The sequence below is a fragment of the Mus musculus genome, chromosome 2 (assembly GCF_000001635.26).
Source record: "Mus musculus strain C57BL/6J chromosome 2, GRCm38.p6 C57BL/6J".
Taxonomy (NCBI): Eukaryota; Metazoa; Chordata; class Mammalia; order Rodentia; family Muridae; genus Mus; species Mus musculus.
Genome location: NC_000068.7, coordinates 38997794 through 39286151, shown reverse-complemented (window position 1 = coordinate 39286151; position 288358 = coordinate 38997794). Strand labels below are relative to the sequence as shown.

The window sequence follows — 288358 nt, the reverse complement described above, 5'->3', positions numbered from 1 at the left end:
ACAGATTGGATATATAAACAGGACCCAGCATTTTGCTGCATACAGGAAATGAACCTCAGCAACAAAGACATACACTACCTCAGAGTAAAGAACTGGAAATCAATTTTCCAAGCAAATGGTCCTAAGAAACAAGCTGGAGTAGCCATTGTAATATGGAATAAAATCAACTTGCAACCAAAAATTATCAAAAAAGATGAGGAAGGACACTTCACACTGGTCAAAGGAAAAATCCACCAAGATGAACTCACAATTCTGAACATCTATGCTCCAAATGCAAGGGCACCCATATTCATAAAAGAAACTTTACTAAAGCTCAAAGCACACATCACACCCCATACAGTAAGAGTGCAAGACTTCAACACCTCACTCTCATCAATGGACAGATCCTGGAAACAGAAACTAAACAGAGACACAGTGAAACTAACAGAAGTTATGAACCAAATGGATTTAACAGATATCTATAGATTATTTCACCCTAAAACAAAAGAACATACCTTCTTCTCAGCACCTCATGGTACCATATAATTAGTCACAAAACAGACCTCAACAGACACAAGAAGACTGAAATAATCCCGTGCATGCTATCAGATCACCATGAACTAAGGCTGGTCTTCAATAACAACAAAAACAATGGAAAGCCCACATACATGTGGAAACTGAACAATTCTCTATTCAATGATAACTTGGTCAAAGAAGGAAGGAAAGAAGAAAGAAAGAAAGAAAGAAAAAAGAAAGAAAGAAAGAAAGAAAGAAAGAAAGAAAGAAAGAAAGAAAGAGAGAGAGAAAGAGAGAGAGAGAGAGGGAAGGAGGGAGGGAGGAGGGAGGGAGGAAGGAAGGAAGGAAGGAAGGAAGGAAGGAAGAAAGAAAGAAAGAAAGAAAGAAAGAAAGAAAGAAAGAAAGAAAGAAAGAAAGAAAGAAAGAAAGAAATTAGAGGCTTTTTATTTAATGAAAATGTAGACACATCATACCAAAACTTATGGGACACAATGAGAGTGGTGCTAAGAGGAAAACTCATAGCTCTCAGTGCCTTCAAAAAGAAACTGAAGAGAGCATACACTAGCTGATTGACATCACAATTGAAAGCTCTAAAACAAATAGAAACAAATGCACCCAAGAGAAATAGATGGCAAAAAATAATCAAACTCAGGGCTAAAATCAACCAAGTAGAAACAAAAAGAACTATACAAAGAATCAATGAAACCAGGATCTGGTTCTTTGAGAAAATCAACAAGATAGATAAACCCTTAGCCAGACTAACCAGAGGGCACAAAGACAGTATCCAAATTAATAAAATCAGAAATTTAAAGGAAGACATAACAACAGAAACTGAGGAAATTTTTAAAAATTATCAATCCTACTACAAAAGCCTATACTCAAAAAAACTGGAAAAGCTGGATGAAATGGACAATTTTCTCAAGAGATACCAGGTACCAAACTTAAATCAGGATCAGAAAAACCATGTAAACAGTCCCATAACCCCTAAAGAAATAGCAGCAGTCATTAAAAGTCTCCCAACCAAACAAAAAGCCCAGGATCAGATGGTTTAATGCAGAATTCTATCAGACCTCCAAAGGAGACATAATACCAATTCTCTTCAAACTATTCCACAAAATAGAAACAGAAGGAACACTACCCAATTCGTTCTAAGATGCCACAATTATGCTTATAGCTAAACCACACAAAGACCAAAGAAAAATAACTTCAGACCAATTCCCCTTACAAATATCAGCGCAAAAATACTCATTAAATTTCTCACAAACCAAATCCAAGAACACATCAAAACAATTATCCATCATGATCAAGTAAGCTTTATTCCAGGAATGCAGGAATGGTTCAATATATAGAAATCCAACAACATAATCCACTACATAAACAAACTCAAATAATAAAATCACATGATCATTTCATTAAGATGCTGAAAAAGCATTCAACAAAATTCAACACCCCTTTGTGGTAAAGGTCTTGGAAAGATCAGGAACTCAAGGCCCATACCTAAACATAATAAAAGCAATATATAGCAAACCAGTAGCCAACATCAAACAAAATGGTGAGAAACTTGAAGCAATCTCACTAAAATCAGGGTCTAGACAAGGCTGCCCACTCTCTCCCTACCTATTCAATATAGTGCTCAAAATCCTAGCCAGAGCAATTAGACAACAAAAGAAAATCAAGGGAATACAAAATATCACTATTTACAGATGATATGATAGTATACTTTTTTTGTCATCTTTTTTTTTAATTAGGTATTTTCCTCGTTTACATTTTCAATGCTATAATAGTATACTTAAGTAACCCCAAAAAAATCCACCAGAGAACTCCTAAGCCTGATAAACAGCTTCAGGCTGGATATGAAATTAACTCAAACAAATCAGTAGCCTTTCTCTACTCAAAGGATAAACAGACTGAGAAAGAATTTAGGGAAATGACACCTTTCACAATAGACACAAATAATATAAAATACCTTGGTGTGACTCTAATCAAGCAGGTGAAAAATCTGTATGATGAAAACTTCAAGTGTCTGAAGAAAGAAATCAAAGAAGATCTCAGAAGATGGAAAGATCTCCCATGCTCATGGATTGGCAGGATTAATATAGCAAAAAGGGCCATCTTGCCGAAAGCAATCTACAGATCAATACAATCCCCATCAAAATTCCAACTCAATTCTTCATAGAGTTAGAAAAAGCAGTTTGCAATTTCATTTGGAATAACAAAAAAAAACCAAACTATTCTCAACAATAAAAGAACTTCTGGGAGAATCACCAACCCTGACCTCAGAGCAATAGTGATAAACACTGCATGGTATTGGTACAGAGACAGGCAGGAAGATCAATGAAATTGAATTGAAACCAAGAAATGAACCCACACACCTATGTTCACTTGATCTTTGACAAGGGAGCTAAAACCATCCAGTGGGGGAAAAAAAAGAGCATTTTCAACAAATAGTGCTAGTTTAACTGGTGGTCAGCATGTAGAAGAATGCAAGTCAGTCCATTCTTTTCTCCTTGTACAAAGCTCAAGTCCAAGTGGATCAAGGACCTCCACATAAAACCAGATACACTGAAACTAATAGAACAGTAAGCGGGGAAGAGACTCGAATATGTGGGCACAGGGAAAGAGCTCTTGATCAGAACACCAATGGCTTATTCTCTAAGATCAAGAATCAGCGAATGGGACCTCATAAAATTGCAAAGCTTCTGTAAGGCAAAGGACACTGTTAATAGGACAAAATGACAACCAACAGATTGGGAAAAGATCTTTACCAATCCTACATCCATAGAGGGCTAATATCCAATATATACAAAGAACACAAAAAATTAAATTCCAGACAATCAAATAACCTTATTAAAAATGGGGTACAGAGCTAAACAAAGAATTCTCAACTGAGGCAACCCAAATGATCAAGAAGCACCTAAAGAAATGTTCAACATCCTTAGTCATGAGGGAAATTCAAATCAAAACAACCCTGAGATTCTACCTCATACCAGTCAGAACAGCTAAGATCAAAAACTCAGGTGGCAGCAGATACTGGCAAAGTTGTGGAGAAAGAGAAACCTCCATTGTTAGTGGGATTGCAAGATGGTACAACCACTCTGGAAATCAGTTTGGTGGTTCCTCAGAAAATTGGACATAGTATTACCTGAGGACCAAGCTAGACCACTCCTGGGCATATATCCAAAAGATGCTCCAACATATAACAAGAACACATGTTCCACTATGTTCATAACAACTTTACATATAATAGCCAGAAGCTGGAAAGAACCCTGATGTCCTTCAACAGAGGAATGGATACATTGTGTAAATGTGGTACATTTCCACAGCGGAGTACTACTCACCTATTAAAAACAATGAATTCATGAAATTCTTAGGCAAATGGATGGAAGTAGAAAATATCATCCTGAGTGAGGTAACCCAATCACAAAAGAACACACATGGTATGCACTCCCTGATAAGTGGATATTAGCCCAAAAGCTCGGAATACCCAAGATACAATTCACACACCACATGAAGCTCAAGAAAAAGGAAGACCAAAGAAAGTGTGGGTCCTTTGGTCCTTCTTAGAAGGGGTAACAAAATACTTAAGGGAGGAAATACGGAGACAAAGTGTGGAGAAGAGACTGAAGGAAAGGCCATCCAGAGACTGCCCCACCTGGCGATCCATCCCATATACAGTCATCAAACCCAGACACTATTGTGGATGCCCAGACGTGCATGCTGACAGGAGCCTGATATAGCTGTATCCTGAGAAGCTCTGCCAGAGCCTGACATATATAGAGGTGGATGCTCTCAGCCCGCCATTGAACTGATCACAGGGTCCCCAATGAAAGAGTTAGAGAAAGAATTGAAGGTTTGCAACCCCATAGGAAGAACAACAATATCAGTCAGCCAGAGCTCCCAGGCTCTAAACCACTAACCAATGAGTATACTTGGAGAGACCCATGGCTCCAGCCATAAACGTAGCAAAGGATAGCCTTGTAGGGCATCAATGGGAGAAGAGGCCCTTGGTCCCGTGAAGGCCCGATGCCCCAGTGTAGAGGAATACGAGGCCAGAGTGTTGGAAATGTGTGGGTGGGTAGGGGTACACCCTCATAGAGCAGGAGGAGGGGGATGGGATACAGGGGCTTTGGGGGGGATTGGGAAAGAGGATAACACTTGAAATGCAATAAATAAAATATCCAAGAAAAAAAGGAAAAAGAGATTTCTATTTGTAATAAGAAGAGGTTTCTGATTGTCTTGAGTTAAGCCCTTCCTAAATAAGGTTTCTATTTGTAATTAAGTGTAAGTTCCTATTTCTTGGGTCTGATGTAAACTCCTCTCAACCCAATTCACATGATGAATATCCTTCCCTTTGTTCCATCTCTTTTTTTGTATCCTTTTAACAATGTCTAACAGCCAACCCTTTCACTCCTGTGAATACCTTATCTCTCCTACATGAGGGTCTTCAAGAGGCCAGTGGGGGGTGCTCTCTCAAATACTGAATAAGGATGAAGCAGTCAACTGCTAGTCCTGGTTGTACCCCCAAATACAGGACAATTGTGGACTGGCTCTTTTCTCTTCGAGAAGATCAGGTTTAAAACTGTCACCCTCAAACAAAAAGTAAACCACTGAAATGTATTTGTTGTGTCACAATGAGTCCCAAGAAAAGTAACTTTAGGGAAAGAAATAGAAAAGCATATAAATGGAAAAGGCACCAGTATTCAGCCCTAACGTAACAAAAGGAAGGCATTGGGCTAATCAGGGTCCTTGTTTTAATCCTAAATATTCTAGGAGGAAGACCAAACCCATGATTGAGAAAACTTTTAGAGGTATACCCAGGACTGGCTAGAGTACTAATTCAGGGTTTGAGAGAGAGCAGCTCCTTACTGGCTTTTCAAGTGAAGAGCCATAAGGCTAACAGCTATATGTTTTCAGGGGTGAGATAATTGGCTACTAAAGAAAATAGAGTGAAAAGTAAGAATAAAAGCACAAATATACAACACATAGGGGAGACATGCATCATTGGGTAGGTTGTCAAGGGTATGGATCTATGTATCCTGAAAACATATTTGGCAAGGTAAAAGGCAGCAGTACATAATGAGGTCACGAGCTAAGCAACGTAAAGGGTAGGCATCATCATGGGGTCACAAGTTCATCAAGGTTCAAAAATATGTTTTGTCAGGTACACCATATTTAGGAAATAGAAATTTATTCTTATCTATAAATAATCCCAGGACTCAGTATGGTGCGTGTTTCGCCGAGTCACCACATGGGTGAGGAAAAGCTTTAGGGAACTCAAGGAGCTAGACTGCATTTACCTTGCACCCCTGCTATCAGATGCTGGGCTTTAGGGAAGAACTGAGACACTGCTCAGGGGGTGCAAAACACAGTTTAAGATGTAGGAGGCCGAAGCTGAGGTTCCTAAGCTCTCAGACACCCAGTTGCCACTGGAAAACCAGATAGAGGAGTCGGGAATGAAGGTCCGGGGTACACAGGCCCACAACCAGACCAGGACAAGGGTCTCCTAAGCTCCTGGACATTCAGGTTTCACTGGATCTTGAAGAATTGGGGATGAGGACAATGACAAGCCAAGGCTTGGGGCGGGGGGGCGGGGGGGGGAACTCTGGCTTAATTTATTGGTGATTGTCCTTACCTTGCTGGTGATTGTCTGGGAGCACAGAGAGGCCTTCTGCGGGAGACTTACGCTGCAGCTCTGTAGTCAGGCTTTCTCCATGCCCCCTATGGTGGTTCTCGATGAAGGAGACAGTCCCTGTTTATCTATATCATTTATTGACTGTTCATCATGGAAAATGGATGTATACCCACTTCTCAGGGTGGATCAGAGATGAAATACCTTTTACAGGGAGAATGTGGGAGAAGTAAAGCTGATTGGCTAAAATAAACCCTCAGGTCCTCTACATACCTCTGTTCTGGGCTAGGGAACAACAGGTCACGTTTCCTATGTGGGAAGTGTGTCATGTGTTCCAGGCCAGGAATCTAGTAGGAAGCAGAGATGCCTATCATTCAGTGGGTACCTGAGTGCTGGCACCTCAGACCCACTCAGCCCTACCAAGTTTCCTGGCATGGTCCACTATCCCACAACTCATGAAGCAAAGTCAGGTGGATCTCTGTGCATTTGAGGCCATTCTGGTCTACAGAGTGAGATCTAGAACAGCCAAGGATACATATAGAAGCCTTGTCTTAAACAAATGAAAGAAGACAGAAAGACAGACAGACAGACAGACAGACAGACAGACAGACAGACAGACAGACAGAAAGAAAGAAAGAAAGAAAGAAAGAAAGAAAGAAAGAAAGAGAAAGGAAGAGGGGGGAGGGAGGGAGGGAGGGAGGGAGGGAGGGAGGGAGGGAGGGAGGGAGAGACCTATTCTTGTAGCATATTGAGATTTAGAAACAATTTGTTTCCTTAACAACAATCTGACTCCTGTTCTAGTTTCACACTTGTATATTTGATACATGAGGCTACCCTCCAATTCTGGAAACTTGGTGATGGCCCTACCCTTGGTCCTTGGGCAACAATGGCTGGAAATTTGATGAAAGTTGGGGAGATCTTATGGCTTTTCTTGGCATTGAAGTTGGTGATTTAAAAATAAAACAACCTTTTTTTTTGTTAATTCCCAATCTAAGTGTGCAAATTTTACAAATTGGGATGTTTAACACTTTCCTAACAGGACCTATAGAGTTCTTATTGCTGTTTTAAAGCCTTCGATGTGGCCAAAAAACAATGAGGACAACGTTTGATGCAACAATAGAGAACTATTCTCACAGTAAACAATATGGAAGCACCTTTTAAATAGGGCCACTGATCCAGGACTGCCAACTCCCACATGCCACAAACACTACTAGCACTGTCAAATGACCTGAGGCAGCTCCTCAGGGTCTCCAGTGGCTTCTCCTACTCCCTCACCAGGCAGCCACTTCATTAGTACCTTGTATGCATTTCATGAACTTGACCCTGACTCTCATCCCCCAGTCTTGTCAACCTTGACACTGCATCACAGTGCATACACACATATGATAAAGGTCCTCTGAGTGGACTTCATTCCTCATGGGAAAACTTCTGTGCTCAGATGATTGACACAATTACATTTTCATTATATACTTAGATCATTGTGAAAAATCATGTATAATTAGAATTCCAGGTACTTGAAATATTTGCTGTTTCAAATTAAAATGCTGAAAAATAAAGCAATGTCTATGTATGGCTCTAAAAATGCCTCAGGAATATTTTCAAATGTCTTTAGAATGGAATAAGGACGACATCTGGTGGCAGTCATCATGATCTGATTTTCTATATCAGAAGGTTTTAAATGCAAATCTAACAGACTATAATTTGAGGTGGTTACAGCAAATGATCTGATCAAATGATCTGACCAAGTTTTTCATTTTAGAATGTAAATCATTTGAAATTCCTTAAATAAAAATATAATATTGAGAGATGGATAAAACAACTTTTGACAATTATTTGATATTCCAACTCTTCATATGTGAACTTTTGATTACTTACATATAAACTCCAAACTACTTGTCAATATAAAAAACATTTCTTTTCTCCCTAGATCACATGGAGCTAGGATTTAATTTTCTAAATTATTAGAATAAGATTTTCTTAATCATGACATTGCTAGTATCAGGGAAATTATGAGTATTTGCCCAGGGGAATTCAAAGGAAAGGTTTCATCTGTCATTGCAATCATGGCTCATTGATGGCTGATTGCTGAATTGCTCAACATGCTATCTATTTTTAATAAAACAAGAACAATGAATAATGAGTTTTTTCCTCTGTTCTAAGACTACATAGATTCTTATACATAAGTAAAAACAACTTCAGTGTACAAGGTGCATAATGAAATATTAACTATTAAGATGCTTTCTACAGCATGTTAACAAATATCTCAAAGCTGACCTATAAAATAGATATACTTACCATTCAGTGGAAGAAAGACAGCATTTTCAACAAATGATGCTTGCACAACTGGTGGTTATCACGTAGAAGAATTCGAATCAATCCATTCCTATCTCCTTGTACTAAGGTCAAATCTAAGTGGATCAAGGAACTCCACATAAAACCAGAGACACTGAAACTTATAGAGGAGAAAGTGGGGAAAAGCCTCGAAGATATGGGTACAGGGGGAAAATTCCTGAATAGAACAGCAATGGCTTGTGCTGTAAGATTGAGAATTGAAAAATGGGACCTCATGAAACTGCAAAGCTTCTGCAAGGCAAACGACACCGTCAATAAGACAAAAAGACCACCAACAGATTGGGAAAGGATCTTTACCTATCCTAAATCAGATAGGGGACTAATATCCAATATATATAAAAAACTCAAGAAGGTGGACTCCAGAAAATCAAATAACCCCATTAAAAAATGGGGCTCAGAGATAAACAAAGAATTCTCACCTGATGAATACCGAATGGCTGAGAAGCACCTGAAAAAATGTTCAGCATCCTTAATCATCAGAAAAATGCAAATCAAAACAGCCCTGAGATTCCATCTCACACCAGTCAGAATGTCTAGTATCACAAATTCAGGTGACAGCAGATGCTGGCGAGGATGTGGAGAAAGAGGAACACTCCTCCATTGTTGGTGGGATTGCAAGCTTGTACAACCACTCTGGAAATCAGTCTGACGGTTCCTCAGAAAACTGGACATAGTACTACCGGAGGATCCCGCAATACCTCTCCTGGGCATATATCCAGAAGATGTTCCAACCGGTAAGAAGGACACATGATCCACTATGTTCATAGCACCCCTATTTATAATAGCCAGAAGCTGGAAAGAACCCAGATGCCCCTCAACAGAGGAATGGATACAAAAAATGTGGTACATTTACATAATGGAGTACTACTCAGCTATTAAAAAGAATGAATTTATGAAATTCCTAGGCAAATGGATGGACCTGGAGGGCATCATCCTGAGTGAGGTAACCCAATCACAAAGGAACTTGCACAATATGTACTCACTGATAAGTGGATATTAGCCCAGAAACTTAGGATACACAAGATATAAGATACAATTTGCTAAACACATGAAACTCAAGAAGAATGAAGACCAAAGTGTGAACACTTTGCCCCTTCTTAGAATTGAGAACAATACACCCATGAAAGGAGTTACAGAGACAAAGTTTGGAGCTGAGACGAAAGGATGGACCATCTAGAGACTGCCCCACCGGGGGATCCATCCCATAATCAGCCTCCAAACGCTGACACCATTGCATACACCAGCAAAATTTTGCTGAAAGGACCCTGATATAGCTGTCTCTTGTGAGGCTATGCCGGGGCCTGGAAAACACAGAAGTGGATGCTCACAGTCAGCTATTGGATGGAACACAGGGCCCCCAATGGAGGAGCTAGAGAAAGTACCCAAGGAGCTAAAGGGGTCTGCATCCCTATAGGTGGAACAACAATATGAACTAACCAGTACCCCCGGAGCTCATGTCTCTAGCTGCATATGTAGCAGAAGATAGTCTATTCGGCCATCATTGGGAAGAGAGGCCCCTTGGTCTTGCAAACTTTATATGCCTCAGTACAGGGAAACGCCAGGGCCAAGAAGTGGGAGTGGGTGGGTAGGGGAGTGGTGGGGGAGGGTATGGGGGACTTTTGGAATAGCATTTGAAATGTAAATTAAGGAAATACCTAATTAAAAATAAATAATGACTTTGATTACCACAACTAAGACATTTGACTGTTTGGATTTTCTCAAAACCTTTAGAGATCACTTCTACTTTAGAGATTAAAGTTATTTAGGGTTGATAAATGCAAGTTGTGATAGAAAGTGAATTAGGTACATAACTTTGGACTCACTGAGGTAGGATAAATAATAGAGTACTTTCTACAACATGGCCAAATACAAACGGACGGGATATTGTGAATGTAATTTTTACCTGATAGTTTTCATAATTGTTATTATTGTATATAGTTCATTAATATAAGAGCCCTTATTGGTCTAAAAGGGGGAGAGTGACCTTACTCCATAGAGTCACTATTCTATTAACTCAAAGGACCCAATAATATCACTAATTCTTGTTTGGTGGTCTGCATTTGGATCTCAATATTTGGGAAAAGGACCTTTAAGGCATGGAGTAAAGGTTTTCTTTGTGGTGTCAGGAAACACCTTTTGGCTTCTTTTGCATAGAGTGGAGCTTGCAATACTGATTCTGATGTAAGTAAACCAATCATCACCAGCCAATACAGGGAAAATCGGTTTGGAAGCAGGATTAAAGGCCAAGTGTGCCAGAGAGAAACCATACCCTCTTTAGCTGAGCTGCTACTAGAAGATGTCACCCATGTTTGGGCTGGGTCTTCCCACATCAATGAAGTGTATTCTGACAACTCTTCAGATGAGGCTTCTGACTCAAGAGATCTAAATTTGAGGATGTTGACAAGAAAAATATCTATCATAGCAGGCTTATGTTAAGTAAACTGATAGATGACTCACCCATAGGAGAAAATGACAGGATTAATATTAACAATAGTTTGTACTCTGCCCCACTAATATTTAAGAAAAATTTGTGGAGATAGCATATAATATCTGCCAGCTATAATAGTACAATTTTATCACAGGCAATGTAGCAACTTAGCAAATGACTTGCATTTTTAGAAAATCAGGAGTTCATAAACTTTTCTTATCCTTGAAAACTTTAGTTAATAAGACTTTCATGTATGCATGCAATGTATTTTGATTATTTCCAGCCCCATTTCCTCCAACCCAATTCTTCAAGTATATGTTGCTATGTGGATAAACCTGAAAGTTTTAAAATAAGTTTTATCAGGTATGAGCAAATTAATGTAGCATTCTGGGGGAAAAAAAGATGCATGTCTACATTACAGGCCAAGATGGAAAAGACAGCCATCGTGACTTGCCCCTGAGTACTAAGGTAGACAAAGAGAAAAGTCACCATGGCACTAATAGCAGCATACTGAAGGTCAGGAACTTGGCTTCATTTAAGTGTCAGGTAATCTTCTGACACTGAAACCACAGTGCAGCTCCTAAGGGCTAGAGAGCCCAGATCTTCAAGAACACAGAGGAAGGCAGTGGCTGAGACTTTCTTGCATCCAGTGATGATGTGGCCATGGTCAGTGTGTGCATCTGTATTAACAAAGGAAGGAAGTGCTTCTAACCACATTCCAGAGAATAACTAGAATCAAAATAGAAGGATTAATGAATTTAGGTGCTCTGACATCATCATAGTACTCATTTTTCTTCCTGGACCAGGAGGATTCTAAAACTATATATTCTAGAACATCCATAGTGAGTAGAACTCCAAATGTGGTCTGCTGCATAGCACAGGTGACTGCTTGGGGTGTCCAATATGGAGCAAGGGACAGAGAAAACAAAATGTCAAGGCGATGTGCAGAATTTAGCTGAGAGTCCACCTATTGGCCTTTACAATTGGAGTCTCTTGGTGCTTCACAAACACTCTAAGAGCTGTGAGTAGAGAGGAGAACAGGGATATGCAGGCTAGCGTATCCCGAAGGGGCCTTCATGAGCCAGAAATGTCACAGCTGTCTGCAGGTACTGGTTTTGCACTATGTCAGCATACTGATCATCTGACATTTCACACACTGACCACATCTGACATCTCTGTTGTTATGAATGCAGTTTGTGCATTTTTCTCAAATTTCAGAGGACACTTCAAATAATATTTTAGAATACTTGGTAATTCTTTCTTTGCTGCTATTAAAATCAATTTATAGATTGCTCTAAAGCAATTATTGTAGTTTATAAGCCTGTCATTTTTGTGGTGATGTAAACACAGTAGTAATTCTTTTTTTCTATTTATTTGACATATTATGAAACTTTTCTTTATCTTGAAAAATGGTAACTTTGTTTCTTATAACATGCAGAGACTCTATTAAAATAGCATTGATTTTGAATTCATACAAGCCTAAGTTTACTTATTGACAGCACCATAGAAAGTACTTGCACAGTGCCCATATCCATGGCCTCACAATCAAACTGAGCTAGCAAGTTCCCCCACTAAACCTGATTGATAAAGACAATAATTTTATCGAGGAAGGGGAACAAATTATTCCATAGTAGTGAAAATCACATTTTAATGCTAATACGTTTAGGCTAATGTTTTAAGCTACTAATTTGGAGAATATTCAGTGCCTACACTCTTAAATTGTACACCTGTAAGCTATGGTCTAGAACAAGTCACTCAGCAAGCCTAGCAGACTTGGGCTCCATCTTCCTTCAGGCCTGCACCTGCATCAGCTCCACCAAGTAGTAACATACAACTCCATACCCCACAGCTCTGCCTGCCTTAAAAGAGGCCAGCTCTAAGAAAACACACAGAGCAGTCACAAGGACCCCTCCTACACACACACACACACACACACACACACACACACACACACACACACACAATTCTACCAATCTCCCAGGAGGACTGCTTAAGCCCAAGACACACAGCTCTACCTGTCTCTTATGAGGCCTACTCCAATTCAGGACACTCAGGCAAACAAACATCAGAGAAAACCAGATGGCAAAAGGCAAGCACAAGAACATCATCAAGAGAAGCCAATGCAATATGGCACCATCAAAACCCAGGCCCCTTCTACAGCAACCTCTGGATATCCTAATACACCAGAAAAGTAAGATTGTGACCTTAAATCCCATCTCATGAAGATGATAGGGGCCTTTAAGGAGGATATAAATAACTCCCTTAAAGAAATACAGAAAAACACAGCCAAACAGATAGAAGCCCTTAAAGAGGAAACAAATAAATCCCTTAAAGAAACACAGGAAAATTCAATCAAACAGGTGAGAGAATTGAACAAAACTATCCATGACCTAAAAATGGAAATAGAAACAGTAAAGAAATGACAAATGGAGGCAACTCTGGAGTCGGATGGCCTAGGAAAGAGACCAGGAGCTACAGATGCAAGCATCACCAACAGAATACAAAAGATAGAAGAGAGAATCTCAGGCATAGAAGATACTATGGAAGATATTGACACATCAGTCAAAGAAAATACAGTGTAAAATGCTCCAAACCCAAAATATCCAGGAAATTCAGGAAACAATGAGAAGATCACACCTAAGAATAATAGGAATAGAAGAGGCCCATTTCAAAGGACCGGAAAATATCTTCAACAAAATCATAGAAGAAAACTTCCCTAACCTAAAGAAAGAGATGGCTATAAATGTTCAAGGACCTTATAGAAAACCAGATTGAACCAGAAAAGAAAATCCTCCCATCACATAATAATCAAAGCACTAAATGCACGAAACAAAGAAAGAAAATTAAAAGGTATAAGAGAAAAAGGCCAAGAAACATACAAAGGCAGACCTATCAGAATTACACCAGACTTCACAACAGAAGATTCTAAAAGCCAGAAGATCCTGGACAGATGTCATACAGACCCCAAGAGAACACAAATGCCAGACTACTACACCCAGCAAAACTCTCAATTATGATAGATAGGAAAAAAAACAACAACAAAAAAATATTCCATGGCAAAACCAAATTTAAACAATAAGTATCTATTAATCCAGCCCTACAGAGGATTCTAGAAAGAAAACTCCAACACAAGGAGAGTATCTACACCAAAAAAAGAACAAGAAGTTAATCATCTTACAACAAACCCAAAAGGAGAGATTCATACACACATAATTCCATGTCCAACAACATACATAACAGGAACTAACAATCATATATGTTTAATATCTCTCAAAAACAACAGAATTAATTCTCCAATAATAAGACATAAGCAAGCATACTGAATATGCAAGCAGGATCCAGAGTTTGGTGCATTCAAGAAACATACCTCAAAGACAAAGACAGACACTCCATCAGAGTAAAAGACTAGAAAAAAAAAGTTTTCCAAGCAAATGGTTCACATGAAACAAGTGAGAATTGCCAGTCTAATATCCAATAAAATAGACTTTTATCCAAAAGTCATTAAAGATGATGGGGAAGGGCACTCATATTCTTGAAAGGAAACATCAACCAAGATGAAATCTCAGTTCTGAACATCTATGCCCCAAATGTACAGGCACCCACATTTGTAAAAGAAACTTTACTAAAGCTCAAAACATACATTGAACCTCACACAATAAGAGTGGGAGACTTGAATACCCCACTCTCAATAATGGACAGGTCATTGAAGCAGAAACTAAACAAAGAAACAGTGAAGCTAATAGAAGTTATAAACCAAATGGATTTAACAGATATCTATGACCAAACCAGCCTAGTCAGTCAATAGGTTCTCCAGGACAGGAGTGAGGATTAAAGGAAAAAAAAAAAAAAGACAATTAGACAACATTGTAGCATGACCCCAGCCAGTTCTGAGGCTGAAGCAATTTTTTTTCCAGTCTGCTTTTATATCACTTTAAGTACATGCAAAATGATAAGATCAAGTCTGGGTCAAGAAACAAGCAAGGCAATAAACCAAACATGATAAACACCTTTCTAGGGCTAGTCAGAGGGACCAAGACAAAAGAAATGCCACACAAGCCTCTGCTGAGCCCCTCTGATCTTTGCATTAACTCAAATGTAAATGTTCTTAATCTGGGCCTATTTCCTGAGGCCTGGCCCAAAGTCAGATTCTGCCTTGAACTTACTTCTTTTGTCCTTGCCTAAAGTCAAATTCCCATCAAGTTTCTAGAAGCAAGTGGATTCAAAAAGCTTTCCACATCTCCCCTGTTTTTTCATAACAAGACTGAGCCTGTCTTAGGTAATTCTGACAAGAATACCTTCCTTACCCATCATAGAAAATGCATTATCAAAAGCAACGCTATTCTGCCTTAGGTTGGTAAGGTTCAATGCAGAATCTTACCCAGCCTTGGCTTGCCAGTCTGTTAAATTAATAACTCTGTATGGGGATCCATTGTTAGTTTCAAGCCATGTATTTTGGCAACCAACATATTGAAGTTGTTAAAGGCAAGTTTTATCACAATGGTCAGGAATAAAACTATTCCCAGGACAAGGAGGGCTAGCATGATCAAGCTATCTATGCCATCCTTGAAGCTTGACCAAGATGGGAATACTGTCCTCAGGCCATGAATAATTTTATCAGCAATATCTACAGCATCAAAGCTCAGCAGAGCAGTATTCTTTACATTCAAAATCTTGTTGTTCAAGGTTAGAAAATTCAGAGAGGTGTTAGAATTATGCCAAATACCCTGGAAGTATCTTTGAATCTTTTCCTAATTATAGTGACTATCATTGTAAAGTTTAGAAGTAACACAAATCCATTCATATTTAGCATAACACTTGAGATGACTTCTTACTCTTAAACTCTGAACATCCTCTCCAATAATTTGAATAGTATCATGAAGAGCATCAATCTGTTGTTCCAAATGCCTATCTAAATCCTCTTGAATACTCAGAACATTAGTAACATTTTTTTGCTAAATGATTAACAAAAGTAGCTGTCTTAACTTCTTGTGTCAAAGCAATTGCTAAAGCAGTGGTCCTAGCTATTAATGTAATTAAAGCTGTTATACCAGCTATAATCAAGCCTACTACCCACTTGCTTCTGCTTAAAGCCAGACTCACTTCTTCCAGTATCTACAAGCTTTTTTTCAGAATATCAATGTCCTGTAATACTCCCAGGCAATAAAACAAAAGCTGATTGATAGACCACCATAACAGACTTGTCAGATTTCAACACATTAACACAGTTAGAAAGTGTACAAGCAATACAACTCACATTAAATACTGTAGAAGAAACAAAAGTAATTTTAACATGACCAACTAATAAAAGATTAGGAGTCTTAACACATGCACTAACACGTTTGAAGTCTGGATGCTGTCCCAATTTTATCTATTGCAAATGTTTACTTCATACAAGGCAGCTGTGAATTCTTAAATATGTCTTTGAAAATGTCCAGGACCAGTATTCCAAATGAAGACTGTTATTTCCAATATTGGGTTGATTTCTAGACCAGTCCATGACTGAATCAGAATAACTGGTCACATTAAAGGAAAGAGAAGAGTGATTATTAATTCTCTATTTGATTAAATTTTTTTGAAGGCAGTTTCCACAGTCACCATGTTCTCTGTCCTATAAAGTCTAAAAGCTTGAAGCAAGGCAGCTTGTCCAGTCTGGGATACAGGCAAGCAAAGGTGGGTTAGGAAAATATGTCCAATAAAGCTTTCCTGTCACCATTGTCAAGGCACTCAGAAAGCTCACAGGTCAGCATCATTCTTTCTCCCATCATCAGCATGTCACACCAATCACTCTGGCAGTTAGCACGCTCCTTCAGCACCCTGTAGAAAAAGCACAACATGCCATCTTCCCCATATCAAATACCTGATCAGGATCATGCCTTGTGCCAGTATGTGGCTCCTTCCATTTCACCTAGGCATAAGTATGCCTGGTTGTAAGGTACCATAGACACTCAAAGAGTTCCTTGATATCCAAATTTTAAATTTTAAAATAAAAAGAGCATGATTTAAATAATTGTGTGGTGTATGGGGATATAACTCCCCCTTTTTATTTTATGAAGATATTGTTTTAAACTTCCACAATACCTATTTCTCAATATTTTGTCCTTGAGGATTATAAAGAATCCCAGTAGTATGAGTAATATTAAATTGTCAACAGAAAGTCTCAAATGCTTGACTGCAATAGCCAGCTCCATTATATGTTTTAATCTGGTTGGGAACACCCAGTATAGAAAAAAAATAACCCACAAGCAATGAATAAGCATTCTTCCAGTAGGAGCCAGAGAGGAGGCAGGACATCTGATCTCCTCCTGTCCCTAGGAGAGCTCTGAAACATCTTACATGTATTTTCCTTCTCCTCAGCCAAAGCATCCCTGGGTAGATGGGGGAGAACTGTTTTTCTCAAACCCATTCTCTCTTGTGTCTAGGGATTAGCTATCTCCAATTGGGGTACAAAGACTTAAAACTTCTATGAGAATTATCTTTACTTCTCTAGATTTTATCTAGTTACACTTCAGTAATTGTCACAGTTTTCTGTGCCCTCTCTAAGAAAGATCAGAATAAAGCAGACTCAGATAAAGAGAGAACAGAGAGGTGGGATGCTAAGTTGCAAGCTATGGAACAGAAATTAGACTATACATTAAATCAAAATGCACAGGTTTCTCTAGCTAGGTCAGGGGAATTCAATCTAGAGCCTACAGTGCCACCTTGTGAGGAGATTGCAGAATGGCAGTCCAGACCTACTAGCTTTCCCAGATAACTTCAGATGGGAGAAACCCATAAGATTATGACAAATTGGGACACCCCCAAAGTCCCCAGAGCACTCTCCACGGGATCTTAGGACCTCTGGTGAGTGGAACACAACTTCTGTTCCAATCCAATCGTGCGGGACCTGAGACAGCATTAATTGGGGAAGCAGAAAAACCGGACTGACCAGGGTCACAAGTCCCTTCCAGTCGGCCCCAGCAACGGGTCACCTAGGGCACAGAGTATGTGGACACCCCCAAGGTCTCCAGAGCACTCTCCACGGGATCTTAGAACCTCTGGTGAGTGGAACACAACTTCTGCCAGGAGGCAGGTTCCAACGCCAGATATCTGGGCACCTTCCCTATAAGAGGAGAGCTTGCCTGCAGAGAGTGCTCTGACCACTGAAACTTAGGAAAGAGCTAGTCTCCCAGGTCTGCTGATAGAGACTAACAGAATCACAAGAGGAACAAGCTCTAACCAGAGACAACTATAACAACTGACTCCAGAGATTACCAGATGGCGAGAGGCAAACATAAGAATCTTACTAACAGAAGCCAAGACCACTCACCATTATCAGAACGCAGCACTCCCACCCCACCCAATCCTGGGCTCCCCAACACACCCGAAAAGCTAGACCAGATTTTAAAAGCATATCTCATGATGATGGTAGAGGAAATCAAGAAGGACTTTAATAACTCACTTAAAGAAATACAGGAGAACACTGCTAAAGAATTACAAGTCCTTAAAAAAAAAAAGATGAAAACACAATCAAACAGGTAGAAGTCCATAAAGAAAAACAAGAAAACACATCCAAACAGGTGATGGAAATGAACAAAACCATACTAGACCTAAAAAGCGAAGTAGACACAATAAAGAAACCCGAAAAGGAGGCAACGCTAGAGATAGAAACCCTAGGAAAGAAATCTGGAACCATAGATGCGAGCATCAGCAACAGAATACAAGAGATGAAAGAGAGAATCTCAGGTGCAGAAGATTCCATAGATAATATCAGCACAACAATCAAAGAAAATGCAAAATGAAAAAAGATCCTAACTCAAAACATGCAGGAAATCCAGGACACAAGGAGAAGACCAAACCTACAGATAATAGGAGTAGATGAGAATGAATATTTTCAACTTAAAGGGCCAGCAAATATCTTCAACAAAATAATAGAAGAAAACTTCCTGAACCTAAAGAAAGAGATGTCCATGAACATACAAGAAGCCTACAGAACTCCAAATAGAACCAGAAAAGAAATTCCTCCCAACACATAATAATCAGAACAACAAATGCACTAAATAAAGATAGAATATTAAAATCAGTGAGAGAAAAAGGTCAAGTAACACATAAAGGCAGGCCTATCAAAATTACACCAGACTTTTCACCAGAAACTATGAAAGCCAGAAGATCCTGGACAGATAATATACGGACACTAAGAGAACACAAATGCCAGCCCAGACTACTATACCCAGCCAAACTTTCAATTACCATAGATGGAGAAACAAAAGTATTCCACTACAAAACCAAATTCACACATAATCTTTCCACAAATCCAGCCCTTCAAAGGACAATAACAGAAAAAAACCAATACAAGGATGGAAACCACGTCCTAGAAAAGGCAAGAAAGTAATCCTTCAAAAAACCTGAAAGAAGACAGCCAGAAAAACAGAAGACCAACTCTAACAACAAAAATAATAGGAACCAACAATTACTTTTCCTGAATATCTCTTAATATCAATAGACTCAATTCCCCAATAAAAAGACATAGACTAACAGACTGACTACACAAACAGGACCAACATTTTGCTGCTTACAGGAAACCCATCTCAGGGAAAAAGACAGACACTACCTCAGAGTGAAAGGCTGGAAAACAATTTTCCAAGCAAATGGTCTGAAGAAACAAGCTGGAGTAGCCATTCTAATATTGAATGAAATTGATTTCCAACCCAAAATTATCAAAAAAGACAAGGAAGAACATTTTATACTCATCAAAGGTAAAATCCTCCAAGATGAACTCTCAATTCTGAATATCTATGCTCCAAATACAAGGGCAGCCACATTCATTAAAGAAACTTTAGTAAAGCTCAAAGAACACATTGCACCTCACACAATAATAGTGGGAGACTTCAACACACCACTTTCATCAATGAACAGATCATGGAAACAAAACTAAACAGGGACACAGTGAAACTAACAGAAGTTATGAAACAAATGGATTTAACAGATATCTACAGAACATTTTATCCTAAAACAAAAGGATATACCTTCTTCTCAGAACCTCATGGTACCTTCTCCAAAATTAACCATATAATTGGTCACAAAACAGGCCTCAACAGATATAAAAATATTGAAATTGTTCCATGCATCCTATCAGATCACCATGGACTTAGACTAATGTTCAATAACAACATAAATAATAGAAAGCCAACATTCACGTGGAAACTGAACAACACTCTTCTCAATGATAACTTGGTCAAGGAAGGAATAAACAAAGGAATTAAAGACTTTTTAGAGTTTAATGAAAATGAAGCCACAACATACCCAAACCTATGGGACACAATGAAAGCATTTCTAAGAGGAAAACTCATAGCTCTGAGTGCCTCCAAGAAGAAACGGGAGAGAGCACACACTAGCAGCTTGACAACACATCTAAAAGCTCTAGAAAAAAAAGGAAGCAAATTCACCCAAGATGAGTAGACGGCAGGAAATAATCAAACTCAGGGGTGAAATCAACCAAGTGGAAACAAGAAGAACTATTCAAAGAATTAACCAAACGAGGAGTTGGTTCTTTGAGAAAATCAACAAAATAGATAAACCCTTCACCAGACTCACTAGAGGGCACAGGGACAGCATCCTAATTAACAAAATCAGAAATGAAAAGGGAGACATAACAACAGATCCTGAAGAAATCCAAAACACCATCAGATCCTTCTACAAAAGGCTATACTCAACAAAACTGGTAAACCTGGACGAAATGGACAAATTTCTAGACAGATGCCAGGTACCAAAGTTAAATCAGGATCAAGTTAACGATCTAAACAGTCCCATATCTGCTAAAGAAATAGAAGCAGTCATTAATAGTCTCCCAGCCAAAAAAAGCCCAGAACCAGACGGGTTTAGTGCAGAGTTCTATCAGACCTTCAAAGAAGATCTAATTCCAGTTCTGCACAAACTATTTCACAAAATAGAAGTAGAAGGTACTCTACCCAACTCATTCTATGAAGCTACAATTACTCTGATACCTAAACCACAGAAAGATCCAACAAAGATAGAGAACTTCAGACCAATTTCCCTTATGAATATCGATGCAAAAATACTCAATAAAATTCTCGCTAACCGAATCCAAGAACACATTAAAACAATCATCCATCCTGACCAAGTAGGTTTTATTCCAGGAATGCAGGGGTGGTTTAATATAGGGAAATCCATCAACGTAATCCAGTATATAAACAAACTCAAAGATAAAAACCACATGATCATTTCACTAGATGCAGAGAAAGCATTTGACAAAATCCAACACCCATTCATGATGAAAGTCTTGGAAAGATCAGGAATTCAAGGTCCATACTTAAACATGATAAAAGCAATCTACAGCAAACCAGTAGCCAACATCAAAGTAAATGGTGAGAAGCTGGAAGCAATCCCACTAAAATCAGGGACTAGACAAGGCTGCCCACTTTCTCCCTACCTATTCAACATTGTACTTGAAGTCCTAGCCAGAGCAATTCGACAACAAAAGGAGATCAAGGGGGTACAAATTGGAAAGGAAGAAGTCAAAATATCACTTTTTGCAGATGGTATGATAGTATATATAAGTGACCCTAAAAATTCTACCAGAGAGCTCTTAAACCTGATAAACAGCTTCGGTGAAGTGACTGGATATAAAATTAACTCAAACAAGTCAATGGCCTTTCTGTACACAAAGAATAAACGGGCTGAGAAAGAAATTAAGGATACAACACCCTTCTCAATAGTCACAAATAATATAAAATATCTTGACGTGACTCTAACTAAGGAAGTGAAAGATCTGTATGAAAAGAACTTCAAGTCTCTGAAGAAAGAAATTAAAGAAGATCTCAGAAGATGGAAAGATCTCCCATGCTCATGGATTGGCAGGATCAATATAGTAAAAATAGCTATCTTGCCAAAAGCAATCTACAGATTCAATGCAATCCTCATCAAAATTCCAACTCAATTCTTCAACAAATTAGAAAGAGCAATCTGCAAATTCATCTGGAATAACAAAAAACCTAGGATAACAAAAACTCCTCTCAAGGATAAAAGAACCTCTGGTGGAATCACCATGCCTGAACTAAAGGTGTACTACAGAGCAATTGTGATAAAAACTGGATGGTACTGGTATAGCGACAGACAAGTAGACCAGTGGATTAGAATTGAAGATCCAGAAATGAACCTACACACCTATGGTCACTTGATCTTTGACAAGGGAGCTAAAACCATCCAGTGGAAAAAAAGACAGCATTTTCAACAAATAGTGCTGGCACAACTGGTGGTTAACATGTGGAAGAATGCAAATTGATCCATTCCTATCTCCTTCCTTGTACTAAGGTCAAATCTAAGTGGATCAAGGAACTCCACATAAAACCAGAGACACTGAAACTTATAGAGGAGAAAGTGGGGAAAAGCTTCGAAGAGATGGGCACAGGAGGAAAATTCCTGAATAGAACAGCAATGGCTTGTGCTGTAAGTCCGAGAATTGACAAATGGGACCTCATAAAATTGCAAAGCTTCTGTAAGGCAAAAGACACTGTCAATAAGACATAAACGCCACCAACAGATTGGGAAAGGATGTTTACCAATCCTAAATCAGAAAGGGGACTAATATCTAATATATATAAAGAACTGAAGAAGGTAGACGCCAGAAAATCAGATAAACCCATTAAAAAATGGGGCTCAGAGCTAGACAAAGAATTCTCCCCTGAGGAATATTGAATGGCTGAGAAGCACCTGAAAAAATGTTCAGCATCCTTAATCATTAAGGAAATGCAAATCAAAACAGCCCTGAGATTCCATCTCACACCAGTCAGAATGTCTAGGATCAAAAATTCATATGACAGCAGATGCTGGCATTGATGTGGAGAAAGAGGAACACTCCTCCATTGCTGGTGGGATTACAAGCTTGTACAACCACTCTGGAAATCAGTCTGGCGGTTCCTCAGAAAATTGAACATAGTACTACCGGAGGATCCCACAATACCTCTCCTGGGCCTATATCCAGATGTTCCAACCGGTAAGAAGGACACATGCTCCCCTATGTTCATAGCAGCCTTATTTATAATAGCCAGAAGCTGGAAAGAACCCAGATGCCCCTCAACAGAGGAATGGATATAGAACATGTGGTACATTTACACAATGGAGTACTACTCAGCTATTAAAAAGAATGAATTTATTAAATTCCTAGGCAAATGGATGAACCTGGAGGGCATCATCCTGATTGAGGTAACACAATCACAAAAGAACTCACATATTGTACTCACTGATAAGTGGATATTAGCCCAGAAACTTTGAATATCCAAAATACAAGATACAAAGCATATGAAACCAAAGAAGAATAAAGACCAAAGTGTGGACGCTTTACCCCTTCTTAGAATTGGGAACAAAACACCCATGGAAGGAGTTACAGAGACAAAGTTTGGAGCTGAGACAAAAGGATGGACCATCTAGAGACTACCATAGCCGGGGATCCATCCCATAATCAGCTGCCAAATGCAGACACCATTGCATACACTAGCAAGATTTTACTGAAAGGACCCTAATATAGCTGTCTCTTGTGAGACTATGCCGGGGCCTAGCAAAAACAGAAGTCAATGCTCACAGTCAGCTATTGGATGGAACACAGCTCCCCAATAGAGGAGCTAGAGAAAGTATCCAAGGAGCTAAAGGGATCTGCAACCCTATAGGTGGAACAACAATTTGAATTAACCAGTACCCCCTGAAGCTCGTGTCTCTAGCTGCATATGTATCAGAAGATGGCCTAGCTGGCCATCAGTGGAAAGAGAGGCCCATTAGTAGTGCAAACTTTATATGCCTCAGTACAGGGAAACGCCAGGGCCAAGAAGTGGGAGTGGGTGGGTAGAGGAGTAGGGGGGCGGGGGGGTATGGGGGACTTTTGGGATAGCATTGGAAATGTAAATGAGGAAAACGCCTAATAAAAAATTTTAAAAAAAGATTATGACAAATTTGGATGGTAACCCATAAAAATGCTAGATCTAAGGGGAGCAATTGTAGAATATGGAATGCACTCACCCTATGTGAAACAAGTACTAAATAACTGGGCCACACAAAATCATGTAATTTCAAAAGGTTGGAAAGATTTAATGACAGCTATATTGGAAGCTGGTCCTCAGCTGCAGTAGTTGACCTGGTAGAAAGAGAGGCTTCAGCTATGGAACAGGACTAGAGGTATTAATATTATCAAGGATCAGTGGCTAGGTGAAAGTCAATACGCTGAATTGCAAATACAGATTCCGATGATGCCACCTTAGAGCAATGTTGCACAGTAGATTTAAATGCTTGGGGCAAGGTTGAACAACGAGGAAGATGATCTGAATCATTTGTCAAGATAACCCAGGTCTAAGATAAATACTGATTTTTTTTTTTTACAAAGATTAACTTCAACTGTAAATCAGATATAGATGCAAGAGGTACTAATTGCTCTAGCTTTTGAGAATGCTAAGCTGAATGGGGGGGAGCTATTAGGCTTCCTACCCCCTCATTAGTAAATTTAATTAATCACAAATAAATTATAATCTTTACAGGTTTAAAGAAGAGAGTTTAACATCACTGGAATGTTCACATATATAGAAAAGTAAATTCTCTAATGTATTCATTCATTTTTTGTTTTTATGTGTTTTGTATTCACTTTACATCACAATCACAGCCCCCCTCCCTCTTCCCTCTTCCCTCCTCCCTCCCACTCCTACCCTTACAAATTCCTCCTCCCATCTCCCCAGACATTTATGTTAGATTCTTGTCTGCAAGTATAGCAGAGTATTATTAATAGTGTGCGGGGTTGGTTGGCTGTCTCTAGCATGGAATGGGTCTCAAGTTGGGACTGTCATGGGACTGTCATTGGTTGGCAGTCTTTTTTTTTTCTACTTAGAGAAGGGAAGCCCCACTTTGGTACTACCCCACCCTGGGACATCTAGTCCCAACAGGACTAGACACATTATCTCCCACTGAGGCCCAACCAGGCAGTCCGGGTAGAAGAAGGGGATCCAATGACAGGGGACACAGACTGAGACAGACCCCCAGGAGAACCACAATAAGACCAAGCTGCACATTTGCTACAAATATGTAGGGAGTCTAGGTCAAGTTCCTGTATGCTCCCTGGTTGATGGCCAGGTTCTGTGAGGTCCTATGGTTCCAGGTTAGTTAACTCTGTGAGTCTTCTTGTGATTTCCTTGACCCCTCTGAAATTCTCATTTCTATCCCCAACTCTTCCACAAGACTCCCCCGACTACACCCAATGTTTGGTTGTGGTTCTCTGCATCTGCCTCCATCTGCTACTGGAAGAAGACTCTCAGGAGACATTTATGTTAGATTCTTGTCTGCAAGAATAGCAGAATATTAATAGTGTCCAGGGTTGGTTGGCTATCTCTAGCATGGAATGGGTCTCAAGTTGGGACTGTCATTGGTTGGCGGTCCTTTTTTTTTTTTTTTTTTTTTTTTTTTTTTTTCCAAGACAGGGTTTCTCTGTATAGCCCTGGCTGTCCTGCGATTTACTCTATAGACCAGGCTGGCCTTGAACTCAGAGATCCACCTGCCTCTGCCTCCCATGTGCTGGGATTAAAGGCATGTGCCACCACTGCCCAGCAAGCTTGGTTGGATGTTCTTTAGGTCTCTGCTACATCTTTATTCCTGCACATCTTGTAGGCAGGACAAACTTTAGGTTGAAGGTTTTCTGGGTGGATTAATGTCCCCCTCCCTCGTCTGGAAGTCCGGCCTGGCTACAAGAGGTCCAATTCAGTCTATATACCCCTTTTTGGTAGAATCTCAGCTAGAATCACCCCCATAAACTCCCCATATCTTCCCCTGTCCCAGGCCTCCAGCTAGTCACCAGAGATATCCCCTGTTGGTTTCCATTCTCACTCCCAGCCCTCTCCCACATCCCTCTCCCCACATCTGGTCACCATCCTCCTCTCTCTTACTCAGTTCCTTCACTCCATTCATATCTAAATCTATTTAGTTTCCCCTTCTGAGTGAGATGCACCCATCCTTCCCTGAGACCTCTTTATTACTCAGTTTCTTTGGGTCTGTGGATTGTAGCATGATTATCCTACACTATGGATAATGTCCACTTATAAATGAGTATGTACCATACATGTCTTTCTGTCATTGATTTACCTCACTCAGGATAATATTCTCAAGTTCTATCCATTTGCCTGCAAAATTCATTATGTTTTTGTTTTTAATGGCTGAATAATATTCCATGGTGTAGATGTACCATATTTTCTTTATCCATTCTTCAGTTGAGGTACATCTAGGTTGTTTCCAGTTTCTGGCTATTACAAATAAAGCTGCTATGAACGTAGATGAGCAAATGTCTTTGTAGGTTTTTGGAGTATCTTTTGGGTATATATATACAGGAGTGGTATGGATGGGTCTTGAGGTAGAACTATTCCCAGTTTTCTAAGAAACCATCAAACTGATTTCCGAAGTGGTTGTACAAGTTCGCACTCCCACGAGCAATGAGGAGTGTTCTCCTTGCTCCTTGTTTGTATATCCTCACCAGCATGTGCTATCTTTTGAGTTTTTTTATCTTAGTCATTGTGATGGGTGTAAGATGGAACACACCTTTAATCCCAGCACTCGGGAGGCAGAGGCAGGTGGATTTCTGAGTTTGAGGCCAGCCTGGTCTACAGAGTGAGTTCCAGGGCAACCAGGGCTATACAGAGAAACCCTGTCTCGGAAAAAAAAAAAATGGAACCTCAGAATTGTTTTGATTTGCATTTCCCTGATGACTAAAAACTTTGAACATTTTTTAATTGCTTCTTGGTCATTTGTGATTCCTCTGTTGAGATTCCTCTGTTGAATATTCTCTGTTAGTTCTCTACCTCATTTTTTAAAATATTATAATTTTTATTTTTAAAGGTATTTCTCAATTTTTTTGTTTTTTAATCCTTTTTTACAGTCCAGTCTTCATCCCCCTCCTAGTCTGACCCCCAACCACTCCTCATCCTATACCTCCTGCCCCCCATCTCCAAGAGGATGTCCCCGCTTCCCCCATCCCCATCCCTACCTCACCAGACCTCCCCACAATGGGAATTTTGGATTATTCTCCTGAATGACAAAATAGAAATAGCATACAGTGTTTTAGTTTACTTCATTTGTTTTGGATTGTTTTAGTTTTCAAAATGGATGTGATTTTGAGTTTTGTGGTTATATTACTCCTCTGGGAGAAAGGTCAATATAAAGGTTTTTCTGGTTACTGGCTCAAGGATAAGCTGATTTGGGGAAAAGGTTTTGTCTTTGTGTTTTTAGAAAAGGAGATTAGTGTCTATACATCTTTCAGAGTAATATGGATTAGATATGACAAAAGGAAAGTCCTTGAAGAACTAGATTCCAGAGAATCAAACAAAAAAAGTTGTCTTGATGATACTAAAATTTTGTTTTGAGATTTGTATATTACAGAACATACAGCCTTGGTGAGCTTCATCGTCAGACATACTGAATTGACCTGCTTGAACTCCTCATGTCTTGGACTTTCAACCAGATCCAGTCAGGATACAGATATCAGAGACTAAAACTATCATTGCTGTGGCCTTCTTAAGTCCAACCAACTCCCCCTTTTCCCCTACTCTTCCCCCGCCCCCGTTCAAAAATATCTCAATGCTGACATTCAGCTTGAAGAAGTTATGAAGAGTCATCATCCCAGTTCCCTGGGCTTTGGGGCTGGAGGTGATTATTCTAAGGTTGCCTTTCTAGGGAATTTAGAAGTGGTCATAATTGGAACAGGGAGGAAATAGCTAGAATTTATTGTGTAGCCATAATCTCATTTGATAAAAATCTTTAAAATTGTTACTAAGTTGAAGTTATAATTTCTTATTTTGGTACAGAATTTATTTTGATTCAGAATCAAGGTTGCACTGATATAAATTTCTTCTATTGGTACAAAAATTTTTAAAGTGCAAGGCTTGGACCCAGTCCTTCTATAACTGTTATTATAAACTGATCTGAGATATTTAAGCCTGTGAGTTAAGGGCCAAATAGCAAATTCATGACTCTGAGTTTATTGTTAGGGTGTTCAGATATTTTAATTAGAAAGAGCTGAGGGTAGTTAATGGACAACAGTCCAGATTACTTTACATAGATAGTTGGTTTTCAAAAACATCAGAAATCCATAGAATGTGACATTTAATGTTATTTATTCACTTGTTGAGATGAATCTGCTCTTAACAACTTCCCATTTATAGATTCTAAGAACCAGCTGAGCATCTATACCTCCAGGGGAGGTGGTAGATTGTGGCTAGGTGGCTACTGGGCAGAAATTGCCTATCTCTTCTGTAGACCTGTACTGCCCCTCAGAGGACACAAGTTAAAGGTTAGGGCAGCTTAGTTCTACTGACAGAATAAGCTAGTCCTTAATAATTCCTGTTTTTCAAGGTCTGTCAGAATATCCTGGGCCAGAAAGCTAAAGACTGATGTGCAAACTTCTTGACTTACTGGGGTTGTATAGGTAGGCAGCTGTCTCTGCAATTTGTCTTAGTACTGGAAGTTATGTTAGGCTTCCTATATTTTCAGATAGTATTGGTCACTCTTGGATTTCTGATAGGGTTGAAAGACTACTTATAGTCTCATAGCCAACCCAGGCTATTTAACATTGAGAAAATTATATTTGAGAAGATAGTTTTTCAGATAGTATACAAGCTAAACTAGGACATAATATATGAAAGTATAAGTGTTTAAAGTTATGATAGATAACAGAGTATTCTATTTATTTGACAAAAATGATGGACTGGGTGTTAAGTCTATCTTGTACTTTATAAATTACAAAATGGTAATAGTTGTGCTAAATTTATATCAGAAATAAAAGAGTCTTTTAAGTAGACAGAAAGGGGGAAGTGTTGTGGATGGCTCTAGTGCTGTTTGTATTTTGATGTTAATTCTGCTTTCCTAGGAGGGAATGTCTAGAACAAGGAATGAATCACAAACTCAGGTGACTTCTTGTGAACCTTCCCCAAATGAATAAAGGAACCAATCACTGAGCAAGTAGATGGGTTGGACAGAGGAAGAGAGGAGGCAGGAGAGATATAGGGGCTTTTGGATGGGAACCACAAGAGGATAAGATGTAGCTACTAGTGTTTCCTGGTTTAAATGGTGAATCTGCCAGGATTCGCCACCAGAAGATTTACATTTAACATGGATTACAAGACTAGTATTCTAGTTGTTGTGCCCAGCAATTGAGTTATCATTGTTTCTGAACTAAATTTGTGTGGTGTTTTTCTTCACGTGAGGCTTGACTGGGTTCCAGAGAGAAAGGTACAGTGGCAAAGAGTGGGTTTGCCAGATGTGTACCACAAGAGGCCATGGGAGTTTTGAAGCGTGGGGCTGGTGTGGTAATGACCCACCAGTAGGAACTTAGCAAGCTGGGTGGAGAGATTTTCGAGCTCTGAATCAGATAGTCTCCACAAGATTAGAACAGGCTGACCATTGCCCACCAAAGCCTGGCCATCCAGCCTGCCAATACCATGCCAGCAATAGTGTGGATTCATGTTTTATTATTTCCTGCAACATACCACTATGCCTGAACCTAAACTTTTCATGGTCACTAATTCACATTCTTCCAAACAAAAGCATGGTCAAACCTATCACATCACCTATCACTCCTGATAAATTCTGTCTTAGTCAGGGTTTCATTACTATGAAGAGACACCATGACCAAGGCAACTTTTATAAAAGACAACATTTAATTGGGGCTGGCTTAGAGTTCCAGAGATTCAGTCCATTAACATTATGGAGGGAAGCATGGCAGCATCCAGGTAGTCATGGTGCTAGAGAAGATGCTGAGAGTTCTACACTTTGATCCCAAGGCAGGCAGAAGGAGACTCACTTCTGCAGGCAACTAGGAGGATGCTCTCCTTCCACACTGGGTGGAGCCTGAGCATAGGAGTTTCAAGGCCCACCCCACAGTGACACACTTCCTCCAAGGCCACACCTTTTGCCCCAAGGCCATGCCACAAGTGCCACTGCCTATGGCCCAAGAATATTCCAACCACCACAAATGCCAACTTCCATTTCCCCCAGAGTTTCCTTCCACTTTATATTATTGGAGCCTATTGTAAAAAAGATATATACATATTGCTGAATCACTATCAAATGAACTCCATTATTTAGACAATGATTCTATTTTTATATTTATATCTGTCAAGTTATGATTACATTTATCTCTTGCTATTCCTCCTTTCAAACTATCTTATATATCCCTCTTGGCTTTCTTTCAAATTCATGGTCTTTTGTTTTATTAACTGCTATTGGATACATATATGTATATAATGTACATTATATGTATTGTATGTGTATGTATATGTATACACATGTATATTTCTAAATATAGCCTACTCGGTCTATATAATACCATTTGTATGTATATTTTCAGGGCATTTGATATTAGATAACCAACTAGTATGTTCTTCCTGGAAAGACTAATCCTACTCCTAGATTTTCTCAGATAATTTGTACCTTGCTACTCTCCTCTTTTTGATCCCCAAACTCCATATCCTGGCCAATGGTTCTTTTTTACTTTCTAGTTTTGATGGTTACTGCAATTTATCTATTTGCATCTGAAGATTTGGAACTAGGAGCCTACAATGAGAGAGAACATCTGACATTTGTCTTTCTGAGTCTGAGTTACCTCACTCAATAAGATCTTTTCTAGTTCATTTAATTACAGGGCCCATGATTTCATTTTTCTCTGCAACTGAATAGGATGCCATCATGTATATGTGCCATATTTTCACTTGTCATCCATTGTCAATTGAATGGCATTTAGCTTGGTCCCATTTCCCAGATAATGTGAATGAGGCATCAGTGAACATAGCTGAGCAAGTATCTGTGGAGTAGGATGTCAAGTTGATGCCCAGTAGTAGAATAGAGGATCTTGAGGCCTGCTCCCAGATTCCTGAGGAATGATAACACTGATTTCCAATGTGACTGTACAAGGTTACACTCCCAGAAAGCAATGGATAAATGTTCCATTCACTCACATCCTCACCAGCATGTACTATCATCTGATTTATTGATCTTTGCTGTTCTGACTGGTATAAGATAAATATCAAAGTAGTTTTGATTTGCATTTCCCTAATGGGTAAAGATGTTGAATATTTCTTTAAGAGTTTCTCAGCCATTTGTGTTTCAACTTCTGGGAATTCGTTGCTTAGTTCTGCAATGCATTTATAAATTGAGTTATTTGTTTTATTGACATTCATTTTTGTTCTTTATATATTTTAGATACTAACCCTCTAGTAAATGTATAATTAGAAAAGGTATTTTCCCATTCTGTAGCCTGTCACTTTGTCCAGATGATAGTGTTCTTTGCCATAAAGAAGATTTTCAGCTTAATGAGGTCCCATTTATTAATTGTTGGTCCCTATGTTATTAGTATCCTGTTTAGTAAGTCTTTCCTATGCCAAGGAGTTCAATTTCTACTTTCTCTTCTGTAAGACTCATGATTCTGGTCTTTTGTTAATGTCATTGATCCATTTGAAGTTTAATTTTGTTCAGAGTGATAAATATGTTGTCCATAAGTGTGTGGGCTTATTCTTAGTCTTCTATTTGGATCCAGTGATAAATATGTCTCTTTTTATTATTATTACTACAGCTCTGCAGTACAACTTAAAACCTGAGATGATGACACCTCCAATAGCTCTTTTATTATTCAGAAATATTTATCTATATATGCATAGTATTTTGTGTTTCTATATGAAACTGTAAGTTGACCTTTTAATTTCCATGAAAAATTATGTTAGAGTTTTGAAGGGGATTGCATTAGATCTGTAGATTGCTTTTGGTAGGATTTTCATTTTCATTTTATTAACCATACTGATCAATGAGCATTGGAGATCTATATATCTTCTGTGTCTCCTTCAATTTATTTTTCAATGTATTAAAGTTTTAACTATACAGGCTGTTCACTTCCTAGTTTAGAGTTATACCAAGATATTTTTTTTGAGGCTATTGTGAAAGATACTGTTTTTCTGATTTCTTTCTTGGTCTGTTTGTCATTTGTATTTTTGGAAGTATTTTTGGTTCTGTGTGTTGCTTTTGTATCATGTTACTTTTCTGAAAGTGTTTTTTTTGGGGGGGGTTGTTTGTTTGGGTTTTTTTGGGGGGGGGTTGGGTTTTTGGGTTTTTTTGTTTTTGTTTTGGTTTTGGTTTTGGTTTTTTTGTTTTGTTTTGTTTTGTTTTGTTTTGTTTTGCTACGAAAGCTTCCTGGTGGAGTTCTTAGGAATCTTTTATTTATATATAATGTCATCGGCAAATAAAGATAGTTTGACTTTCTCCTTTTCTATTTGTATTCCCTTGAGCTCCCTCATTGTCTTATTTCTCTAAGACTTCTAATACTGTATTGAGTGGGTATGGAAAGAGTAGACATTCTTGTCTTCTTCCTGATTTTTGTTGAAATGCTTTGAGTTTTTCTCCATATAAGGTGATGCTGGCTGCGGACCTGTAAATTGTCTTTATTATGTGATGTTATATTGCTTGTATCTCTAGTCTCTCTAGAACTTTTATTATAAAGAAATACTGGATTTTGTCAATGGCCTTGTCTCTATCTAATGTAACAAGAAGCCTAAACTTATCCTGCAGTGTCTCTCTTGATTCCACTTAACCCAGAACACCCACAAGAGACCCTGGCTTTCAATTTCATATCTCTCTCTCCTCTCTCTCTCTCTCTCTCTCTCTCTCTCTCTCTCTCTCTCTCTCTCTCCCTCTCTCTCTCTCTCTCTCTCCCTCTCTCTCTCTCTCTCCCTCTCTCTCTCTCTCTCGTCTCTATGTTTCCCTAGCTGGGCTTGAATTCCTGGGCTCAGGCATGTTCCTGTCTCAACATCCTAAAGAGCTGAAAGTCTGTGTCACTGTATCTAGCTCCTTTATTAAAAAAAGAAAAAAAACAGTGTTTTTATTAATTCTTTCAACATTTCCTTACATATTTTGACTATAGTTTCCCCTCCCAGCTCCTCCCATAACCATTCTCTCCACAGTTCCACCTCTTCCTACTGTATGTCCTTCTTAATAGGCTCTTTTCCTGGTAATTCAGGACTTCCTTCTGCTTTCTTCTTCTCTCATTTTTTTATCTAATTTTTTTCCAGCAAATCATTCTCTTAGGGTGCCAATATGACAGGCAATTTGACATGTTCTCATCCTCATTCAACAGAATGACAATTGAAGAACAGCTCACTAAATATAGGCTTTGTGACATAGAAGTAGAAATATTGAACTGATCCAACAATGACCCAACAGTGCATGTAATGTAGTAGGCTCATGCCAATAACCCATCACCACCCATGGTACTTGTGCTGTAGGAAGCTGATGCCTATAACCCAGAACTCATGGTACATGTGGAAGATTCATGCTTATAACACAGCACATACAATACATGTACCATGGGAGGTTCATGCTTGTAAGCCAGCACTAATGGTTCCTATCCCATGGGCAGCTCATGCATATAATGTAGCACTTAAGATGCATGTGTAATTTTGCTGCAGTCTCCAAGCCACAGAGACAAGAGCGACAAGGACACCAAGGCGGGTTCACACAGCTTCCTCAGCTTCTCTTTACTTGCAGCTTTTTTTTTTACTTAGGGCAAGGGCTATATTTATACAGTAGCGGCAACTGACCTCATCTCACTCCACACCACCTCATCCAATCAGAATCACACACGCTCCAGGCATGAGCTCAGGTCGGTCACAGATAGGCTGACAGATCCGGATCACGAGGAATAATCTAACTTGGCAGGCAGTTTACGCATGCAGTTTCACTGCGCATGTTCCAGCAAGGCAGTAAACATATGGGTTTCACAGGGCCTGGCAATGGTCCATGGCACCATCTTGGCCCATGCGGCCGCACCTGCTTCCCGCACAATTTTAGGCAAAAGCCTGTTATTCAACATTCATTGCATATGTACTGTGGGAGTCTCCCACTTGTCTAGCATAATTATGCCTAACATGTCTTTCATACAACTACAAACGCACTATAAATTTAGAATAGGTAACAATCAATGTCCCTTTGGGGACATTCCTTTAGTATCTTGAACTTAAATATGATAGCCATTGATATTCTCTTAAATGATGTTACATCACATGATAAGAAAATTAAAAGAAAAAGTTAGCTGTACAAAAACATTCTTAACAAAATACAACATGAACATTCAAGTAAACTGTAATTTTCTTTTCTATAACTGGTCACATGACCTTAACACTTTTGTTTTCCTCCATGTTCAGCAAGCACCTCAGTAGGTTGAAGTGGAACCTTGAGAGTTCTTTGGAAAGTCAGTTGTGTTGGATGGTGTTTTGCTGGGGCAACCCCATGAAGGAGTGTTTTCTGAAGTGGACACAGGGGAAAGGCTAAGGAAAACTCATGAAAGAACGTTTCACTGAAGCAGACACAGGAGAAAGGATGTTCTGCTAAAACAAGCACATGAAAGGACATGTGATGAAGGATTTTTCACTAATGACACGCATGTTTTGGTCTGTCTTACATTGCATAGTTGAGCTCAATTTATTGGATCACCATAGAGAGAAATGCACAAAGAAACTTCTGGTAGTGTGCTGCAATTTCTTGCCACTTCCTCAGACTCAGGCTGATTAGCAGAGTGATACCAACTGAGACAGACACACATGCTGAGGCAAGGCACGTGGAGGACAAGTGATGTTTGGAGGGTATAAATTGGCCTCCATGGACAGTGAAGGAGGCTGAGCTTGGCTTGTTGATACAGCTAGCTGTGCAATTCTTGTTGGTCTTGAGTCTTCACTGATCCTCACTTCACTGAGTGAGGTATAGCAGAGGACTTCTCCTGGTGTACCCCCGCAAACCCTCCCCAGGCCCTCCTGCTGACCTAGCTGTCTCTGCTAGATAATGCCATTGCTGCTGATTCAGAGTTTGCTATTCCAGACCTATCAAACTGGATTGCTGATATATCAGTGAAGTGTTTGTGAGTGGATGGAGTGACTGCTGTTACCCTGTGAACTGAACTGCCAATTTCCAGACAACATAGATGGGAGTTGCTCCAAAGAACCATTTCTAAACAGGTCCACTTCCCCCATATTCTTTCTTTTCTACTATCTCTGATGAGCTAAAATGGAGATTAAAGCATTTAAGAACCATCATTAAAAATAAGGGTTAAAAAAAATTAAAGTTACAGCAGGTCTTGCCTCTTTTCCTGGAGGACTAACTCACACCTTCATCCCTGAAGGATCTATGACCTTTGTCATCCTTCCTGAACTAGGCTGTTATAGTTTCCCTTTGACTTCAATCACAGGACATGGTAGCACCAAGAGGCACCCTAAAGGATCTCCTGGACTCCAGAGATAATCTCCATTGTGGAGAAGCAATCTAATTTTCCTATAGTAATCTGGATCAATCACCCACCTTAACACTGTTATCCCTTTCTTAGCCTGTTGGCTTAAAAACATTAGAAGCCCAAAGTGACAAGGGGCTGGGGTGGGGGTGAGGGGATGTCTGAGCTTCAAGTTCAATGGAATGTTTGTTGTGGCTCCTGGAAGAAATATTCCCTTCTCTGGAACCAAAACTTCTAGACTAACAGAACTTATGGTTGTGGGGACAGGTCCAAACATCACGGAAGAAAGACCCTAGACTCAGATAATATGCAAAGAAAAATAGCATTTATTCTACAGAAACATCTAGCATGCAAGGGTTACCATTGTTCAGAATGGCAACAGGAATAGAGACATTGAGTCCCTCATAAAGAAGGTATACACCGGGCTGGAGAGATGACTCAGAGGTTAAGAGCACTGACTGCTCTTGCAGAGGTCCTGAGTTCAATTCCCAGCAACCACATGGTGGCTCATACCACCTGTAATAGGATCTGATGCCCTCTTCTGGTGTGTCTGAGGACAGCTAAAGTGTACCCATATACATAAAATAAATAAATGAATCTTTAAAAAAGAAGAAGGTGGAGGAGGAGAAGAAGGAGAAGGAGGAGGAGAAGAAGGAGAAGGAGGAGAAGGAGAAGGAGAAGGAGAAGGAAGAAGAAGAAGAAGAAGAAGAAGAAGAAGAAGAAGAAGAAGAAGAAGAAGAAGAAGAAGAAGAAGAAGAAGAAGAAGAAGAAAGGAAGAAGAAAGAGGAAGAGGAAAGAAGAAGAAGAAAGAGGAAGAGGAAAGAAGAAAGAAAAAGAGAAAGAAAAAGGAAAAAAGAAAAAGAAAAAGAAAAAGAAGAAATATACCACAGGACTCCAGGTACAAAAACAGGAGATATTGACTGGGTTTGTCTAAATAAAACTTCAATGATGGCTTAGTTATGGTCTTAAACTTTCTGTGACTCTGCAAGCTAGTAACAAATGGTGAAAGTTAAGCCAGATAGTTGATCCTAGTGTATATGCACATAGGCATTCTGTTATAACTTCTTATTCAATTTATGACTGAATTTATGTGCAGACTTGCGGTGAGCTTTTACCATGTGAACACCTGCTCTGAGAGTCATATAAGTACTGAGAACAAAGGGCAGAGGTAAGTGCCCCTCCCCTTTTCTCCCCAAAATTTCAACTTAAAGCCTAGCAATTCCAGCCTAGACAGGACAAAAGCTGCTTTCTCTAGACACCCCCCACCACACCCCCGCTGTGTCACCTACAGCTTCTAACCTTAAAGCAGCTCAGTCAGGCAGATTAGCTTCAAGAGTAAAGTAGCAAGAGATTTCTGGGTAAAGACAAAATGGGATATGAAAAATGAACTCCTCACAGGAAGCAAAAGTTTTCCTAGTGGGTCACAAGGGGTTATATTGGGTAGAACTATTACCTTTTCCAGCCCTTCATTCCTGGACCCATGAATTCTGGCTATGGGAGAAATTGTACAATATATTAGATGTTGGTTCAAAGTATATACTGACTTCTAGAGAACACTGTTCTAGCCCTCCAGGCTGCTGCCACCTAGTTGGTACTGTAACTGTGTCTTAAAAGGCCATTCCCTCTTTCTATAGACCAGCTACTTCAGGATGGTAAGGAACGTGGTAAGACCAGGGGATTCCATGATCATGGACTCACTGTTGCACTTCTCTAGCTGAGAAGTGTTACAGGATATTTGATTATTCTACATAGAAAACATAATTGTTAGCAAAATACAAAAGCTTAAGTAGATATTGCATTTGTCAGATGCAATTAGGTGTGTACTATGAGATGCAGTTTGGATGTGCCTCTAAAAGCCTCCATAGATACAAATGCTAAAAAATGGACAGGCTCTGCTATTTTAAGACAAATTGCTTGTGTTCTTTCTCTATGACCTGAGACAAAGTAATGTGTCTTAAAAGACCATTCCCTGAGTGGCCTTGAACTGTCCCACTGTAAAGGTAAAATGGTTCTGCCCCTACTGACATGGCTTGGAGGCCCACCACCATGACAGTGATGTGGTTCAGCCTGCCAAGTGTGTAGGGGAGGATCTAGAGACTTCTTTTATAAGCAATTGGACATTTGCTAGCTCTCTTTCCCTCCCTCCCTCCCTCCCTCCCTCCCTTTCATCCCTCACTCACTCACTCACTTATTCACTCTTCTTCTTGGCTTGGAAGAGCCTTATGGAAGGAGCTCCAGGTAGGAGATAGGGATTTCCTCTTTGGGTTTACAGGAACAACAAAGAAGCAGCTGGCAGGACACAGTAAAATAATATTCAAGGAAAGAGCTAAGGAGTCCTCTCAGGTTGGAAGAACTCAAGAGAAAGGTAGACTAGCTAGGCAGAATGACACAGAAAGATTTCTAAAGGTCTGTAGTTTAGTTGGAGAATCAGTTTTATAAAGCCATATTTTGTATATACTTCAGAAGATAAAGTTACCTTGCTAAGCTAGCAGATTTTTAAGTCAGTATATGCCTCCCATGTCTTTATTTGTGTAAATACCAGATAATTTAAATGGTTACATATTGGTGCCTCAATGGGGGCAGAAGGCTAGCCAGCAAAAGTACACAGAGACAGACATTGATCTGCCACATTATATTTGGCATTCCAATGCCTGGCAAAGTACATGGAGGGAGAAATCAGACAGAAAAATGCCAGGCAGCAAACACATAGCATGAGAAGAAATCAGACAGAAAAATCAGGCCAGCTGCAGACACATGGACCCAGCAGGAGAAACTGAGAAGCCATTAGATTGGGAAAGATACCCAGGAAGAGCTTAAAGAGGGAATTAAATAATATTAAAAAGAATAATCCACATAAGGATGGGAAATGCCATAACACATGGCCATTAGGACCCTATATAGTGCTACCTTAAATGGCTTAAAAATATAAACAGAAAATGAAAAGATAAATGACTTAACTGAAATACTTAACTGAGCTTGGTTTAATACCACTTATGATTACTATCATTTTGGTATTTCATATTTTATCCTTAATAGATATAGTGGCTTTCTGTGCCCTCTCCAAAAAAAAAGAAAAGTGGATTGATAAGATACAAGCCTCACAAAAAATTAGAAATAGTTATAAATAAAAATGAGAAAGATACAGAAACAGAGGAATTAAGGCAAAAGCCTACCATGCATGAGTAGATATTAAATTCTTGGGCAATTTAAAATAGAATAATCCCCCAAGACTTGAAAGATACAATGAAAGCAATATTAGAAGCTGGTCCTCAGTTACAATGGTGATCATAATGGAAGGAAGAAGCTAAGGACATAAACCAGAGAAATTGGGCTAGAGGTATCAATATTTCACAAGCTCAGTTGTTAGATGAAGGTCAACGTGCTGAGGTACAAATGCAGGTTGAATATGATGATGCCATCTGGGCAATGTGTCATATGGCAGCTTTAAGTACTTGAGACAAGATTGAAGAAACAAGAAAAAGGTCTGAATCATTTACTAAAATTATACAAGATCCAAAGAAAGTATTCACTGATTTTTTTTTTACAAAGCTTGACTTCAGCTGTAAATAAAAGAATATCAGATTCAGAAGCTAGTTAAATATTAATTGACTCTTTGACTTTCAAACATGTTAATTCTAAATGCAAAAAAATATATATGATTAGGCTTCGAAAGGCAAGATCAGCATCAGTAGATGAATGGATTAGAAATATGGCTAATATTAGATCTCATATTTACAATGCAACTTTAAAAAGAGAAGTAATCTCTAAAGGTTTTAAGAAAAAAATCAACTGTAAAATGTCTTGACTGTGGCAAGCAGGGTCATTTCAAAAGAAATTGTAGGCAGAACCAAGCTAATTCAGAAAGAACACCTGAGCCTCCTGGAATATGCAGAAGGTTTAGCAAAGGCCAGCATTAGAATAGTGAATACGGATCAGCAAGGACAAACAAGGGAACCCCGGACAGGTGCCCGCCCGGCTGGGGAGGCGGCCTAAGCCACAGCAGCAGCGGTCGCCATCTTGGTCCGGGACCCGCCGAACTTAGGAAATTAGTCTGAACAGGTGAGAGGGTGCGCCAGAGAACCTGACAGCTTCTGGAACAGGCAGAAGCACAGAGGCGCTGAGGCAGCACCCTGTGTGGGCCGGGGACAGCCGGCCACCTTCCGGACCAGAGGACAGGTGCCCGCCCGGCTGGGGAGGCGACCTAAGCCACAGCAGCAGCGGTCGCCATCTTGGTCCGGGACCCGCCGAACTTAGGAAATTAGTCTGAACAGGTGAGAGGGTGCGCCAGAGAACCTGACAGCTTCTGGAACAGGCGGAAGCACAGAGGCGCTGAGGCAGCACCCTGTGTGGGCCGGGGACAGCCGGCCACCTTCCAGACCGGAGGACAGGTGCCCACCCGGCAGGGGAGGCGGCCTAAGCCACAGCAGCAGCGGTCGCCATCTTGGTCCCGGGACTCCAAGGAACTTAGGAATTTAGTCTGCTTAGGTGAGAGTCTGTACCACCTGGGAACTGCCAAAGCAACACAGTGTCTGAGAAAGGTCCTGTTTTGGGCCTTCTTCTTCGGCCAGGAGGAGGTCCAAATACAAGATATCTGCGCACCTTCCCTGTAAGAGAGCTTGCCAGCAGAGAGTGCTCTGAGCACTGAAACTCAGAGGAGAGAATCTGTCTCCCAGGTCTGCTGATAGACGGTAACAGAATCACCAGAAGAACAATCTCTAAACAGAGTCAACTATAGCTACTAACTCCAGAGATTACCAGATGGCGAAAGGTAAACGGAGGAATCTTACTAACAGGAACCAAGACCACTCACCATCACCAGAACCCAGCACACCCACTTCGCCCAGTCCAGGGAACCCCAACACACCTGAGAACCTAGACCTAGATTTAAAAGCATATCTCATGATGATGGTAGAGGACATCAAGAAGGACTTTAATAAATCACTTAAAGAAATACAGGAGAACACTGCTAAAGAGTTACAAGTCCTTAAAGAAAAACAGGAAAACACAATCAAACAGGTAGAAGTCCTTACAGAAAAAGAGGAAAAAACATACAAACAGGTGATGGAAATGAACAAAACCATACTAGACCTAAAAAGGGAAGTAGACACAATAAAGAAAACTCAAAGCGAGGCAACACTAGAGATAGAAACCCTAGGAAAGAAATCTGGAACCATAGATTTGAGCATCAGCAACAGAATACAAGAGATGGAAGAGAGAATCTCAGGTGCAGAAGATTCCATAGAGAACATCGGCACAACAATCAAAGAAAATGGAAAATGCAAAAAGATCCTAACTCAAAATATCCAGGAAATCCAGGACACAATAAGAAGACCAAACGTACGGATAATAGGAGTGGATGAGAATGAAGATTTTCAACTCAAAGGTCCAGCAAACATCTTCAACAAAATTATTGAAGAAAACTTCCCAAATCTAAAGAATGAGATACATATGAACATACAAGAAGCCTACAGAACTCCAAATAGACTGGACCAGAAAAGAAATTCCTCCCGACACATAATAATCAGAACATCAAATGCACTAAATAAAGATAGAATACTAAAAGCAGTAAGGGAAAAAGGTCAAGTAACATATAAAGGCAAGCCTATCAGAATTACACCAGACTTTTCACCAGAGACTATGAAAGCCAGAAGAGCCTGGACAGATGTTATACAGACACTAAGAGAACACAAACTGCAGCCCAGGCTACTATACCCAGCCAAACTCTCAATTATCATAGAGGGAGAAACCAAAGTATTCCACGACAAAACCAAATTCACGCATTATCTCTCCACGAATCCAGCCCTTCAAAGGATAATAACAGAAAAAAACCAATACAAGAACGGGAACAACGCCCTAGAAAAAACAAGAAGGTAATCCCTCAACAAACCTAAAAGAAGACAGCCACAAGAACAGAATGCCACCTTTAACAACTAAAATAACAGGAAGCAACAATTACTTTTCCTTAATATCTCTTAACATCAATGGTCTCAACTCGCCAATAAAAAGACATAGACTAACAAACTGGCTACACAAACAAGACCCAACATTTTGCTGCTTACAGGAAACTCATCTCAGAGAAAAAGATAGACACTACCTCAGAATGAAAGGCTGGAAAACAATTTTCCAAGCAAATGGTATGAAGAAACAAGCAGGAGTAGCCATCCTAATATCTGATAAGATTGACTTCCAACCCAAAGTCATCAAAAAAGACAAGGAGGGACACTTCATTCTCATCAAAGGTAAAATCCTCCAAGAGGAACTCTCAATTCTGAATATCTATGCTCCAAATACAAGAGCAGCCACATTCACTAAAGAAACTTTAGTAAAGCTCAAAGCACACATTGCGCCTCACACAATAATAGTGGGAGACTTCAACACACCACTTTCACCAATGGACAGATCATGGAAACAGAAACTAAACAGGGACACACTGAAACTAACAGAAGTGATGAAACAAATGGATCTGACAGATATCTACAGAACATTTTACCCTAAAACAAAAGGATATACCTTCTTCTCAGCACCTCATGGTACCTTCTCCAAAATTGACCACATAATAGGTCACAAATCAGGCCTCAACAGATTCAAAAATATTGAAATTGTCCCATGTATCCTATCAGATCACCATGCACTAAGGCTGATCTTCAATAACAAAATAAATAACAGAAAGCCAACATTCACATGGAAACTGAACAACACTCTTCTCAATGATACCTTGGTCAAGGAAGGAATAAAGAAAGAAATTAAAGACTTTTTAGAGTTTAATGAAAATGAAGCCACAACGTACCCAAACCTTTGGGACACAATGAAAGCATTTCTAAGAGGGAAACTCATAGCTATGAGTGCCTTCAAGAAAAAACGGGAGAGAGCACATACTAGCAGCTTGACAACACATCTAAAAGCTCTAGAAAAAAAGGAAGCAAATTCACCCAAGAGGAGTAGACGGCAGGAAATAATCAAACTCAGGGGTGAAATCAACCAAGTGGAAACAAGAAGAACTATTCAAAGAATTAACCAAACGAGGAGTTGGTTCTTTGAGAAAATCAACAAGATAGATAAACCCTTAGCTAGACTCACTAAAGGGCACAGGGACAAAATCCTAATTAACAAAATCAGAAATGAAAAGGGAGACATAACAACAGATCCTGAAGAAATCCAAAACACCATCAGATCCTTCTACAAAAGGCTATACTCAACAAAACTGGAAAACCTGGACGAAATGGACAAATTTCTGGACAGATACCAGGTACCAAAGTTGAATCAGGATCAAGTTGACCTTCTAAACAGTCCCATATCCCCTAAAGAAATAGAAGCAGTTATTAATAGTCTCCCAGCCAAAAAAAGCCCAGGACCAGACGGGTTTAGTGCAGAGTTCTATCAGACCTTCAAAGAAGATCTAACTCCAGTTCTGCACAAACTTTTTCACAAGATAGAAGTAGAAGGTATTCTACCCAACTCATTTTATGAAGCCACTATTACTCTGATACCTAAACCACAGAAAGATCCAACAAAGATAGAGAACTTCAGACCAATTTCTCTTATGAACATCGATGCAAAAATCCTTAATAAAATTCTCGCTAACCGAATCCAAGAACACATTAAAGCAATCATCCATCCTGACCAAGTAGGTTTTATTCCAGGGATGCAGGGATGGTTTAATATACGAAAATCCATCAATGTAATCCATTATATAAACAAACTCAAAGACAAAAACCACATGATCATCTCGTTAGATGCAGAAAAAGCATTTGACAAGATCCAACACCCATTCATGATAAAAGTTCTGGAAAGATCAGGAATTCAAGGCCAATACCTAAACATGATAAAAGCAATCTACAGCAAACCAGTAGCCAACATCAAAGTAAATGGAGAGAAGCTGGAAGCAATCCCACTAAAATCAGGGACTAGACAAGGCTGCCCACTTTCTCCCTACCTTTTCAACATAGTACTTGAAGTATTAGCCAGAGCAATTCGACAACAAAAGGAGATCAAGGGGATACAAATTGAAAAAGAGGAAGTCAAAATATCACTTTTTGCAGATGATATGATAGTATATATAAGTGACCCTAAAAATTCCAACAGAGAACTCCTAAACCTGATAAACAGCTTCGGTGAAGTAGCTGGATATAAAATTAACTCAAACAAGTCAATGGCCTTTCTCTACACAAAGAATAAACAGGCTGAGAAAGAAATCAGGGAAACAACACCCTTCTCAATAGCCACAAATAATATAAAATATCTCGGCGTGACTCTAACGAAGGAAGTGAAAGATCTGTATGATAAAAACTTCAAGTCCCTGAAGAAAGAAATTAAAGAAGATCTCAGAAGATGGAAAGATCTCCCATGCTCATGGATTGGCAGGACCAACATTGTAAAAATGGCTATCTTGCCAAAAGCAATCTACAGATTCAATGCAATCCCCATTAAAATTCCAACTCAATTCTTCAACGAATTAGAAGGAGCAATTTGCAAATTCATCTGGAATAACAAAAAACCGAGGATAGCAAAAACTCTTCTCAAGGATAAAAGAACCTCTGGTGGAATCACCATGCCTGACCTAAAGCTTTACTACAGAGCAATTGTGATAAAAACTGCATGGTACTGGTATAGAGACAGACAAGTGGACCAATGGAATAGAATTGAAGACCCAGAAATGAACCCACACACCTATGGTCACTTGATCTTCGACAAGGGAGCCAAAACCATCCAGTGGAAGAAAGACAGCATTTTCAACAATTGGTGCTGGCACAACTGGTTGTTATCATGTAGAAGAATGCGAATCGATCCATACTTATCTCCTTGTACTAAGGTCAAATCTAAGTGGATCAAGGAACTTCACATAAAACCAGAGACACTGAAACTTATAGAGGAGAAAGTGGGGAAAAGCCTTGAAGATATGGGCACAGGGGAAAAATTCCTGAACAGAACAGCAATGGCTTGTGCTGTAAGATCGAGAATTGACAAATGGGACCTAATGAAACTCCAAAGTTTCTGCAAGGCAAAAGACACTGTCTATAAGACAAAAAGACCACCAACAGACTGGGAAAGGATCTTTACCTATCCTAAATCAGATAGGGGACTAATATCCAACATATATAAAGAACTCAAGAAGGTGGACCTCAGAAAATCAAATAACCCCCTTAAAAAATGGGGCTCAGAACTGAACAAAGAATTCTCACCTGAGGAATACCGAATGGCAGAGAAGCACCTGAAAAAATGTTCAACATCCTTAATCATCAGGGAAATGCAAATCAAAACAACCCTGAGATTCCACCTCACACCAGTGAGAATGGCTAAGATCAAAAACTCAGGTGACAGCAGATGCTGGCGAGGATGTGGAGAAAGAGGAACACTCCTCCATTGTTGGTGGGATTGCAGGCTTGTACAACCACTCTGGAAATCAGTCTGGCGGTTCCTCAGAAAATTGGACATAGTACTACCGGAGGATCCAGCAATACCTCTCCTGGGCATATATCCAGAAGAAGCCCCAACTGGTAAGAAGGACACATGCTCCACTATGTTCATAGCAGCCTTATTTATAATAGCCAGAAACTGGAAAGAACCCAGATGCCCCTCAACAGAGGAATGGATACAGAAAATGTGGTACATCTACACAATGGAGTACTACTCAGCTATTAAAAAGAATGAATTTATGAAATTCCTAGCCAAAAGGATGGACCTGGAGAGCATCATCCTGAGTGAGGTAACACAATCACAAAGGAACTCACACAATATGTACTCACTGATAAGTGGATACTAGCCCAAAACCTAGGATACCCACGATATAAGATACAATTTCCTAAACACATGAAACTCAAGAAAAATGAAGACTGAAGTGTGGACACTATGCCCCTCCTTAGAAGTGGGAACAAAACACCCATGGAAGGAGTTACAGAAACAAAGTTTGGAGCTGAGATGAAAGGATGGACCATGTAGAGACTGCCATATCCAGGGATCCACCCCATAATCAGCATCCAAACGCTGACACCATTGCATATACTAGCAAGATTTTATCGAAAGGACCCAGATGTAGCTGTCTCTTGTGAGACTATGCCGGGGCCTAGCAAACACAGAAGTGGATGCTCACAGTCAGCTAATGGATGGATCACAGGGCTCCCAATGGAGGAGCTAGAGAAAGTACCCAAGGAGCTAAAGGGATCTGCAACCCTATAGGTGGAACAACATTATGAACTAACCAGTACCCCTGAGCTCTTGACTCTAGCTGCATATGTATCAAAAGATGGCCTAGTCGGCCATCACTGGAAAGAGAGGCCCATTGGACACGCAGACTTTGTGTGCCCCGGTACAGGGGAACGCCAGGGACAAAGGGGGGGAGTGGGTGGGTAGGGGAGTGGGGGTGGGTGGGTAAGGGGGACTTTTGGTATAGCATTGGAAATGTAAATGAGCTAAATACCTAATAAAAAATGGAAAAAAAAAAAAAAAGAAAAAGAAAAAAAAAAAAAAAAAAAAAAAAAAAAAAAAAAAAAAAAAAAAAAAAAACAAGGGAACCCCTTGTCAGGGAAATGCCATACAGAACCTTTCTTAGGCCAAAATATCAAATTCAGTTTCAGGTGAATAGAGGCCCTGAACTCATCCACAGAGCAATTAAACAGCACTGAATATAGCCATTATTGCTCAGATATCAAAGTCAAAGAAACTTCAGTAGATAAAACAGAAAATTCAGGAGAGACCAAAAACCAAGTATTTTGGCAAACTACTATAGATGATCAGAGGCCAAAAACTACAAATATTTATAAACAATATTGAAATTGAAAATTTGGTAGACACAAGAGCAGGTATAACAATAATTTCATTAAAATTCTGGCCTCCAGATTACCCTCTTTGGGATGTATATACTCAGTTTCTAGGGGTTGGATGTTAAAAAAAAAAAAAAAAAAAAAGTGTAGGATGGCTTAAATGCATAGGGCCAGAAAAGTAAAGCCATATGTGGCTAATATAGCCATAAATGTTTGGAGACATGATTTGTTGCAATAATGGAAGGCACAGGTTAACATTCCTTCAACCTCAGAAATAAGCCATAAAATAAAAACTACTTCGGACAAAGATATTGAAAGGTTTTATTACAGACTGTCCAGGTTGTCCATAAACGGGACATGGCAGAGGTTGGCTCTTCAACTTTATATGGGGAAGCCACTATTGATAGAACACCAACTACCTTATCACTGAACTGGTTAACTGACAAGCCTGTTTGGCTAGAGCAAAGACCCTTAAATAAAGAAAAGTTACAGGTACTAGAACAGCTAGTCCAAGATCAGCTAGAACCTCGACATGTGGAAAAGTCCACCAGCCCTTGGAATTCTCCTATATTTTTCATTGAAAAGAAATCTGAAAAATAGAGAATATTGACAAATCTAAGAGCAGTCAATAAAGTTATCCAGTCTATGGGTTCCTTGTAACCTGGAATCCCTTTAAATCTTTTGTTACCTAAGACACAGCCTATTATGGTAATTGATTTAAAAGATTGCTTTTTCACAATGACAATGATAGGGGAAAGCTTTGCTTTCTCAATACCTATTTATAATAATAGTTGTCCAATGAAGATATATCATTGAAAAGTCTTGCCTCAGGAATGTTAAACAGTCCTACCTCATGTCAATATTTTGTACAACAGCCATTAAAAATAATTTGTAAACAATTTCCTCAATCTATAATTTACCATTATATGGATGATGTCTTACTGGCTGATTCAGACACAGATATCTTAGAAAAAAATGTTTGAAGTAAGGAGAATTTTGCCTTGCTGTAGATTGCAAATGCTAGGGTTCAGAATCACCACACAAATCATACAAACACTGTTCTCAGTTAAGCAAGAACTGTTGATTGAACGCACCCCAAGACTGATCAGGACCACTAAAAAGGATTCAGGAGCCCAACTGTGGTACCAGTCTGTTCTTAGGACAGGTTTTTTATAGAAAAACCAAGTTCAGAAGTTCAGAAGGCAAAGGTGAAAGCAGTACTGCATCTGGCTAACTAGACAAAGTAATATCAACTGACTTCTAAGCAGATTTGTCCTAAGTGAGGTAAGAGGGGTGGTGAACTGGTGGTAAACAAGAGGGGAGTTTCAGGACAGTGAGCTAACAAAGCATAAGTAATTCAACTATAGTGTTATGACCTTTTAGGAAGAATTTTCAGTGTCAGCTGTGGATAATTACTTCTGGGAAGTGGTATCTAAGAACCTAAACTTTAATTTCACCTTGAGATTTAATTTTCTCCATTTAGAGCAAAATGGAGATTGAATGCAAAATGGCCACAGTTATGTTAAAAGAAGCAGGCCTCAACAACAAATTTCTCCTGAAAAAATACAAAAGGAGATTCTATTAATTATCTAGGATATAAGATGGGTCTACAGAAAACTCGACCGTTTATAAAGTACAAATCAGGAGAGATCAATTATAAACTTTTTTCAAAAATCATTGGGACATATTAACTGGCTAAGACACAGAATTGGATTAATTACTCAAGAGATAAGTAATTTATTTCAAACTTTGCAAGGTGATTCAGACTTAAATAGCCCAAGAAAATTATTTTCTGAGGCTGAAAAAGAATTGGCTCTGGTAGAAAGAAATTACAGATACACATGTGGATCATATGGATCCAAAGCTGGGTTATACTTTAGTTATTTTGCCTTCTACTCATTCCCCCATAAGAATTTTTATGCAGTATGTATCAAAAGATGGCCTAGTCAGCCATCACTGGAAAGAGAGGCCCATTGGACAGGCAAACTTTATATGCCCCAGTACAGGGGAATGCCAGGGCCAAAAAATGTGAATGGGTGGGAAGGGGAGTGGGGGGGGAGGGTGTGGGGGACTTTTGGGATAGCATTGGAAATGTAATTGAGGAAAATATATAATTAAAAAAATTAAAATAAAATAAAAATAAAAAAAGAATTTTTATGCAGAAAGAAGGTGTCTTAGAATGGATATTTTTAGCACACAATCAGAATTAGAAATTAAAGACCTATGTAGAAAAGGTTTCTCAATTGATTTTGAAAGGAAAAAAAATAAGACTTTATCAATTAACAGGAATAGACCCAGCAGAAATTGTGGTACCTTTTACTAATGATAAAATTGCCTCATATGGGCAGAAAATAAACATTGGCAAAGAGCTTGCAGTAATTTTTTGGGAGAAATTAACAACAAATTTCCACAGGTAAGAGACTTCAGTTTACAAAAAGAACTAATTGGATTCTCCCTCATATAGTAAAAGGGAAATCAATGTCTGGAGCCCCTACATTCTACACTGAGGTAAATGAATCAGGAAAGGAAGGTTATAAGTCAGGAAAAAAATAAGTAAACTGGCTCAGAGCCCTCATGATTTGTTTAAAAAGCCAGAGCTATATGCCATTCTTATAATATTATTAGACTTTCCTGAATCTCTTCATATAGTTCCTCTCAGTATTCACAAAGAGTTGTTTTGCATATCAAAACCACTGAAGTTATTCCAGAAGGTTTAAGAATTAACTTCACTATTTATTCAACTACAACAAGTAATAAGAAATAGAAACCATCCATTGTAAGAAAGAAACAGAAGCTTGCTAAGGAGAGAGCTGGGCTTTCCAAGTTACCTGGTTTAAAAGACGCTGAAGCTGTTCAGAAATTCTTCCTTGAAGAGATACAGCGTGGTGAAGAGTTATTAGCACAAGGTGACCACGAGAAGGGTGTGGACCACCTGACAAATGCCATTGCTGTGTGTGGACAGCCTCTGTAGCTGCTGCAAGTGTTCCAGCAGACTCTTCCACCACCAGTGTTCCAGATGCTCATGACCAAGCTTCCGACCGTTAGTCAGACAACTGTAAGTGCTCAGAGCTTGGCTGAAGATGATGTGGAATGAGCCAGATACCAACAAGATAAAATCTCAGTAGAATAATTTAACAGTTAGCTTGGAAGCTGGTCAGCTCTGGGGGAATAAGGGCAAATTGTGCTGTCATGAACTGTCCCACACTGACGTCTGCCAAAGCGAATATGAACTTTGGTAGATCCGTTGTCTGTTCTATTTATTTTTCCAGTGAAAAGTATTTTGATAGAGCTTTTGATTTTATAAATACACTGAGTTAAAAAAATTTAAAAAGAAAAAAAGAAAAAGAAACCATCCATTGTATATAATACATATCAGATCTCATCTAAGTCTACCTGGCCTTCTCTACAATGTAATGATGAAATTGATCAGCTATTAATAGGAAATGTGCTAGAAGCCTCAGCATGGGCCTTCAGAGGCATTCTTCCCACCTCGCCATACCTGACTCTATCAAACATATCCTTATTCCTTTTTATATAAAACACAACACCGATCACTCTACATGAAAGCATCTCTGAGACTGGCTGAGACAGGAATTGTTGGACTTAATTAGGGGTTTCTACCTCACCTTTATCATTTAGTTCCTAAATAAAAGATACAAAACGTTTATATTTATAATAAGCCTTAAAAGCACTAAATCTGAGTAGATATCAACCCTCTATGCTATTTTGTCCACTTCCCTGTCAATAACTCCAAGTTATAACTTGCCATGTTCCACCTGGGCTCCTACTCCAACTGGCCAACCCTCATAGCCATGCTCTCACAATCCACCTACCAGCTTCTTCATTCTCCCTCTCTCCCTGGTTGTTGCTTCAGACCCCAGCCCAGCAACTGATACCCCACCCACCTACCTTTTGTCCAGCTACAGGCTGTAGGCATCTTTAGTTAATCAATAGTTTTAAATTAAGGAGAAATATGGTATATGGGAGAATTTCTCATTCCTGACAATCTCCTCATCAAGGGTGTCTTAGTTAGGGTTTTACTGCTGTGAACAGACACCATGACCATGGCAAGTCTTATAAAAAAAACAACATTTAATTGGGGCTGGCTTACAGGTTCAGAGGTTCAGTCCATTACCATCAAGATGGGAGCATGGCAGCATCCAGGCAGGCATAGTGCAAGTAGACCTGAGAGTTCTACAACTTTGTCCAAAGGCTATTAGTGGAAGACTGACTTCCAAGCAACTAGGGTGAGGATCTTATGCCCACACCCACAGTGACACACCTTCTCCAACCAGGTCACACCTATTCCAACAAGGCCACACCTCCAAATGGTGCCACTCCCTAGCCAAAGAATATACAAACCATCCCAAGAAACAATCAAATCTTGCAGGGCATTATTTAGCATCACAATACATAGCAACAGACTAAACCTCAACAATAATGTCTTTTTTTCTTTTTTTTTATTAGATATTTTCTTTATTTACATTTCAAATGCTATCCCGAAAGTTCCCTATACCCTCCCCATGCCTTGTAACCCTATTCCCCCACTCCCACTTCTTGGCCCTGGTGTTCCCCTGTACTGGGGCATATAAAGTTTGCAATACCAAGGGGCCTCTCTTCCCAGTGATGGCCAACTAGGCCTTCTGCTACATATGCAGCGACAGATACGAGCTCTGCGGGTACTGGTTAGTTCATATTGTTGTTCCACCTATAGGGTTGCAGACCCCTTCGGCTCCGTGGGTGCTTTCTCTAGCTTCTCCATTGGGGGCCCTGTGTTCCATCCTATAGATGACTGTGAGCATCCACTTCTATATTTGCCAGGCACTGGCATAGACTGATATGAGACTGCTATATCAGGGTCCCTTCAGCAAAATCTTGCTGGAATATGCAATAGTGTCTGGGTTTGGTGGCTGATTATGGGATGGATTCCCGGATGGGGTAGTCTCTGGATAGTCCGTCCTTTTGTCTTAGCTCCAAACTTTGTCTCTGTAACTCCTTTCATGGGTGTTTTATTCCCTATTCTAAGGAGGAATGAAGTATCCACATGTTGGTCTCTTCCCTCTTCTTGATTTTCTTGTGTTTTGCAAAGTGTGACTTGGGTATTCTAAGTTTCTGGGCTAATATCTACTTATCAGTGAGTGCATATCTAATGACTTCTTTTGTGATTGGGTTACCTCACTCAGGATGATATCCTCCAGATACATCCATTTGCCTAAGAATTTCATAAATTCATTGTTTTTAATAGCTGAGTAGTACTCCATTGTGTAAATGTACCACATTTTCTGTATCCATTCCTCTGTTGAGGGAAATCTGAGTTCTTTCCAGCTTCTGGCTATTATAAATAATGCTGCTATGAACATAGTGGAGCATGTGTTCTTATTACTCTCACACGCGCTATTGTCTCGCCAGCAAGAACACACGCGTGAAAAACCGGATCCTTCTGCAGCAACTTTATTACACCAGTTTCAACATGAAGAGGAAGACCCCAAGCACCAAAAAGGCGCTGCTTATATACACCTTAGTGTGGCGTGTCCACACCTGATTGGCTGCTCTCCCAGAGCCTCATCACCACGCCCCGGGTGGGCCGTGACTTGGCACGAAAACACTCTCACACATGCACACATTGCTTGCTTACCAATTAAGCCACGCAGGCACAGCGGAAACCGCTTCCCACATATTACCAGTTAGAACATCTTCTGGGTATTTGCCCAGGAGAAGTATTGCTGGATCTCCCCATAGTACTATGTCCAGTTTTCTGAGGAACTGCCAGATTGACTTCCAGAGTGGTTGTACAAGCTTGCAGCCCCACCAGCAATGGAGGAGTGTTCCTCTTTCTCCACATCCTCACCAGCACCTGCTGTCACCTGAATTTTTAATCTTAGCCATTCTGACTGGTGTGAGGTGGAATCTCAAGGTTGTTTTGATTTGCATTAAGGATGTTGAACATTTTTTCAGGTGCTTCTCAGCCATTTGGTATTCCTCAGTTGAGAATTCTTTGTTTAGCTCTATACCCCATTTTTTAATGGGGTTATTTGAATTTCTGGAGTCCAGCTTCTTGAGCTCTTTGTATGTATTGGATATTAGTCCCCTATCAGATTTAGGATTGGTAAAAATCCTTTCTGTTAGTGGCCTTTTTGTCTTATTGACAGTATCTTTTGCCTTACAGAAGCTTTGCAATTTTATGAGGTCCCATTTGTCAATTCTTGATCTTATAGCACAAGCCATTGCTGTTCTGTTTAGGAATTTTTCCCCTGTGCCCATATCTTCGAGGTTTTCCCCACTTTCTCCTCTATTAATTTCGATGTCTCCAGTTTTATGTGTAGGTCTTTGATCCACTTAGACTTGAGCTTTGTACAAGGAGATAAGAATGGATCAATTTGCATTCTTCTACATTATAACTGCCAGTTGTGCCAACACCATTTGTAGAAAATGCTGTCTTTTTTTCCACTGTCAAAGATCAAGTGACCATAGATGTGTGGATTCATTTCTGAGTCTTCAATTCTATTCCATTGATCTGCCTGTCTGTCACTGTACCAGTACCATGCAGTTTTGGTTTTTTGTTTGTTTGTTTGTTTGTTTTGTTTATCACAATTGCTCTGTAGTACAGCTTAATGTCAGGCATGTTGATTCCACCAGAGGTTCTTTTATTGTTGATAACAGTTTTTGCTGTCCTAGGCTTTTTATTATTCCAGATGAATTTTCGAATTCCCCTTTCTAACTCAGTGAAGAATTGAGTTGGAATTTTGTTGAGGATTGCATTGAATCTGTAGATTGCATTCGACAGGATAGCCATCTTGACTATATTAATCCTGCCAATCTATAAGCATGGGAGACCTTTCCATCTTCTGAGATCTTCTTCAATTTCTTTCTTCAGAGACTTGAAATTCTTGTCATACAGATCTTTCACTTCCTTAGAGTCACACCAAGGTATTTTATATTATTTGTGACTATTGTGAAGGGTGTTGTTTCCCTAATTTCTTTCTCAGTCCGTTTATCCTTTGTGTATAGAAAGGTCATTGATTTGTTTGAGTTAATTTTATATCCAGCTACTGCACTGAAGCTGTTTATCAGGTTTAGGAGTTCTCTGGTGGAATTTCTGAAGTCACTTATATGTACTATCATATCATCTGCAAATAGTGATATTTTGACTTTTTCCTTTCCAATTTGTATCCCCTTGATCTCCTTTTGTTGTCTAATTGCTCTGGCTAGGACTACCTATATTGAATAGGTAGGGAGAAAGTGGGCAGCCTTGTCTAGTCCCTGATTTCAGTGGGATTGCTTACAGTTTCTCTCCATTTACTTTGATGTTGGCTACTGATTTGCTGTGGATTGCTTTTATTATGTTTAGGTATGGGCCTTGAATTCCTGATCTTTCCAAAGACTTTTATCATGAATGGGTGTTGGATTTTGTCAAATGCTTTTTCAGCATCTGACAAGATGATTATGTGGTTTTTGTCTTTGAGTTTGTTTATATAGTGGATTACATTAATGGATTTCCATATATTAAACCATCCCTGCATCCCTGGAATGAAACCTACTTGGTCAGGATAGATGATCATTTTGATGTGTTCTTGCATTCGGTTTGGGAAGATTTTATTGAGTATTTTTGCATCGATATTCATAAGGGAAATTGGTCTGAAGTTCTCTTTCTTCGTTGGATCTTTGTGGGGTATTAGGTATCAGAGTAATTTTGGCTTCATAGAATGAATTGGGTAGAGTACTGTCTTAGTCAGGGTTTCTATTCCTGCACAAAAATCTTGACCAAGAAACAAGTTGGGGAGGAAAGAGTTTATTCAGCTTACACTTCCATACTGCTGTTCATCACCAAGGAAGTCAGGACTGGAACTCAATCAGGTCAGGAAGCAGGAGCTGATGCAGAGGCCATGGAGGGATGTTCCTTACAGGCTTGCTTCCCCCCCGGCTTGCTCAGCCTGCTCTCTTATAGAGCCAAGACTACCAGCCCAGAGATGGTCCCACCCACAAGGGGCCTTTCCCCCTTGATCACTAATTGAGAAAATGCCTTACAGTTGTATCTCATGGAGTCATTTCTTCAACTAAAGCTCCTTTCTCTGTGATAACTCCAGCTCTGTCAAGTTGACACAAAACTAGCCAGTACAAGTACCTGGGCTTGTTTTCGTTGGGAGACTATTGATGACTGCTTCTATTTCTTTAGGGGAAATGGGACTGTTTAGATCATTAATCTGATCCTGATTTAACTTTGGTACCTGGTATCTGTCTAGGAAGTTGTTCATTTCATCCAGATTTTTCAGTTTTGTTGAGTATAGCCTTTGTAGTAGGATCTGATGATGTTTTGGATTTCTTCAGGTTCTGTTGTTATGTCTCCTTTTTCATTTCTGATTTTGTTAATTAGGATACTGTCCCTGTGACCTCTAGTTAGTCTGGCTAAGGGTTTATCTATCTTGTTGATTTTCTCAAAGAACCAGCTCCTGGTTTGGTTGACTCTTTGAACAGTTCTTTTTGTTTCCACTTGGTTGATTTCAGCCCGGAGTTTGATTATTTCCTGCCATCTACTCCTCTTGGGTGAATTTGCTTCATTTAGTTCTAGAGCTTCTAGGTGGGCTGTCAGGCTGCTAGTGTATGCTCTCTCTAGTTTCTTTTTGGAGGCCCTCAGGGCTATGAGTTTTCTTCTTAGGACTGCCTTCATTGTGTCCCATAAATTTGGGTATGTTCTGGCTTCATTTTCATTAAATTCTAAAAAGTCTTTAATTTCTTCCTTCATTTCATCCTTGACCAAGGAATCATTGAGTAGAGTGTTGTTCAGTTTCCACGTGAATGTTGGCTTTCTATTATTTATGTTGTTACTGAAGATCAGCCTTAGTCCGTGGTGATCAATAGGATGCATGGGATAATTTCAATATTTTTGTATCTGTGGAGGCCCGTTTTGTGACCAATGATATGGTCAATTTTGGAGGAGGTACCATGTGGTGCTGAGAAGAAGGTATATCCTTTTGCTTTAGGATAAAATGTTCTGTAGATATCTATTAAATCCATTTGTTTCATAACTTCTGTTAGTGTCCATGTGTCTCTGTTTAGTTTCTGTTTCCAGAATCTGTCCATTAGTGAGAGTGGGGTGTTGAAGTCTCCCACTATTATTGTGTGAGGTGCAATGTGCGCTTTGAGCTTTACTAAAGTTTCTTTAATGAATGTGGCTGCCCTTGTATTTGGAGCATAGATATTCAGAATTGAGAGTTCATCTTGGTAGATTTTACCTTTGATAAGTATGAAGTGCCCCTCCTTGTCTATTTTGATAACTTTGGGTTGGAAGTCAATTTTATTCTATATTAGAATGGCTATTCCAGCTTGTTTCTTCAGACCATTTGCTTGGAAAATTGTTTTCCAGCCTTTCACTCTGAGGTAGTGTCTGTCTTTTTCCCTGAGGTGGGTTTCCTGTAAGCAGCAAAATGTTGGTCCTGTTTGTGTACCCAGTCTATTAGTCTATGTCTTTTTATTGGGGAATTGAGTCCATTGATGTTAAGAGATATTAAGGAAAAGTAATTGTTGCTTCCTCTTATTTTTGTTGTTAAAGTTGGGATTCTGTTCTTCTGGCTGTCTTCTTTTAGGTTTGTTGAAGGATTACTTTCTTGCTCTATCTAAGGTGTAGTTTCCATCCTTGTGTTGGTGTTTTCCCTTCATTATCCTTTGAAGGGCTGGTTTCTCCATCTATGGTAATTGAGAGTTTTGCTGGGTATAGTAGCCTGGGCTGGCATTTGTGCTCTCTTAGGGTGTGCATAACATCTATCCAGGATCTTCTGGCTTTCATAGTCTCTGGTGAGAAGTCTGGTATAATTCTAATAGGCCTGCCTTTATATGTTACTTGACCTTTTTCCCTTACTGCTTTTAATATTCTATCTTTATTTAGTGCATTTGTTGTTCTGATTATTATGTGTCGAGAGGAATTTCTTTTCTGGTCCAGTCTATTTGGAGTTCTGTAGGCTTCTTGTATGTTCATGGGCATCTCTTTCTTTAGGTTTGGGAAGTTTTCTTCTATTAATTTGTTGAAGATATTTACTGGCCCTTTAAGTTGAAAAATCTTCATTCTCATCTACTCATATTATCCGTAGGTTTGGTCTTCTCCTTGTGTCCTGGATTTCCTGCATGTTTTGAGTTAGGATCCTTTTGCATTTTGCATTTTCTTTGTTTGTTGTGCCCATGTTCTCTATGGAATCTTCTGCACCTGAGATTCTCTCTTCCATCTATTGTATTTCATTGCTGATGCTCACATCTATGGTTCCTGATTTCTTTCCTAGGGTTTCTATCTCCAGAGTTGTCTCACTTTGAGTTTTCTTTATTGTTTCTACTTCCCTTTTTAGGTCTTGGATGGTTTTGTTCAATTCCATTGCCTATTTGGTTGTGTTTTTCTGTAGCTCTTTAAGGGATTTTGTGTTTCCTCTTTAAGGGCTTCTACCTCTTTAGCACTGTTCTCCTGTATTTCTTTAAGTGAGTTATTAATGCCCTTCTTGATGTCCTCTACCAGCATCATGAGATGTGATTTTAAATTTGAGTCTTGCTTTTCAGGTGTGTTGGGTTATCCAGGACTGGCTGAGGTGGGAGTTTCAAATCAGTAGCCCAAAACTCATGATGCATGTTCTGTGGTAGGATCATTGCTATAATTCAGCATTCATGGTATAGGTACTGCGGGTAGCTCATGCCTGTAACCCAGCACTCATGGTGCATGTACTCTGGAAACAAATACCTGCAACTCCAGCACTCACGGTGAATGTACTAAGGAAGACACACACTAGTAATGCACCACTCATGGTCATGTATTATGGGAGGCCCAGACCTGTATCTTAGTGTATGTCCTTTATTAGACTTATATCACTAACCCATCACTCATGGTTCATATACTGTGAGAGGCTCACCAATAATTTAGCAATATGTGTATGTGTCCATGAAGGTTAGGGGGGAATGGCAGCTTCACGCTTGCAGGTTCTTTCCTAGCCACTTCCTTTACATCCCCTCTCTCAGCTACATCTTCACGTGAAAGAAGTAAGGATCAGGGAGAAATGGCTGCCTGCTTTCTACTAATGTGGCCAGCCAGAGACGCTGTCCTCTCCACCTAGCTTAAGGAAAGGAATACCCTCTCCTCCAGATGGCGGAGCCTGTTTACTTCCAACCCAGCAAGAGTTAGCTCCAACTCATTCTGGATGTGGCTCTACCCATGGGCTGGAGCCCCAGGTTCCTAAAGCTTGTCCAGGCCAACAGCTTTCCTCCGCGGGTCTCTCCCCAGCATCGACTCCCTTCCAGGGAGACCTGGAATGCTGCTTCCTGGTCGGCATCCGATCCATGACCAAATCCCTTGTTCAGACGGAGTTTGTTTACAGCAGTCGTTAGTAGTGACTTCTGAAGCAGAAGGATGGGTTGGAACTCATGTAAGCCAGGCTGACCTTGAATTCTGCTCCAGGCTCCAGAATGAGATTTCCTGCATGCCACAGAATGCTAGACTTTTCCTGTGTAGGTTTTGAGGCTGGTTCAAGCTGCGGCACCAGCAACGAATGGTTCATTTCCATAACTGCCATTTGTAGTTACAGCACGTTCCAAGACCATAGGCAGGCCCTTGGCCTTTTAGGAGCTCATAAGCTGATCAGAGATACTAAACACGAACAACAACTAGGAGGTTCTATTGTAAAGGGTGAGGAATAAAACGTTCACTGAAACTATATGTTCTTGGGGTAAATTATTAATACTTTGGGTGTCTTCTCTCTGCAACACAGAAATCTTAAGATTTCTGTAGGGGTTGCAGTTGGGTGTCTATGGAGACCCAGAGTCTTTCCTCTGTAAAAACCATGATCTATAAACTGATCAACCCTCTTTTGGCAACTTCATCTGCATCATCTCTGATCTATGTCCTAAGTATAGGTACTCCTTTTCTTTCCTAAAACAGAAATGGCTCACCTATGTGCCTATGTGTGATCAGAGTGTCATACTCTTATGGTGAGGGTAGAACGCAAAACAGTCTTTGTGACTGCCTGTAATTATCAGAAAGCTCCCACTGACTGCCAAAGAATTTAGAGGTATACACTCACTCTGCTTTCCTTCTGGAAAGACAACCAGGGCAAGGTTGGATCTGCCATGTGCCCAGTATGTATTTGGACAGTGATTACTTCTCTGAAGTAAAGCTCCAGAATGCTTGGATGTGCCTTGGGTCTTTTGGCTTGAAACCTCAAGCCATGCTGGAGGAGTATATTAACAAGAAAAAGTGGAATATCAGATAGTTTACATTGTTGGAACCAACCCTTTTAGACTATAAATTACATTTCTAAATTCTTGTAGGAATGTTTGAATTCTGTTTTTAAGGGGCTAAAGAGATGTCTCAAACAAAACCAAGCAAAGAAAACAAAATTTAAAAATCCAAATAAGTTTGATCATGTTGCATGTTTAAAATCCTACAACAGTTGTCCACTGCATCAAAAGGAAAATAAATCTATGTATTCATTTCTTCCTCTGAGCTCCAGCCACTATGGTATGGCTCTTCCACAAAAGCTCCAAATAAGCTTAGAAATGCATCAGATATCTTCCATACAACTTCCCACCTTCCCAACTTTGCTGTGTTTTTGTTGTTGTTGTGTTTTTTTTTTTTTTTTTGAGACAAGGTCTTCTGGTTGACCTGCAACATGCTACATAGACTAGGCTATCCTAGAACTCACAGTTATCCAGCTGCCTCATCACTGCTGTGGTCAAATATGTGGTACACTATGGTCAGGTTAATTCTGAATCCTGTGTCAACCCATCCTCCTTACTATGCTGGAATGTTTTCCTTAAATTATCACTTTCTAACATGCTCTGAGTAATTTATTATATTTGTCGGTTATCTCTAACAGAATTAAATTGCAAGTTGAGGACAGATTTTTTAATACATTATTTTTTATTATTTTATTTATTTTGACTGCAAATATATTTCTGTACCACATGCACACAGTGCCCAGAAGAAGGTGTCTGATCTCCCGTAACTGGACTTGAAAGCAGCCACGTAGATGCTAGTAATAGAACTTGGATCCTCTGGAAGAACAGCTAGTGCTCTTAACTAATGAGCACTCTTTCCAGCCCCAAGGATAGAGATTTTTGTCTATTGCAGCCATTGGTTATTCTAACTGCCTATAAGTGTATCTGTACTTTGTTGCTATTCAATATAGAGTTGTCAAATGGACCAATGTTAAAGCTATAGTAGGTGTCAAGAACTGTTCTTGGCACTGGGATACGACAAAAAAAAAAAAAAAACCTTTCCGGCCCCCTCCTGGAACTCACCGGATTAAGTCAGTAGCCTGTTTTTCAGTCTAGGATCCATCTTTTCTGTTTCCTTTGAGATTTTGGGGCAAATAACACATGCAAACTTTGCATTCTTACAGTCTTACAAGAATTGAACAGGAGAAAAAAAAAGTGCCAGTATTTGTACAGAATGTGGCATAAGAAATGCTTTATTGTTTGTTTCTTCCCCCACCCACCACCCACCCCACCCCCCAGCCAGAGAACCGGTGGTGTTAAGTTTGTTTCAAATGTTGTCTAGGCCAGGTCTTCAGTAGTCCTGGAAAGGCGGTAACAGTAACTCTTAACTTTAACTGAAGATACTTTACAGGGTAGGAGTGAGAGCCAGGGAATTCTTAGTTAACCACTTCATGGTCTTCCTTAGAAAAAGCCTCATTTGAGGTGAAGTCTGTTGCCAAGGATAGGAAAGGAAGAGCATTTTACTAAAACTACAAATCCCAGCACGCCCCGCGGCAGAGAGCTACGGGTCCCAGTAGGTTTTATCAAAAGGACCTCCGGGTTCTCTTGGAGATAGATCCGTGGCCCGGAATTCCGCCTGAGAGAGAGAGCGGAACGGGTCAGGCTTTTACGTCGCTTCGCAGACGCCACTCACGGATCGGACGTGACGTAAGGAGGGTTCCGGATTCGGCCTCCGCCGCTGCCTCCGCTACTACAGCCGCTGCCGCTGCTGTCGCCGCGGCTTGTTCTTCCTAAAATGGCGCCGCTGGATCTGGACAAGTATGTGGAGATAGCGCGGCAGTGCAAGTACCTTCCCGAGAACGACCTGAAGGTGAGCCGGGCCGGAGGCCGTCCAGCTTGCGAGGCAAGCCCCTTCCGGCTGCGGGGCTCCCGCCGGCCCGCCCTTCTCCCTCGGCGGGATCCCTACCGGGCGCCCGATCCTGGCGCGGCGGAGGGCGCTCCGCGGTGCGAGAGGACCGGGTCCGAGGCGGCGTGACGCGGAGAACCAGGGGAGCCCGGATCCCCCGAATGCTGTCCAGTTCTTTGAGGGGAGATCCCGGGGGATGTCACGATCCCCTGACCCTCACGGGACTCCGAGCTTAAAGACTCTCACTCTAACTCGCTCGGCCTCCCGGAGACGGAGCCGGGCCGAGCGGGTAGTGCTCCCGGGATGGGGTCCTCCCAGCAGAGGTAACAGGAGCCGCTGTCTGCTCCAGGGACGCGGCCGCGGTGTGTTTAAGTCCCTGAGAGGTGGAAGCCGGTGGGCGGGATCGATGCGACCATAATGGGAGAGAATGACAAGTCGCCTCAGCTTCACCACTCCCCTAAATTGCTTCTTAGGAGTGGTAGTTTTCTTCTGATGATTTGGATGTGGATCTCATTTCTTAGCCCGTTGTTGAGCTATTTAAGTGAATAAGCAGTTGCTTATCAATAAGTTCAAATGTTTTTATGACCTCTGAGCTGTTCCCCTGTAACTCAAGGTGTCGTTTTCTTGGTTTTCCAAAGGAGGTCTTACTCAGTTCAGGCTAAGTTAATGCAGTAAAGAAGTAAGCCGTTGGTGTACCACTGTTATCAACCGTATTTTGTTTCTGCAAAAACTAGTGCTTAGGACCACGTTGGTGTTTATCCGATGGTTGCTAATGTCTGTTTTATTCCGTTAACTTTGATTTGCTATGTAGTCAGTCACTCTCGATCATTTGAATTTTTTTTTCATGCTGTTTTTGTAATATTTTTAAGCCACAGGCTTAAAACAATTTTTTCAAGAAAAAAATTGCCTTTTTCCTAACGAATTTTATTTCTCTTGTGAAGATTTTGCTCTGTGTCTGTTTTCTTGTCTCATCTAGTACATGAAGTTTATATTTAAATCAGCCAACAAGTATGCAAAATGTTTAAGACCTCAAGTGTTGGTTGTGTGAAAGTACATAGCTTGTAACTTACATACTGACTGCCTGTGTTACATGATTGGTGTTCATATTCAGCCACCTGAATCAGGCATTTGCCTTGTCTTCCTGCTTGGTAATTTTGTTTTGTCTTGTTTTTGCTTTCTTCCTGAGATAAGATCTTAATATAGTTCTTGCTGGGGCTGGAGAGATATCTCAATGGTTAAGAGCACTTGGCTGCTCTTCCAGAGGACCTGGAAATTCTGTTCCCAGCAAGGGCATGATAGTTTGTAACATCCTGTCACTCCAGTTCCAAGGAATCTGATGCCCTCTTCTGGTCTTCATAGGCACCAGGTACACATGTGTTCCACAGACATGTGTGCAAGCAAAGCAGCCATACACATAAAATAAAAACAAATCTTTAAAAAAAGTTCATGGTGGCCTCCAACCCAGTATGTACCTGAGGATGGCCTTGAACTCCTGACCCTCTTGCTTCTACTTCCCAACTGCTGGACCCTAACCAACATGCCTGGCTTTTTCTTTCCGTTCCTTTTTTTTTTTTTTTAATAAGATTTATTTTTAATTAGTTGGGGGGGGGCGGTTATGTGCACATTTTGCCTTTGTAAGCCAGGGGCACCAGGTCACCTGGAGCTGGAGGTACAGGCAGTTGTGAACCAAAAGATGTGGGTGATAGAAACTGAACTCGGGTCCTCTGTACAATCTTAACTGAGGAGCAATCTCTCCAGATCTTAGATATAGATATTTTGATACAGGGCATCATGTAGCCCAAGCTTGCCTTAAACCCCTGGTTCTCCGGCTTCCACCTTAATAGTGGTTTGTTTTATTTTATTGTGGTGTGAGGGTTGAGCTGAATTTTTTAAAAGATTTAGTTGTTTTTTATTTATGTAGATGTATGTGTACCTGTGTGAATTTATGTGCCCCATGTGTATGCTGGTGCTGGCAGAGGCAGAGAGCAATCCTAGGCTCCTGAAGTTGGATTTATAGGTGGTTTGAGCTACCTGATATTTGTGCTGGGAATTGAACCTGAGTCTTCTGCAAGAGCACTAAACTCTTTAAATTGCTGAGCCTGTTGTGTGCTTTTTAAATTAATTAAGTAATTATTTTGCTTTGTTTATCGAAACAGGGTTTCTCTGTGTAGCCCTGGGTCAAAGTCACTATAGGCATGGCTGGCCTTGAACTCAGAGATCCTCCATGTGTCTTTGGGATATGGGTATATGAGTGCAGATGCCTTCAAAGCCAGAGGCATTAGAGGCTGTAGTTACAAGCTGGAGGCTCTCTGAAGCTGTAGTTACAAGCAGTTATAAGCAGCCTGGCATGAGTGCTGGGAATAGAGTGTAGGTCCTCTGCAAAAGAATCATATGTGCTTTTAACTGCTGTGTCATTTCTCCAGCCCCACATTTATCTGTTTCTTACTAGACTGCCCCACTCCCCTAGTTTTTTGATTAACTACTGGGGAAGAAAATCTAAATTTTCTGTATATCCTTCAAAAAAATTGTTTCCTATCCTGGAAACAGTTCTATCAGATTAATTTGCTTGTGCAGCCAGTCTCTGATATAGTTTCTATTTGCTTGGTTGCTTATTTGTTGAGACCGGCTTTTGTTGAGGTTTGGTCTGTTGCTGTGTGTTGTAATTCTGTGTCCTAAGCTCTAGTCACCTCAACACGGATGAATTATCAATATGGCAGCTTTCTTTTGTGTGCAAAACTTGCTCCTTAATTTAAAATTATCAGTTGAATAAAGATGCCTACTGCCTGTAGCTGAGCAAAAGAGAGGTAGGTGGAGCTTCAGTTGCCTGGCTTGGGTCTGAGGTAGGCCAGTTGGGTAGGAGCAGCCCAGGTAGAATATGGCAAGTGATATCTCAGAGTCACTGACAGGGAAATAGACAAATTAGCATAGAGGGGATGATAACTGTCCAGCTTTAATGCTTTAAGACTTATTATAAATATAAGGGTTTGTATCTTTTATTTGGGAACTAAATGATCTAAGGTTGGCAGGAACCCCCAAATATTATACTGCAAAAGGGTTTTGCCCTGAAGTCCAGTCTTCCCTGGAACTCAACTAAGTAGCCCAGCCTAGCCTTGAGCTAACTGCAATTGCAGTCTTCCTTCCTCTTGTCTTCTGAGTGTTGGATTTACAAATGTGAGTCAGTATTCCTGACTATCTAGTGTTTATGAAGTTCAATTTTAGCTAGTCTTGGTAGCAAATGCATTTAGTCCAGAACTCAGAAGGAAGAGGCAAGTGGATCTCTTGAGTTTTGAAGCCAGCCTGGTCTACATAGTGAGTTTCAGTCCAGTCAGAGCTGCATAGTAAAATTCTACCTCAAATAGGAAGGAAGGGAAGGAGGGAAAAGAGGGAGAGAAGAAAAGAGAAATTCAATTTTATTTATGCTCCTGGACTACGTAGTGATTTCAGGTGAGGAAAAAGAAAATTTTATTTGTGTTGCCTGGTGTAAAGTACAAACTAAAATTAGGTAGGCCAACAAAGTATTCTAGGAGACTTTGTTATGTATTTATTTTATGCATATGAAAATTTTGTCTGCATATATGTATATGTACCATGTGCATGACTGGTCTTAGAGAGTCAGAAGAGGGCTTCAGATCTCCTGGAGTTTTTGGAAGGTTGCAAGCCACTATGTGGGTGATGGGAACTGAACATGTGTCCTCTTCAAGAACAAGAACTGCTGAGCCTTCTCTCTAGCCTTGAGTCTTTAAAAAAAGTTTTTTTGTATGAGTGTGTGGATATTTTACTTGCGTGTATGTCTGTATACCAAATGCATGCAGGGCATAAAAGGGCATTGGTTCTCTTGGGGCTGGAGTTACAAATGGTTGTGAGCCACTATATGGATGCTGGGAATTAAAAACAGATCCTCTGGAAAAACAGCCAATGTTCTTAACTACTGAGCCATCTCTCCAGCCCTAGCACTATCTTTTTTGAGGTCTTAACGCCAAAATAAAAGATTCTACCAGAGGAAGGAGAGAAATAATTAGAGACATTTAATAAATACTACAGAAAGTTTTTTTTTCTGGAAGAAGACAAGTTCATTAATGTTTTAGATATTTATTTCTACAATTTTTAATTATGTGTACATGTGTGGATATGTGCATGTGTGGGCAGCTGCCTGAGGAGACCAGAGATTGGATCCCATGGAGCTGGAGTTACAGGCCATTGTGAACTATCTGTTGTATGAATTTGGATCCTCTGCTAGAGTAGTATGCATTCTTTAAAAAAGGATATAGTTTTATTTTATGTTTATGAGTGTTTTGCTTCTGTTGTATGTATGTGTGCCACATGTGTATAGTGCTCATGAAAACTAGAAGAAAGCATCAGACACTCTGGAATTGGAGTTATAGACAATTGAAGGCTGCCACGTGGGTTCTAGGAGCTGAACCCCAATTCTCTGTAAGAGTTGCAAGTACTTTTTTTTTTTCTTTTTTTTTTTTTTTCTTTTTTTGGTTTTTGGGTTTTTTTCGAGACAGGGTTTCTCTGTGTAGCCCTGGCTGTCCTGGAACTCACTTTGTAGACCAGGCTGACCTTGAACTCAGAAATCCACCTACCTCTGCCTCCTGAGTGCTGGAATTAAAGGCGTGCGCCACCACGCCCGGCGCAAGTACTCTTAACTGTGGAACTATCTCTCTAGCCCCTTTTGTATTTTAAGTTAATTAAAACTTGGAGGCATTGAAAAACTTATATTTCTAAATGAATTTGTAGTGCTCTGACTGAATTGGAAATGGTTAGATCACCAGTACCAGGTATATTGAAGGAATGAAGGTGAGCACACATTGGCGTAATGACTTAAAGGGCTTACTTATATCTATAAGAAAGACTTCTCAGAATACAACAGAAAGTACAAATTTTCTAAGCTGTGGGTGGTGAGTACATTCTAATACATGTGTGTGCTCGTATGTGCTAAAGCCAGAGGTCAACCTCAGGTGCCTTCTTCAGTCATTATCCTCCTTGGGTTTTTCAGTTTGATTTGGGTTTGTTTGTTTTATGAGGTTTGGTTTTGTTTGAGACAGAATCTTTTACTAGATCTAGTGCTTGTAGATTCTTGTAGGTTGGCTGATCAGCACCCTCGGGAATCTAAAATTACAAGCATGCACCATCATGCTTGGTTTAAAAAAAAAAAAAGTATAATATAGGTAGATTATGAGAGTTAAACTGAACTGAGGTTTTCATGTTTAGTACTTTACTGACTGAACCATCTTCCTAACCTGAAAGTACAGATTTCATATCTGGTTAGAAAAATGAATAATAGTAGTAAATTATAGTATATAATTTAATATAATATAAAATTGTTAATAATAAGCTTAAGAGGTTTCATATTCTGTTATGTTGGGGATCAAACATAGCCCCTTGTACTTGCTATGTAAAATCTCTATCACTAAACTATAACCTGAATCATGTAAATTCTTACCCTTACTTTTGGTGAGAGGCCTAATTCTAGAGAGATGGCTCAGAGATTAAAAGTGCCAATGTTCAACCCCAGCACCTGTATGGCAAGTCACAACCATCTATAATTCCAGTCTTAGGAGATCTGATGAAATCTTCTGGCCACCTTAGGCACTGAACAAGTGTCTTTATGCCCATAGTGCACAGACATACATTCAAGAAAAACATACATAAAATAAAGAAAAAGTTTTTTTTTTTTTTTTTTTTTTTTTTTGGTTTTCCGAGACAGGGTTTCTCTGTATCTGTATAGCCCAGGCTGTCCTGGAACTCACTCTGTAGACCAGGCTGGCCTCGAACTCAGAAATCCGCCTGCCTCTGCCTCCCGAGTGCTGGGCTTAAAGGCATGCGCCACCACGCCCGGCAGAAAAAGATTTTTTGAGAAAGCATTTGGAGAGGATGTGGAGTACCCCAGGTGGTAGAGTATGTCTTAGAATAAATGGAGCACTTGGCTTGATCCCCAGCAATGAAAACAACAGACTTGGAGGCAGAATCAGGAGGTTCAGCATTTCAGGGCCACTTTTATATAACAAATTTGAGGCTAGTCTGTGTTACATGAGATCCTGTCCCAAAAAATATAAATTGAGGAAGGGTTCTTTAGCTATAAAATTGAGACTTGTCTCCTTTCTCTTTGATTTTTTTGAGACAAGGTCTTGCTATGTAGCCCTAGCTGACCTTGAACTCACAGCAGTTATCCTCGTTGGTCTTCCTTGTTCTGGGATTACAAGTGTGCATCACATTGTCTGGCCACCATGCCAGGCTACACTGTGCTTTTTGTTTAATGTTAGAAGAGTATTTTCTAAACCCTTTTTGATACTGCCTGACTTGTTTGACTGTTAAGCTTCAGAGTCATCTTCTTCTGTGTCACTTTAAAATATTCTGTAGCAATACTGCCTAGTATAAACACAATGCCTTCCATACTTCTAGTAGCTACATTTTTGTAATATATAAAAATTAAGCTGTACTTAAGTGTTTACTATTCACATAGAGAACCCAAGTTGGGGTCCCAGAACCCAGGTTGTGCTGGTCACAAGCACCTGTAATTCCACCTACAGGGGCTCTAATACTCATTCTGGCCTCCCCAGGAATGTGCACTTATCCACCGCCCTCATAGGTACATGATGAAAAATAAAAAAGCAGAGGATGGCCTAGTCGCTCATCAATAGGAGGAAAGGCCCTAGGTCCTGTGAAGGCTCTATGCCCCAGTATAGGGGAATGCCAGGGCCAGGAATGGGAGTGGGTGGGTTGGGGAGCAGAGGAAGGCGGGAGGGGATAGGGGATTTTCAGAGGAAAGGGGATAACATTTGAAATGTAAATAAAGAAAATATCTAAGAAAAAAAGAAAAAGAGAAAAAGAAAGCACTGAAGCAGAGGCAGACAGTGCAGAGCCAGCCGGGCTACACAGACTTGTTCAAATAAAACAAACAATCAATGAGAGTAAACTATATCTTGGAACTGTGAAGGTAGCTCTTGTGGCAGAGGACCTGAGCTTGGTTCCCAACACTTATTCAGAGTGGGTGATTCACAACTGCCTAGGATTCTAGCTCTAGAGGGACTCAGTTTGACTACTTGCACTCAAAGCGCACAGACCCATATCATACACATAATTTAAAATAAAAATTAATCTGTTTTTAAAGCGAGTAAAATGAATATTTATATCAATTTCAAGTGAGTATGTTAGAGAGACATAGAAACCAGGGCTTTATACATACTATACAAGACCTGACTACTGAGTCTCTGTCTGTCTTTCTGTGTGTGTGTCTCCTTCTTTCTCTCTCTCTCTCTCTCTCTCTCTCTCTCTCTCTCTCTCTCTCTCTCTTTCTCTCTCTCTCTCTGATATGTGTTTCCAGACATGCTAGGATTGCAGGTATAGAACACCATGCCTAACTATTTTCTTAAGTAGCCTCTTGTATAAAATAATGTCATGTGAGTACTAAGGATAGAATTAGATGTATCTTTCTCTCCCGTTGGAGGTCTCTCAGTATATAATTAGATTAGAGAGATAAAGAGATTATTCTTATACAGTATAGCAGGTGCTCTAATAGAAGGCTAAACTCAGAGCCTTGAATGTGAGTTTGTTTCTGTTTTAAGATAAGGTCTCACTTAACAGCTATCCTTGTTTACAGTGGTCTTCCTGCTTCTGCCTCTCTGGTGCTGAAATCACAGATATATACCTGAGTTACATCTACACACACACACGTTAATAGATACTAGAAAAATCTAATTTTGAGATATTGTTAGTATATGGCTAACTAAAAGGGAAGGTCAATTTAGAGACAACTATTACAGAAATACATCCTTTGTTTTTGGAACAGGGTCTCACTATATAGCTCTGGCTGACCTGGAACTTGCTAGGTTGCCTAGACTACTTTTAAGCTCAAGAGAAATCTACTAGCCTCTTCTCCCAAGTGCTGTGATTAAAGTCTGTGCCTGGCTATAGAGAGATACTGCTTTGTTGATGGTGGTAGGCTTGTTTGTTTAGTTGGTTGGTTTGGTTTTTCAAGACAAGGTTTCTCTGTGTAACAAGACAAGTTTTCTACCTGTCTCTACTTGCATTGTAGACCAGGCTGGCCTCAGACTCATAGAATTCTGTCTCCTGAGTGCTAGAATTAAAGGTGTGGGCCACCACATGGGACTAAAGATAGACTGTTTTATGTGGTAAGAATATGACAAAATCTTAAAGATGTCTGAATGGAATTTGAATGTCTGAATGATTATTTTGAAGGAATACTCTTGAGAGATTTTTAAGGGCAGTAAAAGGGAGGTTTTAAAATAATGTTCTGGCAACATTATGGATCATAGACTGGGGTGAGACATGACTGTCAGAAATAGGTATAGTGGTGAAGGCTTGTAATACCAGCACCAGAAGGTAGAGTCAGGAGGGTCACAAGTACAAGGTCTTCTTCAACTATGTAGAGAACCTGGACTACGTGAGACCCTATCTCAAACCAACAACAACAACCATATGTATAATATATATTCTATATATTTATAATTTTGAGGGTCAAGAGGGAACAGGGAGTTGGGGGGCCGGGGGCAGAGAATAGAATGGGAGACCATGAATGTAAATTTTGAGGAAGATATAGAGAAGAGAAAGAGGATTTCCTAAGAGTGGGTCCATGAAACTGTTATTGTCTGAGGATTAAGAATTAGTTAAATGTCATCACGCACCATCTTCTGAGTGGAGAGAGCGCCCACAGTGGATCAGAAGGTGAACATGTGGAGCAAGTGGGCATGTGGTTGGATGCCTACACTGAAGTCATGGGTCTCTGGGAACTGATCTGGGGCACAGATACAGCCTTCAACTGCCACCCACATCTGCTCACTGGCATGTTGGCCAAGTCCTCTGGCTCGGTGGCAGTCCTAGGGTGTGTAGTCTGGCTTTCCCTTTTACAGTCTGAAGCCCCTGATGCCAAACAAGTATGTGAAGCTGAAGGGGGCAGGGGCGGGGGATAACTGCTCTAAACCATGCTGCACATGCTCACAGAGGCAGGACACCATTCTCAAGGCCATGTTCAGCAACCATGTGGAGGTTCTCACAGATACCAAAGGTTGGGTGCTGAGTAACTAGAGTGACTACCACTTTGATACAATCCTCAACTACCTTGTGGGACAGGTCCATGCCACTGCCTGAGTGTACCAGAGAACTCGGGGAACTACTAGGTGAACCCTGATACTACCTGGTAGAGGGCCTGATTGAAGACTGTCAGCTGGTGCAGCAGTGTCTTTATTGTTCTACCTGGTCTGGAATTTGCTGTGTCGGCCAGACTGGCCTTAAACCCACAGAGATCTGCTTCCCCCTCCTGAGTGCTAGAATTAAAGACTATGCTTAGCTTCCGCCTTACTTTTTGAGACAAGGTTGCACTGAACGTGAAATTCACTGGTTTGTCAGGCCTTCTGGCCAGTGAGCCCAAGGACTTGCTCACCTCAGATTACAGTGTATGCCATGAGCTTCTCACATGGATGCCAGGAATCTGAACTCAGCTCTTCATGATTGTTTGATGAACTTTATTGTCTGGACTTTATTGATTTCTCTCCAGTCCCACTTCGAATTATTTTTAGAGCAGTATTACCAACTATAGAAATTTAGGAAATAGATCACCAAAAAAATAAAGCATCAATTTTTCCAGGTTTGTGTGTTTGCATGTGTATGTCTATTCACTAAAATGAGGCCATGTTGTATGTACTGTTTCATATACTCTTTTTATTTTTGACATTGTTAGTAATTGATATTTTTCTATGTCAATAAAATTTTACTCTTAAAAAAAAACAGAATTAACTGAACATGATAGGGGACGGTACTAATTTGCCCTGAATTTGAGATAAGATGTTTTAGGTTGTGACTGTTTAGAATAGTAAGAGAAGCCAAGTTTTGCACAAATCAAACAATAAACAAAGCTCTGAGGGTTTGGGAGAAGGAGAGCCCATGTCTTGCCCATGTCTTGCCATGGCTTTATGAGGCCACTGCAGTGGAGTTGCTGGCTTACAAGGGTATGTGTTTCAGGGTTTTCTTCATTTTGTGGGTACTTGATAGGGACTTACCTGCTACTTCTGTTATTTGTTCAGCTTTGTAGTACTAGAGATTGAAGCCAGGACCACATGATTGTTAGGCAGTTCTCTGCCACTCAGCCATATCCCTAGCTATAAGCTCCTGTTCAATCGGAGATGAAAGGTACTGCTTAGGGACATTGCTGTCTAATCCTCATTTGGGATCTACAGAACTAGCATTCATAGGAAACAGTTATAATCTTACTCTACTAGTTAGCATACCAGGGTTAGATGAAGGATAAAGAATCCTGTCTAAGTAGTTGACATGTCTTCTCGAGGCACTCAAACTTGGAAGTTGACAAGGCTTCTTGGTGATGTTCTTTGGTTTATGGCACGGAGTATGGAACGGAGTGTGGGCCAGTTACCAGAACTTGCAGTTTGGGAGTCATTATGGACTATGAGATCCAGCTTCAATTGGGTACAAATGCCAGCATATTGGAATGTGGAAACTGTGGAGCCTTTCAGGATTCCATTAGGATTATGATCTGTTTCAAAACATTTCTTAAGTGATAACTTGTTTTATTACAGAAAGGATTATGGGTATTTTCCAAAGATGTGTTCAATCGAGTAGTAAAAAGAATAAATAAGGAAAAACAAGTCAGAAAATAAGTTAAGTTGGAACCAGCAGTGAAAACATGGAATAAATGCTGCAATGGCCGGGACTCTTTCTAAAAATTAGACACTTAGGCATTCTAGAAGCTGACTGGCTAATATTAGACCATGAGTTTTTTGTTTTTTTTTTAAGACAATGTAAGCCAGGGGCTACTCAAGGAAAGCACTGTCCCTGATAGAGGGAACAGAGGCATTCCTTCTTAGGTCTTCCCTACAGGTTTGGTCAATCTCTTGTGTGTCATGTTTATCGTCCACACAGTAATACACTCCATGGAGGCTTTATTCAGTAGTGAGAACATGTTACTACAGATTGGTTGAATGACATTAAAGTATAATTCAGAAGAAAAGAACAGGTGGAAAAGGAAAATTACTTTTAAAATTACTTTAAAGCAAGTCCTTGGAAGCCATGTGTGGTAACACACACCCAGCACTCAGGAGTCAGAGGCTGGCAGATCCCTGAGTTCGAGGCCAGCCTGGTCTACAGAGAGAATTCTGGTCTACAGAGTGAGTTCTGAAACCCTGTGTTAAACAACTGTCATCAGAAGAAAATGAGAAGGAGAAAGAGGAGTAGGAAAGGAAGGAAAGAGGGAGAAGTAGTAGTGGTGGTTGTTGTTGTTGCCACCATTCTTGGTGTTCATGTAATTTTATCAGTTATTAAAGTGGAAGAAAATTTGCATACTAATAAAATACTAATAAAATGAATGTACTTGTTTATAAGTCTAGAGAGAATATTGGATATTGTAAGACATCTTCAGCTTTTTCAGAGTTGATGGATATTTTGATGTTATAATGATAAGAACACCACTATATAAATACATAGAATTACAGAACTTTTTGAGAAACTGTTAGAAATTCTGGTTCTGTCTTAATTCCAAACCAAAGTTAACTTATTTAAGAAATGAAACTAAAGCCAGACATGGTGTTGTATGCTTTTCTGCAGTGTGCTTATACTGACTGCCTTGCCCAAATGTTTCCTTATGGAGACTGTTTTTATTACCCTTCATTTTCCCTGAAAAGCTTGAGGCTAACTGTAAGCTAACTGTAAGCCTAGGATACTTGTTAATTCAGCAGTGCGGCCAAGATCTGACCACAGTTCATTCTGCTCCAGTAACCTCTGTCCTAAATCAGTTTTCTGTACTTTTTTTTAAAGATAGTTTTCTTTATTAACATTTCAAATATTATCCCCTTTCCTGGTTTCCCCACCAAACCCCCATCCCATCCCCCCTCCCTCTGCTTTCTGTACTCTTAATAGACATGAAAGAACTGCTAGCCAGAAGGACTCCATTTATAGACGAGAGGTGCATACATGCTTTAAATGAGAGCACTACTCTATACCTAATACTTTCCTCCACTAAGAGGTAGCCTTTACTGCAGTTAGAGTAGAATCCATAGTTATGGCTATAAATCAGTTTATGTTAAATTTAAGCCAAAAATAATTCTGGGTGATCCCAGATACATTAAAAGAGGATGGAAAAAAAGAAGAAAACATGTTGGAGAACCCTGAGGGAGAGGCCATATTTCTCCAACTCTCCTCATTCCTGCTGCTAGAGGAGCAGAGTGCCCAAGACTCTGCTGCAGAGCTGTGCAGGAACAGCACAAAAGCTGAGAAGCACAGAAGCCATCTCTTTCTTTTAATTGTTTTATTTACTGAATGTTTTGACAATTGTGTACCCCTGGCTGACCTAGAACTCACTATGTAGACCAGGCTGGCTTTTGTCTCCCAAATTCTGTAATTAAAGATATGTGTGCTCCCCACCTCCCCCCCACCCCTGATAGGTAATTTATTTTTTTATTTTTATTTATTTATTTATTTATTTATTTTTATTACATATTTTCCTCAATTACATTTCCAATGCTATCCCAAAAGTCCCCCATACCCTCCCCCCCCACTTCTCTACCCACTCATTCCCATTTTTTTTTTTTTTTTTTTTGTCCCTTGCATTCCCCTGTACTGGGGCATACACAGTTTGCGTGTCCAATGGGCCTCTCTTTCCAGTGATGGCCGACTAGGCCATCTTTTGATACATATGCAGCTAGAGTCAAGAGCTCCGGGGTACTGGTTAGTTCATAATGTTGTTCCACCTATAGGGTTGGAGATCCCTTTAGCTCCTTGGGTACTTTCTCTAGCTCCTCCATTGGGAGCCCTGTGATCCATCCAATAGCTGACTGTGAGCATCCACTTCTGTGTTTGCTAGGCCCCGGCATAGTCTCACAAGAGACAGCTACATCTGGGTCCTTTCGATAAAATCTTGCTAGTGTATGCAATGGTGTCAGCGTTTGGAAGCTGATTATGGTTTTAATGTGTGTGCACTGATGCAGAGGACAACTTGCAAGAGTTGCAAGAAGTCAGTTCTCTTCCTTTCACCGGTGGGCTCTGAGGATCAAGCTTGGTTCTTTAGTGTTGGGAGCAAGTACCCTTAACCCACTGAACCATCTTTTCTACCTCCAGTAAAGCCATCTCTTTTTATTGTTGTTGTTTACCTCCCTGCTTAAGGAACTTCCCAGCAGGATGGAATGTTTTAATCCTTTTTTAATTAGATTTTTTTTCATTTACATTTCAAATGCTATCCTGAAAGTTCCCTATACCCACCCCCCACCCGCCCTGCTCCCCAACCCACCCACTCCTGCTTCCTGGCCCTGGCATTCCCCTGTACTGGGGCATATAATCTTAGCAAGACCAAGGGCCTCTCCTCCCATTGATGACCGACCAGGCCATCCTCTACTACATATGCAACTAGAGACACAGCTCTGGGGGTACTGGTTAGTTCATATTGTTGTTCCACCTATAGGGTTACAGACCCCGTTAGTTCCTTGGGTACTTTCTCTAGCTCCTTCATTGGGGGCCGTAAAGCCATTTCTAATCATCTTAGAGACCTCTGGTGACAGCATTTAGTGTACAGCCATTTCCTGTTTCTCCTTCAATCACAAAGATGTCAAATTTAGATGTGTTTCACAGTAAGTAGCCTTCCTTGCTTCTGGAAAGAGGCGCCCTGCTGACAAGCTTTCTAAAGCACTGTGCTGCTCTCACACAGGCCAGCCAGGTTCACTTGCTTCCTTCAGTGGTGAGGAAACTGAATCCCAAGACTGTGCCCAGAGAAGAGTACCTCCTTATACAAGAACACTCCCTCTCATTGTCTTTTACATTTTTATTTATTTATTTCATGTTTTTGGGAGTTTTGTCTTCATTTATATATGTGTACCACATACATGCCTGGTGCCCCTGGAGGCCCTGGACTGGAGTTACAGATGATTGTAGATTGTGAACTGCCACTGCTGTGTAACTCCAGACCACGAGTTTAACAGTTTATTTTGAAGATTGTTTTTAAAAAACAATAGGCAAGCCGGGTGTGGTGGTGCACGCCTTTGATTCCAGCACTTGGGAGGCAGAGGCAGGCGGATTTCTGAGTTCAAGTCCAGCCTGGTCTACAAAGTGAGTTCCAGGACAGCCAGGGCTATACAGAGAAACCCTGTCTCGAAAAACAAAAACAAAACAAAAAAAAAATCAAAAAAACAATAGGCAATCTGAGAAAAAAAAATTGCATAGATGATACTCATTAAATAAACATGCTCATTAAAAAAAATGTAATAATTAAATTAGATGTGGGTGGGGTCTATGTTCTCTTCTGCAGCTCCAGAAATGAGTTCTGTTGTCCTTCTGGTTCTAGAAAAGGGAGGGGAATCAATGGCAATTAAAGCTCCCTGTAATAATAGTTTTTAAAGGAATTGTATATAGCTGGATTTGTGTACACTCTGTAATCTTAATGCTTGCACAGTGAGGGCAGAGGATGGGGTCACATAGTCTGAGATGATTGAGGCCCTGCCTCAAACAACAACAGTAAAAGAATTGTGTGTAAATGGAATCATGTAGTATGCATCTAAGTCCCTTGAAATTAATTCAGGTTGTTGTATATCAATAGTTGATTTTATGTGAACTTAGTGTGATTCTTGGGTCATATGGTGAGTATACAGATTTAAAAAAATTTTTTTTTTCTGGAGGTGGGAGATAGGTCTATTATGTCATAGGCTGGCCTGGGATTCTTGAATTTCTGATCCTCCTGCTTCTACTTCCCATGGTTAACAGGTGTGTGCTTTTATCTGCTAATTTAAACAAAAATTAAATTTCTTTTTATTGAATATATTGTACAGTTGTCTTTCCTCTCAAAAAGGAAGGCTTTGAGGTTGGAAGCTCCAGAATTGGTTCAGAGATTAAGAGCACTTGTTGATCTTGCAGAACACCTGGGTTTAGAACCAGCACCTCATGGTATCAGGGGATCTGTAGGCAGGCAAATGGTACATGCAGGCAAAATACTCATGCAATAAAATGTTTTTTAAAGGAAATTTTTTTTTTTTAAATTAGTCCTTGGGGTTTAATGTTTTTGTTTTTGATCTTTCATTTTAAAACTTGTAAAACTTGGTATTTTCTTCCCTTTCTCTTTTCAGAGGCTATGTGACTATGTTTGTGATCTGCTCTTGGAAGAGTCGAATGTTCAGCCAGTGTCAACGCCAGTAACAGTGTGTGGTGACATACACGGACAGGTAAATTTCACAACGAAGTTTTAGGACTTGTACTATCAGTGATCCACTTGCTTCCAACTTGTGCTGCAAAATAAACAAAACAAAATCCAGCTGATGGTTAGGTGGTGTTAGTCATGCCATGAGTGGTTTCTGGTTCACTATACTGGCAAATAAAAGCAATGGTCAAATATTTCATAAACTTTTTTTGAATTCCACTTGTGAAGTATATAGATTGCTGTGTTGCTCTGTAGAATAGTGTGGGGTATTCTGTGTGGGTGGGAGATGCAAAATATAAACATAGACACTCATAGTAATTAGTTAACATAAGATGATTTGATTTTAAGTACTTCCTTCTTGATCATTCAATTGTGTCTTATTAAAATATGCTAATTTCTTTAGTGAGAATGAATAACAAAAGTTCAGAAGAGAAATATTGCATAATTTTATAGCAAGTCATTGGTAGAATGAGATAAAAAAGATTTAGAGGACCTGGTGGGGAGCTGGCATAAGGACTGAAGGAGCAGAAGGGGATTGCAACCCCATTGGAAGAACAACACAGGCTGGCCTGACCACCCAGTTCTTCCAGAAAATAGACTACCAACCAAGGAGTGCACCAGGAGAGATCCATGGCTCCAAATAAATATGTAGCAGAGGATGGCCTAACCTGACAGCAATGGGAGAGGAGGCCTTTGGTTCCAGGGAGGTTTGATGCCCCAGTAGGAGAGGGTGGGGGGGTGGGGGAGCACCCTCATACAGGCAAAGGGGAGAGAGGAGAGAGGATGGGGGAGAGAGGGTTGGTGTCGGGGTAACCAGGAAGTGGGATATCATTTGAGATATAAACAAATGGAATGATTAGTTAAAAAAGAAAAAGATTTAGTTAATTTTTTTTGAGATTGTAGAATAGAGGCTGCTTTATAAATTAAATAATAATAATTTAGCTACCTACAAAGCTATTTCCTTTTTGCTTTTTCAAGCACTTTTCTAGACAGTGGCAGTCTGCCTCAGCTGCCTAAGTACTAGGATCATAAGTAAGAGCTTCTTATATTTGTATTTCGGCTTTTTTTGGTTTTTATTTTATGTGTATGGATATTTTTTTTCTGCGTGCCTGGTACCTATGGAGACTGAAAGAGGGCATTAGATTTCTTCAAATACTTTTAACTTTTAACTGTTAACTTTTTTTTTCCATTTTATTTTTTTAACTTTAAATTTTATTATTTTTAATTGTGTGCATGTTGGGTAATGTAATGTGCATGTGTGTGCAGGAGCCCTTTGAGGCCAGAGGAGTTGGATCTCCTGGAGTAGGAGTTACAGATGGTAGTGAGCCACTTGATATGGGTGCCAGTAATTAAACACTGGCCCTCAGGAAAATCAGTACGCACTATCAACCACTGAGCCATTTCTTTAGCCACCACCTTTGTTTGGCTTTGTTTGTTTATAAGAATTCCAAAGCACTGACTAGAGATTAACTTTGACATTAGATTCTGTTAGTGTTCCACCTCTCTTCTAACATTACCTGACTTTGTAGAAGTTCATCACTGGGTATGCTGTGTATATAAATTGTAATTGGGACTGCAGGACCTGGAATATGTTAGGAACTGTCACTCTACCACTCAGCTGACTATCTGCAGTGTCTCTTCCTAATGTGATAGTGTAAAGGGGGAAACGTGTTTAGTTTGTCCCTGAATAGAGGCTGCTTTATAAATTAAATAATAATAATTTAGCTACCTACAAAGCTATTTCCTTTTTGCTTTTTCAAACACTTTTCTAGACAGTGGCAGTCTGCCTCAGCTGCCTAAGTACTAGGATCATAAGTAAGAGCTTCTTCTTATATTTATTTGTATTTCGGCTTTTTTTGGTTTTTATTTTATGTGTATGGATATTTTTTTCTGCCTGCCTGGTGTCTATGGAGACTGAAAGAGGGCATTAGATTTCTTCAAACTGGAGTCTGGCATTACAGATGGTTGTTAGTTGCCTTCCAGGTGCTGGGAACTAAAGCCAGGTCTTCTGGAAGAGCAGCTAGTGCTCTTAACTGCTGAGTCATCTCTCCAGCCCCTCTTTTGGTTTTTTGAGGCCTGAAACTTGGGATCCTTCTGCTTTAGCTTATTAGTGGTAGCATAACAGGTGTGTGCCCCCACACCATATGACCTACCTAGACTTTTTAATTTTTAATATGTAAAAAATAAATTTATGAGATTGCAGTCTTTAATTTCAGGATCAAGTTATATGAACGTATTTGCAGTAACGTCGTGATGAGAAACATAGGCATTATGATCTAAGGAATAGATTATAGACTTCAGCGCTCAAAAATATGTGGATTTGGCTATATAGTGGCTACTGAAGCTACTTGAGCTTGCACACAGACTCTCTAAGTGGGACCTACAGACCTTGCAAGTGGTAAAAGCAGTGGTGTGAGAGTGTGTGTGTGTGTGTGTGTGTGTGTGTGTGTAAAACTTATAGTGCACAGGGTATGATGGTGTACACCTTTAATACCAGCACTCTGGGTCTGGGTCTGCCTGGTCTACATAGTGAATTCCAGGACAGCTAATGGCTAAGAAGAGAGACCCTGCCTCAGAGAACCAAATAGAAAAGAAACAACAACACTTCTTGTGCTTTACTATGACTGAGGAGTGACACCAGTTTTACTTAGGATTGTCCTCACTTAAGCAGCATATTAGGAACTCTTGGAGCTGGAGGATATACAGCTCTTCACTGCTCCGTGGATGTGCGAGGAAGGCAGCATGTGTAAAGCTTGCTGCTGCATCTCAGAGATGTTTTTCTCAAGGAAAAGTGTTCATGGCTAATCATGAGTTGAAAAAAGCTGCTTTTGGGCCGGGCCGTGGTGGCGCACGCCTTTAGTCCCAGCACTTGGGAGGCAGAGGCAGGTGGATTTCTGAGTTCAAGGCCAGCCTGGTCTACAGAGTGAGTTCCAGGACAGCCAAGACTATACAGAGAAACCCTGTCTCGAAAACCCAAAGAAAGAAAGGAAGGAAGGAAGGAAGGAAGGAAGGAAGGAAGGAAGGAAGGAAGGAAGGAAGGAAAGAAAGAAAGAAAAAAGCTGCTTTTAGGGGACACTGGGGTGGGGTCACCTGCATAGAGGAGAAGTGGGAGTCTGGGGGAAGGATTGTGGGAGGGAGTGACCAGAAGGGGGGGCAGTGAGTACGATGTAAAGTGAGTGAGTAAATAAATAAATATTTTAAAGCTGCTTTTTAAAAAATCTAATACTGCTTTTTATTTGAGAGAAAAGTGACAAACTGGTTCCTTAGGCTTGGCTATTTGTTAAGATGAAGCACATAAACTAGTAAAATGGGTTTTTTTGTTGTTGGGTTTTTTTTTTGGTGGGGGGGTTGCTTTTTCGAGACAGAGTTTCTCTGTATAGCCCTGGCTGTTCTGGAACTCACTTTGTAGACCAGGCTGGCCTCGAACTCAGAAATCCGCCTGCCTCTGCCTCCTGAGTGCTGGGATCAAAGACATGTGCCACCATCACCGGGCTGTAACATTTTTTTTCTTAATATGGGGTCTCACTATGTGGCTCAGGCTGGCCTTGAACTTACTATGTATGTAAACCAGGCTGGCTTAAAACTCCATCCACCTTTGCCTCTCAAGTACTGGGATTAAAGAAATACTTTCAGGTACTACAGTGCCTGAAAGTTTCTGATACTTTTAAAGACTTTTCTAATAAGTGAGATGTTAGTGAATATTTTAGTGACATATAAAGAAGTATCATTTCATATTCCTAATGACCAATATATCATTTACTCAAAGCAGGTGGCAGTAGTCTGACCATATTGTGGTATGGTGTTACATTTATTCTAACATGATTTTAGATTTTAGATTATGAATTTATTTTTCTTGCTGGATTAAAAGTAGAATAAAATAAAAATAGTATTAAATGTAGAATATGCTCTATTATATGAAAATGCTAACACACACTGCTCCTCTTGGTGAAGCAGAGGCAGGAATTGCAAATTTCAAGGCTAACCTGGGCCCAAGTTCTCTGGAAAAGCAGCCAGTGCTTTGAACTTCTGAGCTCCCTCTCCAGTTTCTACCAATTTATTTTTCCCTTCGTGAACTAAAATTTTTTGAGACTTCTAAGTGCTTTTTAGGTTTGGGAAATAGATTCTTGGCAGTTTTACATATAGCTTCTTCTTTCAAATGTAAATATTTGAAGTCTATAAAATTGTTTCTTTACATATCTTATTCCAAATTTATCTTACTCGTGCACAAGAATTTATAGTTAGCATATATTGCTTTTCTTTTACAGTTTTATGATCTTTGTGAACTGTTCAGAACTGGAGGTCAGGTTCCTGACACAAACTACATATTTATGGTATGTAAACACTAGTAATGCCAAATGCTTATTTAAAATAAAAGGACCTAACTTATTACATGCAAGTTCTATAATAATTGCTATTTAAATGTATGAAAAGGTGAGTCTACTTTTCTATATTTTGTCATGTCTTCCAGTTGCATGTAATTGCTATATTTGTAAACCACTATATAAATAGGACTGCAGTAATGGCGAGAGGACCCCATAGAACCCCTATTTTAGTCTGTAAGTGGATGAATACGTGGCAGGTATAGTTTGTTATTCCATACTTTTCCCTAATACACACTTGCTATTATGGTGGAATTTTTTTTAATTTATTTATTAATTTATGTATGAGTACATGGTAGCTCTTTTCAGACACACCAGAAGAGGGCATTGGATCATTACCCTGGAACTCCTAAGTAGGCCAAGCTGGCTCACAGAAGTCCCAAAGTTCTTTCTGCCTGTTTTCCAGTACTGGATTATTAGAACATGACACCATGCCTTGCTGTTCTGTGTGGGTTTTGTGGATTGAGTTTAAGTATGGCCTCATACCTATAAAGGTATCCACTAAGCTACCTTTCCAGCCCATTAATACAAATATGTGTATGAGTATTTTGCTTATATGTGTGTCTGTACCACATGTGTAGCTTATGCCTGTAAAGGTCAACAGAGAATATTGGATCCTCTGGAACTTGAATTATAGATGGTTGTGAGTCACATGTGGGTGCTGGAAATTAAACCCAGGCCTTTTGCAAGAACAAGTACCGTTGCAAAGTTCTCCTAATTATTATTAGTATTTTGTTTTTAAAATGTGTTTTTTTTTTATGTTTATGGGTGTTTTGCCTACATGTATGTCTGTTTACCACATGCATGCTTGGTGCTTGTGGAGGCCAGAAGAGAGTGTCAGATCCCCTGGAACTGGAGTTACAGATGTTGTTAGCAACTATGTGGATGCTGGCAATAGAACTTGGGTCCTCTGGAAAAGCAGTTTTGCTCTTAACTACTGAGCCACCTCTCAAACCCTATTATGATTTTTTAAAGCTATTTTCTAAATATTGGTATATTACTGGTCTAAATCAGACATTAGTTGGAAGTGTAAATACTATTTTGTATACGTAGGGTTTTTTTTTCTGTTTTTTGTTTGTTTGTTTTGTAAGGGGTCTTACTATGTTGTCCTGGCTGACCTGAAGCTCTCTAAGTAAACCAGGCTTATCTCTGATTTATTGTATTGACAACAGAATCTCTTACCGAGCCAGAAACTGGGTTTCAGTAGGCTAGCCATGTGGCTAGCTTCCAGGCGCCACCTTCTCAGGCCCCAGTGTTTGTTAGAGGCAGTTGCAGCCATCTTTTTACATCCACATCGGGATCTCAAAGTTCCTCAAGCTTACAGAGAAATAACTCCTGTTTTTAAATCATTCCTTAAGAAATTATGTTTTAGGACTGGAGAGATGGCTCAGCAGTTAAGAGCACTGACTTCTCTTCCGAAGGACTTGAGTTCAAATCCCAGCAATCACATGATGGCTCACAACCATCCTTAATAAGATTTCATGGGGTGTCTGAAGACAGCTATACAGTGTACTTACACATAATAAATACATCTTTAAAAAAAAAGAAATTATGTGCAGCTGTTTATTGTTGTTCTTTTGGGCTATTATGCTATTGTACAGTTTGTAACTGTAAACTTTTACTTTACAGGGTGATTTTGTAGACAGAGGTTACTATAGTTTGGAGACCTTCACTTATCTTCTTGCACTAAAGGCTAAGTGGCCTGACCGTATTACACTTTTAAGAGGAAATCATGAGAGTAGACAGATAACACAGGTGTATGGATTTTATGGTAAGACCTTCTTTTCTCTGATTCTGAGTGGTGTGTTACTTTGGGGGAAGTTGTATAAGTCATATATGTACTTTGTTTTGTTTTTTGCTTTACTCCACATTTTCCCAGTATGAAAATCTTGCCATATTGTGAAAGGCTGAATGCTGTTCCTAAGGCTGTGGTATACATTGGTTTTTTTCGAGACAAGGTTTCTCTGTGTAGCCCTGGTTGTCCTAGAACTCACTCTGTAGACCAGGCTGGCCTCGAACTCAGAAATCCGCCTGCCTCTACCTCTCAAGTGCTGAGATCAAAGGCGTGCGCCACTACTGCCTGGCTGGTACATCTTTTCAAATTAGTGTAAAAAAAAAAAAAGAATGTAATCTTAAATTTCCCACTTTGGAATCACTGACTGCTTGTTAAAAATGCATATTGTGGGTCTATGAGGTGACCTAGTGGGGAAAGGCACTCACTGCTAAGCCTGATAACCATAGTTTGTTTGCCAGGGCCCACATGGTGGACTGAGAGAAACTGACTCTTAAGGTTATTCTCCAACCTCCACATGTGCATTCTGCAGCATAACTTCCAATATACACAGAGAATGAATAAATAAAAATTTTTTTAAAAAATTACTATATTATCTTTAATCATGTTTAGATGTTTGTGTGTGTGTGTGTGTGTGTGTGTGTACGTGCGTGCGTCACATGCATGTAGGTTCAGGTGTTTTTAGAGTCCAGAGGCATTGGATCCTCTGGAGTTCCAGTCATGAGTTGCCTGATGGGGTACTGGGAATTGACTCCAATCATGGTTCATTCTTAACTGCTGAGCTATCTTTAAAAAAAAAAAAGTAAGCCTGGCGTGGTGGCGCACGCCTTTAGGCCCAGCACTCAGGAGGCAGAGGCAGGCGGATTTCTGAGTTTGAGGCCAGCCTGGTCTACAGAGTTGAGTTCTAGGACAGCCAGGGCTACACAGAGAAACCCTGTCTTGAAACCCTACCCCCCCCCCAAAAAAATGTAGATTGCTGGATGTCACTTCAAACATTGTAATCAAATTCAGCATAGGACCCTGGAATCTACTGAAGGTGGATGCTGTACACATTATACACTGGGGTTTTATCTGCACATGCCCCCTCCACACGCCTTCTCTCCTCTTCTTTGTTTTGGTCAGTGTGGGCGATTGAATCCAGACCCTATGTATTCTGGGGCTGGTATTCTGCCACTGAGTTGTATCCCCAGACCTTCCTTAGTGCTGTGTTGTGTTCTTAGCCAGCTTTCTTACTTCCTTAATCTTTTGGTGGTTTTGTTTGTTTTTGACAGGATGTCTCCATAGAGACATAGAGGCCCAAAGTGGCCTAGAAGTCACTGTCATCCTGGGAGGCCTTGATGCCATGATCCTTCTATGGCTGTCTCCTAAATGCTAAGATTTTGGAATGTTTGGAAAACATGAGATTTCTTGAGGATAAGACAGAAATCTAAACACAGTTATGTTTTATATGTACAATATATAATTTTGTTATATATTATAAAATATAATTTTTATACATTATCTATAATATATAGTCTGAAAGTAATTTTGTATAATACCAATTGAGTATCTCTAATCTGAAAATTCACACCCCCAGTCATCATCTGTAAAGTCTGAGACTTAGAGCACCACTGGGACACTCAAGTTCAGATTGTGGATCTGACACGTGAAAGTTTCAGATTTTCGATACTTTTGTTTTATGTGGGGGGGCGCATGCCCAGGGCATACAGACTAAGCACTTTGTCAGGAAGCTACACCTCAAGCCCCAAACTGAAATCTGAAATGCTATGGGACACAAACCATTTTTTTTTTTTTTCTTCCTTTTTCTTTCTTTGATTCTGGAACTTTGAGACAGGATTTTGCTACATGGATCTGGATGGGCTGGAATTGTCTGCTTGGCCAGATTGACCTTGAACCTTTCTGGCAGTGTTACTGCCAGCCTTAGTCCCTCCCCTAAATGCCTGAGCACTCATAGGGGAAGAAATAGTTCAGATAAGGCATATGAAACATTTGTTTGTTTATTTGAGACAGGATCTCATTCTGTAGCTCAGGCTAGCCTGGAATTCACTATGTATCCCAAGTTAGCCTCAAAAGTTCAGTAATTTTCCTAAGTCAGTCTCCTAATGACTGAACATTTAGTTAGTTAGTTGCCTATTTATGGACAGGGTCTCATTCTGTAGCCTAGGCTGGTCAAAAAGTCAGTATCTGGTCCATAATGACCTTAAAATTTTGGTAATCCTTCTGCCTTAGTCTTCCAAATTCTGGGATTATAGATGTATATCCTCTGTTTGTTTGTTTGTAGGTTTTTTGTTTTATTTTGTTAAGTCAGGATCTCCCTATCTAGCTCTGGCTATCCTGAAGCTATGTTTATCAAGCTGACCTTGAACTCAGATCTGTCTGCCTCTATGTCATGAGCATTGAGATTAAAGGTGTGTGCCACAACGTGCTTGTTTTTAAGGAATATTGAAATAAGCATTTAAACCATTTGTGTGTATGTTTACTTGTGCTGATGTACTTGCACCATGGCCAAGTGTAGAGGTCAGACACAATCTAAACAGTTTATAGTAGTTGGTTCTTTTCTTCGAGCAGGTAGGTTCTGGGGGTTGAACTAGGTTGTCAGGCTTGGTGGCAAGCCTGAGATTGTATCCTAATCTTTATCTTATTTAAAAATATGTAAGTGTGTGTGTGTGTGTGTGTGTGTGTGTGTGTGTGTGTGTGTGTGTGTGTATTTTAACTTGCTCACCCTTGCTTCCCTGGATGGCCCAGAATTTCCTATGCAGACCACCACCAAATCTACCTGCCTGTGCCTCCCAAGTACAGAAATTGAAGGCATGTACCACCACATCTGTACTTTATTTAGAATTTGTTCATTTTTGCCAGATATGGTGGCACATACCTTTAATCCCCTTGGGAGGCAGAGATAAGTAGATGTCTGTGAGTTTGAGGCTAGAATGGTCTATCTACAATGGGAGTTCCAGGATAACCAGGGCTCTTATTACACAGAGAAAACCTGTCTCAAAACAACAAACCAAAAAGAAATTATGTGCATTTTTATTTTATGTGTCTGTTTGCTTGCAAGTATGTCTGTGCATGATGTACATACTGTAAACTGAATACAGCCCTTTGCAAGAACATTAAATGGTCTTAACCACTGAGCCATCATTCCAATCTCCCAGTTTATTTTCAGTCTCCCAATATTTATATTTATTGTGATTCCATTGTAATTGAGGTCATTTATAAAATTTGCCGTGCATGTTATTGTGATGCTTAAGAGGTTTAGCGCTTTCTTCCAGCATTTTAAATTTTAGACTTAGATTATGGATACTCAAAAATATATGTATAAGAAAAAAAAGAGAAATGTTTTATGTGTGTAATTATACCACTGCAGTCTTCAATGTAGGGCAAAGGAGCAAAACGGGGAGAGGGTGTAGGATCTTTCATTCAGTATGTTTTGGCTGAAGAAAATGCTAATGGTACCAAATTTGGTTTTGAATTTTTTCTTTTTTAGAAGTGTGTTCATCTAGTAGTTTTATTTAACAACAAGATAAGTAGTTACTCGGGAAAAAGATAATTTTATTTACCATGGGATTTACAGGGATTTAAAGCCATAAATAGCTATTAATTATATTGGTTGCTTAATTCATACTGATAAACATACATTGGAGGCTTGAATTTTTTAATTACATTTATTTGTGTATGTGTGTACACGTGTTCATGTCTCCTGTGAATGTCTGTGAGAATGCTGGGCTGTGGTAGCTCCGGGACACAGGAACTTACTCTCGGGACTCAGGAAGCAGAGTGGATCTCTTGAGAATGTATGTGCACGTCTGTGTGTGTATGTCAGTGGAGGTCAGAGGACAACCTGAAGGACTTGGTTCTTTCTCTACCATGTGGATTCTGGGGTTCAAAGTCAGTCATCAGGCTTTGGGACAAATGCCTTTAACTGGTAAGCCATCTTCCTGACCCTTCTGAGTCTCATCAGTTCTGCCTGTTAGAACTTGACTAGATGCAGAGTTTAGTTGCAGTTTTCAGAAGATCTCTCAAGAAACAACCTTGCCCTGAGGAAGAGTGAATAGGAATTACTTGTGCTCCTATAATTAAGGGTTCTCAAACTTATTTGATTTGATTACCCTCCTAGAATAAGGCATTCATATTAAAGGAATGCACTGTTTTATAGAGTTATTTGGTGTTAACATAACTGACTGAAGCATTGATTTGAGTTATGTGAAATCAATAATTTGCTTCCTCTTGATAGCATTTTTATCTAGAGTCCTTCCTGGAATGAAAAGGATTATCGTTTCTTTAGAGAACATAGTATTTAAAGATTTTTTTATTATTTTTATTTTATGTACATGAGTGTTTTGCTTGAATGTTGTGTATGTACCACATTTGTGCGCTGTGCCTGCAGAGGCCAAAAGAGAGCATAAGATCCACTCCCTGGAATTACGGATAGTTTTGAGCCCTATGGCTACTGAGAACTGAACCAAGATCTTCCGCAAGAGAGTCAAGTGTTCTTAACAGATGAGCCGTCTCTCCAGCTCAATCTTACTTGTATATATGTATGTGTGTGTGTACCCTAGAGTGAACTTGGACTTTATACATGCAAGGTGCTTAAGCACCTGCCACTGAGCTATATCCCAGTCTTCATCAGGATATGCGTATTGTTAGATAATAGCTTTCATTAATGAGAACATTTCTGTTTTCTTCACAGATGAGTGCCAAACCAAATATGGAAATGCTAATGCCTGGAGATACTGTACCAAAGTTTTTGATATGCTCACAGTAGCAGCTGTAAGTTTTTGTGAATCTCTTCAGAGCCTCAGATAGTTTTCGTGCCAATAACATTACATGTTTTTAGCAGTTGTGGCCATTTACTTTGTTTTAGTATTTATTGTTGAATTTACACATGACTAAATTTGAGTTTATTATTATCCTTGTTATTCTTTTTTTTTTCTTCTAGTTAATAGATGAGCAGATTTTGTGTGTTCATGGCGGTTTATCTCCTGATATCAAAACACTGGATCAAATTCGAACTATTGAACGAAATCAGGAAATTCCTCACAAAGGAGCATTTTGTGACTTGGTGTGGTCAGATCCTGAAGATGTGGACACTTGGGCAATCAGTCCCAGAGGAGCAGGTTGGCTATTTGGAGCAAAAGTCACAAATGAGGTAAAGATAACATTTTTGGAAAAGTAATTCTTTGATTGGTAAAAGAATAATGGTGAGCTCATATATTAAACTCATAGCCTAATTTATTAAAATTATGGTTGTTATTGGATATCAGATATCTACTGTAGTTGATTGATTTATGCTTCCTGAATGGTTCAATGAGATTATTAGTGAAAGCACCTATTCCAGCATTATCTGCTGATATTATTAAATTAATAGTTAAGTAAAACACCAAAACAAGATAGACAACTTTTTTGTTTGTTTGTTTTAATGGCAGGTCATATATCCTGAAACATACATATATTCTGACAGTCTAATCCTAGCTTAGTTCAAATTTTATTTTACTTATTTTTTGTTTAAAACAATTTTTAAGCTTTCTGTTTGCTTTGAGACAGGGTGTATGTAACTCTGGTTGTCTGAACTCACTGTGTAGACTAGGCTGGCCTCTAACTCATAAAAATCTGCCTGCGTCTACCCCCACCCCACCCCCAGTGCTGGGATTAAAGGTGTGCACCACTATGCATGGCATAATCTTTATTTTTTATTTTATGTGTGTAGATGTTTTGCCTGTATCTATGTTTGTGCATCATGTGCATGAAGTACTCAAAGAGGTCAGAAGAGAGTGTTAGATCTCTTAGGACTGGAGTTACAAGTGGTATTGAGCTGTGTGGTAGTTGGGGATCAAACCCCTATCTTCTGGAAAAGTAGCCATCACTATTAACCACTAAAACATCTCTCTAGCCTGATTTAAAATTTTAAAATAACACACAGGAGCTAAGAGAATCCAATATTGTTCCAAGGTATGTACTGGATCTCCATGAGTATTGGAAACATGAACCATTAGGATGAACAATTAGACAGTAATAATATAATATAACTTCTGTTAAAAATTTACAAAACATATTATGATTATAATCTTTGATTTCTCATCATATACAGTGCTGGCTGCATGAATACAGCAACAGTTTTAAAATTTAGGAACTATTTGCTAAAACTTTAGGGTAAATAAGTTACAAATAAGCTATACACAGAAATTCTGACATCTATTTTATGGCTACAGCTTTATCAAATTATGAACCTACTTGCCCTATACCCGTAAAAAACAATACATATATCAAAAGAGCCAAGTACAAGCCTATGGACAAGTAACATTCACAGACACAGGGATGATGTTCTGTCAAGATATGATCCAACATAATGGAGTCAGGTGCTGGGGCCATTGGTTTGTCCCCAGTTATGGAAAGATTTTACCCAGTCTGGACCTTTTTCTTTTTTAGGTTATAAAGAAGGATAATTTCTTCATGACATGCAGTAAATCCTCATATAATAATATTAAAAGTAATGTTATTATGAAGTTATTAAGTAGAAAACCTTTGCTTTGCAATAGATAGTAATTATGTAATTATTTTCTCCTAGAAATTTCTTTTTTTACCTGATACAGTTCATAACTGTAGGTGGTACAGGCTGGTCTCAAACTATCAGTTCTCCTAGCGTTTTCTGTAATGTTTCTTTGTTTGTTTGTTTGTTTCTGTGTGTGTATATATACATGCTTGCACACACATATACATGTGTTCAAGAGATGTGAAGAACTTATAGGATTTGTGGGAGTCTGTTTTTTCCTACCGTGTGGGTTCTGGGATCGAATTCTTGTTATCAGACTTGGTGACAGGTTCTTACTTACCTGTCTACCAACGTACCCATCTATTATTACTATTATTGTTGTTATCACTACTATTACTACTATACTATACTACTATACTGCTTCTATCACTGTTTAAAGATGTGCTGTCTCTGTGTTGCAGAGGTAGGTTTCAGACTTGTGGACACAAGTGACCCTCCTCCCCACCTCCCAAGTAACTAAGGGTACAGGTGGTGATCACTGCACCTTCCTCAGACACTTGTAATTGTGGACCTTTTACTTCAAAATAGACTTGGGCCAAAATGACTGGAAATTCTGGGGATGAATATAGACTGGGGTTTAGAATCATGATAACTTTATTCGTGATAACTTGCTGCTTGGAATGGTTATTAAGTACTTGGATGAAATACTTACAAAGCTTTTCTAAATTTCAGTTTGTTCATATCAACAACTTAAAACTCATCTGCAGAGCACATCAGCTTGTGCACGAAGGCTATAAGTTTATGTTTGACGAGAAGCTGGTCACAGTGTGGTCTGCTCCTAACTACTGCTATCGCTGTGGAAACATTGCTTCCATCATGGTCTTCAAAGATGTCAATACGAGAGAACCAAAGTTATTCCGAGCAGTTCCAGATTCAGAACGTGTTATTCCTCCCAGAACCACGACGCCGTATTTCCTTTGAGGCCTTTGCCATCCCACTGGCCCACTTTTTGCCCTCTTTTACCCCAACTTTCTTGTACCCTCTACAATATACTTTTTATTGAGCACTTTGCTGCTGAAATGCTGCCTCTTGCCTTTTTTTTTAATTTTAAATTATCTAAATTTATTGTTTGTTATGGTGTCAATAGCAGTGTTTTTCTATCAGTTTTGTCACTCCTCCTACCCCACCTTGGACTCGTTTGAGAAGACTTGAGAAATGTCTTAATACTCACATTGCTGCATGTAGCTCTTGCTTTTTTGCTGTTCTGGGGAGACAGGAAGCATTTCTTTTTTAAAAAAGCCAATTGACAATGACTTGGAAGTCCTCCTCATTTGTATCAGCCAGCCTTCTGTTTTTGTTTGGTAGGATTTAAAAAATTTCAGCAGCAAAGTTGCCCAGTGGGCAGGATGGACTGCATATGCCTGAGTCGTGTACCCTTGTCAACCCGGCTGTAAACCTCACTGTCCTTTGTTGGATGATAATTTGATGTTTTAAAAGGGTATAAAATAAATTGGTCTAAAGGGCTGCCCTCCTTGTTGTGTTTTTAAATTTTAGTTAAAAACTGCTACAGCTATGACTTTGTACATTAAGATAATTGTACTGATCTTTTTTCAGAAATCTTGTATTTTTTAATAAAATAATCTTAAAACCCAGATAGGTTAAGTGTTAGAAATTTTAAACAACTTACATTGTTAGCTGAAAGTTTCTTTTTCTTTCTTACTTTTTCTTTTCTTTCTTTTTTTTTTTTTCTTTTTCATTTTCTTTGTTGAGTTTTTGACCCTTTGGTTGAGTTAAATTTCAATTGAAATTCAATATTTTTTTAAAAAAATCACTAAATTGTGCCTAAAGAACATAACTGCCATATTAATGTTTTTATTTCTATAGTATTAGAAAAACATTTAATACTTGTAGCATTGATGTGTTGATTTGATACCAGTTGAGTAGAATGTGCTCAGTCCAGTTTACACTCTGTCATGAGTATCATCAAGTAAACACATGTACTTTTCAATAGCAAGCATTCTCTCACTGTAACCCTTGACCTTAACTTTTACAAAGTATTCAGTTTTTAACTGCAATTTTAAAGGCTGAACAATCAGAACCCTTGTGTTTGTGAAGTATAATCTGAAGCAGATTATTTAAAGTTTAAGAAGAAACAGACTGTTCTCTTGTGAAGGTCTGTCATACCATATTTCAGCTTTGTGTTTGTAACTTGACTATCTAAAGGGTTGTGATGATCAGTTCTTGATATATAATTGTCCATTAATAAGGACAAGTATATCATTATCTCTTATGACTGTACTCATAGATGATTTTGGGATATACCATCTTATGAAATTGTTGGTATCCCTTTATAATTTCTTGTCATCCTAGGAAATCCATGTGAAGTCGATTGATAAAGCACTTTAGCATCTGTTCAGGTAGTTTTCAAAGCAACTTTTCCCCTTCAGGATAAGAACTTCCAGGTTATCTAAAAATGCAATAAAGATCTTAATAGTCTAAGCTTCTTGGCAAATAATCTTTCATCAGGGTTTCTTTTACTCAATGAGCACAATATTATTTTGATTTTATTTGTCCCCAACCACCCACCTCCTTGTACAGTTTTTAATTGTGTAGCTCTGTGAAAAAAGTGGCTGAGACATTTGATACACACACTTGAACTAATAGTGGATCGGTAGCTTTGTGCTACTGTCCTAACCCCAGTGTAATTCAGGTGGAAAGGTATTTTTATCTCACAGGAATATGTAGCTATGTATTTTACTAATTGTGAAACACTGGAATTAATGATGCAGACAACTTGGTGTGGTTTTTGAACAGCTCTGCAGTATTTTCTTGATCATGTTACCATGAATTGTATTTAAGTGCTTGCCCTCCTGCTTTTAAGTTGTACCAGTTAAACCAGTAACTCTCAATCCCCTTTCCACTTCACACTCCTTAGCTTAGTTGATGTAGTTGTTTTCATTCTCCTTGTAATGTGACTTATTTTCAAGTCATGGTGTACTGCATTTGTTTGTCACTAGCTGGGCATGTGCCAATAATATTCTGTCCATTCCTTAACTGCCATCTCTGTTTTGCCTGACTATTCTTCCACTGATAATGGCTTTGGGGCATGGAAAAAGTAGTTTTTGCTATTAGACTTGTGAAGGAAAGAGAGAGTGAATGAATGTATTGGACTTTGTAAGCCTGAAAAAGAATATTTGGATCCCTCTACTAAACAAGGGCTATGTATTATACAGAGTAATCTTGTGGGAGATACTTGCAAGCCAGAGATCTGTAGGCGAGGGAATCTGCTACTCCCTGTATCTAGGCCGAATGTAAAATCCCTTATGTTGTATCAATGGAGCTAAGAACTATTTTTATTTGCCTGTGATATTCTTGGTTTCTAATAAAGTGTTCTAGGCTCCAGTGAGAACTGTCTACTTTGAATTGCCATCTCCTCCCTTTCTTCATTGGCTGATAGACTCTTGGCTAGCTTTCCATAGGTCAATGCTTCTCCCTGAAGAATCTCATTTCTTTAAATGTGTTCACTCGTGCGTGATCCTAAAAAGCCTTGACTACATCTAATATACAGCCTGTACCAGCTCCTGTTCTATCTGGATATCTAGAACTGTTGGAAGATTTTGACATCTTAAATGCTGAGTTTTGCTTTTGAAATAAGGTTCAAAATGTTCGTTGCATTTAAGATCTGTGTGTGTTTGCTCTGTAACCCCAGCTCCGGGTGTTGGAAAATGCCTGTACTGTGAAAGCCTGCCATTGTCAGAAGTAGAATCACTTTTGTCAGATTCCAGAAAATTATGTACAGAGTTAAAGAGATTTAACTACAAGATTTATCTACAAGAATCCAAATCTTTCAATGTCACTGTTTTCTAAATGCTAATGTTTGTAAAGCACCTTCAGTTCTTTGAATGAAAGGTGCTGCATTCCCTCGGTGTCAATTAATAAAAAGATTATAGGAAGTTTGTGAAAAATAATTTTATCTCATGCAGTATACAGAATTCCCTGAGAAGAAGGTAGCATTTCATGTAATTTATGTGTTCAAAGAAATGCTAGCTTTTTCACTTGGTTGCCTGACTGGTAAATAGAACTAACCTTTTTTCTCCTGCATTTGCCTATGGGCTAAGTGTTCCAGTTTCTTAAAAGAAGTATTTACTGTTCAAGCCCAGATCCTGTGCTCAGTACCATGCTTCATGAAGTCGTCACAACTATTTTAATTGTATATTTAGAGTTGTGGTAATGAAATGAAAGTAAGTTAATCAAAACCAATAAGAAACATTTGAAAAGTCCCTAGAACAATGCAAGTTTCCTTCATTGCATGAATATATGCCTTTTTTATGAGAGTAAGCTTGTGCTTAGATTACTAACATGGTCCTTAACTAAACAATGTATGAGGTTTATATACAATTTCCTTTATGTATTTCAACAAAAACATTTATTGTATAATATATGCCACTCAGGGAGTACCTAATCATTATTAGGTATCTCACATTTTGTATATAAATGAGAGTGGAATATATATATAAAATCAAACATTTTAGGTAGATGCTAATCATGTCCTATTTTTCAGTGCTGAGGAAAGAACTCAGGTCCTTGGGGCCTTATGCATGCTAGGTAAGTGGTCTTCCAGTGAGCTACATTCCCAGCTCAAGCATGTCCTTTTTATTTGTTTGTTTGTTTGTTTATTGGACTTGGTGGAGTGGTTGAGACAGTCTCACCATGTAGACTAAACTGTACCTTCCAAGGATTTAAGACATACTTCACCATTCCCACCCTGCCTTGCTATGGATCTCTGCCTATGTTGCTTCCTCACTGCCCAACACAAATGAAGAAATGGGATTGGAGAGAACAAGTAATTTGTCAAGGTCACAGGAGAATTGGAGCGTGAACCCTGAGGGCACATCACAGTGCCTACTCAAGCCTTCTATTTTAAGCACTATTGGTTTTTGCAGCTGTGTGACCCTGAACAAATTGAATTCTCTTATCTTTTATTTATGTTCTAAAAGGAATATAGTAAAGTTGATTATAGTATTAAAAATAGCACCCACAAAATGCCCAGTACTGAGGACCCAACCAAAATCAGTGTGTTTAGGGAGGAACCCAGAGTGAAATATTGCTAACAGTATAGCTTAAAAAAATTTATTTGTCCTATGTGAATGAATGGTTTTGCCTGCATTTATGTTATTCGCAGAATTCAGAAGAGGGCATCAAATGCAGGATTAGGTATGATTGTGAGCCACCATGTCGGTGCTAGGAACTGAACCCAGGTCCTCTGCAAGTACAAGTGCTCTTAACCACTAAGCCATCACTCCAGCCCCACAGTGTAGCCTTTTAAATAAAAGGGATTTAAAAGAAGTGTTTGATGCAGAAGGAGACATGAAATAGTGCACTGGCGTAATAGAATATGCATAGTTTATATAAGAGCCCAGAAGCTGAGATAATAGAACTTGGACACAACATGAAGTATTCATTATAGAAAGGCTCAACAATTGGGAGCAGCAGTTCTGTTGACAGATTGTCTATGCTTCAGAGAAGACTGTCCAATTAGGGGAAATGTTGGAAAGATTATTTAAGGGCTCCGCCCCCTGAAAATCCTTAATTTCTTCTTGCTGGATTGAAAAAGTAAATGGAAATAGGATAAAATTGACATGATTGGTGGCCCTAGGGTTATGTCATTTGGGGGAGAACAGCAAATTTTTGATATTTTCCCTAGTCAAAGCTATTTTTAAGATCCCATAACAGGGCTGGAGAGATGGCTACTCTTCCAGAGAAACCTGGGGTTCATTTCCCAACAACCACAACCTGTAAATCACAATTTGTAACTCCAGTCTCAGGAATCCTACATGGGCACCAGATATACATGTGGCATACAGGCTACATGGAGGCAAAACACCCATACACATAAAAAATTTTAATCCTGACAACATCTGGAAATGCACTTCTGAAGGAGCCCATGCTGGGGGTCCTAGGCTACATCCTCAGCAGTGGGCCAGCAAGACAGCTTAACAGATCAAGTTCCCCAGGACCCACGTGATGGAGAGAAGTCCCGAGAGCTGTCCTCTAGCCGCCTAAATGCCATTGCATTCACCCGACTCATACTCTTCCCCTTCGTCTCCTCTCTCTCCCTCTTTTTTTACTCCTCCTTCCCCCTTTCATAAATTCAGTAAGAGTAGCTCCTCAGCAATGCAAAAATAAATCCCGCTATAACTTGGCAGCATCCCATTGTTTCATAAAAGAAAGGCCATTCCACATCGAAGATGGGTGCAAGATAAATCATGTAGGAATAAAGGAGAACCCCTTGCACCAAATACATTTGTGAAAAAGTAGTTATCTCAATATTTGGGATACTATCCACTTGTGGAGATTTGTGAGATACGTCTCATGCATTTTATTTGCTATTGTGTGCTGTGTGTGTGCAGGTGTGTGTGTCATGTGCATGTGGAGGTCAGAGAGTCATCGAAAGCGTTCCTCTGGGTTTGAGGACAAGCCACAACATCAGGCTTGAACAGCAAGCACCTTTTACTCTGCTGAGCCATATATCTGCCACTACATTGTTGGTGTGTGTTTTAACAAAATGTGTTCTAATAAAATGAAAATGGCCCAAGAGAAAGTTTTATGCCTTCTCCCAAATGGAAGGAATGAACTTAGAATCTGCCAGACAGATTTGCATAGATCTTAAGAATTAAATTCTTCGGGTGCATTACATATACATCTGCTATATTTTCAAAGATAGCTTTTTGTTAGAGCAGAATAGAAAAGATTACTAGTATTAATTGTATTTACATGCTTATGCATGTAATGTTTTGCATGCTTAGGTCTGTCAAAAAATGCAGTGAAATTTTATACCAAAAATGATTAGCTGGTTAGATTTTTTAATCATCTGGAATGGCACAGAATGGCTAGCTTATACAAGAAGCAGTTCTTTTTAGGCTTTTCAAAATGGAATACATTCCTTGTGGTTATTGTAATTGGTTCTTTTTGCAATGCTGTTTGTTGTTGTTGTTTTTTTTTTCGAGGTAATTAAAGAAATTCTGCTTTCTTACAAGCTTGCATCCAAGCTTAGGATCTTTCCTGCAGCCAAACTGCTTGATCCCTACAATTTGAGACCGAGTCCCTTTTGAAGGGTGACATTAAGCCGCATTCGAGGTGATTCAGAAGACTATGAGAGAGAGAGCTGCTTTGCCCTCGAACTTCTGAATATATCTGGAGAAAGTGCTGCGCTTGATTTTGGTTCTGGAGCAGTGCGGAGGCGGAGGAAATAGCAGGTGTCTGGGAGGTGTCAGGGATGCAGGATGCCAGCCAAAGAGAACCTGCAGGCAGGTGTCTGGCGCCGGAGATGTAAGTCCCCGTTCTGGCACACGGAGGCGCTCAGGGCTCCTCTCGCTCTGCTAGCAGTCTTTAAGGCACCTCTGCCGCCACCTGCAGTCTCAACCAAACCTCGGGGTGGGCCACGCGGGACATGACGGCCTAAGCACCCAATCAGCGGTCGGATTTCTAGATACCCTGCCGTTGTGGCCAATAGAAACCGAGGAGAGGCGAGGAGGGGACGGGCCCGAGCCCCGCGGCAAGCCTGGCCGGGGCGCAAGGCCCTCCTCCTGTCTCTCCGCCTACTCCAGCCTCCGCCGCTTCAGCTTCCCGAGCGAGCCCTGCGGCCGCCGGAGCATCTCCCGCGGCGGAGCAGGAGCCGGATGGTCAGAGGAGCCCGGCAGTCCCAGCAGCCGCGGAGTCGCCTGGCCCCCAGGTGGGGTGGGCTACGTGGCGAGGCGGAGGCTAGGGGCGAGGGGCCCAGAGAGCGGGCCTGGGGGTGGCGGCGGTGGTGTCTAGGCGCCGAGCCCTGAAGGGGCGGGGGTACAGGCACTCAGCATCTCGGGGGCGCCAAGGGAGAGCAGCTCTCGGGGCAGCGAGCGAGGGCGCGCTGGGCGAGAGCGGAGGGCGCGCGCCCCACCGGGGAGCCAAGGAATGCGGGGAACCGGGTCTGAGGGGCGGGGCCGTGTCTGAGGGGAGCTAGGGGGGCCTGCGGCTCTGGGCAGACAATGAGGCCGACCTGGCGGGTGGTTGGGGGAGCCGAACGTTTGGGGCAGGGAACCGAGAGCATTCGGGGACTAGTGAGTCCCAGGCGCTTGGTCGTGGGAGGGAAGGAAGCCCTGCCTGTGGGGTGTCTGTAAGGTCACGGGTAGGCAGAGCCAACCTGTGGTCAGCCTGTGGCCCCCCGAGGGTGGTACATGAAGTGCCCCACAGGCAAGGCAAGGCAAACGGTGTGTTGTCTTAGTTACGGGTCTCATTTGTTTGGTCTGTAGACTGTCTGGCACAGTGGAGAAACCACCCCGAAAACGGAAAAGCAGGTAAGGCAAATGCCTTCCTCTCTAGCTTCGTGTTTTTCCTGTTTGCTTGGCTGCCCCTGTGCTGCATAATTACGTGGTGAGTAGATAAAGTTTCTTATTTAGGTCCTTTTTTTAGTAAATTCGACAGCATGGAAAGGTATTCCCTTTGAGAACTTCAAATTACCACCACCTCCAACCCCTTGCAGGTATATGATACGGGAAATGGGGAAACATTAAGAAAGCCCCACTTTCGACTTTAGTCTTAATTTCAACTTTGGCATCTCTAACGGAGATTGTCATTGAACAGCTACTGTGTGCCAAGTGTCGTATACAAATTCTGTGTTATTTTCTGTGACAGTTTTGCAAAAGAGGGAACTGAACCATAGAGTAGCCAATACTTAGCAAACAAAGATCACACATGTAATAAATGATAGAACCAGGATTTGAATCCAGGTTGTCTGAATGCAAAGTTTATGTTCTTTATACTGTAATGCTTCTAATACATACACAGTTGAACAGAGTCCCACTCCTGGCTTTCTCTCTCTTTCTTTATAAAGTCTAATAAACTGAGATGCTTAATACAAAAGTAGTAACTAAGGACTTACATAGGCCGCAGACAACTGAATTTTTCCTTAGGCAATGAAGAAGAGTATTCATCCCACAAATATGTTTTAGTGTATTTCATTTGTTAGGTACTACATCACAATTTTATTTAATTATTTGAAGATTTCCTTTCTTTACCTACATTGGAATTGAGAGAGTAAGCTACAGTAATGAGGTTGCAGCCCGTAGCACCATTCTCATAACTAATACTTTGGACGTTAATATACAGATAAACTCAATCATAGATACAAATGCCAGTGGTGGGAGTGGGCAGTTGCCAAATAGCTTTGCCACTTTTTAGGCCTGCATGTCTACTCCCAGACTCAACGTAGCGCTACTGCACACCCACAAGGTTGGCTAGCACACCTGAGGAACTGAATTTTTTGTAGATCAGTATGTGTTTTTGTGTGCAGGTGAGTGTGAGTGTGTGTGCGTGCGTGCATGTGTATTCATGCGTGTGTGTGTGTGGTGTCTGCATGTGTGTGCAGGCGAATGCACATACATGCATGTCGATGTGAAGCAGTCTACTCTTGTGTCTGGAGGCAGGGCCTGTCACTGAGGCTGGCCCTGTCACTGAAGCTGGCCCTTTCATTGAGGCTGGCCCTGTCACTGAGACCTGAGGCTCACCTTTTGGCTAAGCTGGCTGCTAGTCAGCCAGTAAGTCCCTGGATCTATCTGCCTGTCTACCTCAGTACTTTCAATTTTCAGTGTAATTTTTTAAAAAGTTTTTACATTTCTCATTTTGTATGTACATGTAGTGTGGACATTGCATGTGGAGGTTAGAGAATAATTTACAACAATCAGCACAAAAATATGAGTGTGAGGGTCTCACTCTAAATTTTAATGATTTCCTGGTAGGATAACAAGATGTATTAGAGTAAATAAACTTAAATTTTTATGTTTATTTAGTGTGTATGTGTGTGTTTGCTCGCACGTATGTGTGTGTGCATGTATGCACAAGCATGGAAGGCAGGGACAGTTTGCAGGAGTCAGTTCTTTCATCATGTGGGTCTCAGGGATTGAACTTGGGTTGTCAGACATGGCAGCAAGTGTCTTTATCCACTAAGTTGTTTTGCTGGCCCAAATTAAGTAATTTTTGTTATTACTAAAATTATTTTCATAGCAGTTACTGTTTAGCCTATTGCTTCTTTGTAGACTATGCAGTAAACTAGGATTCCTATGGTCTGAAGTATGAATCTATTTGTCCCTCCCTTTCCCCCCACCACCTCTCTGCCCTGTCACCAAGAGTGATTAAGTCCACTACATTTACACATATGTACATATATACATGCACACACACAAACAGAAACATTTATTTTTAACTTTTTCCAGTGGTGGTAAATAGAAAATACAAATATTACAAGGTTGTGTTATTTATTTTTTATAATGGCTGTAGTTTATTTCTCAGTTACCCTACTGCCAGACTCTGGGGTAATTATTACCTGACTGGGGTTTTTTGGCCTCTAATCTTCAATTTATTTACTGTGCTTTCCTGTGATCATTCATTTCTTCTTTTTTTGTGTGTGGGGGAGGGGTGGGACAGGGTTTCTCTGTATAGTCCTGGTTGTCCTGGAACTCACTTTGTAGACCAGGCTGGCCTCGAACTCAGAAATCCGCCTGCCTCTGCCTCCTGAGTGCTGGGATTAAAGGCGTGTGCCACCACACCCAGCTGATCATTCATTTCTCATGTAGGAGCCCCATGTGTTTCCTCCTTGTTGAACATAATTCAATTTTTTTTTTTTTATCCTAACTGTGGCAACTGAGGACTGTCTGTTTCCCTTCTACCTCCTTTTCTAGCCACTGGTTAGTCCTGTAGCCATAGAAACTTTCTTTGATAGATCTGGTGAGCCAAGATGAGTGAATTGCCTAATGTGTGTTCTGTTGGCCATTTCTAGAGCATGTCTTCTCTTTAATTTTTACACATGATTACCCTTTCTTTCTCAGTCTCTTTGAGACTTAGTACATGCATCACATCCGCAGTGAGGGTTTTCCCCATTCTCTTCCCCTTCCCTGTGCTCACCTCTTTTGCTCCCAAATTTTCATGCGACGATTCTGGCTGGATGTGGATACACCTCTTGTCACATATATGCTGTAAGCTCATAAACTACATGGCTAAAATAATGTACAACAATGTTCACTCTGTACATATTTCTCAATCCATCCCCTCTGTGTTGTTCTGCACAGTTCTGTGTATCATACAAAGTTCCTTTCCCATATGTGTTGCCTTGCTTGGCATGCAGGAAGCCTCGAGCTTAATCCTTAGTATTAATCCTTAGTGGGAGTGGGATCCTTTCTGAGCCTGAGGGTGGGAGGGTGGGCAGGGCGGGGGGCGGGGGGAAGCAGAATTAGTTCAACAAGCTGATGGTCACAAAGTCCCTGGTGTACTGATTAGCACAGTATTTTCCGTATACAGTAAGTTCCAGGTGAAAGAAAACTCATGAGATCCAGTACACGGTATACATTCTTAGTGCCTGTAGAGTCCGGAAAAGGGCTTTGGATCTGGTGGAGTTTAGACAGCTGTGAACAGTCAAGTGGGTGCTGGGAATTGAACCTGGGTTCTTGGAAAGAGCAGTCAGTGCTCCTATCTGCACATCTCCCCATCCTACCTTTCTTTAGTTATTTGTTTTGTTTTGTTTTGTTTTGTTTCAGAATTTTGAACAATGCATTTTAATCATATTCAACCCCTCTCGGCCCTCTCTCCCCCAGACTACCCAACTTTATATGTACATGCCTCTCTGGTTACTTTTTATTTTTTATTTTCCCCCAAGTGCAGTTTATACCGCTGTATACTTTTGGACCTGTGGCCTTCACTGGGGGGTGGTTTAGTTACCAGGTGCTGCAGCCTTAAAGAAAACTTATTCTCTCTAACAGCAGCTCTTTAAGCAGGCATAGAACTTTGTGTCCATCTACATTTTCTGTGCTGGAATTTTATCTGGCCTGAGCATATGCAGGTCTTGTGCATACTGTCTTAACCAATTCGAATTCAGGTGTACACTGTCCTCTACCCAAGGCTCAAGGTCCATAGCAAAAGAGGAAGCAAAAAGATAGTAAGGGCCATAAGTAATAGCTGACCACAAGGAAACTGTTTCTGGATACAGCAGGGCAGTTCTCGCTTTTTAAAAATTAGTTTATTTTGGTATCTATGAGTGTTTTCCAGCATGTGTGTATGTGTACACATGAGTGCATGGTACTAGAGGAGGTCAGAAGAGTTCATTGCATTGAACCAGAGTTACAGGTGGTTGTGAGCCACCATGTGGCTGCTTGGGGTGGAGCTTTATTCCTCTGCAAGGGCAGTAAGTGTTCTTAGCCACGTAGTCAGTCTACAGCCCTGCCCCAATCCTTCTTAAGACATGTATAGTCGAGAGAATTGTAAGTCAATTAAGCCAAAGACTATTTGAGAGAAAAAGAATAAAATTAAATCTGTATCTCTGGGTTGGCTGTGCATTTTCTGGAGTACAGTGAGTGAAGAAATTAAACTTCTACATCAGTGATGTCTAACAGTAAACGTAAATTGCTCAAGAGAAGTACAACCTTTTCTTTTCTCTTTTGGACAGGAAGACCTAAGATGGATTTCTCTCACTGGTTTACCCACTGGGACATTAGCTTTTCTTGAGAATAGACTGGGGGGGGGGGGTTGTCATTAAATACAATATTTTTAATATTGCTTTAGAGATTAAGCCCGGGACCTTGTGCATACTGTGTCAGCACTGTACATCTGAGCTACACTCACAGCTCATAATGAAGTTTTTCAGCAAGGGTCTTATGTACTTATATATATATTCCAGACTGACCTCAAATTCAGTAATAGCTATGGATGACCATGAACTTCGGATTTTTTTTTTTTTTTTTTTTTGCTTCCAACATCTAAATGCTAGGATTACATGAATGTCTAACATCCTAATTTATATGGTATAGTGGCTTGAACCCAAGGCTTCATACATGCTAGGGATGCATTCCACAACCTGACATATGTCCCCAGCCCTCCATAGTGAGTTCCTAAGGATTATCCCTCAGAATGTGTGTCAGTCTAAGCTGAACAGTATCCAAAGGCATCTGCTGTTTTTAATTTGAAACTTTCATTTACTCATCCTAGTTCATCTTTCTACATGGTACCATGATCAAATACATTTTACTTTGTACTGAGAGACAGTGGCTCAGTAAACTAGTGAGCTAATAAATAAGTGGCTGGTGAAACAAGTTACTGTAGGCCAGGATTGAAAGTTATGTAATATTACTGTGTGCCCTGGTGGGTGGGTTAGACTGAAAGGAGTCAAATTTGGAATATTGATCTCTCTCTGGCTTTGAAAAATCTGTTAGTAATGTTTTGGTTATGAGGTAGAGAAGTTTTTCAGGTCCTATATAGAACAAAGTCCAACTTGTATGGGTAGAATTCACATTGCTGAAATCTAGTCAGTTGTTAAATCCCCAGCATGATAGATAGATAGATAGATACATACATACATACATACATACATACATACATACAATAAGAACTATATCTGGATGGTTTTTGAGGACTTTTAAAAATTTATTTACATCAAAGAAAGCCAGGCATTTTGATGATGTAATTTTAAAAATTACATTTATTCATGTGTGTGTGTGTGTGTATTTGTGCATAGCAAGGTGTGAATGTGTAGGTCAAAGGAAAACTTGAGGTGGTTGGTTCTTCCCTTTCCACCACATATGTCTGGAGAGTCCAATTCCCATCATCAGGTTTGGCAGCAAGTGAACCATTTCACTGGCCCAAAAGATGCCTTTGTTACTTGAATTATTTAGAATATCCTGTGACTCTTTTTCTTAGGATTTATTTTATTTGTGTGTGCATGTACATACACATGGCTCACATGCAGGTTAGCACCCATGTAGGTTAGAAGAGGGCATTGGATTCCCTGGAACAGGCAGAGTGAGTGAGCTGAAAACTAACTCAGATCCTCTGGAATCTGTGCTCTAGCTGCTGAGACATCTCTATAGCCTTTGGTATCTGTAATTTGTTTGAGATACAAATTGGCATAATTTTTAGTTCTAGGTTCTTGAGATGTAGACATAGTGATATATGGCCATGCTGGAGAAAACTCTTATTGATGGGGAAAATACACTGTAATATGAGATAATGTGTTGGTTTTATTTATACAAAGGATTTTTAGTAACTCTGCTTACTGGTAGGGAGGGTAGATTCAAGACATTTGTAGGTCCTGAAGGTCTGGAAGACTAATTTTGGTGATAGTGTGACTGCTGGAGTGAATAGTAGAGATGAACCTAAATAAAAGCAATGCTTCTCAACTGTTAATGGTTTGGATCTAAAATGTCCCCTAGAGCTTCATGTGTTGAAGGCTTGGTCCCCAGGGCAGCACTGCTGAGAGGAAGAAAAACTTGGAGTAAGTGATTGGATAGTGAGGACTCTGACTTCCTCAATAGGTTAATCCATTGGTGCATCCATAAATTGATGCGCTATTAGCATGGGTATGGACTAGCTGAAGGGAATGGGTCCTTTAGGAGGCTATATCTTATCCCTAGCTAACACTAACACATCAGCTAAAGGAGATTTTTGTTTCTTAAGGAACATTTGGCAGAGTCTGGAGGCATTTGATTGTAAGAGCCTTGGGTGCCTAGTGGGTGGGGGAATGCTGCCTCACATTCTGCAATACCATGGCAGCTGCCTTGGTTACCTAGCTCAAATGTCAGCAGTGCTTACATGCCTGTAATCCCAGGCCTCAGCTTAGCCGTATATACACAGTCCCTAGATATAAACAATAAAACATTTTTTCAAAGTCAATAATGCTGAGACTAAAATTCTGAACTAAAATTTGAATTTTAGTGCTTTTCAATAACTTTGGTTAAGAGCACTGACTGCTCTTTCAGAGGTCCTGAGTTCAATTCCCAGCAACCACATGGTGGCTCACAACCATCTGTAATGGGATCCAATGCCGCCTTCTGGTGTGTCTGAAGACAGCAACAGTGTACTCACATATATAAAATAAGTAAATAGATCTTTAAAAAAAAAAAGTAATAGCTTTGAGGACTTGAACAAAGTAACCTCTGATTTTGCTTTCTCTTTCCTTCCTCTATTTATTTATTTTTTAATAGGATCCGGCTAGATAGTCCAGGTTAGTCTTGAACTTTTTGTTGTTTTGGTTTTGAGAAGAGGCTCTCTGTGTAGTCCTGTCTGTCCTGGAACTCACTATGTAGACCAAGCTGACCTTGAACTCGCAGTGATCTGCTTGCCCTACCTCCTGAGACATGTGCCACCATACCCAGCTCTGGTTTTGAGCTTTTGACCTTCTTGCCTCAGCCTTCAGAATGTTGGGGTGAAAGATGTACACCACCGTGCCTGAACTTTTATGTTGTAGAGGACCCAAGTTCAATTCTCAGTACCCATATGGTGGTCAGTATCATCTATATCTCCATCTCCAGTCCCTGCTCTGGCCTCCACAGGCACCAGGCACACACCGACATGCATAACACACATAAAAATAACATAAGTCTTTTTTAAGAAAGTCTATTATAGGTGGGCAGCAAGGTTATGGAAACCCTGTTATAGGTTTCAGATATTATTTGAAGGCATTCTTAGTTTGAACTCATATAAGCAAACAGTATGTAAAGAACAAATTAAGCTAAGTCAGATATAAGAGTGGGCTATGAATGACTTTCAAAAGGATAGATAGCCCAAGATGATTTGCCTGGTCTGAAATAGTATTAACTCTCTACTGTAGTGGTAAGTTTGTGCTACACCGCTTTGGCTCTTGGTGGATTGCACTCCCGCACCCACCCAGGAGCTATCTTTGGATCTGCAAATGAAAGACACATTAGCTTATTTTTAAAATGCCTTGGCTACCTCAAAGTCTGAATTCCTAAACCTTCCCCTGCTACCCCAGGCCCAATTGGGGAAGTGACCAGTGGCCACACACCCAAAATTCTCACATGGTTCATTGGCTTGCTCTCCTGCCCTTGCGTGCTTGCTCGCTCCCTCCCTCCCTCCGACCCTGGCTCTCCTCTTCCCTCCTTCCCCTTCTCTTTTACTCCCTCACTCCTTCCCTCCCCCTATCCCCACCCCACACACAACTCTTAAGTGCCCAGCCATTGGTTTGGCTGTTGGCATCTTTACTGATCAGTTAAACACCAATGGGGACAAGGATCTTTAGCGTTTGGACACGTAGATTCCGGATTAAATCAAAGCATTAGAACCAATCTCCAGTATTCTACAGTCAATAGTTAAGTCATTTGGTCTTGTATAATTTTTAACACAGGTTCAGATTTTCATTTTTTTCTTTGGGTTTTGCTTAGGACTCTGGACGTTTGGGTTAAGTCTTTTTTTGTTTTAACATGTGCTTTGAGTAAGTGCTTGCCTACTTACTAAAGGTGGATCTAGGGAACTGGGGCTGATCTGGAAATGCACTGGCTCCTTTAAGAGAGCCTGCTTCTTGCTCCTGGGATTTCCATCTTCCCCCAGCTCAGTGCCCTCTGGGAAGAAGAGGGTGTCAGATCACCTGAAACTGTAATTTTAGGAGGGCGTGAGCTACCCAGGGTGGATGCTGGGATCTAAACCTAGATCCTCTACAAGAGCAAGTGTTCCCTACTGCTGAACCACCTCTTCAGCCCCTGAAAAATACTAATGTTTGGTTGATCAGCTTACTTGGAACTTTCTTTGAAACCACCAAGATTCATACATGGGTTAGACAGTATTTAAGCATATAGAAGGTATTAGTCTTAACAAAACCAGGTAGTCAAGACATGTTAATATTATTTTATTCTAATAAATAATAAATTTATATAAATTCTTACCTTTTTGTGCCCCAATTCTACTATACTGATGAGAAATTGAATCTCAGTGATTAATGATGCATTAAGTATCTTTTGTTAGGATTATATAAGAATTTGGGGAGCCATAAGTAACCAAAGGAAAGGTAGAGGGTTAGTTTTTAGTGTGTGGAGCTACAGTTTGAATCTTGAGTGTATCTTCAAAGTCTCTGTTGAAGATTTGGTTCTTACATAGGTGATGGAACCTAGAGAAAATGGAACTTAGTGGAAGGAGCATGACCCTGTAGGGGACATTGGGATCCCGAGCCCTTCCTGTATCTTTGCTTCCTGATTCTGTGAGATGAGTGTGCACTCCTGTCGGGATAGCCTGTGCTGCAACCGGCCCAAAGTGAATAAAGCCATGCAACCATGGACTGAGTCCCTCTTCCTCTCTCCCTCTGTTCTTCTCCCTCTCCCCCTCTTCCACAGTCTCTCTCTTTCTGTGGGTGTGACTCTCTCTCCATCTCTGACACACATAAACCATAGATCAAAGTAAATGTTTTCTCCTTTTAAATTAAAATGTTGGGTGATTTTTTTTTTCTTTTTTTCTTTTTGTCACAGCAATGAAATGCTTGACTAACATAGGTCTTTGGAGTTTAATGTCTCTAATGGTTATGAGCAGCCTCAAGACACAAGATCCTATGGTTCTAGCCTGGGGATTTTAGAGTCTGGGTTTTTGCTTTCTTTGCTCATTTCCCTCTGAGATTGTGCTGTTTGTCTAGAACACCACTGGGTTTTAGATGTTTTTAGACCTACTCTTTTTATGGCATCTCTAAGGAATCCCTTCACCTCCTTGATAATTTAACCTTTATTTTTCTTACACTTTGTACCCCAGCCTGGCCTGTATCTCTGGTGTCAGGATTAGAGTTGTGACAAACAGACCTGGCACCCTCCTCTCTCTGAGCACAATTTCCTCAAGGAATTTACATTATCAGGAAGCAAACATAAGCCTCTCTTGGGAAAGAAAAGGAGATTTGGGAATTGAAGAATATGGTGAGAATAAAGTTAAAATGAATACATTGGTGTCTTTCTTTTCTTATTACTTATTATTTTTATATACTTTTAATTTTATTTGTGTGTATATATATTTTGCCTACATGTATATCTGCACCTACATGTATGAATGGTGCCTAGAGAGGCTGGAAGGTGTTAGATCGCAAGGAACTGGAGTTATAGATACTTTTTAACCACTATATAGTCCTGGGAATCAAATCCTCTGGAAGAGCAGCTAGTTTTAACTATTGAACCATCTCTATAACCCCTCCCCTTGTTAATGTCTTTATCCATTTTTTGTTACTTGTTTATTTGGTTTTGATTTTGGTTTGGTTTTGGTTTGTTTTGAGATAAGATCCTGCTTTGTTGCCATAGTCGTAAACTCACCAGCTCCTTGGGTTCTGCCTCACTCACCCTCTGGAGTAGCTGGGATAGAGAAGAGTACCACTATACCTAGTTTAGCCTCTTTTATTTTCCTTGGATTCTATAGGTCTCTCTGGTGACTTTTATAGACTCTTTTTAAAAACTGTTTGATGTGTAGAGTATTTGTCAGGCCTGGAATTGAAGTTACCCATGAGTGAGCTGCCATGTGGGAACTGAACTCAGGACCTTTGGAAAAGCAGCCAGTGTTCTTAATTGCTAAGCCATCTTACCAGCTCCTCAGTCTTAGTTGGGGTTTTAGTGCTGTAAAGAGATACCATGACTGGGGCAACTATTATAAAGGAAAACATTTAATTGGGGCTGGCTTACAGGTTCAGAGGTTTAGTCCATTACCATCATGGCAGGAACCACAGTAGTGTGCGGGCAGACACCCTCCTGGAAGAGGAGCTGAAAGTTCTACATCTTGAGCCACAGGCAGCAACAGGAGACTGTGTACCACAGTGGACCTATCTTGAGCATAGACTTCCATAGTGACACACTTCCTCCAATATGGCCACATCTACTGCAATAAGGCCACACCTCCTAATAGGGCTACTTCCTGTAGGCCAAGCTTTCAAACACTTGAGTCTATTCAAACCACCACCCTGTCTCTGGTGATATTAAAGAGATGTATGCAGTGTCATTCTTATTTTCTCTGTTTCTTTGAAAGATGAAGCTTAACTTTCCTTTCCTGGACTGTGAGCTGGATTTGGTGGAACGCTTCTAATGACTAGAAAAGACAGCCGTCTTGATAAGGCATCACTTCCCATGTTGGGTATAAAAAGACTGACTCTTCTCTCTCCCTGTCTGTGTCTTTGTCTCTGGGGGAGGTCATGTTGTGAGACATCTCTAAAATGATGGGAACTAGAATGTCCATAGGAATGTCATGTGGGAAAGACACTTAACCTAGCAGCCACACAGTGAACCTGCTAGCAGCCCTTCTGTGACCTGCTGGATGCCACATGAGTGACCTTGGAGTGGATCTCTTAATCTCAAAGTTAGGAGGAGAAAGACCACTAACCCAAATCATCATGACCAGTGTACTCAGCTGCCTCCCCCTAACACAAGGCTTCTATAGCTCAGGGGTAGAGGCTTTCCAAGTAGGGGATTTGGCAGGAAAAGAGGGTAGGGTAACAAGTGCAGAACATAACAGGTGGTCAAAACAAGTAGTCAGAATAAGGTAATCATGGGTCATATGACCCTTTACAACAAAGGTAGATAATTTTTTGAAACATGCCATTCCTGAGCCAAAAAATACAGAATCGTTTATAGTTAAGGTTACAGCCCAATTCTTGAAAAACAGGAATGAACCTAGATTGTCTTTACTGTAAGATGGCTTTTAAACCTAAGATGGATACAGGCTGGTTCTTCAGATCCTCCTTTGTGGATGAGTGTTGAGATGACTGTAGTCTAGCCAACAGCTTAACTCAGTGTTCTGGCTACACATGGGCTAGGCTATTTTACCCTGTGATTTTTCCTTGAATAGTCTCTTTCAGCACTGGTTCTCTTGTAACCAAAGGGCTCAGCCTCTTAGTGCTCTTTATTCTGGATAGGTGTGTGATGGGCCAAGTGCATGTGCACACACATGTGAGGGTAATGGGAAGTGAAGAAGGATGGCAATACCTGTGTGTTTAGAATAAGAGAAAAAAGAAAAAGTATGTATATTTTGAAAGCAGATTTTTCTTGAGGGTGGAATAGGTGGAGCCTTGGGCATGCTAAGCATGAATCTTTACCTGGTGAGTGGCACTCCATCCCAGAGCAACTCTCTTTCTTTATGGCTCTGAGGGGCAGTTCAGCGTCAGGTAGTAGCACATCATCTTCAGAGCTGACTTGTCACATCACAGTTTTTGTTCCACAGATTGGGAGACAAGTCTCTGCTTATGTTAGACCCTCGTATAATTGACCTGTGAGGAGTCCGTTTCCTCTACCTGGTTCTTAGTACTTGTCACCAGATTTTAAGGTTTATTTTATTTTTTATTTCTTACTCCCTGTGCAGATGACTTTGAACTCCTGATGCTCCCGCCTTATCAAATGCTAGGATTACTGGTGTGAACCATCATGCCCAGCTTTAGGTTTCAGAATCTTTTCAATGCCATTTTGGCTGTCTGGGAAAGTTAAGAAATAAGACAGTGAATCTCAGCATTATTCGGGAGGCAGAGGCAGGCAGATTTCTGAGTTCAAGGCCAGCCTGGTCTACAGAGTGAGTTCCAGGATAGCCAGGGCTATATAGAGAAACCCTGTCTCAACCCCTCCCCCTCAAAAAAAGAAGGAAAAAAAAGAAAGAAAAGAAAGAAGACAGACAATGATGATAATGAATTTTATGTGTCTACCTAATAGGACCACAAGTCCTCAGATGTGTGGTCAAACAGTCTCCTGTCTGTGCTTCTGGATAGGATTAAATCTTTTTTATTTTGTTTGCTTGCTTGCTTTTTGAGACAGAGTATCGTATATCCTAGAGGACCTGGAATTCAGTATCAGTACTAGGCAGTCCTTGACCTTGTGGCAATCTTCCTTCCAGTCTCTTCCTCTCAAGGAGTGGGAATACCAGATTGTGACATTATGCCTGGCCTTTGAAGTGAGCATTTGCATGAGTAGATCAAGTAAAACTTATACCCTCATTTAATTATTTGAAGACTTAAACAGAATTAAAGTCAGGTATGACTCCTGCCTGAATCCTGAATATGGATTCAGTCCAAAACCTTGGCTCTTAAGCCTGTTTTTGGCCCTTAGATTATTACCCCATCAGCCCATCAGCTCTCCATTTTTTTTTTTTTTTTGTCTTCAGATTGGATTAGTGCCATACCCATTGGCTCTTTCAGGTCTCTAGTTTGCTGACTGCTGATCGCAGATTTCTCAGACAGTGTTATATGAGTGAATTCCTTCTAATGTGTCTGTCTGTTCTGAGAACCCTGCAAGTACATACGCCCAGTCACCTTGTGGCCCTGCTTTCTGTCACATCCCAGGTTTTCCAAAGTGTTCCACAACCTTTTAGAGCTTCCATATTGCTAGCTGTGAGTTTCCTCTTACTGCAGTCGGCTTTGAAATAGTCATCTTCACCACAGACTAAGCAAAAGGAGTGGTGCATGGATCTTTGTAATACTGGCAGCTGTTGTGAAAACACTTCACTCTAATGCCAGGTACCTCTTTGTGTTCTTGTTTTGGCACACTTGTTCCCCTTCAGTTCTTGTACCTTCCACAAGGCCTTGAAAGAAAATGTGCCTGCCTATCAGTGGACTCTGTCCCTATGATAAATAGCTGAGAATGATAACTAGGTTAAAAAGACCAATGGGTTTTTGTTTGTTTCCCTGCTCACAGGTTTGCTTATTTCAGTCTATGGTCAGCTGTCCCTCTTGGGGCTGACAACATATGGTGTGATTATGTGTTATAGCAAAGCTGCTTAACTCATGGCCAGAAAGCATGAAGGCAAAGAGAAAGAGGGGTCCCACAGCCCTCCTACCTAAAGGCCTTCTATCAGACCTAACTTGACTTTTTTTTTTCCCCCCGTATAGGGTATCACTTTGTAGCTCTGGCTGTCCTGGAACTCACTAGGGTCTGGGGCCAGGCATGGTGGTATACACCTTTAGTCCCAGCACTCAGTAGTCAGAGGCAGGAGGATCTCTTGGGAGTTCAAGACCATGTTGGTCTATGTTGTAACTTCTAAGCTAGCCAGAGATATACAAGGAAAAGAGACCCATCTTAAAAAAATAAACAAATTAATTAAATTAAAAGACCAACACCAAAACTTTGTCATCAACTAGTTAGAGAGTTCTTATATTTTGAATTAATAAGAATTTGTTCTGGGCTTAGTGGCACACACCTTTAATTCTAGCACTCAGAAAACAGAGACAGGAGAATATCTGATTTTCTAGGCCAGGCTGGTCTAGAGTAGTTAGCCAGGCAACACAGAGAAACCCAGTCTCAAAAATCAAAACAAGAAACAAAACAAAACAAAAAGTTTTATATTATTAAAATATATATATTAAAAAGGAGGAAATGGCAAATTTATAATAGAACCACAGAATCTGTTTTGGAAAAGATTATTTACTGAGTATATCTATCCACATGTGTGGTAAGAGAAACCCAAACACTACTCCTAAGGAATTTCTGGAGGACCAGCAAGATGGCTGAGTGGGTCAAGGTGCTGCCAAGCATGATGATCTGATTTGCATCCCTGGACTCCATGCAAAGTTGGAAGGACAGAACCGACTCTCCTGTAAGTTTTCCTCTGACATCCACACATGCTCTGTGATACACACTGTGTATTGTGTACATAAGTGCATATACATAGAAGATAAATCTAGAAACAGTGAGAAAATTGTCATGGCGCTTTCTCATTTTTCTGAGTGTGTACATGTATGTATTTGCATGTTTGTATGAGTACAGGTGTGTAAATGCCATGTGCATTTGTATGTAAGGGGACAGTCTCGGGTGTTGATCGTTGCCTTCCAGCTTGTCTGAAATGGGATCTCTTTGTGTGGGCTGCTTCATTGCCGAGCAAGCTGGCTTGTGAGCTGAGGATGTTCCTTTGCCTCTCATCTCAGCATCAGAGCACTGGGATTACAAATACAGGCCACTGTCTTACTGTGTAGATTTAGGGATTAGAACTTGAGTTCTCAGATTAGATGCTTTGCCCACTGACCATCTCCCCAGCCCTCCCATCCTCTTTCTTCTTTCTTGAGACAGGATTTTGCTGTGTGGCCCAGGCTGGCCTCAAACCTGCCATCCTCTTTCCTCGGCCTCCAAGTGCTAGGGTTATTGGTATGTACCTTCACACCAGTCTACAGTTTTTTCCAAATATATTTTATGCAGATGTTTATTAATAATTGATAGGTATTTGTTCCTATTCCTAAGAAATTTATTCCAATCAAGTATTTTTTGAACATTCTATTTTATATGAATGCCCTATGGCAATGTCCAAATAAAATTTGGTAGAGGTTCTCATGAATTCATGGTACTTTTGTCCTTCCTGAGTTTTTCTCAATGATCTGATGATAAAATCACATTGTCATATGGTAGTCCACAGAATTTTTTCTCTTGAGAAGAATTCCTAATGCTTTAATGTGTTGAGAATGCCTGAATAGCTATCTCTGCAGACATCTCTTGCTCTAGTTTGCAGAAAGGACTGGTGGCCAACCAAAGAGTACACATGGAGGGACTCAAGAATCCAGCCACATATGTTGCAGAGGATGGCCTTGTGGGGCATCAATGAGAGGAGAGGCCTTTGATCCTGTGCAGGCTCGATGCCCCAGTGTAGGGGAAGCCAGTACAGGGAAGCAGGAGTGGGTGGGTTACTGAGCAGGGGAGGGGGGGTGCGATGGGGATTTTCAGAGGGAAAATGAGGAAAGGGGATAAAATTTGAAATGTAAATAAAGAAAATAATCTAACAAAAAAACAAAGAAAAAGAAAAAGAAAAAAAGATCTGGTGGCTTATATAAGGCAATCTTTGTGGAACCTTAGAAGAGTGTATATACTCCCCTGTGCTGGTGGAATTCATAGGGGTTTGTCAGGCTGTGAGTCAATTGTCATCTTTTCTACATACCCCAGGGTTTTTATTCACTTTTTTTTTCAACATTGGTTATATAGTGAGTTGTTCTCTGCCAGGAAACCTGTCTTTGAAATAGGCTGCAGGGGCCTCAGCTTCTCCTTCACTTTGTTTGATGGGTTTTTTACTTTAGTAACAACAGTGTGAGATGAATGAATAAATGAAAATTCTTTCAATGTAGAATTTTTTAAAAAAAGAAGCTCTCCTGATATATTAGTTAGGATTCACTAGAGTAACAGAACTTATAGAATGAATCTCTGTATACATAGAAAGGGGATTATAATGATTTACAGGCTGTGGTCCAGCTAATCCAACAATGGCTGGCTCTGCATGGAAAGTCCAGGAATCCAGATGTTTCTCAGTCCACAGGGCTGGATGTCTTAGCTAGTCTTCAGTAGATGCTAAAATCCTGCAAAAGTGGGCGCTAATGCCAGTGAAGGAATGTACGTGCTAGCAAGGGGAGAGCAAGCAGGCAGAGAGCAGAAGCTTCAGCTGAGTAGTGGTGGCACACACCTTCAATCCCAGCACTCTGGTGACAGAGATGGGTGGACCTCTGAGTTCCAGGACAGCCAGAGATACAGAGAGAAACCCTGACTTGAAGAAAAAAGATCAAAGGCTTCATTTGTTCCAGCTTTAGATAGGCTTCTAGCAGAAGGTGTGGCCCAGGTTAAAGGTATGTCTTTTTTCCTCAAGATTCAGGATTAAAGGCATATTTTTTTCCTAGCTCAACAGATCTGGATTTAAAAAAATGTATCTTTTTACCTCAAAGATCTGGATTAGAAGTGGATCTTCGTACTTGAAATTAAGCAAAAATCCCTCACAGGTGAGCCCTCCATTTTTGGATTTTATTTAATTCCAGATGTAGTCAACTTGATGACCAAGAATAGCCATCACACCTGACTTTCATTGAAAAATAAATGAGAGAACCTGTTCTTTAGATCTACTCGGTAAAGGCAGTAGACTTATTTGGTATCAAAAATTTTGCTCAACTCGGTATGTTTAATTTTTAGTGAAAGATCACTGGTTTTCATTTTTTTAAGTGACTCTATTATGGAAAACACCTAATTCTTCTTCTGTAATTTTAACTCATTGGATTCTGAAGATAATTGCTAATAGGCCATTGGATTCATTTTAGCCACTGGAGGAAAACTTATGAGACTTCTGTCTCTTTGCTCATGTTTTGTTTTGTTTCATTTTGTTTTGTTTTGTTTTGGAGACAGGGTCTTACTCTGACGCCCTGACTGGCCTAGGGCTGATCACTTTGTAGAACAGACTGGCCACATACTCATAGAGATCCATCTGCTTCTGTTCTCTTAGTGCTGGGAATTAAAAGTGTGTGCCATCTCTCCTGGCTTTGCTTTGCTTTTTATAGGAAATAACTTGCTTAATAACAACTAATAAACAGTACTAAAAGCCAGCTTTGTTATTTCTGATATATATCTGTCTCATTGCTAGGACAGGTTATAACCTGTCTTTTGCTCCATATATTCCACTTGGACTGTGACCGTGTCTGTCTTTTAATCAGAACAATCCTTTTTAACTACCATCACCAACAGAATGTGGCCTAAGTAATGCTGGGTGAATTTTGGGATTGGTCCATTCCTTTTGAAGCCTGGTTGCCTTGCTATGCTGTGAGGAGCCACAGTCATGAGTGGCTTTTGTAAGAGTAACTAAAAGTCTCTGGTTCTAACCCAAGTTGAGTTTCAAGCATACATCCAGCATCAGCAGCACAAATGCAGAGCCTAATCTTCCAGATCCCTATCAAAGCCCTGCATCCAGGCAGAGCAGAGATGCTACCCTTGCCGAGTTTACCCAGGGTGTAGATTCATGAACTCAGGAAAACATTTATTTAAGTTATACAGCAGTAAGTGATTAACTTGGTATTGTATTTTGCCAGCATTTACAGTAGAGATCATAACCCTGGATTGGCTTGCCTTGATTGTAAAAAAAAATATCTGTACCGTTAGTGGTGTGCTGTGGCTGCTGTGGTGTCCACAGCAGCATTGCCTCTGCCCTTACTGACTCTTACCTCACTTATTTCCATTTTATTTGTTCATTATATTAAGCTTTTTTTTCTAACTAAAGAAAGAAAATAAACATTAATGGTGTACCTATGCAGGCAGCTACTTTCATATACGTCTACATGAAGAATGTGGTGGTTTGAAAAGAAGAAGCCCAGGTAGTCTCATATATTTGAATTCTTGAGTCCAGTTGGTGGAACTGTTTGGGAAGAATTAGGTATGGCCTTATTAGAGGAATGTGTCACTTGGGGTAGGTTTTAAAGTTTCAAAAGCCCAAGTCATTCCCAGTTAGCTTTCTCTCTCTGCCCTGTGCTTATGGATAAGATGTAGCTCTCAGCTACTGCCCCAGCACCGTGCCTGCCTGCCAACTGCCATGTTCTTCTCCAGGATGGTCATGGACTCTACCTAGCCTTCTGAAACTATAAGTTCCAGTAAATTATTCTTCCTGTGTTTTGCCTTCATCATGATGTCTTACTACAGCAATAGAAAAGTAATTAAGGCAAAATTGATATGCTTTGGGTTTTTTTCCTTGCTATGTAGCATGTATGTAGACCAGGCTAGCCTTGAACAGATGATGTTCTACTTAGCTTCTTCAGTGCTGGGTTTACAGGGATGTACCACTACTCTTTGCTATATCTTTTACTTTATGTATATGTATATCAGTATTTTCTCTGTATGTATGTATATATACCATGTGTATGACTGGTGTCCACAGAAGCCAGAAGAGAGCATCAGATTCCATAAGATTGGAGTTATAGGCAGTTATGAACTACCATGTGGATATTGGGAAATAAATCTGGATCCTCTGGAAGAGTGACTGCTGAACCATCTCTCCAGCACCACTTTCCTGACTCCAGTCTTCATAAAGCAAAAACCTTTTAATGGTTTGCCAGGTGTATGGCCTTGGGTAAAAAAATACATCAACTTAGCAGGTCAATTTTCATCTATAAAAATGGTTGGTTAGAATTTTCTATTATTATTGTATGTGGTCTTACCTGGATGTATGTGCACATGTGTGCATGGTGCCCATGGGATTTGAAAGAAGGGGTTGGATCCCCTGGAACTGGAGTTATGGATGGTGGTGAACTACTATGTGGCTGCTAGGAATGGAGTTCTGAGATCCTTTGCAAGCTCAACAGGTGTTCTTAGCTGGGTGGCCATCAGCTCTGTAAACAAGTCTGTATGTGAGAGGTAGAGGCTTGTGAGGTTTCAGTGATTTATTTATGCTGACGTCCAGTCACCCCTGCTGCTAGGTTGTGACCCAAAATGGGAAATAAGTAGCACTCCCAAGAGTTTAGGGACAGAAGGTTAGAGAAGACTGGAAAGGCTAATAAATGAAAAATGCTTCAGGTTCTTTCAAGATTTTAAACATTTACTGAAATACGAAGACCATACTAACCATTTGGGGGCAGGGGAGAACATTAGGAGAAAGACAATGGAAATTTTTGAAACTAGGTTAAGGGGAGAATTTGTGATAGTTTTGGGACTTGTTGATAGGTAGTATCAGAATAAACTGAAAAATTAGAAGCAATGTCTCAGATATATTACTTCCTTGTAACATGATTACTTTTGACCATCCTTTTTGGCTTATTGAGACATATTTTACATGTAATAAAGTATATGTATCTTAAATTCATTGTATGTTTTATTCTCAGTTATTCAGTGTTTAGATTGAGTGTCAAGAAGAAGAATATTAAACTTGAGACTAAAGGGGTTTCAGAGATAAAGGGCTTTTTGAGCCAATACAGAGTCTGTGTAGGAACAACAAAACAAAACATGGTCCTGAGCCAAATTCTACAAGTATCCACAGCAAGGCCAACCCAGAAGAAAACCTGAATTACTTACAGTAAACTTTAAGAGAAATTACATGAAATGGGGAAAGTTGATAGGAGAGCACCCCTAAGGACTTGTTACAGGAAAAGGTTATCTGTGAACAACCCACGGCGTTTTGAGTCTAAAAGTCAGGAATGTAGACTGAGCTTTTGTTTTGATCCACAGTTGTTAGTCAATAAATGTTTCCTTATTTTCTTCTCTCCAACTGCTAGACCTTGTTGTTAAATTAGGTAATCTCAGAATTTTCTTTTCATCAGCAAACACTGAAGTAAGTGGGAGGAGAGGACAGAAAAGATATCTTAATTCTGAGGCTGTAGTGTTGCTGGCAGACGGTTTATTTTTCACCTGATTGAGAGACAGGTGGATTATTCCACTTACAGAGAAACACCCTGAGACCCAAAAAAACATGGTGATTTCTCAGGGTAATGGCTGGGAAGTGGCAAAGTCAAGACAAACATAGTTTTACCCTTACAGGTTTAGTATCCTGCGTCTGAAATGCTTAGGACCAGCATGCTTCAGATTGGAGGTCTCCAGACTTTAGAGCATACACATAGGAGCAATTTCAGAGCAAGAGCTCGAGTTTATACACAGAATTTGTTTGCGTTATATGCAATGTGTATGCTGCTTCATGCACAATGAACGTATATTCTGAAGCAGTTTTATTTTAGCGCAGCAGCCTTTTGATTGCAACATGTCACACAAATCAAATGGAAATTTCTACTTATGTTGTCACATTGATGCTCAAACAATTTTTGAATTTTTGAGGAGTTTGAATTTTTCGAGATAGGAATGCTTTGGCCTGATCTGAAATGTCACACTAGGAAAAACTCAAAGCAAGGTCTGATGAGTTAAAATGCAGTCCATAACATCTGGTCATTACCAACTAAAAAGAAATGGAGGCGGCATGGGGTGGAAAAGGACATGCTACTTGGTGACAAAAGGCCTACGGAGACCACAAGAACGGTGTGGAGAGTGTGAGAGTCACAGTGTCAGTGTCAGGAGGGCATTGGCAAGAGCTGATAACTTAGAGCCATCCATCATCTCTACTTCATGACCCATCACTTTATTATTGCTATTTTTGCAAGGCTGGTGAAAGAACCTAGAGTCCCAGGTGTACTAAGAATGTGCCCTACCACAAAATTTCATTCCTGACTCTGACATAGGATTTGTTTACTTTGACACAGGGTCTCTCTAGCCCAGGATGTCTGTTAACTTTATGTAGCTGAAAATTGCCTTGAACTCACAATCCTCCTGTCTCCAACCTTCAAGTACTGCGATTATGAGTGTGTGCCACTACAGCCAGCCCTAATTTCTTCAAATTTAAGAACTTAAAAAGTCTAATGTCCAAAAAAATATATGACTCACTCACACATACATTCTCTCTCTCTCACTCTCTCTCTCTCTCTCTCTCTCTCTCTCTCTCTCTTTCTCTCTTACAAAAGGTATCACCATTTAACCCTGGCTGTCCTGGAACTAACTAAATAGACTGGACTCAGTGTCAGTGATCTGCCTACCTCTGCCTCCTGAGTGCACCATCCTGTGCCTGACCTTACTGTCATTTTTAAAGAGAAAGATTTGTAACAGGTTATATGACATATACTATAAGAGTATTCAAACCTTAAGAGGGCACAAATGCACTAAAGTGCAAGTATGGGGCCACAGGACAGCATTGGAGTTGGCTGTCTTCTATCTTTATATGATTTCTGGGTGTTGAATTCAGGTTGCCAGGTTTGCTTAAGTGTCTTTACCCTCTGAGCCATCTCTCTGGTCCCTGGCCTGGTGGTAGTGGTATTGACTAGCAGTCACTGAAAAAGAAAACAAAAACAAAAACAAAAAACATACAAAAAAAAAGCCTTCTACAAAAGACATTAATAAAAGGAATATATAATATTTGGTTGCTTTTTTGTTATGGTGATTGTTGTTTTGAGACAAGATCTTATATTGTCTAGACTGGCTTTGAATTTTTTGTATACAGATTAATTTGAACTTCTAATCCCCCTGCCTCCATCTCTCAAATACTGGGAAATGTAAAATAATTAACCAATAATTAACCATATACCTGCATACATATTCCACAGCCCTTGGGTTATTAATCATGATTACAGTCAGGGAATGGAACTTTTAGATAATGGCCAATTTCCTGTATTATGCTTGGCATTGGTGTAGTCTCCATGTGTAGTCAGACTAGCCTCAAATTCTCCTGCTGGCCTCTGCCTTCTGTGTGCTGTGTGCTGGGAACATAGGCATATGTCACCAGGCCTCGCTTTCCATCAGTGTTATTTATATTTCTGCTTGCTTTATACTGAGTGTGATTGTATGTGCTTGGCCCAGGGAGTGGCACTATTAGGAAGTGTGGCACTGTGGAGGAGGTATGTCATTGTGGGCATGGGTTTAAGACCCTCATCCTAGCTACCTGGAAGTCAGTCTTCCACTAGCAGCCTTCAGATGAAGATGTCAAACCCTCAGCTCCACCTGCATCATGCCTGCCTGGATGCTGCCATGTTTCTGCCTTGATGACAGTGGACTGAACCTCTGAACTTGTAAGCCAGCCCCAATTAAATGTCCTTGTAAAAGTTGCCTTAGTCATGGTGTCTGTTCACAGCAGTAAAACCCTAAGAAGACACTGAGCTATAGCAAAAGGCATCTGAGAAAAAAAAAAAAAAGATTGTAAATCTCAGCACTTGAAGGACAGAGGCAGGTAGATCTCTAAATTTGAGCCCTGGTTTATATAGAACTAGTTCCAGGACAGCTAGTGTTACACAGAAGAACTCGCCCCACCCCCAATATTTTTACCTAAAGTATGTACTTTATTCTCCTATTTGTTTTTAGATGTGTGGCAGCAGAACCCTTTTTGTTCTACCCTGAGTACTGGGTTGTATTCAGTCCTATTTAGGTTTCTTCAGGTTCTTGACATGCAACTTTTTTTTTGGAGACATGGTCTCACTTTGCATCCCTGGCTGGCCTGGGACTTGCTGTGTAAACTCACAAAGATCTGCCTGCCTCTGTCTCATGAGTGCTGGGATTAAAGGTATGCACCACTATGTCAGGCATAGAACTCTTATTTTTTATGACCATGGTTACTTGAGTACATGAGTACTGGTTTGTACAGAATGTTTCTCTACTGGGACTTGTCTGATATCTTTCTTATTTAACCTACAGGGTGGAATTTCTCCCCATCATAGACCACTCCATCCTATTATATAGAGGGTGTGTGCTCCCCACTTGGCGGATTGGGTTATATTAACCTAGACACTGAGTTCCCTCCCTCTCTTCTCTTTGAGGCATTTGAGATGTGTTCTTGCTGTATAGCCCAGGCTGGCCTCAAACTCACAATTCCTCCTGCCTATGTCTCTCAAGTGTCAGGTTTGTACCAGCATTCCTGGCAATATAATAACTATTTCAATGTCAATTCTACATTGTTAGCTTTTTCTCATCTTTTTTTCTTAGGCTACCTTTTGTAATTTTTGTTTGAGATGCTTGTAGAGTGTGTCTTAGTTACTTTTCTATTGCCATGATGAGACACCAAGACCATGGCAAGTTGTAAAAAAAAAAAAAAAAAAGTGTTTTATTTGGGGCTCATGGTTCCAGGGTTAAGAGTTTATAACTAGCATGGCAGCAGGGAGAAATGGTGCCAAAGCAGTAGCTAAGAGCTTATGTGCTTATCGACAAGAAGGAAATAGCTAAGGTAATGGCATGGGCTTTTGAAACTTCAAAGCCCACTCTCAGTAATATACTTCTTTAACCTGACCAATCCTCAAAATTCTTCCCAAACAGTTCCATCAACCAGGGACCAAGCATTCAAATAAATGAACCTATGAGAGCTAGTCTTCTTCAAATCATCATATTCCATTCCTTGGCCCCCATAAGCTTATAGCCATATTATCATGCAAAATGCATTTAAAAGTCTCCATAGTATTTCACTGTCTCAACAGTTTCAAAGTCCAAAGGCTTTTCTGAGACTCAAGGCAATCTCTTTTTTTTTTTAATTAATTAATTTATTTTTGGTTTTTCGTGACAGGGTTTCTCTGTATAGCCCTGCTGGCTATCCTGGAACTCACTTTGTAGACCAGGCTGGCCTCGAACTCAGAAATCTGCCTGCCTTTGCCTCCCAAGTTCTGGGATTAAAGGTGTGCGCCACTACTGCTCAGCTCAAGGCAATCTCTTAATTGTAACCCCTGTAAAATAAAAATTTAAAAGAAATTACATAATTTTTAACATATAATGGCACTGAATATACATTACCATTCCAAAAGGGAGGAGTTGAAATATAGCTAGGAAATACTGGACCAAAGAAAGACTGAAATACAACAGGACAAATTTTAAATCCTGTAGCTCTGTGTCTGGTGTCAGAGAGCTTATAGTTCTGCCCTTCAAGCTTTGCCGACTGAAATACATGTTTCTCTCTTATTCTGGTTCCACTCCCTGCCTGCAGCTCTCCTTGAGAGACATCTCTTGGCTCTGGCACCTCTAACATCTTGCTTGAGGTCTCCAGTGAATCCAAGCTTCGCTTTCATAGCTTCACAAAGTGGCCTCTCAGGGCCTGGATGCTCTTGACACATGCCTGGCCTTGAGGTTCTCTGTAACATCTGAAAAAGATTCCAAAACTTTTCTTTTGTATCCTTCATGACTCTAAAGCTATCAAGTTGTCTACTTTAGATGGAGTCCTCTCTCCTCTTTGAATTACATTTACCTAAACTTTCCTTTGTAGTTGCTTTTTGGAAGAGAAAATACCTCGGGCCTTTTTCTTTCACTGTTGCAGGATTACCTGGGTGGGGTCTGCTCCCCACCCCACCCCAGGGCACCACTCCTATTCCATTTCCCATGCTTTTCCTTACATTTTTAGCATAGACCTCTGCTGCATTACATCTCCTGATGCTCTTTTGCCCCAGGCTGTAATGTGGGGTGTGTGTGTGTGTGTGTGTCTGTGTGTGTGTGTGTGTACATACATACATACATACATACATACATACATACATGCATATGTATATGTATGGCAATAGCCAACTCCCTACTACCAACTTCTGTCATAGTTACTTTTCTGTTGCTCTGATAAGACACCATGACTAAGGCAACTCATTTAAAAAAGAAGAACAATAACAAAAACATGTTGTTGTTGTTTCAGTGTCTCTGGTTTTATGTGGAGTTTCTTCATCCAATAAGACTTGAGCTTTGTACAAGGAAATAAGTATGGATCGATTTGCATCCTTCTACATGATAACCACCACCATTTGTTGAGCCAGCACCATTTGTTGAAAAAGCTGACTTTTTTCCACTGGATGGTTTTAGCTCCTTTGTCAAAGACCAAGTGACCATAGGTGTGTGGGTTCATTTCTGGGTCTTCAATTCTATTCCATTGATCTACCTGTCTGTCACTGTACCAGTACCATGCAGTTTTTATCACAATTGCTCTGTAGTACAGCTTGAGGTCAGGGATGGTGATTCCACCAAAGGTTCTTTTATTGTTGAGAATAGTTTTTGCTATCCTAGGTTTTTTGTTGTTCCAGATGAATTTGCAAATTGCCCTTTCTAACTGTGTGAAGAATTGAATTGGAATTTTGATGGGGATTGCATTTTGCGTTCGGCAGGATAGCTGTTTTTACTATATTGATCCTGCCAATCCATGAGCATGGGAGATCTCTCCATCTTCTGAGATCTTCTTCAATTTCTTTCTTCAGAGACTTGAAGTTCTTATCATACAGATCTTTCACTTCCTTAGTTAGAGTCACACCAAGGTATTTTATTTTATTTTATTTATGACTATTTTGAAGAATATTCCCTCATTTCTTTCTCAGCCTGTTTATCCTTTGTGAGAGAAAGGCTCCCTCACACTCAGGTTTTTAACCCAGGATATCTTAGGGCTTTATCTGGAGTTATTTCCTATGCCAGCCCTGGATGTGTTGGCAGAACAGTGAACTGGGACATTGTTTTTTAATCTTAAAATTAAAATGAACTTTTATCTGGTTGTTATTGTAGCATTTGGAAATTGTAGTTTAGTTGGTCTCATTCATTTTTGGTTCAGCCATATGTGGAGTGTTCCTTGTCTTGTTTTTTCTTTTTCTTTTTTCTATTACTGTTTTAGAGTATGTAGTTTAGACTGTACTGAACTTACTGTGTAACCAAGGTCTGAGCTTGCTATGCAGCTGAAGATGACCTGAAATTCCTAACCCTTCTGTCTCTACGTTCCAACTAAGATTACAGGCACGTGCCATCTTCCAGCACAGAGATGGATTGAATGGTCTGCTTCTGTGTGTCTCTGTATCTCTGTCTGTGTCCAGTCTAATGTAGCCAAAGCTGGCCTTTAACTGCTGATTCTCCCTCGTCTGAAAGCAGTGTATGGGTATTACAAAAGCATCTCTAGGCTAGCTTAAACTGCATCCGAGAATAACTTTGAAATTTTGATCCTCCTGCTGCTTCTTCCAAAGTGCTGATATTTCAGCATGTGCTACCACACTTGACCTGCCTTGTTTCTTCAATGGTTGTTAGGCACGTTGCCTGGTTAAGCTGTGTACAGTTTACATCTTGGAAAATTGTAGGATTGTTGACTTTGCATTTGCCTTTTTTCAGCTTTGATCCAGTGTGCTTTCTATGAGGACAAATGACCTATACGTAGTCACATATTGTGTAATGAGCTCATCTTTCAGTCCTGTACTTTAGACTATGTTGTTAACACCATACTGTACATGTTTAAGTTGTATACTCTCAGTCTACACCTAGAATCACAGCACCTAAGAGGCTCAAGCAGAAAGATTAAGATTTCGAGACCAGCCTGGGCTATGTAGGGAGACCATGTCTATAAAAAGATAGTAATTTAAGCAAAACAAAAAGTTTTCATCCTCTTTGTCCTTTCCTATGAGGACAGACTCTATCTGATAAAACTTTGGATTAACTAAGGCCAACTAGATGACTTGAATTAAGTTCAAACATACTTGGGTTTATATTGAAGTTTTTAAAGGAAAGACTAATTTCAGCTGTAGTTCTTTGTAGCTCTTCTAGTTTTATTAAAACCTTTATTATTTGCGGGGAGAGCAGTGCCACAGGTGGAGGTCAGAGGACAGCCTGACCTCTGTCCTTCCTTCTTGATGTGAATTCTGGGGCTTGAATCCAGATCCTCAGGTTTGGGTATCAAGTGCCTTAACCAGTTGAGCCATGTCTCTGGCCCTTTTTCAGTTTTGAATTCTCATTTACTTCTTTTGCAGTGGGTTATTATTAGTGGGGAGAGATGTTGGGATTAAAAAATAAAGCTAATGAATTAAAGCTATGGGTCTTAAATATTTTCAAAGGGTTTTATTTATTTACTGTGTGTGTGAGTACATTCGTGTGTTTGTGGGAGATAGGGGTGAGTGTGCACATACATATGGGTACAGATGCCCAAGAAAGCCCAAAGAGGGGGTCACATTTCCTGGGACTGGAATTATACCCAGCTTGAGCTACCTTGGAAGTGCTGGTGCAGGTAGGTCCTCTGGAAATGTAGCCATTGCTCTTAACCACTGAGCCATCTCTTTAGCCCCCAAAACAGATCTCTTAAATAACTTGGCAGGTTGCAGATTTAGTTCAGTGGGCCCTTTAGCTCCAGGCTTGGAGTTGAAGAAAGTGGGTAAATAATCAAAGTCTGGTCATATGGATCAGTGGCTAAAGGCATTTGCTATCGAACATGATGACCAGAGTTCAATCCTCAGGACCCACATGGTAGGAGAATCGAATCCTGCAGGTTTACCTCTAACCTTATATATGTGACATGGCACTCACATATGAGTGCATGCATACACAAACAAAAAATATAAATAAATAATAAAAAATAGAATTTACAAAGCTAGGTGAATTATGATTCAGATTTTTGGAATCACACCAACAGAACCGTTGTAGTATATATGAACTTAACTTTGATAACTTGAATTTATTGCTAGTCTTTACCAGACTTTAATGCAGTGCTTATGTTTAGGAGATTACTTTGCAATATTTTTCAGAATTATAAACTGGTAAGTTTAATTTGACATAATATGACTGGAGTTCATGCTCTTAGAAGCCACCATGTTTCAGAAGCCTTCCTAACATTGAGGAAATGTAAGCTCAGTGGTTAGTTTGAATCGTTGGTTGGTTGGTTTTGTTTTGTTTTATTGAGCCAGGGTCTCTCCACGTAGCTCTGACTGTCCTGGAAATCAGAGATCCACATGACTCAGTGTTCAAAGTGCTGAGACTAAAGGCATGTGCCACCACACCCTGTGAATTTGGAAATGTTTTATTTAGGAATAATTTAACTTTTGTGTCATCCGTAACTAGTAGCTTACAGAAGAGAATGCTCTTAGATTTCCTCCCTCAGTTAAATACACTATTAAAATTTTCTGCTTTTCAGAATTTGTGGGTTTCATTTGTTTGTTTTCTTTAGTGTGCTAAGATCTGACAGCTAGAATTAAGGTAAAATCTTTTGGGAGGTTATTAAGTTACTTGGATTTTAAAGCCTGAGCTAAGGGCTGGAGAGGAGGCTCATTGGTTTAGCGGCCATACTGCCCTTGCAGAAGCCCAGAAGTTTGGTTCCCTCCCAGGCATGAGGCACCTCATAAACTCCTATAATTTTAGCCTCATAGATTCCTATGACAAATTCTGATCTCCGTCAGTACCTGCACTCATATGTGTGTACACACACACACACTTCAAAACAAACCATTTTAAAAAACAAAGCTGACCCACTTCTCTGAATCCCAGACTGGTGAGTTCCGAGTTCTGGGCAGAGGCCTGTCAGAAACTACCCAAGTAGTAGTCTGACCTCCAAGGGCTGTGCTCCAGGAAGCTTCCTGCCTGCGGGTGGAGTGAAAAGCAATGGCTACTGCTGTGATGCTGTGTGCTACACGGGCTCTGCGGCCTCTCAGCTGTATCCCTGGAACCTGCCAGGCACAGGTCAGACACACCCACCAGAGAGCTTCCTTACTGCCCTTTGGGAGCTCATTCTTTTTTTTTTTTGTTGTTTTGTTTGGTTTGGTTTTTTGGTTTTTTTGAGACAGGGTTTCTCTGTATAGCCCTGGCTGCCCTGGAACTCACTTTGTAGACCAGGCTGGCCTCGAACTGAGAAATCCACCTGCCTCTGCCTCCCAAGTGCTGGGATTAAAGGTGTCCTGCCAGGAGTTCATTCTTGTGAGAGCAGAACCTCTATGAAAGAAGAAGGTAGACCCCAGAAAGGAACAAGCAGCAAAGGATCGCCTGAAAAAGTGGATCCGAAAACTGGAAAAGCCACCTAAGAACTGATTCCTATTGAAGATTTTATTATCCCTGTGAGGTTCTTGGATAAATCAAGACAGCGACCTCAGGAGTATTTGAGGAGAGTGAACAGAGAGCTCTTCTGCTGACGAGGTGGGCACTGTCTAAGCAGCAGGAGCTGGAGAGGGATTCCATCAAAGCCATGCTGTGGAAGCACAGCAGGAAGCCCTGGAAGAGCTGAAACTTGACTCTACAGAGCTCCAAAGCAGGACACCAGCCTATTCCCCTTTGAGAAAGAAGGGCACATTACACACCACCTATCTCTAATGACCAGGTCCCTGAAGGCAGGTACAATGATATCACCAAGGTGTTACACACAAGTAGAATTCAGAAAATAGAACTGAAAACTGCTGTCCTCAGAACATGTTGGCCCTAGGAGTCTGGACTAGCGATCTAAAGTCTACTTTGCACAGATGAGTCATCTTAGGAACAAATAAAGGGTAATCAAAAGTATCTGTTGTTTATTTATCAATATGAATTCACCTTAGTTTGACTGGGGCTTTCAGATGCTGGTAAACCAGTGACAGACAAGAACCATACAGTGGGGCTGTGACTGGAAGCTAAAGATTTCAGTTGTATTCTAAACTGTTTACAGAAGGCACGTTATAACCCAAAGGTGAAAAGCATGCTGGCTAAGTGTGACAGAGGAATCTGGACCTTGGCTGGGGGCAGCTGCAAAATTTCCCCTTGGGTTGTCAAGATGATAGCTTTCAAGAGTGGAACAAGTCAGAAACATTAGTGAAATCAGCTCTGGCCTCCAGAAGAGGATGAGACAGGCATTTGCTGATTAATCTGAAACAATTCCTGTAATCCCAGTGCCTGGAAGACTGAAGCAAAAAGACTGCCAGGAGTTTTAAGGCTATCCCCCTAAGGTACAGTTTGAGACCCTATCTCTGAAACAAAACAAAAACTCTGAAGTTGTGAATATTCTGCCATAACAAAATACCATAGTGTGGGCACCTTACATAAAACCAGCAGGCTTTCTAGCACTCCCCAAGCTGAGGTCTTAGCATGCTTCTCCAAAGCTATCCCTCTTGGTTTTCAGGTCCAGAGAGGCTGCTTATCAGCCTTTGTTTTCTCATCTTATGGTACATTCATGTTAGTGTACAGCAAACTTAATGGTCTCACTGTAGCCTAATTACCTACTTAAACACCCTGCTTCCACACTCTGGAATGCTGAGGGTTAGGACTTCAATATGTGAATCTTAGTGAAGAGGGTTTGGCCCAGTGACAATGTAGTGCCATTTTTCCTAGTGACTTGAGGTGCAACTTCAGAAAGGCTTTGGCTTCTTAAGTTCTATAGTGCAAACAAGCCAGGACAAATTTTTGTCTCACTACAAACTTAAATTATTGAGGGCTGGTAGTACAACTTAGTGGGAAATGGTCTAGTATGTTCAAGCCTCTGACTTTGACTTCCAGCATCACATGCCAAAAAAACAAACAAACAAAAAACTCTTTTTATTGTGGCTAAAGACAGATTTTACTCACTTGACCATTTCTGAGTGGGTGGTATGTGTCTATAGTGTATAATATATTGAAAGCATATTTAGAATGCATTGCTACCATCTGTGTATCTCTAGAACTTTCCATTATGAAATGGAAAACTACCTATTAAAGAACTTCTGCCAACTATGACACATGACTGTAGTTCCAGCTACTTGGGAGACTGAGAGCTAACCTGGGCTATATTATGAAACACTCATTCCTCTGTACTCCCAGGAAAACCGCTGCCATTCTCCTTTCTGTCCCATCAGTCTGACTCATGTGCCTCAGTAAGTGGATTCATTGTTGATCTTGCCTGGCCAATTTCTCCAAGCATATTGCCTCTATTTATATATTTAATTTTTTTAGAACACTCTGTGTGTGTGTGTGTGTGTGTGTGTGTGTATTCATATTCATTCTACCAGTTCTGTCCCTCTAGAGAACCCTGACTAAAGAGATTTTCATACCAGAAGTAGTTCTAGAGCAACAAAAGTATAAGGGTGATTTTTTTTTTTTAATTAAATATTTAGATTAGGCTTCCCAATTTGCCAGCATCTACAGTTACTGAAGCCTCTCATTACTGAAACCTTTCCTAGAAGCTCAGAGAACACCGAAAGCCCATGGTGTTAACTATTTCACAAACTTATCAAAATAAATGCATTTGATTATCCTGGAAAAATGTCTAATTAAGTATTTTAATTAAAGCTAATTAAAAATAAAAACAAAAATAAAGACTGGCTATCAAAGTGTTAACTTACGGCCCATATATTAGCCTTATTATTAAGATTTAGAGTTAACATTTGTTCATTTTTTTATTTTTGAGACAGTATCTCTGCTAGTTTTTATGTCATCTTGACACAGCTAAAGTCATGGTGTGTGTGTGGGGGGGGGGTTGTTGTTTTGTTTGGGGTTTTTTGTTTTGTTGTTTTGTGTTGGTTTTTTTGAGACAGGGTTTCTCATGTAACCCTAGTTGTCCTGGAACCCACTCAGTAGACCAGGCTGGCCTTGAACTCAAAGATCAGCCTGCCTCCACTTCCTGAATGCTTAAAGATTAAAGATATGTATCACCACCACCCAGCTGCCAAGACTCGTTTTTGAAGACAGAACACTTCAGTAGTAAAAATGTCCCCACCACATTGGCCTGTGGGCAAGCCTGTGGTGCATTTTCTTGATTGATGGTCAATTTGGGAGGATCTAGCAGTTCCCCACTGGACTCTTGGTCCTGAATGCTAAAGAAAGTAGACTGGTCAAGCCATGGGGAGCAAGCCAGTAAGTAGTACTCCTCCATGGTCTCTATATCACATCACCTTCTGCCTTGAGTTCCAAACCCTGACTTCCCTCAGTGATGGACTGTAATAAGGATGTATTAGCAAAGTAAACCCTGCCCTCTCCAAGCTGCTGTTATCAAGGTGTTTTAGTACAATAGAAGACTAAGACTAGGGTCTCACTGTATAGCTCGGTCCAGCCTGGAACTAGCTATGTAGACTAGGCTGGCCTGGAACTCAGAAAGATCCACTTGCCTCCCAAGTGCTGGGATTAAACATCTACATCACATTAGAAAAATAATATGCCTGGCTTGGCATTAATTTTTAAGTCTGGTTACACTATACTGGGCACTGTCTTTTATTTGTGGGAGGTGAGTTTTTCGGTAGCAGGAACAGTTGTTTCCAGGTGAGCTCTATTGTGCTTTGGACTAGAACTATTGTGTTCTCTTGTCAGTTGGAGAGTCCAGGGGAACTCCTTTCTAGTGACCAGCTTTATTTTTGGATTGTAGTTAGTAAGTGTAATTTTAGTTGTGACAATAATGTTCAGGATGCATGTGAAGGTGTAGCTATAATGCAGATTAAAATTAGATATGCTTCCTTCCTTTGGCTCACAATCTAAATTTAGTAGACAAGAATTTTCTTTCCTGGATGTCATTAAAAATAGAAAATACCCATCTGTCTAGATTGGATTATAGAGATGTGCCTGCAGCCTTAGAGCCAACTGGCTTCTGTCCAGCTTTAAGAGTCTAAGAAAAATAAATGTTCTTTAACACAGAGACCAAGAGTTAGTTCCAGTTAATGTTGACCTTGAATTGTCTTCTAAGTTTGTGAACCCGAAGAAGACTTGGAAAGATTGAGATTTGAGAGTAATTGAAAAATGATATAGTACTGCTTTGTCCCAGAAGAATTTGGCTTTGTGGTAAAACCTAATTTTATGAATTACTTGCAGTATAAGAAAGTTACTTCTGAAAGTATTAACTTCACTTACATTGCTGAACTGGTAAAGCGCACTTCTTGGGATTATTAAGAAGACCATCAAGTATTGAAATATGTATGAAGTGCTTTTCTTCAGTGCTTGGCGTACAGACCCATTTTTAAATGGTGATAGTTGTTATTATTGCTGATTGTTATGCCTTCTGGTTCCTTTTATTTAATTTTTTTTTTACCTGCCTGGCATGGTAACACACTTGTGTAATTACAGCACTCAAAAGGCAGAGACAAGTAGATCTCTGTAAGTTCCAGACCAGGTAGAGCTATATATTAAGAACTTGTCTCAAAAATAACAAAAAAGAAAAAAAAGAAAGAAATGAAACTACAAACTCTGAAAAAAAAAATGTCAGCTTAGATAAAGAAACAAAATTTTAATTTGGATCTTAGGTTATGATAATACATCTAAGGGTGTTTGGAGTCATGGAAATTAAGTGGAAGAGGGCTGAAAATCATTGCCAAAGGATACCTATATTGAGTGTAGCAGCAGGGAAACAGCCTGAGAGAAAGCTATCAGTGCAGGGACAAGAACTGAGAAAAGAAAGCCATAGAATTTAATCATCAGGCTCATTACCCCTGTCTCATACTCTTCTCAATTCATTCAAAAGATAATTTATATCAGATGGTGAAAAGGCTGGGGTTCAATGAATTGGGGGTGTAGATATAGATCAGCCCACTGTTTATATAACCCCCTATGGCTCTTCAGTTCCCTTACTACACAAAACCAGTCCTCCTACCACCTACTTCCTCCTTACCAATCTAGGTGTCCTGCTTCTCTTTAACTGACCTTCTTGCTGTTGCTTAGACACACCAGGCAGGTTGACTCATGGCCTGTACTCTTGCCGTTTCCTCTGTTTAGAATACCAGAGTTCCCTCATGGCCAAAAAGTGGAACCCTGGGATTCAGATATGTTATGCATCAGTGTACACAGCAGCACTAGTCACAACAGCCAGCAGGATGAAACAACTGAAATGCCCATCCATGAATGACCCTATACACCCATTAGTATACACATACAATCATATTCTCCTCTGTTGTAAAAGGACACATGTAACAATGAGTAAACTTTAAAGACATCTTACTAAGTAAAATAAGTGAGGCACAAAATGGCACATATTATATGAATCCATTACAAAATTCAGTGTCCCAGATTTCACATATATTCTGACAGTCCCAGTACATAGGAGAATTATAGGCTTCAGACTAGCCTGGGTTACAAAATACAATCGTTTCTCAGAAATAACACACACACACACACACACACACAAAGATTTTAACATGCCTTGTTAACAGACATGTGATTTCTCCATATTCATTACTTACACCTAAGTTTGGAGTGTTCAACCCTAAGCCAAGGAACTAATGATAATACTTACATTTTATTTATTTGTATTTATTGAAGCAAAAGCTTTTCTTAACCAAATTCTGTACAGATCACGTTGTAATTTGGGGACTATCTGTATATGTCTTCTCTGTTTTTTCCACATGGGAATGTGTATTTATCACTGCTCTGAGGCAGTGTAGATAAGAGCTTCTAGAAGAGGCTCTGGAAGAATGGAGCCTATAAACATGACGGACTCAAGTCTTATGCAATGGACAATATTATTCAGAGTATCAGCCAATTTATACTCCAAGAGTTAAGAGGAGTCATATTAGTAAAGCATACAATCATAGGGACAAGCTACATCTGACAAAAACATGTTTTTCCGCAGAGGCCTATAATAGCCAGCTGTAATGCATAGTCTGAGGTAAACGCCTCTCCATTACAACTGGAGGAGCGCAAAACCATGATCTAAGAGCAAGTCTCTGTTTTTAAGGGAACTAAAGTCACAAGATTCTTGACATTTTCTCACAAGCACTCAGGTATTTCCTCACTGGACCCCATTCTTGGACCACGTTCCAACACTATTATTTTTCATCTTAATTTTCCGAAGTTTTGTTGTTGTTGTTGTTTTTAACGACTGTGAGTGTTTTACCTACAATATGTATGTCTATGCAACACATTTGTGCAGTGCCCAAAGAAGGCCAAAAGATGTGAGATTCCCTGGGACTAGAGTTAAAGGCAGTTGTGAACTGCCAAGTGGGTCCTAGGAAACAAACTCAGGGCTTTTGCTAGGGCAGTATCTTCATTTGGGTTTCTATTGTTTCATGGTGATTAAACTCCATGACCAAAAGCAACTTGGGAATAAAAGGGTTTATTTAATCTTATACTTCTGCATCACACTCCATCACCAAAGAGAAGTCAGGGCAGAAACTAATGCAGAGGCCATAGAGCAGTGCTGCTTACTGGCTTGTTCCCCCCATGACTTGTTCAACTTCCTTTTTTATAGAACCCAGGACCACCAGCTCTGGGGTGCCACACCCTCAATGGCTAAGCCCTGATCATCAATCAGTAATTAAGAACATATATCACAGGCTTGCCCACAGGTCAATCTGATGGAAGCATTTTCTCAATTGAGGTTCCCTTTTCCAAAGTGACTCTAGCTTGTGTCAAGTTGACATAAAAATTAGCCAGTACAAGCAGCACGCGTTCTTAACTGCTGAGCTATCTCTCCAGTCTTTGTTTTTGTGTTTTTAGGATGAATTGGAAACAGGAGGAGTGTTTTGATGTTGTAAATGTGCTTGCTGATTAAGGAATAGGGCACATCCCTACAAACCCAGGAATTATCTAACTTCTGCTAAAACGACAACCAGCCCTTTGTATCTCTAGTTCCAGACTGAGTAATTGCTTTCAGCATAATAGCAATTACCACAGACAGAGTGAACATTTAATAACTAGATTGGATACATTCCTTCGGCAGTGCACTAATAGGAAAAACACCACCAAAGTAATTCTCCCCCACATCTGACCTGCCTATTTCTCAGTTTACCAGCATTGTGCCTCATCTTAGGAATTTCAAAAATTATAATGTTCCAGGTTATTGGTCCTTCAAACTGTTTGCTATGTAGCATTGAACTTTTCTAATATGATTAAAGAAGTCTTATAATATCCCAGAATTTCTGGGTGAGAAAGGCACCTTCAAAGGCATAGATGTGGATTTCTGTCGTTCTCAGTTTCAGCTGCGCTCTGTTGATCACGCCACAAAAGTGAGTGATGTCAGCAGCTAGCTCAAACTTAAGAGATTGGTCCTTTATCCTTCAAGGCTCTTAGTTAAAACCTTGTTCTAATGAACACACTTGGGGCACAACATGTTGTGTCCTCCAGGTGTGGGGGTGAAAATGTGCAGGCTGAAAGCAGGAAAGAGGGCAGTCGCTTTCCCTTTCTTCTCAGGTACCCAGGCTTGTCCAGCATGGAACTGCAGCCGAACCCGACCACTTGAGTTCCCAGGAAGGCTTGTCCCATGAACCACACACCATATTTCCCCGTAGGTCTTCATTGTTGCATTGGACAGCACTGTCTCAGACTTCTTAGCATTGGCTGCAATTCTGGCCCAAAAAGTCAGCACTGCCTCAGAGGCAGATGTCACAGTGGTGGTGCTAACTTCCTCATAGAGCAGGAAAGGATCAGTGAGAGCAATATCTGCAACTCTGGTACAGTGACGATTTCCAGGGCAACTGTTACCTGAGACTCTTCCCTCAGTTCAGTCTTCATTTTTTTGTGAGATATCTTCAGCCTGGCCTCTTTGGCTGAGTCAGTAACATTCTTCAACTCAGGCTTCCTGCGAGTGTGCCCTGGCGTCTCAGTATCTTGTGCTTTTTTTCTCCTTTGGTTTACAACCGTTATCTTCCTTGGACTTTTTTTGTTTTTCCCCGTTGCTTTAGTGTTGGCAGAAGATGTGCTTGGTTGACTTGACATCTGTATCCCACTTCTTCCCTCTGTTCTTCTGCGCTCCCTTCTTGCTCCCAGCAGTCTCCAGCTTGAGATTAAATGAAACCTCCAAATGAAAGTTCTTCCAGCTTCCAAATGAGCTCTGGCCTCAGATGCTTAAGTACAGGCAGTTAGGGAAAAGCCAGTGAGGCCACCCAAAGCTCCACCTCTGCTCATTGTGATCACTGAACACTAGGAGTAGCCTCTTACTCTTGTGTGAAGATAAAAAAGTGTCCAATGTCTTTTGCTGCAAGTAGGTCCTGGTACAGGAGTATAACATCTCCAGATACAACAGTTGCTAGTCCTGTCACTAGCACAGCAAGGTCATAGCCAGTTCAGCAGTCAACTGTAAAGATTTAGTTTGTGCCTGTAGCCTCTGCACGTCCTCTTCCCTCGGTTGTAGTGTTTAGTACTTGGGTTTGTTTTCTGCTGTTGTAATTTTTTTTTCTGCACTCATGTGTATTTATTTATTTTTAAATTGTTAACCCAAGTGCAAATATTATTGGCCAACTTGAATCTATTAACTTCTTTGTGTGTGTCTATTTTTTTATTGGATATTTTATTTATTTACATTTCAAGTGTTATCTCCTTTCCCAATTCTCCTCCCCCCCACACACAGACACAATAAACCCCTTATCCTAGTCCCCCTCCTCCTGCTTCTATGAGGGTGTATCCCCCACCACCTACCACCTCCTGCCTCCCTGCCCTCACATTCCTCTACACTGGGGCATCGAGCCTTCACAGAACTAAGGGCCTCTTCTCCCATTGATGCCCGTCAAGGCCATCCTCTGCTACATATGGAGCCTGATATAGCTAGCTGTCTCCTGAGAGGCTCTGCCAGAGCCTGACATATACAGAGTTAGATGCTTGCAGCCAACCATTGACCTGATCATGGGATCCCCAATGGAGGAGTTAGAGAAAGGACTGAAGGAGCTGAAGGGGTTTGCAACCCCATAGGAAGAACAACAATATCAACCAACCAGAGCTCCCAGGGTCTAAACCACCAACCAAGGAGTACACTTGGAGGGACCCATGGCTGTTGTAAAATGTTACACCAAACCTAGCTTGTGAGGGGAAAAAAAAAAAAAAGAAGTCATGGCATTCATGATGATTGAAGGTTGTTTAATTTTCTGCATCAATGTGGACATGTTATACTGCTTTATTAATAATCCCATTATCTACTACTAGATCTCTCCTCCAATAAAACGTCATTTTATTATTGTACATTAAATTATGTTCTAAATATGTCTGTATTCTTGTTTGCTGTTTTTGAAATGGGTCTCAAGCTCTTAGGCTCAAGCCATCTATCTTCTTGCCTTGGCCTCCTGAGTATCTAGAACTATAGGCACTCTACAGTGCTGACTCTACACCGGTAGGGTTGATGTGGGAGTAATGGCATTTCTGCTGATGATGCCACAGGCCTGTAATTCCACCATTCAGAGGCAGAGGCAGAGGCTAAAGGGCTTGAGGCCCCATGTGATTAATTTAATAGTAAGGCCCTGTCACAAGCCCCTGCTTCACTTGAAATTTCTAATGTTATTGACAGTTATATTAATTCTTAGACATTCACAAAGTACTTATAGACTTCTATACTAAAATATAGTTGTATTTCAAGACAAAAACAAAAGGAATTCCTTATAAACATACTTTGGGAAAGACTTTTGTACATTTTTTTTCTGGGACAGGGTTTCTCTGTAGGGTACTACCATGTTCAGCATCAATTGTTTTCTTCCTCATTGAATCACATGATTCGAAGGAAAAACATTTTTTATAAAAATCATATATCTCAGTCTAAGATGCCTAAATATGCTAATGTGATGATTAAATATACATATATTAATATATTTCAGGCCTTTAGACATTCAAGTATTTACAAACCTAGAAGAATACTTTATATCTACATTTAATATATACATGTATCTCTACACATGCACACATGAAACAGTTGTCAACAAATATCACCCATGACATACTTTAAATGACAGATACAAGTTGCATAATTTATATTATACAATTTCATTTTCATTTAAGAAAATATCATGCTTGATATGCAAAGAAAAAGGGTTGGAATGTCATACAGTTGTTGACTGTGAAGAACCCTAGTCACTGTCCTCAGACTGAGCCGAATCAGTTCTTGAGATAAAGATTCATATGAAAATGACTTGCAAGAAAGAACTAAATAAAGTAAGAAAGCAGGACTGGGAGGAGAGCAAGGCTAGGCCCCAAACAGAGGAATAACATCAAGAAAAGCCAGGTGGACAGCTAGAGTTAAACCAAGCCAATGACCATAAAGTAGATTGGTTCTTGTGTCCTTGGGACCTCCCATGCATGTAAGGGTAGGTCAGGAAGTGCCTGTGCCCTCCATGAAGTCACCTTACAGAGACCTACAGGTATTGGGTGTAGGAGCTTGGGGTTGGGGGGATTGTGGACAGGTCCCTGGCAGCAGTTGTGGCTGACACCAAATGTTGAAGATTTGAAGCTAGAGACTTAGCTCTTTTCAAATATACAAATTGAGTTTAAGCCATCCAGGGCTAGCTATTATGGTAGTTCCACAGAAATTTAGGCTGATTTCTGTGCTCCCATTTCAGGTTTCAATCCTTATTTTGAGAATATCCTGTCTGTGTTGTGGTATTGCCCAGCTCCACATGGTCCACAATACTCAAAATGATGTTCATATTCCTGTTACAAGAATAAAGAAAAGGCAGAGAAAGAACACATTAATTCTGATAAGGACCAGTCCTAGAAATTACATATATTACTTCAAGCCCCATTGACTGTGATTTAGTTTCATGGCTACCTCTGATTGCAAGGGAAAATAGTTTCATTCTGCTTGGTCTTGTGCCCAGCTAAAATGGATTGTTATACAACTGTTTCTATAGAAGGAAAGAACATGTATCATGAGCCCATCTGTAGACGTCCTCACTTTGTATTTTACAAGGATATTCATTTTGTTTTTAGTTTTCACAAGCACACATTTAATTGTGTCATGGGTTGGGTCTCTAGGAAGCAGATTTTTGAGACAGAATTTCGTGTGTGAGATATTAAAGAGTGACCATAGGTCCAACCACTGTAGAAGTGATAGGAGTGAAGTAGGATTGGCAGGAGAAGCTGAGCTGTGGTGCTGTTCTGACAATAGCCATCACCGACTGCATGGAGAGCCCTAGAGCTGCTAGCCTTGCACAGTTGCTCTGCATCAAGCTGGAGTGGAATGTTTGGTTGTGTATACTCTTCAGTTTTTGTCTACCCAGATTTGCTACAATAGTTGCCCCAGAAGCAGCTAACAGGGAATTATTACAAGGGAGTGTAAATAATGTCTGATTTGTGACTGGGACCCACAAAGAAAACTAGGGAAAATGGAGGATACAACATCATTGTTTCTGCCACTCATTGGGTTTAGGCTACCATGGGAACAACCTGACTCTGTGGCAAGGCAACTTTGCTAGGTGACCCCCAACAGGCTCTGACTTTGCCCTTTCTTGAAGGAGATTGAAGTGGCACATTCTATATTTGTCACAAATTTATTTAGAAGTAATGAATACATTTTATTTACTCATTTTATAAATTAAAAAGCTAAATTTACTTATTTTTTTTCACCCAGATTTCTTAAGCAACTACTGTCTGACTACTGTCTGGAGATGAAGAAATTTTAAAACGACGTCTCTCTCCTCCTGGAGTTTTTGTTATATCTGGAGATAGATGGTAAATAAGTGAATTCCTAATGTGTTAAGTAGTTAGGGTTCTTCTCTGACAAGGTGGTCTGATTGGATGTTAAATGAAATTATGAACTAGACATGCAGGTCTTTAGGAGAAGAACATTTCAAGTTGAGATTTCAGTAAGTGCCAAGGCAGCTATGCGTGGTATGTTGGTATGTTTGAGAACAGCAAGGAGGCTGTGTGGCTGGAGTCAACTAGAGCAGTAGGATGGTAGAGTGAAGAATGGCAGGAGAATCCTGGACATAGGGCTGATGGTCAGGTCATGTGAGACCTTAAAATCCATGCAAAGAGAATAGAACTACAGGAGAAACGATGAAATCTGTCATGTTTTTAAGACATCACTTTGTTGTTTTGGAAGTACACTGTAGCTGAGCAGTGTGAATATGTGCAGTCCTTAAAAATGAACAAGATTGTGAATAGGTCAAGTTTTTTAGGTGGACTGGTTGGGATTCAGTTTTCCATACAGTCAGTTGTCAGTGCCAGTTGGCCATACTCACAGAGATATCAAGTAGGAAGTTGGAGAAAAGATAAAAGTAGGGCAAAAAAAAACTAATGTGCAGCTTAAAAACTTAGGGATTGTTGTTAGTATATATAGTTGGTATTTAAAGCCTTGAGCATAACCAGGAATTGTGTCATGTGCCTATAATCCCAACCCTTGAAAGGCCAAGGCTAGACATTGCTAGTTTAAGGCCAGTCTGACTACACAGTGAGTTCAAAGCCAACCTGAAATACAAAGCAAGATCCTGTATTTAAAAAAAAGGAAATAAAAAAGCCATGACTGTGTATGAGAGGCAACTTTTTTATAATGAGCGTTTGTCTTAGTTTGGATTTTATTACTGTGAAGAGACTCCATGACAAGGCAACTCTTAAGAAAAGGAAACAAAACATTTAGTTGGGGCTGGCTTACTGTTAGTGGTTTTTGTTTTAGTTTTTTACATTTTTTTAAGGGAATTTTTTTTTACTGGCTTCTCTAACTTTAATTTCAAGTTTTTTTATACATAGTAATTAATAATATTCAAGCCAGCTTCAAGTATGATGCTAATGTTCTTCCATTGAATTATGACATAGACAAATCTTCTTCACTTTTGTGCAACACCATGAGCAAGTTGACTTCCACAACTCCTGTTCCAGAGATTAATGAATAAATATTAGCTCATAGATTTACTTTCTTATTTAATTTCTACTTTTTGTCTATAATTTACTCCCTTTTATTTTCTTGCAATTATTTTACAATTACTTTCATTCTTATTTTAATATTAAATTTATGTATCTTCTGTGTTAATTTCCTTTGTTATTATTTTTACTAGATATTTTCTTTATTTACATTTCAAAGTTACATTTCCTAGTTTCTCCTCCAAAAATCCCCTATTCCCTCCACCTCCCCCTGCTCCCCAACCCACTCCCCACCCCCATTCCTGGTCATGGCATTCCCCTATACTGGGGCATAGAGCTTTCACAGGACCAAGGGCCTCTCCTCCCATTTGACCGACTAGACCATAAAATTTATTTATTTTTATGTATGTGAGTACACTGTGGCTGTCTTCAGACATACTAGAAGAGGGCACTAGAACCTATTACAAGTGGTTGTGAGCTATCATGTGGTTGCTGCGAATTGAACTCAGGACATCTGGAAGAGGAGTGAATGCTCTTAACTGCTGAGCCATCTCTCCAGCCCTTTTTTAAATAAGTGTGTTATAGTTTTCCTTTTATCCAGCTAGCTCCCAAATAATTGAGACCAGAGTATTTTATTTATCTATCAAGCTTTAAGGGCACAACAACTGAGAAGTATTACTCTATTTTAATCCTCTAAACTAATCTGGCTACCTCACAGCCAAAAACTATGAGATACTTTTATTACTGATCTGACTCTATGGGTCCCAGGTGTTTTGCCTTATGGTTTCTCCTGGACTTTCTCCCGAGATTAACCACCACCCACCACCCCCCACCCCCCCACCCCCGCTAAGCCTTACTTCCTCTTTCTCTCTTGGAAGGAGGCCCAGCCCTAGTCTCTCCCCTGCTCAGTCATTGGCTGATCAGCTAGTTTTACTGACCAATCAGAAAACAATTGTGGAGCAATGTTTACACAACATTGAGACAGGATATTCTCAGAATAAGGATTGCAACCAGATATGGGGGCACAGAAATCAGCATTTAAATGACACAGTGCACAATAATGCTATGCCTATAGCTTAGATTTCAGAGGTTTAGTCCATTATTGTCATGGTGGGAAGGAAGCATGGCAGCATGAAGGCAGACATGGTGCTGGAGGAGCCGAGACTTCCTCATCTTGATCCACAGGCAGTAGAAAAAGACTATATCACACTGACTAGGCTTGAGTATATATGAATCCTCAGAGCCCGCCTCCACAGTAACATACTCTCCAACAAGGCCACACATACTAATAGTGCCAATCCCTATGAGCCAAGTATTCAAATAAAGAATCTATGGGGCCATACCTATTCAAACCACCACAAAAATGAAGAGGTCTCAGAAATCTGGTCAAGAACATCCCATTGCTTGGAGGCTGAGTCTTGAAGGAGAGAAGATGGGGTCTTAGGAATAAATAAGGGATGCTTTAAGAAGAATATGATCATCTGGGACTGTCCTTGATGTTGCCAAGGAAATCAGTGAAGACTTTTTTGGCTGGCATTGCGGCATAGGGATCATTAATACTGACTAGTAGTGTCTCCTGTAAGGAGTAGGGCAAAGTGGATTGGTTGGTATGAATGAAAGACAAACTGAAAGTAGCCTGAAAGACAAATCTTTTAAAGAGTTGTTTTGAGACAAACAGTATGGAATGAGCCACCATTGGACCTTATAAAGAGTTACACTGTGAAGAACAGAAAGGCCAGCATAAAAGCTGTAACAGCATTGGTGGAAAGTTGGGAAGAATAGCAGCTCATTTGGTATTGTTCACTACCCATTAGAGAAAAGACGGTTAGTACCATTGCAGGAATTAGATAACTGTGAACCATGTGAGGGTGATGCATAAATAGGAAGCATGCTCAGCTCTATCAGTAAAATGCAAACAAAGTAGTATACAAGGCAACTGGGATGATTGGCTATGTGTGGAAGCGCTTTACTGACTGAATGACATTTGCCCTTAACTGAAGTATGGAGTGTTTGTGGAAAGATGAGGAAGTAAACCAGTGCTCTAGGAAGTTGAAGGCTTTCTAGAATGGACTGGGGAATGAAGTGGAAGTGACCTTGTGAGGTCATGGATGAAGAATCTGGTCAGTCAGCACATTTGTGTGTGTTGGCCTTCTTCAGCCATATTTAATTGCTCAGCTGCAAGAATAGGTAGACAGTTACATTATTACCAAATAATAATAAAGTGCATTATTCACTGTGAAAGCTCTTTTCAGGAGGTTCGTGTTATGTGAATGGTTTTTAGAATTTTAGCCTTTTAATTACATCTGATTTGGAAGGCTGAATGCAGTAAATGACAGTTATTAAAAAAGAAAAAGAGTTGCATGGCATTATTCCAGACAAGGTTTTTGGATGAAAATTATAGGGTCTAATTCCAGCTAATGTAAGCAGAAAAAGAATTCTTGGGGGCTGTCAAGGAATTCACAGCTGATGAAAAGTTTGAAGACTCTGGTCCAAGAATCAGGCAGGAAGCAGGGGAGTGGGGCCATCTGGAGTGGGTGCAGTGGCTTCTATATGGGTTCCAGCTGCCTAGGGGGCTGAGGCAGTAGCTTAAAACCCCTCAAAAAGTCAGCTACCAGACCCATAATCTAGCTTCCATCTCTCATTAGTTATCTGAAATAAAGGGTCAGATTTAGCTGAATGTGGTGGCACACACCTGTAATCCAAGCCGTGAATTTATGTGACCAACCTAGGCTCCACAGTGAGGCCTTCTATCAGATAACAAATCCCAGGTACAGGAATCACGGCTTTATGTTCTTAATCTGTAAAGCTTTGCTCTCTAACTGAAGAGTAGGTTGACATTTCTGTTTGAGAATTTTATTATGGGTCTTCTCATTCAGTGAGACAGTAGAACCTTTACAGTGACCGGATACCCTCTATGCTTGTCTGACTTGTTAAGTTTGTCCAAAGGGTGAGTTGTAGTTTTAAGAACATTGGGTTATAAGACCCTTTTGTGCCTTCCTCCATGTTTCTGAAGGCTACTGTGTTGTATGGAGCTTATAGACTGGTCTCAGGCTTTCTAAGCAGATGGAAGATGAGATGCCAGAGGCACTGTGTTTTGTTGGATCACTAGATCTCCAACAGCAATATTGATTCTTCTTGAAATGGCCTGAACTCTTAAGATCATTAGTACCAATTAAATGTGCAGGTTGACCTAAGGATTAGAGACAGAGAGTGTAGTGATTGTTGGGTGTGGATGATTTCACCTCTTGATTTTGAGCATATCAAGAACAGTTCTTTGCAGGAAATCCACCAGTATTCCTGCCTTCTCTATATAATGGCATTGCCTCTTTGTGGCTGATTTGACCTCTAGTGGTGCAAGATCAGCTTCCCTGGTGCTGGGATTACAGGGATGTATCATCATGCCCAGCTTATTCGTTTTTTAATCAGTAAAAATGAAAATTGTTACCTACTCTTATTATAATTAAATCCTTCCTTGTTCTCCCCCTCGATTTCTTTCCCTCTCCCCTCTGCCCCTCCCTCCCTTTCTTTCTGTTGCTCACTCTTCCCCCTCCCTCCCTCCCTCCCTCCCTACTCTCTCTCTCCTCTGACCCCTAAGGTCTCAATATATATATATATGTATATGTATATATATATATATATATATATATGGTCGCTCATTATGTAACCATTTATCAGTTATCAGCCATTTATCAGTTGAGAGCAACACCACTTGTTGTCTTGGTGACTTTTCAATTGCTGTGATAAACACCAAGGAAACTTATAAAAGAAAGTATTAAATTAAGCTTAAAGTTTCAGAGGGTTAGAGTTCAGCGTTCATGATGGACAGTGAAGGCATGGCAGAAAGAACAGCTGAGAGATCACATATCCTTAAAATTAAACAAACAAACAAACAAACAGACAAGCCAGGAGGCAGAGAATGGTGGTTGCTGGAGCTGGAACATGCATGGCCTCTTTGTTCAATTGCATCTTCACCCTTTCTGTTTTCAATGGTTTCCTTCACTGCCTAAGCTTGGCTGTCTTAGAACTTGCTCTGTAGACAGGCTGCCCTTGAACTCAAATATCTGCCTGCCTCTGTCTCCTGAGTGCTGGGATTAAAGGTAGGTACCAAAACACCTAGACACACGCTGTGCCCTTCATTTCTCATAAAATTGAAGTTTAACTGGGTGGTCCTGCCCTGAGGACACCATTCCCATTATTTCATTTAACACCAGGCTTTCCTTTCATCTGCTTAGCTCCATTCCACTTCCTGGTACCCCTTTCTCCTCAATTCTTACTTTTTACTTGCTCAGCTTGCTCCTTTTCATTATAGATCTTCTTAAGAGTGAACATAATAACAACATAACAGAGTCAATACTAGGCTGTTTTGAGATTTCCTCTGCCAGTGGAATGAATGAATCCAAAACTCTTCAATTTAGCCTCAGGCAGATTTTTCAGACAAGGGCAAAAATACCACAAGTATAGTCTCTAGGCCACATACTGAAAGTCCTCTCTAAAACCTCTTGAGCATAAATTGCCTCCACACTCTGAGCAGCACAAAGGAGTAGCAAATCACCTGAGCAGCAGGTAAACAGGTTAACTTCTTGTCTTAAATTTGGTTCCTAGTGCCCACACGTAGCTCACACCTTCCTGTAACTCCAGTACTAATGGTTTAATGCCTATTCTGAGCACTGTGGGCTCTCACACACTTGGCCCATATACATACATTCAGTCATGGGTGCACACATATATATAAGTAATCCCCTCTTGTTACTTGTTTAGCCAAAAGATACTTTATGGAAAGGTAATTTTATATAGCTTTAAACAATTATATAAATAATAATTTAACTAATGGTATAAAGGGGATTTCTGGGAACTGTTAAAGAACCAGAATCTTGTTGCTGTTGGTGAAGATTTCTAATATCAACAACAGACGAATCAAACAATAATGAAGAAAGTTTCTTGTGTCAAATCCTAAGAGAAAACACGCAACGTATAGCTCACAAAGATGGAAATTGTTGTATTGCGGTATAAGATAGAGATGGTGGGAGAAGGGTCAGCCAGCAGAGAACTGCTTTTGGTTTTGATAGAGATTCTTATCATGTGGGCTAAGTTGGTCTTGAACTCTCAGTCCTCCTGCCTCAATCTCCTGTGTACTGGGATTATAGGCATGTGCATCACTTTGTCCAATAGACTACTGCTTTTCTTTAGAATCTTGACTAATTCTGTTTTTTAATTGTGTATTTAAAGATAAATTAGAGAGGTTATACAGTGGCAGCTGCCTGGATGGAGTGGGAGTATGAAGCAGTCAGTCCAGTCATGTGCTGCCCTTCTTGACCATATTTACCTGTTCAGATGCAAGCATAAAATAGGTAGAGGGTTGTGTAGCGCTGGTTTAGTTAATCCACTCTATGTGAGACACACACACACACACACACACACACACACACACACACACACACACCAGCTTAATTTTGATATGCCTTGACCAGCTCAATGGCTGGACACTTCTAAAACTCCCCACAGCCAGAAAACACTCCCCTCCAGCATTCCTGATTTAACACCTCCTAAATCTATATTTTATCTTTACCACCCTGGCTCCTTCTGGGTGGCCCCCTACCTTCACTGCCCCTGGCGAGGATCTGGATGGTATAAAGGTCCATTAAGTGCACAAAAAGATGCTCAGCATTTCTTTCAGAGAAAGGCATATCAAACTGCAAGGTGTTTGTACTTCACACCTACTCGGATAGCTAGAACTACAAAGTTATTTACAGGTTCAGATGAGGATGGGGGAAGAGGTGTATCTCAGATTGTGGCATGTATGAAATGGTGAATTCACTTTGGAAAATGGTCGGGTAATTATAAGTTAGAGAATCATCAGGTAACCTAGCACATCTAAGGAGTATATAGCCAAGAGAAGTGAACATGTGTACATCTAGAAAAACTAATGCACAAATTTCATAGCAGCATTGTTCATATTAGTCACAGAACTAAATTAATAGATTAATGAAAACAGTGTTTCATACTCATACAGTGGAATGTGAAAAGTGAAAGTGCTGTAACTGCTTTCAGCAGCTCGCCTTTCTGTTTTGAGGAATTGTTCCTTCTTTCCTTAACTGTTTTGTTTCCAGCTTTTTGCAGATGAAACCTGGCAATACAGAAAAGCAAATTTGTCACATGTAGATGGCAGTATTTTTAGGGTTTTTTTTTTTCCTGGTCAGTTCCAAACAGATGTAAGGTACCATGTACACAACACTCTTCTCTCAGTGTATGCAGGTGTCATAGACCTCAGGGGGAAGAACAATGTATTCTCTTAATTTAGTGTCTCTCTAGTCCTTGGTCTGGGGGTTTAGAGACAGGGTCTCATGTAACCTAGGCACACTCCAAATTCATTATGTAGCTGAGGCCTGCCTTAAACTCTTCCTCCTTGCCTCTCCTATGAACCCTCTGCTTATGGGTGTGTGCTCACATTGCCTGGCTTAGTTTAACTTTAATAATATTCAGGATTAAGCCATAAACACGCTTCTTTTAGAAATGCTTTATACATACTCTATGGTAATTTCATGCTTTTCTTGGTGCTTGAAACTGCTTCCCACTGTTAGGAAGCTGCTTCTGGGGATCTGTCGTTGATCCATAAGAACACCATCTGCACCGAGAGCAGCTTTTTCTTCCTCTCATGCTCCACATGGCAAGTGAGTCAGCACAACTCCCAGAGACATGCACACTTGACTCTAAAGTTTTTTGTATGTAGTATTTTTCAATTTGTGTTCTATTTTGTAGGCAAACTGAGACAATTTTATAACTAACAATTTTGGAATATATAATAGTTTATAGAGCAAGTTTTATATCCATTAATTCATCTTATTGTCTACTGGTATCATAAAATATATATTACTAATATTAAATTTCTTTTTCAAAGCAGAATTAGAGCTCATTCAGAGATGTTGAGTATGATTTTAATCACTAGAGTTAAGAGAAAAGAGCTCAAGAAGGAGACACCTATAGCATGGGCATGGCCTTCACCAAGGAGAACTACGTATTACATTTTTAGTTGGTAAAACACATGATTACAATCCCCTTTTTCATGTTTCTTTAAACAAAACCCAAAAAAGTAGCCTTAAGAATACAGGATCTTTTTAAGCACATAATTTCCATAAATTTTACTTTTTTTTCAAAATGAAACTTTCAATGTACTTATATTTCATTGAGTGTACACTTACATAATTTTTAAGGATTTATTTATTTATTTTATGTGTGTGAGTACATTGTAGTTCTCTTCAGACACACCATAAGAGGGTATCTGATCTCATTACAAATGGTAGTGAGCCACCATGTGGTTGCTGGGAATTGAACTCAGGACCTCTGGAAGAGCTATCAAGTGCTCTTAACTGCTGAGCCATCTCTCCAGGAGCTGCCCCCACCCCCCTACCCCCACCCCTCGACAGTTACATATTTTTGTCAGCCTGTTTCCCTTTGAGTCTAATCAGGGGAGCAGCCTTGTTTTGAAGTGTTGCTAACTGCAGTGTAGCAATGGTGGTGACACCTATTCTGTAGCCTTTCAAGCCTTCTTTTCTACCTGGTCTCTTCCACAGTCTTCTGAGGTTGCTGCGCAGGAAGAAATTACCTATTTGTGATGGACTGAAAGTGGCAGCTAATTCTTTTTGCTTAATCACATCACTGCTAAGTGTCAGGGCAGGAGTACTCAGTTGTCTCTGTCCACTGCTGCTCCCCATGCTGTGTCCTGGGCATTCTCTATAAGACACTTCATTTTATCCATATTCTCTTCAGACTTTCATGTTCCAACTCCTTACTCAGAATTCAATCAAGAGTAGCAAGTTTTACTTTTAGAAGTAATCTCTTTTAGAAGATTTATTTTAAGTATGTGTGTCTGTGTGGGGCTTTGTGCACATGACTGCAGGTGCCTGCTGAGGCGTTGCATCTCCTTAGAGATGGAGTTTCATATGGTTGTGAGCCACCCAGCAAAGGTGCTAGGAATTAAACATGGGTCTTTTGGAAAAATAATATCACTACTAACTGCTGAATGAGTTCTCCAGTTCCGAGAAATAGCAGTTTTCTTGTTGCTTTATTGAAAGACTTCTTGTGAAAGGAAAGTGTAAGCAGTGTAGGTCAGTAATCTACCAGTTCTCCTGTATGTAGTGGGCTGAGGCGTGGAACAGCTGTCCTGCTTGCTGCAGTTTCGCTTGTCCTCCCTCTTCACAGCTCGTGTTAGAACTCTGTGTCTGTGAACCCGTTAGGCTTGCTGGAACAAAAAAGAGGTCAGTGAATATTAGTTGTCAAAGAAATACAAATTAGAGCTAAGATGAGAAAGATCAGAGGAATTTAAGCTTTCAGAGTTGAGCCAGATGAAATGTTACAAAATGAAAGTGTTACAGAGTTGAGTCCTCTAAAGACCTCAGAGGGAGAAGCTGTTCTTCACTCTCCCAAAATTCTGGCAGGTGCTAGTGTCCTTGGCATTCCATGGTGAGCAATTGCATAATTCCAGTCTATGCCTCTGTTCCCCATGACTTCTCATGGCTGTCTCGTCTCTGTGTGGCTGTCTCTTATGAGGACAGCAGTCACATTGGATGAAGAACCCACTGTACTACAGTATTTCTTTGCATTTATATCTTTGTACCTAAAAGTCTTACTTATAGACATTCATAGAGACCAGAGATTAGGACTTGAATATATCTTTTTTGGGAGATAAACCCATAACAGTTAATGCCTTTTGGGCTCTTTGCTTTCCCGTCTATACATGTGATTTGGGTAACCACATACTTCCATACTAACTATGGAACCTGCTTTATCCATTCTCTTAGGTATTTTCTCAACATCATTTTTTATTATTTTGTTTAGTTTAGGGTTTTTGTTTTGTTTTGTTTTGTTTTTGTTTTTGTTTTTTGAGACAGGTTTTTTCTGTGTAGCCTTGGCTATCCTAGAACTTGCTCTGTAGACCAGGTTGTCTCAAACTCAGAGATCTACCTTCCTCTGCCTCCTGAGGGCTGAGGAAGGCTTTTACCACCTCTGCCCCCACCTTTTTAAAAACATAATTTAAGGAAATAAAAGACTGAAAGCTCCAGGGGTTGGGTGAGAGGGGGGGTGGGTAGACACCTTTAAGGAGGCAGAGGCAGGCAGATCTCTAAATTAGAGGCCAGCCAGAGATATATAGTGAACTGGTTTCTCAAAAGAACAAAAATGCTAGTCAAAAAAGTAGACAAATAGTAACTCTATAACTTAACAAAATTTGGCAGTGTTAATGCCAGCTTAAGAGATACACTGTTGGGTTTATAGAGGTAACTCAGCAATAAAGAGCACTTGCTCTTCCAGAGTTCCTGTTTAGTTCCTAGCACCTATGTCTAGCACTCAGAACTACCCATAACTCTAGTTCCAGGGGTCTGACACCCCCATAGGCACTGCACACACATGGCATAACACTCAGACTGATATCAATGTATACACACATGTCCTTGAATAAAAATTTAAAAGTACAGTAAAGTGTTGCTAACATCCCTCCCTAAGAGATCTTTCTGGAAAAAACAATTTTTTGGTTCTTTTGTAAAAATCTTACTAATTTTACAGGGTTTTCACTTATTTTACTTACATGTTCTTTGTCAGATACACATATTACAAAATCTTCATTTTCTTGATGGCTTGCCTTTTCACTTTATTGCTTGTTTGAGACAAGGTTTCCATTATGTAGCTATGGCCGGCCTGAACCTATCTGTCTGTCTCTACCTCCTACATGCTAGGGTTAAAATTATGAACACCATGTTTGGCCTCTCCACCTTCTTAGTGTTATTTATTTTGTTGGGGTCCAACAGCCGCCCCACAAAACAGTCAAACAGGGATAGTTTATTGAACTCACATCCTGAAACTAATCAATCAGGGTCATAGCTCAGAACTCAGAGGCTGAGCCACTGCTATGAACATTTCTCAGTGCCAGCTCTTGACTCAAGCCATTTTAGATATAACAGTGCATATTGACCTTTAATTTGATGGATCCTATGTAAAGCTTTGTGGAATTTCTTAAGATTAACAACCCTCAGAACATAACAACATAAGTGATCAGCATGACCTTGCTATGAGTCAAATTTTTTTTCTGTGTCAATGACTGGCAGGCAAATTACAACAATATGAAATAGCTGGCAGGCAAAAAACAAAGTGCCTATGGGAAGGGGTGGAGAACAGACCTCAACAGTTTAAGTACTTAGGTTTTTTTTTTTTTTTTTTCTTTCCTTTTTGGGGGGAGGGTGGTTTAAGGTTTTTCAAGACAGGGTTTCTCTGTGAAGTCCTGGCTATCCTGGAACTCTCTCTGTAGGCCAAGCTGGCCTCCAGCTCACAGTGATCTGCCTGCCTGTGCCTCCAGAGTGCTAAGATTAAAGGCATGCACCACCAATGCCTGGCAAGAACTATTTTATAGTCATAGTACAACTGGATCCCATCACTTAAGAGGCTGTGGCAGGAGATCATATAATGAGGTCCTGACTTAGAAAAAAAAAATTGTATCAGAGATGTTTGTGGTAACAACACCCACAATCTCATGGTAGCAATAATAGCATTTTGCCGGAAAGTATGGATTTTCTATAGTTTTTTAATTAATCCTTTATGAGTGCTTTGCTTCATTTTCTCAGAGACAGGGCCTTATGTGTTTAAGCTGACTTCAAACATACTATGGATGACCTTGAATTCCAGACAAACACCATCTTGCTTAGTTTCCATGGTACTAAGAATGAATCCCGGGTTTCATGTGTGCTAGACAACCATGCTAATGCCTGAGCCACATCCCTATCCTTTAGGACATTCTTAATTGTAAGAAATTACCTACTCTGTCCATAATTCCCCAGAGTTTTCCTGTTTCTGTGAGTTTACTTTAAATTTACTTCATATATGCTGTGCATCTATTGAGCTGCCAACATAAGATGTTTCTCCCTCATTCTAGTTTTGTGATAAGTGATTATAGTGATTGGTTTTCCAATAATAGGTCTTTACATCCCTAATATAAGCCCAGTTTTGTTATGCCCAGTTTCATGTGTTTCTGAATTAGATTTGTAACACTGGATTAAGGTATTCACCACTAAGAAAGGCCTGTCATTTTCTTCTCTCATAATGTCCTCATTTGATTTCACTATCAAAGTTATGATGGCATCATGAATTAAGTTGAGGGAGTTTTCCTTCTTCCATATTCTGTGAGGTTAGTGTTTCTCTATGACAGCCAGTTTTGTGTTTTGTTTATTTGTTTCCCTTTTTATTATGTTTTTTGTATAATTTCGTGATGAAGCCATCTGGTTCTTGAGGTTTCATCATGGGTAAGATTTTAATTAGGCTGTCAAATCCTTTAACAGGACTATGAAATTATGAATACACTATAGATATCTTCAGACACACCAGAATAAGCATCAGATTCCATTGCAGATGGTTGTGAGCCACCATATGGTTGCTGGGAATTGAACTCAGGACCTCTGGACAAGCAGTCAGTGCTCTTAGCCACTGAGCCATTCCTCCAGCCCTTCATTTACATTTCAAATCTATCCCAAAAGTCCCCCAGACCACCCCCCCACTCCCTTACCCACCCACCCCCACTTATTGGCCCTGGCTGAGGCCCCCGTACTGAGGCATATAAAGTTTGCAAATAAAAAGTATTTTTCTCAGTGTTTGTTTCACATAAATACTCAAATTGATTGGCATAGTCCTTGATTTCCATATTGGGGGGCGGGTTGTGGTGAATGTATGTGTGCACACCCACTGTGCCCATTCTTGGTATTTTTTTCTTTTTTGCTCTCTACCATACATACATACATACATACATACATACATACATACATACATAAGCAAGCCAGCCAGCCTTAGTTTAGCTCCGTGTAGTGGCACACATCTTTAATCCCAGCACTCAGGAATCAGAGGCACGTGAATCTCTGTGAGTTCAAAGTCAGCCTGCTCTACATAGTAAGAGTTTCAGGACACCCAGATCCACATAGAAAGACCCTGTCTCAAAACAAAAAGACTTACTTTATTTTTAAATTATGTGTAGGTGCTTGTGTTGGGCAGAAGATATGTGCATATGAGCCATCAGAGATCAGAAATATTAACTCTCTCTGGAGCTGCCATTTCAGGAGGTTGTGAGTCACCCCAACATAGGTACTGGGAACTAAACTCAGGTCCTCTGCAAGAACTGTACATACTTTTAGTCACTGAGCTATTTGTCCAGCCCTTTCCAGCTTACTTTTTGAGTCAGGTTTCACTGAGTCTGGAGTTTTACTGTTTCACCTAGACTGACCTGCCAGTAAGCACCCTGTCCCTGCATACCCTATAACACTGAGCTCTAGAAAATGCTGCTGTGCCCCACCTTTCTCTCTTTAGGCAAACTGGAGGGAGGAAAGAGGAGAGGATAAATGATGTAAACATATTTAAATTTCAAAAATTAATAACCCACTCATCCCTGAGGCAGGCCTGTGAGCTGGCCCCTAGGGCTTGAGAGTGGGAGAGCTGCCTCCACCCTTTGGCCACTTCAGGATTCAGGAAAGCAGGACCCACTTTGCCTGGGCAGCACAGTAGAGCTGTCCCTGTCCCTCATTTGGGCAGTGTAGGAGAGCTAGTGGCCTGACCAGTTAAGCTTCCTCCCAAGCCCAGATTCAGGGCTCTAAGTTGTCCATCCCAACCAATACCAACCCATTTAAGAACTGCTGGAACGTGAAGGGGCTGATCCAAGCTACAGGATCTCCATGACATAGAGCAACAACAGGATATCTGAAATGAGCCCTGGTAAGGATCCAGTACTGATAATGTAGGATAATGTAGCAAAAGCCGGAGGCCTGGAACCAAACGAAGGATTTATTGCAATGAACATTTACAAGTAAAGCTGTTTGGGCAAAAGGGTATACTGTGTGACACACTGAAACTTCCACAGTGAGTTGACTTTTTTGGTTGGTTGGTTAGTTGGGGGTCTTTACATTTTTTAATTATTTTATTTTTGGTTTTATTTCAGTAGGGAGAGGTTGCAAGGATGGAAGGCAGATGTAAAGGGATGGGGAGATGAGTGGGATTGGGGTGAATGATATGAAATTCACAAAGAATCAATTAAAGTTTTTAAATTTTTAATAAAAGCATTTAAGGCATGTGTAGCAGTCTACAGACAATTTGTGGGAGTAGAGTCTCTCTCCTATGTGTGTCCTGGCAATGGAACTAGATCATCATGCTTGGTGGCTAGTGCCTTTGTCTGATGAGCCAGCCATCTGCTAACTCTAGTTTTTCATGAGTTAACTAAGCTACATCCCCAGTCTTCATTTTTTATTTTACTTTTTCTGGCTCATTTTTATCAGAATTCCATTACTCTCTTCAAAGAAACAGCATGTAACTTGTGTTATAAGTTTTGTGTTTGGTTTATTCTTACTTTATTTCCTGGTCCTTTCTTTGGTTGTTCTTCACTGTTCTTCTCCAGTATAATTTGTAATATGTATTTCAAGGTGGAATATCTCTCCCTAAGCATCAATTTGTCTACATCCAAAACTGTACTTTTCATTACTGGTCATCCCAGTCCTTGTGTGGCTGAGAGAGACAGGAAGATAATGAGTTTGAGGCCTGCCTGAGCCTTGAATTAAGATCCTGTTCCAAAAATTCCCAAAACAGACAATCCGTTCAGACTATTGTAAATTTTATCCTTATTTCTTTTCTTCCCCTCCTTTTTTGTTCTTGTCCATGAATTATTTATTATTTAGTTTGTTTTTCTTTCCTTTTTTTTTTCTTTTGAGATAGGTATAGCTGGTCTTTGCTACTTTGTAGGTTCTTCTTTCTTCCACCCTTTTCTACTCATTTTCTTCTACCCTTTCAACTCCCTAACACTAGATAAGAGGAAGAAAGGGTAGAGGGGAAAGGAAAGAGAATAAAGTCAGGGATAAGAAAATGGGTAACATTGTTAAACTACTTCCTGCTGATTGGGTGCATCAGTTTCCTTGGGGCAAATTTGATCTTCAACATCAGGATATCTAAGTTCTTCTTGTTTCTTCTTTGTACATGACTTCTTAACATACCTCAACCAACAACCCACTTCACCTCTCCGGGCCCTAGCATTTATATACCCTTTAAAAAGTGCCCAGAATTCCAAATGTCACACAATATCAGAAATTATGTGCAGCTGACAAAATCACACCTCTGCTAAAGCATGAGACAAATCATAGTCAGCTGCTATGGACAATCTGAAGGAGCGCCATATCCTACATCTGGGATTAATATGAAAACATTCTTAGAAAACGAAAGTATCAAAATTGTCACTATAGACAGGCCTTTACTGTGTAACCCTGACTGGTCTGGAACTCACCATGTAGACTAAGCTGGCTTCAAAGTCATAGCAATCCTTTCTCATATAGCAGTTTTTATTATTATGTTTTATAGATTTCACCATTAAATTTCTTTCCAGATTTCACTACTATGGAGTAACTTTTCCCTTTGAAATTCATGTGTGTTTTATGATGAAGCCAACTCACTGTGAGTCTTCCATATAATCTTACGTGTTGTTTCACAGGTTCTCTCTCATTTCTTTCTCTTCTATGGCTTTTCAAAATAGGGTTTCTCTATGCAGTTCTGGCTGTCCTAGTACTCGCTCTGTAGACCAGGTTGGCCTCAAATTCACCTTTGCTGCTTCTGTCTCCCAAGGACTGGGGCCCAGCAACAGCTTCCTATTCCATTTGCATTAGAATCTGTATGTTATCCTGGTTTTGATGCTGAAATTATCCCATTTTGCCAATAGAATTTTTCCTTCAGGCTGGAGAGCTGTCCTCTAGGCGTGTTGACACTTTTTAAAGCATTTTCATCTAAGATTTTCCAGCTCATCATGTACTTTGTAGGCCTCATTGCTTTAATTAGCCAGTTGCAGTTCTCCAAGGAGCTCTGGCTTTCCCCCCTCACAGTTGTCCTCCCTCATGCCCATTCTGCTCTGGCATCACCTACAAGCCGCCCCTTTTACACTGCACATGCATACAGGCCTGGGGTCCACTTAATGGCTGGAGACTGAAGTACCTAGGAAAGAGAAGCCATTTCTCTATTCTTAAATTTTACTTTAACAGCTGTCTGTCTATGTGTTTCTGTGTCTCTAAATATAGTTTTAGTCTATGCCTCTGTGTGTTAGAAATTGTTTTGTCTTTTTTATACTCGTTATCTTACCTTTTTTAGGGTGTGGTGTGTACACATGCATGATCTCTCTCTTCTCTCTCTCTCTCTCTCTCTCTCTCTCTCTCTCTCTCCCTCCCTCTCCCTCTCTCTATCTCTCTCTCTCTGTGTGTGTGTGTGTGTGTGTGTGTGTGTGTGTGTGTGTGTGTGTGTGTGTGCACGCGCGCCCTGGAACTTACTGTGTGATAAGTGTCATTTGTCAGTTGCTGTCCACCTTGATAGTTTAAATAGGGTCATTCACTGGAACTTAGAGCTAGCTAACTCAGCTAGACTGGCTGTCCAGCAGTCCCTAGGGGTCTGCCTGCCTCTTACTCCTCATCTCTGGGATTATAAGTATGTGCCACCACACCCAGCTTTTTGTGTGGGTACTGGGTTCATGCTCAGGTCCATGTGCTTTTGTGGCAGGCACTTAACCTGCTGGGATATTGCCTCAGTCCCTACCTTCACCTTAATGGAAATGCAAGTCGGCTGAGGGTAAATGCAGGGGTTTGTATTCTGTGAAATACTAACCTGGTTTACTTTTTGGATCATTAGTTTGTTTCGGGGTTTTAATTGTTACAATAATAAAATATGGAGAGGATGTGAGGATTGTTTTTTAGGATGAATTTACAGAATTAAAATAAGACAAATAGGTAAAGATCGATATTTCAGATTATTCATCAGACCATATGCCTACAATAGAATAGGAATTCAAATTATAGTTATTAGATGAAAGAATGTTAAAAATAGCTTTGGATATGTTTCCATCAATTCTTAACCACTATCAGTGTGAGATCATTTATTTTCCAACTCTGTCTTACACATTTTGATTATTTGAGTAATCAAAATAATTCTATATTTGCCTTGGGGAAAAATGCCATCAGATACTGTAACTAAGATCTGCCTTCACCTTCTATTCATCAACTGAGTAAATGAGTATATATATATATATTTTTTTTTTTTTTTTTTTTTTTTTTTTTTACAGGACTGAATTTACTCTTAAAGAAACTATGTCCTCTGGAGGTGCTGAAGATGACATCCCACAGGGAGAGAGGAAGACAGTTACAGATTTTTGTTATCTTTTGGATAAATCCAAGCAACTGTTCAATGGCTTAAGGTTAGTAGTCAAACTTTTCTCTAGTCTGTATCTGCCCTGGCTGATTTTTGGTAGGTTTCTGAAAGTTATACATAGAATCATATATAACACTTAAATATTTTAAATACACACATATGCATGCATATATATATGTATGTGTATAGATATGGATGGGTGAGTGGGTGGATGGGTGGGTGGATGGATGGATGGGTGGGTGGGTGGATGGGTGGGTGGGTGGATGGGTGGGTGGGTGGATGGATGGATGGATGGATGGGTGGGTGGGTGGATGGATGGATGGGTGAGTGGGTGGATGGGTGGGTGGATGGATGGATGGGTGGATGGTGAGCTCATACCTGTAATTTCAGTACTAGGGAGACTGAAGGGTGAGAATCACAGTGAGAACTACAGAATGGCCAGGTCAGCCTGGGTTAAAGGAAGACCCTACCTCAAAAACAAGACAAAGAACAAATAGAAAGAAGTGACTGGAGGCTTTTTCTTTGACAGAAAAGAGTGGTTTTATTATTTAACAGTTGCTTATTATTCCATATCTGTACATAGAAGCTGTCTTTTTTATCGTTATCATTATTGTTATTATCATTTTGATATATATGGGTACTTTGCATGTTTGTCTATGCATTATTTGCATGTTTGGTGTCACCAGAAGAGAGCGTCAGATCCTCTGGAACTAGAGTGACAGATGGTTGTAGGCTGCCATGTAAGCCTCCTGTGGGTTCTGGGAGTCAAACTCAGACTGCCTGGTTTGTGCGGCAAACACTTGTATCCACTGGGGCACCTTGCTGTCTTTAGGGAGTTTTTTGATTGTTTCCTTCCTAGATTTATGTTGGTTTAAATGGAAAACAAAATCACAGTGCTCACAGAGCACATGAAATCTACTGGTGGTTGGAACCAGTACCCAGCTGAGGGAACAGGCAAGCGGCACCTAGGTGCAGTGCTGTCATCTCCTGACTCCGGCCTCCCCAAATGATCCTTCCACTCATCTTTGCTAGATGAGATGCTGCTCATCTTTGCTAGGTTTCTTTTTGTTTTCTCTTTCTTGAGTTGGTGAAGAGAGCTTTTCGTGTTTCTCTGAGGGGAGGGGTTTGGGGTGGCACAGTGCTGGAAATGCACTACAGCCCTTCATGCATAGTGCTTATTTGCTGCACCACTGAACAATAACCACAACTGCAGTGTAGTTTTAGATTCAAATTAAAGATTTTTTAATATTTTATTTTTAACTCTGTATATATGTGTGGATTTGTGAATGCAAGTTCAGATGTCCTAGGAGGCCAGAAATACAGGATTCCCCTGGAACTGGACTTATAGGCAGGTATAAGTTACCCAATATGGGTGCTAGGCAAGGAGGTCAGGGCCTCTACAAGAGCACTTTATGCTCTTAAATGCTGAGCCATCTTTCCAGCCTAAGTATGTTTTTCTTTTTTCTTTTTGTTAATTAGATATTTTCTTTATTTACATTTCAAATGCTATCCCAAAAGTTCCCTGTACCCTCCCCATGCCCTGCTCCCCTACCCACCCACACCCACTTCTTGGCCCTGGCATTCCCCCTGTATTGAGGCATATAAAGTTTGCACGACCAATGGGCCTTTCTTTCCACTGATGGCCGACTAGGCCATCTTCTGATACATATGCAGCTACAGATACGAGCTCTGGGGGTACTGGTTAGTTCATATTGTTGTTCCACCTATCCGGTTGCAGACCCCTTCAGCTCCTTGGGTACTTTCTCTAGCTCCTCCATTGGGGGCCCTGTGTTCCATCCAATAGATGACTGTGAGCATCCACTTCTATATTTGCCAGGCACTGGCATAGCCTCACACGAGACAGCTATATCAGGGTCCTTTCATCAAAATCTTGCTGGCATGTGCAATAGTGTCTGCATTTGGTGGCTGATTATGGGATGGACCCCCGGGTGGGGTAGTCTCTGGATGATCCATCCTTTCATCTTAGCTCCAAACTTTGTCTCTGTAACTCCTACCATAGGTATTTTGTTCCCTATTCTAAGGAGGAATGAAGTATCCACCCATTGGTCTTCCTTCTTCTTGATTTTCTTGTGTTTTGCAAAGTGTATCTTGGGTATTCTAAGTTTCTGGGCTAATGTCCACTTATCAGTGAGTGCATATCAAGTGATTGGGTTACCTCACTTAGGATGATATCCTCCAGATACATCCATTTGCCCAAGAATTTCATAAATTCATTGTTTTTAATAGCTGAGTAGTACAGACAAACATATTCATGTGACCTGAACTCAGAATAAAGATACAGAAACTCCCTGGTACTCTCTGTTATGGGAGTTTTTAATCTTTTAGAAGCAGAGTACTGCGCACGCCTTTGATCCCAGCACTCAGGAGGCAGAGGCAGGTGGGTTTCTGAGTTTGGCTACACAAAGAAACCCTGTCTCAAAAAAAAAAAAAAAAAAAAAAGAAGAAGAAGCAGAGTACCTGTTAATGCATGAAAGGCTTCAAGGTTTTGCGTTTTATTTGAGGCCTGTATGGTAAGTCTTAAGGAGTTTTTTCTTTCCATCATATATTGGGATGTTCATTTGAGTTGTCAGAGCCTTTTGTTTCTCCAGCTGTAATTATCTTAACAGAATGTTTTTCTGGATAGAAATTTCCTGTTTGGAATATATGCATAGTAATTAGCTCTTCTTTCCATTCTGTGTAAGAAAACACTCCAGAGAATAAGAAATTGGTAAAGTGAATGGTGATTTGCTTATGATAGTGCTAATGTGTAGGTATAGTAGTCATGGAGTGAGAATAATGTTTTTAAAAAGGTTTGAATACGTTCAGAAAATGATCAAAAACTCAAGTGCGTGCCAGGTTCTGGTTGCCATGGCAACTAAAACTGGAAGTAGACTCTAATAGTTGGTGGGATTATTCCAGGCAGCAGTTTTAGAACTAAGCTTGAGAGGCAGCTGTGTCTCCAAGTGATAGTGGTATCTTGGAAAAGCAGAGGCCTCTGCATCCCTAGCTATGTACTCTATAGGGGTAAATAGATAAAGCTGAAGCAAGCCTTGGAGTAGGATGGAGGAGAGAGAGAGAGAGAGAGAGAGAGAGAGAGAGAGAGAGAGAGAGAGCTGAGAAATGAAGAGTTTGTTCCAGTTGTCCCTTTTCTCTATCCTCTTTCTTCTTTCTTTCTTTCCTTCCTTCCTTTCTTTTATTTTTTCTTTTCAAGACAGGGTTTCTCTGTGTAGCCCTATCTGTCCTAGAACTCACTCTGTAGACCAGGCTGGCCTTAAACTCAGAGATCCACCTGCCTCTACCTCCCCAGTACTGGAATTAAAGATAGGAGCCACCACCGCCAAGCTCCTCTTTCTTTCTTTTTATTTTTTTATTTTTTTTTTATTTTTTTTTTTTATTTTCAAGACAGGGTTTCTCTGTATAGCCCTGGCTGTCCTGGAACTCACTTTGTAGCCCAGGCTGGCCTCAAACTCAGAAATCTGCCTGCCTCTGCCTCCCAAGTGCTGGGATTAAAGGCGTGGGCCACCACCACCCAGCTCAAGCTCCTCTTTCTTAATATTCTCCCAGAGTCCAGTTCTGCAAATTAGTAGTTATTACAGAAGCAATACCATCTGTGCATGCGTGTGCTTCATGTTCTCAGTTCATGTGGCTTATACCACTTCCCAGAGTCAAGTATGCATTTGGCATAGACAAGCACTGCATTGGGCATCTTGGGTTCATGGTCTAGAAAAGCAGTGACATAGAAATTTAATGTGAGCTGGACATGGGCAAAGAGGTAATCTCAGCACCTGGGAGGCAGAGGCAGGGAAGATCACCACAAATTCCAGGCTAGCTAGGACCACACAATAAGATCAGCAGAAAAATAAATAATAATAATAATAATAATAATAATAATGATGATGATGATGAAAAAGGGGCTAATAAAGAAAATGTGAGCTTCAAATGTAATTGTATATTCCAACTACCCTCTTTAAAGTAAAAAGAAACATTAATAAACGTGTTATTTGATTCAGTGTGTCAATAGTTCTGTTTTAGCATATTATCTGTGTAGAACTTACCAAGATATTTGTATTCCTTTTCATATCCTTGGGTTCAGTGACTGTTTTATACTTGCTTGCATCTTAATTCAGATGAGACTTGAAATTCTCTTTTCTAGGACTCCTTCTGTGTGACTTTGTGGCTCATGGCTAAGGCCAAACTGTACACAGTTTAGGCTTCTATCCTCACAGTGCTCCCTGGTTAATCAGTATTGGCTGTTCTGGGTCCACGTCTTTGATGGTCCATCATGTGTCTCCTTTTGGTTTCTCACATCTCTATAGAGACTGACAGCATACAGGCATTTGGCTGTTGGCAATTTGTCACCAACCACCTGCATTTTGGAAATTGTCAGGGTTTTTTGTCATTTGTTATATTCTTTTTGAGGGTTGCCAGAGCAAAGTACAGTAGGCTGGATGCTCACGCAGTGGGTATGTATTATCTCCCGATTAATAGAGGCTGCGAATCCAAGCTTGGGACGTAGGCAGGGTTGACTTACTCTGAGGACTATGTTCTCTCATGTGTGTCCTTGAAAAGCATCATTAGGTGAGAACCCTGGGCTTTTTCTTTATGCTCAGATCTCAGGACACAAATCTACTGTTTGGGGACCCAAAGTTAATGTCAATGAAAAATGTTTTCTGTGGATTTTTTTTTAATTTGTTCTTTTGTTATTCATTCTGTTTTGGGAAGATTCTGAGTAAATTCAAAGCTTCTTGCAAAATCTAGCAATTTAAATGTCATATTAAATAGTAGAGCAGATTGGTCTGTTCTCATCAGTTATTTTTTTATTAGATATTTTCTTCATTTCTTCAATTACATTTCAAATGCTATCCCAAAAGTCCCCTATACCCTCCCCCCACCCTGCTCCCCTACTCACTCATCAGTTATTTTTAATTCTCCAAGGTCAGATAAGACAGATCTTCTTAGATCTTAACGTGTCCAGCTGAGTACAGAGCATGGGCTGTTTTGTTTTGTTCTGTTTTGTTTTTCAAGACAAGGTTTCTCTGTGTGGCTCTGGCTTCCCTGGAACTCCCTCTGGAAACCAGACTAGACTTGAACTCAGAGATCTACCTGTCTCTGCCTTCCAAGTGCTGGAATTAAAGGCATGAACCACCACCTGGCTTAAAATACCTTCTTAAAGCTCCCTCTGCTTCAAGAACAAAATGCTATGATTCTTGTCAATGTAAGAAAATCTAGAGTCGTAGATAGAGATCAGTGGTAGACTATTTGCCTAGTATGTGTAATGCCTGCATATAATCTCAGTACTAAGGGGATAAAAGAAATCTAGATTGCTATCTTAAATGCTAAAAAAAGAGAATATTGAATTAGGAGTTAGAAGGTGGTTGAATTTGAGTCCTAGTGTACTGGCCACAATTCTCACACATGAGATGAGACACTAAGGTTTTAAAGTAAATGAGAAGCCAGTGGAAAACATTGTAAAAACAGAAGATTTGTAAGTGATCAGGATTTTAGGAACAGTGTCATACCACACAAGACTGGTATGAGGAGGGCTGAAGAGTGGGCAGTAGTGATCATAGCTCATTCAAGTAAGTGAAGAAGGTAGATTTATATCTTAGTTAAGTTTCCATTGCTGTGAACAGACACCATGATCAAGGCAACTCTTATAAGGACAACATTTAATTGGGGCTGGCTTACAGGTTCAGAGGTTCATCATCAAGGTAGCAACATGACAGTGTCCAGGCAGGCATGGTGCAGGAGGAGCTGAGAGTTCTATATCTTCATCTGCAGACTGCTAGGAGAAGACTAGCTTTCACATGGTTAGGAAAAAGGTCCCATTGCCCACCCCCACAGTGACACATTCCTCCAACAAGGCCACGCCTCTTAATAGTGCCACTCCTAGGCATATGCAAACCACCACATATAGAAACTTGAAATTTCCATAGTTTTGACAACTTAGCTTCACACTGACTACACCTGCACGGTGTAAGTTAGTTATTTAGTCTGTTTCTTCCCAGCCTCCTCCTGATAGGTACCTGCTAACAGCACTGAAGGTTTGTTTGGTTTGGTTTTTTTGGTTGCTGTTTTGTTTTGTTTTGTTTTGTTTTGTTTTTTTGAGACAGGGTTTTTCTGTATAGCCCTGGTCATCCTGGAACTCACTCTGAAGACCAGACTGGCCTTGAACTCAGAAATATGCCTGCCTCTACCTCCCAAGTGCTGGGATTAAAGGCGTGAGCCACCACTGCCCAGCTCAGCACTGAGTGTTTAAACAGAGGTTGGTGTCACACCAGTACATTCCCTAAAACATCAGAAAAAGAATGAGCGGCTAGCTTACAGCATCAATGCCTTTGCAAAATGAAATGCAAGGTCATTTAACTTCTGGGGTAATTCACAGAGCCACATTTAACTTGATTCCATGAGTCATTAATTTCCTATCTCTGTTAACAGCAATAATAATCAGATGATGCATTTAGAATCAAACTATGAATATTAAAAGAATTTGTCTAAAGTTCACTATCATATAATATTTCATTTTAGATTCTAAGCATTTACAGTGATTTAAATGTTAGCTCTAGGATATATGTCATTAGGGAAAAGGTGATATAGAAAAAAATTTAACCTTGTATTACAAAAGAAACAGTTTTATAGTTGAATTTTTTTTTTCTGTTTATGGGGAAAAGATACTGCACACAAGCCATGTCATTTATGAGAAGGTCAAAGGACAACTTTTGGGGTTGGTTCTCCTACCATGTGTATCTTGCAGATCACACACAGGTCAACAGCCTTGGCAACAGGCTCTTTTCCTACTAATCCATCTTGCCAGCTACAGAGTGGCTGATTCTTTAGACTGGAACGATAAATGCTCGAATTATTTTGAAGAAATTAATATTAAAAATATATAGCTAACATTTTTCATTGATCTAAATGTGAAAAATGTTTGTGTACTGTCATTTACTGACAAATCTTATTTAGTGATTTTCTTAGTGATACTAGAAAATCAGTCACTTTTATCTCAGTTATTAATTTTATTCTGATAACCTCAAGATTGAGCACAAAACATTCATCTTTAAAACACTGTTTTATACAACAAAGAAAATAGAAGTATAACTTTTATCATCTTCATCATCTTGTATGCTGTGGAGCTCATGTGGAGGTCAGCGAGCAGCCTGCAGAGCCTGTTCTCTTCTTCCGTCTTTATATAGGTTCTGGAGCCTGTTCTCTTCTTCCGTCTTTATATAGGTTCTGGAAGTTGAACTCAGGCTTAAACAGCTAACACTTTAACCACTGAGCCATCTCACCAGCCCTCAACTTCTTTATTTAAGCAACAAAATAAATATTACAAGAAAACAATATAGGGAGAAAAAAAACATTAAATGATGAGCCTATGAGGCCTATTTGGATTTGTTTTGTTTATTTCATCTTATACTTTTTTTTTAATGAAGATGAATCTTCAGAAACATTTTGAATATGTTTTTCCACCCACTTCGAGTTAAGTCTGTGTTCCCTAAAGCAGTGTTTCCTGATTGCTATAGTCCTAGCTGAAGATAAATATTGGAAATTAGCAGTACCTAAGTGAGTATATCAGCTGCCAGTGAAGAAATGATTTGTCTTGATGGGGGAGACATGTTCAGAGGACACTAAGATACACTGTAATTTCGAGTGGGAAAGTGTGTTCTGGTCTCTAGAATTATTTTTCCTTCAAAAATTAGAACTTCATTTAACAGAGAAATCCTGAAAGTAAGTACTTTAATTAATATGATTTATTACATCATCACAAGATATAATTTCTGAAAATTTAAAGTCCATGCCCACTTCACTTTTCAGAGATTTGCCTCAGTATGGACAGAAGCAGTGGCAGTCCTACTTCGGAAGAACTTTTGATGTTTACACCAAACTCTGGAAATTCCAGCAGCAGCATCGGTAAAGAGTTTCATAGCTAAAGGGCAGTAAAGGAGCGTTGTATAATTGTATGCTAGCTATAATTCTGACTGTGAACAAATTTACTGTTTTGTCTTGTTCTTTATTTTTTTAAGATTTATTTATTTATTTGATGTATATGAGTAAGTACACTGTCACTCTCTTCAGAGAAACCAGAAGAGGACATCAGATCCCATTACAGATGGTTGTGAGCCACACCGTATGCTTGCTGGGAATTGAACTTAGGACTTCTGGAAGAGCAGTCACTGCTCTTAACCACTGAGTCATCTCTCCAGCCCTTAAAGAACTATTTTATTTTATGTATAGGAGTTCACTGTAGCTGACTTCAGACACACCAGATCAGGGCGTCAAATCCCATTATAGATGGTTGTGAGCCACCATGTGGTTACTGGGAGTCGAACTCAGGACCTCTGGAAGAGCAGTCAGTGCTCTTAACCACTGAGCCATCTCTCCAGCTCCCTTGTTCTTTATTTTTTGTTTACATATTAGTGGGGGAGGCAGGGGGTGAGTTTTTCGAGGTGGTGTTGTGAGGTCTGCTTAGCTCCAATACAACTCACAGCCAGGTCAATGTAGATGACAAAAGTTTATTGTACTCAAGCTGTTACTGATTGATCAGGACACAGAACAGACACGGGAACTAAATAGCAACATACCCACACACCCACCCCTACCCAGGGCCGGAATGTTGCAGAGCTTGTAATCTTGAAAACCATAAACATATGTGCCAAGTAACAGTTATCTTTTCCCAGCAATCAGGATTCGGGGATGAGGGACTTTCTTAGAAACATGCCTCTGTGGTACACTTATTCTGTCCCCATTGGTTGGGTTTTTCAACTGTGACAAGGAACTCGCCTAGCATTCATATTTCAACTTGCCAACCAGGATGTCAGTTAACCAGGGAGGTCTTGGAAACTTAAAACTTCATTTGATCTCTTTTCAAAATAGAAGTTTTATTCGAAATGGCTTCAGTTTGGTTCTGTGTGTGTGTAGGTCACAGGGTTCCTGGCTGAGTCATCTTACTTCCACCATGTAGGTAGGTTCTAGAGATTTAGTCATCTTGTTGGCTCAGTCTTAATGCTTTTAAAATAACCACCTGTTTAGTGCTTCTTGACCTTCTGGCTAAGACCAAGTATAAAGTATTTTATCTTCATGATCCAAATAAAAACAAGATTTTGGTGGTTTTTGGTTTTGTTTGTTTGTTTTCTGTTTAAGATTTTTAATGAATGTTTTGTATGGAACGTTCTACTCCCTCTTTCACATGGGAAGATGATCTGTGGTTTCATTCTGAAATGAGTTAATTTGGGGAGAAAGTGTTACATCATTTTTGGCTTTTGGTTTTTCGACAACGTGTTTCTCTGTGTAGCCATGGTTATTCTGGAACTCACTCTGTAGACCAGGCTGGCCTCAAACTGACAGAGAGCCAACTGCCTCTGCTTCCCAAATGCTAGGATTAAAGACATCTGCCACCACACCTGGCTTCAGTGGGCATTTAATAAATAATTTTTTAGCTGGGTGTGGTGGTACACATTTATAGTTCTGGTGCTTAAGAGGTAGAAATAGGATCAAGAGTTCACGGTTATCTCACTTGTATTCAAGTGTGAGACTGTAATCCAGTCTAATCCTGTAATAAGAGTGGAAGCAAAGACAGAAGAATTCCTGGCTAACTGCATGCATGGTAATGACCAAGAATGTGAGAAGCAATAACTGACTGCCATACTTGAGCTGTGGCATGCATACGTGCACTCACATAATCACATGCTCATGCACACTCATACACAGATTATATACTTATATATACCTGATGACGTGACACAAATCAGTCAAGAGAAACATTTTTTAATGTAGTAGAATGGTTATAATGAAATCTTATAATTCATGATCTTTGCTAATGAGATGATATTTTATCATTGAATTTATAGCTTTGGTTCTTTTTGAAATTTATATTTTGTTATTTCTATTCTTTTGTCTCCTATATAAACAGACAAGTCTTGGATAATCGGTATGGCTTGAAGCGGTGGCAAATAGGGGAAATCGCTTCCAAGATCGGGCAGCTGTATTACCACTATTAGTAAGTGAATTTCATATGGAAAGAATAAAGTGTTTCTTTGGTTAAAACAGAGCATGTTGGAGGGAAGGCAGTGAGCTATAGATGGAATTTTGTTTAGGCTAGATGGATCAAGATGGCATCATGAAATGGCATTATATAATTTAAGCAGTATTCTTCATGTCAGCTGTTCTCTTCAGTAACTTCATTTGATCAGACCTGAGGAGTTTGATTTTGGTTTTTTTATAAGCAATGAATACTAAATAGATTTACCATTCTTAGGACTTCTCAAGTCTTGATAGTGTGTAGAGACATATAGCATATATGATGTTCATAGTATTCTTTACACACTCATCCTTGTTGACTATGTTTGAGAGGTTAAGTGAGGTAAATTGATAGTTGTTTGCATCCTTAAAATAGTAACATCTGAGACTGGAGAGAGAGCTCAGCAGTTAAGAGCACTGGCTGCTCCTTCTGAGATCCTGAGTTCAATTCCCACCAGCCACATTTTGGCTCACACCATCTGTAATGGGATCTGGTGCTCTCTTCTGATGTGTCTGAAGACAGCAACAGTGTACTTAGATACATAAAACTTTAGCCTTTTGTAATTTAAAAAGTAAGAAAAGAAAAACCCACAAAGCCCTTGATTGTGGCACACACCTTTTATCCCAGTACTCAGAAGGCAGAGGTAGGGGGAATTTCTGAGTTCAAGACCTGCCTGGTCTACATACAGAGTGAGTTCCAGGACAGCCAGGGCTAAACAGAGAAACCCTGTCTCAGAAAACCAAAGCAAGCCAAACAAAAGGTAAGAAAGTCATCGTCTTCCCAGTGTGGGCACGCCTCTTAGAATGCCCAGGACTCTTTCCCTCTTGTTGCCAGAAGAGGATCTTAAAAACCTTTGTTGCAGTGCTAAGAATAAGTGATTTTTGATGTACTCATCCCTAGAGAAGACATGGGTACCATCCTTTCCAAGCTTGGAGAACAGTAATTATGGAAGTACAGATAGAGAGAAGGGCTGAGAAGTACCAATCATTGTAATCATGAATCCTCAGCAACTACAGATGTCTTCGTTGGGTCTCCACTAAAAAGGGATCGTTAACAGCCAGAGCTTGATGGAAGAGGAGTCAGGGAGCTCTACTGATAGATTCAAAGAAAGGTTGTGTTTCTGTAGTTGTGTACCCACTGTTGCCCTCTCTAGGCTCCAGAGATAGTCCCAATCCAATGGTTGCATAAATGGCTCTGGTTAAACTAAATGAGACATACAACAAAACCATGTCATGAATCTGGAAAAGGAACAGGAAGAAAGAAGACTTGATAGGAGTAGAAAGATGAGAGAGAGAGGAGAGAGTAACCAGAAGGGTAGGTGGGTGGGTGTGTATAAAATTTGTCAGGGTACTAAATAAACTTTTTAAAGTAAATTATTTTTTGAAAGTCTCTTATTAAACTAGACATGTTAAACAGGCATCATAGCTAATTTGCATTCCCCAAAGTAGTAGTTTAGTAAGGAGGGGAAAAAACTAAAGAAATGGACCAAAGATCAAGTGACAGTAGGTTAGTCGAGTTCTGGAAGCAGGCATAGTAGAATCCTGTCCCTTTTACAATGAGAGTGATGTGTACTTTGGTTGGAACAGCACGGAAGAACTGTATTGCTGCTGTTACCAGACAATTGAAAGATAACAAGGTCGGATACCTTGCTGACTCAAAGTGAAGGCAGTCATTCCCATCCCCCTGTGCAGGGCAGGGCAATCTAGAACAAGTGTTTTTCATGAGCATTACACCCAGTTTGCGTCTTACTTAAAAAAAATTTTTTTCTTATAGTTTACGAACTTCTGAGACCAGTTATCTGAATGAGGCTTTCTCCTTCTACTCTGCAATCAGACAGAGATCATACTACTCTCAAGTCAATAAAGAGGACAGGTATGTGTCAGCTTTGCTTTCAGAAAGCATTTTAGTTCATGTGAAAATGGTGCAAAAAGCATACATTTCCTTTTCCTTTTATTACTCTGTGTGTGTGTGTGTGTGTGTGTGTGTGTGTGTGTGTGTGTGTGTGTGCGCGCGCGCGCGCACATGCTCCCATGTGCAGATGTCACCGTGTTCATGGAAAGGTCAGGACAACTTTTAAGAGTCATCCTCTACTCCAGCCTCATAGGTTCTGAGAATCCTACTCAGGCCATCATGCAAGTGCCTTTATCCACTGAGCCATCTTGTCATAGAAGGTTATTTCTTTATGATGGATATAGGTTACACAGGTTTCATAGGGAAGAAAGGACTCTAAAGCTAGGCTTCACTAATGTCTTTGTCATCTCTAGACCATGTAGTTGTCAGAGAAGAGACTACTAGCGTTCTTTGAATTTTCTGTTTTCAGTGTACTACTATAAGATGTAGTGGCAAACACTCTTAGCTCCAGCACTTCGGCTACAAAGTGGCACAGTCAGTCCAAAAACACAAAAGCACAATGCTGCTTGGTCACCGTGCCCAGCTGAGCGCCACTGTTTGCTTCATGGAGTCTGGTGGGATTCAGGGATTCCTGATAGATGTCTTATACATGAGGCCTTGACAAAGGCTTGGGAAAGAGGGAATCATATTTTTAATAATACAGCATAATGGTTCCTGCCTTCAAAATGGAGTCAGACAGGTTCTCCCTTGACTTAAGTGTTTCTGTCAAATCTTTGATATCTTAATAATGTCATCTAGTGGCAATGATTTTAGAATTATCTGATGGGCAGTCAAATTAATAACACATTGAAGGGTGCAGGGCCTGATAATGATAACCAATAAAAAAAAAATGTTAAAGGTCCAGTGAGGGGGGAGGAGGACATCCTAGCCATATTGGACAGTCAAAAATTTGTTGGAGAGATTTTCTTTATTTCTCTATGTAGATCATGAATTTGGTTGTCAGTGGTATGTGAGAAACCAGAGATGTTAAACAGCACATTCCAGTAAATTGTTGACAGCCAAGATTATGTTTGAATAATAGTCTATATATAGTAGCTCTGTTTTGTAGAAATTATTCTCAGTTCTCCCATTTCTCAATTTTAGCTAATATTTTTCTGTAATATTAGTAGTTTTTTAAAAATCAGGCTAGTTTAGAAATCTCTCTTTGTAGTCAACAAGTCCTGGGACAGGTAGCAGAAAGGCAGTGGTAACACAGCAACCAGAGGGATCTAATAGATGTAAGGAGTCATTGCGGATCTCAGGAAGAGCTCTCGTATTCTGTTGATTTGCTAAGTAAAATAGGTGTAACTCATCCTATCCCACATAAACCGTTACACCCTGCAGGGAGTACAGAATAAGTATTGTTTTCCTAGACAGAAAGCCTAGGAAATCATTTACCAAAGGGGAGGGAGGTGTGATGAGGAGACTTACAAGAAGAAGGGACATTAGTGTTATCAAAGCATGGGCAGTGGAGGAAAAGGACATTATCAACAGGAAAATCAGCCATCGCTTTTAAAACATTAGTGGGTGTTCCATTTCATCCCTCATTTTCATTGTATAATCTTCATATGAAAATCTCTATTCCATACAGATTTCTTTTTAAGAGACTGGGAATGAAGGGATTCCTTCTTACACAGGAGTATTCTCATTGCCTTTTTAGTGCTAGATGGGCCCAGAATTATACTCCATATTATTAGATACAGACAGAGTTACTCTGGAGATATTAAGTTCAATTGAAGTGATTAATGAATCTTCCCTTCCTCTTCTTATTTTAGTACATCTGTAATTTCCATTATCAGAACCTTTAAAAGAATATTTGATTATGCTGAAGTCTGTACTATTACGTTGGGATTGGTCAGATTAATCCATCTCAAGTATCTCCGTTTATCTAGCTAAAGACCATTTGCTCCTCCCCCACTTTTTTTTTTGTCCTAGCCATGGGCCCTAGTGGGTGGATAAAAGCAACCTTTTGCATGGCAAGACAATGTCAGGAGTGCCTTTTATTTCCCCTGTCAAGATGCATTTAGGTTCTGTTTGTATACAAACCAGTAAAACAGTTAGCCACAGGGTAGTCATGGTGGGGTTTCCAGCAGCAAAAATACAGTGTTTAAAGTTATAATGCACAGTCAAACCTTAGAAAGTTTGTTTTTTAGCAGTCCTTTTCTAGTCACTTTCCACCTTTCAGAGTTGGGCTCCTCTGCTGTGGGTTCCTTGGGTACATTCTTTAGGTGCAAGTGATGAACTCAGGCAGGAGTACTGGTAAGGTTAACAGCGGTAGTTATCCAGAGAATCATGATGTAAGGTCCTTTCCATTAGGCTGATGCAGATCAGTTTTGAAGTAGCAGATTGATAAAGCCTCTACAAGCTGGAATGAGTGATCTGCAGGGCAGTACCCAATGGGTTGAACAGGCTAAACTTCAGGGAAAATCTTACCCAAGGTTAATTGCAATCCTTTTAAAGACTCTGAGATTGAAGTAGGACAATCTGATAACTATCTAACATGTACCCAAGGGATCATGGGAAGTGATTGCCCATAAACTATCTCATATGGGGTGAACTTTTCTCATTAGGGGATGCATGGGAAACTGAGAAGAGTGTAAGGTAAGAGGTCAACCCAGTTACCATCAGTCTCAAGGTTATATTTAGTTAAAAATCTCCTTTAAAGTTCTATTCATCCTCTCTGCCTTTGCTGAGCTCCAAGGATCATAAATAAAGTGAAGTTTCCAATTTATGTTAAGAGCTTTAGAGAACAATTGAGATAACTTGGCTGTGAAGGCTGGGCCATTGTTGGACCCCAGAGAAATGGGGAGGTTAAGTCTGGGAGTAAATTCTGCTATTAATTTTTTAGCTACCACTTGGACCATTTCTGCTTGGAATGGAAAAGCTTCTACCCATCCTGTGTTGGTATTCCAGACCAGCAAATATTTATACCATACAGTCCTGGCTTGCCTTCAGCGAAGTCCAATTCCAAAATTCACTGTAATTTTGTACCTTGACTCCATTGATCTCGGGGAAGCATGTTCTTTGCACAGAGCAGGTAGCGATCTGAAATGCTCTGAAGTTTTTCTCACTGTTTAGGTATCCAGACATAGGGGAGATGAGGTCTGAGATCTTCTTAGGTGGTGAGTGCATGGAGCTATGCAAGGCAGGTTAACCAGTTTTGGCCCAGTACCTTTGCCATGCAGATTCTTCTGTCAGGCAAGATCCACTACCTGTTGCAGGCCTCCTAAACCCCTAAGTCAGAATATGGCTTGATCTCCTCCTCAGACTCAGGAACAGCTTTGAGGCAGACTGGAGTCTCTAGGACAGCAGATAGTTCCAGGAAGTCTGGGCTCTAGGTTCCCTAAGAGCAGCCTCTTTGGTGGCTTGATCGACGTGATTGTTACCTAGAGTTTGGTAGCTTTTGTCTTTTTGATATTACAGACAGTTCAATTGGTAGCCAAATGGCTTCTTATAACTGGACAATTTCATGTTTATTTTTAATAGTTGTTTCCTCTGAGGTGTTTAAGCCCCTCTTTTTATATATATGTCCATGAACATGAATCATAGCAAAAGCACCTTGGCTGTCTGTGTAGATGTTCACCGTTTTTCCTTTAACCCATCTTAAAGCCTGTGTCAGTACAATTATTTCTGCTCTCTGGGCAACTAGGCCCCTGGGCAAGGCATGTGCCCCTGAGCAAGGCTTGCACCCAAATGACCTCCTTTTGGCCTGTGACCACAACTACCTCTGCATATCTTGTTCTTTATGAGTGAAGCTGCTGCTATCTGTGTAGAGTTCCACATCTCTGGTGGTGAGAGGACATATGTCAGGTCAGGTCACGTACTTTGAATAATGTCCAGCATTTTCAGGCACTCATGGATGGTCTTCTCAGGGTTGTCATCTGGCAGTAGGGTGATAGTAGTAAAAGCTAATGATTTATCAAAGGTCAGGCTGTCCTTATCTAAAAGAAGGGCTTGGTATTAAGTCAGATGGGCATTTGACATCAACCAGTTAGTGGCATCAGCAAAGTTTTCACGGCATGTAAAGCAAATACAGTTAGAGTCTGCCCAAATGTGAGTTTTTCAGCTTCTTTTACAGGAATTGCAATGGCTATAATGGCTCTTAAATAAGGGAGCCATCCAGAGACTACAGGATCCAGTCTCTTTGAGATGTAAGCTGTGGTGGTCCAGGTAGGTCTGGCCCTGGTAGACTCATGGGTTTGAATGTGCTTAGCCAGTAGGGCCACTATTAAGAAATGTGGTCTTGTTGGAGTATGTGTGGTTTATTGGAGGAAATGTGTTACTGTGGGGTTGGGTTTTGAGGTCTCATATGCTCAAGCTAGGCATAGTGTGCTGCTGCCTGTGGATCAAGATTAGAACTCTCAGCTCCAGCCTGGCAGTGGTGGCGCATGCCTTTAATTCCAGCACTTGGAAGGCAGAGGAAGGCAGATTCTGAGTTCAAGGCCAGCCTGGTCTACAGAGTGAGTTCCAGGACAGCCAGGGCTATACAGGAAAACCCTATTTTCGGAAGAAAAAAAAAAAAAAAAAAAAAGAACTCTCAGCTCCTTCACCAGCACCATATCTGTCTGAACATTGTCAGACAGACACCTTCTTCAGGAGAGTGTCTGCCTGCACACTGCCATGGTTCCTGCCGTGATAATGGACTAAATCTCAGAACCTGTAAGCCAGCCTCTATTAAATGTTTTTGTTTTGTTTTTTTAATAAGAGTTGCTGTGGTCCTGGTGTCTCTTCACAGCGATATACCCCTAAATAAGAAAGTTACCAACCTTTTCCAGGGACCCAGAGTCTATGGCAGGACTCCCCTGGCAGTGCCCCTTCATGAACATAAAGATGAAAGGGCTTGGAGATATCAGGGAGAGTTAAAGTGGGGACCTATGCAAGGGCCTCTTCATGTTCCCAGTCCATTCCAAAGGGGTGTTGTCCCCTGCCAGAGCAGAACACAAGGATTTGGCAAACCCAGGTATCTAACAACTCCGAGAAACTCCCTGATTTGTTTCTTGGTGATTAGAGTTGGGATTTGCATTATGGCCACTGTGCAAGCCTGGGACAACAAACGGATGCTTACTATCTCTCAGTTCATAGCCGAGGCAGGTGCTTAGAAGTAAGCAACTCAGTAATCTAACTGGGCTAGAGTTTCCAAAAGGCCTCTGATGGCTCTCAAACTGTCCTCGTCATTTTTAGCAGCCAAAAGTAAATCATCCAGGTACTGAAGCAGGGTTACCTCGGGGCATTTACTACAGAAGTAACTTAAGTCCTGGCTGAGTGCTTCATTGAAAATGGGAGAAAATTTGAACCCTTAAGGCAGTCTGGTCCAGACTAGTTGTCCTGATATCCCCAGTTTGGGGTCAGTTCATTCAAATGCAAAGATAGGCTGACTTAATTTTGATAGAGGAATGGAGAAAAATGCACTTTTTAAATCCAATACAGTGTAAAATTTACGTTCTTGTGGTAAGCAAAATGTAGGGATTTCTAAGAGTTGAGGGAATGGATTATACCTGTTTGTTCACTTCCCTCAAGTCTTATACTGCTCTGTAGTCTTAAGTTCGTGGCTTTTGGACAAGTAGTAAGGAGGTATTCCGTGCCGACTGGCAAGAAGTAAATGTGTCTGCATCAAGGATGCACCTGAAGTGAGCCTTATAATCCATTCCCTGGCTTCCAAACTGATGGGGCATTGTTTGACTCAAATGGGCATCATCCTAGATGTTAATTGCTATATGACGGGTGATACATGTTTTGCCAAGCCAGGATTATTCTCTGCTTAAACTGTAGGAATTTTTGGACTCAGCAACTTTTTCCATTCCCCGTTCATGGAATTAGTTAGATATTGGCGGAGCAGATATTCCTCACTTATTGGACAGGTTAAAGTCTTAGCAGGGCCTCCCAGTTGCAACTCCTGAGAATGATGTTTGTTTCCTGGAGCTTGTTCAGGAGGTCGTCCCTCTAAGGGAAGGGTCATGCAGAAATAATAGAAGAATGAGTCAGCCACAGACGCTTGTCCTAGCTTAGCAGTCATGTGTCCCCTGCACTTCCAGTTTTTGGTTGGCAAGGGGTTTAAGGGGTTCCTATAATATCAATTGGGTAGCCCCTGTGTTTACCAGAAAATTTATGAGCTGGCCCCTGATGGTGAAGGTTACTGTGATGGTTTTGTATATGCTCAGCCCAGGAAGTGGCACAATTAGAAAGTGTGGCCCTGTTGGAGTAGGTGTGTCCCTGTGGGTATGAGCTAAAAGACCCTCACCCTAGCTGCCTGAAAGTCAGTCTTCCATCAGCAGCCTTCAGATGAAGATGTAGAACTCTCAGCTCTGCCTGCACCATGCCTGCCTTGATACTGTCATGCTCCTGCCTTGATAATTATGGACTGAACCTCTGAACCTGTAAGCCAGCCCCAAGTAAGTGTTGTCTTTTACAATAGTTGCCTTGGACATAGTGTCTGCTCATAGCAGTAAACCCCTAACTAAGACAGGCTCCTGGAGGACTTAGTTCAAAGGAGCCTCAGCCTCTCTGATCCTCCATAGCTATGATTGGCTTGGGTTTCAGGGATCCTGCCTGTTTCTGTTATGGACATTCATTTTTTTCAGTGACCTATTTCATTGCAGTTAGGAGCATTGGTCCTTTTATAAATGTCTCCTCGTTTGTTTGTTTGTTTGTTTGTTTCGAGACAGGGTCTCTCTATATAGCCCTGGCTATCCTGGAACTCACTCTGTAGACCAGGCTGACCTCAAACTCAGATATCTGCCAGCCTCTGCCTCCCAAGTGCTGGGATTAAAGGCGTGCGCCACCACCGCCCGGCTAAAAGCTCCTCTTTTAATCATGGGATGTATGGGCAGAGTTGAAAGTGGCTGGAGCTGATAGTGCAGCCACAGTAATATACCCCGTCTTCTTTATCAGAAGATCTTCTTTAATGTCTCTGTCAAACATCTTCTGGGATCTCTTTTTTCTGTTCTTTTTTTTTTTTTAAAGAATTATTTTATTTTATTTTATTTTATTTTATGTATATGAGTACACTGTCTTGGTCTTCAGACACACCAGAAGAGGGCATTGGATCCCATTACAGATGGCTGTGAGCCACCATGTGGTTGCTGGGAATTGAACTCAGGATCTAGAAGAGCAGCCAGTGCTCTTAACCACTGAGCCATCTCTCCAGCCCCTTCTGGGATATTTCTAATAGTTATTTGTCTGGATTTTTTTCTGCAAATCCATCCATCTTTTGTATCTTACCTATGTGGGCTGAGTAACGAAGACAGGGTTAATTGCCTTGAGACAGGGTTAATTGCCAGGACCTTTTCTTGGTCTAGAGGGGTATATAACTGATAGCCATTCAGAAAAGCTCAAGGTGATTCGTTTACATTCTGTTTTACATCTGTTTCCTCAGATAGGTCAGTGGACTTTTGGGCAGCCAGTTTCATCCCTTCTAACAGAACCTGATGATATTCACTCAGTGACCTCCTACCTTTCTCTGTGTTGAAGTTTCATTGGAGTCTCTGTCTTAGGAGTGCACAGTCCATTGCCTTTGCCCTCTGGTCATCAGCCATTGAAGTTATTCCAGGCAGTGCTTCAGTTGCTTTCATTAAAATTTGTTTCCTTTCTTCCGTATTAAAGAAGGCATGGAGATCTGTTGATAGTCATCCTATGTGAGGAGGGAGATGACTGAAAAAGGTAGAATCAATTAGAAAAACTAAAGAATCTAGGTTAGTGCTGAAAGGGGGATTCTTGTTCTCCCAGTTGTAGAGATCTGTAGTAGAGAAAGGGACATACAGATAGTGACTGTAAGGAAATGGCTGTAGGGGAGCAAGGCCCAAAGGAGGTACAACCCCAGCACCAGAATTGGAGGAAGAGTCAAGAGGGCCATATGGGACCCTCTGATGGGTGTGGGGAGAGGGAAAGAGCTGGGAGGTAGAGAGAAGATAGGTGGAGGTAGGGAAGAGCTAGAAGGTAAGGTAAGGGTAGACTCAGACACAGAGGCAGAGTGAATCCTTAGTGGTGGGCGCTGAGCTGGCAATGGTGGAGGTTGAGTTGGGGAGGGGAGCAGGGGCTAGAGATGGTTATATAAAGGAAAGAATTCTTTTTCCTGTGAGTCCTGCAGGACAGTTTTCAGAGGAGGCTCTTGGGTCTCTGATACAGGCTCTTGAAAAGCCCATCTGCTGACATTCAGAGCTCAACACCTTACATGTTTCAGATCAAATAGATCTTCATCCAGGGTAGCCTGTTGGAAGTTTCTTTAGACAAGATGTATCCATTCTATTCTGGGTGGCCAGGCCTGGCAAGGGTGATACATACCATTGTGCAGGCTATCTGAAAATCAAAAGTGCCCTGGGAGGGCCAGTCAACCCTGAATGTGGGCCATTCAGTTTCACAGAGAGGTGACTCTTGGTGATGGGATATTCATAATTCTCCTTGACCATAGGGAGTAAACTTTGCTGATTTTTTTTTCCTTCTGCTTTTGGTTTTGATTTTTCAAGGCAGGGTTTTTCTGTGTAGCCCTGGCTGTCCTGAACTCACTTTGTAGACCAGACTGGCCCCAAACTCACAGAAGTCTGCCTGCCTCTCCCTCCAAGTACTGGGATTAAAGGCCCAGCTAAGTTTGTCAAAAATGCTTTTTTTTAAAAGATTTATTTTATTATTATATCTAAGTACACACTGTTGCTGTGTTCAGACACACCAGAAGAGGGTGTCAGATCTCATTACTGGTGGTTGTGAGCCACCATGTGGTTGCTGAGATTTGAACTCAGGACCTTTGGAAGAGCAGTCAGTGCTCTTAACCGCTGAGCCATCTCTCCAGCCCCCAAATATCCTTTAGACACAAGATAGAGGGTTGTTAGGCTTGCTAGTCTTATCACCCATACTGTCTGTCAATTCAGTTGTCCCAAGTCCAATATAAACCAATTAACACAGAAAGTATAAAAGACAAAATGGAGACAGTAAAAATGAAACCAGAGACAAGACTTATGAAGACAAGATAAATGAAACATAAAGCCAGACCCTGGACAGGAGAATATTTGAGTTCCATCAAATTCCCCCATGTCCCAGATCAAGATCTCCACAGACCAGACTATGACTTACCAGAAAGGCCTCTGTAGATGTTTGTGGCTCTTGTCCTCATGGTAGTTCACGCTGATAGTCCTAGTCTGAAACTGAAAGCACACCTGGAACCTTGGAACTTGTCAAGGTGTGCGCCTTTTGAGGTCAGGCCCCTCAGCCCGAAAGACCCAGAGGAAGGTCCAACTTTAGAATTTGGGTGAGCAGTCTGAATCTCACTGGGGGCAGAAAATGTAAATCCTACTGGTTGATAATAAAGACCACTCCCACAATTTTGAGCCAGATTTGAAGCAAGGTTGACTTTTGGGGAAGATGAGTACCCAAGAGCAGGCCAGCTTCTTCCTCCAGAGTCCAGCTAAAGAGAGCAGCCCAGGGCTATTTCTTGGCCCCTTTTTAAGGAGTAAAATCGCAAGTAGTTGCAAAGCAGGTTTACAGAAGAGAGAAGCTGGGACAGTAAGGAAATACAGAAAAATCTCAAAAAAGAAAAAAGGAAAAAAAAATCCACCTTGTGATTAGGGAGGGATACGGAGGGTCAGAGGGTCGGAGTGCTGCAGGTCATTGGTTGGGACAGTCGTAAGAACAGCAACTCAGCTCCTAGAGTAAATGGAAATTTACTTTTAACAGTGCAGCATAATGGCTCCTCTTTTCTCATGGAGGCAGAAGTGAGGCCTGGCCAGTTGAACCTTAAGACCTCCCTCCAAGGACCTACTTCCTTCCGCCTTCCAAAACCACTGCTAGCTGGGGACATGACAGATTCAAATCAGACTAGGACTCAAATGGCATCTCTTTCCTCCCAATTATAGTTATTCAATTGTTCTGTATATTTACTTAACTAGTCTGTATTTAAATTACTATACCATTTGTAAGGTCTGTGAAGAAGGAATGTTTTTAATCATTGTCTTTTAATATCATATTACTGTTTCTTAGTTTTTAGATTTAAAATTTTTATTTTATATATATGAGTGTATGTGTACCACATGCATGCTCTGTGCCCAAGGAGGTCAAAATATGGTGGATCCCCTAGAACATAAGTTACAGATTATTATGAACTATGTGGATACTGGAAGAGAAGCAAGTTCTCTTAACTACTGAGCCATCTCTCCAGTCCCCATCATGGCATTGTTTTTTATGCATTGTTTTTAAATAGTAGATGCTTGTTAAATGGATGGATGAATGAATGAGTGAGTGAATGAATGAATGATTTGATTAAAGAATGATAATTTAATCAGTGTATAAAAAATATTTAAAAGACTATCTGGTTTTGATTTTTTTGAGACAGTCTCTTGTATCCCAGGCTGCCCTTAAACTCAGTACTTGAACCCCTTATCCTCCTGCCTATCCCTGCTGAGTCATGGAATTACAGGCATGTGCTACCCTGCCAAGCAAAGGCTGTATGGTTTATGGGGAATTGTTTTTTCCTTTTCTATTTTGTTTTTTATTAGATATTTTCTTTATTTACATTTCAAATGTTATCCCCTTTCCTGGTTTGCCTTCAGAAATACCCCCTACTCCCTCCTCCTCCCCCTGATCACCAACCCACCCACTCCTGCTTCCTGACCCTGGCATTCCCCTACACTGGAGCGTAGAGCCTTCACAGGACCAAGGGCCTCTCCTTCCATTGATGACCGACTAGTCCATCATCTGCTACATATGTGGCTGGAGCCAGGGGTCCCTCCATGTGTACTCTTTGGTTGGTGGTTTAGTCCTTGGAAGCTCTGGGGGTGCTGGTTGGTTTGTATTGTTGCTCCTTCTATGGGGCTGCAACTCTCTTCAGCTCCTTGGGTCCTCCTTTGGGGACCCTGTGCTCAGTCCAATGGTTGACTGAGAGCATCCACCTCTGTATTTGTCAGACACTGGTAGAGCCTCTCAGAAGACAGCTATATCAGGCTCCTGTCAGCAAGCCCTTGTTGGCATCCACAATAGTGTCTGGGTTTAGTGGTAGTATATTGGGTAGATCCCCAGGTGGAGCAGTCTCTGGATGGCCTTTCCTTCAGTCTCTGTTCCATAATTTGTCTCTGTAACTCCTCCCATGGGTATTATTTTCCCCCTTCTAAGGAGGGCCAAAGTATCCACACTTTGGTCTTTCTTCTTCTTGAGCTTCATGTGGTCTGTGAATTGGGTATTCTGGACTCCTGTGCTAATATCCACTTATCAGTGAGTGCATACTGTGTGTGTTCTTTTGTGATTGGGTTACATCACTCAGGATATTTTCTAGTTTGCCTAAGAATTTCATGAAGTCATTGTTTTTAATAGCTGAGTAGTACTTCCTTGTGTATCCATTCCTCTGTTGACAGACATCTGGATTCTTTCCAGCTTCTGGTTATTATAAATAAGACTGCTATGAACATAGTGGAGCATGTGTCCTTAGTACATTGTTGCAGCATATTCTGAGTATATGCCCAAGAGTGGTATTGATGGGTCCACAGGTAGTACTATTTCTAATTTTCTGAGCAACTGCCAAACTGATTTGCAGAGTGGTTGTACCAGCTTGCAATCCCATCAGCAATGGAGGAGTGTTCCTCTTTCTTCACATCCTCACCAGCATCTGCTGTCACCTGAGTTTTTGATCTTAGCCATTCTGACTGGTGTGAGGTGGAATCTCAGGGTTGTTTGGATTTGCATTTCCCTGATGACTAAGGATGTTGAACATTTTTTGTTTAGGTGCTTTTCAGCCATTAGGTATTCCTCAGTTGAGAATTCTTTGTTTAGCTCTGTACCCCATTTTTTAATAGGGTTATTTGGTTCTCTAGAGTCTAACTTCTTGAGTTCTTTGTATATATTGGCTATTAGCCCTTTATTGGATGGAGGGTTGGTAAAGATCTTTTCCCAATATGTTGGTTGCTGTTTTGTCCTATTGATAGTGTCCTCCGCCTTACAGAAGCTTTGCAATTTTATGAAGTTCCATTTGTCAATTCTTGATCTTAGAGCATAAGTTATTGGTATTCTGTCCAGGAACTTTTCCCCTGTGCCCATGTGCTCAAAGCTTCTCACCACTTTCCTTTCTGTGGAGGTCCTTGATCCACTTGGACTTGAGCTTTGTACAATATGTGGAAATTTTTATCACTTTTCTAATAATCATGCCGTTTTAAAAATCATTTAAAAGTAGAAAAAGTCAGAACAGCGTGGAAGGATCAGTATTGCTCAGGACCCAAGACCAAGATCTCAGCACAAAAGGAGATTTATTTGCTCCAGAGGGACAAAGGGTGGGAAGTAAGAGAAGAACAAGGGAGAGGGGGCAGGGATTTTTGTCCTAGATGGGGGACAAAGGACTGCCTCTGGATAGAGAGGAGATAGGCATAGCCCATAAGAAAATGATGGTTTATAAAGCTAAGAATGGGAAACCCCATGTTAGGATGAGGTGTTTGATTTTAGTTGTAGATGAGCCAAGGGGGGCTTTTGATTGCTGGACTTTGATACTTTGATAGCTGGACCTTAGTAGTCATCCTCAAAGGAGGACATGGCCAAATAAGGGAATAGATCTTGGCAACTAGCTTTAAGAAGGTAATCTAATGGTTTTTAGCAAGGCAGAGGGAATGGGGAAGAAGGCGAGGCCTGCTAGAACCATGTTGGCCATGCTTGAGCTGGCTAGAGTTCTTTTACAGCATGTTTTCCATTTTAATATCATGACTGAGTTCTGTTTCTGTCCACTGCAGGCCTGAGTTGGTTGTTAAGAAACTCCGATACTACGCAAGATTTATAGTAGTTTGCCTTCTTCTTAACAAAATGGACGTTGTGAAAGACCTGGTAAAGGTAAATAGTGTTTTGTTCTGTTATGGTTTGTCTTGTTTTATTTTGTTTTGTTTTGTCTTGTCTTGTCTTGTCTTGTCTTCTCTTGTTTTGTTTTGTTTTGTTTTGTTTGAAGAAGGATCTTGTTATATAACCCAGGCTGACCTTGGATTTGTAATCCCCATGAATCAGTCTCTCCTATGCTGAGATTGTAAATGTACTTTAAAATAACTGTAGCCCAACCAGATGTGACACTGCATGCTTTTAATCCCAGCACTTGGGAGGCAGAGACAGGTGGATCTCTGACCCAGGCTATCTGTAAATTCTTGTCAATCCTCCTGCCTCAATCTTGAGTGCTTACGGATATGAGTCATCAGTTCTAGCCTGATGGTATACTTCTTGATACATTTAACTCAACTATGTCCTAATTTTCACAAGCCCATTGGAAGGAGATTTATATTCTGCTATGATCGTCTATCCTTAGCTGCTAATTAGATTATTTCCAAAACACAATGTGACATAAAGGAGTAGTTTTTGTGTGTTAACGTTTATGAGTTTGTTTCTCAGGCAATTCTGTTGATAAGTTAATTGCCAATATAACACCAAGTAGGGAATAGGCTTTTATAAGGTTTTTATTTGTGGTGTATCATTCTAATTTTTTTTTTGAAGCAAATCTGTGGTTTTCATTCTTTGTTTTCTGTTATAATTTGGATTGGATATTGATACTGATCAAACATAATTCCATTACTTTCTGTCAGGAGTATTACAATATAGCTGGTTTTTATGAAGATTATAATTTTTTATATTCATGTATTTATTGTATGTGTGTGTAATTCATGCACAGGTGTCAGGACCAGAAGATAACATATAGGAATTGATTCTCTCCCTTTGCTATTTGGGTTTCATAGATTGAACTTAGGTTGTCAGGCTAGGTGGTAGATACATTTACCTGCTGAGCCATCTTGCTAGCCTTATTATGAATGTTATTAATAGACTATTTTCTTTGTGGAATTTCTAATACCAGGAATTGTCTGATGAAATTGAAGATTATACTCATCGCTTTAATACTGAAGATCAAGTCGAGTGGAACCTGGTGCTTCAAGAGGTAGCAGCATTCATTGAGGTAATTTCTTGAGAGAAAGCTTGTCACCGTCATAGGTAGGCAAGTGACTATGCTGTGTTTATTGTATGTATGTAACTTTGAGAAGAACAAGAAGTGATATTCTGTGTTACATTAATGTGCTTCTTTTTTCTTCAGGCAGACCCTGTGATGGTGTTAAATGATGATAACACTATTGTTATCACATCCAATCGCCTCGCTGAGACAGGAGCCCCCTTGCTGGAGCAAGGCATGATTGTGGGACAGTTGTCTCTGGCTGATGCACTCATTATTGGTAATTGTAATAATCAGGTAAAGAACTGTGAAAGATTTATGCTTAAAATTTACTTCAAAAAAGTTTGTTTTGATCATCCATGGATTTTTTTTTTCCCTTTGTAGAGCTCCTTACAACTGTGAGGAATGGTCAAATCAATTATGCCATGTTCATATATATCTGTAATTTTTTTAGAAACAATGTTAATGATATGGAAAGATGATTATTAGTATATTAATTTGCCACTGAGCTAAATCTATATCCCTACCCCAGTCAATATGTATGAATTATCAGTCATGTCTTCAGGGAATGTGTGCTTTTAAATAAAAAAAAGACAAAGTGTCTTCACTAATAAAGCTTTCTGTTTACCTATAAAAAATACTAACAAAATAACTACTGAGATAATATCACTTCAACAGATATAGCAAAAGAGAAGTGTAATGTTCCGATGTTTGGCATCAAGGGATTTGAGCTAGCTATCTGAGAGATGATGGGATTTTTTTTTCTGACAAAGTGCTGTGGTTAAGAACAACAGTAAAAGCCGGGCAGTGGTGGCGCACGCCTTTAACCCCAGCACTTGGGAGGCAGAGGCAGGCGGATTTCTGAATTCGAGACCAGCCTGGTCTACAGAGTGAGTTCCAAGACAACCAGAGCTACACAGAGAAACCCTGTCTCAAAAAACCAAAAAAAAAGGGAAAAAAAAAGGAACAACAGTAAAATCCAGGCAGTTGTGGTACACACCTTTAATCCCAGGACTCAGGAGACAGAGGCAGGTGGATCTCAGTGAGTTTGAAGCCAGCCTGGTCTACAGAGTAAGTTCCAGGATAGCTGGGGCAATACAGGAAACCCTGTCTTGAAAAACAACAAAAACTAACATAGGAAGTTGTCCAGAGTAAGCAAAAGTAGCAATCGTACTACTGTCTGCAGACTTGGTTCCCCGGGAGGATGGGGCACTTATAAAACGCTACACTGGGTGGGATGGAAAGAATAAGAAGCACCAGAAAAAGACAGGAACTGGCAAAGGGTGGGGCTAGTGAGGGCTGCATTTTGAGGTCATTTTTTATAATTTCTTAAATTATTTTTTATATTTTAGATGTCATACAAAGTAATAGGTTTCATTATGACATTGCATATATACATATACAGTATCTCACTATATAGCTCTGCCTGTCCTGGATCTCACTTTGTAGACCAGGCTAACCTTGAACTCACTGAGATCTGCCTTCGTTTACCTCCTAAGTGTTGCCACCATGCCCAGAAATACCCTGTTTTTAAAAACAAGACAACCAAAACCAGCAAACTAAAAAACAGGAAAATTGCAGTCTGTAGTTCCAATGTAGAGCTTATGTCTTAGAATTCAAAAAGAGCCAGGTGCTGTGCCTATAATCACAGCCCTTGGAAGGCAGAAGAAGTAGGTGTTGAGGCCATCTTGGGCTACATGCAGGACCCTTTCCAAACAAACGGGAAGAGGAATGCATGAAACTACTGCATTGGTTCTGTCCTGGATCACATGGTGTCAGTTACATCCTCTTTGACAGTGACAGGACACATAGCCAGGGATTGTCTCCTTGCTCTGATCTAGACGAGCTTGCTTCATGCTGTTGTGTTGAAATACTGGGTGGTAGAAATCACACTATTGGGAATTCAGTGTGTTGAAATGTTAAATGTCTTCAGAAATACCTGGATTGATGACTTGTTTTATACATTTTTAAATTTTTTTCCTGTGAAATTTTTATGTGAGGAAAATGTGAGTTTTGCTGATCTGCTAAGAGAGATACTAAATGGAATTCTGGTAGCTCAGTGGGAGAGCACTTGCCTAGCATGCATGAGGCCTGTGGACCTGATTCCTAGCAATTTATGTTTGAATGAGGTACATTTTCATTTTGATTTTTGAGACTAGCTCTCTCTATGTAGCCTAGCCATCCTGGAACTCTCTTTGTAGACCAGGCTGACCTCACACTCGAAGAGAGCCACCTGCCTCTGCCTCCCAAGTGTTGGATGCCCAGTCTAAGGCACAGCTGGGAAACTCCAGGAAATCATCTTTCTGAACAACTCCCATAACTAGTTTATTTTATAAACCTCTTCTTTATTCTGTCATTACATGTTCCTAGGTCTTCTATAAAAGTATTATTGAAAACAAAGAAAGATGCACTCTTAAATACTGTACAGTGCCAGAACACTAAGGAGATCATAAAGTATGAATCCAGACATTGCTCAGCTTAAGCAGCTGTTACCATGATTTGTAGGGCTGTGCTTTTTGTAACTTTTGTTGCTTTCTAAAGACTACTTGAGCAAATTTACAAGTTATGGAGAAGCCTAAGCACTGTTAATTACACGAAGTAGACAGTGAGCATAGGGGTGTCACTGCATAAATCTTTTGTCACATTTGCCTTTTGAAAGTCTTGTAATTAAATGTCAAAGAATAAAATATGAGCTGTCTCTGGGCATGGTTACTCAGGCCTTTAATCCCTGACTTGGAAAGTAGAGGCAAGGAGATCTCTTGAGTTCAAGACCATTGTGGTCTATATAGCAATTCTACATCGGCTAAAGATACATAATAAAAACCTGTCTCAAGCAAACAAAAACAACAGCAACCCACCCATAGACAAAGAACTATAGGCAACTAAGGAAAGCTGACAGTGGGAGAAATAGGAATGTACCCCCAGTCGGTTACCCTATACCAAGGGCTCAGCTGTGAAGTCATATACGTGTAAGTGAACCAAGCAGGTTGTATTTAGATATTTAGGTGCATACACACATACCCACACAGACATCCCAATAACAATTAAAGAAAAAGAGACAGCAGGGCAGTGGTGGTGCACGCCTTTAATCCCAGCACTTGGGAGGCAGGCGGATTTCTGAGTTCGAGGCCAGCATGGTCTACAGAGTGAGTTCCAGGACAGCCAGGGCTACACAGAGAGACCCTGTCTCAAAAAACAAAATAACAAAAAAAAAGAAAAAGAGACCATGATTTCAAGATGGACCAAGGCAGGTAGTACATGACAAGGATTGGAGGGTGGAAAGAGAAGGGGAATGTAACTTCTATTTTAAAAATGAATGTTTTTTGTATGTACACATGTATATTTTAAAATCAGCTGTTATTAAATATACCTGAAAGTCAAGAGTAATAATGCGATCAAAGACCAGAAGTTCTGCTTATTCCATAAATGACCAAGTATGTTTTTCTTTCAGGTCAAATTCAGCGAATTAACTGTTGACATGTTCCGGATGTTGCAAGCCTTGGAGAGGGAGCCTATGAATTTAGCTTCCCAGATGAATAAGCCAGGAATACAGGTGATCATTGCCTGACTGGTAATTCTTACCACTTCTGCTTCTGTTAGGGGCATGGGAGTAAATAAAGGACTCTCTCAGCCCAGCCATGGGGGCCTCACACCCGTAAGGCACACTAGACAGCCAAACAGTAGAATTACTGAAAGCTAGAGGCCTGCCTGAGCTACATTATAAGATCTGTGACCAAAAAAAAAAAAAAAAAAAAAAAAAAAACCAGCTCTCTTGATAAGACACAGTTGATAAGCACAGTCAGAGACACTGAATAAAATTAGGATATCTGATAGGATAAGAAATTCGGACACTCAGCTGTCACATACCACGTATATGTCATTTCATGTGTCAATTTTGGCATGTTACCATAGGAGCCAGCTGACAAGCCCACCAGACGAGAAAACCCCCACAAGTATCTACTCTACAAACCGACTTTCAGCCAACTGTATACATTTTTAGCAGCATCTTTTAAGGTTTGTATGACCTCTTTCTGTAGTGGGAAGAGTATGCTCAGGATGGACTTGGTCACTCTTCTGATGCCTGACTTAAAGTGTTTAGTAATGTATGAACATATACAAGTGTTGTTCTAGAGTCCTTCTAACCCTTGCAATTTGAGGAATTGTAGCTGCTTATGATGTGAATAATTTATAATTTATATTTAACATCAATCAGAGACTGTTGGCTAATTATTCTCTCCTTTCTAGATTTTTATTGCTAAACAGTTTTGGGCTTAACACTCAATGCAAAACTGAAAAACAAGAGCAGGATGTGTAGCATTCATGTGCTCAGGCAGCTCAGTGAGACATTGTGGCTATCTGATAGAAGGATGAGGTAAATACCTGTAATCCTGACTTTGGACAGGAGTTAGAGGACCTCTTGGGCCACACACTAGGGTGTTCAAGGACAACCAGGGTATATAAATACACATCAAAGTTGAGTCCAGTGTGAGCTTTATACAGCCTCAAGAGAAGAGAGCTTGCCTTCTTTATCACCAATGGAGACGTTTCTCCCTCCATTTTATATTTCCAGAGAACATTCTCTAACAGATGGGGAGTTGCAAGTAGAAAATGTGTTCACAGCTTTGGGGACAGTTATGCAGTATAGATTAGAGTAAATCTTTGCCATGTGATTTTAAGTTGGAACAAGTGGAAACATGATAACAGTAGTGTGTTAAAAGACATCGGTGTTCCCCCACAGCCTTAAATTGAACTGAATATTAAATACAACTCTTGTTTTTCCTGTCTGGTTTTGTGTACGTGGTTTTCTTTCATTTCAGGAGCTGCCTGCCAATAGTGTGCTTCTGATTTACCTGTCAGCCACTGGCGTTTTCCCCACAGGTCGTTCTGATGGTGAAGGTACAATAAAGGAATGCTCCCACTGTGAGCAGGGCTTGAATTATCTGTTTTCTACAAGACAATGGCCCACAGCCCAGAGACCGCCTCAAGCTTTCTAAAAAAGCTTTTAAATTTAAAGCCTGGTCTGTTTGTTTAGTGACATTGTTGGAAAGAATCTGGTTAATTCTCTCTACTCATTTATTATTCCTTGAAGCCCAAAAATCTTGACACAATATTTATGTCTAATGCACATTTCCCTATCATATTTGTCAAATGTGTCGTATGTAGATTTATACATTATGGCTGAAAGTCTTTGTAGAAATCAGTGTACTTTTGTAACTATGAAAGTTCAAGTCCTTGTTATAATTTTATTTTCAGGCCTTTTTATGTTGTTACTACAGGTTCAGTCCATGCAGTATTGGGATGCTGCTTCAGAATAAAACCCTAAACTATCAGAATATACAAGCCCAGAACTTGTTCAGACTATGAACAACTCAGATGCAAATGAAGGACTTAAGTCTTTGGAGAAAAATAGTTTAACATTTTCACCATTTTCCTCCTCATTTGTCTGTGGCAATTGGCATTCCTTTATAAAATGCATGACCTACCATCTTCCTTGCATGACCTACAAAGTAGTAAAATGTTACAGTTAAAACAAAACAAAGTGGGTGGAACAACATTATGAACTAACCAGTACCCCGGAGCTCGTGTCTCTAGCTGCATATGTATCAAAAGATGACCTAATCGGCCATCACTGGAAAGAGAGGCCCATTGGACACGCAAACTTTATATGCCCCAGTACAGGGGAACGCCAGGGCCAAAAAGTGGGAGTGGTGGGTAGGGGAGTGTAGGGGGAGTATATTGGGGACTTTTTGGATAGCATTGGAAATGTAAATGAGGAAAATACCTAATAAAAAAAATAATTCTAAAACAAAACAAAGCAAATCGCTATAGTCTTTACGTTGCAGTGATTTTTTTAAAGGTCTGTAATCCAGCTGTGACCCGAGGGGTTGGGGTATAGTGGAGCACTTACAGGATGTGTAAGGGAGGGAGAAGACAACTGCATGAGTAACTGCCTTACTTCTTATTTAATGTTAGTGACTTTACTTATATTTAAGTATTTCTTGTCTGAAAACATGTTATTAAGACAACTATTCTGGGTCTTCACATTAGACTTTTGGCTTCTTCCTTTTTGTAATTAGTATAGGTAATAAACTAAATTTCTCTCAGAACTTATCTGAACATCTCACAATCACTGTTCGACTTAGACAAGAGTTACAGAACACTTATGATCAATTGGGAAAGACTAACATGTAAATCAACAGTTTAAAAGTTTACATGATAGTAGAATAATGAATTTTTTATATACTGAAATTTGACAGAATATTTCATAAAAATGAAGTTTTGTTAATCAGAATTTTCAAGTTAATTCTAATTTTTCTTCAAATTTTTCACTTAACAGTTAATTTAAAATTATCTTTACTGGATCAGGTGTTATAGTGCATCCCTATAGTGCCCGCTACTCAGAATGCTAAAGCAGGAGGGTCACTTAAACCTAGAGCTCAAAACCAGCCTAAGCAACATGATAGACCTGGATGGATGGATGGATGGATGGATGGATGGATGGATAGATAGATAGATAGATAGATAGATAGATAGATAGATAGATAGATAGAGAATGAATATATATCATATACTAAACATGCATGTTTAAATAGAAAGAAAGAGGGAGATTTCAGTTTGCAGTTAATCAGCTTTCTTTATAACCAGAGATTGAGATTTTATTTGCAATTTAAACTTTAGTTTAGTTTAACTTTTTATTGATTCTTTGTGAATTTCACATGATGTACCCCAGTCCCACTCATTTTCCCGTCCTCTGTATCTGCCCTCTACCCTTGCAACCTCTCCCCCAAAACAAAACAAAACTCTTTCCCTGGAAGCTGTGATGTGTCACAGTCTGTCACACAGCATGCCCCTGGAAGCTCTAGTGTGTCACAGTGTGTCACACAGTATGCCCCTGGAAGCTGTGGTGTGTCACAGTCTGTCACACAGTATGCCCCTGGAAGCTGTGGTGTGTCACAGTCTGTCACACAGTATGCCCCCAGAAGCTGTGGTGTGTCACAGTCTGTCACACAGTATGCCCCTGGAAGCTGTGGTGTGTCACACAGTATGCACCTGGAAACTGTGGTGTGTCAGTCTGTCACACAGTGTGCCCCTTTGCCCATGCAGCTTTACTTGTAAGTATTTGTCACAAGGAGTCATTGGTCTGGTTTGAGGCCTCTGGCTTCTGGCTACACCACCAATACTGTGTCCGCACCATGACTCCTCTCAAATGTCCTATAAATGTTATTTTAAACATCCAGGTCTCCATCCCTTTTTTACCACCCAAATTAATGGGATGCTATAGATTATTGTTTTTGTTGTTGTTGCTGGAGGTTTTGTCTGTTTATTTGTTTCGTGTTTTTTGTTTAGTGGAATTTTTTGAGACAGAGTCTTTCCGTGTAACCCTGGCTATTCTGGAGTTCACGGTGTAGACCAGGCTGGCCTCTAACTCAGAGATCTACCTGCCTCTGCCTCCTGAGTGCTGGAATTAAAGGCATGTGCCTCCATGCCTGGCTATAGATTCTTATTTTGTTTCTCAATATATTATATTTGAAAAGCTAGTAAACAATTTAGTGTTTTTTTAAACGTTGAAGGCAATGTGCTGAGATCATCTAATATTTCATTATAGTATAATGTTAAATTTAAAGAGAATACTCTGTGATTCTGTCAAAGGGAGATTCACTGATGCTCTTGAACCTGGGCATCAGATCACTTGGTGTTACCCTCCAATTGAATTCTAGGTTTCTTCCCTCTGTTCTTTTAGGTCCTTATGACTTTGGAGGTGTACTTACTAATAGTAACCGGGACATTATCAATGGAGATGCTATCCACAAGCGAAATCAGTCTCACAAGGAAATGCACTGGTATGTATTCTAGTGTCTGTTTTCATTCTAGGGATCAAAATTCTCTTAAAATATTAAAGAGAAATGGGAACTTAATTTCCTACTACACAGGCTCCCTTAGACTACTGTTGATAGCACTTATTTGTGTTCTTGTGTGAAAGCTTGTACTTTTTCTAGCATAGAGCAATCTTTAGAATTCCTCTAGTTGAAAGACAAAAGTCTGATTTTCATTAGCAGTGAGCTTATATAATAATACTTTGTATTAAATCTGGACTTTTCATACTGAAAAGCAGAGAAGGGAGATTAGGCCTGTGTATGTTTCAAATTATTCATGTCATAGTTAAAAGGTTCCCAAGCCAAATGTGATACTGTTACTCACCTTAGTTTTAAATTACTTGTTTAGAAAATAAAATTTTATTTAGAAAATTATTTAGAAAATATAAAATATATAAAAATACATGCACAGCATCGCTAATCATCTGAGACATGCAAATTAAAACCATGAGAAGTTATTACTTAGCATCTGTTAGGGTTGTTGTTGTAAAACACAAATATTGTTGAGGATGTGAGCAGAGAGACCTTAAAAACTTTTGGAAGAATATAATTTGATTGGTACAGTTATTAAGGAAAACAGTATGGGTTTTCATCCAAAAGTTAAAAATAAGGGCCAGCCAGATGGCTCAGCAGGGGATTGCACTTGCCACCAAGACTGATGACCTGAGTTCAGTCCCATACACCTACAGTGTAGAAGGAGAACTGAATCTCCACAAGCTGTTTTCTGACCTCTAAATTATTGGGGGTGGGGAGGGTGGGTGTTACACATGATGGATGGTGGATGGATGGATGGATGGATGGATGGATGGATGGATGGATGGATAGTAGGTAAGCAGGTTTAAAGTACACCAAGTATAATGCCATATGCCTGTGATCCTAGCAATTAGAAGTACAAGACAGTCTGGGCTTCATAGCAAAGTCATTCATGTCTCCAAATGAGTGAAGAGATGATTAAATTAATACATATTTATATTTGAAATATATAGCTGGAAGGTAGCTCAGCAGTTAAAGCATCAGAAAAGTGAGTGTTGGGCTTGAAAGATGGCTCAGCCAGTAAGAGTTCTTGCTGCTCTTCTAGATCTGAGTTCAGTTCCTAGCACCTATGTTTAGCAGAGCACAGCTACCTGTAACTCATCTTCAGGGGATCCAACACCCTCTTCTGGACTCCTTGGGAACTGCACTCACATGTATTCATGCCACATACATACACAACATAAATATATAAAGATGGCACATACCTTTAATTCCAGCACTCCAGAGGCAGAAGCAGGTACATCTCTATGAGTTCTAGGCCAGCCTGCTCTACATAGTGAGTTCTAGGCCAGCCAGAGCTATGTAGAAAAACCCTGTCTCAAAAAAACCAACGACAACAAAATAAAACAACACCACAAAAAAAAAAAAAAAAAGAAAGAAAGAAAGAAAGAAAGAAAGAAAGAAAGAAAGAAAGAAAGAAAGAAAGAAAAAGAAAAAACAAGCAAATAAAATGAAGAAGATTGGGGCTAAAGAGATAGCTCAAGAATTATGAGTACGGGGGCTAGAAAGATGGCTCAGAGGTTAAGAGCACTGACTGTTCTTAAGAAGGTCCTGAGTTCAAATCCCAGCAACCACATGGTAGCTTACAACCATCTGTAATGACATCTGACGCCCTCTACTGGTGTGTCTGAAGACAGCTACAGTGTACTTACATATAAATAATAAATAAATCTTTTTTTAAAAAAAAAGCATTAAGAGTACATACTGCTTTTAGAAAGGTCCAGTGCTGGGTAGTTTACAGCCTCTTTAACACCAGCTCAAGGGGGGACCTAGTAATGCCTTTGGCCTCTGTGGACCTCAGTTAGCACTTACATGTACACACACACATAATTTTTAAAGATATATTTTAAAAGGGAGATTAGGTGCAAAGAAAATGAAATATTGCTATATATAGAAATGTGAATAAATATTGCATAGTTTCACTTACATGTAGAAATTTAAAATATCTAGCTCAGAGGTATGAAAGGTCATTGTTAGAGACTAGGGGTTACAGATAATTGAAAGGTGGGCAACAAAAGCTAGAGGGGGGCTAGAAAAATGGCCCAGTGATTCAGAGTGCATACTGCTCTCCCAGAGGAAACCAGTTTGGTTTCCAGCACCTGCCAAATGGCTCACAACTCCCTACCTCTCCAGAGGATCTGACATCTGCTTCTGGCATCCATGGGCACCTGCACTCATGTGAACATACACCTAAACATGTAATCAACAATTAAATCATAAAAAGATAGAAACTGTTAACTATAACTTTAGTATCCATTCTCTTGAGCAATGGAACTTACAGAATGAATCTGTGTATGGGGGCAGATTTATTAGACTGTCTTACAGGCTGTAGTCCAGCTGGTCCAACTGTGGTTTTCTGGCAATTGAAAGTCTAAAAATTGAGTAGTGATTCAGTCCACAGGCTGGATGTCTCAGAATACAGTAGAATAGCAAAGAAATGGGCTCTAATGTCAGTGAAGGAATGGACTTGCTAGCAAGAACAAGCAGGCAAAGAAAGAGAACTTCCTTCTTCTATGTCCTTATTTAGGCTCCCAGCAGATGTAACCCAGATTAAAGGTGGGTCTTCCCACCTCAAAGATGAAGTTAGAAGTGATTCCTTCCACTTCAAGTTGTCTAATTAAGAGTCCATCATAGGTGTGCCCAGCCATTTGGGTTTTAGTTCATTCCAGATGTATAATCAAAATGACAGCTAAGATAGCCATCATGGTGTTTTTTTTTTTAATTTGCTAAAAACTACTTTGAGCCAAATATGAAACAGATATTTCATTAATTTAGTGTGATAACATATAAATTATATATAATTTTCATATTTCAGTTAAAGCCAAAAACTATTATGAACTATATTGAGGTTGGATGATACTCACTAACCAGTAAGATATCAGTTTTGTTTTTTGTGTTTTTTTTAAAGGACTTTACATTGCATTTTTTTTTTAAACTTATTTATTACTATAGCTGTCTTCAGATACACCAGAAGAGGGCATCAGATCTCATTATGGGTGGTTGTGAGCCACCGTGTGGTTGCTGGGATTTGAACTCAGGACCTTCGGAAGAGCAGTCAGCACTCTTAACCCCTGAGCCATCTCTCCAGCCCCCCAGTTTTGTTTTGTTATGTACATTTACATTAATACTGATACAAATGTACACATTGTCTGCTTTGATGTGATGAGAAAGAGTGTACGTGCCAAAAACTGTAATCCTTAGCAGAGGCTTTTGAGTACATGTTCCTGAACTTGGGCATTACAGTCCATTGATCTGTGGTCCAGCTAATCTGCATATTTAACAGGCAGCCTAGATGGTTTACTTAAAAGTGTCCAAAGAATATAAAACAGAGTGAAAGACTTCCTTCTTTCTTGTGTTGAAGTTAGATCCTGGTTCTCCCTTTCAGTCCCATGCTCCCTGAAATAAGGCTCAGACTCAAAATATATTTACAAATACCTTAGCCATACAGCTAAGCTCTTTTTGACAAGAATCATAACTTAAGATAACCTGTTTATATTAACCTACATTCTGCCATGTGGCTGGCTATCTGTGCTCAGGAACCATGCATCTATCTTGTCTCTTCGCATCTTCTGGGCCTCCCTCTAGCTCTATCCCAGAATCCTTTCTGCCTCCAGAATGGCCTACCTCCATTTCCTGCCTAAGCTATAGTCAATAGGCTTTTTAGTTGATAGGTGATGCATCCATACAATATACAAAATATTCTCTCTATATTCTTGTCTGGAATATTAAAATGTAGCTTGATTTTTTTTTTAATGTTTAAGGATATAGAGAGCTGGATCAACATTTAGGAGCACTTGATATTTTTGTGGTGGTCCTGGGTATAGGTCCTAGCTCCCACATAGTGGTTCACAGCCATCCTTAATTCCAGTTTCAAGGGATCTGATTACCTCTTCTGATGTCTAAGGATACCAGGCATGCACATACATACATACATACATACATGCAGGCAAAATATCCATACATGTAAAATAAATAAATCTTTAAAAATTATTGTAAAACCTCTTTAAAATATTTGATGCATTTTAAGAACCATTGAAATAAAATATGGATATGGTTATATTAATCTATCTTAATTTCAAACCACATTCTTGGAAAGAGCTTTTAAGTAACACAAAGCAGTTAGTTGTGTGTGAAGCCTGCTTCTGAGGTTTTCATGCCCTGGGTTAGTCATGTTTACATATGGGTCCTTTTTAGCTGAGAGGTTTGTTCATTTGTCTCACTGATGTTGCCCATACTGCTCTTGAATTCCAGAACTTAAGTTGTTTCCCTCTTTGAGTCTCCTGCTTGCTGGAGCTGTAGGGAACACCACTGCACCCTTTATTTAGATAGTCTTGAATAACAGTTGCCTTTGAACTTGTTTTCAGGTAGAATCAACATTTCCCAGTAAACACACATCTGTCTTTGTGTATGTTTGCTCCTTAATTTTTGTTTTCCTTGTAATGCAGTGTTGGGAAAGCTGAACTTTAGAATACTGTTTCTGAGACTTGGCATCCAGTTACACAACCCCTCACTGTTTTTTCTGCAGCCTTCATCCTGGAGATCTCTATCCATTCACAAGGAAACCCCTGTTCATCGTTGTGGACTCCTCCAATAGTGTTGCCTACAAGGTGAGTCCTGGAAAGCTGTTGTACACTCCAGGTATATAGCAGTGACCCCAGGCTCCCCACTCTAACATATGCCTTTTTATTTTGCTTTGTTTTGCTTCTTTAATTTTACAGTTTGTATTTAGTGTTTCTTTTCTTTTGAGGTTGTGCATGCTAGTCAGGATCTGATGCTATGAATAGAAACAAGAAGAAACGCATGAATGGACTCTCAGTGGAAAATAATAAATCCTCCTGCAGGAAAAAAATTTTCAAGATTTCCAAGATCTCTGGTGGGAGGTTTATTTTCGTTATATAACCCAGACTGTTTTTCTTTACAGAGCTAGCGATAATAGGGGTGGCTTATTTTCTACTTTCTTACTTTCTGCATACCTAATTTAATGTACACATGGTTTAAATGAAACTCCATCTCATGCTACATAGTAATGATCTTGAATATTACAGTTGTACATCTGCTTTGTTTTTCCACAATTGAGCCTGAGTGTGGTTTAACCTGGAAGTACTTTTGCAATCTTTTACTTTTGAAACAAACCCTCAAATGCTCCAAAAGCACCAGCAGCAAAACACTGTGAAGTTGTCAGAATTCAAGCAGTAATAATTTATAGTAAAGCAAAACAGGCTTAGATGAGGGGAAAGGATGGCCACACTGGGCTGGGTACTTGTTTCTGCTCCTGAGAGCTGCTTCTGCTGTGGGTTTCTACACGAGTGGAAAAGCAAGCATTACTCAGTTATTCTAGCATGGTGGTAGAAATGGCTGAGGAGCCAAGAATGGTGACCCCACATGGATACTTTTCGTTTTCTCCTCATGTCTACTTTCATTTTAAAAATAAAACCTGGCCAAGTGTGATGGTGTGCGCCTTTAGTCCCAGTACTCAGGAGGCAATGGCCAGCAGATCTCTGTGAGTTCAAGGCCAGCCTGCTCTGCAAAATAAGTTCCAGAACAGCCAGGGCTGTTACACAGAGAATCCCTGTCTTAAAAAATCAAATGGATGGATGGATGGATGGATGGATGGATGGATGGATGGATGGATGGATGGATGGATGGATGGATGAAACAAGCCTGAATTCTAAGAGCATTTACACAGAAAAACCCTGTCTTGAAAAACTGAATAAATGAATGAAACAACCTAAATTCTAAGAGCATCTAACCCACCCTTTTTTATTTTTATTTTTTAGCATGTTTCTTGCTACCCATTTTGTTAAGTTCAGTGTTAGGATTTTTGATTTTTAGGAAACTTAATCTGTGTACTTTCTTAATTTGTATATGTATGTATATATTTTGGATGTAAGAGGGAGTGGGAAGGTCCTAAAGGAAGGTCAGAACAAGATTGGTAAGAGTTCAAGGCAGCTTGAGCTATAGGGTGAGTTCCCCCACCCCACCCCCGCCTTTTGCAAACAAAACTTATCTAGACAAGGTCCAGCATATAAATACATAAATTACATATATTAAAAATGTTCTTTAAGAATAGTACAGAAAACAGAAAAATCAATAAAATAATTCAAGAAAATGGCCACTAGATTCAAAATATACCCAAATCAGGGCCCTGTCTTTCTTTGATATAGATACAGCTAGAGGAATGGATGTATGTGTGCATATATATGCACACACAAGAGATATATGTAATTGCCTTTTTCTCATGTTTGAAATGTCTTCTCATAACCTTAGGAACATGATTATTTTACTTGTGTGTATGTTATTTTATTGTGTGTGTTGTAAGCCAAGGTCACATCATTACCTAGCTATTCTTAAGCCACAGAAATCCATCTCTGCTTTCCTATGTTCTGAGGTGTCTCTGTTTCTTTTTGACTCTTTTATATGAAACTTCATTCAGAGTATCATAACCCTCACCTTTCTGGTTGATTTACAATGGAGGCAAGAAGCTGGGTGAGTGGATAGGACTTGCCATAATTGAGATGGATTATTTAGTTGGGTGGTAAACGCTATGTCAGGTCTTTAGGTCTTCCTTTATGTATCATATTTATCAGATAAAACTCATTCTTCCTAGAATTCCAAGTTCTAACTATCAGCATGTGTATGCTTTCCTGGATGTGTACATTGTGACTATTGACATACATGTATCTTTGTCCTCCCCCTGCCTCACATTTAAGATTCTTAATAAATACATGTTGAATGGTGAGATGACATTGTATCTTTCTCCATATGGAATCTTTATACTAAAGATTAAATGTCCTGTGTAACTCTTCTTTCTCACTCCGAATTCCTGTTTTATTCCACTCTTGAAAGAAAAGGGACTTTGCATGTTAGTATGAGCTTCCTGGCAGAAGAAGGAAGTGACTGATTTAACAATTTCTGTGTGACAGCGACAACCCATAGTTTGCCTAACATGTTCCCTAACATGGACATGCTGATTGGCTTTCTCTGTGGTAATGTAACATTAGCTGGAAAACTTAAAAAAAAAAAATCCCAATAACTTTAACAAATTCTTTTTAGTTCTACTTTCTTTCCTTTGGGGGAAAAATGATTCATAGTGAACATAGAAAGTTTTAAGAGCTGGGTCTCTGCCAGTGCAAATGATTTACATGGCTGTCAAAACCAGGTTGTCACAAAACAGCCCGAAACTAATGTGTTTCATGTGTGCAAATTTCTTTACTCTGGTATGACTTTTTATCCACATAGTCAGTTATAGCTGCCAGAACCCTTCAAATTCCAGAATTTTATAATTTTTTTTCTCTTTTAAAATTACTTCTCTTAGCTTCTAGTAATCTGAGTTCATCTGTAGTGAGTAAATATTTGGTTGAACATGTCAAGGTCTGTCAGATGATTTGAATTGGTTAAGTTGGAGTTTTCATTCATGATAATGACAGTTCTCAGCCATTATCTCCTTACTTACTGACTCTTGAGCCTCCCTCTCATCTTCTCCTGGGACCCTTGCAGGCTTTCCAAATTTCTTAGCTTCTTTAGTATTTTATATCATCATGTTTCTCTGTTGGGAATTCTGTCTTCCCCTCCCCACCAGTCCCCCTCAGCCAGCTTTAGTTCTCATTGTCTCTTTAGCAGTGTCTAACACATTATTAGTCCGTCTTGAGTTTCATGTTTGTGTAAGTTTTTTTATATATTACATTGCTCATTATAGTTTACTATTTTTAGTTTTTGCTTTTACTTCTTTGAGCCCAGTAAGCAGTTATTGGTCTTGTCTATCACATAATTCCTATACTTGAGTCTACTTTTGCTATTTAAGATGGCATTTGCAGTCAGTGATTGTGTTTGCGCATGTTTATTTTTGAAGTTGAACTTTTTATTTTGTTTATGTGTATGCACTGTGGTTTTGTGTGTGTGCATTATTATCCCTAAAATTGAAAGAACTTCATGGGGCATTAAGTTATAGGAGGTTTGTGTTTGCTTACACAAAACATCTAGAAGAGCCACCAGCTTAGGACCCTTTGGGAGGCATTACATGGGCAGTAGATACATGGGCTGAAGATTTATAGGAGAGCTAACCAACAGGAACTAATTTAGAGGAACAGTGTGTCTTGAACTCAATACCAGGACACATTTCTCTACTGCTCTGTGAGTACTAATAGGAGAACATGTGAGTATTGATTTTACTTGATTCTTAATTTAGTGATGTAGCCCTGTAGGATTCTTCTCTAATGTGGGCACATATGAATCCCTTGCCATCTCTGCCCTTTTCTAGATGTGGCATTCAAAACCTAAATTCAAGTTATTAGTTTGCCTTAAGCTAGCCAAGGTCAAGGCCTTCACTTATTTTCCCAGTCTCTTCTAGTGGTTTGTTTTTTTTTTTTTTCATATCTCTAACCATCTTTGGAGTGTTCCTAGATTCCATCCTGTCATCCTTATTTGCAGCTATAGCTGATCCCCTGATGCTTAAACTTAGTTTCATGACTACATTACTGTTTCCCTACTGGCTTCTTCCAAGTGTGATACCTCCAGGTCATACCTCAGTCTCTACAACTCCATATATAATATGATATCTACCTACTCTGTGTAGCCAGTTGAAAATTCTTCAAGCAATTGTAAACTAACAGAAATAATCATACCAAAGACAATTCTAGACCAATTCTACCTCTAGACTCCCATCTTGGTTGGAGCCTATTTTGCTTTTTATACTTGTTCCAGCTGAAAGTCTTGCCTTTATTCTTGATGTTAGTCTCCTTCCCTCTTATATCATGAAACCTTATAAGATCTAATTCAATGTTCAAAAATCTCATGGACTCTACTATCACCCCTAGCTGGTGTTGCTGTTCCTGTTCACCTGAGTTGTTGCAGTGGCTTCCCAGCAAGCCTTACCTGCTATTCCTTCCGTATGCCAGTGTGTCAGGATGTTCCTTCTCTGCCCAAACTCTCCCATGACGCCTGATCTCACTCAGAAGACAGGTCCACAGGCGTCTTTTGACCTTTCTTTCTTTCTTTCTTTTCTTTTTTTTTTTTTTTTTTTTTTTCTCCTAGACAGGGTTTCTCTGTGTAGCCCTGGCTGTCCTGGCACTCACTCTGTAGACCAGGCTGGCCTCAAACTCAGAAATCCGCCTGCCTCTGCCTCCCGAGTGCTGGGAGTAAAGGCGTGCACCATTGACCTTCTTTCTTGCCAGTCTCTTTAGCTATACTGATTTCCTTCCTAATTTTTAATATTCCAGGCAATCTTCTCCTCTGGCTCTTTGCATTCACTTCTTTCTATCTTAAATGCACTTTCAAAGATACCTTCTGTTTTTCAGGTGTTTAGACAAATGAAATCTCGAAAGTCCTCACTAGTTGCCATGTTTCAGATCACATGCCTTCTTCACCTTGTGACTTTATTGTTCCTCATAGCCATAAGAGTTAATATTTGTATTATGACAACTGGTACTGTGTATTCTCCTAAATGTTTGATGTACTCATGCACATTTACTTCTCACACAGCTCATTGGTCACTTGTTTCAGTACTGAGTTTGAATGTAGAGTCTCACATATTCTAGGCAAGCACTCTGCCACTGAGCTTCATCCATCGCCCTCTTTTTCTGTCCTACTTGGAGACTGAGGTGTCTCCCTTAAGTTGCTTAGGCTGGCTTTGAATTTACTCTAGCTCACATCAGCCTTGAACTTCTAATCTTCTTCCTAAATAACTACAGGACTGGACCTTAAGGCCCACTGTTGCCACTTTTGGTTTGTTTTTGTCTTTTTTGGGTTTTCGAGACAGGGTTTCTCTGTGTAGCCCTGGCTGTCCTGGAACTCACTCTGTAGACCAGGCTGGCCTCGAACTCAGAAATCTGCCTGCCTCTGCCTCCCAAGTGCTGCGATTAAAGGCGTGCACCACCACGCCCGGCTTATTGCCACTTTTATTATCCTCATTTGACTTATAAGAAAACAAGGCACAGAAAGTTTAAGCATTTTATAAATATTTTATTTTTGTTATGTGTATGAATATTTTGTCTATATGCATATCTATATACCACCTGCATATAGTGCCCATGGAGGCCAGAAGAGGGTGCTAGATTCCATGGAACCTGACTTACAGATGGTTGAAAGCCACTGTCTGGGGGCTAGGAATTGAACCCAAATCATCTGCAAGGAAAGCCAGTACTGTTGACCATCGAGCCATTTCTCCAGCACTAGTTGAAGCATTTTTAACCAAGGTCACACACCCAACTGAGTGGTAGCATAGCTGGGTTTAAACAGTCTGATTATAAGACCTGTACTAGGGGGCTGGAGAGATGCTCAGCGGTTAAGAGCATTGACTGCTTTTCCAGAGGACACTGGTTCAATTTCCAGCAGCCACATGGCAGCTCATAACTGTCTACAACTCTAGTTCTGGGGGTCTGACACCCTCACACAGACATATATACATGTAGGCAAAACACCAATGCACATTAAATGAAAATAAGTAAATCATCTTAAAAACAAAAATAAGCTGGGTGATGGTGGCACACGCCTTTGATCCCAGCACTTGGAAGGCAGAGGCAGGCGGATTTCTGAGTTCGAGGCCAGCCTGGTCTACAGAGTGAGTTCCAGGATAGCCAGGGCTATATGGAGAAACCCTGTCTCAAGAAAAAGAAAAAAAAAAAAAGACCATTACATTTGGTCAGAAATTAATAAATAATGAAATAAAGCCTGTGCTGTTAATGTAATTGTTTGAATTTCGTTCTCTGTATCTGAACTCCCTGTTACCTTTGAAGGTTTTATATAACTTACTCATCTTGTTTACTGGGGTCCTGTAAACAAGGTCTGTGCCTGCCACTTGCATCCCTGTCCACATGGCATCTTCAGGGAGACTGGGTTTTTCTGTTTTGTTTGCTATCTAGCACCTGAGACAGTATCTGCCCCATCTCCTCAGTGAGTACTTACTGACAATGGACCCTGTTATTCTGTTTCATAGCTTAGTTTGGTCTTGAACTTGAGATCCTCCAGTCTCAAGTAATAGGCATGGATCACCAGGCAGTTTGATTCAGTTTTTTAACTTAGAGGGTTTTTTGTTTTTTAAGATTTATTTATTTTATTTATATGAGTACACTGTAGCTATCTTCAGACACACCAGAAGAGGGTATTGGATCCCCATTACAGATGGCTGTGAGCCACCATGTGGTTGCTAGGAATTGAACTCTAGGACCTCTGGAAGAGCAGTCAGTGCTCTTAACCACTAAGCCATCTCTCCAGCCCAACTTAGAGGTTTTTAAAAGTGACTATGTGTGTATTGGGGGGAGAGAGAGAGAGAATATGAATGAATGAATATATGTATGGTTGTCCACAGAGACTAGAAGAAGGATATTTATAGGGTTACAGACACTTGTCAGCTGCCTGACATCAGGGCTGGAACCAAACTTGGGTCCTCTCAAAGAGTAGGGGGTGCTCTTAACTGCTGAGCTATTTCTCTATCTCCTTAAATGTTTTTGTTCACAACATACACACACATAAATTGGGAAGTGGGTTGTGCATTATGAAGTTCAGGACAAACTCAAAGTCAGTTCTTTCCTTCTATCATTTGGTTTCTGGGGATCAAACAAGTTGTCAGAGATGGCTGTGAGCGCCTTTATCCACTGAGCCATTTTGCCAGCTATTTTAGATCGAGTCTTTAGGACCTAGAATTTGCCTAACCTTCTAGGTTAGTTGGCCCTTGAGCACCAAGTTCAGTTGTCTTCCCAATGATGGCACATTATAAGCACATATTACTGTGTTTGCTTTTTTCACATTTGTTAGACATTGAACTCAGGTACTTACACTTATTTGGCAAGTATTTTACCAACCAAGTCCTAAAATTTAAATATAATCTGTCAGACATGGTCACCTGTGCCTATAGTTTCAAATATTTAGGAGATTGAGGTGGGAGGATCACTATAAATTCAAATCCAGTCTAAGCAGCGTCACCAGACCCTGTATCTAAGTGAATAAAGAATATATACAACCCAGCATTGTCTGTCAGAGGACCCTACAATAATCCTCAAATGCACATAATTTGAAGGATTAATTGTGAGGAATTAGTCCAGTAAGATGATAATTGCAAAGTCAGCAGTGGATAAGGAATGTAGGGAGCCTGGAGAAAACCAGTTCTAAACTGCCAAGGTGTGGCCCAGTAGTCACAAAGGATGCACTTCATTTCCCAGCAACGAATTCCAACTATGTGGAGTAAGTACTTTCTTTTAGAGATGCTTACTGCAGGTTCTGGGTGCAGATCAGTTGGTAGAGTGTTTGCCCACCATTCATGAGGCTCTATTTGTATGCTCAGTACTTGGGACATAGAGGCTGGAGGATCCAAAGCAGACCAACCTGGATTTTATGTAACCCAGTCACAAAAATTTAAAGACTGACTTACTTTAGAACTAAAGTTGGGACTTTTATTGAGAACGGATTACTAGAGTATCTTCTGCCAGGCTTCCAGAGGGAACATTGAATACCAGGGTTCCCCTAAAAGTGTCTCATTTGCCCTAACCAGACAGAGTAAGCCCAGTCATGTGACTCTTCCCACTTGTAGCTGCCAGAAGCCAGCCAAAGCTAACTTTATAAGCTGGCCCTCAGGCCTATTGTAATACTACACAGTATGTTTTCGTGTGTGTGTAGACAAAGTTCGATTAGCAGGAAGAAAGTAGAGTCCTTGAGGGAAATGAATGACAGTGCTATCTCCGTTAGCACTATCCAGATCAAGAGCAACACAGATCGCTTTCTTGAGAGTTGGGAATGGAGACCAGGACCACATACGTGATAGACAAGCTTGAAGGGGAATTCTTCCTTCCTTTCTTTATTTTTATTTTTTAATATTTTATTTTTAATTTTATTTTTTACATTCCATATTCCTTTCCCCACGTCCCCCATCTACCCCCATCTACCCTCCGACTGCTCCACATCCCACACCTCCTCCCCACCCCACCCTGTCTCCACGTGGATGCCCCCACCCCACCTGACCTCTAAACTCCCTGGGGCTTCCAGTCTCTTGAGGGTTAGGTGCATCATCTCTGAATGAACACAGACCTGTAAGTCCTCTACTGTATGTGTGTTGGGGCCTCATATCAGCTAATGTATGCTGTTTGGTGGTCCAGTGTGTGAGAGATCTCAGGGGTCCAGATTCATTGAGACTGCTGGTCCTCCTACAGAATCACCCTCCTTCTCAGCTTCTTTCAGCCTTCTCTAATTTAACAGGGGTCAGCTGCTTCTGTCCATTGGTTGGGTGCAAATATCTGCATCTGACACTTTCAGCTGCTTGCTGGGTCTTCTGGAGGGCAGTCATGCTAGGTCCCTTTTTGTGAGCACTCCATAGCCTCAATAATAGTGTCAGGCCTTGGGACCTCCCCTTGAACTGGATCCCACTTTAGGCTTGTCACTGGACCTCCTTTTCCTCAGGCTCCTCTCTATTTCCAACCCTGTAATTCTTTCAGACAGGAACAATTATGGGTCAGAGTTGTGACTCTAGGATGCCAACCCCATCCCTCACTTGATGTCCTGTCTTCCTGCTGGAGGTGGGCTCTATAAGTTCCCTCTTCCTACTATCGGGCATTTCATCTAATGTCCTTCCCTATGAGTCCTGGGAGTCTCCTACCTCCTAGGTCTCTGGTGTACTCTGGGGGTTCCCCCAACCTCCTATTTCCTTAGGTTGCCTGTTCACATTCTGCTGGCCCTCAGGGCTTCAGTCCTTTTTCCTCACCCAGTACCAGATCAGGTTCTGCTCCCCCCTTCCCAACCTCCTCCCCGTCCACTTTCCCTCCCAGGTCCCTCCCTCCCCACTTGTGATTGCTTTCTTCTCTCCCAAGTGGGACTGAGGCGTCCTCACTTAGCAATTCAGCTTGTTGAGCTTTTTGAGTTCTGTGGACTGTATCTAGTATTCTGTACTTTTTTTTTTTTTTTTTTTTTTTTGGCTAATATCCACTTATTAGTGAGTGCATACTATGCATGTCCTTTGGGTCTGAGTTACCTCACTCAGGATGATATTTTCTAGTTCCATCCATTTGCTTGCACAAGTCAGGATGTCCTTGTTCTTAATAGGTGAGTAGTATTCCATATTGTGTAAATGAACCACATTTTCTGTATCCATTCTTCTGTCGTGGAACATTTCCAGCTTCTGGCTATCACAAATAAGGCCGTTCCTGTGGCATGGTGGGGCATCTTATGGGTATATTCCCAAGAGTGGTATAGCTGGGTCTTCAAGTAGATCTATTTCCAATTTTCTGAGGAACCACCAGACTGATTGTTTCTTTCATTTGTTCATTTGTTTGAAGACATAGTCTTATGGAGCACAGGCTGGCCCCAGCTCTTGGCCCTCCTGTCTCCACCTCCCAAGGGCCAGGGTTGCCAGGATTTTCACCCTGCATGGCTTAGAGTATTGTGCTAGGCTTTTTTATTTTTATATAACTGACTTTATTAATCTTAGCAATAGTAATAGAGCTTTCAAGCCACAAAAATAACTTGCCATGTTTTTTTGGGCCACCACCTTTATTGCTTGCCTTTTTTTCATTTAGATTTTTTCATTGCTTAATATTCATCCAAATATATAGCACAAAAGGTATGGAAACAGCATGTTTTTTTCCTAGATGTGTAAAAATCACTGTTATACATACAGAAGTCATATGTGTTTTCAGATCCTTTTCTGGACTTTTCATTCTGCTCCATTTGTTTTCTGCTCACTCTTGTACCAGTGCCACACATTTCAATCTCTGAAGTTTTAAAGCATGCTTCAATATCTACTGAATCTTCTTTTTTTACTTTCCTGACTAATTTTACCACGTGAACTTCAGCTTGCTTTCTTTCTTTCTTTCTTTCTTTCTTTCTTTCTTTCTTTCTTTCTTTCTGTTTTGTTTTGTTTTTTCATGACAGGGTTTCTCTGTGCAGCTGGCTATAGTGGATCTTACACTGTAGACCGGGCTGACCTTGAACTCACAAAGATCTACCTGCTTTCACCTCCCAAGTGCTGAAATTAAAGGCGTATGCCAACACACCAGGCACATTTTTCTATTGTGGGGAAAACACCAGTAGCTCTTTATTGAGATTAGTTGAAATTGTAATGCTTTATTGACAAGACATTTTAGGGTGGGTTTATCAATAAGAACATAGTGTGCCTTTCCATTTGTTTGTCTTTGGTTTTACCCTTTAGAATTTTTAACTCTGTGGTTTATTCAGTTTCATCCTAGGAATTATGTGTTGCTTCACCAAATAATTTATTAAAATTGTATTATAATTGGTCTACCTTAAGAGAAATGGTATCCTAAATTATGCAGAGTCCACTTGCAGTCTGAATGTTCCCTTAGTTCTTGCTGTAATAAGCACTTCGGTATTATCCTGTGTGAAGTGTTGCCATGAGTCTCAGAAAGGGAAGTACCTTTGAGGCTAGACCTTCTTGAAAATTTGCCCCAGTGTACCCCGTGGGAACACTGTTTCTAGAGACCCAGATGACCTGTACCTGCAAAGCTAAAATAACATATTCACTATAATTTTAAAGACTACTAGTCTATGTAGCGAACATCATTGTTTTGGTGACAATCCTTTTTAGCAAGTTGGTATTGAGACATGAACCATATGTCTGCAACTGCTGCTGTTCCCACATCTGTTTATAACTTAAAAAGCCCAATCTGTATACTGTACACTTGTGATGTATACTGAAAAATTATTAGGTAACTACAGTTTGTCAAATCTTTAATAAAAGTCTTAAATTCTTATATATTGCAGAATTTTACAAATTTGTTTGGACAGCCACTCGTCTGCCTTCTTTCTCCCACGGCATATCCAAAAGCTTTGCAAGGTAAGTTCTTGGTGCCTATTACACCAATAGGTCTTAATGAATACAGACTATTTCTTATGACCTCCCATCATGATTAAACATGGATATGTGATACTTAAAGCAAGCATTAATTTGAAATAAACCTGGAATCCTTGTGGACAAGGCTTCCCTAATGTGCTATGAATGATTAGGCCTTGAGAGAATTCATATCTGAAAAAGAAGTAGTTTGATCCTTTGCTGTAGAAGACTTCCTGGTTTTTATAGATTTAAAAATTGGTTCGGATTTTTCTTGTCACACCCATATAGCATGATTTTTCTACATCTTTGATTACATACCTTAGGCATCTTTGAAGACCGTAGAACTCCTGGCCTAGGAAACTTCTCAGGCTGTGTGTAAAAGTTAGGATACTTGAATTGACACAACTTCAAAGGCTTTTTTTTCTTGTTTTGTTTTGTTTTCTGTGAATTTTTATCTTATACTTTTAAAATACAAACTTCAGAATTCACCAGAAGGACAAGTTTGTTTGGGCCATTTTGCCAGTGGCTACAAAGGGAAGCCTTTTTACCCTTAGTACTTTGTCCTCAATAGGTTACACATAAGATCCATTTCTAACTCCCAGTCATTTCCTAGGTCAAATGTTAAGTGAAACTTCACACTGTCTTAGCAGTACTTGAACTGTTTCACTGTCTCCCTGACTGTGAATAGTGCCGATGTCTCTCTGTGGGAGATGGCATTTCACTGCTACTTCCCAGCCCGAAGTCCTGTCTGCTGACATAGTTTGACACAGGAAGTGATGGTCAGCACTTGAATGCCTGAGAGAAGCTGGAGACTTACACCGTTGTTTTAAGGTAAGTTCTGCTATTTAACAGGGAAAATCTTGTAGCAGTTCTAAGTTCACATAACCAAACCAAATCCTAAGGGATAGAACTTACCTTCAAACAACGGTAAAATTCTCCTGCTTTGAGGATTTTGCATCCTGTTTCTTACTGTTTCTGGAGGAACATAACCTCTTCCCACTACTAGAGAGTGCTGTCATCATCCTGTTCTAATGTAGTTTTACTTAAAACTACATAGTCAAGTGTTAATACCAAAATTCAATTAGAGAATTCATTGCACAGAGGAAGAAAACACAGACTTAAGGATGCCAACTGAATTTGAGTCCCAACCTAGCCTCTTGTTACTATGTGACTTTGGAATGTCATTAAGCCATTTTGTGCCTCAGTTACTTCATCTATCAAATAATAATAGTACTTAACCCTGTAGCACAGTGCTATGTATCTAGAAAGCACTCAGTAATGCTGTTAATAATTCATGTTCTTAATGGTTTTTTTGCCTAGCATCCTATCTTTATACTATAAAATTTAGACTACAAATGTTTTTAAGTAAAATACATCTACCAGACAGATTGAATATTCTTGTATTGCAAACATTTAGAATTTATTCAATAACATTGTTGCTGTTGACATCTACAAAAGGGCTTGGATACTCTGGCCACAAAGTAGTAGATGTATTTGATAAGGTTCCTACATTTTTTATGTCTGTAGCTCTATCCTTAGTCCAACCATACTTTATTCATTCAGTATCAGGCATTGTACTAGGCACTGAGAAACAGCATTGCATCTGGTAATACAGTTGTTTCTTGTAGAATCAATGCTTAGTAGAAGGTAGAGATGACCTGACAGGAGGAAGCATGGGAGAACAAACAAGGAACTGTTACTAACACAGAGGAGTACAGCAAGGGGAGGGATGGTAGATGGAGATGAGAACAGGAATGTTCCAGCCAAGAAATTATACTTGGCATAGCCCTGAGCTATGAGAGCCCATAAAACACTTAGAGAAGTTAAAGCAGTGCCCCTGACTGAAAGGACTGTGTGACTGAATGATAAAAACCCTTTCAAGATTGGTGATATGACTGGAGAGGTTTGAGTGAAAGATGGTCAACAGAGGAGAGTGAAAGAGCATGCCTAGAGAATGAATTAGAGGGACACTGAGAGAAGTAGCAGATGGTGGGGTTGGGAGCCCAACAGTGGGCTAAATGTTGAGCCCTCAGATGCTGCACGACTTGCTGGGAGACAAAGAGCAAGAAGACAGGAGTCTGTAGCTCAGGTATTGGTAGAAATCCTGCGTATTAATGAGAACCTGCATTAAAGAACCGTAGGGGAAGCATATGTTGAACTCAATGAAGTTGAATATAGCCCAGTGCTGTTCAGTAGAAATGTAGGATAAGTTACAGAGCTAGAAGTATTATTAACAATATGCCTTTTTTTACTAAGAAATTGAAGTCTGGGATACATTCATAGTCTTAGTTTGGAGCAGTCAGCCCTTGTGTACAGTGGGTCACAGGACAGTACAGAGCCGGAACTAGAGAATTCAGCTGTAGTCTTTGAAAATTAGACATCTATGAGCATGAGTAGCAACTAATATCCTAAGAGTTGGTGAGGTTGTAGTATGTAGGGCCAAAGAAAGAAAATGTTGACATTGAAGAGCCAGCCAGAAGTGGTAGCACATACCTATCATCCCACACTTGGGAGGTAAAAAGACAGGAGGATAAGATAGGAGGATCAGGAGTTCAGTGTTGTCCTTAGCTACTTCATGAGTTCAAGGCCAGCCTAGGCTCCATAAGACTCTATCTCAAAAAGGGCCTGCCTGCGTTACAGAGAAAGACAACAAATCATGAAAGTATGCAAATCAGATGCTCATCAGATACTTACATCATGGATGCTTCATGGTCAACACTTGCCACATTCAGATGAAGTTGGCTAGTTGTTGTTCAGATAATAAGGAATGTGTTTATCATTCATAATGAAGGAGGCTCTGTATTTTTATTTTATTTAGAAGGCAATATGCCTAGGATGTGTTTTCATAGCTTCAGGAAAAATTTACCTTCTTGAATTGTGATTTACTGATACAGCTTTAATTTTACATATTATCAGTATATTAAAATATTCCTCGTGTGTTTGCTAACCCTTTGTAAAACTGTTGTCTGTATGTAACATGTTTGTTATTACAGATCAGTCTCAGCGAGGTAGCCTCTTCACGCTCTTTTTGAACAATCCTCTAATGGCCTTCCTATTTGTGTCTGGATTGTCAAGCATGCGTAGAGGCCTGTGGGAAAAGTGTCAAGAATATCTTCGAAAAATCAACCGTGATATTGCCCAGCTACTGACCCATTCACGTTCAATAGGTACCCTGTTAATCTACCTGAACACTTAACCAAAGCTTACTGTAGTGGCTTAAATGGTTTCCTGCTATGTATTGTATAGGTTTTTTTAAAGGTACTTATCCCAGATATGAAAGTCATGAAGCCTTTCCTTAACTTAGTTTCCTATTGAAGTGTCATTTTCATGTCACCTCCTTTCACTGTTGCTTCCTCTCTGCAGATCAGGCCTTCCTCCAGTTTTTTGGAGATGAATTTCTTCGATTGCTTCTCACAAGGTTTGTCTTCTGTTCAGCCACCATGAGGATGCACAAGGCCTTTCGGGTAGGCAGAGAACCATTAAAAACCAAGTTCACCATTTTAATTTGTTATTGAGTGTTTTTTATTATATTTTACTTGCGTTAAATAAAGTTTAAATAGATACAGAATAGTATTTAAAAGTAAACGTGTAGCATTAAGATGAATAGTATTATAGGCATGGTGGTGCATGCCTGTAATACCAGAACTCAGAAGTTCAAGGTCAGCCTGGAAGTCACAGTAAAAAGTTATCTCAAAAAGCTGAAACTAATAGATAGAAAACGATTAACAATACTGTGGCACATGTCCCCATTAGGAACAGTTTCATGAGCTGCTTAATTCCCAGTACTTCAGAGGTAGAGGTCCAAGTTCAGGGTCACCCTTGGCTACCTATTGAGTTCGAGGGTAGGCTGGGATATATAAGACACTGTCTTTACTCGGGGATACTGCTGTGGGTCCTGCCAAATCTCCCCTCAAATGCAACTGATCCCCTAGGTGCTCTAACCATTTGCTTTTATTAAAACCTTGTATATTTTCATTTCTGTCTAGTATATGACTGGATTTATATTGCTTTATTTCAGTCAGTGGTATTCTAAGGGCTAGAGATATAGCTCAGTGGTAGAATGCCCACATCGTGGGCACAATGTCCTTAGTTCAATCAGCAGCACCACTAAAAACTAAAATACATATATGCCCAAGTACATGTATATATAGGTACATGTATGAATGGCATGTTGCTACAATGAGCCATGTTGTTTACAGTTTGCATTCTTTAGTATTGACTCAGTTACTTACCATTCTGCCAATAATAGATATTTGGATTGCTTCCAGATGTTTATTATTGTATAAATGATACAGTAATAGTTGGTGTACGCCTTTAACCTCAGCATTCAAGAGGCAATCAGGAGGATCTCTATGAGTTTGAGGCCTACCTAGTCTACATAGTGAGCTCCAGGCCAGCCAAGGCTACATGGTGAGACTTTGTTTAAAAAAACTAACAATGAATAAAAAGATCAATAAGACAAAGAATAGTAATAATAAACAAAACAAAATGCACACAAAATACATATGTTTTATATTGGCCGGCTACTCTTGGCCATGGGACCTGTCCTGGAGTATGATAGATAAACATAGTAATACATCATTGTAGAAACTCATTTTCCTTTTCCCAGAAGGTGACAATTACAAAGAGGTTCTTGATGGGGTTAGGATTTTATCTGGTTTGTACCTGTGCTAGTCCTTCTGCATCTATCAGTCTCTGTGAGCTCATGTGTACATTACACCTGTGTGTCTAGAAAGTCTTTTCACCTCTTCTTTTTTTTTTTTTAAGATGTATTTATTTTATATATATGAGTACACTGTAGCTGTCTTCAGACACACCAGAAGAGGGCATCGGATCCCATTACAGATGGTTGTGAGCCACCATGTGGTTACTGCGAATTGAACTCAGGGACTCTCAAAGAACAGAGCAGTCAGTGCTCTTAACTGCTGAGCCATCTCTCCAGCTTTTCACCTCTTTGTCTGCATAGACCCCTGAGCTCTGGGTATTATAGGGCTTTCTTGGACCAGGTCTCTATTTAATTAAGCATGGGGCTTCTTAGATAGCTTAAAGCATTTATCATTTAGCTGGGGCAGACTCTCAGCTAGCTTCTAACTTTTTTTCGGGCGGGGGTGGGCTCGAGACAGGGTTTCTCTGTGTAGCCCTGGCTGTCCTGGAACTTACTCTGTAGACCAGGCTGACCTCAAACTCAAATCCGCCTGCCTCCACCTCCCAAGTGCTGGGATTAAAGGTGTGTGCCACTCAGCAGCAAGACATTGCCAGATCCTTCTCTTAGGGTTGCCTTTAGGCAATGAGGGTTCATCTTTTGGGCAGGTGAGGAAAGACAAGCATTTACATATGGAAAATTGGGTGATGGGCCATAGATATGAAAGTTCCAAAATCCTGCCAGCATGTAACTCTCTGCCAAGAATTAACAACTGAAAATACAGTTACATACCTTCATACAATGTGAAGAAAGGTCATCCCAACACCTGGGGGTGGAGTAATGAAGATATCTGTTTAGGATGGAATGCACCACAATCCTGTTCTCTCCACATTGTCCAGATGCAGGTCTTCATGTTATACTATATTTACTACAATAAGTTTTCTAATAAGATTTGAGAGAATGCGCTGAACTGAGTCCTGGCCAAGTTGGTACTCAGGGTTTTGGGGTTTTAATGTTATCATTGCAATTTTTTTTTGCTTCACTATAGAACATTAGAGGGTTTTTTTTGGGGGGGGTTGTTTTGTTTTGTTTTTTTAAAGCTTTCTACAACTTGTAGTTTCAAAGTATTCTGCCACATACCTGCATCTTGTTTCTAGCTTGGCTTTCTATAATTGATACAGTCTCACCATGTAGTCCAAGCTGGCCTTGAACTTCTTATCCACCTGCCTCAGCCTCCTGAGTGCCAGGATTATAGGTATGCCCCACAATGTATGCTTACAGTGAAATGCAAAAAGCTGAAGTATACCACTGTATACATAGTATTATTGTGAATGCAAACTTCTACTACACCATACAACAGCATCATTCCAGAATGTTTTCCTCTCTACCCTTCTGGTGAGTCTGGGAACCACTGCATCACAGATCTACTCAGATGATAGTTTTTACACTGCCATATCATCAACCTGAATCACATTGGATAGAGTATTGTATAAAGCTGTTACTAAGATTAGTGCATTTTTTGTTTCATATATCACTAGCTTGTTTGTCATTATTTTTATTTGTGTGTGTGTGTGTGTATAAGTGTTTTGCTAGTGTGTGTATATGTGTACCACATGAATGCCTGGTGCCCATAGAAGCAAGAAGATATCATCAGATCTCCTAGAACTGGAGTTGGGGGTGGTTTTGGGAACCAAGCCCAGATCCCCTACAAGAGCAACAAGTGTTCTGAACCACTGAGCTGTCCCTCCAACTCTACTCAGTTTATTTTGTTTGAGTAGTAGTCCATTGTTCTGTTGTTGCTGATCACCTGGACAGCTGTAATGTAGCTATCAATGAAACTCTGCTTCAATGCAAAGTAGAAGACCTTGTGTGAGTCTTTGCATATTTTCAGTTTTGGCTTTGAATTTTTGTTATGTTCCTCACATACAGAGAAGACTTTAGTAAAAAGTGTCTTTTGTGCGGGCTGGAGAGATGGCTCAACAGTTAAGAGCACCAAGTGCTCTTCCAGAGGTCCTGAGTTCAATTCCCAGCAACCACATGGTGGCTCACAACCATCTGTAATGGGATCTGATGCCCTCTTCTGGTGTGTCTGAAGACAGCTACAGTGTACTCACATAAATAAAATAAAAAATAAATCTTTGTAAAATAAATAAATAAATAAATGGGACCATGCAACGTGGCCCTTCCCAATTAAACTTTTTTTTTTTTTAATGCTGACTTACCACTTCGCTTCAGCTTGGTCAGCAACTTTAAATTTTCAACTTGTATGGAAACACAAGATCTTTTTATTTTCAGTCTCTTCAAAGGTAATTATTAGGAAACTCAGACATGGCTGCCCTGCCTCTATTCCTACTCCTTGTTTTACTGGCTGGTTTTATGTGTCAACTAGACAGAGGCTGGAGTTATCACAGAGAAAGGAGCTTCAGTTGAGGAAATGCCTCCATGAGATCCAGCTGTGGGGCATTTTCTCAATTAGTGATCAAGGCGGAGAGGCCCCTTGTGGGTGGGACCATCTCTGGGCTGGTAGTCTTGGATTCTATAAGAGAGCAGGCTGAGCAAGCCAGGGGAAGCAAGCCAGTAAGGAACATCTCTGCATGGTCTCTGCATCAGCTCCTGCTTCCTGACCTGCTTGAGTTCCAGTCCTGACTTCCTTTGGTGATGAACAGCAGTGTGGAAGTGTAAGCTGAGTAAACCCTTTCCTCCCCAACTTGCTTCTTGGTCATGTTTGTCCAGGAATAGAAACCCTGACTAAGACACTTGTCCTCTCCACTGGCATGACCCAGTGTCTCCTGTCACTAGTTTGCTTTTCTTTCGTGGTTGTTTGACATCCAGTGTGAGTTCACTTTGTAGAATGTGTCTTCTTACTGTACTGTCCATCAGGACCACTTGCCCCTTCCCACTTTTTGAGTTTTATTGGCAGAAAGTTTTAGTGTGTTCCATTTCTAGAAACGGCCAGACTAGTTTTCAAAACAAGTCATTAACCCTCCCTTGGCAAGGTATGAAAGGTGCTGTGTACAGGCTGCACTGGGTGCCATCCCAGTGGGTGGGTTCAGTCTGCATCTTACTCATCAGGAGTGGTGGGGAATATCTTTCCACTTAACAGTAAGTTTTTGAAGACTAGGCTTTTAAATGCTGAGGAAATTCAACTAATTAGGCTTTCTTTTGTGTTTGGTTTGTTTTCTTCAGGTACCTAAGAAATCTTTTCTGGTCTAAGTTTACAAAGGTTTTTTTCTCTTCTCTTCTGGAAGTTTTTATTTTAGATTTTGTCTTTTTACACATTTTGATTTCTACTACAGCTTTTTTCATACATGCAATGAGTTTTGGGTGGCGGGGCTTGTTTAGTCCCATATGTGGATCTCTCTGAGGATTTGTATCAATTTTGATGGTATAGAATATAGAGCCTAACAGTCATAAAGGTTAGCAAATATTTGTGAAATAATTCAGTATGCTAATATATTAAGCTAGCCCATATGAAGCTATATTAAGAGGTTAAAAGTGTCACTTGTTAGTAATTCAGTACAGTAGCCAAATGTGATTGTGCTCTCCAGAAGGCTAGCAAAAGAGCATTACCACGTGTTTGAGGGATAACAAGATCCCGTCTAAAAGTCAAAAAAATAAATAAATATACTAGTAATAATAACTGGTAAGAGAAGAAAATAAACATTTAACTTAACATTTAATACTGTTAAGCCAAGTAATTTCCTCGCAGCACTCTGTGAACCTGACTTTCCTTATTTACCAGGAAACGCGAAATTACCCAGAATCCTATCCACAACTGCCAAGGGATGAAACCGTAGAGAATCCTCACCTTCAGAAGCACATTTTGGAATTGGCCTCCATTCTGGATGTTCGAAACATCTTCTTTGAGAATTCTATGGATGACTATTAAAACCCTCTTGTTTAACAGTTTTTCATTTTCCACAGATTTTAAATGGTGCAATTTTTTAATGTAATGACATAGTGTGTTACTTGGTTTTTATTTTTGGATTTAGGAAACACCATTTTAAAAGCAAACTGAAAAAAGTTCAAACTTTTAGGGTAACTTTTAAAATATAATCTTTCAAGTCTTTTAAATTCTCAATCTTGAAATTTTTATTTTTTTGGTCTTGGCATTAGATACTTACCTCCAACATCTACCCCCACATTCAAATAGTTACTGTTGTCACCTTAAGAAGAACATATATTGTTTATTTTTCCATAATGAGGACAATCCATAAGTTAAACTTGGACCTGGAAGTGTCTGGATTTGGGAAATACCTAATTGTTCATAGAGGTGAAACTGGCCACATGAAAGTCAAGAGCAGAGCCCTTCTGTGGAGTTGCTTTTCACTTCACACTAATCGGTAGGACATAAGTTACTCTCTGATGTACAAACTGATGTCTTGAGATCTCTGAATTTCATTAAATGATGTTAAATTTTTAGAACCTATTTAGAATTGTTTGCATCTGGAAATTAAATTTTAAATAGGAACTTTAAGATGACAGATATTTAGAATATGAGTACTATTATGATTTGTTTGCATATTTACTTTTCTTTGTGGTCTATGAATGCTAAAAATGCAAAGGAAAATACTTTTAAGTATTTCAGCCAAAAATCAAGTCATTGGTTTCATAGTTGGATCTCTACACAGATTCTTCGTTGGTTGGTTTTAAACAGTGTTGTAATGGATTCCTTGGTATATCCGCTGCACAGTTTTTCTAATCTTTTTTCATATTCAAGTTTCCAAGGCATGGATGTTAGAGAGACTCTGTGTGAGTTGAGGATAACTGGGTGTTAAGGAAGTAAATCGTGAGTTAATTTTGCTTTAACAATTTGGAAGATATTAAAACTCCCTGTGTTTTGTTATTTTATATTCATGCACAAGTTTTGTTATTTTAAATAGGACTCAATATGTAATATAAACGTTTTGTACATCCTTCCCTCCATCTCCTTGGTAATCTCAAAGGTCCTAGCTGTGAAGGTTCTTCCTTCCTGGCATCTTTTGGTTGCATGGCATTTAAATTCAGAAATCTGTGAATTGTAGGGTCTTCTGCCTGTGTCTACCCCTGACAGTCCTAGAGAAATGAGGTGGTTGTTTTCAGTACCTCTTTCCTGTGGCCCTAAGGAAATTTTTGATATGGTATTTTAACCCAGTTAACTCTCACTAGAGCATCACGTGGGTGTAAGTTGTGGCCATATCTGCTCCAGTGCACTTACTTTGTGAAGTCCAGGTCATGGTTGGGTCAGGGACTTAGGAAGTTTCATTTGCTTTTAAAATTGTTTGTATGTTCTTTCAGACAGTATTTTTAAAAGCTTAGAAAAAGGTTAATCTGGAAAGAGCCCTTCCAGATAGAGGTTTTTCCTTTTTAAAAGGCCTACTTCCATTTGTTTGCAAATCATGATTTTCCTTTTATAAACTTTCCTCCTGGAATGTAGCAGTAAATATTCCTTAGTAGTCTGGCCTCTGTTCCAGTTCCCTTAAGTACTGACCAACAATGCATACTTTCCTGTTCCCTGACATCTAAAGTGGCCTTGACCAGTGTTTTATTCTTTTTTGCTAAGCCTAAGGACCAGTTGTTTCAAAAGCAAGAGGTCTGAGTTCTAATCCTGGCTTTTCTAGTAATGAGCATGATATCCTTTGACAGACAAATAATCTGTTTTTTAGCACTCTTCCATATAAAATAGAGCGACTCGGTTAAGATCCTATTCCTGTTTGTGATTCTACAGTTTGGAACATTTGTTCCAAAAGTGTTGATTTCCTCCCCATTGCTTCCAAAAAAGTTGATTTGTGTGGTTTTAGCACTATAATATCCTTTCTATATCGTGTTTACTAAGGTGGTTCAAAACAAACCAAAAAATCCTAGGTCATACTTTGCTGTTTTGAGACTTGCTTAAAGAGACTTTCCTGGAGAAATTAGACCTTCCATGGTCAGAAAAAAAATGTATGTTGCAGATGCCAGTGTAAAACTAGATTATAACATGGGTTCTTAAACTAATAGAAATACAGTTCCTAACTCGTGGTTAAAGATATAAAATGGACCAAAGCTGTGGTTGTAGCTTCTTGGTAGAGCATTTAGCTAGTATTCAGAAATCCTGTGTTTGGTCTTCATCACTAGGGGAAAAAAATATATTTTTAAGAAAGAAAACAATAGAACCAATTTTGAGCTGGGTATGGTGGTGCATGCCTTTAATCCCAGTGCATAAGAGGCTAAGGCAGGAAGGTTGCAAGGTCAGAGCTAATCTAGATTATATAGCAAAAGTCCACCTCAAAAACAATTGTTAAGAGATCTGAAATCTTTTGAAAGCAAAACTGGAGTAGGGAATTTGAAACTTTAAAAAAAAAATCTTTGCCTTAAAAAATAAAAACAAACATACGTCACACATACCACATTATTTTTTTAATGGCATTGAAATGTAAGCAGAGGAGACTTAAAAATCTTTGCCTTGAGGATTAAGATCGGGCTTAGTATTAGAACCTTGCCTAGCATGCGTATATCCCTGGTTTCCATCCCTGGTACTTAGAGGTATAGCAAGAGCATCAGGAGTTCAAGGCCATCCTTAGCTATACAGAGTAAGCTCTAGACCAGCCTGCACTACAGTATGAGACCCTTTTGCAAAAATAGATTTGCCTATTTTAAGCTCCATTTAATCTTAGAATTTTTAAAAACTTAAATAGTAAGACTAAAAAAAGCAAAGCCAAGGGAGCAACATTTTTGTACTCAAATTGCACAAATTTCTCTGTAGATTCTGATAAAGTTTCTGGTGTCTTAAGAATCACTATAAACAAACTAGGAAGAATCAGACTGTAAGAGACTGGTTATGCACAAAGCAAAGTGAAGCACAACAGGATTTTCTTTCTGTATCCATGTATTTCTGATACTAAACCTTCCCTGTCTTATAGGAAGCAAGCTGAGATGTCAGAAGCTACTGGTTATTTGGTGATAGACATAACAAACACGAGCTCATCTCAGCCCAGTTGCTTAAACTTCTTTCTGTAATAAACAGGAGGGAAATTTTTAGAGCTGTATAATCTTAACATAAAAATTAGGATTTTGTTCTGTTTTGGAAATTCAAACCAGTCAAGATAAGGCTCAGTCATAGAGTGCTTGCCTAGCATCTGCAAGGCTCTGTGGTTAAATCCCAGTATAATGAATATTCTCGCCAGTGAATCAGCCACCACTAGCATTTTTTATTAATTATAAAATCAGATTTTTTTTCTTTGATTTTAGGCAGTATATATTCTTTGTAAGTATATCCCTCCTAGGAAGCGGTGCTCTCAAAAACTTTCAAAGCACAGAATTTATTGTGCCCTTTATACTTTTTAACAAAGTTAAAATGTTTCACAGTTTGGGAATTGAAGTGTAATTTGTTATTTGAGGTTTTCCTGACTCGAGGTCTGGGTTTAGAGTTTGGTTTTGTTTCTTCTCCTCCATCATGTAATAGAATTCCCTTAAATAGGTAATGATACTGAATTTCATTAGTGTCAAGGAAGAAGTCCAGCTCAGACTTCCGAATCAGACACAGGTCCTTCTGAAGCATTCTTCTCCAAGTTCAGTCTCTGTCTATGTCTGAGGTGGGGTTTCAACCTAGTTGAAAAGTCTCACTTATCCGTGGAGACTTATAATCACCTCAATAACAAGAGAATGTTCTGGACTGGAGATGCATTAAGGTGCCAATGTCTGCATACTTGGCCACTGCCAGAATCATCCGTCCACTCGGTGTGAGTGGAAGGCTTAATATGAATATGAATTTGAATGCCTTGAGTCTCCTGGAGATTTGGGAGTATTTTCTGTTCTCATGTTTATTTGGAGAAGTTTAAGAGTGTTTAGGTTGAAGGCTCTTTTTAGAACTTATTTATTTGAAATTCTTATTTTAATGGCATGTGTATATTTTTGTGATGCTATATGAAATCTCTGTAAACTTTTTGTATATATGTGTACATATTTTTAAATATCTTGGTATGCAGTGATGCAGTGTGTGCATATTATATACCTATACCCATTGTGGGCTGATTTATTTTAGTTCTGTGAGGACATCAGAGTGGCATTGTTCATGCTACTATAATTAGGTTGTGGCTGGATATCCTTCACAAGCCTCAATTTTAAGGGGCTTGTGCTGAGATAAAATGGGCTCCTTTGGAGTTGAAATTAAGATATGAAGATACTAAGAGTAGGCTGCATATTCTCAGCTTTAAAGTCATCTACAAACTTCCATTTAAATTGATATATTTGCTAGAAACCTGAAAAACTATGATTGTGAATCTGAGACACCAGCAGTGTCTTACTTAATCTATTAGTTCTTTATTTTTCTTAGCCCATATTTGAGTGTTAGTACTGAGTAGGACTTTGAGGGCTATTGAAAAAAATTACTTTGCTCTCACTTGAAAATAGAAAATGTCTTTTAAGTTGAAATAGCCATGTTTATCATTATAATATCTGATGCTAAATTTTAATTTCTGAGTTTTTTTCCATCAGTCTGCTCATTCTATAAGTGTCTCTGTGAGGCAGAAGGGACATTAGCAAAAAAAGGCCAAACCTCAGTGGGCTGGATAGAGGGGAACTGGGTTGTTGATGTGTGTGTGTCTACAGCAGCTGTCTGGCTAAGTAAACTTTTCTTGCTGGCATTGCATATCAAAGATAAGTCCATTCATCTGAAAAATGCTTCCAGCAAATTCAGAGCCTTTACTTTTATTGCTGAGTTCCCTGGGAATACTTTTACTGTACAATTTAACCATACATTCACACACAAAGTAGATTTCTTAATATGAAGTGCCTAAGAGGCTATAAAATCCTAGGCTTCTAGCTGAGCACAATGTGTGGGGCAGGGAGGGTATCTATAATCCCAGTTCTTAGGAGGGGGAGTTAGAAGTTTGAGGCCAGCTTCTGGTGCATAGTAAGTTTCAGATTAGCATGGGCCACAGGAAACCCTGGCTCAAAAATCCTAATAGACTTGGGATGATAATGTTGGAGACAGTAAAATTACAGAAAATATGTACGGTGCCAATTTGTCTGGGTTTTGCAGCATATCAATATTTTTAGTTCATGTGCTTATTTGCATGAATGAATGTAAGGGATATTTAGACACTTGGATAACTTTACTATAAAGAATAAAGTTATTTCTGCATTGTAAAATAACTCCAGGGCAACTTTCTACTGTATTCTTCCAAAGACCAAATCTCTCTTATTACTTTTTCCAAAGAGAAAAATCAGTTTGAGTCAATTTTACCACTTCTAAAATTATTGCATTTGCCCCTACCCCATTGTTAATAAAACATCCAGCTATTCATAACACTTTTCAATTATACTCTTAAGGTTATCTTTTTCCTGAAATAAATTAAGGTACATTAATGTGATTTTTTTTTTCCTGAGAAATCCTATCAAAAAATGTTCACAGACTCTAATGTTGTTTTAACAACCAAACTTTTTTGAAGAAGGCAGATCATATATTATGTTTAAAATTCATAAAACTGGGGCTGGAGAGAGGTCTGGGCAGTTAATAAGAACCTCTTTGTGTTTTGCTTATCTGAGACAGGATCTCTTTATGTAGCCCTGGCTGTCCTGGAGCTTCCTATATAGAACAGGCTGAACTCACAGAGATCCTCCTACCTCCACTTTCTGAGTCATGGACCACCCACCACGCCTAGGTTTAATTCCTAGCACACACACAGCTGCTCACAACCTTCAGTTCCAGAGCATCTGATACATTCTTCTGGCCTCTGTGGGCACTACATGCATGTGCACTGCCTGCATGTGAGGCATAGGCATATAATACACCTATGTGTTTATTTTCTTTTAAAAAAAAAAAAAAACCTAGTAGGGCAAAGTTGCTACTGTGCCTGTAACTTCTCCCCAAACAGTAACAAAGCTGGTAACTTTGCAGTTCAGCAAAATATGAATTGCTGGGACAACCACGCCTTTCCCCCACATTCTCCTGAATGCTTATGCACACATAGTCAACTCCTAGTCTTTCCTCAACACTGGATACTACATGAGTTAATAAAAGTAAGATGATTCATCTTCCTCAAACTAGGCCTTCCATCCTCACTGAGTTCTGAGCACAAGAATGTAATTTTCAACATGCATTATATTAAATGGAGAATAATTTATGTGACGATGGAATCAATCACCTACTTACAGGAAAGGAATAACATAGAAGAATATACAATTAGGTAAGGATAAATGCATTAAGTATAACTAATTTGGTACCATACAAGTATTTTCTTTGGAATTTTGTATGTTTTCTTAAGTGAAAATCAAGAGTTTCATTTTTACACAATACTGTTATTCATAACTATAACATCATTTCATAATTTTAAAATATTTTTCTTTTTGTGCTTTTCAAATTTAAGTTTGCAGACTACTCAAAGCAGTGGTTTTGAGGGTGTTTTGTTGTTGTTGTTGTTTGTTTTGTTTTGTTTATAATATTGGCAGTAGATTCCGTTTTAAAAACAGTTTAAAGTATATTACATCGCATTTGACAGATTTGCTTACAGGCTCAGTCTGGATTTGGTCACAAAACAATCTACAAATTGCAAATATTTTTCCTTTTAAGTGGACAATTCTAGTCTGTCACCTAAGACAATCACCTTTTTATATGTAGTATTTGTGGCAATATCACTAATTTCAAATTTTACTTTTTTCAGATCCTAGATTTAACTTTCTAAATTTTCATTCTTATGAAATGAAAATTAATGAACTGAGTTACATCACTTTCAAATTGAAGAGAGGAGTTATGGTTAGTTTTTTTTTTATAAGTTTGAAGTGAAAGGTAACTAAATTTTTATACTTTTGTATATATCACTGTTTTTCCCCCTTGTTTAAAACTGTCATGAATGTCCATTTTTCCCTGGTTCAAAAGTTGATTTATAAACATTAGTTTGAACTATGAATTTTTCATAGCATGAAAATTCCAAGCATGAAACTAGCATTAGTAACCATTATAAAATGTCAAATGATGTTATCCCTTTCCCTGGTAAACATTTCCAAACCACAGAGAAAGGCCACTGATTTTTTTTCCCCTAAATTAAAAGATACAGTGGTGTATTTTAAAGTCTTTATGGGAAAAAAAACTACTTATAAGTTCTGTTACCGTTTCCTAAGGAATGGGTTTGTTTTTTAAGAGTTATTATATCGTTAAATTACATTGTGTTGTTCAACACAGTAATTTAGAACTTGATTTATGTGGCCATTTGTAGTTGCATAGAAATACTCTTTTTACCGCATAGACTATAATCGCTAGTTTTCCAAACTTTTTTTTTATAAGCCTTGCTCTTCAGCTCGAGTCCTGTATGTTGTAGGATTCTTAAAATTGAGGCAGGAAGGTCTTACAGAGTAGGAAATGCTTATAGAGATTACAAGAGAAGGAATTTCCCCAAAAAAGTTACCCTCATTTTGTAGCACCAATATAAGTAGTAGTTGCATTTGTCACTGAATCAGATGAAGTAGTTAGAAGTCATATATTTTTACTTTGCTGTAAAGATTAGTATAACTAATTTAAGAGAACTTTGTTATTTTCTGAGCAGTTTCCATTTTAAGACTTAGTGTCAATTAGCTTTATTCAAAGTATCACTAAAAGTTAATTAAATCAAGGGTTTTGGGTGGTTTTTTTTTTAAAAAGTTCTGTTGATCTTCTTTTACCCTGAAACTAATGGTGAATCTGTTGTCTACACTATGTTAGGCAGAAATGCACTTGTTGAAATAGCAGAAACTATACTTGACTTTCTAATAGTGTGAAACACTTTTTTTTTAAATGTGCTTGTCTGTAACTGAAATGTTATAGAATTGTAACCCTGTAGGGATTATAGAGTTATATTTATTAGCTCTCAACAGATTGAAGCACAACAGTTCTCATGTAACAATCCTTATTCAAGTGCTCTCTGTCGTACAAATAAAGCTGATTGCCTATCTAGTTGTTCACACATCACTATTATCCTGTATGAGACAGTCTTGTTCATTTGTATTAAAATTTGGGTATTGTGAGTTAATACTTTCAAATAAACCTGTCAGTCAGCTCTGATATGCAGTAGATTGTTTAGATTCACAAATTTTATGTGTTACTGGTCAATTTTGAAGAGACTTTACCACAGTGACTAAGGGGAAAATTCTATTGTATCATTTGACTTGAACATTTGTAAAAGTCTTGTCTGTGGTGTTTCTAAATTGCTTAAACCATACATTCTCTTAAGGATTTTAATTTGCTTTTGTTCTTTTCCAACAGTCATTTTCTGGTTTTGTCTGTTACAGTAAACATTTTATAGACCTTAGGAATTGTCAAGTTCTTGAACATTTATTTTCTTGAGTTGATCACTTAACTCTTGTGTATGTGATTTGTCATAAACAATTAGAGCCTTTCACTTCTTCACTACATGAATTTCAGAGTAAACACTGTGATTCTACAGAGCAGATTCCATAGGCGTTCCAATATTCTTAACTGTTACACAGTGCCTGTCACTTTGAGGGCACATAAATACTAGGATGGAAAATAAAACGTTGTTTTGATGTTTGTTAAATAACAAGATTACAGAATATCTGTGGGGTTTTTTTTGTTTTTTGTGGTCAGTGTAATAAAGAATTTTGCATTGATAAATATTCTCTAGGAATGTGTATACATTCATCTAGTGTGAACTCTTGTAAATGAATTTTGTATCTTGAATCACGTATATATTAAGTGTATCATCAATATAAAAATAAACATTATTTGCTTAAAGTTTTGTGTATTTCTTTAGTATTGACAGTTGTTTCCTTGTTTGGGGTAAATCTTAGGCGCTTTAGCTGTCTTGAGTTACAGATTAACGCGTATAACTATTTTGTAGATTGAGATTACTGTTTATAAAGTATTTGTTTTCTCCCTAACTGGTTGCTACAACTGGGACAAGAGGAAACTGGAATAGATGGAATCAACAAAACAGGCTGGGGTTGCTTCTAGGGCAGGACTGAAGTTGCTATAATGTACAATGCGTAGCTTGAAACTTGAGAAATACGAAAATCTTACTTGGGCAGAACTAGGATAAAAGGTTCTAGAAACTTCTTTCAGTTGTATGAAACATGATCGACAGCAACTCGGATTGAGAGGTGCCCGGTGTCGTTTTTTTGAGCATAGACTTTCCTGTAGCCCCAAAGCTGGCCCTGGGGTACCGCACGCCACGGGGCTCCTCCCTCTTCAGAAGGGAAGGTGCCGATCCAGGGCGGCCAGATTGCGGTGCCTCTCGCTGACGTGTCAGTGGCCGGCCAACACAGGTAGAGGTGCCCGCGCCCGGTAGCCGTTTCAGCCCAACGGCACAAGCACCCCCGCTTGCGCGCCGCTGAATCGCACACGGGCGCATGCGCGCGCTGAGAACCAAGCCGACGCGCTGCCACTTCCGGCGCGCGGCAAACGTGCGGTTCCGGGTCGGTGCTCGGCTCGTCGGCCTGAGGTGGGGGCCAAGCGCCCTCGAGAGTCCGCGGAGGCGTGGCTGCTCCCACACAGCAAGTGCACTACTGGAGTCCCTGGACGCAAGTAGGCCTCCCTCTCTCCCATGGCCTCCGGCGCTCTACCGCGAGGTGGGGACACAATGGACCCCAACCCAGGGCTGGGGACGGTGCCAGGGGACTCGGGGCGAAGGCTGCCCCCTTGGCCTGGGGGTCTGGAGCTGCCCTGCGCGACCTAAGCCAAGCCGCCACTCTTTTCAGGGGCGCAGTCTCCCTACTGTCAAACAGAGGTTGAGCCCCTCCCTTGGTTGACAGCCCTAGTAGGGCTGCGCCTCCAGAGCGAGCCAGAGGGAGTGGGATCCAAAACGCGGTGACCTGCACCTCTGAACCGTAACCATCTGTCAGAACTTTGCTGTCGTTCTAGCAACTTAGTGCGAGTAAGGGCTCAGGGACCAGACCACAAGCCTGACCAGCTGTGAGAATCGGCTGAAAACTAAATATTGTCACTGGGAAGCCGGCAACTAATTCGAGATGTTTTGCTCAGAACTCCTAGGGAGACATGAGTGTTGGCACCAGTGCTAGAAGAAATTCTTTCTGCTTAAAGGTGGAAATTCTTAGGCTGCCCACTGGGACTGAGGAGCGTCTCACTGACAGTAGTACAATAGTGGCCAGGTGTATTTGCCCACTTATTCAGCCCTGCCCCCCCCCCCTTCTTTTGTCCCTCTCCCGCTGAACGTTTTCATCCGGCACTTGAAATATCCAACCTATTTTATCTTTGTTTTTACACAGGGCAGTGACTTTGACCTCCATACTCTTTTAAATATAGTAGATAAGACAGGTGAGTACAGTGGTTTACAGATATTGGGGGTAAAGTTTTGAAGGATTTCATAGGCTTAATGGCTAACCTGAAGTGGTAAGGCGTCATCTGTCATCTTACAACAGAGTGTATCCTGCACAGACGTGAAAAGATAAGGTTGAAACAGAACAGTAGGAGTTTGCTTTATTTTGTTTTGTTTTGGTTTTTGTTTGGTTTTTTGTTGTTGTTGTTGTTGTTGTTGTTGTTGTTTTGGTTTTTCGAGACAGGGTTTCTCTGTGTAGCCCTGGCTGCTGTCTTCGAACTCTCTCTGTAAACCAGGCTGGCCTCGAACTCAGAAATCCGCCTGCCTCTGCCTCCCAAGGGCTGGGATTAAAGTCGTGAGCCACCACCACCCGGCCTGTTTTGTTTTTGAGACAAGATCTCACTATGCAGCCTTCCCTGGCTGACCTGGGGCTGTGTAGACTAGACTTGCCTTGAACTCACAGAGATCCTTTTGCCTCTGCACCACCATACCTGGCCCAGTAATGTTTTATATACCATTGAAGGAAAGAAATTTTGAATCTCATGTTAACTATCATATGGGAAGAAATTGTGGCTAGATGTAATATTATCAAGCACAAAGAAAATTAGACATTTCCACATGGGTGAGAAAAGTTAAAGAGCATCTGATAACTATAGTTAGTCTGGGTTCTTGGTCACTTTTTTCTATGTTGTAACTTTTCCCTCCTAGGAGGAAGCACCTGATTAAAAACCAGAGATTGAGTTGCATATTTTGTATCTTTTGACTTAAGGAAAAAAAAACACTAAATTCTTATTAAATATATTATTAGAAGAAAGATTTGAAACATTAAGTCATAATTACATGTTGTTGACCTGGAAATTTTTACATGTGCCATTGCTAAAACAAAAGGTTGAGGTTGATGAGTCAGCTCTGTGTCCAGACACTAGCCCTATATACTTAGCCATACAGTCCTGGCAGGTTATTCTGCCTCCTTCAGACCAGATGCCCTTATTCATACATGTAAGTGAAGCACCTGAGTGTTTCTAAATGTTTAATAATTATGTTCGTGTGTGTGTGTGTGTGTGTGTGTGTGTGTGTGTGTGTGTGTGTGTGCTTATTATGAAACCACTTTTGAAGCCTGAATCTGACAGCTATTTAACTTGGAGCTATCTCTTTCTTCTGATTTATAGATCTTGTGTTGCCAAAATTCTTTGGCCCACATTTAAGTGGGATGCAGCTAGCCTGGAGGTGTGAATGAATTTCATTCACTGAGAAGTCTAGGGGTTAGTTAACCCTGAAAGATATCCACACAGCAAAAATGTTTGCAAAACTAAAGAAGAAAATTGCAGAAGAGACTGCTGTTGCTCAGAGACCAGGCGGCACAACAAGGATCCCACGCTCTGTGAGCAAGGAGTCTGTGGCCTCCATGGGAGCTGACTCTGGAGATGATTTTGTAAGTGTCTTCTCGTTCTTTGAATGTTTGATAGAGTCAGTATATGTTTCCTAAGTACCCCTACAAGAAATCTTTCCAGTAAAAGTTTTTAGATTCTTTTGTGCTTTTTCTAGTTTATAGATGTAGAAAACTCTGCATCTCTCATCTTTCATTATTTTTTTTTTTTTACTCTGTGTAGCTCTGGCTGTCCTGGAACTCACTCTGTAGACCAGGTTGGCCTCGAACTCAGAAATCCACCTGCCTCTGCCTCCCAAGTGCTGAGATTGAAGGCATGCACCACCACTGCCCTGCTCATCTTTCATTCTTACTAGCCTTTGCTTTGTTATTTTTTATCCATTTTTCCCCTTATGTACTTTGTTTTTCCGTTTATATAACTTGTACATTTACATAGACTGATCCTCACTCCCTATCTCTGATCTAATTTTCTATTAAAATTTACATCTTGCCCTGTGCAATGATACATAACTTTAATCCCAGCACTTGAGAGGCAAAAGCAGATGGATCTTCTTGAGTTTGAGGCCAGCCTCATCTACAAAGCTAGTTCTACACAGAAAAATCCTGTCCCCACCCCCCCCAAAAAGCAAAAAATAAATAAATGAATAATGAATGAATGTATTATGTACATCTTGTTTTCTCCATAGGCACATAAATTTTAAGTCACTGTCTGTGAATTGTGGTCTTGAATTAGCCAGAGTGCAGTTTATTGGGAAAGTTGATGGAAAATTATCACTATGGATTCAGTATCCTATTTTGTTCATAAAGTGTGTGTGTGTGTGTGTGTTTGGTAGGATTTCACAGTATGCTGCTTTTATCAGAAAAGAGAATAGCTTGAGGATTATACTAACTTAAATGATTCTTTAAGGAATTTTAGTGCTTGACATATTCATATATATAAATATATATAACATAAAAGCAGGTTTATTCTCCAGGTCTGCGAGGAGAGAAAGCATGTAAAGAGCAATGTATATGTAAAGTGTAAGTCATGAAGCAAATCTAGTGCCCGTGTAAGAAGTAGAACGTTAATAATGCTGTTAACGCCACTTAGGTGCTACTTCCAAATTCCCCAACTGTGCCAGAAAGGCGGTAACCTAAACTTTGTGTTTATCATTTTCTTGCTTTATAAAATATTTAAACATTTATGTTTGAGCTCATAATTTATTATTTCTTTAACTCAACATTTTCCCAGAGTGCATCTTTGTTCCCTGAAGGGATGACTCACTTATTTTTACCTTTACTAAAATGTCACCATTTGAAAAGTCCGTGTTTTATCCTCCTTCTTCAGTGATTGACATTTGAACTGTTTCCATGGTCAGCTGAGTCTTCTCTTTTCTTCCTCTACCTGAATCCAGGTCGTATTACATGGTAAAAGCTATTAGGTTATTAGAGTGGAGCAATAAAATGACAAGATAAAGATTATCGTTGGCTCCTATAACAAACAGAACACGGGAATGGCTATTTGATCACCTCACTGAAGAATTTAGTTTTAATGCTGAGTTCTCAGCAGAAGGATCTGCTTTCCCTTCATGTTGATGATAAATGAAGTCTGTCATCTACAGTCTGTTCCAGCATAGAGACTGACTTGAATTTAGGGACTACGTGGCTTTGAGACTTTCCCAGTAACCTATTTGAATTTAAGTAATTATATAGTCTGATCCTCACTCCCTAGCTCTGATCGCTTATATCCAACAGTATATTTCTCTAAACAGACATCTTTCCTGTGTCATCTCTCATTCAAAGTGAGCAAATTGGACTCCTTAACTACAACTTTAAACGTGAAGTTTCATCTGCCCAAGTCCTTGAACAGAAGCCATAAAGGCTTTTTAGAACCCTCCTCCTTTTGTCTTTTTAGTGCATAATCAGTCAACAGCTATTTTGGATTCCATTTCCCAAATGTCTCTAAAACTCCCCTCTCTACTCCATCTATAAGACTGTTTACCTTTTACCCAAGATGCCTTTTTTCCTGGATAAAAGTCACCAATCTGGATGCCCTGTCTCAAGTAGCTGTTCCTCAATATAATCTTTAAAGTAAATCTATTCATGTCTCTTAATGCTTAAAACTCTGTAACTTTTTCCTCATTTCCAGCAACTCATTATTGTGGTATATAAACTGATGGTATTGTCATAGCTTACCTATCCAACTTGATCTTAATCAACTTTCTTACACCCTATACTAGATCCATATTTAATTTACTGAACTTTCTGAAACAAACAAAGTGCTTCCTGCCAAGAATTGTTTGCCTATTTTGTTTACTCTCTCTAGAATGTGTTGCTCTCTTTAATTCTGTGTTCTTGTGACAGATTCTTGGCTATCCTTTGGAGATTTTCCTCTCATGTTACTTCTAGAAAGCCCCTTGGGCCCTGGCCCTTTCCTTCTGAGTGTGGTGCATATTTTCTCTTTCCTCAGTAGTAGTGCCTGCTACTCTGAATTACTAGTGCTGACTCACTTGACAATTATTCCAACAAAACTAGGAGTTCTATGAAAGGCAATAAGGTGAAGCACTTAACTCACACAGGTCAGTTATGAAACCAAGACCTGGGCTTTATTTTCTTTTTCTCTTGAAACATGGTCTCACTTTGTAGGCCTGGTTGACCTCAGTCTCAAAGAGATCTCCTTGCCTCTGCTTCCTGAGGACTGGGATTAAAGACAGGTAACACCTCACCAAGCTAAATTTCATTCTTGCTGCATTATTACTGTGTGATAGTGGACAGATTCCTTCACTTTTCTTTGTTTAGTTCCCTTATCCGTGAAGCAGGAATATAAACTGGATCTATCTTTATTAAAGTATATGTCAGGGATCTCTCAAACCATCCCCTAGGCTGGGTGATATGCCAGGACTACTCAGTGTATATTTTCACTGACTGCCATCATCAGGGGAAAGATGGGAAAATTGCAACCCCTACAGATTATACTCTGTTCCCGAAGAACTGAGCTGTGACAATACTTGGAAAGTGTCTGCTGAGAGATGCTGTACACATGTGATGCACAGACATGCATGTAGGCAAAACACCCATACATCTAGGAAATATGCATTTCCTATAGAAATCCTATCGGGCCCAGTTCTTAGTAAGTGTTTCATAATCAGCCTCTGTTGTTGCTACTGCTGTTTTAGGAAAGCCTGTTTCACCACCGTTCCTAATGTTTAGCACAGTGCTATAGCCTAGGATCTCTTATTCACAGTAATAAAGCAACTTGTTCTGTTTGTGTCTCCCATGGCTCACCACCACTGTGGGCATTAGGAAGTAGAACCTTTGCGAGAGGAGTAAGTCAGGAGCCCTGGGTATTTAGGATTAGTGCCCTTATAAAAAGCTGCAGACATTGCCCCTCCATTTCTACCATGCAGGGTGCAACAAAAAGGTGCCCATCCATGAACTAAAAAGTAAGCCCTTACCAAACACTAAACTTTCCCTAGGTCCTGATCTTAGTGATCTCAAACTGCAGAACTAAGAAGTCCATTTCTGTCATCTCTAAGCTACCAATGTCCTCTGTTATAGAAGTGTAAACAGAGAAGACAACTAGGAGAAGATGGTGTGTAATAGGAGCAAATGTGTGGCAGCTTCTGCTCTGAGGACTGACAAATGCTGCTTTATGTACTCCTCATACAGCTCTGCAAGGTCAATACAAGTCACTGTCACAGTTCACCATAAGGGAAACAGTGTCCAGGGCATTTGGGTAATCAGACCAGGTTCTTACAGCTAAGAAGTGGTGAAGCTGAGACTTGAGCGCAGGTGCTATAACTCCACAGACTACTTTTTACCTGTCCTTGACACTGACCCTGAGAGGGGTAAGGCTCACTGGAAGAGCACTTCACTAATATATGTGAGGCCCTAGATTCAGTCCCCAGTACAGAATCTTTTTTTTTTTTAAAGATTTCTTTATTATTATATCTAAGTACATTGGAGCTGTCTTCAGACACCTAGAAGAGGGCATCAGATCTCATCATGGATGGTTGTGAGCCACCATGTGGTTGCTGGGATTTGAACTCAGGACCTTCAGAAGAGCAGTCAGTGCTCTTAACCGCTGAGCCATCTCTCCAGCCCCAGAATCTTTTTATAAGCACTAGGTGTCTAGGTTTACTCAGTACTAGACAAAAAAAGAAAAACTGGCTCCCAGTAAAGATTGAATGGCAAGTAACAGTTAAATAAATGTTTAAAATGGGTTGGAAATTGTTCATCCACCTATAAAACCATCATGGAGATAAACTGTAAAAACAGTATGAAAGATGAGGTATTATTAGTATGATTTTGAGTTTTGTTTGTTGTGGTAACAGAATTCTGCCTAAGTAGAAAAATACCATTCTTAGGAATGTATATTTGAGTTCAGAATGAAAGCTCCTGATGTCTATTATTTGAACCTCATCAAAATAAGAATTTAAGAAGCAAATATGAGAAAAACATTTGAGGGGCAAATGTAAAATGATTGCTAGGCCACTCTCTATACTTCTTTAATGTAGTTTTGAAAACTTTTATAGTAAAACCAAAGACTCAGGTGTCATCAGGGTGACACATACCTATACTCTTAGCATTTAGGAGGATAAGGAAGGAAGATCTTCAGTTCAAGGCCAGAGTGGGCCATATAGGAAAACACTGTCTAAATTTTCTTTTAGTATTTTAAATTTTGTTTACCTTCCCCCACATGTGTGTGTGTGTTGTGCATTAAATATACACATACACACACACACACACACATATATACAGGTATACTTACCTGTGTAAGCATATGTGGAGGCTAGAGGTCAACTTTGGGAATCTTCCTCTGTTGATCTCTACCTTTTATTTTATTTTATTTTGTCTTGTGTGTTTGTGTGTGCTTGTGGGTGCCTAGGTGCACACACAGGCAAAGGCGAACAGGAAACTGGCTATCTTCCTCTTGCTCCCTGACTTCTTTTAGAATGGGTCTCTCACTCAAAAAGAAATTCCTTTGAGCAATGCAGGTTGGCTAAGGAGTAATCCACTTGTCCTCCCCTAACATTGGGGATCAGGTGCATGCAGACATGTTTGGTATTTTTTCTAGGTGCTTAGAAATTCAACACCAGTCCTCATGCTTGTCTAGCAAGCACTCTTACCCACTGAGCCTGGAGCTCACCATTTTGTTATGGTATCTGCCTGTCTTCTCCCTCCCACACAGTGCAGAGGTTACAGGAATGTACCACCATGCCTGGCAGATCCAAACTTACATCTTTCTACAGCAGGTACTTTTTCCACTGAACCATCTCCCCAGCCCCTTTTTCAAAAAATATTTTGTAAGTAGCTGACAAAGTAGCAATCTTCCTTATGGCATTTCCCTACGTGCTTAGTTTTGTTTTACTCATCCCACCCCACCCTTCTTTCTTTCATCAGACGTCGTCGTCATAGTCGTAGTCGTAGTAGTGACAAGATAGGAATCTGAATATTCAAACTGGAGAGATGGCTTATTGGGTAAAGGCACTTGCTACAAGCCTCATTACTTAAGTTTGATCTCTGAGACCTATATGATAGATGAGAACCAACTCCTGAAAATGTCCTCTGACCTCTACACAAATGTACATACATACACATAAATAAATAAATGCCAGGGCTGGAGAGATGGCTCAGCGGTTAAGAGCACTGACTGCTCTTCCAAAGGTCCTGAGTTCAAATCCCAGCAACCACATGGTGGCTCACAACCATCTGTAATGAGATCTGATACCCTCTTCTGGTGTGTCTGAAGACAGCTACAGTATACTTACATATAATAAATAAATAAACCTTTAATAAATAAATAAATGCCAAAAATTTGAGGAAAAGGGGGTTAGAATATCAGCTAGGCATGATGACTTATGCCTGTAATATCGAAATTCAGGAAGTAATACAACCAAGTTCAAGTCCAGCCTGAACTACAGAATGAGACTTTGTCTCAAAACCAGAAAGAAACCTCTCCCCTTAAAGTAAACTATGTCTTAGCAGTAACAGATGATATCCAGAGTAATAGTAGTACACATAGACTTTTAAGTTTTGAGGTTTTTTGTATAACCCAGGCTATCCTCTAACTCAAAGAGATACACCACCTCTGCTTCCTGACCTGGGTGTTAAGGCCAGTGTCATCATGCCTGGTTTTCCATAAGTATTTTGTTTCTTTGCTTGCTTGTTTGTTTGCTTGCTTGCTTGTTTGTTTTGAGACAGAGTCTGACTGTCCTGGCTGTCCTAGAACAGCCTATGTAGACCAGGCTAGCCTTAAACTCAAAGATTCACCATCCTCTGCCTCCCAGTGCTAGAATTAAAGGTGTTTACCACCACACACAACTTTCCACAAGTTTTAAAATAATTGATTGTTGGGGAGGAAAGTAGATGCCTATTCATATATTGAACTATTGAATGCATGTTTTCTGTGAAAGTCTGATGTGTTTTGGAGATTTGGATTAATAACCTTTTGTTTTATAAAAGGGGATACTGAAGCTTTATCAATACAGGACAAAGTCTTAGCCATGCACAAGACTATGGTTCTTTGTTAAAAACCCCACTCCCTTTATTCCAGGAACTTAATCTTTAGAAGACAAAGTGATCTCTTTCTTTGTATTATGTTCTTGGTGTAATATGATCATAAGAGCTTAATTATTTTATACTATTAGATAAAGGACTACATTTATTGCAGTAGCTTACACCAGCATAGACTTACATGACATATACTTGTGTGACAGCACCTATGGCTTTCATGTCACTTCCACTTTACAGGTGGAGGAGAAAGGCCTCATTAGGAAGGCTTCAATGATTTAATCAGCTAAAATGTAATAAATATAAAGAAGAGGTGGGGCTGGTGAGATGGCTCAGCAGGTAAAAGCACTGACTGGTCTTCAGGAGGTCCTGAGTTAAAATCCTGGCAACCACATGGTGGCTCACAAACACCCATGGTGTTTCTGAAGTCAGTGTGTAGTAATAAATCTTTGGGCCAGAGCAAGCAGGGACTGAGTGAGCAGGGCCAACCAGAGCGAACAGAGATCCTAAAAATTCAGATCCCAACAACCACATGAAGGCTCACAACCATCTGTACAGCTACAGTGTACTCACATACATAAAATAAATAAATACAGGGCTAGAGAGTCACATGAACTGTTCTTCCCTTTCATCTGTCTCAACAGGCTTCCGATGGTAGCAGCTCCAGAGAAGATCTCTCATCCCAGCTTTTGAGAAGAAATGAACAGATACGGAAGTTAGAGGCCAGACTTTCTGGTATGTATTAAGAAACCATAAACAGCAAACATAGGCCTGCTATGAGCCTGCTTGATAGGGTATCTCTATAGTAACTTCCAGGTAACAGCTGAGCTCCTAGTCAAAAAGTTTTTTTTTAAAAGCATCTATTTTTCTGCTCCTGAAGTTTCTAGCCACAGATATAAAAAGTGTTTAAAGTTTATGTAAAGGATGGTATGGTGCTGCAGGCCTTTGATAATAGTACTTAGGGAGGCAGGAAGATTGTAAATTTAAGGCCAGCCTAGGCTACATAGCAAGTTGCTGGGGGGCGGGGTGGGGGGATTCAGAGAGATGGTTCAGAGGGTCGGTGGACCAGCTGCCAAGACTGACAACAGAGTTTGATCCCTGGGACCCAAATGGAGGAAAGAAAGGATCACCTTCTGAAAGCTTTCCTCTAATGCATGCATGTGCACAGAAAATTAAAAAAAAAACAAAAAACATGAAGTTTGAAGACTTTTACTTTTTTACAATGAGAAAAAAATGTAGAATAGATTTGGCCATGTTCCACCATTAGCATAGCTTACTTTTAGATGCAAAATTATAGGGACCACTCTCTATAGGCTAGGGAATGAGCAACAGATGTTGAATCCATGTGCTACAGATAAGTTTTGCTGCTGGGCTGCCACTTAGTGTAGCTCACATCACTCATGTGAGTCTTGCTCCAGGACTTGAGGCCATTTTTTCCTGATTTTCCTAACTTTATTATCTGCTTCTTTAGGAGGTGTAATTCTCATTACATCTCTGTCTTAGTCACTATACTACTGTTGCTGTGAAGAAACACCATGACCAAGGCAACTTTTAAAAAAGAAAGCATGTATTGGGGGCTTGCTTACAGTTTCAGAGGTTTAGTTTAGTCCATTTTTATCATGGTGGGAAGCATGATGATTGGCAACTGTGGTGCTAAAGAAGTAACAGAGACCTATATCCTGATGTGAAAGCAAAGAGACATCGGGCCTGGTGTAGGCTTCTGAACCTCAAAAGAACACACCCAGTGAGTGACACAGTCCCATCAACTAGGTCACATCTACTCCAGCAAGGCCATGCCTTCCAATCCCTCTAAAATAGGACCACTCCTTGGTGACTAAGCATTCAATTATATGAGCCCGTGGGAGCCATTCTTATTCAGTTCTTATGCTGTTCAGTTTAAATTTACATAGCTCCCATTATATCCTTTAACCAAACAAGGCATGTTCATACTAGAATTGTGAATTTTTATATATATATTTTTTGACAGTAGACATATTTTGATAGCTTCATCCTGTGAAGTGGTTCATGATTTATGTGTCTCCTTTTGTTCCTTGAATTTATGCCAATTTTTTTTTTTTGCGGGAAAACAGTAAAGTAAAATTATTTCACTGGATTGTATGTGAAATAAATTTGTATAGCTGTCAGAAGTCTATAGCATTATTCACACGATTGTTAATCATTTTTTCTTCAGGTTCAGCTTCTTGGGGTCAACAAAATAAGGCACACGGGTAGTGAATTCAAACTAAAATTCAGACCTAGCTCCAGACAGCCTGCTTAAAGTCAGCTGTTAGTATCTTGTACACCTATCCATAACATTGGTTGTTCTATCTTGATACCTGTAAAGAACACTAGTAGCAGAAGTGAAATAGCTATTCCTTAATGTTGGGAAGGCTCTTATAGTGTTAGTAAGTGCTTTTCCTGATACAGAAAGGAGAGTGAGTAGCCTTGACATTTATCAGTCCACTTAACATCTTAGGAATTGTCACTGGCCTTGTATGAGTACTCATTGCTGTGTGCCAAGCACTTAATGTATAGATTACTTTAATGTTTCCTTTGAAATATATGTAATTAGGCCCAATGTGTAATTAGGCAGTTTAATCCCAGCACTCAGGAGGCAGAGGCAGATGGATCTCTGAGCTTGAAGCCAACCTGGTCTACAGAGAAAGTTCCAGGACAGCCAGGGCTACACAGAGAAACCCTGTCTCCAAAAAAGAGAGAAATAAATATTATTAATACCAATTAATATATGAAGAAACTAATATTCCAGATCAGCAATTTACTTAAGATTCTTAGCTAAGAACTGACAAAGTTGAGATTTGAACTACTCTCTGCTTTCTCAAAGTGTTTTCTTTGGCACCTCAGATAATTCTTTCACCTCTGAGGTGACCTATGTCACTCAGTTCCTGTGGAGCACCTACCCCAATCTAGAAATTGAGCACCTATAGCATAAAGGCAGTTCTATGCTAAGGTGTTTGCTGTTCAGTTGTATGGTTGCAAGTGAGCTTTTAGTGATTACTCTTGATCTGGCATACTGCTAAAGGCAACAGGGAATGGGAACTTCTCAGTCACTGTTCTATTGCTATGTTGAGAGACCATGACCAAAGCAACTGTTACAAAAGAAAACATTTAATTGGGGGCTTCCTTACAGTTCCAGAAATTTAGTCCATTATTGTCTTAGCTGGGAGTGGCAGCGTGCAGGCAGTCACTGGAGTAGCTGAGAGTTATTATCCTGATCCATAGGCAGAGAGAGACAGATATACTGGCTTCACGTAGCTTTTGAAACCTCAAGCCCACCTCTTGTGATATACTACCAACAAGGCTCTACCTCCTAATCGTTCTAATCCTTTCAAATAGCCCCACTCCCTGATGACAAAGCATTCAAATATGTGTGCCTGTGGAAGCCATTCTTATTCGAAGCACCAAAGGGAAACTGAGATGTAGAATAGATGAATGGAGATGATGGTGGGTTTTTTATAGCAGGGCATTTCTGATGACCAGGCCTAGCCTAATTGTTCTCTGTCCAGGCTAAACAAACCTACCTGTGTGTACTCACTGTTTATTCCATGGAAAGTTTGTACTATTCCTGTTTGCCTGTGTCATTCATTGTTAATGGGAGGCTTTCTACCTAGCTTTTCTTAACAGGACTGGTATTCAGGTTAAGAAAATCATCATCATCTTCATTTATTTTTTTTTTGTTTGTTTAATTAACTTCCTTTCCTGATGTTTGTCCACGACTGGTATGTGCACCACCCTCCTCACCCAAGACTATGCTGAACAGGTCCGAAACTTGCAGAAGATAAAAGAGAAGCTTGAAATTGCATTAGAAAAACACCAGGATTGTACGTATTTTTTTTTCTGCTTTCTTTAATCTTTTCAGGCTTTAGCCTTTTAAATAAATTAGTATATTATTAAATGTACTCATTAGAACTCATATCTCTATTTTATAGTGTTCTTAATGAGATTGATGTGACATTTGACTGAAAGTGGTCAAGTATGAGCATATTTGTGTTGCTTTGTAGGCGTACTACTTAAGAGGGGATCATTCTGTACTCATCTCTATCTAGTTGACCCACTTACTGATTGCCCTTAGGTTTTAGTACAATCTAGTACCTGGCCCTCAGGTCTAATTTAGGAGAATATTTTCAACATAGTTTCATTACTGTTATATTGACTGTGGGGAAGCTCTGACATCACTATACCAGCAATAAAATGGACATACATTTTGTTAAATTACCCTAACCTATCCCAACTCGTGTTTTCCTGGGGTATTGTCATCCAAGAAAGGTGCTACAGGAAGTCAGAAGAAAACTAAAGAAAGCTTTTGTTTTGTTGTTGTTGTTGTTGTTGTTGTTGTTGTTGTTACTGGTTTTGATTTTTATTTTGTTTTTAATTCTGATGAAAAGGTAGTAGCTGTCACGTCACAGACGTTTTCTGCCCACCTACCTTAAGTGTTTGTCATGATACCATTCAAAAAGCTACTGTTTGATGTCTTTACTATTACAGAAAGCAAAAGTAAGGACTCAGAGCCTTACCAGGGCAAAGGGTTGTAGAAGCTTGAGTATTTCAGTGTCATAGTCCATTTCTGTGACCGTGCTTCTTTCATTTAGTGACATTGGTAAGCTACTCACATGAGCTTTCATCATGCTCTTTCTGAAGTATCTTCATGTCTCAAATAGAGCCTCTTTGTTAACAGCTTCCATGCGGAAATTTCAAGAACAGAATGAAACATTCCAAGCCAGCAGAGCCAAAATGGCAGAAGGACTGGCTTTGGCTTTAGCCAGGAAGGACCAGGTATTTAAATGTGGTACTGTCCAAGGCTCAGAAAAGATTTCCCTTAGGAACCCAACTTAAAAATCATGACACAGACCTGATAAAAGTCTATATTACCTAGAAGGAAAGGATTGCATATAAGTTCTTTAAGTATTCATTTGGCCTTTTCTTATGAAATCAGACTTGACAGTTTAATCATGAAATGTGTCCAGAATGTGAGAGAGTTATTCTCTGTGTATCTTTGTAAAATAGAAATGGAAATTGATGTATCCATAATCGACTAGTTAGCCTACAAAGATCTTACCCTCTAAAAAGTTGTCCCCAACCCTGCACCCCCAAGCACCTGCCTCTTCCAGTATAATTACTGGACATTACTCACAGCAGTTCACAAAGCCTTTTGACCCTTTCTCCAAAGTCAAGCATAGGCAGAAGGGAACTCTTTATCCCCATAGAAACAGCTACTGCAAGGTGCTACATGAATGGCAACAACAGGAAAAATAAGCCAAGTGTGGTGCATGTTTATAATCTCAACACTTGGATTGATACAGGAGGATCAGGTCTTCAAGGCCAGCCTGGTCTATTTGAAACCCTGTCTCCAAAAAAAGGGGGTGGGGGAAATAAATTAATTAATTCAAAACAAAAAAATAATGTAAAATGGAAAATAGTATTATAGTAACTATGGGGTTTGTTATATTTGATATAGTCAGTAGTGTTTTTTTTTTTTTTTTTTTTTTTGGAGGGGGGGAGGAGGTGAGACAGGGTTTCTTTGTGTAGCCCTGGCTGTCCTGGAACTCACTTTGTAGACCAGGCTGGCCTCCAACTCAGAAATCCGCCTGCCTCTGCCTCCTGACCCGAGTGCTGGGATTAAAGATGTGCACCACCATGCCCGGCTTGTCAGTAGTGTTTTGAATTAGGGTAAATATCAGTGTTCCATAGTGATAATCCTGTAGATAAGTGGTTAGCTTGTTTTAAAGTATAAATATAAAAGCATCATCTACTAGTACTCAATAGATAACTATGGTATGTGAATGTATGTAAATATGAGAAAAAACAATCATGAAGTAGTATATTGTTTTGTAGCTATCATGATGGGACCTTTTGTACCAATATTATTTTCCTTGAATTCTCTTTTGTGAATGAGGAGTCTCATATCCCTCTCCTTTGTCATACACCAGAGGGCATAACAATATTAGGAAATTAAGCACTAGGCAATGGTGGAGCACACCTTTAATCCCAGCACTCGGGTCAGGAGGCGGAGGCAGGCAGATTTCTGAGTTGGAGGCTAGCAAGTTCCAGGACAGACAGCCAGGACTATATAGAGAAACCCTGTCTTGGGGAGGGGGGGTCCTTAAAAGAAAAGAAGAGAAGAGAAGGGAAGGGAAGGAAAGGAAAGGAAAAAGGAAAAGAAAATTAAGCAAGAGAGCAGACAATTAACAAATACTCGTCTTGGTCTTGCTTCCCAAGACTTTCAATAAATTGATGTCTAAACATCAGCCACGTGACCCAACTCAGTAGATTCTAGCTGCCCACTGAAGAAGTAATAGCAATGCTCCTGGAAGACACAGAAGAATAGCAGAGCTTGAATGTCCTATGAGCAGACACCTGCAGGCTATACTGTGTTCTAGAATTTTATGGAAAAATCATTTTCCTTTTTTTTAACTTTCTTAATATTGAACCAATTCTATGGGTATTTTTTGTTTGTCTATGTAATTGTGTGTCATTCCTCTTGTTGTTGTTGATTGATGACTTTTAGGGGCAAGTTGTTTTCTGAAAGTCTTAGTATTGCAGATTCTCTCCCCTGGATAGCTTACTTCTCCTTTTGTTTTGTTTTAGGAATGGTCAGAAAAGATGGAACAGCTTGAAAAGGTCAGTCATTATTGTTTTATGCATGCTGGCATCTTCTGTGGGGTTTAAGAACTATTTTCTCCAGCCAGCACTAGTTGGTAAAGGCCCATAATCCCAGCTACTCAATAGACTAAACCAAGAGGATTGCAAGGTCAAGGCCTGCCCTGGCTTTGACCAGAGTGAGTTCAAAACCAGCCCTAACAAGATTCCATTCTTTAATTTAAAAAAAAAAAAAAATCATTTGTTAAATTCTTATGTGTTTTTTTTTTTCTTTATTTTGGTTTTTTGAAACAGGGTTTCTCTGTGTAGCCCTGGCTGTCCTGGAACTCACTCTGTAGACCAGGCTGGCCTTGAACTCAGAAATCTGCCTGCCTCTGCCTCCAAAGTGCTGGGATCAAAGGTGTGCGCCACCACCGCCCGGCTTATGTGTTATTTTTGTCTGTGTGACTCTATGCCACATGTGTGACACACAGATACATGGAGACCAGAACAATTGGACCCCTTGGAACTAGAATCACATAGCTACTTGTCTTAAAAGTTCCAGGTGCTGGAAACTTTTCTGGAATAGCAATAAATTCCCTTCACTACTGAGCTAGCCACTTCAAAATTCTCTTAAAAGTCAGAACTGGGAACTGGCAAGGTGGTTAAGTGTGTAGAGGTACATGCTGCTGAGCCTGACACCCGTGTTCAGTCTCCAGAAACCACATGCTGGAAGGAGAGAACCATCACCTACAAGTTGTTCTTTGATCTACACATGTATACCATGGTACACACGAGCCCATGTTCACATACACATACATACATATACATGCACAAATAATAAACATTCATAAAAATCAATCTCATATGATATAAAACAAGACTGTACTCCCCAGTACCCAGCTTACAGTACTGGTTGCTGCAGTCCTTGAAGCAGTACACTAGGTGATTGGAATGACTTCAATAGCCTGCCTCTTTTCTTCCTCCTGAATGGGCATGCTGGATATCCTTTGTTGGCTTCCTGTTGTACTCTCTACCATCATCTGGCCAAAGGCCAAAGGCTGATGCATTATCTGGGCTTGGCACCCTCTGGCTTTGAGTGGCCACTTGGGAACAGAAAGAATGACGGTAGAAAGAGTATAAATCAGATGTTTATTCCTCAACTTTATCCACACGGTGGTCCTTGGATTTCCTTAATCCTGTGACAAAACAATTAAGCTTCTGTTGAACTACAGATGGACACTTGGAGATGTTTTTTCTTACAATCTCTCCCTCTCTTTAGTGCCTTTTTGGGGGCTTTTGGGGGTGTTTGGTTTTGTTTTGTTTGCTTCACAGGCAAATTGGCTCTGCTACCTGTTTGGTTATAGGCCCTGATTGACCCTGTAGTCACATTGGGAATGCTGCCTAACAAAACTAGGGGAACCAGAACATTGCTCATGGTTTAGCACTGAAGAGATTGGAGAGTGTCTTGGCTAAACAGAGATGTTATCCTAGGACCATTGATCAATGGGCTACATAGGCAGCTAGTTGCTACATAGCAAAGCCTGTCTCAAAATAATGTCTAGGGTCCAGAGAAATGGGGAAAGGCACTTGTGGCTAAGTCTGATGACTTGAGTTTGATCCCTGGAACCCATAAGTTATCATTTGACCTCTAAACATGTGTTGTGATAGGTGTGTGTGCGTGTGCATGTGTTTACAATCACTCTGCTGTACAATACAGATTTCTAATACTTGGGTTGCCTAAGTTGGTGTCTTCTTACAGGATAAAAGGTTTCTAACATCTCAGCTGCAAGAAGTAAAGAACCAGAGCTTGAGCCTTTTTCAAAAAAGAGATGAAATTGATGAATTAGAGGGGTTCCAGCAGCAGGAAATCAGCAAAGTAAAACACATGGTACGTGTTTCAGTTTTAGAAGTTCAGTAACAGTACCAATGAGCAGTGAGCCTTTATGATCATCACTTGCAAGACTGTAAATACCCTCATAGTCTTTGTTATTATTAACAACATTAAAATGTTTCAGGTTTATTAAAAGTGGACAAGTTCTATTTGAAATGTATCTTTTTTACCTGTTTTTTTAAGGACTACACATTCAGCCTAATTCTCATCCCACAAATATGTCATTCTCTTTTTTCTTTCTGTGGTGTGTGTGTGTGTGTGTGTGAGAGAGAGAGAGAGAGAGAGAGAGAGAGAGAGAGAGAGAGAGAGTGAGTTTCGGGGGTGGTGGGGAACAAGCACATGCCACAGCTTGTGTATGGTCAGAGGACAACTTTCAGGAATCCATTCTCTCCTTACAGCATGGAATCCAGGGATTGAATTCAGGTAGAAAAGCTTGTGAAGCAAGTTCCTTTACCCACTGAGTCATTTCAGTGGTCTGACTATCTGTTTAAAGTATGTTTTTTAGCAGTGGCCTAATGGGACATTATGTCTTCTTACCAGCTTTTAAAAAAAGAAGAATGCTTGGGGAAGATGGAGCAAGAATTGGATGCACGAACCAGGGAACTTAACCGTACTCAGGAGGAGTTGGTGACTTCTAATCAGTTGTCATCTGACTTAAACGAGCGGCTAGAAGAATTGCAGAGACACTGCTCAACGCTGGAAGAGCAGAGGTTCTTGCTTGGTCTGTGGGGCCCTTGGGAGAGGTGTTGGTGTAGCATTGCTAAAGCCCACCCACATGTCCCCATTGCTGATCAGAACCTTTTTATCTCAGTGCTGGCAAAGGCTTCTGCATTCATCCTTACATGTCTAGGCCTCAGGCCCTCTACTCCATCACCACTCACTCTCTCTCCCTCCCCTGCAGACGCACAAGTTTATTCTAGTAAAACTACGCAGGACAATCTGATTTGAGTTGTAAAGTTATTGAGTACTCAAAGACAGAACTCATTGCTTAGACCTGGGTGGTCTTCCTGCTTCTGTTTCTGAAAGCCAAGGAGCCTTTACACGGAGATAAACTTAGTGTGGCTGTAACAACACTTGCAGCCTGAAATATAAGGAGTCATGTGCATTCTGCCTTTGGAGAGTAATAGAGGAAATATCAAAATTTGCTCGTTGTCTGCTTTCTTTTCATGAAGAGATCACTTGACAGCTTCAAAAGCAGGTGCAGAACATAAGATTGTAGTCCTGGAACAAAAGGAACAAGAGCTCCAGGCGATCATCCAGCAGCATTCCATTGACCTACAAAAGGTAAAATCAGGGACAAGGACAGGGACTTCCTCCTGAGTCCCACAGGTCTACTTCCTGTTCTAGCCAAATTGTACTCAGAGAGCTACTCAGCTTCCCAGGTAGCTGAACAGAAGACATGGTATTTCCAGATGTGGTGGTACATACCTATAGTCTAGGGACTTGAGAAGCTAAGACAGGCTTAGGCATTTGAGATTGGTTTTGAAAACAGTTTAAGACATCCATTTCTTTTTTCTTTTATTTTTTTAAGGAAGTGGAAGAGGTGAAGGGAGAAAAGACAACAGTATCCTAGCTGGAATTCTAAAAACATAGTATTTATTTATTTTGGTTTTGATTGACAGTCTAAATTGCTTAAAGAGGTCTAGAACGTAGAGTTATCTAACCTCAGTCTCCCAAGTAGCAAAGATTAAAGTTTGTGTCACTGTACCCATATAAAGCAAAGCATGTCATTTGTTCTAACCATGTCTTATGGGCCTTGGAATTAGTGTAGCAGTAGAGCGTGTGCTTACTATAAAGCCTTGAGTTCAGTCCCTAACACCATAAAGAAAAATATTATGTCTTAAAGTACTACATAAATAGACCTTGAGTAGAGGACCGCATAACAGCCACTGACCTGCCCAGAATATTACTAGGACTTAACGTTGTTTTTATTTTTGTTTCTTGTTTGGTTGAAAGAAATGTATTGCTCAGTATAAAGGAAACTGTAGTCCTGTGCTAAATTCTGAGACTAGCTAGATGAACAATAATAACTGTTTTTCCGTGTGTGTGTGTGTGTGTGTGTGTGTGTGTGTGTGTGTGTGTAAGGTTTATTTGTTTATGAGTTTTATGTATATGAGTACTTTGTCTACATGTACATCTGTAAATCAGAAGAAAGTATCAGATCCCAGATTCCATTACAGATGGTGGTAAGCCATAATGTGAGAATTGAACTCAGGAACTCTGCAAGAGCAGCCAGTGCTTTTAACTACTGAGCCATCTCTGTAGCCCCATCCAATATATTTTGATCATACTTCTTCCCCTCCCTCAACTCCTCACAGATGGCCCCTACCCCTCCCTACCTGCCTAACTCTATGTTCTTTCACTCTGTTTTTCTGTCAGTGGTTTATTTACAGTTTTATAAGCATTCAAGAATTACTCTATTTTTTAAACGTTGCTCCTTATAAACATTCTTCATGTCTATTAAAAGGATAAATTAAGTATCTTTTTTGTTTTGTTTTGTTTTTTGTTTTTTTGAGACAGGGTTTCTCTGTGTAGCCCTGGTTGTCCTGGAACTCACTCTCTAGACTAGGCTGGCCTCGAACTCAGAAATCTGCCTGTCTCTGCCTCCAAGGTGCTGGGATTAAAGGCATGCTCCACCACTGCCTGGCAAGCATCCTTATTTCTTAAGTAGCTGGTGCCTTACTATAAAAAAGGGTGCAGCAAATCCAGATCCAAAATACACAGTCCTCGTAGACAGCAGCTACCTTTTTATCTTCCATGAAAAATGTCAAATTCTTTCCTGGGACCTCCTTATAGTGGCTCTGCTGGAAACTCATCAAAGGATACAAAGATGGAAGATGGAAGAAATGGCCTCCTCCTTCCCCCCCCAATTTTTTAAATTTATTTTACTTTTTATTTTTAAACAATTATTTCAAACTAGGTGGTACAGCTTGTTGGCATGTGTCTTAACCTACTGAGCCATAGCATTCATATATATATATATGTTGTCTTCAGACACACCAGAAAAGGGCATCAGATCCCATTACAGATGGTTGTGAGCCACCATGTGGTTGCTGGGAATTAAGCTCAGAACCTCTGGAAGAGCAGTCAGTGCTCTTAACCACTGAGCCATCTCTCCAGCCCCCTAATTTTTATTCATATGTGCATTTGTGTATGTGTTCATGAACTTGTGGCATTGCGTACATGTGGAGATCAGAGGACAACCTTCAAGAGTCAGTTCTTTCCTTCTACCATGTGGGTCCCAGAGATTGAATTCAGGCTGTAAGGCTTAGCAGCAGATGCTTTTAACCCACTAAGCCATCTCACTGGCCCGTGATGGTATCCTTGCTAAGCATAATGGCAAGTGGAGGTTGGACAGACTTAAGAAATGCTGAGGGGACTAAGAAAACAAATCTTTGTTCCTGGTTTGAGTATCTGAGTTGCTGATACTACCAGTCATTACTTAGAGAGCATTCATTATAGAAAGGTCAGCTAGTACCAGGGTTGTGAGAGAGTAAATTTTTATTGTTGTTCTTAATAGCCACATATGACTTTATAAACTTTACATATTTATAAGAATAAGGATAAGGTAAAATACGCAATAAGCTGATACCCTGTGTATGAATTCTTCAGGCTAAGAGAACAGTATTTCTATACAGGCTTCTGTGTGTTCTTCACTGTTCCATCTCATCCTTTCTCCTTCAGAAATAACCACAAGTTGGCCGTAGTGGTGCACATCCTAATCCTTAATTCCAGCACTCAGAAGGCAATGGCCAGCCTAGGTCTATATAGTTAGACCCTGTCTCAAAAAATAAAATAATAATAATAATAATAATAATCTAGCACAGCTATAGATTGTTTTAATTATTGCTTTCTTTTATATTTTCACATTTGCTTCCTATACAATATATTCATTTGTTCTCATTTTTCTTAGTATTATATAAATAAAATCATGCTGTAAGTATTCTAAACCTTGCTATTTTGTTTTGTTGAGATAGTCTCACTTGTATTTCTAGCTGGCCTAGAACTCACTATGTAGACAAGGCTGGCCTTCCATTCACAAAGATCCACCTACCTCTGCCTTCTGAGTGCTGGGATTAAAGGCATGCACCACCATACCCCACTTATATATTCCCAATCTTAGAGTAAGTTTTACTTTAGACTCATACCTATGAGGCTTAGTGTAGCTAGAGAGTAGATGAAGAGGGAGACTTAAGAAATAAACAGGTTTAGCAGCAGAGACGGTGTTTGATAGCATTCCCATTAGTCTGCCCCAGGTGTTAAAGGCCAGACCAAAAGGATTGTAGGAATGTGATCCATAACAAAAGTAACTGAAGCTGGGAAACTGATTCTTTTCCTGACCCCAACTTTATGTTCAACCTAACCAACACAGTAACTTGTATAAGATGACTTCAATGGAATGGTCACCATAGGGTTTCTCTAGTTCAGATTATTATGCAGCAGAGCAAGTGTAGGCTTGAACCCTGAAGACCAGTTTGAATCCTTAACTGTGTCACTGAGAGATGCCTCGTTTTTTGTAACATAAACACAATGAAGAGTGACTGTAAGAACTAGAAATGATGGAAAATGCTTGTACATGTTTGCATACTGGAGCTACTTCTGTTGCTACTGTGGCTAAACCATGCTTCTTGCAAGTATTTCTATTACACTGGCTCGCATTATAGTGGGAGAGATTTGTTTGGGCGAAGCTGCTTTCCTTCCCGTCTTAACATTCATCTTCCATGCCTTATCTACTTTCTGAATATTTCAATTTACCTCAGCATCAGCCTTTCTGGACTCTTCCACCCAGTTTCCTGGTCCAGGTGAATTTGTTTTAGCTCTTTGCATATTTTGTCTGTTCTTCTAAATAAATAGCCTTAAGGGAGGAAAGATTTATTTTAGGTTACAGTCTATCTTAGTCAGTGTTCTATTGCTGTGAAGAGATACTATGACCAAGGTAAATCTTACAAAAGAAAGCATTTATTTGGGGGCTTGCTTACAGTTTGGGATGTTTAGTCCATTATCATTATGGCAGGCAGGGAGCATGGTAGCAGCAGGCATGCACTAGACCATGTAATCCTTTCAAACAGTTCCACTCCCTGGTTACTAAGCATTCAAATATATTAGACTATTGGAGCCATTCTTACTCAAGCCACCACATAGTCCATTATTGAGAGAAGTGAAGGTGGCAGGGACTTCAAACAACTCGTCACGTTATCCACAGCCGGAAGCAGAGAGGAAAGAATGCATAAATGCTCACTTGTACTTAGCCCCCTCTCTGCACTTACATAGTCCAAGACTTAAAGCCAGGGACTGGGCTAGGTTTTCCATATCAATTAATGTAATCAAGACAACTCCTCTACAAACATGCCCACAGACTAACCTGATGTAGATGAACCCTCACTGAGACTCTGTTCCAAGATTATTTTAGATTGTGTCAACTTGAGAAACCAACACACTGCTCTTCACGCACAATGCTGTTTCCTCTCCTGACTCTAGGCACCTGTACTTGACTGTTTAGGAGGCCTAGTCTGAGCATCCCAAAGAGTTGATTCCCTACTGCCTCTACGTTCTCAAGCATTTTGTATGCCCATGTCTTACAGGATGATTATGTTGCGTTATAGTTGTGAGTAGTTCATCTCCAGTAGTTCTACTTCCAGAGATCAGACTTCTTGGTTTTTTTTGAACATGTAAATTTTTGGACAGCAACTGTACTGGCTGGTTTTGTGTGTCAACTTGACACAAGCTGGAGTTATCACAGAGAAAGGAACTTCAGTTGGGGAAGTGCCTCCATGAGATCCAGCTGTGGGGCATTTTCTCAGTTAGTGATCAAGGGGAGAGGGCCCCTTGTGGGTGGGACCATCTCTGGGTTGGTAGTCTTGGATTTTATAAGAAAGCAGGCTGAGCAAGCCAGGGGAAGCAAGCCAGTAAAGAACATCCCTCCATGGCCTCTGCATCAGCTCCTGCTTCCTGACCTGCTTGAGTTCCAGTCCTGACTTCCTTTGGCGATAAACCGCAGTATGGAAGTGTAAGCTGAATAAACCCTGTCCTCCCCAACTTGCTTCTTGGTCATGATGTTTGTGCAGGAATAGAAACCCTGACTAAGACATCAACAGATAATGTTTAATCCTGACAAAAGTTTTTTAAATTGTGGGGTTATGCATCCATTCTTCAGAGTCTTCCCACTTGTTGAAACCTGATGACCCGCACTCTTTTGGGAGAAGAGAGTGGGCTTCCTCAGTGGGTGAAGTACCACCACAGATCTTTGTGCTTGTGTATTCAAAGCTTCTTGGATTCTTGGATCTGACATTGAACAACATATGATGGTTGATAGTGATGAAAAGAACCAACTCCTGTTCTGTCATCATCATCGCTGCATTCATTGACAGAATGTCAGGCTGAAGTGTACACCATTGTTCAGAGGCCAAGCTGTGATATTATTCAGTATGGCCCATTGGTTCCTGTCATTTGTTACAGAAATTCTCTCCATGTCCTTAAAGCAGTTATCTTGGCTTTCTCCCTCTGTACCCAGCTCTTGAGTTTCCAAGAATATCATTATTGTTTTCTGGTTTGTGGTGTTTATTGTCACTGCTAGGGATTGAATCCAGGGCCTTAGGAATGTGCTTCCATATAGGTCATTTCAGGGACACTGGGAACTTCTTTAATAGGATTGGCCTTACTGCCTCTACCAGACTATATGGTGCCTAAATCGGCTATCATGCTTGCTTCTTGTTGTACTAGGTCTCTTCACCTGGTGCTTGCTTCTTGTTGGAGTAGGTCTCCTTCTTTAATGTTGCTGGTTCTGATCTGGCATCTCTGTCCCAATTTTCAAGGAAGCTTTCTTGGCTGCATGTTTTTCTGTGATGTGATTGAACACAGAATTTCTGGAAACATGATACAACAAGGCAGGGGAGAGAGGTAAGAGGGCTTATAGTCTAAAGAGGACTTAAAGAATGACTCTGCTTTCCCCTCCAGGTCACTGCTGAAACGCAAGAAAAAGAAAAAGTCATCACACATCTACAAGAGAAGGTTATATTCTTGGAAAAGAGACTAGAACAGAATTTATCAGGAGAAGATCATGTACAAGAACTCTTGAAAGAGGTAATGGCTGCTCATGCTGGCCAGTGTTAGAAAGGCATGGTATTGCATATGTTCTGAGTTTCTGATCTGGAGGGTTAGATGAAAGCTCTCTGCAACTTTGTATAGCTCTTTTGAGTCCCAAATTCTGGGATCAAGCCATCTTTCTCCCTAATTTCCCTAGTATTTGAGACTATAGGCACATACTACAGCATTTGGCTTATTCTACTTTGGATTGAAATAAAAATAGCCTTAGCTGGGCAGTGGTGGCGCACTCCTTTAACCCCAGCACTCGGGAGGCAAAAACAGGTGAATCTCTGAGCTCTAGGCCAGCCTGGTCTACAGAGTGAGTTCCAGGACAGCCAAGGCTACATAGAGAAGCCCTGTCTCTAAAAAACAAACAAACAAACAAGCAAGCAAGCAAAAATAGCCTTATAGTGGTGGACATTGTGTCCCAATTCTTACACTGCTTGCCTGACTTGTACAAAGTCCTGAATTTAGTCTCTAGCACTTTATTAAACCAGGTGTGGAAGTGCATGTCTGTAATTCAATAATATAGAACGTAGAAGTAAAACTTTAGGGCCATCCTTGGCTACATGGTGAGTTTGAAGCTAGCCTAGGCTACATGAGACCCTGTCTCAAAACAAAAACCAGTCTTCATGTCTCCTTTGTTGTTTCTCAGAGAAGGAGAGAACTTTGTTTACAGGACTATAAGGACAGATTGCATTCTGACCATATGATGATTGATGCTACCCAGGCCGCCTTGTCTTGCTGCCCTGTTCCCTTCCCTGCACTTTCCCCTCTTTCTACTGGCAAAGAAAATTATGAAATCCTTTAGCTTGAGCAAAAACTACCTTGCACCATAGGTTTACCTTGGCTGAGGGAGCTGTTGAGCTGACTGACCTTACCCTATAATAGAGGTAAACTTTTTCTCCTCTTTGTAGCCCAGTGATTAGCCTCATCATGACAAAGTTGTCAAAGTCATGAGCTCTGAGCCTATCCTAGAATAGACTCCACTGTCTATCAAGCCAAGCTTCTCCTCCTCTCCAGCCACTGCAGTACTGCAGTGCTTCCCAAAGCAATAAAGGTGCATTGAAGTCTCTAGGCTGGCCACCCTACAGCAGTCTCTCCTTCACTATCGTCACTCCTATGAAACTAATCTTTTCCAACTACATAGTTCACTATGGCTTTCTGATCATATCAACCTTGAACACCGTCCACAATTCCCTTAAACATCTACATAAGTATAAGGTGTAAGTTGGTTTCTAGAGGCCAGCATCTGTGTTTGTATCTTGTGTCTAGTCACTGTGACTTGAAGCTAGTCAGTTAATCTCTTTGTATTGTCTTCTCTATAAAATTGAGTTTATTATTGTGTCAGACACGATGAAATAATAAAAATTGGAGCATAGAAGGTATTACTGTTATTATAATCATTATTATGCCATAGTCAACATTATTAAAGAGTAAAGAGGAATTATTTGCAAGTTTGTTGAAAGCACTTTTCCAAGAAATTCTGACATCAGCAGATATAGACTAAGACCCCACATTTAGCCAGCCTCCTCAGTAAAGTTAATGCCAGGTTTTGGAAGATCCATTCGAAAAATTGCTGCCTGCAAAATAAAGTAAAACTTCCTTTTGCAACACTAAAGAATTCCTCATTATTTGGCCCTTTTGCTAAACATCACAGTCTTGATTTATTGACCTAAGCCCATCATCACATTGACTTCTGAAGAGCTGTAGTTCTCTGAACACAGCAAGCTCTCGTGTGTGTGTGTGTGTGTGTGTGTGTGTGTGTGTGTGTGTGTGTGTGTGTGTGTGTGTGTTGGAGACAGATTCTTACTATTGGCCTTGAGTTCACAGAGATCTGCCTGTTTCTGCCTCCTGGGATTTCCACCACCATGCCTGGCTTTGTATATGCTTTTGTTATTAGTCATGTGTCCCAGCCTTGGAAACAAAAGACTGACAAATTTATTTGTGTGTCCTCTATGATATGTGATGACATCTACTTTGCTGGTTGTGTTATCTGTTTGTGCCTAGCACAAATGTTATAGCATCAATAAGTATTCATTAAATGTGGAAACAACTCTTTCCTCTTATTTATTTTTTAAATTACAGAAAACAGTTGCTGAACAGAATCTGGAAGATACTAGGCAGCAGCTCTTGGCTGCCAGGAACAGCCACACCAAGGCACTTTACCTCCTGGAGACTCGGGTACTGACTTTACTCCCAGTATTTGCTACAATGTGTAAAACCTGGTTGGATGGGGTTTAGTTAGAAAGTTTCTTGGCCAGAGGACCTTCATTCTCAAGAACTACTTTTGCTAGGTTGAGGTAGTTGTTTTCTCCACTCTAGGCCCCAACTGTATTTTTTTTCTTTTTTTTTTTAATTATTTCTTTATTTTATATATATTGGTGTTTTGTCTGCATGTATGTCTGTGTGAGGCTATTATGTTTTGGAGTTAGAGTTATGAGCTGCCGCATGGATGCTGGGAATTGAACCTGGGTCCTTTGCTCTGGAAGAGCAGTCAGTCCTGTCAACTGCTGAGTCATCTCTTCAGCCCCCCAAGTGCACTTCTGATCTCCAGGCATGAATCTTATACAGTTTAGAGAATGTAAAGTGATGGCTCCTTGTGTCTGCTGCTGAGGTTACTAATGAGCTTTCACCTATTGCTTCATCTTCTGAGCTTTCTACTTTTAAATTCTCTACATATCCTATACTTATTTTTCTTTAACGGTTTCAGTCTTTTCTTAATTGGGTTATAGGGTTTTGTTTCATATTCTAGTTCCTAATCTCATCATTGTTGGTCCTGAACCAGTTGGTTTATGTATCCCTTGATGAACACAAATTCTGAAGTTTGATATCACTTCTATCCTCTAGTCTGAAGCTCTATCTAAAGGCATCCATTTCATGTTTCTAAGTCACAGAGATAATTAATTGTACAATTTTGTCCACATAGTAGAACTCTTGTTCACATTCGGACTGTCGTTGTGTGTGGCATTCAGTAAAAATCCAGCTTTCCAGAGGATGTTTTTCATAGGGGAACCAGGAACGGGGATAACATTTGAAATGTAAATAAAGAAAATATCCAATTAAAAAAAAAAATCCAGCCGGGCGTGGTTGCGCACGCCTTTAATCCCAGCACTGGGGAGGCAGAGGCAGGCAGATTTCTGAGTTCAAGGCCAGCCTGGTCTATAAAGTGAGTTCCAGGACAGCCAGGGCTACACAGAGAAACCCTGTCTCGAAAAAACAAACAAACAAAAAAAAGCAAAACTGCAGCTTTCCTCTTCTCCCAGGTCTCATAACACAGTTTACCGAATAGTCAGCCCTCCCTCTCTGTCACTGACCTAACTTTAGTACGTGCTGAGCTTTTCTGAACACATTAGATTGTCTCTGCCTTTGCTAGTGTATCACCATAATAGGTAGTCAGTGTTTTGGCGGTATGTATCTCAGAATATGTGGTCTAAGTCCAAAATTCAAGGTGTGATCAACAATCCCACTTCTGGGACTCTTTCCCAAGAAAGTTATTAAAACCACACCAAACAATTTTGTGTAAAGACATTAATGACTACCTTATTTTAGATGTTAAAGAATGTCAAAGAGGACAGTCAAGATGGCTGAGCAGGTAAAGGAACCTGCTTCATCAGCCTGACAACCTGGGTCTGATCCCTGGAGCCCACACAGAGTGGACGGAGACAATCAACTGCATAGAGTTGTTCTTTGACCTCTACAGCATGCTGTGGTGTGTGCATCCATGTACCCACATGCATGCCACACACGCAATATGTAAAAATTTAAGGATCTAAAAAAAAATAAAAATGTAAAGCAATCTAAGAACCTGCAGGTGGTCCTGTAGCCATGTGGTCAGTAAAGCAGGAAGCACTCTTTGAGAAAATAATAATCTCTGATCTGAGTGGGAGGGCAAGGATGACAGATTATTTTTAATGTATACAAACTATTTTAAAAAGTCATAAAGACTTGAAGAAAACATATTAAAGTGGTATTGGTTTATAATGGGAGACTCAGCTCTCTAATTACCAATATAGAGTTTATATAACTGTGGGTTATGGAATTAAAGCTGGGACCTTACTCATTCTAGGCACTGTCTCTACCACTGAGACATGTGTATCCCTGAGTTGAACTATTCTGGTTTGGATTTGATTTTATTTTCATTTTGTTTATTTTTAGATAGCTTCTTACTATGCAGCCCAGGCTGGTCTAGAAGTTGCAATAATCCCCCTGTCCTTTCAAGTACTAAAGTTTCTTCTGTGAATTGCCATGCCTTACCTGTTCTGAAAGGACTGGGTTTTGGTTTGTTTGCTTACTTTTAAATTATTTTCTTATGTGTGTGGGTATTTTACCTAAGGGTTATGTCTGTGCACCTTATGCAGGCCTAGTACCTACAGAGGTCAGAAGAGGGCACCATAAAGTCCCTAAAACTGGAGTTATAGCCCTTTGTGAGCCACCATTTGAGTGCTGGGAATTGAACCCCGGGACTTCTGAACTACTGGTAGAGTAGCCAGTACTCTTAACCATTGAGCCATCTCTCCAGCCTCTCTTGTTTGGTTTGAGACAAAACTATATAGCCCTGGCTAACCTATAACCTTTAGATATATATACCAGATTGGCCTCAAGCTCAAGGATTTGTATTCGTCTGCTGGGATGAATGGCATGTTCCTTTTTTATTTATATATACATTTAATATAAATATATATGTATACACACACACACTCCTGTAGCCTAGGCTAGCTTCAAGCTTATTATGTAGGGAGGGATAGCTTTGAACTTCTGATCATCTGCCTCTGCCTACTGAGTGCTCCAACTATAGGCATGTGCTACTACACTTTATTTGTAGCTCTTAATTATATTTGTTGTTTTACTTTGTTTTGCTTTTTTTCTTTTTTAAGATTGATTTATTTTATATATTTGAGTGCACTGTAGCTGTCTTCAGACACACCAAAAGAGGGCATCAGAGCCACCATGTGGTTGCTGGGAATTGAACTCAGGACCTTCGGAAGAGCAGTCAGTGCTCTTTTTTTTTTTTTTTTTCCATTTTTTATTAGGTATTTAGCTCATTTACATTTCCAATGCTATACCAAAAGTCCCCCATATCCACCCACTCCCACTCCCCTGCCCACCCACTCCCCCTTTTTGGCCCTGGTGTTCCCCTGTACTGGGGCATATAAAGTTTGCAAGTCCAATGGGCCTCTCTTTCCAGTGATGGCCGACTAGGCCATCTTTTGATACATATGCAGCTAGAGTCAAGAGCTCCGGGGTACTGGTTAGTTCATAATGTTGTTCCACCTATAGGGTTGCAGATCCCTTTAGCTCCTTGGCTACTTTCTCTAGCTCCTCCATTGGGAGCCCTATGATCCATCCATTAGCTGACTGTGAGCATCCACTTCTGTGTTTGCTAGGCCCCGGCATAGTCTCACAAGAGACAGCTACATCTGGGTCCTTTCGATAAAATCTTGCTAGTGTATGCAATGGTGTCAGCGTTTGGATGCTGATTATGGGGTGGATCCCTGGATATGGCAGTCTCTACATGGTCCATCCTTTCATCTCAGCTCCAAACTTTGTCTCTGTAACTCCTTCCATGGGTGTTTTGTTCCCAAATCTAAGGAGGGGCATAGTGTCCACACTTCAGTCTTCATTCTTCTTGAGTTTCATGTGTTTAGCAAATTATATCTTATATCTTGGGTATCCTAGGTTTGGGGCTAATATCCACTTATCAGTGAGTACATATTGTGTGAGTTTCTTTGTGAATGTGCAGTCAGTGCTCTTAACCACTGAGCCATCTCTCCAGCCCCTGTCATCCCCTCCCCTTTTTGAGGGGTGAGGTTTCTGATTTTAATTTTAAAGCTATGCTTTAAACCTGCCCAGTTTCTTGTGAATAGAAAGACAAAAAAACCAATGCTTCTGTTTCCCCTCAGGTGAAGGACCTAGAGCGGAGTCTACAGGCTGCTGAAGAACAGCTAAGCCAGAGTAGAAATGTTGTGGCTGACCAGGAAGCCCAGATCCAGAAGCTTGTAAGTGTGCACCGTGCGCAGCCCTAGTGCTTTCCATCAGCACCTTTGTAAGTGTGCACCATGCGCAGGCCTAGTGCTTTCCATCAGCACCTTTGCTGATGCCACAGATGCTCACAACAGGGTTCAACATGAGCAGAGCAAGGAATGGGGAGGTTCCCCTTGGAGGGAGTGTTACCCAGAGCCATGGACTAACTGGGAGTTTCTACCCAACATCTGCTTTTGTTGAGGACCCTGCCCTTTTGTGGGTCCTCAAAAGCTCAAAGCTTAGCTTTCAGTCAGAGGTGTGGAAAACAGGTCAAAACCATGGGATGAGCAGGATCTTATGGCAATATCCATTAATCCCAGCATTTGCAAAGCTGAAGAAGACAGATCTTTCTGAGATCAAAGCCAGCCTGGTCTACATAGTGAGTTCTAGCCAGCCAAGCCTGCATAGTGAGATTCTCTCAAAAACCCAAAAAATGGGTTGAAATATTTGTACAGCCATCACAGCCTGAGTGAGCAAAATAGATTGGAGCTAGGGAAATAAAAGTAGCCAACATTGATTTCCTGTTTATGGCATCCCTAGCACTGTGCAGGATACTTTTCTCTTAGTTCTTGTAGCATACTTAACAAATTGGCACTGCCCATCATACTCATTCAGTAGACGAGGTGAGCATAGAGGTAGCAAGACTCACATCTGTCTCACACATAGCCCTGTTCTTCACCACCTCATTCTCTGCCTCCCCCAGGAAAACCTCAGCCGTAGAGATCCAGTGAGTAGCAATGGAGGCCTATATCTGAAAACAGGGTGGTGCTCAGCATGTACCATAAAGGATATGCGAGTGAAACCAGGACAAAATGCATGGCTTCAGTTCCCATGGCAGGCCAGACCTAGCAGCAATATGTAGAACATGCAGGGGTTTGAACTCACACTAGGGCAGCCAAAGTCAAAGGGTAGTATCTCTTAGACAGTCAGAAAACAGCTTGCCTCTGAAATCTTTGTGTCTTCCATTAACTGTTGTTATTTTACTGCAGATCACTACAAACCAGGAGAACAGCCTTTCCCAGCAGCAGGTTCTTGCCCTGGAACAGCATTGCAGGGAGCGCATCCATGCACTGGAGGCCCAAATTGAAGCTCTGGAACAAACACGGGTAGCTGACCAGATAGCCTCAGAGCAGGGAATGGTGAGTGGAGTGAGCGTCAGCACATGCAGGAGCACTGTGTCACTGCCACTAAGCAGAATGGTGCCTCTCTAGGCTGGGGAACCACTTGAGAGGGCAGTTCACCTTTCCCATAAGTATTTAAACTGCTTAGGAGACTGGAAGTAAAAAGACTTCTCTTTACAGAGATGCACAGCAGATGTGTTCACCACAGGGACAACTCCCTGATCTCTAATATTCCCCTTGGGTTTTTCTGAAATCCATATTGTCCCTTCCTAATGGCTTCTCTCTTCTACAATGCCTCTGTGTCCTACAGTGTTAAGAGACGTGATTTTCTTAAGGACCTAGAGATCGAGCCTCATACCTGCTAGGCTCTATAGCTGAGCCACTGTCCCACCCCTGGAGAGTTCCAGGTTTTCTTCCTTGTCCCTACCTGTTGTTTACTCGATGCTTACGGTGACTGAAATAAAGGTAATTTCTTTAATGGAGGCCAGAGATTATATATGAGCTATCTTCCTCAGTTGCTTTCCATCTAACTTTTTGAGATAGAATGTCACTAATTTGGCCAGAATAGCTGACCAACAACCCCCAGAGTGCCACCAGGCTCTGCCCAGCACTGGAATTACAGGTGTGCACCACCACTCCCAACTTTTTCACATGGGTGTTGGGAATCTGAATTCAGATTCTCATACCTTCATAAGCACATTATCAGCTGAGCAATTTCCTCAGCCCAAGAAAGGTTATTTCAAAAGGACATCAGAGAGATCAGACTGCTTATGAGAAAATATGGCAGGTAAGGCCTATTCTTATTAGTGCTCTGCTCAATTTACAGCTACAACTGCAGCAGGAAAATGTGGCCCTTAAAGAAAGCAGAAATGAATGTGAACATTCCTTACAACATCACCAATTGGAACTAAAGAAACTAAAGGTATTTCTATAATAGAATCAGTTTTATTTTTATAATAGAATCCGTTCCTATCTGTCCCGAATGTTCGGAATGCACAGGTGAAAGCCCTACACTTACAGCAAAGAGGAAGTGGAAGTTGCTCCTGCTCCAGTGCTTCTGTTAGGTGTCTCTGGAACAGCAGCAGTGCTCCTAAACACAGCCGTCTCTCCAGCCCCAGCATGCCCTCTTTCTTATAGGCCCTCTAGGCTCCCGGGGCCCTGTACCTTTGGGAGGTGAATCATGGCAGTTTTTTGCCCCGTTTGGTCCTAATATCAAGCCTTTGCAGACCTTCTCTGTAGCTCAGGGCCTGCCCCTTGAGGCTCCCAGTAACAATATCCAATGAGTTGCTTAGGCAATATTGCATCATGAAAAGCGTGTATCTTGCAATCAGATTTTCTTCTTTTTTAACTAAGACTCAAACCCAGGATCTTGTACATACTAGATAACCATTATAGTGCTAAATTATATATCTATCCCTGTCTGTATTTTTTATTTGAGACAAGCTCTTAAGTTGGTGATGGAGCCAAGCAATGGTGGCACATGCCTTTAATTCCAGAACTTGGGAGGCAGAGGCAGGCAGATTTCAGAGTTCGAGGCCAGCCTGGTCTACAGAGTGAGTTCCAGGACAGCCAGGACTACACAGAGAAACCCTGTCTTGGAGGGAAAAAAAAAAAAAAGTTGGTGTAGGCTGGCTTTGGATTTTTCTCTCTAGCACTGAAAAGGTCCTGAATTTGCAGTCAGCCTAATTCAGTTTCCCAAGTAGCTGTGGTTACAGGCATGTACCATAAAGGCCTCACTGAAGTTAGTTGGTTTTTTGTTTGTTTGTTTGTTTGTTTGTTTTTATTCCATGAGCAGATAACTGAGTGCCCTGATTGCAGGCACCATGGGAAGTGTTAGTACAGGTCAGCAGGAAGTCTTGAAGCATATAACTAGAAACAGTAAAATACTTGCAAATACTAGCAAATGCTGTGAAGAAAACCAGGCCTTGTGAAGGACAAAGAAGGAAAAGGAAGGCTTTGGTGGCATTACAGCCAAAGATGTGATCAGTAAGACCAGCAATGTAGACAGTTCAAGGAAGGACTGATCTAGACATAAGAAGTGGCACTAAGATACAAAAGCTTGTTCTATTCAAAGAACTGCAGGAAGGCCGGTGTGGCCAGTGCTGAGTGACATTTGAAAGTATAATGAAAAGTCATTTCAGGGTTTGAGCAGAAAAGCATGGGAGAGGTTTTGTTTTAAAGGGATTTCTCTATAGATAGAGAAATTTCTGAAAGGAAAGCTTTTAGTAGCACAGATGGGAAAGGATGGTTGTGTTAGTTGAGCATATGGAGGACACATTCAGCTTCTGGATGAAGCTACTCATGGAACATTTAGGACTTGCCACACTGCAAGGCAAAAATGAGAGGAAGGAGAGTTAGAGTGACTCCTAGGTTTGGTTTGTGAGGCTCAGAGCTCCATGGCCTCAGCAGTGATGGCATTTCAGCTAAGATTCCTTTTGTGGGCACCTTATAGCAAATGTGCACTGTTGGACTCCTAGAGTATTTTGGTCTCTGTCTACTAAATTTCAATAGCCAGCCCACTGATGACATCCAGAAATGTCTTTTGGGAACCAAAATTCCACCTGACTTGAGGGCTGGCCACTGAGGTAACTGGGCACATAGAGATACCATCCACAGATGTCTAGGACATACCTAGTAGTTTTTTAACTGAAAAGACTGGAAGTCAGGGCAGAGGTTTAAGGTAAATATATAAATTAGAAAAACAACGTAGCAGCCTGTGGTAGTGGCTCACGCCTTTAAACCTAGCCCTCAGGAGGCAAAAGCAGACAGATCTCTGAGTTTGAGGCCAGCCTAGTCTTTAGAGGGAGTTCTAGGACAACCAGAGCTACAGAGAGAAATCCTGTCTTGTGGGTGGGGGAAAGAAAGTGGTGGTGGTGGGGTACACATGAGAAGAAAGAAGACAGGAATGAAGGAGGGGGAGGAGGTAGGTAAGTAGGTATTTGTGGTCCAAGAATAGTAGGTAGTGCAGCCCTTTGATTCCAACTGATAGAGGCAGAGGATCTCTTGAGTTTGAGGCTAGCCTTTTTTACATTGTGAATTCCAGACCAGCCAGTGCTACATAGTGAGATTCTGTCTCAAAAACAGAAAAACAGTCAGGCACAATATTGGATACCTGTAACTTCAGCATGGGGAGGACAGCCAGTCAAGCCAAATCAGTGAGTGTCAGGTTCACTGAGAGAGCTTGTCTCAAAAGATAAGATGACAGATGATTGAGTTTAACTTCTGGCCTCCACATATTCATTCATATTCTCTCTCTCTCTCTCTATCTCTCTCTCTATCTCTCTCTCTCACACACACACACACAACTTAAATGAAAACAGGATATATGTAAATCTGTCAAAAAAAGCATTGAAACCTAAAATTGATTTTTTTTTCTAATTACATTAATTTGGGAGGGGGGTGTAGAGGGCAGAGCATAAGTTGAAGGAGTTGTTTTCTGGTCCCAGGGCTTGATCAGATCGTTAGGCTTAGCTGACACCTTTACTTACTTAGTCATCTTGCCAGTCCCTAAATTTGAGTGATTGAAGTTAAATTGTTAAAACTCATAGACAGATCAAGAAAAAAAGGAAATCAGCACTAAAAAATGGCACAAATAACCAAAGTCAGGAATGAAAAATGAAACATTACTGCATATCTTACAGGCATAACATAAGAAATATAGACAACTAATTTCTAGCTATTTAGGGAGTTCAGGGTCAGCTAAGCTAAAGACGCTGTTTCAATAAAACAAAAGAAACAACAAAATACACCACAGTGTTTTACCAATGTATGTTGTAAAAGTAAAGAAGTTACATGAAATTGCCAGGCTGTAGTAGCCCATGTCTTTAATCCCAGCACTTGGGAGGCAGAGGCAGGTGGATCCCTGAGTTTGAGGCCAGCCTGGTCTACAGAATGAGTTCTAGAACAGCCAGGGCTACACAGAGAAACCCTGTCTCAAAACAAAACAAAACAACAAAAAAATGATATGAAATTGTGTATAGGAGTATATGCCATAGTCCACACTTAGAAGCTGAGGCAGGGGCAGGAGCTAAAGGGCAGCCTTCCCTCTGTATGCATATCCTAATTCATAGTCATTTCCTCTGGCAAAGAGAGTAGTACAGGGGAGATTAAGTGAAGGACTGAAACTAGAGAGTTCTTCCTATGTTAGGAAGAACTAAATAATCAAGAGTCCTTAAAGAGTGAGGCAAAGCTATGGCTCCACACAAGACAGCATGTTGTGACAACAGAAACAAATAGAGTGTTTTGGTTTTTGAGACAAGAATTCACATAACCGGGGCTGGTGAGATGGCTCAGTGGGTAAGAGCACCCGACTGCTCTTCCGAAGGTCCGAAGTTCAAATCCCAGCAACCACATGGTGGCTCACAACCATCTGTAATGAGGTCTGATGCCCTCTTCTGGTGCATCTGAAGACAGCTACAGTGTACTTACATATAATAAATAAATAAATAAATGAATAAATCTTAAAAAAAATCTATTTAAAAAAAAAAAAAAAGAATTCACATAACCTAGACTTGCTTCAAAAATCACTAACCAAGGCTGTTTTTAAACTTGTGATCCTCCTGTCTCCACCTCCCAAGTGCTAGAATTACAGGCATGAACCTCCATGTTCAAATACCAGTAGAGATTTAGAGATGCTGCATTGCCACCTTTGAAAGTGGAAGAATGGGCTTAGGTCTGAGGATTGCAGTTTGGAAAATTGGAGAGGCGAAGAAAGGACTTTGCTCCTGAGGGAGCATAGCCTACTAATATCTTGGTTAAGTCCTACAAGAAGAGGTAAGGATTTAGCTTAATTGGTAGTGTTTGCTCTGCGTACACAAAGACCTGTAGACCTACTAACATGATCAAGTATGTTAACAAGTTCAAGGCAGTGTTACAGTAGCTATAACAAACTAATATACAGACAACAGAAGCTATGCTGTCTAGCATATCATTTTTGGGTCAGTAAATAAACAAGAGGCACCACAGACATTTGAATGAGGGCATATTCTAATGTGATGTTCTCAGCCAATTAGAAGCATGTGGTGACGCACAGGGGCAAAGGCCACCAATGCCACACTATGGAACCGTATCTCAGAACAGAATGAAAAGGGAATTTTTGTTAAAACATCTGTGAGAATGATAGCTTTTGGGTTGACTGACAGTTAGGGAATAGAACTGACTATTGTTGGTGCTGTTGACAGACGTACACAGGACATGACACTGAGCCTCCATTAACCACAGGAGGCCTGTGGATGCTTACTTCCCCACCAGGGTCACTCAGGAGATGGGTCTCTTGTTGAAATCCACAATTTTGGGTGACAAATACATTGGCAGGATTCCGATCAGGACAAGTGCCACTTGTTGAGTATTTCAAGCCCAGACAAATTAGTCCTTGAAGGAAAGATACTGAACTTATATTCACACTTAGCTGATTTGATTCAGCAAGCAAGCCACACAGTTAAAAACAAGAGTCTTACACATTTGAAACTGGCATCCATATTTTAAAAAAAGAAATAGTACAGCAGGCTGATGAATAAAATCTTTGATCCAACTACAGAAACCAGGCCCAGGTTTATAAAACCATTTGTGATATCTTATGATGCAGTGGAAGACTTCTACTAAAAAAGGAAAAAAGATATCACAAAGTGACAACCACAGGGGCATCTTTAGAGCCTCAGAGGAATGTGAGGAAATTAACTATTAAATTTAGATTTAAAAAGCAGTTACATATTTCTGCCACACAAACATCAGATGCTATGCTAGTGTGTATAGGCAAGAGGTAGTAGATGGGCTCCATGGAAGACTTAGAACAGAACTGCTGCTGCCAGTGTAAAAGGGTGTGCATGAGGACCAGGAAGGAACAGCTTTCCCATCTTCCTGAAATGCCCCCGAGTCACAGGATCAGACAGAACCAGCTGACCTAGAGAGGCAGAGGCAAGCAGATTTTGAGGCCAGCCAGTCTACAAAGCAAATCCTAAGACGTCCTTTGCAGGATAGCATTATTGAAATCAGTATTTTATTTACTTGTTTTTTCTACTTGGTTCTTGGTTCTCACTTAAGAGTTCAAAAAACCTCTAATGTGCCTGGATCTGCCTTTCTTCCTTCTTCCTGTCTTCATGTATTTTTAAAGGACTGTAAATTGATGTATACACATCTTTAGGATTTGTTGCTGTGATGTTGTTGCTGTTGTTGTTGTTGTTGTTGTTTTATTTTTTTTTTAATATGGAATGCTTCACGAATTTGCGTGTCATCCTTGCGCAGGGGCCATGCTAATCTTCTCTGTATCGTTCCAATTTTAGTATATGTGCTGCCGAAGAGAGCACTTTTTTTTTGTTTTGTTTTTTGTTTTTGTTTGTTTGTTGTTGTTGTTGTTGTTGTTGTTGTTTTAAAGAGAGGGTCTCTCTATTCCCATCTGGTTTGGAACTCACAGAGATCTGCCTGTCTCTGCTTCCCAAGCGTGGGGATTAAAGATGTTCATCATCATTCCTGGTTTATTTTTATTTTTTAAAACAAGCTACCCAGGCAGTGGTGGCGCATGCCTTTAATCCCAGCACTTGGGAGGCAGAGGCAGGCAGATTTCTGAGTTCGAGGCCAGCCTGGTCTACAGAGTGAGTTCCAGGACTACACAGAAACCCTGTCTGGGGGGGAGGGGGGGGGCTATTCCCTGAACACCTTCCTCTAAAGTAAACATGCTCAACCCTAGGTTATAGTTACCATGTGTAGGAGACCTAACAGGTCCTGCAAGGTACAAGCCATGCTTACTTGACAGGTGGAGTATGATTGGGGGCTTATGGGGCTCTGAGGCACTTCAGAGCTATGTTTAACCTGGCCATGTATGCCAATGTAACTACTCACTATCTTGTGTGTGTTGGAGCATTGGGGGGCGGGGGGCAAAACCTAGAGCCTCCTTTAAGCTAGTTACTACAGAAAAATCCCTAGTCTTGTTGGTTTGCCTTTTTGAGACAGGGTATCTCCATGTAGCTCAGACTGGCCTGGGACTTAGAATTCTCTGCCTAGAGCTGGAGAGATGGCTCAGCAGTTAAGAGCACTGGCTGCTTGCTCTTCCAGAGGTCCTGAGTTCAATTCCCAGCAACCACATGGTGGCTCATAACCATCTGTAATGAGATCTGATGCCCTCTTCTGGTGTGTCTGAAGATAGCTACAGTGTACTCATATACATTAAATAAATCTAAAGACTACAGTCTAGGTCTGTGCTTCCATACCTGGTCCCGTTTCTCTTTTTAAAATGGAAATGGTAACCTCTGACCCCAAGAAGACTGTTTTGAAGATCAAGCATGACTGCAGAAGAAAGGTACCAAGGATAGTCCCCAGCATGAGCTTTCTTTGTACGCCAACCTGCTTTTCTGTCATCTCAGACATATTTTCTAGACACCAGCAGTCATAAGCATCTTTCTAGACTTCCCCCAAAAAAATCCCTGAGTAGGCAAAAAGGCATTCTTACCAAACCAGAATGTCTAGCTCCTTCCCATGCCAGCAGCTACATCCTAAACCCACATTTGGTACTAAGAGATGATCAGACGATCATGGCAAGGAGTCTTGCACAGTGTACTTCTGGGTCTCACCTTTAGCCTCTCAAGTTCATGTACCAGGTGTCTTTTTCTGCCAGAGCTACACTCACTATGAAGACAACTAACTTAAAATAAGCAGCATGGCTGGGCGTGGTGGCGCACACCTTTAATCCCAGCACTCAGGAGGCAGAGGCAGGAGGATTTCTGAGTTCGAGGCCAGCCTGGTCTACAGAGTGAGTTCCAGGACAGTCAGGACTACACAGAGAAACCCTGTCTCAAAAAACAAAAAAAAAAAAAAAAGCAGCATGTTCTGGCCCTGTAGCTGACCCCAGGGAGAGTTGTTAGGAAGAGACTGGGAGCCCACAGACCCAGAAAAACTGATGGTCATCTTTCTCCTTCAGTGATATTTTTCTGGCTCATCAGTGTAGACAGCTTCCTATGTTGGGGGTGGACATAATGTCAGCTCTAATCTTGGAACATTTCAGGAGGTCTTCTTCAACTTAGCTTCAGAGTATAAAGAAGAGCCCTGATAGAAAAGACTCTTGGTTGTTCTTAGTGACATAACCACCTGCTAACCAAATTGTTTGGTTAAGGGGGAAAAAATGCTATGATAGACTTGAATCATATACCACAAAATTAGAGCATTGTTATTGACTGCCCAGCTTTTGCCATGTAAAGTCTCAAAGTAGGAGTGGAGTACAGAAACAAAGCGTACACAGAACCCAGGGGATTCTGAGTAGTCAGAAACAGCAGGTATTACTTCACGTTCTCCCCAGGGCATCTTCCTAACCAAGTAATCAGGACCTGAAAGGTTGTACTTCACACTGTGGCTCTTGAGTGATCAGGACCTGAGAGGTCATACTTCACACTTGTAACTCTTGGGAAGCTTGAACATACTCAGAGGAGGGCAGTGATAAACACAGTCCTGTGCTGCAGAAGTGCTTCCAGGCAGCTAGGGGACTGATATTCCTGCTCACATTGAAAATGCTTGAGGTAGGACAGGCTGGTATCTAGAGTCCCTGGACTTGGGTCCTGCTGGGTTTGGTTCTCAGTCTGGTCCTGCCACCAGCTAGTACTGGAAGCTGAGGGAAATCTCTAAACGTCTTGGAGTGTCTGTTTTTACTCTTACAAAATGGGCTTGTGGGCTGGTAATATGACTAAGCAAATAAAGGCCTTGCTACCAAACCTTGGTCCTGAATTTTGTGCCTAGGACCCACATGGTGGAAGGAGAGAATTAGCTCTTACCAGTTGCCACACTCAGAGCCACACAATGACTTGCCAGCCCACAGGCATATACATAATAAATAAGCAAATGTAACTTTAAATTTTTAATGGTATTATGGGGGCTAGAGAGGAGGCTCAGCAGTTAAAAGAGCTCCTTGCTCTTCCAGAAGACTGAGTTCAATTCCTAACACCCAAGTCAGGCAGTTTATAATTGAGTTATAATTGTAGTTGCAGACTACAGGTCATCTCAGGTCCCTTCTGGCCTCCACAGGTGTCTATACATATATGACATATACTTACACTTGCACACACTAAAATAATAAAAAACAGATGTCATAAAAAGGCTTCTATGGATGAATCAGTGAGAGTGAATTTTTTTGTTTTGTTTTTCGAAACATGGTTTCTCTGTGTAGCCCTGGCTGTCCTGGAACTCACTCTGTAGACCTTGAACTCAGAAATCCACCTGTCTCTGCCTCCCAAGTGCTGGGATCAAAGGCGTGCGCCACCACCGCCCAGCAAGAATGAATGCTTTTTTTTTTTTTTTTTTTTCTTTTTTGTAAGATTTCTTTATTTATTATGTGAGTACACTGTTGCTGTCTAGAGACACACCAGAAGAGGGCATCAGATCTCATTACAGATGGTTGTGAGCCACCGTGTGGTTGCTGGGATTTGAACTCATGACCTTCGGAAGAGCAGTCAATGCTCTTAACTGCTGAGCCATTTCTCCAGCCCGAGAGTAAATTCTTGTAAAGTTCAGCAGCTGCTTCATTACATTTCCTGTGACCAGGTTGTGCCTGTGAGCTTTCTTGTTCTGTGTGGGTTCTATTAGGCCAGTTCTGGGCATTGGATAGTGAGCTTCCAGAACCACTGGCCCTCATTAGTGTGCTCATTTGTGAGATTAGGTGAAGTGTCTAACAAGACAGTCATCAGAGGGATGCAAGGAGAATTGTCCTGCAAAGTGGGGGGCCCTCTATTGGGCTTCAGGTGAAGGATACAGATAAGAAATTTGACTGTTTTGGGACTCAGTCACCTGTTTTCTGAATTCTAGGATGAATGGAGCCAAAGAGAAATTGTGAGTGTAGCAATGGCTCAAGCCCTGGAGGAGGTGCGGAAACAGAGAGAAGAGTTCCAGCAACAGGTAGGTCCCTGGCTGGCTACCAAGGTGTAAGCCAAAACTGTGTTCCCCTGCAGTCTCAGTGGCACTGCACCTTCTATGTGGGGCCATCAGAGAGACCCCATATACCCAGGGTAAGCATGTCAAGGGTCTCTAGGAACACAATCAATTGGAAAATGCCCTATGACCTGTAGGTTACTTGGAGAAACTATTACCAAGAAACCTCACCCCAGATGATGCCCTTCCTAAATTTTCATGGTTACTTAGTTGTAAACATTGATTGGAGAAAAAGTCATTAGGGAACTAACAGTCTGATTCTGTCAAGTGGTACATCACCACCTGCTATTCCCAAAGGGTAAGCCAGAAGTATAGGAAAAACTATATGTGGGGACAAATAGAGCACCTGGCTCTTGCTCTGCTGACTAGAGGTCTCCAGTGAGTTCTTGACCAATCTGAGGCCAGTCGCTTCTGGAAAAAACTTAGAGTGATCATACCTTCTGATACCAGCATGAGGTACGCAACAGGCTGGTGAATTGTGGGTGCTCAGGAAAGGATGTGTTGTGAGGCTAACCAGAATATCCACACTCTGGGTAGCCCAGCATGGGCCAGCAGGGTAGTGAGGGCAAGCACATTGTGCAAGGCCATTTAGGAGAATGGATCCCACTGCCATATGTTTATTCTAAGCTGCAGATGTAATGAAGGGTACTATAGGAAAGGGAGTTATGTCAGCCCCTCTTATGCTGAGTTTCCTGCTAAGGCCACTGAGTTGACAGCCATCATAGAAGAGAAAAATCAGAGCCTGTGTGAAAAGGATGAGGCACTTCTCCAGAAGGAGCAGGAACTTCGACAGCTGGAAAAAGGTGAGGAGTCAACCCCTGGCCAGTAAGCGTCATTAGTGAGCCAGCCTGTCACAAAGCAGTGTGCAGTCACTAGCTCACACTATACTCCCACTGCCCTAGGTCACAGTTCTGCCCTGCTGCAGATGCACAAACTGCAGAGGGAACTAGAGGCCTTGAAGACTTGCAAGGCTCAGGAGGCAATGCCAGCCACAACAGGAGAGGACTGCCTGCCACTGCAGGGCCAGGAGCCACTTGTGAGAGCTCTCCCTATACTGGAGGGAGGATTTGGGGTGGGAGTGGGGGGGGTGCTCTGCACTGTTAGGGCCCTGCTTTTGTGGTAAAGGTGCTCAGCTGCCTAGGGGGCTTGAGACCTATAGGACCATCTGTGTGCAGCACCTATGTGGTGTGTGTATATGCCAGTTGGTCACCAAAAGTCAGTAGTTTGCCTGGCAGGTACTGGATGGAATCTTCTCATATGGGGCTGGCACTCCTTCCCCACAGACCTGCAGCTCACCCTCTGCCTTTTGTCCTATTGCCCCTATCCTGTAGGTCATTTCAAAAGCCATGCAGAATTCTGAGTATGAGCTTCCAGCTGCAGAAGGAACTCCAAACGGTGAGGTTGGAGCCAGTGATCTAAAGCAGCTACAGAAAGAAAAGCAGGACTTAGAACAGCAACTTATCGAGAAAAATAAGGTGAGGACACCATACCTGGCTACCTATGCTGGATCTGTTCTAGCCCAGCCCTCAGGCCAGCAGCCCAGCTGTTCCTCCTCATTGCTATTACCTCCTCCCCAAGTCTGCCATCTTTCCTCTAGAGGTTGGTGCTGGTTTTCTCATGGCTCTCCCCCCACCCCACTTCCTGCTGTCCTGTAACTCTTCTCTGTAGACAAGGCTGGCCTCAAACTCAAATCTGCATGCTTCTATCTCCTGAGTGCTGGGACTAAAGGCATGTATGGCTTTTGACCTCACTCCTCAGACCTACTCTGCTTACATCTCTCTCAGTGCAAATTGCAGTCCGTGCTGAGTGTAATGACCCACACCTGTAATCCTGCACTCTGCAGACAGATACAGAAAGGCCAGGATAAAGGCCAGCCTGGGTTATGGAAAGCTTTCTTTAAGACAAGACCACACTGTATAGCCCTGTCTAGCCTAGCACTCACAGAGTTCATACCTTTCCAATGCTGGGATTAAAGGTATATGCCACCTCAACCTTGAGTCCTGCTTTCAAGAATGGCCATGGGGAAATTCAGTCATGGTAGTATGCGTCTTTAATCTCAGCACTCTGGAGGCAGAGGCAAGTAGATTCATCTGAGTTCAAGGCCAGCCAGGGCTCTGTAATGAAACCTTGTCTCAAAAAAGAAAGGGGGTGGGGGAGGTAGGGGAAAGAGAGGAATGAAATGGGGCTCAATAATAGAATACTTGACTAGCTAGCATGCATAAGACCCTGAGTTCCATCCCTAGCATTACAAAAATAAAAATAGAAACTCAGTCACAAAGTAAAGCATGGGCATCCCCTAGAGTTACTAGCCCATTACAAATTACCACTAGGAAGCCAAGCATAGTTACACATGACTGTAATGCCAGTACTTAGGAGGGGGACACAGGAAAGTGGGAGTTCAGTCATCCTTGGATACATAGCAAGTCTGAGCCAGTCTGGTATATATGAGACTCTGCCTCCCCCACCCTACACACACACACACACACAACCACTGGGGAAATAGTAAGTGAAAGTGAAACGTGAAAAAGAAAAAGCTGGACATTCTCATGTACACCTGTAATCCTAGCACTGTGAATTCAAAACCAGCCTGAGCTGCTTAGGAAGATCCTGTCTCAGACACAAAATAGAAACAAATTTTCACTCTTCAGTACAAGAATCAGAGCATAAACTAGAAAGTCTAAGAAAATTCTTATTTTGCTCTTATAGTTGTAAGATCTCATTCATATATATATATAGATATATAGGTATATCTATATATACATATAGTTTGTCTGTTTGTTTTCTTTGAGACAGGGTTTCTCTGTATAGCCCTGGCTGTCCTGGAACTCACTCTGTAGACCAGGCTGGCCTCGAACTCAGAAATCTGCCTGCCTCTACCTCCTAAGTGCTGGGATTAAAGGCGTGTTCCACCACTGCCCGGCATCAGAGATATTTTTATTTAAGACTTTTCCAAGGTACTGGAGAGACAGCTAAGCAGTTAAGAGCACTGTTTGGGTTTAGTTCCCAGCACCCACATGGCAGCTCACAACTCTCCTGTGTTCTGAGACAGGATCTTCCTAAGTAGCTCAAGTTGCCTTTGAGTCACAGTAGTTCTCTTATCCCAGCCTCTCAAGTGCTAGGATTACAGGTTTAACTCCAGTTACAAGAGATTCACTGCTGCCTTCTGGCTTCCATGAGCTCCTGTATTCAGGTGTAGCCCATAAACAGAGGCAGGCACACAGACATACACAAATGGTTTTGGTTTTTGGCTTTTTTTTTTTTTAAGATTTATTTATTATTATATCTAAGTACACTGTAGCTGTCTTCAGACACACCAGAAGAGGGCATCAGATCCCATTACAGATGGTTGTGAGCCACCATGTGGTTGTGGGATTTGAACTCAGGACCTCTGGAAGAGCAGTCAGTGCTTTTAACTGTTGAGCCATCTCTCCAGCCCCACAAATGTTTTTAAAAATAAATATTTAACAATTTCTCATTGAGTTTGATCCCTGTCACTGAGGAAAATAAAATTCCTGTGTTACAGATTATAAAGTTTTAAATTAGGAAAGTGAAGCTCAGCCTTTCTAATGAATGATGAGATGTGTAGTAAACCACATTTAAGCCTTGTAATAAAAAACCCACTGGTTACATATGAAAATAAAGGGGCTCAGTAGTTAAGAGCACACTTATCCAGAGAAGCTGGGGTCAATTCCCAGCACCCACATGGCAGCTCCAGTCCCATGAGACACCCTCAAGCAAAACATCCATATACATAAAATTAATTCTTTTTTAAAAAATGGAATATATTCTGCAGAGCCACTCACAGCAGCACTCTCAAAGTATATGAGCACTACCAACAGGCCTGAGGACCCAGCACACAAAGTTGGGTAGGAAGTGTACTGTCAAGAGAACAATAATACTGTGGCCCCTCAGGGGCCTCAGAAAGCAAGAGGTAGAACAGCAAGAAAGGAACAGCTGAGGGAGGGGTAAGGAGAAGGAGCCCTCAGCAGGGCCTCTGGAGACCTAACTTGACGCTGACAGCTGGCTTTGGGGTGGTTTACCTCAGATTATGAAGCAAATGCAGCAGAGGATGCTGGAACTTAAGAAGACTCTACAGAAAGAGTTGGTGAGTGCCCTCCACATAACCAGCCCTGCACACACACACACACCCTACTCCCATACCCTCCCTTGACTCTGGTCCGCCCGGGGTCCTTGGCTGCCTGGTGTGCTCTCTTAGTTGGTTGCAGAGATCAGGTGTGGACTGGTGGGAGTATGGCCTTAGATCTTGAGAAGTGTTCTTGTGACCTTGGGCAGAAGTCTGAGTCTGCCTTCTCCATACCTGCCTGTGTTCTCAAATAGATAGAAAAAATATGACCTAGTTCACTCCTCTCAGTTGACTTCTAGTCAAGGACCCTTTTACCCAGTGATGTAGACAGTCAGTCAAGGAGCAATATATGATCTCTGCTGGGGCTGGAGAATCCCTGTGATCCTAGACCTAGCTCGAGGGGTTTGACACGCATATCTCCCTCCCATTGCTTTTCAGAAAATCAGACCTGACAGTGAGCTTTTTGAGGTCCGGGAGAAGACAGGCCCTGAGATACCAAATATGGCCCCTTCTGTCACTAATAATACTGACCTGACTGATGCCCGAGAGATCAACTTTGAATACCTTAAACATGTTGTTTTAAAATTCATGTCCTGTCGAGAATCTGAGGTAAAGGCTTTCAAGCTGCTTTTTGGGGGATGGTGGTGGGGTGGTTTGTAGAGTTCTGCATGGCTTCCCTCTCAGCCCAGTGCTGCCTCCTATCCCTCATCCTTCAGTACTGACCTGCTGAGCAGATCATGATGGGAAGTGGCTCCTGGGAAGATATGGTTCCCTCTCTGAATTCTAGCTTGAATGCTGCTGAAGCTAGAGATGTATAAATATTCTGTCCACCATGAAGAGCAGGGTAGGATGTTCTCTTGGCTCTCAGTCCCCAAAGTGAGAGATGACTCAAAGCTGGAGCTACACCCATCACCTCATCCTCATGAACCAAGGAAACAAGAATGCTGCCATTTAGCCCCTTAACTGCCTGCCTACCCCACAAGGCCTATGGCAGCAAAAGTGGGTTTTGTTTCAGGCTTTTCATCTCATAAAAGCAGTGTCAGTGCTGCTGAATTTCTCACAAGAAGAGGAGAATATGCTCAAAGAGACTCTGGAATATAAGGTGAGTTTCTGGGGTCTGCTTCCATTGCTGGACGAAGCTGATCAGGCAGTTGAAAGAACATTCTTTAGCCTAATGTTCTTTCCTTTGTCACCACCAGACTTTGTTCATCACAGCATTTCATTGATGGCACTTTTAGTTATGACTGGCACCTACACTTAACATTTTCCCCCCTGGGCTAGGCTGTAGCTCAGTGGTAAAGTGCTGCCTATTATGAGCAAAGTCTCAGATTGATCAACAGCACAGCAAACCCCATGAAATTGCTAAGGCACCTGCATAAATGCTTAAATGGAGTGGGAGGAACCTCTTACAGTTCACTGTCTTCTCATCAACTCTGTCTTCCTACAGTTTCTTTTCCTAAATCTGAGCTCTTGGCCCTGCACATTGGAGGCTTTTTGGTTACTCCTCTTACCAACTGGGATAACTAAAAGGCGAGGGCCATTTCTGCTCCCACTGCATTTAGTTGTTTCTCAGCTCAGAAGCCTTTTCTGTTCCAAATGCAGATGTCTTGGTTTGGATCCAAACCAACTCCCAAGGGCAGCATCCGGCCATCTATCTCCAACCCTCGGATACCATGGTCCTAGAGCCATCCAAGGATAGAGCTACATGGGCTGACACTCTTCCTGTGAAAAGAATACTGACACACCAGACTGGGTGGGTTTATACATCGATGTAACTACAGTATTTTGTACAAGTGTCTAGACAGTTTACAAGACTTTAGGCCCACCTCCCTGTAGACTGATAATGAACTTCAAAGGGAGCTAATTCTATCATAATGGTTATTAAATGAGAAGGAATCCTGGGCACTGCCCAGATTTCCACAGTGCTGCTAATATCCCAGCTCTGGCCAGCTGCAACTGAGTCCTCTATCTTTTAACATTAGCACTTAAAGATGACGTGATTGGCATGTCAGGTGAAAATTAATTATGAAGCAGAGGTAACAGGACTGAAGGTGGAGATAGTCCTTTCATAAAAAGCCAACTCAAGGGTGGTCTTTGGAGTCCCCTTCCACTAGCATGTTTGGGTTTTCATGCACTGTTGCCTCTCAAGAAAGTATCATTACACTTTGTTTCCCCAGCCACCTAGAACTTGAGATGTGTCCATCTCATAGGTTACGGGGCCAGTGTGGACTGATGAGTATGCAACTTTCCAGTCCTGAGAAAACTAGCAAGCAGACGGAATGATCTCTCCGTATAGCACCAAATACACTCAATTGCCTTCTTAATGAATGTACTCGTCTTGGATGGGTTGCTGGTAAACCATTTTAAAACTATTTTTATAGCAAAAGTTCTTCGCTATTCTAAACATGTCTTCTGTATTATAAAATCCATTTAAAGATGAAAATCAGAGCTTCAAGTCTTTCTAGTGCCAGGACATATGCCCCTTTGTAATTTTTCTTGCCTTCTGTGGTACCTGCTCTCTAAAGCAGTAGTTTCTCCAGCTTTGCTCTGAATTCTCTCATATTACCACTGAGCAAATGCCAGTCACACTTCTACTTAAGAATAACCTGCTGAATTCAATGGAAGCAGGCTGTCCCTCTCCTACCCTCGTTATTTCTGATGACACTACATTGATATATAGCACTCAGGCAGCCCAGCTGACTTCCACACTTGATAGCACACATGCCTCCGTTTTAGCTGATAGAAACTTACATTCATTTTTACACTTGATCTGGATAAGCCACATCAGATCCCAAGGGAAGCCATTTGATTGAGTTTGATGAAAGTGTTTCACTAGCGAGTAAGCCAATAATTGGAGCTTTTAAAGTTACCATGTATCTAGGTAAATTTATGTTCTTCAGCTTAAAGGCAACATATGCATGTACATGCATATAATGTGTCATACAGAAATCGAAGTTTTGTAGCATTTGCCTTCTAAGTCTAAATCAGGATGGCATTGCTTTGGCTGTGGCTCTTCTTACAGGAGTTTCCCTTTAGGGTGCCACTTCCCATTTAGTGGGGACATGAAACTAGAGCCCCACTGTTATGTGATTTTACAGAGGAAGATGTAGCTTCTCCAAGTAGGATTCCTTCCCTTCCTCCTGTCCCAGGTAAGAAACCCCAGAGGACTGAACAGTCCACAGCCCTCCAGAAGCAGCTGCAGTTCCAGCTTTGGAAGCCCTTTCTACACCTTAGGTTTCTCAGGCCTTTGAGCTGGTATGTCCGTCTGTCTATCTGTCTCTCTCACACTCGAGCACACAGACACCCCTGCCTGCAGGTTGTGTTGTGGCTGTGGGGCCCACTCGTTTAGAATGGCTTTCCTGCTGCATGTTGAGCTCCTCCAGCACTAGGAGAGTGCAGTAGCTATTCCAAGTGGCTTCATGCACTTTACTTCCATAAACTTTATAAGAGACAGTGTGTAGCCCTTTATAGATGAGCACTGGACTGTGATCTTACTACCAATGTAAATAGGGATAGTATTATCTAAAAACTGCTGTAGCAGAATTATTTGTGGTGCAATACTTTTTGATTAAAGCTCTTCAAGATGCAACTACAGTGAGTTTTACTTGATAAAGCTCAAGGTATGTTTATTTTGATGTGTCAAATGTAATCCTTCGGGGTTTTGTTTTGGTTGTTGGTTTTTGTTTTTTTTTTTTAAGCCAGGCTCTTTCTGCAGAGCCCGGCCTATCTTGAAACTCAATTCTGTAAAGCAGGCTGGCCTCAAACTCAAGAGATCCACCTGCCTCTGCCTCTGCCTCCAAGTGCTGAGATTAAAGGTATGTGCCACCATCACTCAGCTTTGTACTAAGTATCATATTTCTAGGACTACAGATTTTTTTGTCTTTCAAAAGAAAGCAAGTTCCTCAGATTAAAGGTGAATAAATATGTGATTTAATGATCCATGGGCTAATCTTACCTCTCAAGCATCAGCGGTTCTACAGAGGATCTAGGAAGGGCAGGGCCAGTGGTGTTTTGGCCACAGAGCTGCAGGAATATGACTGGGGGCCTCTGCCACCATTTAAGCTGCAATTATGTACTCAGGAGCACTTGCTTATGACTAAGAGCTGACTGCTATTACTGGGGTTTAAAACAGACCCTACATTAGGAGACAGTGACCAGAACTTGCCCAAGACTACACCTGTAATCACACAAATGGATGACTTTTGAAGCCTCAATCATTAAAGGTTTGGCACTTTATTAAATAAGCTCCAAAATTACATACAAATCAAAAGAGTAAGAAAAATAAACACTCAGCAAAAGGTCTCTCGGTAGCATCCAGCACCTCTGTAGTTGAAATATGGCACAGCTGTGTCGTCGCCCTGCTTGCTTTCCCCCTCCCCCAGGGATGGCAGGACAGGGACACCTGTACTCCTTCTACATCAGCTTTCCAAACCCAACTATCATCATTCATTACTAACCCTTTCTTTTCCCACTTAACATACAGAGAACACACCGCGATGAATAGACTAATAAGCCAAGAGCTTTATTGATGCAGCAGGCACTTTACAATGAACCCAAGAGAGCCTGTCTTCTCTGAGAAGACAGGATGTCTGTACAAACTCTCAGGTTTTTCCGCTTCAGAACCCAAGCTCTCCTTTTCACCACAGCCTGTGGATCTGCACCTGCCCAAACAGTCCCTCCCCATTTCAAACAGACAGTGCTCACAGGTACACCTGACATAATCTGGCCAGTCAGCCTGATAGTCAAGTGTTGGTTCTGTGTTAACTCTGTAGACAAAGGCAGACATTCTGATCCTGCAAAGAATTTAGGAATCAATAAGACAATTTCTCCCTCCACCTCAAAAGTAAAATACATTCCAGAAGATGTGTCCTGAAGTATTTAGTTGGGAGTTCTAGGAAGATGGTCCATTGTCAGTCCCTTCTTCACCAGCCTGGGCATCCAAAATTCTTCTCAAGGTAACAGGATTTTTTTTTAAACAGTCTTTCTTGCTGTAAGAACTCTTATAATGGAGCCTAGTCCTCCTACAGCTAAGGCCTGTGGAGACAGGAAAAGGAAACATGTCAAATGGTACCTGACTGGCCAGCGGGGAGCTTTACTCACCTAGAGATGAGGACACATATTCCCAGACCTCAATCCCACTATGTCACAGGCTTGCTGAAAGAGATCAAGTTCTAGAGAGAGCCCTGTCCTAGAGTCAAGGTTCCCAAAAGCTTCCAGCTCTTGAAGTAATAGAACTAGCTTGGGACCACTGTCCCCAAGCATACAACAAAAGCCTGAGTTTCCTTGTAACTGACCTACCAGTAAAAGCAGCATTCTTAAAAGTCAATACTGTCAAGGGATATAATTCATTCAGTATATGATCACTTGCCTAATCCATGCCAGAGCCCTGGTTCTGTCTCTACCATAGGGAAAAATCTCAGGCTAGAGATGTACCAGTTGGTGGGAATGCATTTAAGCCCAGGATTCCACCCCCAGCACCATGTAAAACTCATGCCTGCAATCTCTGCACTAAGATCAAAAGTTCAAGGCCATCCACAGTTTAAAAAAACAAATTTGAGGCCAACCTGAGCTACATGAGACTCTTACAAATCTCATGCTGAACCATTGGCAAGAACTGTGTTCATCACAGTCTGGAACACATAAGTGGGGGGTATATTTGCTAAAGTGTTACAGTGCTGGGGTGTACAGTTGACAGAGGCAGGACAAAAGTTTGACACATGCCTTGGTCCTCTCTCCTTCAAGAAAAGAACAACAACAACAAAAAACCTTTTTTGATTGGCGTGAATGAGTCCAATTTCTGCCAACTGCTCCTTCTGGCAGTGAGACTGAGCCTACATTTTTAAAGATGTCTTCAACTCCTTTTCAGCAGCTCTCTTCCACAAGCAAAAGAAACATATTGAGGCCCCAACTAAGCCCTTCTTACCTCACCATGCCACCTGCCCCTGTCCTATATCAAGGGTAGTTTTCCTGCCTAGCCTAAAAATCCACAGGTAGAAAGCAAAAATAATATGACTGCAAGTATTTGAAGATCCTCACTAGATGCTTTCAGGGTAAGGAGAATGTTCAATGTCAAAGTTTGGGCCTGCCATTCCCAAATACCCATCAGACCATCCTACATCTGTTCTGAGTCTGGCCTCCCATTGTGAACCCTGGGGGAACTGCAAGCTACAGTGCAGCAATGCAGTCACGTACCTTTTCATGCCACTGGAGTAGCACTGCACTGCTATTTTCTGTAGGCTTCTCAAACCCTTTATAAATGTACTTCATTAGCAAATCAATGCCATTTCTGTCCAGTGACTGCACAGCCTGCTCAATTTCGCTGCTCTTAAAGTTTGTGAGTACTTTCAGGACTACACCCTGGGCTCGTTCCTATAAAAGAAGGAAAAAGTAAGTGAGGCCAGGAGCTGCAATCCTAACACTACTGAAGAAACCAATAGACAAAACATGCCAGAAACACCAACCCTTTCTAATTCATCCCCGATAGAGCTACATAGGTGAGCTAAACTTCTTTGGCTTTAATTAAATTTCACTAATTTTTACAAATAAGTGACTCCACTTACTGTGGAGAGAACAAGTAGTTTATTATAGGTAATATGACTTTTTTTTGGTGTCAGGGTTTGAACCCAGGATCATACATATGCAAGCTCTCCCACTGGGCTCAGCCCAGCCTCAAGCATCACTACTTCTGATACATCAGCAAGGCCTTAGACTTTACAGATGACAAGGTTATCAAGCAACCCACTGCACCACTATCTGAGGACTGCCAGATGATTTCGGTGAAAAGCAATGCCATGTAGCAGCACACTCCCAGTGATGCAGAGTTACTGTCCAGGCCCCGGGGAGTTCAAACTGCTGCTAAGGACACAAAGTCCTGATCCTGACAGCTGTAGCACAACCTCTTTACCTTCACAGCTTGATTCTTGGTGTTGATTGGTGAGTTCCGCAAAGCTGCATGGAACGCCCGAAGCATGTCCCCTGTGCATCAAAGCCAGTTAAGGATGGCTAGGCTCAAGCATGCCCATGCTTTCATTAATGACCTCCCTTCATACACAGCTCCAGAGTAGTTAAAGGGATCTTATCCATACCACGCACTGCCTCCCGCTGGCCTCTTGCAACCAGGCACAGGCTGCTACAGCCTTGACCTTTCCTGAGCCACAGGAAGGAGTAGAGGGCAGTGCCCTCTGCCAACCTGCAAGCTCTTCCTGAAGTATCTTCCTGAAGCTTCCTCCTCAAAAAACGGCCCTCTTTTGTGTTAGAATCTAATAGAGCCTGAAAGGAAGAGTATTAGCTCCAGACTCCCAATACCAAGTTCTCAGCACAAAAGAAATTTCTTTGACTCAGAGGGCAGAGAATAAGAGACAAACATGGGAGAGAGAAGATGAGGGAGAAGAGGAAAGAAGCAAGGGAAAGGGGGCAAAGGTATTTGTTCCAGAGAACAAGGACAAAGGACTGCCTCTGGATAGAGACAACAGATGGGGTACATAGGAAAATGGTGCTTTATAAAGGTAAAATAGGCCAGGCAGTGATGGTGCACGCTCTTAATCCCAGCACTCTGGAGGCAGAGGCAAGTGGACTGTTGAGTTTGAGGCCAGTCTGGTCTATATTGAGTTCCAAGGCAGCCAAGATTATACAAAGAAACCCGCCAAAAATAAAAGTAAAGGTACAAATGAAAACCCATGTTAGAATGTGGTGTTTCATTTTAACTGAGCATGTTAATTACATGAGCCAAAGGGGGCTTTTGATTACTGAATTTCAATACTTTGATGGCTGGGCCTGGGTAGGAGTAGGAATAAGCCAAATAAATCCAAATAGACTTTAGGGGCTGGCTTCAGGAATGCAGTCTGGTTAACACGGTCCACCAAAACCATGCCTGCCGTGTTCGAGCTGGCCAGAGTCCCTTCAGAGCCTACTTGCACATGCTCAGTGCTAGGCACTGTCTGCTTTACAGGATCTTCATGGGAAATCATGCACAAATGGACTGCAAGGAGTTCTCACCCTCTCTCATTCTAAAAGGGAATAGAAACACACACATCTTAATAGTTTTGTTTTTCAAAGCAGGGCTTCCCTGTATACCCCAGTCTGTCCTGGAACTGTAGGTCTGTAGACCTTGAACTCAGACATCCACCTGCATCTGCCTCCTGAGTGCTGAGATTAAAAACAGTCAATGCTACCACCACCAGGCTAGACATAACGCATCTTCACTCTGTGCCTCTTATCAAACAGCTAAAGCAATCAAGTATGTCAAATATACCTCTCAGGCTAGGCCTAGTAGTTCATTCCTTTAAATCTCAGCACTTAGGCAGATTCAAGGCCAGCCAGAGCTACATAGTTAAAACATGTCTCAAGGGGGATGTCTGAGATAGGGGGTTGTCTGTCTTCCAAATCAGCAAGGTCTCACTTTGGCCCACAAAATGAGCCATTTGCTCCCTTTCCCCACAAGCCTTAGATAGAATCCTAATTTCACATTCACTGCTGAGTTCTGAATACCCAGCACACTGAAGAAAATTACAATCTAGGTTATGTCCCCAAAGGTTACACCTATTTTAAACTGAATTACATCAGCCAACTTTCATTTCCTCATGTGAAACACTGGCTTAAGCCAAAAAGCTTCAAAAATAGAACAAGGAATGACTCTGCCCAATCAGGTCTTTACTTTTGACCATGCAGCAATGCCCATGTGTGAACAGCTAGCCTCTGGTGCAAACCTGAAGTCCCAACTTCCCTAGTGAGTACCATCTTGAAAAGCTATTCTGTACCACCAGGCAAGTCACTTCCTTACCATGTTGGAATGGACCTACCTTACAGAGTGGACAGGTGCCCCACCCTTTATCTTTAGTTTTCTTTTTCTTTTTCCTCAGACAAACAAGAACTAGTCCTGATACAGCCACTGATAACCCTCCACCCCATAACTTTTCTAATTCAGTATCCCCAGGCAATAAGCAGGGTCCCATAAAAGCTTAACAGTACACATGAACTAACAATCATTTCATTCACAAAAGAGATGAGAGGGAAAGGCAGAAATGATGTAACTAGTCCACAAGGATGAGAACGTTAGGCTTAGCACTGCAGCCTGTCAAGCAGCCACTGACAACCAAAGGCTCACAAATGCTGGGTACAAGAGGAAGCAGAGAGGCACCTCTGCAATCATGTTTACTAACTAGCCTCCATACCCAGATAGTGTCCAATAGCTTCAGACAACAGGCTGAAGAACCCACCAGACCATTCTCAGCCATGGCCATTTTAAACCAGATGATTCTTTGATGTATGCTGCAGGATATTTAGCAACCTCCCTGGCCTTTACCCTAAAGTTTCCAGTAACATCCTAAAACTATCAAAATGTCACCAAACACTGCCAAATTTCCTTGAGGAGGGGTGAAAAAAACTACCAAATCACTCAAAACCACTGCTCTACCTACAGTCCTACTTGAAGGACCAGAAGCTGTTTCACTGAGAAAGAAAATGAACTACAATGGTACTTTAAAACCGCTGGAGTGGAGGGAAAAAAAAATCCTCCCTGGGGGTTTTGGATCCAGGACCAGATACAGTCACATCTCACCTTATTCTACAAACCCTCTAGGACAAGAGCCTGACTTCTGCCATAGAGATAATGAAACTGAGACAGAAGGGAAATTACTTGCCCAAGGTCACAAAGCTACAATTCAGAGCTGCCTTTCAAATCCAAGCCCTCTCTACAATCCCCTGCCCCTCCTACAACCCGGGCCCAAGTTTTGGAGTACACCTGCTGTGTGTTTAGTGGTACACCTGTTGAGGTGGTAAGACCAACATAGTTGTCTCTATCATTTAAGAATGCTGAGGTTCGGGCTGGTGAGATGGCTCAGTGGGTTAGAGCACCCGACTGCTCTTCCGAAGGTCCAGAGTTCAAATCCCAGCAACCACATGGTGGTTCACGACCATCTATAATGAGATCTGATGCCCTCTTCTAGTGTGTCTGATGACAGCTACAGTGTACTATATAATAAATAAATAAATCTTTTAAAAAAAAAAAAAAAAAAAAAAAAGAATGCTGAGGTTGAGAGAGTGTATGACCAGCAGAAGGTTAAAGCAGGTTAGACAGTGCCTGTGTGGATGCACAGCAGCTTTCTATTTCCACACTCTGCTCTTCCACAAACAATTCCCAGCACAGGCCTGAGACCACCACCACCTAATGTCCCCCTAAACCTCTTCACTATTCTCTCCTAAGACTCACATGAGGGTCTATAGACTGAATGCAATGATTAGCACCTGATAGGGACTCAATTACTACTTCCATCCTTCTCCCTACCTGGGCCTGACATCTGCTAGGGTTTCACTCTCCTCTGCTAGCCTCCCTTCTCCCAATCCCGAGAGGTACACTCTCCATAGTAACAAGGCTTCTGACACTGCCATGAGTGTAGAAGCAATCTCTTCTATAAGCTAAGCCAATGCCTCTAAGCTGCCTAAGAAAGAAAGAAAGAGAGAGAGAGAAGAAAAAACAGCCAGGGACTTCAGCAAGGCCCAGCAACAACACCAAAGCAGAAGCTGACAGATCCCAGTCTCTTCATCAATATAATTAGGATTCTGGCCCAAATGCATCGTTCTGGAGCCTTGTCAACAGTACCTGCACATAAACCAGTCAGTACCCTGCACCATTCTAAAAACCAATCTTCCCTCTAGGGGCCTTCTCATGACCCAATTTAACCATCAGAATGGTGCAGGAAATAAGTTTGAAATCTCCACATTTCAAAAACATATTCTTGTTCAGTCTAAAAGGGTTGTTTTCAAGATATATTAGAGGAGCACTATAGGACTCCTCCCAAAAGCGGTACACCTGACTTCCCAGGCTGAGTCAACTGATTAAACAGCCAGAACCTGATTTATATACAGCAAGAGCCTCCAACCCTACCCTGGCAAGTGCGGGGGAGGGGTACACACTTCCTGTCAAGCTATTTGAATAAAGAAAAAAAAAATCTTCCTGTGAGAATAAATCAGTTTCCTGTGGTGCTCAAACTGCTAAGAGACCAAGCCAGCTGTGACAATCACCTCTATTTTTACTCTTCTGTTCTAAATGCTTGTTTTCTGTGGCCACCAGCAGTCATTTTCAGTCGTGGGGAGCCACTTTTACATTTGACACTGTATGGTGTTTTTGAGCTCTGAATCACTAGCTTTTTCCACGCTTTCTGCACAAGGCGGTTAATGGCAGAGTCGCATTACTTGTTGAATGTACTTGGTCCATAAAGGCGCAAAACCCAACGTGCTGAGGAAAGTGGCGACAGGTGAGAAAAGGTAGCAGGCCATATCACACCTGAGGGCTGGACCTTAAAGCACACCTCCCCCACCTCCGCCCTCTAGTCAGTCTTCCTCCAACCATCCACCCACCTATTTTCACGCCGGGCTACAATCGGGCCCAAGAAAGCCAGTTAGACAAGCGCAGTAGGGCAGTGGCCCTGGCTGCTCAATGAATCCAAGGTGGTTCACCTCGGTCCCTCCTGAGGGCAGCACCTGGGAATGACCCCGCTTACTATAAGGAGGGATAAAGGGATACCAAGGCCGATGCACGGACACCCAGAAGGATGCGGAGCGCAGCAGAGCAGAGGGAGAGGAGCTCCAGGGCTGCGCTGCTGAGAAAGGCGTAAGGCCAACCACAGACCGGGAGAACCTGGGACTGACAGGAGCCGGGAGGGGCTGGGGTTGGGCGGAGGACCGGGAGACTGGGGCTGGGGTGATCAGGGTGCGAAGGCCGAGCCGGGCCGCCGCGCCGGGAAGGATATTGCCGCAGGAGCCCGTCTACCTCGCAGGGGTCGGGGCCTGGCTCGCCCGCCGCCGCCGCTGCCTCTTCGTGCTCGTCTACGAATTTGTTCTCGTCAAATTCGTCGATATCCACGCGGCGGAAGCGTGAGGACAGTGTGTTCCGGGCCATGGCGGGAGCGCGGCGGCCACTCAGCCGCCTAGGCTTCGCTCTTTCCCGGCTCCCCTCCGCACCGGCTCCGCTTGGGGGCGGGAAGCGGCCGCCAGGCACCGCCTCCCCTCCTCCGCGCGCAGCCGCCGTCGCCCGCCCACTTCCGGGATGCGCCGGAACCGGAAGCTCTTGTGGGCGGAACTGCGCCGTGGGATCGTGGAATGCTGATGAAGTGGTGTCAGGCGTTGCAGCCGTAACTCTGTCCTCTCCGAAGCCGGGCTGCTGGTATAGCCAGCGCTTCTGTCCGCTCCGGAGGAAGAAATCTTAGAGCTAAGGGATGGCAGGGAGTGACGCGCAGTGCCGGAGTCTCTTAAGCACTGACCCACAAGAGGACCCACTTTGTTAAAAGTAAACGGCTTTAAAGGCGTTGATGTGTAACCCAGGGGCTGGCAGGACGCTTGATAACATCCTTTCTTGAGGATGTAACGACTCCTGCGGGCGTTCCGAAAATTAAAGAGGATTCTGTGGCCACCTGTACTCCTGACTGAAGAGGCATATTTTAGGAGGCGAAAGCTGCAGAATCCCCAGGATTCTTTCTATTTCAGACGTAGGCTAAAATGAATCTTTTCTTGTAACTATATGAAAACTATTTAATAAAAAATATTAAAAAAAAAGAAAACTATTACATTTTAACCTAGTAGAACTCGAGCAAAAAAAATTAGGTGAGACATGGTTTTGCTCCTGCTACACATAGCGAGTAATGTGGCACATGCCTTATTCCAGCCCTTAGGAAGCAGTGGCAGGGGGTTCTTGTGAGTTCTAGATAGTTTTGACTACATAGTTCTAGATCAGCCAAGACTACAGAGTGAAACCCTGTCGGGAAATTTAAAAAAGAAAAAAAGTGCTATTCTTGGAGACCTGGGTTCAGTTCCCAGCATCCACATAGCAGCTCACAGTGCTCTGCGACTCCACCTCCAGGGAGATCCAGTCACCTCTGCCGGCACAGCACATACATGGTACATGTAAAATTTAAAAATGTAAGGGCTGTCTTAATTACATCAGGGATGGCAAAGTACAGTGCCTGTAAGTTTTTTGTCTTCAAAGATGGGGAATGTAATTGGGAATTCAAAAATATTGTGAATCCTGGGTTTAATCCTAGCACTACAAAAAATGTCCAGAAATATGATGTATATTTGTAACTCTAGTAGAATCCTGGTCATCTTTAGACTTCCATTTAAAACTAATCCACACTCGGTTCATTTCTCCTTATCCCATTTACAAAAGGCTTATTCATTCTATCCAACCAGTATCCCCATCCTGGGCCTGAAAAGCATTAAACCCTCAGAGACCTTCAAGACTGGCTCTGGAAACAGGCACACAAACACATGGCTTAACTCAGCTTGGTACTTAAGAGCACTTAGGATACAAGGGTACGCTGCTACACTTGGGATGGGAGGTGACTAAAAAATGTTCATTACAGTACCTTTTTTGTTTTTTTGGTTTTTGGTTTTTTGTTTTGTTTTGTTTTGTTTTGTTTTCTCGAGACAGGGTTTCTCTGTATAGCCCTGGCTGTCCTGGAACTCTGTAGACCAGGCTGGCCTCGAACTCCGCCTGCCTCTGCCTCGCGAGTGCTAGGATTAAAGGCGTGCGCCACCACGCCCAGCTTTCATTACAGTACCTTGAGTACCTCTTCTATCAGCATCAAGTCATGAACAATTGAGAAACTGCTGGAAAAATGGGCAGCTGCTGAATGGAGCTTGGCAAAGAAAGGGCTCCAATTGGTCAGTTTGGTCAACTCATCACACAAACCCAACATCGTCTGCTTTGTTCTGATCTAGATGCTAGCGGTCTGTCTGGGACTGTAGGCAAAGGGTCATGTGCACTTTAACCATGTTATAATTTCCCCAATCTTTACATATCAGGTCTTGGCTGGGAGCTTTGCAGGTTTTCAGTTTAGTTCCTCTAATCCTCAAAGATACACTAACCGGAGACGCGAAGGGACTTGCCAAGATATAAACTGGTACTAGCAATAAAGCAAGACTCTGTTTCGGAGCTTTTATTTATTCTTGTATCAGTGCCGGGAATGCACACAGCTTTGTGCATGCCAGGGAAACACTACCACGGAACTAAGCTACCAGCACGATTTGGAATCTCTCTGGAGACGGTTTCATTAATATATCTTGGTGTAATAAAGAAGGCTTGAACTCCGGATCCTCCTTTTCCACTGCCTGGGCGCTGTGACACCGTGCCCAGACCTAAAGCAATAATCAGAAATCCCACAAAAGTCTGGGGATGAGATTTGTACTACTACATACCATCTCCGCAAATTCTTGCTGGATGACTTTATTGTTACCCTTGCCAGGTGGTGGCGCACTTTGGATACCAAACTTGGGTACAAAACAAGTCCAGGAGATAGGTAGGTAGGTAGGTAGATAGATAGATAGATAGATAGATAGATAGATAGATAGATAGATAGATAGATAGATAGATAGATAGATATGGAGGCCTTGTATTTAAAAAAGAAAAGAAGAAAAAAAGGATAGCGAGATGGTTAGGTCGAACCTGACCACTTGCGTTCGACGTTCGAGCGCCGAACAGTGGAAGAAGAGAACTCCCACAGGTTGTTCTCCAACCTCCATGCTCGCTGGCTCTCTCACATACACTTGCGAGGCATTGTGGCACTTGTACTGTCAGCATTAGGAAGCGATTTAGAATAAGACCTTGTCTCAAACTTTTAAAGAAAACCCTCACACCTCATGCCCTCCGCACCCTGACACCACCCGCGGCTAGCTCAGCCCCGCACAGACCAGAGAACTTCAAGCTTCCGAATAAAACCGAGGGAACAGAAGAACTGCAGCCTTCTCTGCGCTGCCTCCAGCCAGCCCGGTGTTGCTCATCGCGAGACTCAGTTTCCCCAGCTGGGTCGCTTAGAGACCAGCCAACCTTAGGAAGGCAGGACTTCCGGGAAGCGGAGGGCACCACGGCCGCGGCTGCGCAGGGGCGGAGCGGGCCTCCCAAACCGCGACGCTATTGGCCGTGCCCGGCGCCACCCGGCAGTAGTTGAGGAAGTCGGCCCCGCCCTTTCCTCTTTCTCTCGAACCAGGCTGCTTCAGCCGTGAACAACGCCGAAATGGTGAGGCTGCGGGAATCGGGTGCCATCGGTCGCCGGGGACACGTGGGGACAGTGGCGCGGGGCGCGGGGCGGACGGGGGGAACTCAGAGAGCAGCGGGGGCCGGCTCAGGCTGCCCGCCCTCGCTTACGCCGCGGCCTCTGGCGCACCGTCCCTCCTGGGTCGGCCGGGGACGAAGCGGGAGCTCCGTGACCCATAGAGTCGCTCCTCATTGCAGGCCAAGATTAAGGCTCGGGACCTGCGCGGCAAGAAGAAGGAGGAGCTGTTGAAACAACTGGACGATCTGAAGGTGGAATTGTCCCAGCTTCGGGTCGCCAAAGTGACAGGCGGCGCCGCGTCCAAGCTCTCCAAGATGTAAGTGGGCCTTGAGGTCCCAGCTGGGTGCTTCCCCTTCCCTGCCTTGGCCCCTTGAGCCATTTCCCCTCGACTGTCCTTGGCCAACTACTGTGGTGAGAGAATAGGGCATTCCTTGAAGGGCCATGGTGGTGCCGCCTCACATGGGTTGTAGTACGGCTGGAAGCAAGTGGTGACGACAAGGGAGGGAAACTTGAAAAGAGACGCTGAGCCCATGTGTTCCAGTCACGAGTTGATCTCTTATCACCATGACTAAAATCAGCTGTTCGTGGCCTCTGCCTGGCTTCAATGTCCTCTCTTCACACCTGTTCTCTTTTCTCCAATTTGTGATTCCTTACACTGAACTAGGTAACTTGAAGGCATGGTCTCAGTCTCTGGCCTTTGGGATAAGTTCTTGGGCCAAATCTGCATTAAGTGTCCACGTCTATCTGTTGACAAACCTGTCCTTATCTCTAGATTTCCCTCCTGGGTGGCAGAAATGAGGGCCTTGTGTTGGAGGGGTTAATGTGCCTACCTGATCTTCACTGCCATCTATTTTTATAGACGAGTCGTTCGCAAGTCTATCGCCCGAGTCCTCACTGTTATTAACCAGACTCAAAAAGAAAACCTCAGGAAATTCTACAAGGTGAGCACTGGCCAGGAACTGTTGTGGAAAGGGTATAGGGTACAAGGGACTGGAGGACTGGGCCTCAGTAAGCTCCCATTATGTGGCTGAGTTTGCCCAGTTACCAGCTTCCCGAACTGACAGGAGTTCTTGGTGTCAAAGGGTCAGATGTGGCTGGTCAGGGTGGCGCAAGCCTTTAATCTCAGCACTCAGAAAACCAAACCCAAAAAAAAAGTCGGATGTGAGGGTGGACTGGACACTAGCTTTGAACTCAGCTGTGTGGTAGTTGTTGGGTTAGATTGCTTTGTTAGAAGATGGAACTGGAACCCTAGCCTGAGGCAAAGCTAGCTGTTCAGGGTGTCTGTCTCACAGCCAAGCACCTGCTGTTGCAAGGCTTGGAAAGGTTGCGTTGCCCAAGGACACCCACAGTTGCTAAACAGCGACCCCCAAAAGCTTCTCTTTGGAGCCATATCATGAGGACATTAAGGGTATTGCTGGGATAGTTACAAGATGTTTGTTATGTTAGTGTTGTCAGGCAGTGGTGGCACACGCCTTTAATCCCAGCACTTGGAAGGCAGAGGCAGGAGGATTTCTGAGTTCGAGGACAGCCAGGGCTACACAGAGAAACCCTGACCGGGGGTTGGGGGGAAACGTTCATGCTTTCAAACTCACATGCTGTGCTAGGAATTTACTTCCTTTGACCATGGCTGGTCTCCGGAAGAATTGGGGTAGGGGGAAGCTGTGTCATTTTATAGTTGAGGCCATCAGGTGGAGTCTTTTACTCAGTGTTGGGTCTGGCTCATCACAAAGTATGACTTCACTGCCCACAAGGGACTTTTTTTTTTTTTTTTTTTAACTTAGGCGGGTCTGAAGTTCGGTTTCTGAGATGCTGGGGCCCAGACACCCATCACTCAGCCTGCTGAGTGGTGTAGGACGCTTACCTCACCCCTGCGCAGTGGCGTTTGAAACTGTTTGTGCTTCACTGCTAATGCTGACATGTGTGGCCTTTCAGCTCATGTGGCTGGAGGTGGAGGCTCTTTATTTAGGTGGTGCTTGGGATTAAGCCATGAGGCAAGTGAGTGACCCTGCCCTGAACTACCTCCAGTCCACAAGGAGCCGGGGTAGGAGTTCTGGGGGGTTGCTTTCTTTTAGACCAGGGTAGCCTAGAACTCCCAGAGGCCCTCTGCCTCTAACTGGCCGGCTCGCAACAGTTGGGATTGCAGGCATCCTGGTGTGTGAACTCTTAAGTGTTGAGCTTTGTAGTCTGTCCACTCTGTTGTAGAATGAACAGTAGATGGGTGTGTTTGGTGACTGCTCAATGGGCAGAGCTCTAAGTGGGTGAATGAACTTGACATGGCTGAAGGCCTATCTGATGTGGCTCCATGTCCCCGCCCATCCACCCACCTTATCCTACAGCCCTTCCTAGGGTCCTGCAGAAGTGTGGTGCGTGAGGATTGAACCTGTTGTGCCTACCCCTCTGCAGGCAGAAGGAGGTCCTCATAGGAACCCCAAACCCCAATTACACTGTTGGGTTTTTGTTGTTGTTGGTTTTTTGGGGGGTTTTGTTTGTTTGTTTGTTTGTTTGTTTTTTGAGACAGGGTTTCTCTGTGTAGCCCTGGCTGTCCTGGAACTCACTTTGTAGACCAGGCTGTCCTCGAACTCAGAAATCCCCCTGCCTCTGCCTTCTCCCAAGTGCTGGGATTAAAGGCGTGCGCCACCACTGCCCAGCCCAATTACACATTTTTAAAGGCTTTGCATGCCCTGCTTTTCAGCAGGCTGCTGGGAGCTTGCTTTGAAGCCTGTTGCCTCTTAAAATTCTTGATGGGGCTGCTTCTCACCATGTAGGGGTCTGACCCACAGGATCTGGTCCCTGAGGGTGGGTACTAAGGGACTGTTTTATTTTGGAACCCTTGGGAAGGGCTAGGACACAGAGGAAGATGAGAGCTCCCTTAACAGCTCAGGGTCTTACTTGTGTCTGGGTGACTTTGACCAAGCCCTGGCCCATGTTGCCTAGAGCATTATGAGCCATGCCTGGTGGGTCAGCCGTTTCATTGTAACCACCACAGGGCCTGATCTGTGTGAAGTGCCCTTTCAGTTGTGCTAGGACTTTGTACTTACTCGCTGGTGGGTGGTGCATAGGAAAACTGAAGTTCAGCCCCTCTGGCTCTTGTAGTCTTGAAATTAGGGGGTTGGCTATGCAAATATTAGGCCTGCCAACCTCTGCTAACCTTATTTGACGGCCCCCAGCTGAAAGGCTCTGAATGTCCTACCATTTGCTCAGAGAAGTCCCATGTTCTCATTTGCTTCAGCATCTTCCCAGGAGCCCCTGGTGCTCAGACTCACCCTGTCATTTCTGTCCCAGGGCAAGAAATACAAGCCCCTAGACCTGCGACCCAAGAAGACTAGAGCCATGCGCCGCCGGCTCACCAAGCACGAGGAGAAGCTGAAGACCAAGAAGCAGCAGCGGAAGGAGCGGCTGTATCCTCTGCGCAAGTATGCAGTCAAGGCCTGAGATGACAACGACAATAAAGTGCGAGACTGACTGGCTTTCTGCTTCATGTTTTACATTGGCCGCCTGGGGCTGGTTGGGCGAGGTGGGGGGCCAGGTGACCACTTGCCTACAGCAGATAACAGCCTTGTTATGGAGTAGGATAGGGTAGTCCCTGCTGCAGAGATCTGGTGGCTGCTTTCTTAGTTACCTTAGGCCTGTGCGTAAGCTACATGGGAGAGGTTCTCGACTTTGAGCAGACTTGTCATCTTGTCACAGCAGCCCCTGACACTAAGAGTTTGCCATCTGGGGTGAAAATGCAGGCATGGGCCACATCCAGCATGCCCTGTCAGTGACACAGCGGCAGTCAGGGTTAGTGATTCCTGTTAGTCCTGGACACCCTGTCTTTGTACTGGCCATAGTGTCTTACCTTTAGGGTCTCAAGGCATTTCCCTGTGAGGCAGTCCCAGACTTTGACCTAGAAGTAAAAACAGGCAATAGAGTTGGGAGGTATCAGTGGTCTCAGACCCAGATATGTCTGCGGACAAGGTCACTAGAGATCAGTATCTGGGTCTTGTCCTTGCCTGTGTTATTCATGGGCATTTCTGGTATGGCTGGAACCTCTGGAAAGGTGAGGCGGAGGTTTATCTGGGCTTACCGTACGAGAGTAACCAGCACTGGCTAACTTCAGTTCATCAGGAGAAAAGGCTAGACTATTCACCCAAATGGTATGGCCCTTGAGCTGAAGAGGCAGGTTGTTGGTTGTAGGCTTCCAGACACAGATGGTCTTGTCCCAAGAGCCAGATGCCTAAAGAGACATTCCTGAGCTCAGTGACCCCCAAAGGCAAACGGGCTGGCCTTGGTCTTGGAGCCCCAGTCAGCCTAGCTTACCAAGAGACCAGATGCTGAGTAACACAAACAACTGATGTTGCCAGTGTGGCCCTCCAGATTGTGGTAGGACACAACTGGGGTGGATGCCCGCAAGTCCCATATGTGCACAGTCGAGTCCCAGGAACCAGTGGCCTGTGGGTAGTAAGGAGTATGAAACCGCCCTTGCCACTCAGATGGCCACTGATGCAGGGTGTGGTGGGAGTAAAGCTCACCAGAGAATCCGAGGTTGGAGAGAAGTCACTGCTCTGGATGGAATCACAATGCCCAACCAAGAGGTGCACCCTGCGGCCAGACTGTAGAGAGAGTCTGAGCTGCAGGGGTGGAGGGGCCTGGTTGCTCCCAAACTTCCCAGGCATTGCCCTTCCTGCTGTGGCTTTAGCTGGAACCTGCATCTGATTGGGTGTGGGGAGAGAGTAGGGGAGGCACTAAGAGCAAAGGGTGTATCTGGTCCCCTCTGAACACCTGCATCATACCTGCACTTCCCAGACAATCGCTCTCTTGTCCCAACCACCTGATGCCAGCTGCTTGGAGTCCGGGCTGAAGCTGACAGTTTCCACACTCCTCTGGTGACCTACAGACACCAGCCCAAAGGTGGGAAAGAGGACGGGACAAAGTCCACAAAGGAGCCAAGGTGGCTCCTGCCCAAACTGAATACTTACCTTTCAGCACATGTAGACACTTGGACCTTGCCACATCCCACAGGCGGATGCTGTGGTCACTGGAGGAGCTGGCAATGAGGCGGCCATCGGGAGAGAAACAGCAAGACTTCACTGGGCCTGAGGCAGAGAACACAAGGCACTGTCCTGCCCTCCAGGTCCAGATTTGTTATCTGTAGTTCCAACCACAAGGCCTGGCCTGAGCTGGGTTCAGCTGGATCTGCTTGCCCATCTGGGGGGCATCGACCAATCTAGATCCCTGCTCCCAGAACCATACTCACTGCCCCAGCTAGGGTCTTTGGTGTGAGTCACCCTCTACCACCACTGCTTCCTGGATCTCAATAGGTCAGGTACCCTGCTTGCATGGCAAAGTCCCGTGTCAAGGGTTGAGGTAATAGGACCAAAAGCAGTCTGACAAGTTCACGTGGGTGACCTTGACAAGAGACTGACTGGAATAAGCCTTTCAAACATTTATCCCGCTCTGGGGAAGCTCCTAGAGGTAAAACTACATCGGGAGGGGTGTGTTTTATGAGTAGCTCTGCTGCAAGAGCCCCTGAGTGTTAGGTTTAGTGTCACCCTATCCAGCTGCCTCTGCTGGACTCCTCCAACCCAAAGTCCTATGTCACCACAGGAGGCTCAATGTCAGCACAGAGCCCTAGAGTCTCTCCAGCCATGTGCCTGAGCCTCACCTCTGTGGCCTGCCAGTCTCCATAGCAGTCGCCCACTCTTTGTCCCCCATACATACACACAGCCATCATCTGAGGCTGTGAGCAGGGTCCGGCCGTCAGGAGAGAAGGCAGAGCAGTTGACCTGAAAGTACAGGGCAAAAATAGTCCTATGCCTGTCTGGAGTCATTTGTCCTCTCAGCTCTAACCATCCCTAATCTGTCCAGGAAGCCCGGGTAGGGCCATAAACTCCAGGTCCCACTCCACAGCCATGCAAAAGCAAGTTCTAGGTCAAAAATTGACAAGCTCAAAGTTAACCCTAAGCATTGAATCTAAGCTAGAAATAACGATGCACACCTTTGAGCCCAGCCCCAGGGAAGACTACTGCCTGAAGTTTGAGACCAGCCTAATGCTGCCTCAAAAGACAAAGCAGATCTGTGAGAGCTTGAAATCTTGTTTACGTGAAGAGTTCCTGGGAAAACCCGCTACATTTCTAGACCAGGCTAGCCTTGAACGCAGAAATCCTTCTGCCTCTGCCGACCGAGTGCTGGGATTAAGGGCCTGTGCTACCACCGGCTTTAAAAAAAGAACCATGCAAGCCGAGCATTGGTGGTGCACGCCTTTAATCCAAGCACTTGGGAGGCAGAGGCAGGTGGATTTCTGAGTTCGAGGCCAGTCTGGTCTACAGAGTGAGGTCCAGGACAGACAGGACTAACAGAGAAACCCTGTCATGAAAAACCAAATAAACAAACAAACCATGCATGGGGAAAAACCTGGTGCTTACACCGGAATCCCAGCACTAGGGAGGCAGGGGCAGATGGATCTCTGTTCAAGGCCAGCCACATAGTGAACCCTGTCTCAAAACAAAAAAGAAAAAATAAACCTAGGGTCTATTCTTGAGTTGGGGTCTGACCCCACCAAGCCTGTGTAAGAAGAGCACTGGGGCCTCACCTCCCCGTGGTGTTGACCATAAAACCTCACTCTGCCCACGGCCAATCTTGTTGGGGCTCTGATGTTCATGGGCGCCCACTCCATAACCCGGAGGGCTCCCTCCTAAGCGGGCACCAGTCCCGTCGGAGGGGCCTCCGTTCCTAACAGGGCAGAAGGGAAAGGGAAACTGTGTACAAGAAGTCTCCATGGTAATGGGGCGGGGCGGCGCAGCCGCAGTGGGGGAGCTCTCTGAGCCGCCTCCATGGAAGGTGGTAGTGAGGCGAGCACTTTTAGGTTAAAGTGGAGGTAGAGTAGCAGGAGACACCAGAAAGAGTCTTCCAACCTTGGAACCTGCCTGCTGGCCAGATCCAGAGCTCCTCTGGCTGTCGAGCAAGACTTTGAGCAGAGTAGCCTCTAGAGGGCGCGCTGGCCCCGCGCACCGGGACGCAGTGTACCGCCCCAAGGACTCCTTCCTCTCACAGAGCAGGATTTAGCACAGTCCGTAGTTAAACACGTGAGAGCCTAGCACATGGTAGTACCCACGAGCCGCCCTGGGACTGAGAACATCTTCCTCTACCTCCAGGGTGCAAGGAGCAGGAGTCAGAGTGTGCCTAACGCAGGGCATGAAAAATATGTGTCAAGTCTATGCTAACGTCTGAGGGTCCGGGGCTGGAAGTACAGGAGGGAGGTCCCAGGAGCGCTTA

General features: G+C 40.9%; 6 protein-coding genes, 1 long non-coding RNA gene, 1 other non-coding gene and 3 pseudogenes across 21 annotated transcripts; 5 read left to right on the top strand and 6 right to left on the bottom strand.

The window, feature by feature from the left end:
• Positions 11310–12082, bottom strand: Vmn2r-ps2 (vomeronasal 2, receptor, pseudogene 2; annotated as a pseudogene).
• Positions 59803–91783, top strand: Ppp6c (protein phosphatase 6, catalytic subunit). 3 transcript variants are annotated; one of them, NM_024209.3, is made up of 7 exons: positions 59803–59985; positions 75099–75194; positions 79435–79500; positions 81178–81319; positions 86031–86110; positions 86280–86489; positions 88563–89482. In NM_024209.3, exons 1-7 carry the CDS (start codon positions 59911–59913, stop codon positions 88809–88811), a joined length of 918 nt encoding a protein of 305 aa, NP_077171.1. In that variant the 5' UTR covers positions 59803–59910; the 3' UTR covers positions 88812–89482. The 3 variants fall into 3 exon arrangements, with proteins under 3 accessions (NP_077171.1, XP_006498319.1, XP_017174716.1); XM_006498256.4 differs by lacking the exon at positions 59803–59985 and adding an exon at positions 60026–60344 and having other exon boundaries at positions 88563–91783; XM_017319227.2 differs by lacking the exons at positions 59803–59985; positions 75099–75194; positions 79435–79500; positions 81178–81319 and adding an exon at positions 84976–85265 and having other exon boundaries at positions 88563–91783.
• Positions 91784–95393: 3610 nt separating this feature from the next.
• Positions 95394–219938, top strand: Scai (suppressor of cancer cell invasion). 3 transcript variants are annotated; one of them, XR_003953451.1, is made up of 19 exons: positions 95394–95562; positions 96119–96163; positions 153066–153197; positions 160967–161062; positions 163062–163148; positions 164943–165041; positions 177749–177845; positions 178846–178944; positions 179080–179232; positions 182387–182488; positions 182848–182949; positions 183753–183831; positions 186677–186776; positions 191368–191449; positions 191590–191715; positions 202542–202614; positions 205605–205778; positions 205975–206075; positions 210996–212173. XR_003953451.1 is itself a non-coding variant. In NM_178778.3 (18 exons), exons 1-18 carry the CDS (start codon positions 95510–95512, stop codon positions 211140–211142), a joined length of 1821 nt encoding a protein of 606 aa, NP_848893.2. In that variant the 5' UTR covers positions 95422–95509; the 3' UTR covers positions 211143–219938. The 3 variants fall into 3 exon arrangements, 1 of the variants encoding a protein (NP_848893.2); XR_001783044.2 differs by lacking the exon at positions 191590–191715 and adding an exon at positions 203225–203442 and having other exon boundaries at positions 210996–211537; NM_178778.3 differs by lacking the exon at positions 191590–191715 and having other exon boundaries at positions 95422–95562; positions 210996–219938.
• Positions 123917–128666, top strand: Gm16523 (predicted gene, 16523; annotated as a pseudogene). Its single transcript, NR_033526.1, has one exon. The product of NR_033526.1 is annotated as a predicted gene, 16523 (transcript).
• Gm18791 (predicted gene, 18791) lies at positions 131466–132188 on the bottom strand (annotated as a pseudogene).
• Positions 169596–206012, bottom strand: Gm30067. The gene is made up of 3 exons (XR_866176.3): positions 205946–206012; positions 202930–202980; positions 169596–174689 (listed from the first exon to the last, which is right to left on the bottom strand). It is a non-coding gene; the product is annotated as a predicted gene, 30067 (long non-coding RNA).
• A 662-nt stretch (positions 219939–220600) lies between the features above and the next one.
• Positions 220601–269997, top strand: Golga1 (golgi autoantigen, golgin subfamily a, 1). 7 transcript variants are annotated; one of them, XR_001783203.2, is made up of 25 exons: positions 220601–220771; positions 221429–221477; positions 222648–222910; positions 230002–230092; positions 233122–233196; positions 234051–234148; positions 235961–235993; positions 237714–237842; positions 238386–238555; positions 239018–239129; positions 244800–244925; positions 247017–247112; positions 250832–250927; positions 251942–252091; positions 252900–252995; positions 261854–261943; positions 262677–262779; positions 262879–263012; positions 263308–263451; positions 266022–266081; positions 266499–266669; positions 267076–267162; positions 267663–267813; positions 268271–268413; positions 269210–269997. XR_001783203.2 is itself a non-coding variant. In NM_029793.2 (23 exons), exons 3-23 carry the CDS (start codon positions 222776–222778, stop codon positions 267741–267743), a joined length of 2277 nt encoding a protein of 758 aa, NP_084069.1. In that variant the 5' UTR covers positions 220611–220771; positions 221429–221477; positions 222648–222775; the 3' UTR covers positions 267744–269996. The 7 variants fall into 7 exon arrangements, 3 of the variants coding, with proteins under 3 accessions (NP_084069.1, NP_001277578.1, XP_030108057.1); XR_866026.3 differs by lacking the exon at positions 268271–268413; XR_866025.3 differs by having other exon boundaries at positions 268271–269994.
• On the bottom strand, positions 258269–258375 carry Gm26127. The gene has a single exon (XR_003954261.1). It is a non-coding gene; the product is annotated as a U6 spliceosomal RNA (small nuclear RNA).
• A 276-nt stretch (positions 269998–270273) lies between the features above and the next one.
• Arpc5l (actin related protein 2/3 complex, subunit 5-like) lies at positions 270274–278086 on the bottom strand. Of its 3 annotated transcripts, none has more exons than XM_006498391.2 (4): positions 277582–277801; positions 272965–273035; positions 272253–272429; positions 270274–271094 (listed from the first exon to the last, which is right to left on the bottom strand). In XM_006498391.2, exons 2-4 carry the CDS (start codon positions 273028–273030, stop codon positions 271032–271034), a joined length of 306 nt encoding a protein of 101 aa, XP_006498454.1. In that variant the 5' UTR covers positions 273031–273035; positions 277582–277801; the 3' UTR covers positions 270274–271031. The 3 variants fall into 3 exon arrangements, with proteins under 3 accessions (XP_006498454.1, XP_006498452.1, NP_083085.1); XM_006498389.4 differs by lacking the exon at positions 277582–277801 and adding an exon at positions 277828–278086 and having other exon boundaries at positions 270275–271094; NM_028809.1 differs by lacking the exon at positions 277582–277801 and adding an exon at positions 277808–278013 and having other exon boundaries at positions 270280–271094; positions 272965–273037.
• A 2934-nt stretch (positions 278087–281020) lies between these two features.
• On the top strand, positions 281021–284571 carry Rpl35 (ribosomal protein L35). Its single transcript, NM_025592.3, has 4 exons — positions 281021–281068; positions 281284–281420; positions 281964–282045; positions 284387–284571. Exons 1-4 carry the CDS (start codon positions 281066–281068, stop codon positions 284534–284536), a joined length of 372 nt encoding a protein of 123 aa, NP_079868.1. The 5' UTR covers positions 281021–281065; the 3' UTR covers positions 284537–284571.
• Wdr38 (WD repeat domain 38) lies at positions 284568–287843 on the bottom strand. Its single transcript, NM_029687.3, has 9 exons — positions 287676–287843; positions 286749–286869; positions 286063–286179; positions 285877–285974; positions 285616–285696; positions 285404–285535; positions 285171–285320; positions 284943–284990; positions 284568–284858 (listed from the first exon to the last, which is right to left on the bottom strand). The coding sequence occupies exons 1-9, from the start codon at positions 287757–287759 to the stop codon at positions 284778–284780; spliced, it is 912 nt and encodes a 303-aa protein (NP_083963.1). The 5' UTR covers positions 287760–287843; the 3' UTR covers positions 284568–284777.
• Between the last annotated feature and the right edge of the window lie 515 nt (positions 287844–288358).

Bases quoted from the DNA above. Each gene is read 5' to 3' on its own strand.
- Golga1 (NM_029793.2), top strand. From the start codon at position 222,776: ATGTTTGCAAAACTAAAGAAGAAAATTGCAGAAGAGACTGCTGTTGCT. The intron at 266,670-267,075 runs GTAAAGGCTTTC...GTTTTGTTTCAG, and splicing joins TGTCCTGTCGAGAATCTGAG to GCTTTTCATCTCATAAAAGC. The intron at 267,163-267,662 runs GTGAGTTTCTGG...TTCCAAATGCAG, and splicing joins AAGAGACTCTGGAATATAAG to ATGTCTTGGTTTGGATCCAA.
- Arpc5l (NM_028809.1), bottom strand. From the start codon at position 277,956: ATGGCCCGGAACACACTGTCCTCACGCTTCCGCCGCGTGGATATCGAC. The intron at 272,430-272,964 runs GTAAAGAGGTTG...CTTCTTTTATAG, and splicing joins CCAAGAATCAAGCTGTGAAG to GAACGAGCCCAGGGTGTAGT. The intron at 271,095-272,252 runs GTACGTGACTGC...CTGTCTCCACAG, and splicing joins TACTCCAGTGGCATGAAAAG to GCCTTAGCTGTAGGAGGACT.
- Ppp6c (NM_024209.3), top strand. From the start codon at position 59,911: ATGGCGCCGCTGGATCTGGACAAGTATGTGGAGATAGCGCGGCAGTGC. The intron at 86,111-86,279 runs GTAAGTTTTTGT...TTTTTCTTCTAG, and splicing joins ATATGCTCACAGTAGCAGCT to TTAATAGATGAGCAGATTTT. The intron at 86,490-88,562 runs GTAAAGATAACA...TCTAAATTTCAG, and splicing joins GAGCAAAAGTCACAAATGAG to TTTGTTCATATCAACAACTT.
- Rpl35 (NM_025592.3), top strand. The intron at 281,421-281,963 runs GTAAGTGGGCCT...CTATTTTTATAG, and splicing joins GCGTCCAAGCTCTCCAAGAT to ACGAGTCGTTCGCAAGTCTA. The intron at 282,046-284,386 runs GTGAGCACTGGC...TTTCTGTCCCAG, and splicing joins ACCTCAGGAAATTCTACAAG to GGCAAGAAATACAAGCCCCT.
- Wdr38 (NM_029687.3), bottom strand. From the start codon at position 287,759: ATGGAGTGGGCGCCCATGAACATCAGAGCCCCAACAAGATTGGCCGTG. The intron at 286,180-286,748 runs GTGAGGCTCAGG...TCTCTGCCTCAG, and splicing joins GAGACTGGCAGGCCACAGAG to GCCCAGTGAAGTCTTGCTGT. The intron at 285,536-285,615 runs GTGAGCTTTACT...TACTACCCACAG, and splicing joins CTCCAACCTCGGATTCTCTG to GCCACTGGTTCCTGGGACTC.
- Scai (NM_178778.3), top strand. From the start codon at position 95,510: ATGGTCAGAGGAGCCCGGCAGTCCCAGCAGCCGCGGAGTCGCCTGGCC. The intron at 96,164-153,065 runs GTAAGGCAAATG...TTTTTTTTACAG, and splicing joins CCCCGAAAACGGAAAAGCAG to GACTGAATTTACTCTTAAAG. The intron at 202,615-205,604 runs GTAAGTTCTTGG...TTGTTATTACAG, and splicing joins ATATCCAAAAGCTTTGCAAG to ATCAGTCTCAGCGAGGTAGC.